The sequence below is a fragment of the Centropristis striata genome, chromosome 20 (assembly GCF_030273125.1).
Source record: "Centropristis striata isolate RG_2023a ecotype Rhode Island chromosome 20, C.striata_1.0, whole genome shotgun sequence".
NCBI classification, from domain to species: domain Eukaryota; kingdom Metazoa; phylum Chordata; class Actinopteri; order Perciformes; family Serranidae; genus Centropristis; species Centropristis striata.
In genome coordinates, this window is record NC_081536.1 from 5,456,568 (window position 1) to 5,724,551 (window position 267,984).

A 267,984-nucleotide genomic window follows, 5' to 3' on the forward strand; every position below is an offset into this window, starting at 1 on the left:
GTTGATCTGTAACTTATTCAGCGTGTTCAGGGAGGCTTAGTTTCCACATTTACCAGATCTCAAATTCAGCTGACTCTTAAAGCTACTTAGGAGGGTGTTTGTGAGCATTTTTACTCTAATTTTCGTGGCCTGTTTGTGACGAAGGTAAACCTGCAGTGTTGTTTTGATTTGTGCAGTAATCTTTCTACAATTTCAGGGGAAGATTTCTGTTTAAAAAGTGGCATGTATAATCTCTCTACGCCACGGCTGGGGTTGATGGACCAGTTTGCTTTGAAACGCTCCAGAGAAGATCTTTGGCCTAATTGTTTATTGATATACTCGTCATTCCACATTCTGTTTTCTTCCTCACCACCTCAGCCGCCCCGTCTCTCTCACCCATCCACCCACCCACCACCCGCCTTGCCTCTCCTCGGCCGTGCACCTGTCTGTAGCAGGCAGCTGTGGGTGGGCGGGCCTTGGCTGTCAGTGGTACATTCCAGAGGAGAAGTCACCCCGTTAATCCCTTGAGTTTAGGCCCGACAGCCCCCCCACCTCCTTCCCTCCCTCCTTCACTCGTCCAGTACCCCTCATTGCCTCTCTCCCTTTCTCCCATAGTTGCCCCCTTCCTCACGGCTCTCCCTCTCAGCCCTGGTCAGGCTCAAATGGGATACTGCTATGTCAAAGGTAGACACTGTGAGAATGAGATTAAAGGACGAGGAGTACCCCCCACATACACACCCACCCACCCTCCAGCTCCCAGGCCCAGAGGTTTTAATCCCCCCAAATATTCAAGAATGAAAGCAAATATTGTTATGGCCAGGTCTGCAGGCTGGTTTTGGAGGGAAAAGGCTAAGTGGACACATGATGCATCACTGTAGCTTTATAAAGATTTGTGGTTGCTCAGTCGTCTGTCTGAGTTTTTAGAAAAGAGTCTAGCTGCAGACCTCCGGGCTCTGGCCCACTTCCTCTGTTGGAGCCTTTGTGGTCCTGAACTTGGAGAACTTAGGAAGTGATGTCTAAAGAGTCAAAACAAGTCAAACTACTTTAACACAGGTCTTTCCGTACGTTAACTAATTTAGCGAGTCGTGGGTAAAAAGAAAAGCACAAGGACCAGTTCACGTTTCCACCATTTACTCCGGTGTGCAGGCAAGAACAACCACAACATCAACTCTCACTCTAAAGTAATTCCACAACAAAATAAAGTAGTTTCAAATTAAATAAATAATAGTTAGGCTAAATTATTACATTTCAATACATTTCCCAATTCAATTATATAATTTAAGTTAATTGAAAAAAAACGAAAAAAAAAAAACCCACTTAATAAAAATAATTGGGAAACAAAATAAATCTTATACTATACTACCAGTATGATAAGCAGCAGCTATCTCAACCTCCTAAGTTTCATCAGTTTAGCTGATATATAGCCCTGATGTTAGGCTTGCTAGCTAGCAGCAAAAAGCCTTATTATTTCAGCTAACTTTAAGGCTAGTTTGCTAATGAAACAAGCATAAACTCATAAGGTTAGTACAAGTTATTTGCTGCTAAACATTGTGTTACCTAACTTTATAAGTTACAGTTATATGAATATTATTATAGTTGTATTGTTTACTGTGGTGTTGTTGGTGGAGGTTGAGTAGCTTTTAATGCACTATTGTATCCTGATGATCATCTCTGTAGCCTGTAAGTAACTTATATACGTTTTTACCTGTGGTTTTTACACAATATTACTGTAACACCCATGTGAAATCTATATTCTCTACACTTTTTTCTATTCTGTGAATGAATGTGTCTGTGTGTAATAAGTGAGTGTTTGGAGGTGTGAAGGTCATGCACACATATACGACAGTCTCATGTCTACTGGAAATTTCACTCCTCTAATTGCCCATATCACTCTCTCAGTATCACAGTTTTTTCTCTCCCACTGTCTATTAACTGTGATTCAAACAAGAGTCTCTTTATCACCCCGGGAAATTCTGATGTCAGGCCAGATCCTGAACTTGGCAGCCACCCCATTCAGCTGGAACACATAAATGAGAAAAGCTGCACAATTCACCCTACGAGCGTATAAGATGACTTTCCCTTCGTTTTTCACTCGACACAGACACTCTATCTCGAGCGTAACATTTTATCTTGCTCGGTTGGCTGTTTGGCAGGGACAACTAAATGCTGTTTGTGTCCATCTCAAGGAAGCAAGGAAGGCTGATATAACTGTGCATGAGTCTGAACAAATGCTATGGGTCTAGTTGTGTTTGCTTCAAAAGTAGTTCAACATTATGGGAAATCCACTTATTTGCTTTCTTTCCAAGAGTTAAAGAGTTCTGATATCTGTGAGCTTAGCTTCACACAGAAACTGCAAATGGCTAGATCCAAACATAACAATCTACTGACAAGCACCTCTAAAGCTCACTACCTAATCTTTATATTTCTTGTGTTTAATCCAATGCAATGCAAGGTTATTATCACTTTGTAAAAAAGAGCTGAAAACAGGAGTGCCCATCCATGCAAAAATTCCTGCCCCCTTGCTGATTATTCTCTGGCATTAGCTGTGTACAAACCTTTGGTACAGACACAAATTGGTAGGTTGATTCTGGTCATTTTGGACATAGCAGGCTAACATTTCCCAGCCTTTATTCTAAGCTTATCTGCAGATGGCTGTAATCTTTTATGTATTGTGCAGAAACGTTAGTGGTCTCAATCCTCTCATTCTTTTCTTTTCAAGAAACCAAGTATGCATATTTCCCAAAACATCAAACTATTGCTTTCCCATTAGAAATAAGGTAACTTTGAGGGGAGATAAAGTTTGTGAAAAGGCTCCTTGTGTGAGTGCAACACTTAACACCACTTGTTTTTCTTTTGCACCCTGTCCATTAAAAAGTCACACCTCCTCTAGCAATTAATTTTCTTGAGTGTAATGGCTTGCGGTGCCCTGCTGCGCTGGCTGGACTGCTGGGGTGTTTGGGCCACACCAGGGGAAGCAGTAAGAGAGTGAGAGAGGGTCCCAGGGTGCAGGCCGTCCTCAGGCTGTTTACCCACAGACCAGAGCCCCTCTGAGGGCCAGGGGGAAGCCGTGGCTGGGCCAGAGGCTATTAAAGCCTTGATGGCTTTTGACAGTAATTTCTTCATGAGTCCACAGCCCGCGGGGCCTGCCAGTGGTGAGATCGGGTGCCTCCTCTTGCCCATTAAAGCACACAAACTGTGCCCACAAATCCCGCTCAATGGTATCTCTGTGCTCAGGGAGTGTGTTTGTGCATATGTGAGTGAGCGAAGTGAGGACGCAGGGCTAAGGAACAGGAGAGGGAGAGGCCTCGCCAATCGTGAGACGGTCCTGGTAACTGGGCCAAAAGGTTTGGATGCTTTTCTTCAGCTACTCATCAGTTCAGGCACGAGTCCAAGCCATCAGGGGAACATATTCGGAAAACCATGCCTTGACATCCAGCCAAATCGTAAAAGGTGTTTACGTGCATCTCAGCCCAGGGGAGTAGAAATCACACATGACAAGGGTTTAGCATTGTGTTGGGTGGAGGCTGGAGCTTCAGCAGCAGTCAAGGGGTTGGCTAGAGGTTTAGGTGAGGGTTGATGAGTTTGTTGGATGAGGCGAGCAGCCGTAAGGTGTAGTTTCTGCGCTGCTACACCTGTGACCAGCACAGCCACATTAACAGATTGCATGGCTGTTTGAGAAAAGCAAATGTTGTTCTAGGCATGGTGCTAACATCACCTTTAGGGGGGATTTAGTCCAGGAACATGGGTGGAAATTAGGGATGTTGCATAAAAGATGGAGCTGAATTCTAAGATTATAATTAGACTTGGAGTTTCGATGCATAGAAAGGCTTGGTTAGCAGTACGAACTGTTTTTTTCTGGAAGATAAAAATGTATATCCCTGCTGCATAGCACTTGTTACTTACAGATTTAACTTCCCCTTTGCTGTGGATGTAGAAAGTGCTTAAGAAGGCCATAGGTTATCCACCTCTAATCCACCATTTTAGAGCAGACAGTCATAATCTCTCCTCTGTGTTCCCCTGGGGTGTTAAAACCAGACCATAGGGCTGGATTATATCACAGAAAGGAGACTGATGTGTTAATCATAAATTAGTGGCAATGCCTGAGTGAGCAGGTCAGTCTCAGGTCAGTTGCTCAGCCCTATAGGGGACTTTCTGTGTGAAAAGCCACGGCTTACCACTTAGTAGCCCCAATATAATCAGGCCTTGAACAATGTACAGTAGTGTAATGTGTCAAGGCTGCTCTGAGCCGAACACTGTTCTTTAAGAAAGAATCCATTCAAACCTCACTGACTGTTCAAGCATACATTTACTGTATACATGTAAGTATACCTTATGCAAATACACATGTTCGCACACACGCACTGGTTCATATAACGCCCTTTTAATGGGCACTCACACCACGCACAGCAAAGATTGGTCCATTTATCTGTCTTCAGTCTACGTGGGAAATCTGTGACGAGAACAGACATAAGTACCATCCGTTTTTCCAATTCTAAAATGTTGCCTCGGGGGAATTGGCAAGCAGTCTCAAAATGGGAGGATACACGACCTTTGCTATGTATGACTAATACTTGGCTCATAAAGACTGTGTCAACAAGGTGTTTTATTGAAGACACAGTGAGAAAACACTAAACGGCAAAGACATTACAAGATTTATATAACGAGAAGGGAAACATAGAAGACTAATTGGATTAGAGGGAAACAATGGAATTTTCTGACCCAATTAACCTTCTTTGACACATTGAGACTGGCAGATTCAGAGGAAACAACATGTATAAAAGAGTTCTTTATTTCTAATAAACAGGAATACATGAGAACATGTAGGACGTTTTTATGATGTATGTTTAAAACATTCTTGCAAACTGCTGTACAAAGCACAAGAAGAGATGCTATAGGTCAGAGATGGCATGGTCTAAGTTATTGAAGCAAACTATCCATATATCCGCTTTACCATCATCAATGTAAGGAGGAAAGTACAACACTGGGGGGAAGGGGCACAAAATGCAACATCAAACATGAAAACTTGTACAACTCTGAAAAGTATACTTTTTAGACACACAAAGGACACATACATTGTATGTGTTTAATAATTTTGTTTGTCAGGACATAAAAAGCTAACTACATCATTCACAGATTCAGCAGTCTGTTTAAATACCTTATTTCTACAAAGTGAATTTACATTTTTTTTTTAAAGTACAAAGTGCAAATACTATGGTTTCCATTATTGCCGATTGGTGAGGGCAGATTCTCCATGCGGGAGGGGAAATCTCAGATGCTGGCTTAGCCTTGCTTCTTCGAGGGATTCTGAGGAGAGGAAATGAAAGTGACATCAGTTTGACATATTCCCTTGTTTTTTTGCACTTCGGCTGGCAACTTTTTTAATGACTCAGGCTACGTTTACATGATGACGGTCTGAACAAAAGAAGCAAAAGTAGAAGTGTCACGTCTTCACTTTTTATTCCGCGTTTAGACGAGCGTTTTTGGAAGGAAATCTTTGTGCATGCCAGGCGGCATCACTTATAGCCATAAGAGCATCTTTGGGCATGCGGATGTTTTCACACTACGCATTTTCATCAAATACTCCTTCATCAAAGTTATCCCACCATCCACTAGATCTCCCAGGTCTCGTCCAAAGCCGTCTGGCTCGCCTCCGACCAATCGGTGCATCCAAAATGTGATGGAGGTAATTCCAGATCCTTCTCTGTTCACTAATACTATCTGTACATATCCTGTACATTTGGTGGAAAGACTCCTGTAAGCTTATTAGAGCTGCCAGAGCAGCTTGAAGGTCCGACGCATGGAAATAATCCACATGTTTGTTTATTTTCCTGTACTGGAGCATGTATGTGACGTAAACACATACGTGACGTGAGCAGATCTGAGCAGAGTTTTGCGTCTTGTCAGTGCAGACGACATGCTACGGCGGAGCGGATTCAACTTTTCCACTTTGGAGGGTGGTTTCAGATTTTGCCCCCAAAACGCCGTCACCGTCTAAACGAAAGGCACTTCCGATAAAATATTTTGTCATTTTTACCCGCAAGCGTCCTCGTGTAAACGGGGCCTCAGACTCAGTCACCATGAACGGAGATAAAACTACATTACTTTCAGACTGTTGATGTGCCACCAGTTCTCTTAGACTGGGTCCAGACTACACAATATGAGCCTGATCATAGCCCAACCCATGGACGTAGGGTGCTGGGTGCTGGGTGTTGGGTGTTGGCTCAGCTCTGCAACGACAATGGCCGTTTGGCGCAACAATTGATCATTTTATCCCATGTAGTGTTTGATAGTGGACAACAACTGCTGCTACATCATGGACGTCTGACATCGTCCTGACAGAAAGACTAGACTGTTAGAATTTCATTTGCCTTCCAGGACATCTTCTATCTCTGACCAATAGGAGTGTAAGAGCCATTTTGTGTTGTTTGTTTGTTTGCACCTCCCACCACCGGGTGGAGAAGAGCGCTCATTGTGGGTTCTAATGTGATGAGTTTATATATGAACCAGTTTATAGCTGATTGTGAGTGAGATGCCTGGGAGAGGCACACCGTTTTTTGACTGCACAAATGTGATATATAAGTTGGAAGTTAGAAATGTATTTTGTTTAAGAAGTATTTGTTTGTTTGGAGAAGCTATAATAAAATGCATTAAGTGATATAACCTACGGAAACTGGGGACATCTCATTTGGGTGCGTAAAAACTTTGAACAGGATCTCATCATTCCTTCTCAGTAGCAGCCCCCAGACTCTGGAACTGCCTCCCCCTCCACATCCGTGCAGCGCAGTCCCTAAATGTCTTTAAGTCTCACTTAAAAACCCACCTCTTTTCTCTTGCCTACAATTAAAGTTGTTTGGTTGCTGTTTTGTTTTGTTTTGTTTTGTTTAGTTTTAGTCTCTTTTTTACCTTTGTCAATTCTGTATTTTATTGCACTTTTTGCACTTTTATGTGAAGCACTTTGGTGCGGCTCAGCCGTCTGTAAATGCGCTATATAAATAAATTTGACTTGACTTGACTTGACTTGATCATAGTAGTGGCATCCTTTTCGAGTAGCAAAGGGGTCACAAGGAACACAGGATGCTCTTCCATGCAGAACTTTTAATATGGTGAAGCGAAACAGGAACGATATTGTTGTTGAGAACACAAATGTTTGAATCAGTTGGAACAGACAGTAAGGGGACTTTATCCTGGCAGCCCCAGAGTCATAAAGAGCAGCTGATTCTCCAGATATTGTCTGGAGTTTATATGAAAACCCACCACTTTTGATTGGTTGGCGACCAACATGTAGTCTGTCATGTCTCTAGGCCAAGTCATGGCAAGAATTTATGACTCTATAATTGCCTGACACAAATCTGACACAGAGACCATCATGACAGGCAAAAATATCAAGTAGTCTGAACCCAGCACAAGAGCAATTTTATTCTCTAATATGGGAGGAGTGGTTTATACTTACTAACTTACTGGAAGATAAACCCTCTCCTGGTTTGGCCCCTGTGAGACAAAAAGGGATAGGAAGTTCTGCAGGTAAGTTGAAGCATTTGTCCAGTCTGTCCCATCTGCACTGCACTACTGGCAGATTTACCATTCAAAATTCTTAGCAATTTTTCAAACAATGGGTCCTTCATTTCAAACATATGTAGACCAGAGCAGATGTTTTGTTTCTATTCTGTGGCCAATTTTGGTCAATCTGAAAGTGACAACTGTAGCTTGCTTGCTTGTATTATATATATACTCATTAGTTCAGGTTGCAAAGCTATGATTAGATGATTGGGTTTTGGGGTATTTGTAAAAAAAATCATGTAGCACTGATTCAAATTTACCATCTGATGGCCATGATCATTATATTTTATTGATCAATATGCAAGTTATAAGACTGATTGGGAGCAGGAAAACATATTTGGTTGTTCAGCTCACCTTCTTCTTTGGTCACCCCGAGGCAACCCATCAGCTCCTGCAGGGACAGGGCCTTGTCATTGCTGATGTCGCAGTACTCCACAAACTTCTTCACACACTTCTTCGGCTTGGATTTCTTGCGCAGGAAGCGTTTGAAAGGCTTGATCTCCTTCTTTCCAATGTCTCCACTGGAGTTTTTGTCCAGCTGGCTGAAATACCAGTGGACCACCCTCTCCTCCAGGGTGTGACTGGGGTCAGGCTCGGCCATCCTGAACGAGAAATATCAGTTCATGAGTTAATCATTGCCTCTGGCTCTAACTTTCGAAAAGTAATGCTGGAGCTCAATCAAGTGATATCGCTCCAATAAAAATTAGCTGCAACACAGAAAACATTTGTGCTCTTTTTGAACCCTAGATAAATAATCGTAAGATGAACAAATCTACTTCCGAATGTCATACCTTCCGGCAGATGCTGGATCTGTGACAGCGTGCACCATGTCGGTCGACAGTGCGTCAAGAACACTTGTCAGGAACTCTGTTTTCTTTGCCCCAGGACAGCCTGGAAAATAAACCACAGATACCTGAATGAGTGTGTGCGAGCATGGATTATGCAGTTCATATGGAACTAAGTGTACGTATAACACAGAAAAAATTATGCCCCAGTCGACAGCATTACAACAATGTGGAATGCTGCCGTCATAGGTGGCCTAATAAATGTTTGGGGAGGGACGTCATGTAACAGGCAGCGTAGTTTTACCGCGAACAGCACATAAAGACGCGGAGGAGGAAAATCAACCCAAACATGACTCTCACGGTTGTCTTTTACTCCCTCTCATAAAGTGTCAGACCTCCCCTCATCTGGAGGAGGAAGAGGGTACCTGCCAATCATCCTGGAGGCCCCTGAGTGGTTTTGACAGCTGGAGCACAGAAGAGGTTACTGAATATTGTACGTAAAGACAAGAGGCTCCATACAGCACCTGAGACTCACCCGAGACATCAAGGGGACCAAATACAATCCTGACAGACACACTGTTAGGCCGGATTTTGTCTGGGGGACGTCTGCTTTAAAAGGTATGCATCCAGAGACACACCTGATCTCCAGTGTGTGGTGGGCTTACTGTTTGAAATGTCAGCCAGAGAAGAGACTGATACAATTAACCCATAAACCTATAAAATCTATCATTAACTACTCAACTTAAACCAACAGACAAGGATTATTACATGTAGAATGACGGGAAAAAATTAAAATGAGGGACAACTGGGCTTGGAATGACCCTAATGATAGTAATTCTGTGTTTGGCCATATATTTTTAAGAGTGAGGAGGCCGAGGTTATTCTGGAAGAGCTGAAGGCTACGCGGGCCTGAGAGATTCCTGGATTCCTCTCCTCTCTGCTTTCTCACAGTCCGGCTTCCCTCTGCCATTCTGCCTGTGGAGAAGAAGAAATTCTCCACAGTTTGCTACTCTTTTTATGGCCCAAGCCTGCGGGGCCAGATTCTCCTGTGTTGGAGATAATAGCATGCTTTGCTCCTCTCTAACAGGTGGCGACCAGCATCGGCGTAAACACCCAGCACCCAGCCTCCACTCCACCTTTCCCCCAAAGTAGCGCAGGGCTTTAGCAGCCTGCACCGCGATGGCGGTTAAAACATTCACATGTTCAAACTGTTCCACAGTTTCCTTTACGTGCTCAACAGACTTGCACTTAAGTTTTAGTAGGCCCTCCCAGGCCCTAGCCCAGTAAAATATCTGACCCACCTGTTAATGGCCAAACTGGTGCCTCGTGGAGCCTCTTGTGGTAAATTAGTCTAGACAGTCATACAATTGCACACTCAGAAGGCAAAGTGTTTTTATCTGGCTTCTGGCTGAAAAGAGATTTGTGGGATGCAGTTGGACTTGTTTTGAGGCTTAGTGTTTTTCATGGAGAGCAACCTTCCTCTCCGTAATGCTGCAGGAATCCAAGTGTGTCTGCAGTTCATTCAAATGGGAAGCCATCAGGTAAGGCTCCAATCCCTTCCTCTTGGCTGCAGAGGTTTTTCTTGTGGGGGTGGGACAGATCACCTTCTGTCTGTCTGGACACCATTTAGCTGAGGGGCAGGACACAAATGTTCCTGCTGTCATTCAAAGGAAATTGAGTCTGGACATTTTCCGTTCAGCTCACAGCTGCAGCAGTAAACGACTGCTGTCTTATTCCATATGATTATAATTATGTAATTCCCAAGTTTGACAGATGCAGGATGGAATCATGATAAGATTTTTTCTTGTTGAAAAGATCTGCACCACTATTCATATGCTTCCATGTATCCGCCGCCTGTAAAAAGTTGGCCGGTAAGTGCATGTTTGCATGTGTGTGCCCGTGTGCTACTGTCAATAAGAAGCAGTGTTTTTCTATGGAGCCACATGGGGCAGAGCCCTGTCAGCACTCACAGCCGCAGCTCCCAATGGCTGCTCCATTGCTATCCCATGATCCCGCTCTGGGGAGAGAGCTAGCCAAATACTCCGCTTTCCTCTCCTGCCCCATTCAGGGCAAAGTTCTCTTTTCTCGCATCTCGCCCCATAAACCTCTCAACACCAGCGCTTCAACAGCAAATGGGCTGCAGCAATGTGAAGGCAACATTTATAATTATCCCTGGTTCATACAGTAACGCGGTTTACAGCCGTTGACGCAATTGCTCATAAAGAAAACAAGATGCTGTGTTTTTTGACTGTGTCCTGGTGTATTTTATAATACGAGACCTGGCTGATACGGTTCAGGGCTTTTTTGACACGTATAGAATGAAGTCTGTGTACTGGTGTGAGAGTCTGTGTCAGGCGATTGCATGGCTGAATAAGTATATTGTTTTCTGTTCTACCGCTATGCGTTTAGGAGGTGTTGGTTGGGCTTGAAGTCTTTCTCATGGGACAGCTGTGGCTGTTTTCCACCCCATCGCCACTTCACACTTTCTGCCGCTATACACTGTAATTATTTCTGCACAATATCTTAGAAATAATACACACCGCCAGTGCCATTGGTAGGCAAAGATGAGTAAGATTTGTTAGTCTCAGAAGCATTCGTCTGTTCATACACACTGGACAAGAGTGCTGGATGTCGGAGCGGAGACAGAGTGCTGCTCTGCTGCTAAATGCAGCACCTGCGAGCAGAGAGCTAGGCTCCGGCCTGGCACACTGTTACATAAACAGTTGTGGATGGGACGGGAACAGTGGCAGCTCTGTTCATTGGCTGGAGGATTATTAACATGTTTACCAAACCACCAGAAAACAGCAAATTTGCCAAGCACCGTTCAGCTTTAAACTGTGATTTGGTTGTATGCAGCACCTGAAAGCTGCAACTCCACTTTGCCTGTCATTGGTTTTATGAGGACAAGTCATGCAATTACTGATAAAACTCATCTAGTATTTAATGCATAAATGCAATGACAACAAAAGGTGATTTCACTCCATCCACTGCATTGTAAACTGTCTGTGCAAAACGACTGTAAGTAGATTAGATACAGGTTAAAATTTTGAAAACCGAAACGCCAAGCTTTAGATAACTGCAATAAGCTAAACCTGTTTATAACTGGTTCAATCATTCCTGTTGGCGATGTAATGTAAAGCTGAATGGAGTGCTAATGATTTTGTATCTCAGCCATTAAATCATTGGAATGATGGCCATAAAATAAGACCAAGGTGGTTACAAAATAATATTCCCCTTAAAGAGCACTTACACTTGTAACATCTAAATTCATAGCATAGAACTATAACACATCAATGTTTCACCTAGTTCTAAAATAACCAAATATATTTACAGAATTCCAGACAGCCTCGTCACTGTAAGAGCCACAGAAGCCATCTCCAACCAGTCCAAATTAAAATACATAGTGTTTGACAGAGATGAAGATGATCATACACCAGATATTGGCAAGAGAACTTACCTTCCCATGCCTTTAAAAGTTGTTTTTTGATCTGATACCACTACGGTTAGGGTTTTGGTTAGGTTTAAGGATAGGGTTAGGGAAAGATAGTGGTTGTGGTTAAGATAAATACGTGGTTCAGGTTAGGGATTGCTGGTGGTCAGGAGAAACCAACATGGACTGTCGGAAGGACATGGGAAACGAAAATTGGTCATGTCAATGTCTGATGTTTTGTTGACCCATCCAACCACGGCAACCTCCTCTTCTGTCAGTTGAGTGTAAACACATGTTGTTTTGGGGCATTTGCTGAAAAGGCTTATGTCCTGTCATACATGCACTGCACCCTCAACTTATGTAAACATTAATCTAGAGTCATTTTCTTGCCTGCTACACCTGATCAGGCACTTTTGCTTTATTATTTCTCAAAATCTTACTCGAAATAATGTGACACGTGATTATTTTATTTGTCAGTTCTATCCTTTTGTGAAGACCACTCAAATGCAGTTGCAAGAAAAAGTATGTGAACCCTTTGAAATTACCTAGTTTTCTGCATTAATTTGCACCATTACTATGAATGTTAAATGGATATATTCAATAAAAAACATGAAAAATTATAATCGTTTGCAAGGAATTAGGTCAAGCACATTGTGTTTGTCTAAGCTTGGGACTTAGATGCAGATCAGATCACATTTTATGACAAATCAATGAAGAAAACTAGGTAATTTCAAAGGGTTCACATATTTTTTCTTGCAGAATACGACTTCTGGCAGCTCACCTGTACCTCAGCTCACCCCATTAACACCACCCACAAACTCCCACCCCCCATTCAGTTATCTAAACTGTTATCAGTCTCTCTATCACTACCTGTCTCTGGCATCCTATTATCCATTATCTCTACCTCTCCTGCTGTTTCTCCTCCGTGCTATCATCCCACTATCCTCCATCTCCCGCGGCAGTTGAAGATTAATCCTTCCCCCCCAATCCGTCTCTGTCTCCTCGCTTATTGACCAGTGAGGGACGGTATCTGGCAATCCTCAACTCTTTATCAAGCATTTCCTTGACCAACAGTGCTAATGATGTCAACAAACACACACACATACACACCCACCCACACTGTTATCACAACCTTGAAAGCAGTTGGAGGCCGTCTGCTGAAGAACTTCACCATGTGGTCTGAACAGAGAGGAAAAACAGAGACTGAGTCCAGTCTTTAGTGTCCTACCTTGGAGATGTCTGCTTCTGTAATGGTCCTTAGGTTTAGTTGGGTGGGCCCGGGCATTGCCATCACACTTTGGCTGTTCATACCTGTGACAGAGAAAATGCCATATGAGCAAATACAAATTTAATCAAAGTGAAATGGATAAAAGCGTTTGTTTATTACAGTGAAATTATCCTAACTGTAAAAATCAGAGTGGAATCCCATGATTTCCAATTACCCGCGTACAGTTAAATCTCATGGATTCAAATAATTGTTTTGTGGCAAACCAGAGGCTGTGAATCACATCCAAAAAGAGGGGAAGGATTTGGGGCTGGTATGAGGACAGAAAGGGGGGAGGGAGGGTGAAAAAGAGAGATAGAGGGAGAGAGGCAGACAGGGAGCGTGGGACACAAGGAAGCTTTCACGGCCTCCCTTGGCGAGACGGCGGAGCCCCGATTGCTGCAGTGCGACTGGGCCAAAAGCTGGCCTGGGACAAGGAGAGAGAAGGGGGAAAATCCACGCTTCCATATGTGTGCTAATGTGCTGTCTGGCACTCTGCCTGAAGCCTTGTTAATCTGATACCCAGCCTCGCCGCTCAATAAGAGTGTACCAGTGCCCCACTCTGCCAGCCTGACGGACCTCTGACCTGCCGCTCAGCAGAGCCGCTCCATATCATCGGAAATGGAGATGTCTATCTGTCTGCTTATGGCAGCAAATATAGAAAGCTGGCAATTTCTCCTATATAGAGAATCCCACCTCTGAACTACAAGCAGTTCTGTAACTACTGTTACATTTTTTCCCCCACTGAGGCTCATTTTCACTTCAATATATAAGTCATGCACCTCTGTGGAAATATCACAATCATAGCTAGAAGTGGGGAGAACTCAAAAATGTGCAGTTTAACAGTTAGAATGTCATAAATCATGAGGTTTGAGTTAAGTTGAATTTCTTCATTTATTTTACAAAGATGTATTAATTTAAGTGCCAACAAGTGTTATCAATCTTTTTATAAACATTGGAATTTTTACATTTTTACAACCTTTACTGACAACCACTCTGGTCCTGTCCTCTCTACTCAACTCTCTACTAACAGCTGCAGTTCAGTTGAAATTTCTGTCACAGAACTGTTGGTCTCAGCTGAATTATTCATGATTTTACAGTTTAGCTGAAGAGCACAAAATGTAATGTTTTTTTTACACGATACGGTTTGTGAAAACTGTTTACTTTTGGCGAAGTTTTAAATGAGACGTAGAAAAAATGGATTTTGATGAAACTATTTTAATCTAAAATTTTGGTTACTTTTCCAGATGGAAGCATTCATCAGACATGATTCGTTCAAGGGCTGGCAGAGATTTGAAAATCCAGCAATAATTAAATTTTTTAGTTTCTGGCTATTGAAAATAGCCAAATGTTGGCAGTTTTTCAAAAGAAAATATGCCTCTCAAACCGGCTCATGGGTTGTGGGATTCAGAGGTTGATAATGCTCAATATTGCTCTTCAACATTTTAGTGCAGAGGACATTTCCCAGAAGAGGACGTGAAGCAGGTCATCCAGTCGGACAGTCTCTCTGCTGTGTCTGGGTGTCTAATGATCACTTACCTGTTCTGTGTAACAACTGTCTGGTTTGTTTGCCACAAAGAACCGAGCAATAAATTCCAAGAATTTGTGTAAATGAGGTTGAAAGTACCATGGGTGAGGTCTCTCCCACCTGGTGGAGGTCCCAGGTATGGGCCGTCCGGTGTCCACCAGCACACACCAGCAGTAGCCTGTGGACGGGTGGCATTGGACGGGCTTGTACAGTCCTCCCTGGGCGCAGTCCGGGACGAACACGGCATCGTTCTTGTGCTGCCTGGCTTCTTCTTGGGCAGACTGCTGCTCCTGGTCACATGATGAGGCTGGAAAGAGGGGTCAGAGGTCATACAGGAATCAGTAGAGGAGTGGGTTTGTCACACAAACACACCCGTAAAGACAACACTCACCTAGGTGGTCTAAGCTGGCAAATACACACCCTAAAACCACCCGCTGAAGGAGAGGGTTTGTTTAAAGTTCAGAATTAGAGTCACTCCTAATCAGATCTGGCGAACACATTTAGGATTTATACAACATACAGTATGTTATATTTAAAAGACATCCCTGTAGAAGAGGAGGAGGCTGGAGAAGACAAAGGAATGGAGGATGAGTGCTCGGAGAGTGTGTGTAGACTGTTATATCAGCCCCCCGTGGCACTGTTTACGGACATTAACGGGCTAATGACTAAGTACAGCTCCCTATGCCCCAAGTTAAGTAAATATTTGGACACTCCACTGCCCTCTGTGGATGTGTGTGACAGGGAGAGAAACAGACAAGACAAAAGCAGAACAGTGGTCAGTCGGGCCTTCGCCTTCACACACCCACACACACATACTGACACACAACTGCAGGGTACTGTAAAGTACCAGGGATCTATATGTTTACATGTTCAAAATTCCAAGGGAAAAATGCAATGCTTTGTGATCCTTTCTTTTATCCGTACGTGCAGCGACGGGAGGAAGACGGGGTTTTGCAGAGCCTCAGCAGGATCTAATCAGACTGTGCAGCAGCCTCCTTCTCTCCAACAGAGATTTGAGCATTAAACTTAGGGATGAAAGTAGAGCTCTTCTGGCCATGAGGGCTTTCATCACCAATCTCACCCTCCTCTCGCCGCTCGCCTCAAGGCTCGGAAGCTACTGCGGGATTATGGATATCCCTTTTCTTTGTTTATTTTCATTAGAGATCTTTACCCACACAAAAGAGACCAAATGAAATGCCTCCCCGCTTTCTCAACCGACTCTCTTCGCTCCACTTCCTCCGTATGGGCTCTCTTTGTTGGGGCGGGTGTTTTTTTTTTCACCCCAATACCCCAAAGAGCACATGGTAATCAAAACCATCAATGCTGCATTTCTCAGGCTTTTTTTATTGGTTGTAAATTATGATAATGGGATTCACACACAAATGCATGCAGGGTTCTCATCTCTAGGCAAGCCTCAAAATAGCATTTTTTTATGCAGAAAGCAAAGAGGCAACTGATCTGTGGAATGAGATAAACCTGCATGTGTGTAACAGGAGAGCAGCCAGAAGAATAGGAGATCCTGTGTTTGTGCCATGTGCTGATAATTACAGATACGCTGCAACGCGAGGAACCACAGAGAAGCAGATCCTCAAAGCCTGACGCACTCCAACACCAAGATGTATTGGTTTCACAACCCACCATCTGTCCTTAAAAGACAGGAACAGCCTCAAACCATGATTGCTCACACAAGTCGGAAAAACACAGAGCGTGCTTTCAGTTGAGGTTTGCAAACACCCGATCGCCGTCATTAAAGAAAAAGTCGGTCTTTGAAACTCACATGGTGCTCTGGTTCTATTGTTCTGTCTGCTGCGAACCTGCTCCGTCCACAGAGTGGGGTACTGGGAAATGATGTCTGAAAGAAATCAGCGAGACAGCTTTATTAGCTTCAATCGAAAACACACTCGTTTATCATCCGAGCCAAACCTGGTGGTTCCAAAACTCACAGACTGTAAAATGCACATCAAGGTTATCGTATCTCAGACTGCTGGAGCGGACATGGAAAGTAAATTGTATTTGACAGCTGAGACCAGAATTATAGCAGCAAGAAGAGAGGTACATAAATAAATTGTGAGTCTCCCGTTGTCTTATCAGATGATCACTTTAATATGAAATCCTAAAACACTACTGCTGCACAATGTAGAAGGACGATAAAAGTGCTCACATGCAACTTTTGATTGTCTGCTTCCCTTTACAGTAAAGTTATCTTTTATTGAACTGTTGTAGAAACTGTAGAAATGTTGTTTTCTCCGCCATTTGGAGTTTAAAGGATATCATAATGTAAAAATACATTAAAATGTATAGCATTTATTAGGCAGATTTACCCCTTTCAGACATTTATGTACTATTTTATTGAATTATTAGAAGCATGTTAATGTTAATGTTGCAGCTGGAGCTAATATTAAAGGGATAGTTCACCCAAAAATAAAAAATGCATATTTTTTCCACAGATGTTAAAAGGAGTTTCTTCTTTTTTATTGAACAGTTATACAAACACACAATCCAGTTTCTACAACCGATTTTTTTTAAATGAACACGTTCCAGTTTTTGGACATTTTCATATCAAATTTTACAAGATAAAACATTTATTTTCTACTATATAGACTTCCCTTACTCCCTACTTCCTTTTCCTCATAATTTTACACCACCTTCTCATATTCAGTCAGGTCATGCATTGTACATTCTCATGAGCAGTTTCATGTAGGGACTATACAAGAAAGAAAATAGTTCCTAAATGAAACTGCTCACAATAAGGGCTCTGAATTATTGAGTAACTGGGTTGAGACATTACTATTGAGCAGGTATGTCACAAGAGCCGATAATTTGGTATCAAGTCGCTGCCTTAATTGACAAGACATGATAATACTAACTTTTCTCCAGCTATGCAGGTACTATAGTGAATGGGGGATTCTCATTGTCCATCTATGCATGGAGCTCTCCCCGCTTACCCGCCACTAAAAGTTCCCTGGATGAGTTGCACAAGCTCTGCACGCCTTGGCATGGAGAGGCCGAGTTTCCTTAAAATTGTGGAAATTCACTGGTTTTGCTATCTACTACTTAATTTCTGGTAGACTAACATCCTGACTGAATGTGGTGGAGTAAAAGTATAAAGTGGCTTAAAAAGAACCTTCGAATTATACTTAAGTAGAGTACTTGAAGACATGAGGAAATGTACTTCTGACACATTGATCTCCTTAAGCAATGGTGCTTTGTTGTGGGTTTACTTAATCTGGTATGAACAGTAGCTTATAGAGGCTTAGGAGAAAAAACACAACTCACGGTGAAATTGCACTTTTAGTTTTGCTTTGTATTTACATAAATTCTTGTATTTTCCCCAGTGACCTTTCAGAAGTATGATGCTGCAACGGCAAATATGCAGGCTCCTTTTTGCCTTTTAAGGAGGTTTTGAGGCAGTGGTTTTCTAATTGGTGAATCTGTAAACACATATACAGCAACAAACATCTTTTACTCACAGTATGACGGATAAGAGCTCACCTTCTTCATCGCCAGCAGGCTGCGGATCCACCACTAGGCCGGTCTCATCTGCATTTAGAATGGAGAATATTTGCAAGGAGACTACAATTACGAAAGTAAGCTAGATTACAGAACACTTAACTATGTGAGATTTGCACGTTGCCCGGCTAAGAAGGATGGAGGAAGAAGTAGAGGTGAGGAGAATGACAAAGAGGTGTGTGCGTGTCTTACAGGAAGAGAAGAGAGAAGAGAATAGTGGTCATATATTCCCATGGTTTCACTTCATGCAACAAGGGAGGTGATTATGCTATGGAGGACAGAGTGAGGTCAGTTAAAATGAATGAGGAGAAGTTGAGGACCAGTTGTCCCTGATGTTCTTCTCCATCCTTCCATTGCCTGCATTTGAGTTATGAGAGCTGTGTGAAGGTGGGAGAGACACAAGAGGTGAAGAAGTCTGAGAGAAACCAATTAACAGTGGGAGAATCAAGCTCAGTGTTTGTTTGGACTCTGTTTGTTTGATTTGCGGTAGGGGTGGGGTGGGGGGAGACGGGGGATGGAGGTCTTGAGCCGCTTAGGGTAAAACCACGGCTGTAGGTGTGGTTAACCTCAGTGTAGGTCAGTCATTCTGCTCAAAGTAAAGCTCTGTTAATGCATGAGTCACTCATCTCTAATGGGCGCCTCCACAAACACAGATTACGCTTTTAACTTCTTTTCTTTAACAATGAATTCTCCATTGCAACAAAATAAATCAGGATTTTACATTTATGGCAAGTTTTTGCCATGCCAGCCATTCATCTTCTCGAGCCATGCTTGGTGGATAAAAATACATACAGCGAATGTGACTGACTGACTGAGGCAGACATGTTATTACCCTGCTCACTTAACGGATGGAAATGCCATTTCAAAAAGTGTATTTATGATTGGGATTTACGATAAACCACTAATGACCCATCTTTACTTTGCGGCCTTTTACATGACTGTAACACCTCTTTTAGCATCTGCCAGGAAACCCCCGCGCTATTTGTGGTCATACAGCATTAGTTTAACTGCTGTTTGTCAGTCGTCAGCTGCATATGATTCCAGCATGTGAATAAATTTGTCAAGCACCAGAAATGGGTTTATGGTAAAGCATTTTGTGTTTAACATCACCAATATTCCGATGATAAAACTGTAGCAAAGGCCGCTGCGGACTGTTTAGGTACTGATGGGCTTCTGCTGAATCAAAATATTGATGCAATCACTGCTATTTTCAGCGCTGGCACACCACAAATCTACAGTTTATTCTGCTTTTCACCACCCTGTTTATCCAACCAGTTCAGATTGAACCACAACCACCCCCTCCCCTTCACCTCCTTTCCTCCCTCTTTCCCTCTCCCACCACTCCTCCTCCTCTCTCAAATTTTGCATTCCCACTTGATCTATGTGTAATGAGTTGGCCGGGCTCAGACAGACACTATACCCAAGAGTGTTTACAGAGAGAGAGGCGCAGACGTAAATGTCACACTGACAGGAATAACCCATGTGACAAACACAAGTGGACACACACTCTTGCACACATTCATGCATGCAAACATATCAGGAACGGGTTGGAATCAACCTTAATTACATTTTCTATTTGTGAGCCTTTAAATCACATCAGTTAAACAAATCATCTCTTACAAGATGAGAGTGAAGATATACAGTATCTGGAGTGGAGCCGGAGGGGAACTTAGTGGTTCTATATCTGGAAGAGGGCAGATGTTGATGAGAGACAGAGTGAAAGTAGGGTGGAGGATAAAGTGTGAACATTTCCTTGTATCTTATGACACTGTTGCTGAAAAAGACCAAGTGAGACCAAGTTAGAGGAGAAGAAGGATAAGTCAGTTTTCCTGGTTGAGGACAGCAGGCGGTTATAGTCGCTGTAGCTGCTGGCGGCGAGCATTAAAGCTCACCGCAGCTTCTCTCCTCAGACTTGTTACTGGGTAACAGGCTGCTTTTATATCAGCCTTCAGGCTGCTTGCACTCGCTCAAATTGACAAAATATTAGAAAGGCAAGCCTTAACAGGCGACTCGCCCTGCACATCTCCAACACAGATGCAGGCAAACAGACAGAAATACAAATTAATACACACTCACATGTACATGCATGCTCAGATGGGTACACGCATTGACAAACACAAAAGCATGCATGCACACATTAATGTGTCTGTGACAATTAATTTTTCTTGATTTAAAGTCTCACCTGCTTTACCTGGCTCTCTTGTAGTCGCTCTCTCTTGTTTTGAACCTGCAAAGCAACATGTTCAAATTAATTAAAAACTTACCACCACTCCTTTTTCATGTTACCTTCAATAATAATAAAAAGGGATAAATCTGTCACACTTCAAGATCTTGGCTTGAATCTCTAAACAGCCACCGGGCTCTTTTCTGCCTTTTATTTTTAAATGCTTTTCATTTATTTGAAGTGGCTCTAATCACTTACACGCTGAATTTCACTGGAGATGTATTTTATGAGATTTTCAGACTTCATATACGCAGCTATGATTAAGACACTGGCAGTTACAATAGAACTACTGCTGCTGCTGCTGCTTCTGGAGCTTTCTCACTATTGAGACGGCAGCCACTTCCGAGGCAGCCCCACGGAGACGCACAGGGAGGACATGTGGCATTGGTTATTTGATTGTTTGGCAGACGCCATCCTCCAAGAACACTTACATTCCTTACAGTTTAACTTTGTTGCTCAACTCTGCAGCAGGGATTTTCTACTAGGCTTATTTACACACACGGCCCCAAAGCCTTGAGCAACGCTCAGTCCTCGGGTGGCCCAAAAAAACCCTGTGGCCGTCAGTCCAGTCACTGACCACTTTCCCACAGGACTAAAGATTATACCCCCCCACAGACATGGAATGTCATGCTTTGCTGTGTTGGATTCGATTTATTATCACTGCTTCACAAAATTACAGGGACCACATTCTAGTACAAATCAGCCATTCTGTTATAATGTTTTCATGTCATCCATCAGGTTAGTGCACCGAAATGCAAATGCAGTATGCATGACTGTACACAATATCAAATGCTCCCTGTACACGAGACGATGCTAGGGTTTTACCTACCTTGGCATCGAGGTTTCTTATTGGCCACTGCTGAGCCACTGATGGGTCGCCCGTTGGGGGTGACACACCAACAGTATCCAGTGTAGCTGTGGCACTGCACCTGGAATCAAAACAGCATATAAACACAAAGCCAACACAAACTATACCAGGAATATTTGTTGGACTGAAATAAGGTTATCAAAAAGTCCAAATTTCAATACTTTTTCAATACCATGTCTTTAAAACGATACAATCTCCATTAACCCATTTGTACATTGTACTTCCTGCATGAACACAGATTTGAAGAATTTTGCTATATCTGTCACACTATCTGGCTGAAAACTGGATTTTTCTGATCACAGTAGGCTCCTCTAAAAGGAGCATGTGATCTAAAAATGTCAAAGTTTAACTATTAGATACCATCATGAGATACCATGAGTATGTCAGCATCAAAAGTCAAGACTATAGTCTTGTCATACAAAATACAGACTTTGGGTTAATTACGCATTTGATAGTTTCAAAAGTTCAACCCAAAGCTGCACAGATGTGGGAGAAAGTCAGCATTCTCTGTACCAGCACTGTGTACAGGTTGTTTATAAAAAAAGAAAAAGAAATCCAAATTGTGCCAATGACAACAGAGGTATGGCATAGTAAGTTTTAAATTCTGGTATTGTGACAAACCTAAAATGAAAAGATAGAGGACAGTGTTAAAAACCCCATAAACAATTAAATAAATGCAGGAGAAGGAGGCGATTCTTGCAAAAAACAGATACAAGAGAGCTTCCTCATATTTAAATCAAGCATTGTATATGTTGTGTTTTTTAATTACCTCACTATACGTGCCATCGGGGTTGCATACAGGCACAAAGACCTGCGGGAAGAGCTTCTTGGCCTGCTGCTCTGTGTACTTCTTCTCTGCTACACATCTGGATGTATCTGGGGAGCACCACAAATCACCAGAATCACTACACATCACAGAGACCCATGATTCAACCCACAGCTCAACTATTTTCTTATGAAACCAACATACTTAAGAAGTCAGCAGTAGATGTTGAATCTCACAGATGATGAAGAATGAAAGAAAAATGCAGAGAGAGAGAGAGAGAGAGAGAGAGAGAGAGAGAGAGAGAGAGAGAGACACGGAGGGGAAACAATTCAAGTCATTTCGGAAGCAGCAGATACTTGTGTGGCTGGGAATAGAACCAACACCCCCGGTCTTATTAGGAGCAAGTCAGACAAGCCTGCACAGTGCCTGGTGGTAAAGCCATTACTGAGCGAAGCAGCTCGTGCTGCTCCTGTAGAACATTCCAGTCACCCAAGAAAAGGGCTGATGCACAGGGAAAACCTGACCCTTCTTTAATGTCTGTCTCACTCGCCTCTCAAACCTCGACCGTCTCCTCAGTTGAGCCCGAGCTGTCCTCTGAATATTTGTTGATATAAATGTGGGTCAGCAACTTTTCACCTATTTGCACCTCGAGTCTTTTTACTTCTCCGTGTCAGAGCAGTAGCTCTTCTTTTCATTCCACAGCTGCTGCTTCTTCTCACCTGGCCAACAGCCCCAGCTGTGCAAACTCTCAGGAAACGTTGGGCAGCGATGGGTTTGATGGTAACTCGTCCTGACACATAAGCTGCCACGCAGTGCCTGACTGGCTGGCAGGTTCAAATCACATTAAAACAATGACTCATGCTAAGTTTAAAAACGTTCACCAGTCTGGTCAGGAGGCTGCAAGTCGCTGGCATGGTTTACAGTAGATTGTCCATTAGACACATGCAGGGGAATGTGCACTGGTTTCTCTCTGTCTGGTGTGTGTGTGTGTGTGTGTATCACTGTCACTGGTGAGGAGAGGGGGCAAGACGCTGGATGTTCCGGATGGAGGAAAACAGCGAGTTGAGGAGCTCTAAAGTTAGCTCCAGTGGAAAAACCCAAAACCGTCGTCTTTCTCCAGGGGGCTCCGAACGAAAAGCTGACTGGAAAAAATGACAGGACACTTGAATCATCTGAGCGCAGTGATAGAAAACAAATGTGGTGCCAGTCTCACCATCTTTAAACACAATCCCATCTCTGTGCTTTTAGGCCAGAGCGGCCCTCTGGTTTACTTCGGCTGCTGCTGCTGGGTCTTTCACCCCGGCCGTCCAGAGCAGAGGGGGGTCCCGACTCTTATAGACCCGATGTTATTGACGCATACAATACGACTTTCATGGACTCTCGTCCCTTTCAGCTTCCTAGCTGGAATCCTCTATTCTGTGTCCCGGCGCTGTCCGCCACATCCAGATGTCCGCTTAGAGACGTTGCCATAGAGACCCCGGACGGGCATAAAATCGTGGAATGCTTTTCCATCATATAAGACTTCTCTTTAAGCAAAAACCCTTTCGCTCACGCTCCCTGCATTAGTGGTCTAATATTGTAATGTGTAAGAATGGGGCATTGTCCCTAGTCTGTAGAGCGATGAACTAGCAGTATAGAGTTAGTGAGTGGGGCGGGGTGACAGGGTTCAGGGCTGCAGCATTGGGGTGTATGGGTGCTTCCTTCCAACAACAACTAACAATGAGGGAGTCTGTGAGCCGCCTGACCCCATTGGCTCTCCTTCCCCTCTTGCTTTTCATCTCCAGCCCTCCATTGGTCACATACATACAGCTTTACATCTAGTATGATGAAAATGAGACCATTAATTCTTGTCAAGAATTTCATTCAAAAGCCCTGGCCTCTGCATAATGATTTGATTTCAGACAGCTGAAGTTTCTTATCACTGAGGAAGTTGTTGGTCCAGTGATGTTGTGTAGTTTTATTGCAACTAGGGATGAAACTGTTTAAATAAACTACTGTCTAGCATCATTTTTACATGCACAATTGCACACATCCTTCCTCCATAATGGTGTGCTGCTTTGATATGCACTTGATTTGCACTTGGGCAACTTTTCAGGAGAAAAACCACTTCTTTAGTGAGTTGCAAAATCTGTAAAAAAAAAGAAGGCTCAACCTCATAACTTGATGTTAGACAATCTTTTTGGTTGCTGTTCTCTTATCTAGTGTGCACAAAGCGCAGTTGCCTCTCATGGCTACTTGGTCCCTAATATTAATGCACACGTGATATGGTTTTCATATGTTTACATAAGGCATTGGTTTTATGCTTTTTATTGGTATTATTTTAATCTTTATGCAAACAATAAATGTGAATTGCTGCAAATTTTATTAGTGGTTTTCAGTAAAAAACTTATCCTGTTCTTTTTGAACATTTCTTTACATTTTATCAATCTGGTGATAATACTGACGGTGAGACAATTTTGGTTGGTTGCAACAAGGTATGAAATCCTACAATTCTACAATTCTATAATGTCATTTAGCAGACATTTTTATCCAAAGCGACGTACAAATAAGAGTAAATACAACACAAGCAAGGATTAAGTCAAGAAACATAGCAAGAGTAAGTGCCGTGGGTTAAGTTTGAGTCCATTAGGACACAAGTGCTTATAGGTCACAAGAACGGTCGGTGCAATCCTAAAATAAGCAAAAATAATTTCTACTAAAAAACTAATTAATTTAGTTTTTTGACAAATGAACATATAGTGAGCAGCACCTCCTCCCCACGCACTCTCACTGTGTCAACCCCACTCGTCCTCCCAGCACTCAAAGAATCAATTATGCTGAAATGAATTTAACCCACAAGTTTGGACTGTGACCCCCCTCTACGTGTTCGAGAGCGCCAGGCGGCGCTGAAGCGTGACTCATGACCTGACCTTTGCATGGCCCTCTGATGACCTCCAGCTGGGGGTCGCGGCACTTGGCTCGGAGGAACTCGCAGCGAGATGTGAAGGTCCTGCCGTCGGAGGCGCACAGGGGCTTGCGAGGAGTTCCGCTGCATTCCATGTTGCACTCCTTATCCTGATCCACCCGCAGGAACTGCAAAAGCGAGAAAGCAGGAGATAAGAAGAGAAAGCATTTGCCAAATGAGACATATTTGGGAGAATCAATGAGCTCTGCACCAAAACATTTTAATCTCCAAAACAACAGGTGTGACTCTGTAGGATTTATGAAGACAGACACAAAAAGGTCAGTCACAGAACAGGTGTCCAACGCCAAGGCCATTCAAATTGTCAATTCTGTTTCAAAGTTTTATCAGAATATTCACAAGCAACCTCCTTTCATGAACCAACTGCAAAGCACTGATAAACACACAAAGATGAGGCAGTGTCACTACAAGCCTGTCAGGGTGCAGCCATGCTTTGTCTTTGTCTAAAAGAGCTGCAGAAAACCTGACTGACACTTCCTCTCTTCTTTGTCTGTGCCAACACCTGCACAGGTATTCACCTGGAATCGCTCCTGAGGATGTTTTACTCAGCCATGAAAAGGGAAACAAGGACAGAGACTCCTGGCTGAACGCATCAGATCACCTGTGTCAATGCCACCATTGTATCTGCCACCGTGGTTGAAACCCCCTCGCCCGGCCACACAATGGGGCGGCGGCGGCAGAGGCGGTAAGGAGGGGGTGGCAACAAGCTGTGACTGCTACAATGAATGAAAAGACAGTGAATGATAGATTGGCTGAATCAACTAGATGTCAGGAGGCTTTGTGCTGCTACAGTGTGAGTGTTGGGTTTTCATAAAGTTTGCGTGATTCATTCAGTTCGGGGGAATAATGACCTGAGTTTAGTGGAAAAAAACAAACTATATCCATGCCTATACAGGTGCTGTTTTAAGTCAGTCGTATCCAAAGATAAATACCTCTATGAACCCTTTTTGTCTTCTTTTATCATGAAAATATTTGCACATATGAAGCCATTTTTCATTCATTTTATCATGTTTTCAGTGGATGCACGAATATCCAAAATCCCTCAATGCCCTCTCTGTAATGTAACCACTCACAGGCAGATACTTTCCCTCTCTCTCTCACTCACTCATGCACAAACACACACACACACACACACACGCACACACACACACACGCACACACACTTATCAAACTGTGGCACAAAGCAGGGAATCAAAGCCCTCAATTAAAGGTAAGCCATAAAAATCTGTTATGAGTTATCAAAAGAAAGGGCACGGCAGCATAAAGAGCAAGAAGGGGGAAAAAATCCACAAAGAGGGTGGGACGATCACCACCAATAAAAAAAATTTGTTGTGTCTGACATCTTACAAATGAAGTGAGAGATGAGGTTTGGTGGCAGCCCCCCTGCATTCAGACGAGCTGGGCTGCAGGGCTGCATGCACCTGGAAGAGGGTTGGCAGGGAAGGCAGCGTCGCCCTGGGCCAGAGGGGAGCAGGCGGGGAGGGGGGGCACAGCCCACTCTGTCAGCCCTGCTCATAAATCTTCCCGGGGGGGATCAGAGAGGAGAGGCCCGTTCAAACACATCGGGAAAAGGTGCCGCGAGGGAGGGAAGATGAGTCTTTTGGATTGAATGAAATTTTTTCAAAAAACTATTTTTTTTTTTACCAGCCCTTTCTTCCCAGGCTTTTAAAAATGATGTGTTGCCATGAGAAGAACACAAAATGTATCCCGGCACAGAGCTGGAGAGTTGTTTCACATGAACAGACTGTGTCCAAGTCTCAACACTCATCCTTCATCTCTGCAGACAGAAATATGGACAGAATCCCTCTTCCTCCTTTGGGAATAGCAGAATATGAATGGTGAATGCCGTCTATTTCCAGTGGTGAAAGGAAACTGATGAAGTATTGTATTTGTTTTGGGCCAGGCAAGACTTACAGTGTGTCTACAAATTTATCTTGGGTACAATGATAAATCTGAGGGGTTACAAGACACAAAAATACTTTGTGTTTGACAAAAGCACATTGCTTTTTAGGGGGCTGAGGTGAAAATGACATGCAACAGAGGTCCGAGGCCCAATGTGAACCAGGGTTCACGTTTGGTACTTTAATTAGTCCAATGCAGCATCATCAATACGAGTTTTTAAGCAGCATAAACACTTCAAATTGATCAACATGAGAGGTAAAAATGCCTTTCACTTTCACATTAAATGCACCTACCAGAAGTTTGAACTCATGATGAAACTCTCAATTTAATACTGATGCCTCAATATGATCTAAATAAGCAACCAGGACCATCAGCATGAAGACAGGCTACTTGCACATAGTTTTTCTTAATGACTGTCCCCGAGTCCAATTCGTGGCAAAATCTGAATATCATGGCTATTTCTGATATTCAGGCAGCATGAGCAAAGGGAAAGAGAAAATGATTAACTGAAGAGCAAAGAAGGAGTACTTATTAATCTTACATAGCCACAAAAAGATCCATTACCTCATTGCTATGAATCTTGCTAACAGCTGTTGAGGAAAGATAAATATTATTAAAATCTTTCACTTGCTTCCAAAACAAATGCATGCACAAACTGGATCAAGGTTTTCTGTTGGGATGACTTGAGTCCACATCGCTGCGTCTTTTGTCCAAAGGGGGCGCCAAAATCAACACAAAAACCTTGCAGTTGCTCTAAAGGCCATAATCTGTAACATCGGGTATCAAGTAGACATTACTTCACTTTAAGGGCTCACAAGCCAAAACAGTTACTGGTCTACAGTTGTGCTGTTTTAACACAATTTTAAGATATTCTAATTATTACACATATTAACAGTTGTACCCAAATGGTTACAAACAGATGCCACCTTCACTTTCATCAACTAAGCACCTGTTGCTTTATGGGGTATTGGGAAAAACTAATGTTATACTTTGACATGAATCATTATTTTTCGGAATAGTTGAGCCGGACAAATATATCAGTCAGATTATTTGACCTGCTGATAGTGGTCTACCACAGACCTCCGTATCCGCGTAAATGTTGGCCATTATAAAAACTTGGAACATTAAATTGTTACACACTACACAATATTGGATGAAATAATTTTTTTAGTCTCCAATATCGGTATTTGCCCAAAATATCCAGTATTGGTCGGACTCTAAACAATACTTGAGAGACTAGTTCTCTTCATTTTTTGCCCGTTTCCGTGTATAAACGGGGGTCTAACGTCTCCTCGCCCCTCCTTGTTAGTGTCTCTGAGTTTCTTGGATTGTTTGCATCATTGCATCTAACTGACAATCTCCCGCCGGTACCCTCCCTCCCTCTCCCTCTGTCCTCCCACACCAGTTGGGACATCCCTCTGCAGCTGTGACCTCCTCTCACCCTGCACTCTGTCGCTCACAGCTCACCCCTTCACATAAAGTCCAGCAGGCGTGACGGGCAGGTCCGAGGAACCAGCAACCTTTCCAAAGCCAGTAACTGCCCTGATCGTGTCTCGAGTGCGTTCAGCCGTGCTTGGTGGTGGACCGCCAGCCAGCCAGCCTCGCCACGGCTCAGGCTGGCCACCCCAGTGCTCACAAGCCAGCAGACTGACAACCCAAACTGAGTCATTCAGCAGCCCAGCGTCCTGCTAGATGTCCACTGTACAGCACACAGCAGAGCGCCAAGTGCCTGCAAGTTTACGATAAAAGCTCAAAGAACACAGCACGGAAAAACACAGTTAGCCATGAAATCAGCCACCCATGAAATCAGCCACCCAGATTCACTATCAGACATCCAAGTGTTTATTTCAAAGTCACAGTTGGCCACACTGAAGGAGGAGAAGAAATAAGATGTGAAAACCAGTGAGAGGAGGAAGTGCGAGACTGATGGTGTGTTGAGGACCTCTTCCTCCTGGTTACTGCTAATGGTAGTTAGCTGTCTGCTGCAGATCCCTGTGTGTTTGGCCTGTGGTGATGGATGGGCGAGGCCGAGGCAGAGCTCCTGACATTCCCCTGATGTCTCATTCCAGCCTCTCCGACCCGGCACCGTCATCATGCACAGCAACACGGTGGAGAGTGATGGATGGCCTCCGCCTCGGCTACATGCAGCACAAGCTTCCACCCCGATTTATCATAAAAAAAGACTCCTACAAGACCGAACACATATTGTGACTCAAATCCATTTATTGCTCAAGTCCTTTTCTTCCAGACAGCTGGCTCTCAATATCTGTTTTTCTTTCTCTTTATTTTGCTTTCCTTTCATGACTTTTTTTTCTTTGCGTGATCTCTCTTGGAAGATGCTTTTTGCATCTGCTCAAATAATACAAGAGGTTGGCAAAGGGACAAGAGACAGGCGAGAGAGGGCGAGACTGGCGGAGTGTAAGGGAAACTTTTTTTTTCCAAGACTAACCAGCATACAAATCAAATCCTATTACCTCCCCCTGGCTCTGCAGCATTGTGGGATTGAATGGAGTACGGAGGAGGCGAGCCTCCAGCAGAGAGCACATTGTAGGCTGATAAGGGCCCTCTGGGCTGGGAGGCCCCCGCTTCCAGCGCACCGAGAGGCCCCTCACACCACGGCCCCGCAAGGGTCAATGGGGGCCCCAGCTGAGAGCCGTGGCAAACGTGTTAAATGGCCTTGGCGGGAGTTTCCTGCGTGGATGTGGGGATGCAAAGGGGATCATTAGTTTCCAGCATGGTGGAAAGGGAAGAAAGTGACAGCCTTTAACCAGGCTACTAACTCAATCAAAGGAAAGGGCATTTAATTGCTGTGAAAGATGTTAAAAAGAAAGAGGGGTGGTGTGAAAGGCCACTGATAGTCTCGCTGAGCAGGTGCACAATTTTATGAAAGCGTAGGGGGCAATGGAGCTCATATATTAAACAGAAATAGCCTTCTCCAGGTTTGACACGGAGGCCGCCAATGGTCTCAGCGCCTTCATCTTTTCACACACTATTTCATACTTCCATAAACCATGGAAAAAGTCTGCCTCGTGAATAACCTGGGCAAATATCCCATATATTTAACTGCCTGTTCGACCTCAAATATGCACAAAATATCACATGGAGACATTTTCTTGAAACCAACAATAACCTCTCCTGTGTCATTCATACAATAAGCAATAAATCACTCACAACGTCCTGCTAAAAGACAAGTCCAGTGCTCCATGTGCTATTCCAATAAAGAAGGTCTAATGAGACACAGTGGGGAGGTAGGACACGGACACATTTACCACTGAAACATGCAGTAAGGTTTCTCCTTCTTACAGTCATATCTGAAAATATAGTTGTATCCTAGAAGTCTACAAAGTGCTATTATCTGTATTTGTATCTGTTCTACCAACAAAATGATCTGTTCTGTATCTGTATTTGGATGGAAGACAAGAAAGTAGTGTGGTTTATGCAGGAGGTCACATTAAATCAGGCAAACATTGTTTTCTGAATTAATAGTTACTGGCACTGCCATTTTCATTCACTCAAATCATCAAATTGATTAAATATCTGCATATAATTAACTGTGTTTCCACATCCTCACACATTACTTTTTCTTTATCATTTCAAGAAACATAAGGGCTGGCCCAAGTGTCAATCATAATTTATTTTCCCCAATAATACATTGAGCAACTTCAGATAGAAGAAACATCTGTTTCAACACATTACTTGTGCTTCCCTGAATAATGTATTTGGATTCAGGTAAATAATGTAACCTTTACATGACTACCAGGTAAATATTGCTACCATGACATCTCAAGTTAGTTCAGTGTTATTTATATAGCCCAATATCACAAATCACAAATTTGTCTTGGGGGGGCTTTACAATCTGTGCAGCGTATGAAAACATCTGTCCTTTTTGACCCTCTCTTTGGATAAGGAAACACTCCCCAAATGAACTCTTTCACAGGGGAAAACATGGAGGAACGACTGAGTGATCCCTCTTCCAGACAGACATATGTGCAATAGATGCTGTGTGTGTGTGTGTGTGTGTGTGTGTAGGATATACCAACATGGTAATAAATATCTGAAGAAAGACACATTCATATTATCTGTACTCTGTGTGCGAATTCAGGTGGAGCATCTGCTCAGTGGAACACTTCCTCCCACATTCCACAACTCCATAGTGCCGTCAGGGAGAAAGGATCTCCGACCCTTCACCTGCAGGTTAACGACTCATAGCCATTTGTCTCCAATTGGATATTAAGGCATCTTCACCCGCATCATAAATAACGGTGCTGGGGGGCGGCGGCTGTCGCATCAACCCTCTAAATCAAGCTCCAAGCCTCTGACAATGCACATTCCGCTCTGTAGCACCGTACCTGCACTTGATCGTGGCCATGAAATCCCCCTTTAAATCTGCCTTTAAAGATTCTTAGTTTGAGGTCAGTGGACAGGAGACACTGCTCTGCTGCTGCTGTAAACAATGCCATGTGCTTTTGGTGCAGCAGCCCTGCTGACACTGGCAGAGCAGCCTCTACAGAGCCACTGGCACAAGGGGAGTGAAGTGGACACAGAGACAGACAAGATGCTGGCAGGCGGATAAAGACACTAAAAGTAAAGCACAGAGGTGCTGCTAACAGAGCAGCTCCTCACAGGCAACACAGCAGCTCTGCCATCTCACTGTGCAGAGACCCTGAAACACAGGGACATGGGGTTTATGCAACTTAGTGAGAACACAGAGAGCTCTTTTTTTCCAAATTCAAACCTCAGTCTGGGGATCTATTAATTAGTTTTAATATCAATCTTAAATTCAGCCAGTCATATATAAACCAATTTCAAACAGTAAAAGCCTCTTCTTTTGGGCATGGGCCATAATCATGTTAAAATTATTTAAAGTCTGTTTATTAAATATTTCAATAAAAGTGTTTCTGATTATTAGAAGAAAATAAAAACTCTTAATCATAACAAACAATAGTTTTGTGAAGTTGCTGACTAAAAAAACTGTTGCAGAACTACATTGCTGACGAAAAAAAGGATTTTCTCGTACTGTGTCCATTTTGCGCAAATATTACGCATGGAATGTACAAGCACATCCTTCACTTTAAACGTATTTTTACTTTTGGATATGAATGAACGGTATTCTAGGAGTTATGTGGCTCTTCCTACCGTGAGAGCGGAGAACTTTTGAGCGCGTCCAGCGCACAGCAGACAGAGGAAGACCAGCAGCGGACAGACGCGCATCCTGACGCAGAGTGGCAATAAACTCTCCAAATTACGCACGGTCCAAATATCACTCTGTGGTGCTTGGGCTTCACCAAAGCACCAACAACTGTCTTGGGAAGGAATCGGAAAACTTTAAAAATCCAAAGTAGTCCTTGCGAAAAAGTGTCAGTGTTGGGGAGAGGGTTAGCTGGTTTATTTCACTTCGTCTCCTCTGTTTCGTCTGCCAACCCGTTGGTGTAGACACTCTCCGTATTTCTGGCAGTGCGATAAACCCCCCCGTGTCCCTGACCTTTTCCCCTCCCTCGGTGTGTCTTCTCCTTTTTTCCCTCTCTCCAATTCTACTTCTTTTCTCCACACCCCCTCCCTCCACACTTGATTTTGTCGACTAGATCCCTTATCGGATGCAGGCAGCTCCCCAGCCGGTGGGTAGGTAGGTAGGTAAGTAGGTGTAGGTTTAGAGGGACTCCGTCTGCTGCTGGTAGCTGAGGCAAACACGTCAGGTATTCTTCTCTTTCACCTTTTTTTCTCCTTTTCCCCCTCCTTCAAAACCACAGCAAGAAAACGTTTTGTTTTTCCAGAAGACCCTTGTGATGATGTTCGATTGGCAAAGAGAGGAAGGGGTCAGACAGGCTTGTGTCTGCTGGGAGGGTCAGCAAGAACAAGAAATAGTCTGCGCTCAAGCTCTCATACTGCTACACACACGCATGCACGCGCACATGCACACGCACACACACTTACTTCAATATACAATTTAGATTTTCTCGATTCTCTCTCGGCCTATAATAAACTTCTCCAAATAAAGTTACACAAAGTCCTTCGAGTTAACACTATGCACAAACAATGCACTGATAGTTGGGTTTTCAGCAAAAAAATAAATAAAATAGCACAAATGATTTTGCAACATGTCCTTTGATTGATTTAAATCACATAATGCACGTAGAGCAGTGGACGCCAAACTCATCTGAGTAGCAGTAGTTTCAATTGAGTATGATTATAATTATTATTGCAGCCCGATTTCAAGAGATGAGATCAATTTGATCCTATTCTTGACTTAACTTCTGACAAGTCTGTTCATCTGAGCCTACTGAATTAATAGACAGCGACACTTTGCGACTACAACGCCATCTAACGGTGTTCACTAGTAGTTACAAGCTCACACATCTAATACCATCACACTACCTTTTCTCACTATTTACTTCAAATAAGGCAAAGGAAGTACATTTCAAAAGTAAAAAAGTCATGTCTTGCTAACTGACGTATTACTAAGTTTAAATACATTGATATTCACTGTACCTTTTGTCAACATGACCTAATAGAGACACGATTTCTCACAGATATTTTGATTTTGAAATTTCTCTCTTTCTTATTTCTTCTGGCCAGATCTGGAGTCCAATTCTGTCCATTGTCTTTTTTAACCTCGGATATATTATGTGTTACTATGATAATCCGAATGATGGTGCTCTTGAATATCTTATTCATTTTATTAGTCTATATGATTTTTTTTAAATTCACAAACATTATTTTTTCCAAATCACTACCTTTACCCCTTAAACTGAATTCTCTAATAAATCACCCAATTTAATAAAATAATATATATATATATATATATATATATATATATATATATAATAAATAAAAAAGTTTTTATAAGCATTAAAAATTCTGGTACTTTTTTTAACCTGAAACCTATGATATATATATATATATATATATATATATATATATATATATATATATATATATATATGTATTTACATGTTGTTTTTTAAAATTGATTTTCTCTTGCATATTCTATATGCTTTCTGTATTTACTGCCCTATATTACAAGTTGACAAATTGTGAGACTGTTAGACTTTAATACATTTAAAAATACATATAATTTTAAAGGTTTTAAAGGTTGAAGAGAAAGTTTCAGAAATTTTAAATAACATGAAGGCAAAACCCAACAATGGCATTGTTTCATAAATATCATTGTATTTAGGTTCCCTACACGTGGGACATTTTGACTTGCCAAGCACAAGCAAGTCAATTAATAACTAACAACATTGAGAATTGCTGCCTTGCCCTTCTGCTGCTGCTGCTGCTACTATGAGAAGTCAAATATAGGCTAAGCCAGGGATGGACAACTGGAGGCCCAGGGGCTGCATACGGCCCTTACCCTCACTTGAAGTGGCCCTCAGTCCAACTACATGCATTTGAGCATGAAATCCTAAAAGTGCTGTGTAAAAATGCACAAAATTACTTATTGCAATTAATGTTGGTCTAATGTTCTTGTTCAGTTTTTTAATTTGCTTCAAATCTTTTGTATTCCTACTTATACTGTCATACATGCATTTGAGCATGAAATATGTTAAGTTACTGCACTGTTAACATATTTAAAATTGCAGTTTCATCATATCTGGGTGTGCACGGTCCTATATGTGGCCCTGGTGGTAGTGTCCATGAAAAATTGTGGCCCCCTCCAGCATTTAAATTGCCCATCCCTGGGCTAAGCTATCAAGAGTCTTAATCTGTTTTGGTTTACTATTCAGACTCAGGTTAACATTCAGAAAGCAAAGCAACATGTTATGTTCAGACTTTAAAGAAAAACAGGTGATGCCAAGCAAATACTAAAGTCAAATCACAAATATAAAAAGACTTACCTTGCTCATTCTTCAGCAATATGGCAGTTTAGAGGAAATGTAGCAAACATTATTTTTTATTTTAACAACTAAAATTAACAATAATTCTAATGAAAATAAATGTACCGGACTCCTCCAATCCAGTTGAATTTAAAAAAACCGGGCCATGAAGGTTTGAAACCCACTGTCTTCAACGTACAACCATGCTTACAAGGGTCATAGGGTTATGTTATGTTTGGACCATAACCATTACATATAAACTCAATTTCCCATAATGCTTCAATGCATTGTGTTTCCAGCGCGTCATGGCGCGTTCCTTCCGTTTCCGGTCTTCTCTCCAGCGCCAGCTGCGTGGTTTAGCGGCGTTAGCTAACTGAGCACACATCCTCGTTTTTCACTCCAGCTTCTTATGAGCTTAGAAAAATGACTACCCCCGCCGCATACCACGAAGAGGAGGATGTAAGTACATATTTTCTCTACCAGATATTTCAATTATTTAGAGACAATAACAATGACAGGTTTCGTAGCGGTAGCCGTTTAGCTAAGCTAGCTTCGTAGCTAGCTTAACTCCACCGGCACAACAGTAGCTTTTGATGAGCCAGCATGATGTTAATGGTTTTTGTAGCCTTGTTTATGTAGAGATTGTAACCATAACATCAGCGTCTATATAACGTAATGTAGTGTTGTAAGGTGGAGGATAATGTGTTTGGTTAAATTAGCGTTAATCTTAATAAAGACTGCCCGGGTGACAGATGCGCATCAGTACGTTAACTAATCTCACTTAGGGCTGGGCGATATGGCCCTAAAAGAATATCACGATATTGCAGGCTATTTTTGCAATGGCGATATTCTTCATGATATTAGGAAATACTTAAAAAGATAGAGAAAATATGATTTTTTTTAGTCTGTATAAATAAATAAAAATCTAACATGTAGTTTGAAGTGCAAATCTCAACACTTGCCAATTAATTTTTTTTTACTCTTGACTCTTGAGTATCAGCAATAATAAAAATAACCATTTAGGGGTTCTGGGGGCATATTTTAATGACATTTTGTAAAGGAGAATAAAGGTTCTTGTATATTTTATTTAAGGCATCTTATTTTGACAGTCTTCTTGTAAATTATGTGGTGGATTCTGGTAACACACTGCTCTTATTTTGAAAGCTGCATGTGTTTAGCGAGAGGGAGTAATAGTAGCTCTTTATGATGAAAACAACTTTAACCACTACATCAAGAAGTAGGAACGTTGCCAATATCATGATATATGATATATCTTTAACCATAAAAAAAACAAAACGATATTATCATGAACGATACGATATGACACACCCCTAATCTCACTGCTGTGTTTCTTTACAGTACGATCCGTACGCCTACCCAAATGACACCGAACTGCATACCGGTTAGTATACACACAAATGTGTATCTCTATTTATCTAAATGCATGAAAGCACCTCTCGGTGTATTGATGTTTCCTCCTCACTCTTGCAGGTGACCCTAAAGTGGACCTGGCCTATGAGAGGCAGTATGAGCAGCAGACCTATCACGTCATCCCAGAGGTGATCAAGAACTTCCTGCAGTATTTCCACAAAACCACTTCTGACTTAATCGACCAGAAGGTTTACGAGCTGCAGTCCAACCGTGTGTCCAGTGAGAGCATCGAGCAGAAGATCTATGAGATCCAGGATGTCTATGAGAACAGGTAAACTCGACTCATTGCGAGTAAACCTCTCCCCATGGTGATGATGTTGTTACCTGCTTTAACAGACACATTAAACACTTTGTCTGGGTGATGAGTTTCTCACCTTTTTCTGTTTTGTTCCTGTTCAGCTGGAATAAGTTGACTGACCGTTTCTTCAAGAACTCTCCCTGGCCAGAGGCTGAGGCCATCGCATCACTTGTTGGCAACGGTGAGTTTATTAGATTAAATTAGATTTTTATTTGTCATTGCACAGAAATACAATGAAATTCAATGCACTCAGGTACTGGACTCATATAAAAATAGCATAATAAATAGTAAATAACAAGATACATTCTTATCTCATCTCAATAAATAGTAAATAGAAAAGATACATTCTCATTCTCTCAGCACTTAGTATATTCATGTCATTCATTCACTGTACCATCAATTTAATTAAAACAATACTGTAATTATATAAATATATAAAGTGCAATCATCTGTCCTGTTTTTTCCTCTGCACAGACACCATCATTTTTCTTTGTACTAATTGTTCTTTCATTTATGAACTGGCTCTTAAAATGTATATGTCCACCATAGTAACTGATATTAGCTAATACTTGTACATTGTAGAAGCAGGTCAAAAGTCAAGATAAATATGTGGTTTTGAGTTTACAATTGAATTAAACGACCTTGTGTAATTCAGCAGTTGCAATGTTTCATGTCATTGTTTGCCTTTTATCTCCTACAGATGCTGTGTTCCTCATCCTTTATAAGGAACTGTACTACAGACACATTTATGCTAAAGTCAGCGTGAGTAACTGCTTTATATAAAAACTCCTCAACCTCTCTGTCGATGTGCTAACTCTTGTGTTTTTATTATTCTGTAAAAACTGAATACATTTAAGAGCAAAATTTGCCACACTATAATCATACTGCTTTATTTCAGATAATAAAAAACCCCACTGTGATTAAAAAATAATTCCAATTATTGCAGAGAAAAAGTTTTCCTTTAGAATTCAACAATTTTTATTTGCAAATCTCCAAATATTGTTTGCTGTTGTACTGAATCTTGTGTTACACTGAAAGATGTACCACATGTCTCTGTTGGACAGTCTCGATTGCAGTGACAGCTTGGCAACATCACTCCCGTGCTGTCTTCTCCATGGACTTCATACTCTGTCTCCCAGTGGATGTTGCCAAGCTGTCACATAGAGATGTGTCTTACATCTGTCACTGTTTGTTCTGTCCGTGAGCCTCACTTCAACAGTAAGCAAAGCTTTTCGATATGGGAACACAGGTTTTTAGTCAACAATCATACATTTTAGATTAAATTGATTTATTTTTCTTGAAAGAAAACAATGTTTGGTTGCAGTGTGGAAAGTTTTACTCTCACAACTATTCTGTTTGATTATAACAAAGACACAAAGCAACCCGAAACATGTCGAACAACCTACAAAATATGGGAAAACACCTCCTGTATTTGATTATAAATATCGTTCTCTTGGTCATCAGGGTGGACCAACTTTGGACCAGAGGTTTGAGTCCTACTACAACTACTGCAACCTCTTCAATTACATTCTCAGTAAGTTCCAGAATATTCCTTTTATTTTCCTCTCCCCTGTAGTTATCAGTGTGAAATAAAACCTAATAAAACAAGAGTCATGAGAGAGTTATGTGATTGGAACAGATGCTGATGGCCCCGCCCCCTTGGAGCTGCCAAACCAGTGGCTCTGGGACATCATCGATGAATTCATCTACCAGGTACGGTGCATTACATTCTTTTTTTAAATCTATCCTGAGTTAATAATACCTCACATGTTTCAACTTCTGTCTCGAAGCAAAAGGAACTTAGTTTTAAATTCTGTTAACACTCTTTCCTCACCAGTTCCAGTCCTTCAGTCAGTACCGCTGTAAGACGGCCAAAAAGTCAGAGGAGGAGATTGAATTCCTGAGGAACAACCCAAAGATCTGGAACGTCCACAGCGTCCTCAACGTTCTCCACTCCCTGGTGGACAAGAGCAACATTAACCGCCAGCTGGAGATCTACACCAGCGGAGGTAAAGATGAATGTTTTGGAGATATTTGTAGATGGCATTAGGTGGGGGTAAATACAGGAAACTGCTTTTAAACAAAAAAAGTAAAGACCTTGAAACTTGTTAAAGTTACCAAAATAACACACAGTTTAAATTCTCTGTAGATATATAGGCCTGTAAAACTGTAGTTTTAGCAGTTTGTTGCTTGTAGACTTCAGTGTATTCAGTTTGTGTTTATACGAGGCAGCTAACATGTTATTTGTTGGTGTGTTGCAGGAGACCCAGAGAGCGTGGCCGGAGAATATGGGCGTCACTCTCTCTACAAGATGTTGGGTTACTTCAGCTTGGTGGGACTCCTGAGGCTTCACTCTCTGCTGGGGGATTATTACCAGGCCATCAAAGTCCTGGAGAACATTGAGCTCAACAAGAAAGTAAGCTCCGCTGTCATAGGGAAAGATATAAAAAATCTTTCGTGCCACATGCCATCACACTGTACAATAACAAATAATAGTCTGGTTCATTACATACTGTCTATGCACTTTATGTGTTTTTTATTCACACTGTTCAGTGCACCTTATTTGTTTCATAGCACCAACATTTTTATACTGCATATTCATATTTATTCTGCACTGGAATTCTATTCTACTCCTTAATACATACTCCTTCTTTAGACACTTTATTTTTTATCATATTTTTATATTTTATTGCTTGAAGTATGCCTAGGTTGTTCTTTTTATTTAATTGTGTTGTCATTGTCTCTGTGTGTAATGCTGCTGCTACACTGTAATTTCCCAGCTTGGGATAAATAAAGTATATCTATCTATCTATCTGAAGATACCACTGAGTATGCCAAGCCATCTCTATTTTTAAATATTTCTAAGTTTGTTGACTGATATTTACTTGTTTTTTTGCCGCATCTTGTATTTTATTCTCTCATCCACACCCCTGTATCTTATGTTGTTTCCTGTCTTTCAGAGTATGTATTCCCGTGTGCCCGAGTGCCAGATCACTACATATTACTATGTGGGTTTTGCCTACTTGATGATGAGGCGCTACCAGGATGCCATTCGAGTCTTTGCCAACATCCTGCTGTACATCCAGAGGACGAGAAACATGTTCCAGAGGTCAACGTATAAATATGAGATGGTCAGTCAGAGCAGTGCTTCTTACGCAACTGTTTTAGGTTTAGTTATGGATTCTTCCACCCGTTCTGAGAAATTAAAACTGAAATGAAGAGCTAATATCAGCCATTTTCATTCATGCATTCTCTGAAATGATCATACAGTGTTATAATGTAGACGTATGTTAATACTTGTATAATATGGTTTTAGGTCAACAAACAAAACGAGCAGATGCACGGCCTGCTGGCCATCGCTCTCACCATGTACCCGATGCGGATCGACGAGAGCATCCACACCCAGCTGAGGGAGAAGTACGGAGACAAGATGCTGCGAATGCAGAAAGGGTAAGAAAAGCTCATCACACTAGGCCACCTAAACCTCTCTTAGGGACCACAATGGAAATAAGCCTTAGGGCTTTATTGTGTCATCCCTGACTATTTTGTATCTATTTATATTACGTATGACACAGGTTGCTGTTTCATATTTTTTATATCAAATAAAATCAATCAATCAATCAATCAATTAAGTTGTTGGAAATTTGGTGTTGATATGTATTTCTATGGTGCCCAACAGTAGCAGTGTCTTAAATAACACAAATGTTTCTTTTCCATGTCAGAGACCTGCAGGTGTTTGAGGAGCTGTTCAGCTTCGCCTGTCCCAAGTTCCTGTCACCTGTGGTGCCGAACTACGACAACGTCCACCCCAACTACCACAAAGAGCCTTTCCAGCAGCAGCTGAAGGTCTTTGCTGAGGAGGTGCAGCAGCAGGCCCAGCTCTCCACCATTCGCAGGTAGGCCATAACAACTTTCAGTGTGTGGCATAGTTTGAGAGGCCCTGTGGAGTTTTCTTTCTAAAAAATGTTTTAATGTTTGGTTTCCATCAAGTATTTTAAATCCAGCATTGTTTACATTCATGTGTGAATACTATTTAGTGTACCAGAAAAATATATAATAGACCCCAATACGTGGAAGACAAATGCAGTATGCCAAAAATACCAAAATGTCCAACTGCCATCTGGTCACATTTACTGTATGCAGGCCAGCAGGCTTTTCTAGCTGTTCTGGGCCACAATCCTCTTCACAGCATACATAACCAAGAGGTTCAACATTTCAGGAGCAATATTATGATGTGGAGTGTCCCAATTATATACAGACTGCATGTAACAGTCTTTAATTTGTATAGTATGTAAAATGTATAAGTGTGCATAAAGTATTTGGAACGTATCTAAAGTTAACTACCAGTCATCTTTCTGGCACATTGTGGCAATTATTGGCGTGTTTCTGCAACCTGTTGATAAATGGAATAGTATGACAACACTGGTAGGGCTGATTCACCAACCTGTGTGCAGGAGATTAATACACTAGGGAACTATTGATCAGATAGATGGCTTTATATAGCTAGTAGAGGTCCAAAATAAAACATCTGCCCTTTACATTGTCTTTAGAAACCCTTTAACTCAGTTGCAGGTTGTCTATACATGTCATCTAAGTCACTATGTGTCCTTGCAGCTTCCTGAAGCTGTACACCACCATGCCAGTCGCCAAGCTAGCAGGATTCTTGGACATGACTGAGCAGGACTTCCGTATCCAGCTGCTCGTCTTCAAACACAAGATGAAGAACCTGGTGTGGACCAGCGGCATCTCGGCTCTGGATGGAGAGTTTCAGTCTGCCTCTGAGGTCGACTTTTACATTGACAAGGTGTGTAAAGTGATGACTTGACTTCTCTACATCGTAAATACAGTGTGAACTATGTCACAGGGGTGATTGGACCATCTGCCTGTTATTCACAGCAGGTCTAGATAAATATGCACAAGCCCTTATGAAATCCTACTCAAGCTGTATATAGAATAGTAAATATGTTTTTTTTGAGGTGATACAAGTAGCTCTGTATGTTTAATGAGTTTTTTTCTCCGTCACACTTCCACAGGACATGATCCACATTGCCGACACTAAAGTTGCTCGTCGGTACGGAGACTTTTTCATCAGACAGATCCACAAGTTTGAGGAGGTGAGTACTGATCCACCATGCCTCTGGCAAGGGATGGAAATGTGCAGGATTATGGAGAAAATATTTTTTTTGCGAAGGACATTCCATTCAAAAGAGGAATGCTGATAGTTATATTTTCTGTCAAAGACTGAAAAATATCCCTCCTTGTTCCTTCAGTTGAATAAGACGCTGAAGAAGATGCCAACCACCGGGACCTCTACGACATCAGCGAGCGCTGCAGCCCGAGCAGTCTGACCAGCAGCAGCCAAGAAGACTTCTAGCCCCTCAATCTTTCTGACAACTATTGATTAAAATTTTTCTATGTAACCTGGAAACAATAAACGAATGGAGTGATGTGCTAGAACAATTTCTCTTTTTTGTTCCCTGTCAAGTGTTTACCCTTAATGACCACTAGATGGCAGTATTTACCAATCTGTGACACTGGGTCAGATACTGAATCACATGTAGTTAAGGCACACCGCCTACATTATTATTGGAGATTTGTCAGTTTAAATTATACTTTTCAGTACAACAAATTTCAACCTTGAGACCTGAGGACAAAAAACTTGGACCCTGAGAAACCTGAATGATTCATACTAAGATTTGTTTTTTAATATCCTGCTTGAGCTCATCCTGCTGCACCAGTAATCTTGTTATTACTGGCTGCTCTCCCATCATCCCACTGACTGAGGTCGAAGGCCGTTGCATATTTCTTTTATTATCACAGATCATCCAACATTTCCCAACACAGATCTCAGGACTGGTGACAATAATGACAAAGAAATAAAAACTTACAAAATGGGAATATAAAAAATTAATCTTAAAAACACACCACTCATCAGTAACAGCATCAGTTGTCATATAAAGGAAAACAGAACGACATGTCACCATAGCACAATATACACATACTCCAAACATCCAAAATTATTCCCTACCTATTTTGGTAAGCCAGCATTTTTCTTCAAAAATATTTTAATTCCATCACATTTTCTATAAAATAAAAAAATAAAGCAAACATTGCTCATTTTGAGCATGACTCTTTTAGTCCCTCAGGTGGCAGTGTAAAGTCTCTGGGCACAATGCCATCTTTATGTCTAGAAAAATGGATTATTTATACTTTTTTAAATTCCATCTATAAGTCCTTTCCAATGTTTTCTTTATCTGCCTTTAATATCAAATTTATCATAAAAGATTCAAAGTTTATTTTTTTTTCTTCAGCCTCGGACAAGTTGGATCCTGCTTCTGCCATCTTCATCATGTGGGAATCTTTCAGTTATTAGTGAAGAGTCTCCTTAAAGATGATGAGCTGGACCAGTGTTGAAATATTCGCTGCTGTCCTGCAGACTGGACTGTTTTGTCTTTTTGCCATTGATCCAAGAAAGCACTTCTATCAAACTACTACAGTATTTTAACACCTGCACAATGGCAAAGCCCCCTCTGGATCTTGTTGTGAAAACTCCACTCTGAGCATCACTTGGGGAAGTATTTGAAGTGCTCTTCATTAAATGTCCATCTATAATTTCCCAACAACAAAATGTATCTAATATCTGAGAGAGAAAAATCTTCCCTCCTTCAACACTGATTGCATCGTCTTGCAAAAAGAAAAAATATCAGAGCGTGATAAGAAATTGCGTCATTTTCTCCGTGTCCCATTGATGGCCATCCGCTGGTCTGAGTGTGTGTGGCTTCATCATTTTTTTGAGTGTGTGTATTTGTGTTTGTGTGAGTGTATGCAGTCCAGGTATGACTTCAAAAGGATAAGTGAGAATGAGGCACCTTTTGACGATTATATGGTCAATAAGCTTCTCCCACAGGGAGGCTTAGTCTCTCTTTTCCACTCAGCTCTTGGGGTGAAAGTCGATGACCCCGGTTTGTTTTGATGCCCTTTAATGATTTTCCATTTCCTAAAAGTCATTTGAATGAACCGTCTCTTGAAGGACCGAACATCGGAGCACCTTCAACACAAGACCGACTCAAACCAACCCAATGGTGAGTAAGTCCTCTGCAGGCTGTCTCACTGATGCACTGAGGTTGGCTGATGAGGTTCCCTAGACTACACACACTCCTCCTCCAGTCCTCCCCCACCATGTCAGGGTGGCGGCGTGGAGGCACAAGGACACACACGAGTCATGGTTGCGCTCAGACCAGCGAGGCCTCGGCTAGTCATAACTCTGTGATCTCCAGGGGACTCTCCGACAGGGTGTCCCCGTCCTTGTGGCGGTGCATTGGGGTGGACTTGGCTGACTCCGTGCGAGCGTTGCGCTCGGAATAAAGCCCCCCGTCGGCGTTCAGCGCCTCCAGAGAACGTGCCAGGGCCCGCTGGTCGTCCTCTGGCAGGCTGTTGAGGTCAGAGGTCAGGAGGGTCCCCGTGCTGCCGTGGACCACGTGCACACCTTCGGGACCCTTCAACTCCACAGGAAGCTTGTGCTTGAAGCGCAGTGTGCCGCGACCTCCACCCATGCCCAGGCGCTCATCTTCATCGTCGTCCAGATCACTCTGGATCAGCTGTTGATGGAGGAGAGGAGAGAATAAACCTTGAGATTCACATTGTTTATACAATTCATCAGATTGACAACAATATGGCAGATTTAAGGAGGAGCTGGAGAGAGGAAAACCTGGTAGGAAAACTTTGAGGGGAGAAATCACAAAGTGTAGTGAGATGACAGAACAGCAGAGAGAAAGCAACATGTTTCATGTCAGACTTGGGTTAAATAATTGCATGTGCATGAAGTTTTCTTGGAAGATGCACAGGTAAATATCAGTAAATTAAGATACTGAAGTGTCAATGCTCCGTTTCCAGTGATTGTCTGAACTTTCTTGCAATTCTTGTGTGGTAAACTCTCACGTCAGCTGAACTTTTTTGAAAAGTGCAAACTCTATTTGACCCAAAGTCTGACTCAAGGTAGCAGAGATAGCAGAAGATGTGAGTAGGTGCCCAGTCAGCAGTGAACGTCAGAATGAGAAATCAAAGGAAAGCTAGATCTCTCTCCGCCAGTGTCAGACAGGAGCAGCACAGCAGCAGCAGCTAGACCATCAGTTGTTTCTAGCCCACCTCAGTGACTGAAGACTGATCCCCCTGGCTGGTGGACACTGTGACGAGTCGTGCTGCAAAGAGCTTTTTCAGCCTCAGGTAGTCCTCCAGGACCACATTGAGCAGGGAACCCTGACAGGATGGCAGTTAGGATCAAATAGAGTCTATAACATCGTTCTCCTCACTGTTACAGTTATCAGACATGACAATCCACAGCAGGCTTTGAGTCCTTGGGCTCTCTCTCTTTGTTTTCTTCTCAGGACACACTGGAGGAGGTCCTAGGTCCCGTCCTCTGACCTTGTCCCCCAATGCGTTTGTGAAGTATGGAAGGAGAGAGTACATGACCTACAAAAATGTATGTGTGTGTCTCCCTGGATACCTGACACACGTGTCTTACCTTAATAGGCCCCTCCCTCATGATCTGGCCCAGTTTAGCAATGTTGTCGTACTCCTGAATGGCTGCCCTCAAGTAACGATCGTCCTCAGGCTTCGCTTGAGGCTCACGACCAAATGTGCCCTGTGGGGATGACACAGACACACATTTACTTGAATACAGTCAGCTGTGAAATGGGGTTACCTCGAAAGACCATGCCTGGGTAAAAAAACCTCAAACTTGTGTAATCCTGAGAAAAGATGACTTTGATCTCTACCCTCGTGGCATTAAAGCCTGGAGCAAAATATAATCTCGTAGACTCCTCAGGGTATTGTTGTGAAATATAAATGAACTCAGACTAATGTTGGTACTGACGTGAGTGCGTGCGGGGCTGTTCCACAGGTCAGTTATCTCACTCAGGTTCTCAGGCAGGTCGTCTTCATGGTCAGCCTGAGCAGCCAGCTCCAGGTTACGACAGAACGGGTCCAGCCACACTGGATTAGCCCTGCAGAGGCAAACAGCATCACGCACATCATCTCTAACATGCAAAAGAAGTATGAAAATAACTCAAATTTAATTTTGATCTTGAGCTACTGTTGGAAAGTGTTATGAGGCTTAGATCAGACTAAATCTGAAGCTACCACGACCCGGCCGCAGATTGTTTGATTAATTCTTACAACAACCGAAATTTAAAAAAAAAAGACGTATTGTTAATGTATTATTGTTTTTAAACACACCAAAAGCTACAGATTAAAATTCTACGAGGCTGTGGCCAGAAATAATTATCTCGTATGGCAACCATTTTTAACAAAGAGATGGACTCCAATGATACTCTATTATTTTGTACTACTGACCAATATATATTATATATAGTTTACTTATTTATTTGTAACTTTTACTTATTTATTTATTGTTTGTATGTATGTTTAATCATTTCTCCCTTCTGTTTATTGTGATTTTTGGCACATTAAAATTGAATTTATTTATATGTAAATCGGTAATAAGTAAACAAGTAATCATTTTCTTAATGATGATTTTGGTTATTATCAAGAAAACCATGGGAAATGGCTAGATAGCAGCTCTTGAATGAAACTCTTATGAGCTATTTTTGTTATCATTTGTCCCAACAAATGTACCTTTAGTTATACCAGGCATTAAAATGAATTTAAGAAAACAATGGTGTATTCTTTTTTTCTATGACTGTATATCGAAAACTACAGTTACTATAGTATGTAAAAACAACACAAAGTGACATTTGGTGTGAATTGCTTTTCAGTAACATGGGACAAAGAGTAGGGAAAATGAAGCTCACCCCTCAAAAGAGTACTTGTTGGTGTTGGGCATGTCCAGGATGTCCATTAGACCCTGGTTCCCTAGATGGTAGAGGACAGATAATTTAAGAAAAACAGGCTTGCTGCAGTAAAGTGACATGTTGCACTCTACAAAATAAAAAAGCCACATCCTGAGTTTAAAAGCTGTTGGGACGTCCCCGTTACTGAGCTGCTTCTTACCTGTGGATCCAGCGACGATGGCTTTCAGCTTCCTCTGGTGTCTGCAACACATAAAGAGTCATGAGAAGGTAAACATGTTGATGTCTCTGCTCAGACTGACGGCATGAAAACATGGACCATGACTGAGCAGATTTCAGATGAGTCAAGATTCAAAATAAATCTAGATTGCTGAAGGGTTCTTACACTCTGCGATAATGCCAGTTCATCGTGGCAAACAAAATCCCTGCCAAGCACAGCAGCACCGCCAAGATGATGATGACGAGCTGTTAAAAAAAAGAGGAAAAAATAAAGTTTTAAAGCATCAAAACATCTGATACAGCCTGGGGGTTTTTCTGCAGGTCCCGGCCTCACACACCTGTAGAGTGGTGATGTCATCAGGCAGTTTGTCGCTGACGGCAGGCTGAACGTCCACAGTGTTGAATTTCCTGAACAGGCTTCTCAGCTGCTCCTTGTTCTCATCTATCATCTGAATTACCCTGCAAAACATTCAAATCACGTCAGAACACAAAGCTTACACCTCCACTCACTAACATGACAGTTCACTATGGAGTTTATGTTTACCTCTCCACATCCAGGATGGTGTTGGTCTGGTTGTTGACGACGTGGATGAGCATGTCTGTCTGAGCATAATTGACCCGGCCCTTCTTATCCACATGGAACTGCATAAAAGGAAAATGAGACAAAGATGTAAAAAAATATCCATACAACACACAAAAGAACAGTTACATTAGGCCTTCTGTATTTTTTTCCTATTTTATATATCTCATATACTACTTATTCTATATTGTGTATATATCTGCATATATTTAAACAAATGTATTCATTGGTGTTCATACTACTACTACATGCAACAACTTATTTAACCTACTTGCAATGCAAAGTACTTTCAGACAAACAAACACAAAATACATATATAAATGCCAAATAGCAAAAATGTATGCATATAATGTGTATAGAATGTATGTATATGTCTTATTTTTTATATTCTTATTCTATTTCTTATTAAATAATACCTCACCTGTATGTCATCTAAGTTGACAATGGCTCCTGTAATGTTGGACAGCAGGTTTACGAAGTCTTCCTGGTTTTCGCGGACCAGATCAGGGATCTCGTTGAAGACTATCTTGACCCTCTGGTCGTCTCGGAGGATGTAGATATTCACGTTGGTGGTTGTACTGTGTCCAGCATAGTCGCACGCCAAAATCTCCAGCTGAAAGTAGCCTGGGTTGTAGGCTGTGAAGAGGTCGTATGTTCGGATCATGCCATCTGTCAAACCTGTGGCAAAGGTGGGATGGAATGTTGTTTAGAAATAAGAAATAATGTTCTATATTTTTCTTGACAATGACAATCTTCAACGTTGACAATGCGCACACCAGGTTGCAAAAAAACAATGCCAATGAGAACACTGTAATCGCGAGGAAAAATAACTTGCATAAAGGCTACTTTCTCACAGGAGTTTTTCTTTATTTTACTGTTGAAATCATGGCTGATATTATAACAAGTCAGGGATATGCAAGTATAAAAATGTATATGTAAATACAGAAGTACAGAAGAAGTATATTTATGAAAAGGAGGTGCAGCCCACCTCACATTACAACATGATCAAAACAAATTACAACTCTTCCTTTGATTAAAATTTCTTTGTGTATTGAAGTCGACTTCTATTCAACATTCCTTCTGCAACTGGCGCGCGTACAAACAACAATTACTTTATCGTACTAATAAATATCGCCTGTGTATCCAAAGTCTGATAAATATTTTTCCTCTGTATTATAAAGCTGCATTTTTGTCCAAAACCAGGCAGAAAGTACTGCGACTGTAATGTTAGTTTTGGGCATCCCCTTTGGGGATTTGGTGTCCATGACAAAATTTTGTCATGTGTATAAATTACCTTTAGCAAGGTTCTTTTTGGTTTATTTGTATTATATAGCTTGTTTTTCATGTTTGTATATTTTTATAGGTGTTTTACAATGCTGTGATGCTTTTATTTTGAAAAGGTACCATCCAGGGTGAAACGGGTAAGTGGACACGAAATAAGTGGAGCGGTGAAATGAAAAACGAACGGTAAATAATAACGAATGCTTCATAATCCAAAAATTCATATAAAGTATCTAAAAGCTTCTACGGTGCCTGGCTGACAGGGACACAAGGTTTGTTGGAGTTTATTTTCTTCTGTTATGTACATTAGTGGATATTTTTGTAATTATTATAATTTTAAAAAAGTGCTAATGCTATTGTTTGCTATTTTCGCATGTGAATTAACAAGGTGGAGCTGTGGTTTGAATAAATCTTGTGAAACATCAGTTAAAGAGTCAATCATCATTCAGCCAGGGGTGCTACTGTGTGTATTTCATGTTTCTGAATACTACTTACTTTTAGACCTTGTTATAAGAGATGAAACTATCCAAATTAAACACAACAACTGGGCAGTATTGAACTAAACAGGCAATGTCCCTCGATTGAGTATTCATGTTAATTGTACACGATGAAGCTCACCGATGGTGAAGATGCTGCCAACGTCCTCACTCCCATTGTTCTGTGACTGGAAGTAGCGGATTGTGACAATATGGTATTGAACCAAGCTGTTGTTGCCGATGTCATTGTCTATAGCCACGACCCTGATCAGCTCTGAGCCCACTTTGGCGTTGGCTGCAACTCCTGAAACACCGAAGAAGAGGGGGCGGTTATGGTGGTTTTACACAGACCATCATTCACATACTACCAGAAACACAGCTTACCTGCAGTGTACTCGGCCTTAGTGAAGCGTGGTTTCTGGTCATTGATGTCTTCCAGTTCAATGCGGACTTCCAGCAGGCTGGGGTCACGAGCAGGGTCCAGGGCTTTGGCCCGTGCTGCCCTCTGACCCCTGGGAGGAGTCCAGCTCCTGTTGCTGGAAGCCTTGATGATGATGGAGTAGACCGGGATCTCCTCCCGGTCCAGATCTTTATGCAACTTCAGCTCTCCATCTAGACTCAAGCCAAAGTTTCCATCACTGTTTCCCCCTGCAGGAAGACACGGAAAGAATATGTGTTCAGTCACCTGAAGCACTACAGGAATGAGCTTTAAACAGAATAGAAAGACTGATGCATCCATACAACTGTCCTCATTATTCTCCTGCTTTTGAAGTAAGAGGACTTTCATCTGACCACACAATGGGTACAAAAGAAACTCCTTATCCTCTGAGCTTCACCTCCAGGACTTTACTTTGGGTTAACATGAATAATTTCACTCAAAGGGAAATACTTTGCATTCCTTATCACCTGCAATGAAGTAGTAGACGATGGCATTGGAGCCCTCGTCTGCATCCACAGCTCTGGTTACGTTCCCCACCACAGTACCTGGAGGGGAGTGCTCAGGCACTGTCAGCTTCTGGTAAGGCAAGCTGCCACGCTGAGACACACACACACACATACAGACCAAGAGAAAACATCACCAACAGTTTAATAGCAGCCCTTATGTGCAGATGTTCAGATAACCACATGAGGACGTATTGGAGAGCTTCTTACTCACCGGTGGTTTAAGGAAGACGGGTTCATTGTCGTCAATGTCCAACAGCGCCACCTGCAGAGGCTGTGTGGTCTCGTAAGGCACTGGCTGGCCCATGTCTCGGGCCACAATGATAAGCTGGGAGAGTCGTTTGCACTCAGTTAGGACCACACATAAAGAAAACTGAATTCGGTACGCATACTGCACACACACAGTATACTCACGCTGTGGAGGGCCTGTTTCTCCCGGTCCAGTTTCACCGTAGTTGTGATGACTCCAGACATGGAGTCGATGTGGAAGTTTTCCCAGTCTCTGTTACCTGCTCCGGTCTGCAGGAAGCCATAGCGGACCTCTCCGTTCATCCCCTCATCAGAGTCTGTTGCATGCACTTCGTACACCGGCAGGCCTGGGGGCTGCTCCTACATAGAGGGCAGGCACTGTCAATCTATGTTTCTCTGTGTGTCTTAAAGTTCTGCTGGAACAGAAAGCTTTACAGATTTACACACGGTTTCTACAGTATAGGAGATTTTGCCACACAGCGTTCTGTCATAGCAGAAAATAGAGCCGTATTATCACCAATAGTATTTAGCTGTGCTTGTGTCCTCCTGATGAAGATAATATTAATCAAATTTCTCTGCTTTCCTCTCCACTAGCTCCTGAGGGAAACATCTGGCTCTTTAGCACCTAAATGATCCGCTATGTTCACCAGCTAATCACTAACTTTGTCTGTCTGCTGTTTGGTGCTGAACTAAACAGCTGTGAAATTCAAACTACAACTTTGTCGGGGATTGTTTTTGGTGTCAAATTTGTTGCAATCAGTTCCACATAGTGAGTCAGATGTTATACAGATTGTGAATTTTAGTGGAAGAAAGCAAAAACAAGCAGATCGGTACAGTTCAGTTATCGGGAGAAAAACCTGACCATGCATTAACTGCCTGCTAATTGTTTGTTTTTACCACAAATAAAAATGCTATAACTGCAGATACCTCTGAGATATGAATGATTGTTCCATTGGCAGGTCTGACAAACACTGGTCTGTTGTCATTGACGTCTATGACCGTAATGATCAGGTCTGCGGTGCCCCACAGGGGAGGACGCCCCTGGTCTGTCGCCACCACAGTCAGGTTGAAACGTTCAGAAGACTGAAGCAGGCGGCGAGAACGTACCAGCCCTGTGTTGGGGTCCAGGGAGAACGCATCTGAAAAGAAAGAGAAAGATCAGGGACTTTGTACAGAAATGGATTGTTGGATTGTTTGAGCAACATTCTTTTAATGTCAATAATAAGACCAACAGAGGAGTTTTTATTCATACCTGAATGAGCTCCCAGCATGCTGTAGAGTACGGCTCCATTTTCTCCTTCATCCAGGTCAGTAGCTTTCACTGTGATCACAGACGTTCCACTGGGCTCGTTCTCAAACACGCTGGTGTTGAACACTCGCTCCGTAAAGCGTGGACGATAATCGTTAACATCGAGAACTGTCACCAGGACCTAAACATGCACATGACAGGCAGAGGAAGATTCAAACAGAATATTCCTGAATATTCTATAAAAGCCTGACCAAAACATCTACATGTTTTTAGCTCATCACATGTTGTGAACAGTGAATATGTCCACCAGTAAAAAACAACATTTTGATACCGAGTTGCAAAGGATATGTTTGACTTAATTTAGAAACACTGTCAACAAAAATACATATATTACATCTTCTACTAGAGAGCATTGACAGCTTTATTTTTTCTGCTCAGTTCATATCATAGTTACAATAATCAAATAGCCAAAGTTACAAATTCCTTAAATTCAAGGTTAATCCAAGGGATGTGTCACAATGAGCTATGTTAAAAAAAGCTTGTGTACTATTCTTAACTCTCAAATAACATATGTATCCGCCTCAAAATATATAATATTATTGGGCCCTAATTCATGTCTATTTGCATTTCGACATCCTGATTACGTATTCGCAAACTATACTTAATTCCACCTTTTACAGATGACAGATATTTCAATTGTGTGGATCAAAGTTTTTATTAGGGGTGTTGAAAATAATTGTATAATCAATGCATTGTTATCCAGATGTGGATGATTCTACATCGATGCAGTGACAGTCCATAATCGATAATCAGACAGATAATGTGGGTAATAGGCTAGGCCTATAATATTTATTTTGGTTCACAGAAATTTTGGTTATCAGGAATGTCCTTAGAGCAGTAGGAAGTAGTTTGAAGTTACAACTTGACTCAAAAAGCAGGCTATACATTTTGTAAAGACTTTAAATTATAAAAAGTGAACCCAAACTTATCAGACAAGTAGTATTTTGATGAAAAAGTAATCATGTGTTGTAATATAAAAAAATCAAGGATGTAACGCATCATGATGCATCAGGGAATCGTGGACTACATAATCGTAAGTGAATCGAATCGTGAGACCAGTGAAGATGCACAGCCCTAGCTTTTATGAAGATAAAGAGCCACATTCAGGCTTGCCATTTAGTAAATGTGTTACTGTAGGTGGTATTTTGGTGTATAACTAAATCAAAAAGTGTAGATTAGTATTGAGTTATTTAAACCCTAATCAACAAGATTTTTATGTGTCATTAGAAACAGTGATCTGTACCTGGACGGAGTTCTCTCGTCTGTTGTTGGAGCTGCCGCCAGGGTTGTCACGGGCAACAGCAGTTAGTGTGTAGTGATCCTTTGTCTCCCTGTCCAGAGGAGAAAGGATGTAGATCTCTCCCTGACACAGAGGAGAAGGAATGATTAGGAAGGAAGTACAGACTGAGTGGGAGTGGTGCTTGAATCAAGACATTTATTTGAGTATGTGACAGAAACGGAGCATGGAGGTCAAATATATGGATTGTCTTTATCTTTAGCTCGCTTTGTTTAAACTTTCATTTCCGGGCAGGATAACATTCAATGTAGGCTTAGGGAGAGGGGCGTAGCTGTGCTGGTTGATTGTGCTCATGTGTATATGTTAACTCACAGTGGATGGTTTGATGCCAAACTTGCCTTCCCCGTCTACCAGGCTGTACTCAATGACGGCGAAGAGGCCAGAGTCTGCATCTGTAGCGCTGACACGAACTATGGTGGTGCCAAGGTTCACGTTCTCAAACACGGGCTCCTGCAAACACAGAAGACGTACTTTATTAAACTCATTATTTTCCCTTCTGTAATGTTATTTTCCTGCAATGACAAGCCAAAATGTCTGCTCTGTCAGCTGTGATTGAGGTATTAAAAGCCACTTTTAATAGCATATCTCAAGTTACAGAAGTAGCCACTTAAAGGAACACTGAGTAGGATTTTCCTAAAAACAATAGATTTTCTTCAGAGACCCTGCCCTCTGTCCACATTTTCTCTTTTCATTTAATTTTGCTGTGTTTGGGACATTTCTGGTCGTTTCTTGGTCTCCGTCTGCAGCTGCCATTTCTCTGCCTCTTCTCCCTCGGAGCTCTGTTCCACGCTGGCTGACACTGTAATCGGTCGGCTCGAGAAGATCTGATAAATACTCCTGTCTGGGCACAAATACTATAGCCAAAACTAGCTAGGCTAAAGATTGCTTAACTTGCTGAACTCTTTTTTTAACATCATCTTTAATCCTGCTTTGGTTCTTAATGTGTTATTCCGTACCTGATAAGAGGGTTGTAGGAAGACGGGGTTGTTGTCATTCACATCCACTATGCGCAGATAAACTGGCAGCTCAGCTATCCTGGGTGGAGAGCCGTGGTCCTTGGCCCGAATAGTGAAATTCAGCCACTGCACCTGCTCGAAATCCACCGTCTGGTTGGCTACAATCTTACCTGAGACATTTGTAACACAGTGATAGTTAAAGTTCAGGAACATCTGGCTTACACTAATGTATAAAATGTTGTAGCCTGCAGCAGTTTGCTGAGGTGGGCGTACCAGTGGAAGGGTCCTCCAGTCTAACGTATCCCCCTCGGGGCAGGTGGAGCAGCTGGTAGATGACCTGGCCGTTGGGCCCTTTATCCGGGTCTACAGCAGACACTGACAGCAGCGTTGTACCTGGTTGAGCTCCTTCTAAAATCTTCTCTGTGAAGTTGGACACTCCGAAGGGCCGGAAACGAGGGGCGTTGTCATTTACGTCCAACACGTTTATGGTTAGTCTCGCTGTAGGTCATATAAGACAGACACAATGTGAAAATAACTAATTGAAAGTATGAAAATTAGGATAGTTTCCATGTTAGAAAATGGTCTTACCGTTGGGAACACTGCCTGACTTGTCTATAACCTCACTGGCATTGTCATGTACGGACACAATGATCTCAAATGTAGCTACCATCTCTCTGTTGAGCGGGTTGCGTACAAACACTGCACCTGAAAATTCACCAAAACACATCTCATTATTCTCCTACATGGATATCTATCAGCATCAGTCAAAAATTAGACTTTGCAGATCAAAAAACTCAATTTGTTTGAGATTATGTCTCACCAGTGTGTAAATCAATGCCAAAAGACTCCTGCAGGCCATCCACTGGGTTGTTCCCATCATCCTTTGCCTCCACTGAGATGATGTAATACTCCAGCCGAGGATGCAGGTCAGGGTCCTCGGCGGTCAGCGTGGCCACCACCACCCCCGGCGGTGTGGACTCATTGACGTTTATCATGGTGACATGATCGATAAAACGTGGCCGTGAGTCGTTTACATCATCCAGGATCACGGTCAGGGTGGCTGTGCCCGACATGGGGGGTGTGCCACGATCAGTTGCCATGACGACCAGGCGGTAGGACCCACGGTCTTCTCTATCGAGGGTGGTGTTGCCAACCAGGACCGCGCCAGAGAGTGAATCAACCACAAATCGGTCCTGAGCACCGCTCACCAGCCGGTACATCAGCCAGCCGTTGGAGCCAGAATCAGCGTCGGTGGCTGACAGCTGAGTGACCACCACACCTGGAAGAGACAAAGACACACACACACACACACACACACACATTTGTATTGTGCTGACCAGTGACAACTGAAAGCTGGTGAGTCCACTCATACACACAGATCCTTATGCACGAGCCAGTCTACACACCAGTGGGGCTGTTCTCAGGGAGCCGAACGCTGAAACTGGATGGACTGAAGACAGGAGGGTTGTCATTCTGGTCCAGGATGGTAACAGTAAGAGGGACACTGCTGTTTAAACCTCCTATGTCCTCCCCAACCAGGAACAGCTCTACCCGAGGCTCCTGAAACGCCTCGCGGTCCAACCTTGCTCCCTGACGCACGCGTATCACACCTGGAGGAATATACAGACACATTAATAATTGCATTTCAGTTTTCCAAATTTCTCTCTCTGTCCACTCGTTGAGGAGTTATAATGTTACCAGAATTGGCATCCACAGTAAAGAGGTCCACCCTGGCTCCCAGCAGACGGTACTTCACCACAGCATTGGGTCCAATGTCTTTATCCTCAGCAAGAACGGGCCCATTTAACACTGTTACAGTGCTAGCTAAAGGACGGGCAGAGGTACAGAGAGGGACAGGTGGAGAAGTAAAATGATCACAGTCAGGTTAGATTTTTTCTTCACTGAGTCAGCAAGCCTCCTGCTGCAAATTCAGTAAGTTTGACTTAGGAGTAGTCTCGGCAAATGCAAGCTTGGCTTTCTATCTCTGATAACATCAAAGGAAAAATGTAGCTGGCATCACTCTGTTAACTCTGATAATCAAGGAGACTAGGACTCATATTCTGCATCCAAATAATGTGATTTGCTGCTCTTGTGGCATGGCCACAAAGTGAACAGATCTATTGTTAATGAAAATTCTTCAGTCCTTCTATCTCACCGCAGACGATCAAGATTAAAAAAAAATTGTCACGGTATATAAGCCGTCTATAAACAAAGTCAGGAAGTGGGGGAGACAGTGTCACAGACAGTGTTTTGGCACAATGCACTGTGGTGCAGTTAGAGGTTGTAAAACAGACAAATGAGCTTGAGTGCTACCTGCTGCAGAGTTCTCTGTGATCTCAGCCCTGTAGCTGGTCCTGGTGAATATGGGCCTGTTGTCATTCTCATCCAGGATGGTGATCACCAAGAGGTCTGAATCCTGGTGGTGTGAGGGTGAGGAAACAAATATATGAGCAAATGATTGTGTGGTAAAAATGAGAATAAGAATGAGGGGAGAAATATAAGGCAAACTTCTGCAAAACACTGTTGTGGGCAGGTTGTGTGGTTGTTTTGTTGTGCACACATGATCAGACTGCCTCTACAGGTGGCTGACTGTTTTCAAAGCTTTGGGTTAGAACAGTCTCTCACCTCTGTTACAGAGGAAACCGTTGAAGCAGGACACATTGTTTTTCTTTTTTAATAGAAAAACCTTGCAACTGCAGTTGTTTTGTTTTGCTATTTTACTCGTTACTACATAGTGTGCAATTGTAATTATTAGCAAGATACAGGCCCTAGCCATAAACTTCAATAGTACTTAAAAACAAGGCAGGTTATTAATCTAAATCAAGAAACACATGCACAATGAAATCAACTTCCAGTGCAGAAAAATCTTAAAATCCTACAGTATTGCATACAGTATATTACAATGAGTACTCTGTTTTGCAGTAAGTCAAAGACAAACAACAATGTCACCTGGGCTGCACATAGGTTATTTACATTATGGTAAAAACTTCTAGGAAAATGAGATCTTTGAAACTAAATTGTTAAATTTTGTTGTGATTTTGCAGCTGCTATTGAGCCATGATTCCACGATTGCCTGCTGTTATGCTGAATCCCTCAAAAGCCGTCTGCCACTGACTGTTAACGTCAGTGGCTTTGTGATAGTTTCAGTGGCGTGACGTCTCTGTGAAACGTGCAGTATAGGTGCACAGGAGGTTGGGATTACCCTGCGAGCGATGCGGGGGTTCTCCGGGTTGTCTTTGACAGTGATGGTGAGTCTGTACTCTGCCACTCGCTCTCTGTCCAGCGGTCTGTTCACCTGCACCACACCTGTCTGACAGATACAAAGAGGAAGAGGCAAGCCATGTGCGTGTTTAGATATTCAGTCTTGATATGACAGGATGTTTTATTATATAACACCCGTGTACATCCTTGTACCGCTACAGTATATGTCCTTTCAACTTCTCTTTTCTAAAAGTAGTGTTTGTCTGTTAAATATTCATGTGCATGTTTCCAACATCTGCTGATCTGTAAGTATATCTGTGTACAGGTGTTTAATGCATGAAAGGGAGCTGGAACATCTGTCCATGTCAGAATAAACTCACAGCCTAATGTCGGATCAGATATTGGAGCTGCGAGTCACAAGACTCACACTTCCTCCACCATACTGCTCCACTTTTACCACATCAGTATGTCAATTTTACTGTTTCTATTTAGAAGGGGAACTTAACAGCAGGCTGCAATCAGTGTTTTGCATCTCTTTATCTCACCGTGTCATTGACGTAGAAAGCTCCGTCTCGGTTGCCAGCAGTGATGTTATAAGTGAGCAACGCGTTGCGTCCGCTGTCTGCATCTCGCGCTCGGACTCTGGCCACAGAGGTGTGTATGGTGGCGCCTTCACTCACGCTGGTGTTGAACGGCAGGTTCAGGAGCACTGGGTCGTTGTCGTTGATGTCTCGGACACGGACTCCCACCACCACCTGCAGAAAACACGGCAAGACAATGATAAAACTTGAGTCGGTTCACAATATCTTATTTCAAGATTGACAGGACCTGTCGCAAACATTTACTTGGGATTTTAAATTGTCTATTATGCTCATTTTGAGGGGTTTCTACTAGAACATGTTTACATAACTTAATGTTAAACAAACGCATACATTTTCTCCTACTGTCTGTCTAAATATCTAGCCCGGTTTGCTCTGATTGATCAGTGTTTCCGGGTCTTCTGCATCTGTACTCAGGCTACGTTCACACTGCAGGCCTTGAGACTCCAGTGTGAACTGATCATGGCCCTGAACTGACCCGCATGCGCAGAAGAGCAACATTTTTAACTTTACCTATAAGAATGGCGTCTCTTTTAAGAGGCAGGGCAACTTATGTGTGTGTGTCTATGGAGTGAGTGGACAAGCGAGCGGAGAAAGGAGTAAAGGTGGTCACTTATGCAGTAACTGTGCAGTGCAAGTCACATATATAAGATAATAAAGTATGCAGATTCACAAGAACAAGTTGAGCTTGTGTGTATTGCTTTCTGTTGTTAAAAGTGAAGGGGGTAAACCCTGGAGGAAACCTCAACTCCCCTGGGCTTTATGGCCACAGTCGGGGAGCTAGAGTGACGTAAAAGTCAGATTTGTGTTGTTTAGACTGTCAAAAAATCTGATCTGAGTCACATATGAGCAAAAATGTTGGATTTGGTTCACATTTGCCTGCAGTCTTAACGTAGCCTCAGTGTCTCTGCACTGTCATTGCAGCCGGGTAATGACTATAACGGCAATGTAGCAGCACTTTCTACCTATATATAGTTTTGTTGTGATATCACAACCCTACAACAGTGCTGATGGATCCTTTAGAGGCACAGTTTCTGAATACAGGGATTTCTTTTCTCTGGAGATTTTGATACTTTCACTGTATTAATTTAGCACCTAGACCTGCTTTGTAATAAAAAAAAAAGATGGAAATCTTAAAATGGGGCCTTTACATTTCACAGTAGGTACAGACCTAAGCTATTATTCCAGATACATTGTATATTTGACTATCATGATCATGGATAGAATAGAGTAGTATAGTTTGTGTGAGAATTACTTTTTTGTAGTATGTACGTCATCTGTTGAAACCTTCATTTGTTAATAGTTGAAGAGTTCAATAGTACTTCTCGTCCGTGGAAGTGAAATTACAAAGTAGAAGGGAAGCTTGCAAGATCCTGATTGTTCAAGAGGATATGGTGAGTGTGTGTTCCTGCTTGTGTATGTGTGTGTTTGTGTAATGAAGACCCACAGAGCTGTTGCGAGAGGGGGTGCCCAGGTCTCGGGCGGTGACAGTGATGTTATAGAAGGCTGTCGTCTCTCTGTCCAGCTCTACATCCTTCCTCACCCGAAGCTCACCCTCCACTGGAGAAACCATGAACTCATCTGACAGAGAGACAGACAGAGGCTCAGAGACACACAGTCAGGTTTTAATAGAACATCACTCTCTCAGCAGAACAATCTGGTACTTACTCTGGTGATCTCCGCCGGTGATGCTGTACTCCACTTTGCCGTTGAGCCCAGAGTCTTCATCGCTGGCTCTGAGGGTCCAGACCCGGGGTCCTGGCTGGCCCTCCGTCACCTCAAAGGGTCCCTCATAGGCTTTAGGGAAAGTGGGCGTCACATCGTTCACATCCAGGACATTAACCAGCACCTACAGAGGAAACAGAACCAGTTTTCGGTTATGAGAGAGGTCACTGTGAGAAACTAGTTCACAGTGATGTGGCTGAAATGCCCAACTACCACTGTAACAGAGCACATTTATGAAGAGAATAGAAAGGTCTCCACACTTAAATCGGACAATAAGTCAAACTTTTGGGTCTTGTGTCCTGAGATCTTGATGCAAATCTTAATTTCCACAAATGACGGGACTTTACTTTGCAGTGACAATGAAAAGGATGTTTACAAGTATGGATTCTGGTGTTTTTAATCAGGTTTATGCATTTTATTTAAAAAATATATATAAAGACTTTATTTTGAGAAATAAATTGATGGCAAAATTCTAAGGTTAGAGAAAATGTATTAAGGTTGCATCTGAGAATTATTCTTAATCCCTTTTTTTAAATAAATTAACTAATAAGTCATGATAGTCATACAATTATTTCAAAAAAAGGGTGTCTAAAAACAAGATAAAAAACACTAAATCTGAGGGAAAACATACTCAAAACTTGTTAAATTATCTGTCCATGCAGCAAGATAATTTCACTAATTTCACTTTTCACTAAAATAAGAAATTAACTCTTAAAACAAGATAAATGATCTAACACTTCTAAATCTATTTTTTTTTTTTAAATCTTGGTAAGAACAAAATAATTTGTAGTGTCAAAGTCCAAGTTGATGTCTTTGAATTTCTTGTCTTTCCTGGCCAACAGTCCAAAGGTTAAAATGATTTAGTTAACAACTATATAAAATGGATAAAAACAGAAAATGCTCACAGTAGAGGAGCTGTAACCAGCAAATATTTGGGATTTTTGCTTTATAGCTGAATGATTGATTGATTATCAAAATTAACAAGTGATTTTCTGTTGATCGACTATTCTCTTCAGCTCTAAAATGTTAAACATTATTTTAGTTCATGGTATAAAAGAGCGCGTCTCATTTGCATACTTACTGTTGTGCTGGATGTCAGGCGAAGAGCCGGATCTGGACACTGATCTGTAGCCGTGACAACCAGTGCGTAGTGTCCATTGCTGATCTCGTAGTCCAGCTGCTTTACGGCTGTGATCCTCCCCTGAATGTACACATCAAACACACACACACACACACACACACACACACACACACACACACACACACACACACACAGTTATTTAATGCATGTTCTTTTCTCCAGGTGTATCACTGCAGTATAACAGTCATCATGTCTTACCGTGATGCTGTTTATATGGAAGGTCTGGATCAGGTTTCCGTGAGCGATAGCGTATCGCAAGGTGCCGTTCAGACCCTCGTCCGGGTCGATGGCCGTTACCGTGGCGATGGTGGCACCCACTGTGTCTGGGCCCTCGCTCAACACTGTGACATACTCCTCCTCTGGAAACTCTGGGGCGTTATCGTTCTCATCCACAATGTGGACATTGATGGTGGTGGAGGTCTGCAATGAGAAAAGGAAAAACTTTTACAGCTGTCTCCACTAGTTATGAATTATTGTATTCAACAATATGAGTTTATTTTACAGCATATTGTGTCGGCTGGGCCTGAGTCTTAATTTGATCTATAGTCTTCATTATACTGTGGAAAGGTCCGACAGTGATATATCATCACATTAGAGAGCAAAAATCAAGCACAAAAGGGTCTGGTAATCACTATTTGTTATATTTTAAGAATCACTAATCAATAATATCCTATATCTACCACAAGTAATTTATCTAAACAGCTGCTTCTCTACACGTCATGCTATAGCCACTCCTACATCTTCATACAGTGTTTACTTCCATTGTGACTAAAAGATATTTGCTCAAGAAAAAACATGCAGGTATTCCAATCTTCACTTATGATGGGCATATGTGACATGTGATATTAACCCTCCTCTTATGTTGCAGGTCAAATTGACACATTTCAAAGTTTAAAAATCTAAAAAAAAAAAAAAAATTGTTAAAAGTTTTTTTTTTCATAAAAAGAAAAACCTAAAAAATGTTAAAAAAAACCCAACAACAAAAAACAAAAACAAAAAACGTTTTAAATATTAATGTCATGTAAAACCATTGTATTTTAGATGTAGGTATTTCCAGTGTATAAAAAAGTTTTAACATGGATTTTTTATGAAAAAAAGAGTGAATTATCCTCATTGAACCAATATCTTTAAGAGGTAAAGAACACCATTGCACTAAATATTGATTTAAATGGTTAGTAATGGAGTTATTCATTACATATTTATGTTTATTGGGATTTTTTAGTTTCTGACACTTTCGGATAATTAAACATGCCCCGGGTTATTGCTATTCCTGAAAAAACAAACATAACAGAAGGTTTAACATGGGAGAATGGAAGAGAACAGTTGGAGTGTATCTTGTTTCAGACAGAAGGAGAAGTTATCTTGTGGGAACCAAAAACAAATCTTAACAGGGAAGTGAGGCAGAGAAAAAAGATGCAGCAAGTTGTCAAAAACTTCTGCTTCCCTGATATTTTAGTCTCACTCATTTTCAGTTTATCTTTTTCACTTAAAAAAACTGAAACTAAACTGAAAATGCAAGCGAAATGGAAGAAGGACAGCAATGCAATCTTAATAGAAACTGCTTCATTAAACCATGGAATAAAAAAGTTGTGTTTTGAGGCAGATCCTGCTTTACCAGTCTGACCTCCCAGATCTTCTGAAAAAAAGATGGACCAACTGATTTGCACCCTCGGGCTGTGGCAGTTAAAGAGGTTGCTAGAATTTCACAATGCTGTGATTTCTGCATGAGCTGTAGCTGTGTGTGTAGGTGGGTCTATGTGTGTGTTAGAGTGAAACGGGACAAATAATTTAAATTAATGACTATATATATATATATATATATATATATATATATATATATATATATATATATATATATAGCTTAACCTGGCTATACTACCTGAACCAAGCTGATTTTACACATGACAATCAGGTCACTAATCATACTAAAAACTTCAATAATGTCTTATGTGCCTCTGGAGGAGTTTTATCAAATTGGAGAAAATCATTCTGTTTAAGATTAAGATTAAGATTTCCTTCAAGAATTACAGCAGTAAAGTGGATAGCAAAAAATAATAAATAGTAAACAGCTGTATAAACTAGAAATGTAAGAAGTATTAGCAAATAAACAAGAAAACAAAATAAAGTATTAACAATTTACAGTACAAACAAGTAGAAATATAAGAAGTATTAACAATTTTAACTAAAATAAAAATGATATACAATGTGAGTCAGCAGTTGGATATTGACCATAGAATATTGCATATATAAATTAAAATATCGAAATATTGTACACTGAAAAAACATTTTTTTGTCCCTGTAATTATTATTTCAATCATCTATATACATTCTACAAAGAAAAACAAATTCAGTGCATTTACTTTAAAATAGCAGTTTTTCATGTAGTGCATTACTTAGTGATTGTTTGTTATTATGTGTCCTCAGTTTTGTATGTAAAGTGAATCATTCGTTCCAAGTAATATTCACGAAACCAGTTCATTGGCTTAATTAGTTGATATTTCCAGGTTAAATGTAATTGAGGGACATCAGTGAATCTGCAATTTACTTGTGTATTTTCATTAAAAAAACGTGGTTCTATTAAATAAATATTACTTAGAAACAGCCTGAGTAAAGATTACAAACACTTTCTGTGTGGAAAAACTTGCCTAGCTTTTAAAAAAAATAAATGTCACACAATTGTTTTCAGTGTACAGTGTTTGTAATAATTGTCACTGTCTGGTTTGTTTGTGTTTATCACATTTTTCAGAGGTTGAACAACATTTTGTGCCTAGTTTCTAACAGAATAAACTTTATAAAAGTGTGTTTTGGTGGTTGAGACTTTATGATAGATCGCAGCTGTGCTGGTGGGGGTGGGCCATGCGGAGGAGGGAGTCTGACAGCAGGAGGAGGAGCTGTTGCCTCCGTGTATCACGTTGCTTTTGCGCTCCAAAGTTCAGAAGAATCAAGTCAAGTTGGAGACAAAGTGTCAGGGGACTGTCAACCATCTCTTTGAATTTTGGTGTAAAATTGAGAGAGTTTGTCTTGTTAGAGAGTGAGGAAAAAAGTTCTAGTAGTTTTTGTAAGTAAGCAACTTTTTTTGCTCAACATCCAGACAACCATGGAGCGGGGATTACCCTGTTGGACGTCGCTCTGGGGAAAGAAGTCCGTGTTTTGGTTTTGCTCGTTATTCTTTTACATAACTGGAGGTAAGCACATCCATCCATCTATTCATATCTTCACTGGTTCGTCCAACTGTCCCAACTTGTTGTATCTAAACTCAGGGATGGAGAACAATAGTTCTTTTTGTTTTCTGCACAAAACGAAAATTCAAAACGCACTTTAAATTGTAGTTCCTGCTATAAGTTCGTAACAGAACAGACTGTGGGCTCATCCATTGACTTCCAATGAGACTTCAGTGTTTGAAGGACGTTTGACAGTCCTAATATAACCTGTAATTTAAGCCTTTTTTTCCAGCCTGGCAACTTCTGTCGTTTCCCCAAAGTAAACTTTTGTGGTCACGCTGATATTGTCTATTTTTAATTATAACCCACTACCATGACCCTGACGTAAACTCGTGATATTGAGGTTATATTTACACACGCGTGTTCCGCATTTTTAACTTGTTTTGTCTTCCTTTTATGCCATCTTTGAAAAGAACAACTCCATCAACTTGTTTTTTTCGACTCGCCTGTTGTCTCTGCGAGCATTTCTGTAGTAAATGCAGTTAAAGTTTTTTGTTTGTTTGCTGCCGCTGTTTTGAGACGGAACATCTGGTGTGAAGCAGTTTTAAAGCCCCACCCATGTGGGATGTAGAGGAGTGTAAATCCACTTTATACTCACCCTTTATAACATCACCGCAAATTGGACGTTTTTAGATTGACGAGTCTTAAAAATGGCCAGAAATATATGCAGACATACATAACATGACATTAGAGGGGAAACTGTGTGCAGGATGACTTTAGTGATCTATAGGCCACATGAAGTCATTTCAACCTTGACTGAAAGATTTTTTTAAAAATGCTACATTTTCACATAAATTATGCATTTTATCGTGGAAGTTGTAATCAAATGCAGGATGCTTTTTTCAGGGACTTTGGCATTGCTTGAAGTTCAGGCAAACTGCCGCAGGAGGAGAAGCAGCTGTTGCCTCCGGGGCGCAGGGTGCTTCACTTCAAACGCCACGGAAACCTCGCAGAGGTTATCAGTTTTCGGCTTTAGGATTTGGTCTATTTAGATAAGCTCACGCGATAAGTCCGTCAAAGGCAACTAGTCATGTTTACTGAAACCTTAAACTCCATCCTGGACGAAAAACATTCTGTATTGTTCACATGTTTAGATTGTTTTTTAGGAGCTTGTCGATTAAAACTCAAAAATATATTCTGTAGCCCCTGTTTGTAAATTACATTGCTTTTTTTTAAATATGTTTATGGCATATAAAGCTCAGGGGCCCTGATAAAAGGCTAAAGTCTAACTTTGGCACTGCACAGTGCCCTCCCTTCAGTCTGTTGTGTCCTCTTTGTTTGGAAGTTTCCTTCCTCTGAGCACCATGATGAAAACAGCTGTTTGTGCCACAGCCAGTAATGGGTTTCTCCTCCACAGAACATGACTGGAGATAAACAGCAATAATCAGTGGCTCTTTTCCTCTCTGCCTAGATAAGCATTTAGCTCCCCACGGAGGACAATGGCAGGGTAAAAAAAATGGTCAATAAACTCCACAGGATGTGACTGATCACTCTTTTTTCTGTCTCGACTACTTTCTCCACCCGCTGTGACGGAGCTTGTGTCCTGCATTGATCCCCTGTCTTCAGCAAATTAATCATTTGCAGGTTGTAGTGATAAAAAATGGTTTCCTGGGTCAATCTAATTGACAAGAACAGCCAGCAAAGACACATTCAGAGAGTGTGTGCAGCAGTTGTGTGGGCATAGTGCGTGTGCAATATGAGTAATGAGAGGACAATGGAGGAAGGGGAGCTCCCTGGCTCTTCTCTGATGTTTCTGGGTCTCACCTTTTAAATGTGCTGACATTTGTAGAAAGATTTTTGATATGCAGTGAAGCGAGTATGACAAGTTAAAATCCCCCAGCGTGATCAGCTTTTTCACTTTTAGAAAGGAAGTGTCCCCCACCCTGGTGGTTCTCACCCAAGGATACAGCATTGGCCGCCTGATAGAGCCTTGACTCTGCTTCTAGTCACAGCAACAAAAACAGCAATGTAAAGTGCTTTGGTTGGGAAAGATTGAAGATATATTATATACTGAGAATAGAAACAGTATAACATAACCATGATACCATGAAGGGACTCAAACAGAGAGGAAGTGGGCAAACTAGGGGATAATAATAAAGTCCCTGGTGTAATAATTTTACTTTTAGAGTTTCAAAATGACGAAAATACCCATTTTACACTTTCAAAATGACATTTCAGCAGCATTGTTGCCACAGTGAAATGAAGAAATGATGTCGTAATTATGTTGATGATGCTGTCGTTTCACAACCCTTCAGTTGCGTGGCTAAATGTATGAAGTACATTTAGAGGAAGAGGAAGGTTGAGGCTGTGGCAGAGTGTGCCCATTATTTAAATATCACTTATATAAACAACTTTATTGCATTTTGGTTTGCAAAGTAGAAAACCCATCAAACGACTGTAATCACATGTCACGGCTCTCTGAACATGGTGACCTGCATCACTGACCCTTAACCACTTCCTTTCATGGCTAGGTAGAACCTGAACTAAGTGCCACATTTAACACTTCCTGTTGCTGAAAAGATGCTTTATGCATCTGTTTGTTATGTTTGAAGCTTCAACTGAAACTCTCACCCTTTCTGTGTGTGGAGGGGCTAATCTGGGATCCTCCTGCTGGTTTCATTAACACCCTGTAATGGGCTGGATAATCATTACCATTACAGTAGGTGTGAAAAAGGGTGGAGTTTGAGGTGTATGTGTGTGGGGGCTCAGCACTTGTACAAACACAGGTAGAGTGGAGGGACACCAGATTTACCAGTATGGTATGCTCAGTAGTCTCTGTATTAGCACCTCTTCTATATGAAAGAAGAATTAAATAGATTCTTGCAGAAAAGTATATGAAATGGTTAAACTTTGGGTAATTTAATCTGATATGAAGACGTGTTTAATTAAGTCACACAGGCTGTGCTGCATGTCTGACTGTAAGAAAGCTGTCAGAGACAACATGTACTAAACAGGTGGCATCCAGCCTTAAAACAAAGGAGGGCTTGTTTCTGGGCCCTGAGGGGCTATCAGGATCCTGAGAACAGAGATCAGAGAAGGAAACTTAGATCCATAATGGAGCCAAAACACAGATGTCTGGTGTATACAAGAGAAAGAAATCCTGTCTGGTTCAGACACGGGCAAAGCTTGCTGGTTGCGACCACATCAAGACATCTCAGATGGTGCTGATACTGTGGTTACATCAGCCAACTGGCACAGTATATGTTGAACTCATATTCATATTCATTGCCCCTAAAACTATTTGAGGAAGGTCTGGTCTTGTCAGTAACCCATAGCAAGACATACCTGAAATTAGGGCTGAGCAATTTATCATCATTTTATTGAAATTACAATATGAACTACTGTAATATTCACAGAAGGTGCAACATTTCTTTGAGGCAAAATATGTGTCAAGTCATAAGTCATACTCTACAGACAAAAATCTGTGTTTTGGACAGATCCTTGCCAAAAAATCACATCATATCATACTTGCCATATCAGTTGAAACAATCACAGTTATCAAAAAACACCGATCGTGTTTACTAGCCTCTAGCCTAGTATTAATCATGTCTTGTATTTAAATGAATATAACACACTTTTTTTTTACAACAAGTCTAACTCCTTTGCCAGAAATCAATCCCCACTAGTGTAACAAGGCTAGAGAAACCAGGCAGAGTTGTCAAAAAGAAGGTCAGAAAGGAAGGCAGGGCGGGTGTGAAACAGGAGAGGAGAAGGGCTTCCCCTCCTATTGTCCCACGACGCAGGCCGGAACAGCCGTGGGAGCAAGTTTCACTTTAATCACCCTCCCTGGTCTTCCTATTGCTTCTCCGTGCACACAATGGCTATAGCAGAGCACACACAGGAACATGGCACGTACCTCGCACTCTGTGACACATACACAGGATGCACACGTATTGAATATACAAACATGCGCGGCTAATCAAATGGCAAAGGTCGTTGTGTGGCCAGCTACTGTATTTCCTATCTAGCAGAGTGTAAACCAGCTACCGTAAGCCATTACTGACATTTAGAACAAAACAATTTCCTCATTTATATTCTGGCTGAATGTAAATGCATGTTGCATTATGCTGCCCTGTCAGGAAAACGGTGGTAGTGCATAAAAGCTGCTTATTAGTTCCTGGTTGAATCAACAGTGAATCACAGGAAGCTGCTGCTCCACTGCTCTCTGTGGGTTTAAACTTTGAAGCATGCTGCAGTCCAATCTGTGATGTAACAGCATGTGTTTTGCCTTTTTACAGCAGATGCAAAACACCTGCAGTGACATCATTACTGATGAGGGTGTGGGTAGAGGTACAACCTGTTTGAAATTATCAGCCCATAAAGAGCTGTACGGCAACAGCTGTAGCACTTCAAATTCAGTCTTAAGTAATAAGGAGCGAGAGAGGAGGAGGAGGATGAGAAGGAGGAGTGGGAGCCGTGTTGGCGTCCTGGGACAACTCAGGAAGGAAGTCACCTCCTCAAATCCTGGCACCAACTAGTCACACTCCAAACACACAGATTTCACTGCAAAATCTTTGATTCATGGTTCAACTGTGATAAAACACACTTGCGTGCATACAGACTCCGTCCACCCACACACATAATTCACTTGCTCTCACACGCAGCCTGTCCTTTTTGCAGCACTAAGCATTTTTAGATGCTAAACCACAATCTGTTACAAACAAAGGATGGTAGTGATCTATTTTAGCAAACAAAGTCAGAGAGCGACCAAGTTGTCCTGTTGTTTTACATGCTGGTGTGTCATTCATTATGTGTGTTGATGCTGCACTGTGGCTGTGCTGTGTTGTGGCGTTTCGTACATTATGATGTGTATCTGCATTGTGCTTTTTCTTCGGTAGAGGATGGCTCCAGACTGCTTAGCCTGAGGATATGTTTGTTTTGTTGTGTTACTGCAATGAAATAATCATTCAGAGCACACATTAAAGAGTTCATCTATTGGTGCATTCTGCTGCACTAAAGAAGTCAGACAGGATGTGGTTTGAGCGCAATATGTGAGTGAGTGAGTGAGTGAGTGAGAACAGTTTATGCAATATGTAAAGAAACATCTCATGGCTGTCATTTTGGTTTCCTGGATGTACATAGAAGGTATCTGCACCAGTGTAAAGTTTTCGGAGAAAAAAGGGCCATTTTACCACAACTGTAATAACTGGGTTGCGATACCACACAGCAATAGTCTGTGTATATTGCAGAATTAATCAGAGAAAAACAGTCAGATTTGTACATTTTGAGATGTCTGAGAGGAACATGCAATTTAACTCCCACAGGAGGTTAGTATATTTATTTTAGCCAGCAGTCTATGCACTATCTTTAACCACTGTACGAATATACAGAACAGGAAACAAACTGTGTTGACCAAAAATGCACAAAAACCAGGACACATGCAGTGTGCAGAAATAGAGCATGGAAAACTGCACTGCACTGTGGTTATTTGTGTTATGACTGGTGGTACCAGGCAGGAACTTAACCCTTCTCAACTTACCAAGTCATTTGAATAGAAATGTGATATACCAAGCAATTTTCTGTTTGAAGAAATGAGGCTATGTATATCAGGGCCCATCTTTACATAACTTTAGTCTCCTGTATCCAAGCAAGTTGAAGAAAGCTGTGATTTTCCAAGAAACATTATGATTTAGCTATAGTGTGACTCACAGAATGTAGACTGTGTATGAATCTGCCATTTCAGACAGAATTTTCCTCCCCTTCTGCTATCTATTTTGCAAGAGCACCGTCACTGCATCCTGGGTTTAGCTCCGCCTGAGACAACTGCATTTCCTTAAGACAATCAGAATCAACCCAGAGCGTTTTTTCCCTGAAGTATGATGGGTTCAGCCAGACTTGTCTCCAGTGCTGGCACAGCATTAAAACAAAGAGTTGCAGATGTGTCTGACTCATAGACTATGACATGTGTCTTCCACTTCCTCCCAGTGTACAAAAATTGAGCCAAAAAGTGTTCAGATACGGTGGCTGGTGGAGCCAGGGTATCAAAGTGCTGATTAATGAAAAAGTAAACTCATCAGAAAAATCTACGTTTGAACATAAATCAGCGTCAAAAATACCTAAAATGACCAAGACCATTCTTTGTAAAATTTTATTGAACATGTACTTTTAGTTGTTGTTTTTTCAGTTTGGCTCATGTCCCATCAGTTAACATGAAGGGAGCTGGATTATTGACTGCAGCCAGCCAACAGGGGGCGATCAAGGCTTCACTTTTGGGGAGCTGTCTTGTTAGCCATCTTTTTTAAACAGTATGGCATGGCCAATGTACCTGCATTAGCATAAATGGCTCTATATCACTATTAAAATATTGACTTTTCTTTTTTACTCTTACCTCTTTCACTTGGATTGGCTGGCTTTAACCCTAAACACGACCAAAACCCAAAACTTTGACATCTCCGACTTTAGGATTGGTGAAGCGTGTTAGGCATGAAGGAAGACCTGTCTGAAAGGTCATGAAATTCATATTCTTCCATTCTTGTCTTTTCTCTCTAGGTGACGGCGACATGTCTCACGCTCACCCCACAATGGACGTTTCAGCTCCCCACCTGCACTACACCTGTCCCGAGGGTGCAAATGCCAAACTGTTGTGTTCCCAGAGAGGTGCCGCCCTGCACACCGATGATGTCTTGAGGCACAGTTGGCTTTTCACGCCCCACATGGATCAGCACTGTTCGGCACGGGCGCACCCGCGTCATATTGGCAATCACAGCTTGCCGCGAGGGCTGTCATTTGGAGCTGAAGAGCACACCTTCTGGGTGCTTCTGGAGAATGTGACCCCCAGTGACCAGGGTCGCTACTGCTGCATGGTCCTAGACATCCAACATAAACACATTGTGCAAAGACCCCACAGCCATGTTCTTCTCAGCATTACACCACGTAAGGACATCAAATGTATGGGTGTGAATGTGTAGTTAAGGAGAAGTTAACTCAGACCAATCATGTTTTTTGGAAGTTGCTAAATAGGACAAGGTTGCTATGTTAGTTTCCAAAATTCTATGTAATGTGGTATATAATTGCTCCTTGTGGTCTGCATCATTGCGTATAAATGTCATATTTATGTTGCAATTAACAGGCAGAATCCCAGACCATTGCTTTATTGTGATATATGGTATTTGAGAAACTAATGTATTTGTTGTCTCCTTCCAGGGAGAAATGGATCTAAATGCACTGTCTGGGATAACCAGACACCTGACGGTATGTCCCCTTATTCAAGCCTTCATAAGTAATGAATGGCTGGCTAGTTATTCCGTTTATTTCACTCAGTCTGTCTGTTGCTTCCCCAGGCTCCGTGCCAGTGGCCTTGGCCGTTGCAGCCTGCATCTTGGCTCTGCTGTCTCTGCCTCTTATTCTGGTGCTTGTGTACAAACAGCGGCAGAACGCCCAGTCGAGCAGACGTATGTATTACACACACACACACACACACACACATTTATTTCCATGTCCATGTAAATGGGTCAAATATAATTGTTTCACACTGGGTTCCCTGTGGTGTTTTGCCTGACACATATTTCCTGTCCTTTCGGTGGATTAACTGTATTTCACACAGTAGGAAGCCCATTCACACTCTATCTGTAGTGTTCCGCTCTGTTTCAATTCATTCACAATGGCCCATTTCCCGTTTCCTCTCTCCCAGGTGCACAAGAGCTGGTGAGGCTGGACAGGTATGTTTTCCCACAGTCTGTCAGGCAGCTGGTTTCACAGGGCTGCTTCAAAACACAGCTGCTCTTTAGAATAATAACACTGTGCACAAGGATATTCCTTAACGTAGTGGCAACATTTCTGACAATAGGTAGTTTAGATCATAACATGTTACAACTCTGCAGACAATCCCTTTGAACTTCTGATCTACAATTAGCTTTAAAAAAATCAATGAATTCTTTTGGAAACATAACCTTAATTACTATACATCAGTCAGGTTAAAAGCAGTATTTAATGTGGGCTGTTGCAATGTATTTAGTGGGAAATCTATTCGATTTGACCGTTTTATGTCTCACAACAGGGAGACTGCACTGTCATTTAAATATTAAAGCCCTGAATGCTAGAATATAAAAGTGATGCACATAAACGTCTTGAGCAACAGATGACTATTGAAACAGCTTATTAAGTCAAATCGGCAATGTCTTACTCATCCCTATGCTTCTCTTTTTTGCGTGTCTGTGTGCGTGTTTTCAGTCAGGCTCAAGGCCATGAGAACCCTGTGTTTCTTGGGGGATCGCCGCAGATTAAGACCCGTACCGTTTCTCAGATCATGACCAGGCAATCTTCAGAGACGGGACGCCACCTGTTGTCTGAGCCGGGAACCCCTTTTTCTCCCCCTGCACATGGGGATGTGTTCTTCCCAATAGAAGGTAGGGCACTCACATAAACAAAACTATACATCCTGTCAACACAACAGCAACTCATACTGCAGGGAGCAGTTTGAATTTCAGAGGCATTCATACAGGGACATACATGAGGATAGGAAATAATAACCTTCTATTGGTTAAGATGCTGATTAAACAAAACAAAACCCATAGATTTTATAATAATATATATAATATGATATAATAAATATATATATAAAAGAAGTAGACGTACCCTCTGGATCTCGAAAGTGAAGCCAATGAGGTTAGTGTCCTAAATCTGCATTCTTTCTAATGGCCAGCAGGTTGCGATGCCATTGCATAGAAGTCTATGAGAAAATGATCCTACTTCTCACTTGATTTATTACCTCAGTAAACATTCTTATTATAAATGTATGGTCTCAATCGCTACTTTCAAGTCTTCTTCAATACAGCATGATGTTCATTTAGTTAATTATGGTCCCATTTAGACTAAAATGAACGATAAAGCAGGGTAGACTTTAGGGTGTGGCTACCTTGTGATTGACAAGTCGTTATATTATAATATTTGCATTTTATGCTCAAATTATGTGAAAAAGTACTTGAGTATTGACACGTAACTGTATTGCACAAGGACAAGGTTCTGGAAATTTCTATTTCGAAATATACAGCAAGACTCTGATGCAATGAAAGAACTTTGAGTTTTTGTGCTTCTGCTCTTGCGTGTGGTGGAAGTGTTGATGGAAAGATGCTTACAGTGTTGCGCAAAATTGCATGCTCATACTCAAAAACAGCTGGGTTTAGTCTGATGTGAAAAAAAAGATCCTGTGTCGGGAGTTTAATTTCTCTCCCCCACACAACTGAAACTACCTCCTTATGCTGTCATCCTCTGAATTCTTCTCCTGCCTCCCTCGCAAGTCATTCTCCACCCATCAGCACTCTCATTTAACACTAATGGCCCCTTCAGCCGTTCTCTCCGACTCCACTAGAAATAATACTGAAACATTAGTTACGGTGAAGGGGTTCAATCCTGAGTGTTTTTCTACCGATTCCCGGGGCACCTGTGCAGACATTCCAGGCATACTGAGGTGGATTGCCCCATTTCCTGGCAGCACGGTCTATGATGGAACAGAACCAGACTTACTGAAAAGCCACAGTAAACCATCACATATGTTTTTCCTATGACCCTGAACAGTTTAGTGTGCAAACATACAAATCACATAAAACACTTACTGGACCTCATCCTTTGACAGTGTTCTGTATGTGAGGTCTGATGAGCTTAAACATAAGGTACAGCTGGGCCACCAACTCAAAGTGAATCCTAATTGAGATGCTGCAGTTTTGCTCAAACAGAATTCTGAGTAGCCCAAGTTATGTAGAATACACAGCCCTGTTTCTTCACTGAGGTTTTGTGTTACGTGAATTAAAGCCACGCAGCTTCTTGTTCATCTTTTTTGGCCTGCTGACCTTCAGTGGAGAGGAATTTAACTAGCAGCACACTTCCCTCTTATCTTTAAAGTGTCGCAACTCACTTTTGACTCCTATTTGTTCTGCTTTTTAATGGCTTTCCAGCTAAGAAACGTCCTGTTCGAAGAAATCCATCAGTCTCTCTGTGTGCGTGTTTTATTCTATGGTGTAGGAGGTTTGGAAAAAGAAATGCTATCGCGTGTCTTTTGACAAGATCTTTTGACATTTGGGCAGGAAGTGAAATATTGAAGGCGTTAACTCCCTCATACTGTATCTATATTTCAGTGTCAGCACATTTATGTGCATTTGTGCACTTTCATATGTGTGGATTACTTGCTATGCTTTCAATGCTCTCACTGACCTGCACTGTTTTCTATTCCAGACACCATCCTGGAGTCTCCAGACTTCATGCAGGTTTAAAGGGGCTCCAGACCTCGTTCATCGCTCTAACTGCTGACCTGGAAACAGTCCTGCAACTCTCTTCCTCTTCTTTCTGCCTCCAGACCAATGTTGCCCTCATCAGCTGTCTCACAATAACCTCTGCTGGGATTGTCGTCTGTACACTGTCTGGACCGCAGGAGGGAACGGACTGCGTTTTTTTTTATACAAAAACTATTTCCACCTGCAACAACAGCTGGAAGCCAAAAGCAAACTCTTGCTTGTGTGCACATGTGTTGTGGCGGGGGCTGGGTTTGTGTGTTTCATCTACACACTGGATTCTTCTCAAGCAGCAAGCACCTGTTGGTCCACCAGTGTTGAGGGTGAGGGTCCCGTCATGTGCAGGGGTGGCATGTTAAAGTGATAAAAAAGCTTCTGTGGACTCAAGGGCTGCTTTCACAGCCAACTTGTTTGGTCTGGTCCATTTAGGCTGCTGTGTTATTCAAACCTTGATACAGACCAAATGAATGCAGTCTAACTGGTGCAGTTAGTTGGTGGAGGAAGACAAAGCAGAGCAGCCACAAAATTATGTTGAAAAATGTATAATTTTTTGACAATAATTTCAAAATCCTTGACGTATAAAATTGACAATCCATTTGCTGGTTATTAGAACTGTCAAAGAAACAATTTGTGATGTATTGACACAAGATAATTTGGCTACCATGGTAACCATGGTATAAACAGTTATGTAATACACCAGAAAAGGAAAAGGGGTTTAAACAAAAGTGTGTCACTTATGTCCAACAAACTGTCACAGTGATAAATACTATTTATCACAAGTTACCAGATTTATTCATTTTCACTTCCTGGTCCATGTAGTGTTGATAAGAACTGATGACAATCACCAAAACTGTCCAGTAAGGGACTTATCTGTCAGTTCACGTAGCATCATGTTTTCATGTCTTGTTGTAATAATTCAGCAGCAACAAAAGACAACAATGTGTCTTTTTAAAAACAGAACCACAGGTGTGAAAGACTCTCTCATCCCTGTCATTGTAATAAAGTGCTTGGATAGCTTCATGCCAAAGGAGAATCAGGCTGCAGAGAAGTTTCAATATTCCTGTACAAGTTGAGAGTAATTGTTTATGGCATTATACTGTTCCTCTGTATCATTTCCACTTGGCCTCAGCTTCTTTTCTCTTCCCTCTTTGCTACCTCAGTTACTGTCAGCTCTGCTGCTCTAAATACTCTCTTTCCTTCTCAGAAATGCAGCACTTCACAGTGGCATAAAATATATATAGAAAGTATTTAGAAAAAAAAAAGTTAGTTATTTTGTTCACAGTTTTTCATGACTGTCATTCATGCTCATGTACAGTTTCATAATTAAGAATCACTTAGAAAAAAAAAAGATTTTTCTCGAATGTATCCCAACAGATTCTTAGTTAAAAAACAGCATTGTAAAGCTGCCAACAGTTTAATCACTGCCATCTCAACACTGTTTTGAAGCACAATCCTTATGTTCTGTTTTCATGTGTCTTGATTTTACTGATGGTCGTGCATATAAGTGCTCATTCCTATTTTTTCTGTGTGCAATGTAAGGGTTAATAAGTAAGTACTATTAGCACCTGTGGAGTAATGGCATTGAAATTTTATCAAGATAGATTGAGGGGAAAAAGGGAAATCATTGTAAATGTTTTAATCTTACAGGCTGGGTTTCATTGTGAGTAAGCCCTGGTGGTTTTTTCATATTGAGGTAAAATGTGTACAGCAGGTGCTAAGCGGAAATCATCTCCAAATGATGTGTAGCAGGTGTATAGGACAGGGTATTATGTTTGCAAAGTGTGTGTGTGTGTGTGTGTGTGCCCATGTGTGTGCCCGTGTGTTTGCGTGGGGGGTGTTAGTTTCAAAATTAACATTGTGGTCTGGTTTGAATGTGTGCATACTTGCATGCAGTTCTGTTCTGCATCCGTGTGTATGCAATGTTGTGTTTTTATACTGTAAAAAGCTTGTGTTAAACACAGACATTCTGTTCTGTGTATTGCATTTCAGTTGTCTTGGTTGTAGATTGTATAATAAAGCTCTTAAACCTTAAAGCCACGCGTCTAGTCTTTGAAATCGTTGTTCCTTTCAACTGGCAGGTCTCCAGAACTATCACTACACAAGGACGTGCTGCACTTGCTGCCTAGGGAGCCATTACAGATGGAACAAGGTTGTTCCAGTTGTGTGCCTCTAAGATGGTGCACACCAGAGGGAGACTGGCATTGAAGAGAGAAAATGATAAAACAATCTTAGTATCTTGTTTTATGAGAGGAGACAGAGGGCTTGATGGGAGGGGGTGGATGCTTGTAACTGGTCATTTCCTCTCTCCAGTGCTTTTTCTACAGTCTAACATTAGCTATTTATATCTTGTATCAACAGGAGCCCCATTATTACAGGTTTGTAACAACCATCTTCCTGACCCATCTACAAGATGCATGGAAAATAGAAAATACAGGCCACAACTACAACAACTGAGCGTCACATGGCAACGCATGCACACGTGACAAATACAGTAAAACATTCTATCTGTGCACATGAACACAAAAAAAAAAACTTGCTACTAAATGCTAAAGACAACAGGAAATGCAACACTCATCTTCCTCTTTTTGGAAATATCATTTGTGGCTTTCCTGTTTACCAACGAAGGTGTTTCCTGTGCCTTCACAGCCAACCACTGTAGTTAGTCGCATGTATGTGAAGACACAATAGCTGATTTGTACTGTACTTTGACCTAAGGCAGGTAAACAAAGTAGAAGTTAACGGACAATCAGGATCCTCTGAATAAGAAGAATAATCTGTCAGGTATGATTGTTTGTATTACAACTACTGACCAAAAGAGGGCCCTGTAATAAGATGTGATGCTGAACCCCCCTTAATGACCCCTCTCTCAAGTCACCATGAACAGATCACATGTGTACCCCTTTGCACAAAGAACTGTGTTTAAAGATAAGTTTTCAACATAGTATGCATTGACATAATAATGCCACTTGATTTAAAAACAAATCAAAGGTTTTTAGGATTTAATACTTGACTAAAAAGTGCATTAATTATTCTTTTGACATGTTTATGAACGATTGCGGAGTGTTGTGCTTGTTTGCTTGCTGCTCTTCTTTGTAACTTACCGACAGAGGTGGCGTGCCATCATCTTCTACGGTGACGATGAGTCGGTACTCTTGCTGGCGTTCTCGGTCGGGAGGGGCCGGCCGTGTCACCATCTCTCCGGTCACGCGGTCCATGCGGAAGGTCAGGTCCTGGTTCCCGGCAGTGATGTAGTAAAACAGCATGGCGTTGGGCCCGATGTCTTGGTCGGTAGCCAACACACGGAGGACTGATGTTCCTCCTCCGACATTCTACAGTTTATACCATAAAAGAGGCCTTATTATTGATTGCCTACGGTAGAATAAACACAAAACTGACTGAATATTATTGTGCAAACTGTAAGCCACCAATTATCATAGTACTTGCTACATTGCAGCTTCTGTTTGAGAACCACATACACATAAAATGATACTCGTGGAATTTCAAGGCAAATCACTTGTGGATAAAAATAATGATGCTCCATGTGATCCCTACCAAGGTTATTATAGTTAATCAAAACTAATGAAATAACGAAAACTAGAATTGAAAAAAACATTTGCGTTAACTGAAATAAAAATTGAAAAAAATAACTAATCAACGATAACTTCGATAACTGTGGTTACAAAACTAACTAAAATTAAAGTAAAAATGTCTTGCGTTTTCATCTTTGTCAACTTTTTTCATACAGGAAGCATTGGTAAATATGTTTATTGAGACTGACATGTTACACGACTATGTGAGTTGATTGCCTTCAAAATTTTCAGCATTTCACTCAAACCAAAATTCACAACACCTGGAGCTGCAAGGGTTAATAACCTTGTTGGGGCTAAGATCGACAAGGCAAAGGAAATAAAGGCAAAATTTATTATTATATTTATTATAAATTTATTTATTTATGAATCTCGCACCCCAACAAATACCCCATTACAAAAAACTAACACTAAAACTAATAAAAAACTTAACTAAAACTAAGCATTTTCAAGAAATAAAAACAAATAAAAAACTAGCAATCTCACTCTAAAAACAAATTAAAACTAACTGAATTTGAAAACAAAAAAATCACAACGAAATTAAAACTAAAACTAATGAAAAATCCCAAACTATTATAACCGTGGTCCCTACCTCACTTATGCTGACATTGTAGCCCCTCTGACTTTCAATTACAGGTGGGTTGTCATTGACGTCCAGGATGTTGATGGTGAGGGAGTGGTCTGAGTATCTGGCAGGTGAGCCATTGTCAATGGCACGTACCTGGAACAACATACACATCCACTGGTGTTTAGTATTATGTAACTCTGACTGTGCATTTGGACGTATGGCATAAAAACACGAGACAAAGACATTAAATGCATGCAAGTCTTCTTCTGAGCATCTGCATTCAGTCCTGGTACTCGTGTATATGTTGTGTTAGGAGGTGAGATGCTATGTGCTTTCTTTTAAGTGAAAGTTTTGATTAGATAATATAACTCATGTCTATGGTGTCAAATTGTGTTTATTTTCAGCTTGAACCAGTGTTACACAGAATCAGTCTATTTTTATTCTGCGACAGACAGCGAGTCAGGGCTGTGGTGTTGGTGTAAAATGTGTAAATGGTTTTACAGATGTGATGACAAATCGAAACTACACGTAAGCTGCTGCCTGACCTTCAGGAGGTAGCGGTCCACTGACTCTCTGTCTAGAGGAGCATTGACAAAAACCTCCCCATAGGTGTGGTTCACTGTCTTGATCTTGAACACATCCTCCATGTTGCCTGCCACCAGAGTGAAATTGACCTGAGAGAGAGCAATCAGTCAGAATGAGACAAAGAAAAAGGAGGGAGAAGTAGACGGATATTGAGAAATGAAATTTTTTGTATGTATAAAGATACTTGGCCAATACAGCTAATACTGATTACTGACAATAACTGTGAAATTAGCAAAAAAGATTAACTGGAAAATCATATGTTATAGTATGTTTAATACTATATATAAACCAATCAGGTAATGTGGTGTTAAGGTCTTCTTAGTGATGGATTTTGTAACTGCTGCAATTTCTCTTAAGCAGTGTTTGACTCATTTGTCAAAAAAAGTAATTTATTCCACATTATTTTGAGATAATATCAGATCATTTTAATCTATCTCTCTGAGTCCATGGATTTCCATCTGTCTTCTTTATTCTCACCAGTCCATTTAATCCACCATCTTTGTCCCTTCCCAGCACTACTGCCACTTTTTGCCCCATGGGTGAGTTTTCTGGGATGTCCACTGAAGTATCAGATGTGATGTCAAACACTGGACTGTTGTCATTTTCATCCAGAATGGTGATTGAAACCTGTCAAGAGGTGAGAACAAATATGGGCTTCATAACTTGCTAAATAAATGACATACTTACCTTTAAGAATAATCAAATAACCCAAACCTAAAAATACTGCATCTTAATACATTTCATGTTGCCTTTAAATACTCTGAGACACCTTAAAATAACAGCAAGTCTTACCTTCTGCACTTCCAAAGAGATGCAATGAATAAAAGAGGAATGCCATTAAGTTTTCTACAACAGAATAGACATGAGACATGCTGTAACAAACTGAAAATGTTGTACACAAAACGCAAAGAACACAAATCAGAATGAAGCGTACCACAGTGGAGTCCTTTTTAGGTCCTCCATCATCAGCTACTACAGTCAAGGTGTACATGTCCCCCTTCTCTCTGTCCAGCAGGCCTGTCACTGTGATACGACCCTGAAAAACACACACACACACACACACACACACACACACACACACACACAAACACACACACACACACACACACACACACACACACACACACACACACACACACACACACACACACACACAGCATACATACAAGAAAATCTCATAATGTGACAGACTGGGAGCAAGGACAGAGACTAACAAGTATGATAAATATCAACAAAAAAATCCCCATTTCTCATCTATCAAAGGAATCAAATGACTTCAAAGCAAACAAGCGCTTTGATCAGCTTACAGTCGAGCAGCAACAAGCTCAAATCACAGGGGAAGAGCCGTTATTGAATCACACTGCAGTTAATGGATGAAGCATATTTGACGGAAGGTGGGTGTAGTCTTTGAAGTGTACAAAAAAGAAGCATGTACATTAAACTCATAGCATCGGTGACCTTTCCTCCGCTGCTCCCGGACTTACCGTGACGCTGTCTATCTTGAAGAGGGCCAGAGCTGCAGGCGACGTATCAGGGTCGAAGCGGTAAGTCAACTGATTCAAGTTGTCGGCTGACTGGGCCTGCACCTGGACCACCTCCGTCCCTGTGGCGATGTTCTCACGAAGCGAAGCCTCGTAACCGGCGGAGAAGAAGGCCACGGCCTCGTCCAGCTCATTAAGTAACGTGACATAGACCGTGCAGAAGCCTTGGTGGAAAGGCGGAGCCTGGTCAGTGGCCGAGACATTCATCAAATAGGTGGTCTTGGTCTCGTAGTCCAGGTGGTCCACAGTGGTTACCAGGCCAGTGCTAACATCCACCTCAAACTTGCGGTCTGAGCCGGACACAAGGGCGTAAGCAACGGCTCCTCCATCACCTGAGCAGGAAGAAGAGGGGTGTTTGGTATGGAAAAGCTTATGATAACAACTTTAAACTTCCATCTGTCAGTGAAATTGGACTTGAAAACCTTGTAACATTGTTGCTATAGTTGCACAACATGCAAACAGCTTCTTCAATTCTGTGTTTTTACAAAACAATGTTGTCGACATGTTACTGTTGGCTATGTTTGTATCGGTCTCAGGCCTGTTCTAATGTTTTGGAAAATGTATGTCACTGCACCAGATGCGTCATAAGGTGCTTAAAAAACACTTTACACCACGGGAAGTGAATAGAGGAAGTCTGTACTGGGGAGCAGAAGTAGACACTTAAACACCAGTTACAGTGAAATATGTTTTTTGTGTGTGTTCCCGTGTGATGTTACATGGTAAAAACTTTGTGGTCCCTGATGGACCATGGTACAAGAAGTGCAAGAAGCCCTATTGGATGCCCCTTTGGTCGATAAAACATGATAGAGAGCCTTCTTGGGAGCCCTTCCAGAAAACTTTATTAGTTGCTCTCTGGGGTGCCCTCAAATGGAGGAAACATGATAAAGAGTCTACAAGGGAGCAGTTCCAGTGGAGAAACAGTGGCCCTGTTCACACTTGGTATTAACGTGTCCTGGGTGATCCGATCACAAGTGGACAGCTCTCAGACACACTGAGGATACATTTGAGATCCAATCACTGAGACCCTGTTTCCATTTAGCAGCAACATGTGGTCTGAGTGATCCGAACACAAGTGGACAGCTCTAAATACAGGTGAAAACACTGTCAGGACACATTGAGGAAGCATTGAGGTCGGATATCAAAAACCACATTCGAAGGTGGTTCAGGCCGCATGTGTCCTCATTCAGATAGTAGTGAAAACAGGTATGTGATTCTTGTCCACATTAGGGACCGCCTACTTAACTACAGCCCCATGCCCGAACGGAAGTACGCACTCATTTGTGCGACAATGGCATCATAAAAACGCACAGTTGCAGGTAAACAAACAACAGAAGACCAAAAACACGCCAAAAACACGCCAACGAATGTATTGTTTCTATTTCTTCTTCTTCTACTGCTACTACTTCTACTTCTACTTCTTTCATTTCTGGCCGACTGGCACGGGAGTGGCACTGCTGCCCCCTTGCTGGTTAAAAACAGCAACACATTTGGTGTTTCTCAAACGGAAATTATGTACGTGTTAATTTACATACAGGGCGGGGAAGTGGAATCAGATCACAAGTGGTCACTGAAAACGCATGTGGAGATGCATGCTGCTGCCAGGTGAGAACACACAGACTGAGAGCTGTCCACTTGTGTTCGGATCAGTCAGATCGGATGTTACTGCTAAATGGAAACAGGGTCTCAGACTACCCTCAAAGGAGTCACATTCTTGTAATAGTGTGCACACAAATGCGTCCTGGGACTGCTTACTCCTCTAACATCCCGCTTTGATCCTTGGAGTCTCACTGTGCTCCTCATGGAAATAGTCGGAAAAGCGTTCTGCAAGCACGGAAACATTACTGCTGGAATGCTATAATATGCTGCTGTATTTCTTATATCACAGAAACCACTGAGAGTGAATCTTGTGTTTTCGATGTTATTATCACACTGTGGGTGATGGTGTTTTTTTTCTTTCAGTACTATGCACAGACCTGACACTGCAACACAACCGCCTGCATTCTTCTGAAGCTCTGTGCATCGTGTCAGCTGGATGAGGGTCAGTGAGGTCTGCAGGGAAGTGAGATCTGATCACAAGTGGAACGCACATGGAGGCTTCTTATGCCAGGTGTGAACAGATGTATCAAGAGCTGTACACCAAGGACGCATGTCAATGCCAGGTATGAACAGCCTCTGTGATGAAGTGTCCTTTTGGGTTCGCTTCCAGTGGAGAAAATGTGATAAAGAGCTCTCTAAGAAGGCTTTATGATTGTGGTTAAGTGGTTTGACTATCCCCTTTGGAGTGGCACCCTCTAGTGTCAGGGTTTGTGACCTGCAAACAACTGACTCATGCCAGTGTCTGCAGAACAGAAGTGGGAAATTTAAAGCTGCAGTCAGCGAAATGTCTCTTTCTGTTTCATAGTATGAGGAAAATACCTGATACTGAAGGGTGGACAACAAGCACTGACATTAAACTCCACTCCCCCTCGAGGACTCACCAGTGTCAGGATCTGTGGCACGCACCACAATCACAGAGGTGCCGATGCCAGCAGTCTCCCGAAGGCCCAGACGGTTGTATTGTTGCTGGGTAAACATGGGCACCTCGTCATTGGCATCATCCACATAAATGATCACCTGCAGGGGAGACATTTGTTGCACATTAACTATTGCCACAGGTAGCCACATTTTCATTTTAAATGAAATAAATCTTTATGCTCTTTAATTAAAAACAAAACAAAATCCTCCACTTCCTCACCCTCACAGAGCTCCTCATGCTGCCCTCATCACTGTTATAGGCCTCCACTTCCAACACATGGGAGCTGCTGGTTTCTCTGTCCAGTGCCCTGAGGCCTCTTGTCACCAGACCGCTCTGTCTGTGTATGCTGAACAGATTGTTGCTGTTCCCTGCATACATTCATTCACAGACGTGAGCGTGAACACACACACAGAAAGAGAGAAAGAGAGGGAGAGAGGGAGAGAAAGGAAAAATGAGAAAGAGCAAGCGACTTCAACAAAAATGCACATTACAGCAAAACATTTAATCTGGTCTCTTGGTTTAGATAATTTCACTGGAGACATCTGCCAATGGGTGAGTTGCTTCCAATGCAAATGAACTTGTTTAAAGAACCTGTCATTACTGTTGTTTTTCCAATGTGGCAAGATCTGCCTTATTCACTCTGGCTGCCTCTAGCCAAGAGAAACAGCATCTGAATCAAGAGGAATTATCATACCTGCCCAATTTGCCACGACAATTTCAACCATTAAAAGTTTGAAAACCTTTTTCTTGGTCTTGATTGCACCAATTTCTAAATTAATTACAGTTGCTGTTTTTTTTAAATCATTTTTTTCGATAAACTATCGGTCAATACTGAAGCCAGTTTTAAAAAAAACCTCTTCATACAGTCTGCATTACAAACATGCATCTTCCCGAAACAGGTGATCTCACCTACAAAACTCATTTAATCAAAACACTTAATACATGTCTCAAAATAAGATTGTTCCACCATAACGCCTGTGAAAATTGGCACTAAAAAGCACTGTCACTTATAACACACTGACCTAAACAGAGAGCATTACATACATTATTTCACTTTGACTGTCCTAACGTGTACGGTATGTGAGAAGAACGATCAGAAATGCAGCAAGAAAAGAATTAATGAATTCTGGAAAATGTGGTCACTGAGTTTTGACAGTGTGACTTCAGTTTTTTCAACATTAGCAATAAATGAAATCGTGGGCTTAGGAGACTGTTCTTTATTTGTTATAAGTACAGCAGCACTCACCAGTGAGGATCCTGTACAGAACTCGGCCATTCTCTCCCTGATCTGCATCTGTAGCTTGAACCTGTACAGACAAACACAAGCAGAACAGGCTGTACTTAATGAAATAAAATAACCTCCCCGGGGCACCAAACACAACCAAAACTACAGTACGTAAACAAATACCAACACCTAAACCAAAGTAGTTGGGATGCTGTGTAAAACGTAAATAAAATAAATGTATTACATTCAGAAGTCAGAGTTCAAAATGTACAAATGTTCAAAAAAGTACAAAATGAAAGTTTATCAATTTAAACATTAACCTTTTAAAACCCATCTGTCTGCGTAGGTTTGGGGGTAGTGGAAGAGAAGGCTTCGACAAAAAAAATTGAACCAAAGCTTATTACAGAATAAATGTAAGGCCAAAATGCATGTATGATGCTTCATTTTAAAGGACAGATGTTCTAGTTTCGGCAGCTGTGCTTGTTTAGGATGTGGCTAAAACACAACGGAAACTACATCAGTTAAAATAAAAATAAACATTTTTTTGGCCAAACCACCTGCCACACCCTGACCCGCTGGTGGGAAGGTGGGTTTTAGGTTTTAGGAGGTTAAATATATTCTCTTTGCACAGCTTTCAATTTAATATATGACACAAAGGAAAACAAATGACCAGTGATTTATTTACATTTTAGACAAGATCAGAACTTTTTGAATTGAGGTTGTACCAGGTTCAGCAATTGCATGATTCTCCATTTTCACAACTGATACCATTACAATTTTAGAAGTTCTTTTGCAGATCGCACAAATATGCATATCTTCATGAGCTGGATTTGTTAACCCATAACATCAAATGATACAGTACATTTCATAAAAATGTTTTTGATTCAGTGCTTTCTACAAACACATTCTTCTCATTCACCACACACCCACTGATGCCCAGTGTCTTGTTGCCACAACAACCCCAACATGGCTTGGCAGTGAGTCTGCAATGGCAGAACTTCTCTCTCTCTCTCTTTCTCTCTCTCACTAACACAGGCAGAGAGCCAGAAGCAGCCAAAAACCCAAACCCGGTGCAGACAGCACGGCTCCACAGCGTACACAGATAAATAGTGGAGCATGCTGGGCTGCTGGTGAATGGGCCATGTCATAAGACTGACTTCTGAATCCAGAGAGGCACAGAGCCGCTGGCACTGGATGAAGCTGACTTCATGTCAGACCGAGCTCCTCTGTGGATGTGTCAAACCCTGAGGAGGTGCCTACAAAGTGCATATTCAATTGCATACGGAGACACACAAGCAAGACACTCAAGCACATGTACGTGCGCTCAGGTACCCACAAATACAGATACACACACTCACACAGTCTCTCTCTCTCTCTCTCTCTCTCTCTCTCTCTCCCTGTGTGTCCTCCTTTGCTCTCTCTCGCTCTCCCTGTGAAGAGGGGCCCAACTTCAGTCTCATTAGCTTTATAAAGAGATGTGGAGAGAAGAGGAGAAAGGGGAGGAGAAGGGAGGGGGAGACAGGAGAAAAAAGAGGCTGGGGGGTCAGATTGGTGAGTGATGAATAGGGTATTACACAGCGGACTGCACCACTTAGGCCATAAAAGGGGGTGTATAAAGTGTAAGACTACATTGCAGATGCAGATGTTGTAAGTGTAAGCATGTGGAGTGTAAGCACAGAGAGATTATTCACTAAGCCTCTGCGTGGCTCAGAAAACACACTATTGTCTTTAGTTCCCTGGGATTAAAACAACAGTGAGATATTTCAATAGAAATGCTGTTACCCACTTTTTTTTTACCCCCTTTCCCTCCTTGTTGCCCTCTTCCTCCCCAGCGTTTTCCCCTCAGTCTCTGGGAAAGCAGCAGTTTAAGGGGGGAAAACAAGTGTGTGGAGCCAAGAAACAGGTCTGACCTCAGTTACTGGAACTAAGCAAGGTGCGGTTTTAAAAGAGACTCTAAAGTGTGGGTGTGAGTATACATTTTTGATGGGTTTAATTCCATATAACTTAAGGTTTGGCCTGAAAAAGATACATCAATTGCTTAGCATTTTAGAGGTAGACATGCTTAAATATTGTCAAATATTAGGCTCCTAGGAGTGCTAACAATCTTAATTAATCTCTTACGATTCATATCTTATGTCTGAATTGGAGTGTTTTGGAATAAAACTCCTAAAATCACCATGACATGTGAGCTGCTTGACATGTGCTTGAGTAACTACACTTTGTCTAGGGGTGAATGTGGAGACTGTTGGATGCAGTTGGTTTAGTTTCATTAGGATTTATCTGAAAGTAGCGCTGGGCAATATGTTGATATTATATCAATATCGTTATTAGAGATTAGATATCATCTTGGATTTGAATATTTTTATTAAGTAATATGGCATATGTGTTGTGTATATATACACATATTGTGTATTACAATAAAGTGATGGAACTTTGTGAACATACATGACTGTTCTAGCTGTTCTTTAATTTGCCTTCGCCTATTATTTTGTGAAAGCATGACAGTATGCTACTAAGCAATTAACTTTACAAACTTTTAAGATTAAAATAGGTTAGACAAAGTGTTCTGGTAAAGAAGTTAAGAAATGAAACGTTTGAAAACTAGCTGAGCAGTCAGATCTGAAGAAGCAACAATATATGAGGTGATAGAGAAGCAGAGTATCTCACAGCTAAGCTGCCAAGCTTAAGAGCAGTGTGCCTAATCACGAATATGTGCAGCGCGCTTTACAGTGTGTGTGGGTGAGAAAGAAAGTTTGTGTTTGAATAGCTATGTGTGTGTGTGTGTGTGTGTGTGTGTGTGCATGTGTGTGTATGTGTGTGTGGCATATGTGCTTGGAGGCGCTGACTAATGAACTGACTCTCTAACGAGCCATCCTGCTCCAGTGGCCTTTTCACAGCTTTCCTGGCATTTGGTCTTAAAAATAATTTCACGTCCCAATGTGTTTCCCTTAAACCGATAAGCCATGCTTTGTCTCCGCTGAATTAAGGACGATGACATTTACAAATGTTACTATGCTGAAGATGGGGGCGCGCAGAATGAGGAGGGGGGGATAATTGGAGACCGGGGTAGAAGAGGTGGGTGCCATGCATTTTACAAGGGGCATTTTAATAAACCCAATTTGTTTTACATTGAAGAAAGCCTGTCAAGCATTGACTGTTTTCTGGTGCTTGATTTAATAGCTACATAATTGCAGCAAATGCCAAACACTCGCCGCATCTGCATGTGCATGCAGCCGTTGCAGTGTATATTTTTTGCATGTGTGTATGTGTTTATCATAAGCCTTTGAGCGCATGATACTAATAAAGTGAAAATAAACCCACTCAGCTTGGTTAGGCTTGGCCAGTGAGGCAAAGAGCTGCTGTGGCACTTCTTCAGAGGCTGACCACACACACATACACACAAGCAGATAAATAGAGCAACACGCACCTACACTCCCAGTCTAATGTTGTTTTCTCCATCCAGGACCGAGACAACATGAACACCACTGAAGCAGCCTCCAACGTCACCTTTACATCTGACACAGAAAATGCCACGCTGTCCAGTCTGACAACCACCATCCCACAGCCTCCGTCCTACTCCTCAGACTTCCATGACCCAGAATTCACCATCATGGTTGTGCTGGGCTTATCACTGCTGCTGGCAGGGTTAGCCGCCTTCCTGGCAGTGTGCCGGCCCTCTGATCAGGACGGGGACTCTGAGACGAGCTGCAGCCCAGGGGAGAGCTTGACCCGTGGAAGAAGCCGGTCCAGTGAGCCCCAGCTCAAGGTGTGGAAGAGGCTGGGCTCATACCGCCGTTCATACAACATCTCCTTCAGGCGGCCGCCCCCTCGCAGATCGCGCGAGCGGGAGAGCTCACACGCGTCCAGGTCTCCGATCCGACAGACGCCCCAACCAGAAGCCAGTGTGGAGCCTCACCTCACTATGCCTTGTCTATTTGACTACGTCACTGAAATCTGACCGGAGGAGCGGCTGAGGGCTGACTGACAGCTTTACAAAACAAGTGATAAACTGTATGGTTGGTGCTATGAACAGTCCATGAAAATAATGTTTACTTTGAATGCTCGGTGGATGAGGTTTGCAACAAAACAAGTGCTTAAAAATTAGGCAATCAAACAGTCACTGTAACAGGGTTTTACACATTTTTGTGATTCATCATTTCACCCTCTGTAGCAGGTAACATCATTAGGCATGGCTGCTCTTTTTCAGCACAGCTCTGCACCATGGGTGGATTATGAGACAATGAGCCCCTGGGCACAGACACATGGAGAAGGTCTCACCACCTCTCCTACATAGGAACAAGATACAGACTGTATAGCTGTATAGCCTCTGTTGTTCTTGTTTTGTGTCTCTTTGAAGTCGCTTTTGCATCTCTGTGAGTTTATGTCTCTTTGTTGTTGTGTTTACCAGTTGCATAGTGAATATGTGTAGCTGTTTTGTGTCACTTTGTAATTTTTTGGTCTTTTTGCAGTAATGTTTTGTGTGGTTGTGCCCCTTTTTGTAGCCAATTTGCATCTTTGTAGTCTCTTTATGGTTGTTTTGCCCCTCTTCATAGTCATTGTGAGTCTCTGTGGTTAATTTTTGTCTCCTTGCAGCTGTTATGCATCTCATCGAAATTGTTTCATGTTTCTTTGTGGTCATTTTGAGTCTCTCCCTGGTTGGTATGTATCTTTTTGAGTGATATTTTGTAGGTGAAGGCCAGGGGGGGAACCTGAGGCTTTAGCCCCCTGAGTCTGTGCCCGGTTGGCCTGTTCAGGAATCCATCAATGTTCTGTACTATATATAGATATAAAATCTATCTCAGTGAGAATTTGATGCATCATCAAATCTCACATTCTGCACAGGAATGAATTCCTTCTGATGTGATTACTTTCAAAGTTCTCCAAGGACTTTAAAAGCGACTAAACACATATAATGAACAGTAATTGAACACATACAAACTTACAGCAAGGCACTAGATCAAACAATGACAATGAAGGCCAAACTTAAAAATATTCCCCATAATATTCCCTGTGAATTGTTATGATGCAGAAACCCCATCCATCTGGAAATTCATGTGAATTAAGACAAATTTCATTTTATACTATAATTTCATGCAGGTCTCAAAACATGATACGTTACCACTAATATCAAGACAAATCCAGCTTGAGCCAAAAAGAGACCACTCTGACTGATTCTGTGTATTTTTTATGATTGTTAAGAAATAAAGTGCAGTTGAAGTTTTAGTGCTGAAAGTGCAGTTTGTTACTTGATGTGTTTGTGTTTTCTACCTGGAGGATGCTGGTTCCTCGGGGCACGCTCTCCAGTATGCTGGTCTCATAGCTGTTTTGTAGGAAGATGGGCCTGTTGTCGTTAACATCCTGCACCTCAACAAATACAGTGGCTGTGCCTGTCCTCCGGCTGCCCGCTGGACCGTTGTCTATGAGCAGAAGCAGACACATTCATAAACACATCAGCTGCAATCGTTCAGGTTTATGGTAATTTTAGGGTGATGCTGGGACACTTGGCTTTCATTTCATGGCATCACATCTCACCATAAATAAATTATTGCAACACATATAGAAGATGGAACTGGTTCTGTATTAATATGTTAATTTAAACAATCCATTAATCTTCTAAAAAATAAAGCATGAACCAAAAATAGCTTGTTCTAAAGAAGTAAGACTGGAGCGCTGTTGGCTCATCAAAACTTGGGTCATTTTCAGCTGCTTGTGAATTGGAACAATATGTTTAATTCTGTCCTCTTGCACAGTTTTACATTATCTCTGCCTCCTCTCCACAGTCTTGTGTCTCTGCCCCCCTCAGCAGATAAGCCACCCCGACTCAATGGTTTCCAAAACAGGAAAACCTCACAGTTTTTGTTCTCGCTTTTCAAACAGGAACAAAGGCAGTTGAGCAATAGTCTGAAATCACTGCAGATGTGCATGCATCACTTTTTTCTGTCATACAAAAGTACAAAGGGACAGCTTTGAAGATCACAACAAAACAAGACCTATTATAACAAACACAAACACAGAATGTGTAAAAATGATGTTCTAAAAGACGATAAAGCTTTTTGAGCATTATAAAAATGACACACCTATAGCTTCTACGACCAGAGTATATGCTGCCTGAGTCTCTCTGTCCAGGCCGACCACGGTCCGAACAACTCCGTCTCTGAAGCCCACGCTAAATTTACCATCCTGATTTCCACCTAAACATAAAAAACACAAACATTCTCAAATCAATTTACAGCATATTATTAAAACACACCCATTGACATAAATACCGTACAGCTATAACACTAAAAGAAGCATGCAAGAGGAGCTCACCTCATACACAAAGTCACACAGAGACAGATGGATGGACAAATGTACTGTACGTGCACATAGTCCCCATAACTGTACAACACTGTAGTCCACAGACACACAAAAACAACTCCCACTGTGACCTCTGACCTGTGAGGAAGTAGCTAAGTTCAGCGTTGAGGCCAGCGTCGTTGTCAGAGCAGCTGAGGCGCGCTACAATGTGGTCTCTAGGGACACTCTCCTTCAGGGACACATTGTACACGCGGGGGTTGAAGGTGGGCGTCTCATCATTTACATCCAGAACTGACCCACGCATACAAACAAACAGACAGAAAGACATGAGGACACACAGATAGATGTACATGAGGACAAATAAGGCAGCAGGCTGGTGCAGTGAGTGTTAAATCAGAGGATTCAGAATCTAATTAAACTTTTGAGTTTCTTTTGTAGCGGGCGGCTGGACTAATGCTGGTCCTGACTTCCCTGTAAAGTTAGGAGATGTGAAACAGATCTCTACAAAGCAGGTAAAAATATTCTTCTGACTCATTTGATAAATGTCAGAAAACCTTAATCAGTTTTTCCATTCCATTCCATTCCTTTTTTTTTTTTATCATGTTCACAGCGATTAGAATAATTTTGTCTGATTGATTTCTCTCGTTCCACCAGCAGGTGGTAGCATCATTCTCAGCAGATCCCTGAGAAGTCAGTGGTTAACTATCTGCCATAATGAAGTAACTCTTCACGTCATGCAGAATCCAATCACACCGTGGCTTGGCTCGTTCACATGTGGGGTAATTTTCAGAGAGAGCAAATGGGAAATCAAACCCTGTTATCATCATTATCAGACACATTTGCAGACTCTTACCTGTGACGGTGAGGGTAGAAGTGGACGTGCGAGGGAACTTCCCTGCATCGTATGCAATAATTCTCAAATGGTACTGTCCAATCTGCTCACGATCCAGGACTGCCATGGAGGTGAGGATGCCAGTGGAGGTGTTCAGGTAGAAGTCGAGGCGAGGCATTCCCATCTGTAACGCCATTGTTATCAATCCGTTCTTATCCTCGTCCGGGTCCTCAACCTGGACCTGCAGCAGAGACAGAGAGGGGGGGATGAAAGGGTAAATCATAGTAGATGGTAAAAAGAGACATGAGATAATTTTTGTTTTTTTAAATGCCATCATACATGAATATAGTGTTATATTTTACCTTAAACACAGAGGATCCAATGGGCAGTCCCTCTGGCACTTCAGCCACAAAGGGCAGGTTGAGGAAGGTTGGGTCGTTGTCATTGAGATCCAGCAGGTTAACGAACACTGTGGTGCTTGATGATGCTCGCAGTGAAGGTGAACCACCTAAAGAGGGCGCCAGAGAACATATAAAGGCACACATACACACACACACACACACACCCCACACCTCACGGTCAAAGGGGTTTATTAGCCACAGTAAAAAGTTTCATGGTCAACATAAAACTTGAGGAATGAGGCTTGAAGAAAGAGGCTAATCGGTCAGAATTGAAAGCTCTCTGCTGAGGATGATATAGAGCTGTTTAAACTCACTTACAGATGGTTTAGGTGTTTCATGAGACAGGCAAATTTACACAGTGAAAAGCAAATACAAGTGCAAACTGACATCCCACCACACACATAAATACACACTACTCACGGTCTACGGCTGAGATGATAATGGTCCTCATGAGGACCGCGTCCCTGGGGTTGGAGCTTTCTCTGTCCAGAGTCACCCCACTGGTGCGGATCTTCCCTGTGCTGCTGCTAATGGTGTAGAAGGGGTTTTCTGGACTGATGCTGTACATCACTGTCCCATTTTCACCATTGTCAGGGTCCACTGCCAACACCTTGACAAGGTAAAGTGAGGATGAACTGAATAATGTTTTGCTAAAATGTTTTAACAACCTCCAAACAAAGAGGTATGTTCCCCATACTTGGTATATAGAAATCATTGAGTTATACTTGGTGGCTTCACCCTTTTGTGTTTAAGTTTCCTTTGGTTGAAGTGTTCTCAGGGTTTGCCAAAGCACAATTGCAAAGACATTTTTTAAATTGGTCATCTGTTTGGCTGACAAGTTAGCTTTTCAAAGCATTTTATATCCATTGTTTGTGCAAAAGGACTACTGTTTTAGCAACATACTCCATTATATTTTAATAGAAAACTGTAATCCTATGTACTCAAAGACTAATTTTAGTATGATAAGAAAAGGCTGTAGATGCAAAAGCATAATTATGTACAGTATTTGGTATGTATAAACCCATAACACGTTGAATATCAAAGAAACATACATGCAGTGTAAAAGAAATGTGTAGACAACACTGAATAAACACCATGTTAGTTGTTTCCCCTCATTTTCCAAAATCCTGACATTGACTATTGAAAAAATTGTGAATCTTCATGTGATGTAACATTTTAAAATTGTCCAATTTGTATGGTCAGATACTTTCCCTGTCCATACTAGATTCCATAGACCAATCAGAACAAGTGCTGTAGCATTTTTCCTTATCATACTACAAGTTTTTGGGTGTAAATGGGTTATGACAGTGTTTTCCAGACAGTAACTTGAAGATATTGGGACAGAAAGGGTTTCAGAAAAAAGAAAAGTGGGGTGGAACAGGGAGCTGAATCAGGATAGGACACAACAACACTAATGGTAATGGTAATAGTAATAAGAGCATCCTCATCCTACCCCCCAGAGCATTTTCACACACAGCCCCTTCCAACTGCTTCAACATCAGTCAGCTAAAAGAAAAATGGTAACGTCTCTTTTCTGACACAAAGTGGCGATGGGTGATAAATGCGTGAAGCCGGGAGCCCGGCTAAAACACTGGCGGATTTTTAAAGAGCTGATCAATTATTCAGCACACTGACTAAAAACGCTAGAAACTGGTTAATTGGTCATTAGAGGAACAAAGGTTTTTAGGTATTTAATTATTAAGGGGACATGGTAGGCAGGCATCTCAGAGGCCCATTGATTAGCAACGGCACAGACAAAGGTAGGTGATAGAAGATGTGGGGAAGTGTCTCGCTCGGGCCAGCTCAACTAATCAATTCTGGCCCGAGCAGAGCACATTAAAAGATGGAGAGCAAATATATTAGCCTTGTCTATTGAACTGTAGCCCTGCTCTGACTGCAGAGTGGCAGAAAAGAGAATATTGTTTTGAAATGAGATATTAGAGGAGGCTCACTGTATGTGTATAGGTGCTGAACGTAAAAGGCTGCAGCAGTGATAGCGGGGCACTCTCAGATTTAAGTGGGATGATCCCTGCGCCGGGCACAGCAACCCAAATTCATCGGCTCGCTGGACACCTCCAAGAGAACTCAGCAGGTGGCCTCTTGTCACCATGGAAACACTGGTTGGGCCGGGGCTACATTGGGGCCAATTATAGGACTGTAAGCCTGGGTGGTCCGATTTATTGAAAAATGGTCAGAGGGGCAACAGTGTCTGTCCACTGAGCACTACGAGTCACATACAGTATGCACCGCATCACTGGATGCTCCATGAATGAACTCAACTGAGGAATAGCTACTAGAGAGCAGCAATAAGTGGGAAATGTAGCAACGTTTTAGCAGCCCAACACTTGTATCTTTTCATTTCACTTTCCTCACCATTTCTCCATTCCACTCTCTTGCACTGCGAGATGGGTTCTCGCTTCCTTTTCTGCCTAGCAGCTGAATAATTTGCTATGCGTATGACTGCAGGCTACATTTTAATTAGCAATCGGACTCCCTTAATTACACTCACTGACGCCTCTTTAATTAATGGACAATCAGGGCTTAATTAACAACAACACATTGCCAAAGACACCAGCAGGACGATGAGAGAGTTTGGGGTAATATTAGAGTGTTTACTTTGTGATGACCTATGCAGTAATGACAATTTGTCCATCAATAGCAAAGGACTCTGCATGCAGATGGATCCTTCAGCATGTATCAGTTTTAATGTACAGTATGCCTTCCAATGCCACTTTGATCACTCTGCGCTGAGTCTGAGGTTTTATTAAAACACACCTTTTGCATAATTCAGGTTTGCAAAGTCAAGGTGATCAAATTAAACCAGACTAAAATAATGAAGCAGAACAGAAAAATAACACCACTCACTGATACTGTTGCCTGCTCTACATCACAAAAGTGTTATTCAAAAAGTAGAGGCCAAGATTTCAATGAACTAATTACCAATCTTTCAGCCACCATCCAGCCTACTCTGAATAAAAATGATACTAAGTATTCTAACTAACTGTCTAAGTGTGTGTGTTTGTGATGTTAACCAAGGTCTGCCGAGTTGCCATGGCTTCGTGGACTTACAGAGATAACATCAGTGTTTATTGGACTCATCTCCACTACGTTGGTATGGTACGGCTCGTCTCTCCACACAGGGGCATTGTCATTGATGTCCAGGATGGTGATGTTCACCTAAACAAAGAAATAAACATGTAAATAAGCCATTTATGATGTCATCTACATGGAGGCCTTTGATCATGGTTTAAAGCCAAACAGTCATAATATCTTTATCCTAAGTGATTGTTAGTTAAAATGTGGAGAGGAAATTTAATTAGGGGGGTCAGAAAGATGATGGCTGCGTAGTGGATACCGTGGCGATGCCAGTTTTCTGCTGGGGGCCCACCCCTCCATCCACAGCTCTGATTATCAAGATATATTCTGACTTCAGCTCTCGGTCCAGCAGGGCTGTGGTGGTGATCTCTCCTGAAACACACATGGAGAAAGATAAAAAAAATATTCCTTTAAAAATGCAACAACCGGGACGCTCGAGTGAAGGCCAGACATGTCATTACAAAGCGGCTCTCGTGTCAGGATGAATTTAGTTCAAAGTCAGAAAGACACAAAATAAATAAAACACACAGCCCTGCCACAATGTGCATACAAGCAAAGTGAAGAGCTTAAGAAGGGAACAGAAACATGGACTGCAGACACTGATCTAAATAAGCACAACAGTCACTTCCAGGCCAGATATACTGAATGCAAAATTATCATGAAAAATTCAATTTTAAAATGGAAAAAAACGGTATCATATCTCAGAAAACTGTCTCGATTACAAGTATACTTTTCAGAAAATACACACACTGTTACATGCTTGCGCACACACACACCTGAGCGCGAGTTGAGACGGAACTGAGAGGAGCCCTCCAGGGAGTAGATGAGTGAGGCCTGGCCAAACTCCCGCGAGGCGTCCAAATCAGTAGCATTCACAAGCAGCACGGTGGCCCCTGTGGAGGAGAGGGAGGGTTGAAAAGAGAGGGACAGACAGAAAGTTACAACTCATGGAGTTAGAGAAAGAAGGGAAAAAAGTGAACCGAGAGACAGAGTCATGGGGAAAATATGTGAAGTCTAGTAAAGAGAGACAGACAGAGAGCGACAAGCTGCAGAGACAGACTGAAATGGCATTCAGAGAACTAATTTCTTCACCGCCCCCATCCACAGCTCAACTGATGGCATGGCAGTGAGTGGGTTTATGGATTAGTGGATTATCAGCTTGTTTGGCACAGCCTATACTTGGCACAGGCTGGATCAATACCCAGGCAGACAGGGGGGATGAGAGGCTAGCCAGAGCCGCAGGGCTAGCCCAGAGCTCAGCCTTGCAGCCTGAGCCTTGGGCCCCTCAGCTCAGGGCCAAGCACTTTAGCCATAGTTCCCTAAAGCTCAGCCCCGGCCCAAGCCGCTCAGCTGTGTGCTCCTTTAAACTGGGTCCGAGACACAGAAAGTGGCCAGCGAGCACATAGAGAGAAAGGGGCGGTCAAACATCTCATTTCCCTCTAGCGACTGGAGGCTAATCTATTGTCTGGGATAAAAGAGTCCTTTTGAATGCATGCATGAGAATGTATAGAGCAGCTCATGACTTTGCCTTGAATAGTCAATATATTGCAATTGGACGCTGCATTTAAAAACATTATGCAAAATCATAACAAATAAGATAGTCGAGGAGGAGGCCAGAGGAAGCATATAAAATAAAACATACCCCCAAGAAAGCAGAGCTATTTGTTGAATATGCCAACAGCAAGGCAATTCAAGTAAGAGGTGGCAGTATGTGCTACACATGGTGTTTGAGCTGTTTGGAGTGTTTAAGTGCTGTGTTGGTTGCGCACCAGAAAATGCATTCCAGCAACTAAACTGTAACCCCAAATGTATAAAATGACTCACCAGCAATAATGTTCTCTGGGATTTTGACGATGTAGGATGGCTTGCTGAACTCCGGTGGGTTGTCATTTTCATCCTGGAGGAGGTATAAACATCAACAGCAGCTCAAATGAATGTGCTAAACAATGACAAAATGCAAATGTGCTTAAAAAAGCTGTCATCACACATTAGCACTGAGATTAACATGTTTGGGGAATTAAGAATTGAGGGGCACAAATTGTTCGTAATATGTGTCATAGTAGTAGTATACTTAGATGGCCATTCAGCTGTTTAAAGGGAATCCTAAAATCAGATATGCATATATTTTGTCTCCTACAGGAGGGATGTACCGCCAAAAAAGTATGATAAAGGAGTCACTTGACTTTACAACCGGACATTCACCTACTTCTACAACCCTGTTTCCAAATAAGTTGAAATGTTATCTGAAATATACATAAAACAGAATGTGATCATTTATAATAAAATCGTATATGTTATGCTTAAACTGCTAAACATTTTTTTTTGTAAATATAAACTCAAATTTTCTTTGAATTAGATGCATTCTGTTTTTATTTATGCCTCACAGTGTCACAACTTTTGCGGAATCAGGGTTGTATAAAGAATATGAAATGAAAATTCATAAATCATTTATTCATCAGAGAACAAATATGTTTTTTCAAATGGATGGTGAACTGGATAAAACTTGGCTTAAAATTGTTTTGTTTTTGGAGTGTGTTGGCTTCCGTTTCTGTCTTCTAATCAGGTATTATTTTACAGCTGATATATTAAGTAAATACAAAAAGCTAAACCACCTTTTCCTAACCAGGCAGTGCATTATAGTTAACTGCAGCCACTGCTTAAGAACTGCAGCGTGAAAAAAAACAAGACCTGGACAAGAAGTGGAATAAGGTAAAAGCTGAAGTAGATATTAAAAAAGAAGAAATACTTGCAGTAACAGGCAGGGAAAATTGTTCCAAACGTTATTATTAACATCATTACCTAAAAGAAAGGGTAATCAAGACCTGTAATTTGACAGGAATGAATGACTACAACACAGATCAGCAGCCACTGTCACACAGTATTTGCCAGAGCATTTATATTTCTCTCAACCTCCCACTCATTGAATTAGACTCTATTTCACACCAACACATCCAGTTGTGTGGCTATTCGCAGAGAGGCTCCCCACTGTGTGAGCTGCTGAGAAATGTTAACACTTTAACAACAGTCACTGGCACCATTATCTATCTGGGCTCTGTGTTACACTGGTGTAAAGCATTGTGTGTGTGCGATGCTGCCTGCTACTGATAAACCCCTGTGGTGTGAGTCACGACACTGTGGAGGACAGAGAGAGAGAGAGAGAGAGAGAGAGAGAGAGAGAGAGAGAGAGAGAGAGAGAGAGAGAGAGAGAAGGAATACAGAATCGCTCACATCTCTCCCTGTTGGTTTTTGCATTCCAGCACAGATTCCTTCATTCTTTTACACAATATTTCTCCCTCATGGAGGATGTGTATAGATATGCGTACTGTCCTTGCATAGGATATTCAAGAATATTCCAGCTGGATTCATCTATTCTACTCTTGTCATTTCTTCTTTTATGACTAAAAGTTACTTGTATAATGGATGTCTATCAGGGGAAATGGGCTTAAGAGCCAGTAGAGAGACTGTTTATGAGTTCTGGTTGCTCATTAGATTTCCACTGCTGTATTTATAGTATCTTAGCAAAGATCAACATTCAGGTTTAGTATTTAAAAGACAGAGAAATACAGAAAAACATTTTGGCATATTCTTTAATACAGAATAGTCCGCAGTACGCCATGTACACTTCATTTATATAACAAATGGTTAAGACGATTTCCATCAGGACTTTCTTGAAAATGCAGTGGGAGAACAGAAAAAATACTGTTCATTATAGATTCTAATATTTTCTCATCTTCTACTGTGGGCAAGACTTATTCTAATGACTTAAAATTAGAGTCCTCATTAAAGCTGGAGTAGGCAGTTTTTTGGCTTCATGTGGCAAAAATCATTATAACCTTTCAGTATATTTTAATTCAAGTGTATTGAGATAAAAAGAGACTGCTACACCTACACTTGGCTTGGTTCCTCAGCTTTAGAAAAACTGGCCTGTGATGTGAAGCTTTGGCTAATCACAGATCACGACCAGGAAGTCGTTTTAATGTGCCACTGACGCAAAAGACGGTGTTGGTCCGTTAAATACATATCAAAAATATCAATACATCAAAACATGAAGACGGAGAAATTTCCTCCTCAAGAAGTTCTGCTATTTTTAAATGTTCTTCATTGTTTCCTTTGGTCATATCCAGCAGTGGATAGCAGTGATAGCAGTGACATTTTTAGGAACTTGTACTTTACTTGAGTATTTCCATTTTTTTTGTAACTTTATGCTTCTACTTCACTATATTTTGAGGAAAATATTGTACTTTTTACTCTACCTTTAGCTGACAGCTTAAGTTACTTTTGACATGAACATCATGAAAATTTTAAAGTGAGTCCTGTCTTGAGGAAATTAAAACACTGCCAACATAAATGCATCAATATAAATAATCTAATAATATATTAAGAATATATAAAACAATCTGAGTGGGGCCGTTCTGCATAACGAGTACTTTTACTTTTGATACTTTAAGTACATTTTGATGTTGATACTTTTGTACTTTTGCTTCAGTAAGTTTTGAATGCAGGACTATTATTTGTTGTGGAATAATTCAAGAGTGTGGAATTAGTACTTTTACTTTAGTAAAGGATCTGAATTCTTTTTCCATATCTTGCTTGAGGCCCACACTGCAAGGAAACCAGAATGGAAATCTAATGGAATATGCTATATAACGGCATTGGAATCACGATCATAATGTATATAATATATATAACTGTATGCAGTATTGTAGGACAGCAAAAAAAGCTGACGTATCATGAGCTATTTTCAATTCCTCATTGTATGGAAAGTGAAACAAACATTTAAAGTCATGCTACTTGCTATGAATCAGATATTTCATACTGTATGCTGGATCTAATGAAAACTGAAAAGTTGTGAACACAAACAAAACAAGCAGATGTGATCTCCTCACAGCCTATAACTAAGTCATTTGACAGTCACACCCAAGTTTAGAAAGCTACAGGGAGCGCAGAAAACCTCCGTACAGATCTGCAATCAGACATGGATCACAGGGTGTTTGCAATGCTAAGATAGTGAGGCAACATGGAAACGCATTCAAATGAAACCATGCGACAGGAGACTGCCAGTGCATAACATCATGACATGGTCTTTTATACATGAGAAAAGAAAATATGTAATCAGGTTGCAGGCGAATGTGCAACAGAAACAGCAGCGATATCGTGTAGAATGAGGACCAGAATCTGGTGCAGTGAGTGCGAGTATCCTATTTTTTCTAGTCTTTAATATATTAAAACATCTCTGATCCTCTGCGTGTACGAGTAGACAGCTGTGACTTTCTCCAGTGCCTTTAAATAAGACATTTAGCGATAAGACTGACAATAGCAGCTGAACTGGAAGCTCAGATGGCTGCACAGACTGCGATAAAACTGCAAACAAAGCTGTAGTCAGACATGGATCAAAAGGTACTCAGAATAATTCAGACAAGGAGGAAATACTGAAATCCAATATGTAAGTGAAGATGAAGACATAGGAAAGGATTCGCCGTGAGCCAGCTAACACCTGCCACACACTGCATCAACATTGAGATAAATACAAGACATCTTCACTCTGTACATGTGTTATAACAGCTCCATGAGTCCTGGGCCCACAATATTTCAGAGGCACATCTGAGAGAAGCTTCGAGGAAAATATTTCTGTAAAAGTTTGGAGATCGCGCCTTTGAACGTCGGGAGACTGCGAGGAGTTTGTCACAGGGTGTGTCTGCTGCGGTGCCAGAGTCATTAAATACTTCCTAAGGAATACCACGCTTGATGATATTTTAGAAATGTGTGAATTAGAAAGATTCTCAGCTAAGTCACCAACAAACAAGTTTTTAACTATTTAGGTGCACTATGACTTAACGAGGGAAGGTGCAAGATTTTTTTAGAGATGCAATAATTAAATATAAAAAATGTTATACTGAAAAGTAGTCTTGCACAGTGCTTACAATATATCTATAATGGAAAACCACAGTATTTCTATTTTATGCTACTTTATACTTCTACGCCACTTCTACATCTCAGAGGTAAATATTATACTTTTTACTACACTAGTAGTTACTAGTAGTACTACACATAGTTTTAGTACAAACTTTAAAGATTTTATTTTTATCTTGGGGGCAGAAGGCTAAGTGCTCTATAAATAAAGATTAATTTTATTATTATGATGATCATAAATATTATTATTATTTTTATTGGAAGGCTTGAGAAAATTTCCCTGCTTCTTATATTAGATAAACTATTTAAAACCCGTTTGGACTTTTTTTCAGACAGCCATGCTACAAACATAAGACGATCTTATAGAATATGAGATTATTAAATACAATAAGAAAATATTCTATATTAAAGAGCACAACATATACATTAATTTAACACCAATATTCATCCAAAAATGTCATATACAATGATAACATTTTACTATGCAATATGACTGATTTTAATAATCATACTTTTATACATTTTGCTGAAAATACTTAGATAGTTTTACTTAAGTTGGGTTTTAAATCCAGGGGTTTGCTTGTAGTGGAATATGTTTCACTGTGTGGTATTAGTACTTTTACTGCAATAAAGCACCTGAATACTGACATCACTGTATGGAGTTGTCCAACTGTCCATTGCTAAAAGACTGTCCCATTGGCTGAATGTGTTGGACAATGATAAATAAAAAATTGACACATTATCTGCTGGTATTTGGAGAGACTAGCCGGACCTTGTTCACCTCTGTGAAAGAACTGGAGTGGCACTGAACTGATAGTTTTACTCTGAAACAGTTTTTGTTCCTGACAACATTGAACTATCCGCCTGATCCACGTCAGTGACATTAAACATCAAATAACAGCTGCTACGACATTAACATCACTACAAACAAGGACAACGTGGGAACGGTTTGAACCTACAGGGAAAACTATTGTTCAATCAATATGAACTTCATCATTTTTACAGTTTAAGCATGACCTCTTAACAGATAAATATATGGTAAGACATGACACTCGGTCCACGCACCTTTTCATCGGAGTTGTATTTTTCTGTCTTTAAACTGCACATCAGACATTTTAATTTGTTTTTAAACCTCCTAACTAACACACCAGATGTTGTCATTTTTAATGAGAACAGAAGACAAGTATTTGTTATTAAGGCGGTAGTTAAGTGGGTGGTACTTTTAACCAGAAGGAGGCATTTTCTAATTTACACGTATTTAATTTAAAGTACCAGCTTGTAGAAAATGCTCTCTCACACAGCTTGAATATGAATTAAGAAGGTTAATATTTATATTTGGCGAATGTCCATAGTTTGTCCTGCAGATGACAGAGAAAAAAAGACGTATGTCCTTGCAAGGTACTGCTCTGTGTCTGCTGCTGATAGTTGGAAGAGACACTGCTCCTGCACATTAAGGTGAGGTTATACATTATGACCACAGCCTGTATAAAGCATGGTGCTAGTCTCTGTGATGTCACCTATATGTTTCTGAAGAGCCATTGTGAAGCTCAGTGTGACGGCTCCAGCCGCTGCTGAAACATGGCACCTGTGACAGAAGCCACCTGTCTCTGAAAGCGGCCGAGACCTGAATTATTTACAGTTTACAATATCATTTTTCTGTGTGTGTGTGTGTGTGTGTGTGTGTGTAGGAGAGAGAGAGAGAGTGGGGGGTGTATATTTAGCAGGGTTCTACTTACAATCACCTCCACTGTGACAGGGACGGTGCTGTTAAGGGCCGGGTTTCCCCCATCTTTAGCCATCACTGTCAAGTAGACCATCCCATTGGGAACTTGCTCATAGTCCAGAGGCCTCGTCACACTGATCACTGATGGAGAGAGAGAAAGGACAGTTGGGGTTTTGTGCTAAATGGGTTTCTGTTGGACCTGAAGCTGCAGCATAGTTTGGTAAAGAAGTGTGTTACATATCAAACAACAACCCAAAATTAGAAAATCATACACAGGTGATGTAGATCAGTGGTTCCAAAACTTTTTCTTGAAGGACCCAAATTTTTACCATTGTAAACGTTGGAGACCCCCCAGTTGTCCATTGCTTCTATGAAGCCGAACTCAATGTGACTTTCATGGTACCCTCTCTTTTTCTTTTTAAGATATTCAGCATTTTCGTCTCCCTGGCCATTTTTCCATTAGCTCTGTGTTTCCGTTGTTAGGTGAGGTTACCGATAGGTGAGGTTACCACTATGTGAGGTTACCGATAGGTGAGGTTACCACTAGGTGAGGTTACCTGTGTATACTGCAGGAGGGATGTTACACATGTCCTTATTCTCGCAATATAGCCTTTATTTTTAAACTTTTCTAGTGCTTTTTCTATTTAAATAAATGAATAAACATTTAATGTAGCCCTTATTTAGTTGTTTTTGTCCCACTAATGAATTAAATGCTGACTCATCTATATTGAACACATTAGATTTATTCCACCCCTTAAAATGAAGAGGGCTTCGAGACCCCCCGTGGCGCCCCCCCTGTTGGGAATCACTGATGTAGATGATTCAACAACTTGAATGTGAGTTTAAAGAAATACTTTAAAACCACCCCTAAAATGATCATTTTTGTATCTTGAAAACGTTTTCTTATAGCATTACGATGGATGAAAAATCCATAACGTATAAAATTCTTGACGGATTGAAGTAAATGGGGGCAGTGTTGAACAACAGCAAAACTATATCAAGACTTATAAACTTTTACACAGCTCGTGCAGTAAAAAAAAACAAGTTTAATTTATCCATACATATGCTTAACACTTCCCAAACACATGCTTTTTCGCTGAAACCTTATTTTAAACACTACTGCATAAACAGTGTCACACTTTGAAGCGTGATAATGCTAATGAGTAATAATGTGTTGTAATTAATGATGTTTTAATTTAGTTTTGCTGTTGTTAAATGCTGCACCCCTTTACCTCAACTCAAGAAATATCTGTTTTATGGATTCTTTGTTCACTGTGGAGGCATGCGGGAAAAAGTTTGCTTTAAGATTTCAAAGTAAGTAATTTTGGGGGTGAAGTATTCTTTTAACCTTCCTCTTCTGTTAGGGTTGGCACCGACCCGTTTTAGGTTCTTTAAATGCATAAAAGTAACACACATCTTTTGTTTATTTCATCAAGGCTTTTTGACTTTGCCAGGAATCTCCTTAAAACAAAAAATCAAATTCACTAAATTAACAAAATGCCCTTGGGAAATGAGTTTGTGTTGTTTCAATTAAATATATAAGATTATAAAACAATATTTAGTGAAATATAAATAAGTCAAAATTGACCCATAACACCATAGATGATTTTAAGTTTATGTTTGAGGTTAATTTTACCATTTAAAAAAAAAATTGAAAACGAGGGATAGACTGTCAAAAGAAACACACAAATAATATTAAAACTAATCTTTTCACGGATAAGGAAGCCTTACAATGTCAGACAGAGGTAAGAATATAAATAATGATGATAAATAATTGTTTTGAGAGTAATTTACGGATCATTTAAGAAGAGGAAGGTTAACGGTAACGCTTTATATTAAGGTCCTTGTAATAACCATTAATTAACAAGTAATAATGCCCTTGTAAGTCCTTACAAGATGCTTATTAACATCATTGTGTGTTTATAAGCTTATATAAGTGTTAATAATGGCATTACAAACACCCATGACCCACCCATTATGTCTTTGCCATGCCTTTATTGATCTCATTTTGTTTGCTTATTGATATTAAAATATACTTTATTGCTCATCTATTATAAGTTAACTATAAGTTAACTATGCTTTTTGCAACTACCGGATCTAAAGCGAGAACAATGCCTTATTACTTGTTAATTAATGGTTATTAAGGACCTTATTATAAAGCGTTGAACCTGGTCTCACAGGAATCCGTGAAACAGCCACGGATTCGCTTAACTCAAAATCCGTGGAATAGCCACGGAATAACTCAAATTTCCGTGAAACTGACACGGATTTCGCTACAATGCAAGTTCATGTTTTTTCCTATTGGTTTGTTTCAAGTCACGTGACTTTTAAGGTCCCGGCGGTCAGAACAAAAAACATGGCGGACAGTTCTCTCATTTTTAGTTTCTGCATAAAAATGGATTTTGATCACATTTGTAGCGAGAAATATATGTTTTATTTTCTAAATATTCACTCAGTGAACGTACATAATCACTTTGTATGTTGGAATAGCCACGGGATATGACTGTCATTAACTTCCATTGTAGCGAAATCCGTGTCAGTTTCATGGAAATTTGAGTGATTCCGTGGTTATTCCACGGATTTTGAGTTAAGCAAATCTGTGGCTATTTCACGGATTCCTGTGAGACCATGTTGAAAGCGTTACCAGGTTAACTATTTAAACATCCACAACATCCCCACCCTCATATATCTTATAGCTTGTGGCTTCATGCTCTCAAAAGGTGAGCGTACCTGCGTAGCCCTCCACCATGATGATGCTGAAGTAATTGGGGAAGGCCGACGCTGAAACGATGCTGTAAGTCAGGAAGTTGTTGGGAGGAGAATCCTCGTCTGTAGCCTGTGAGTGGGTGGGCAGACAGACAGACACGGGGGTGGTTGGAGGGTGATATGCCTTAGTGACAGTCAAAAGTCCACAGAGAGAAGTAGCGAGAAGTTTTGCGAGACACAAAGACAGACAGTATAACAGGACAGATGCTGCAGTAGACAGTGCTAATATTTGTAGGTGTACGTTTGCACAGCAGGGGTGCGTGTGCGTCTGTGCATGTGTGTGCAGCCAGGAAGCTGTCAGTCAGTGACAACATGTTGTTGGACAGATTAAAGCTGATTCTGGCTATTAGTGGTGCAGGCGTCAATACTGGATGAACACCAACCGAGCAAAGACAAGCTAAGCAGGCAGAGGACAGATGAAACTATACTTTGCGGGGCTAATCCACAGCAACATCAACAACAATGATGACACCCCCTCATTATTCTCGAGTTGGCAGCAACTTAAACATGAGTCCTCCGGCTGTGAGGATAGTCTACTGGGCCTCACTGGCATCATTAAAGGCTGGACAGGTTGTCAGAAACACTCACTTGTATCTCTCCATAACACGCATATCTCTACTCTTTGATTCAATGCCAAAGTGTTGAGTAAGCAATACCTTTCTTCCCCCACAACTTCCTAAACTGTGGCTTTTCTCTTCCAGACCATCTTTCTATATCAAATTTCAACAAACAGTTTTATATTTGACGGTCGTTTACCACTCAAAGGTAAGAGGAGTTGGGGGCAGCAAATCAAATAGACGAGTGGCAAAGAAGTAAAGGAATAAGAGGTGCAGAGAAAATGAAAAAAAGATTTAGCTGTTAGAAAGCATAAGCGCTGTAGTAGGAGGCTTTGTTTGGAAAAAGAATGAAGCAAACAGTCTCTCTTTGCTTTGTCTCTCAACACATCCTCTCCTATCTATTTCAGTCTTTCTCCTCTTTCCTCCTACTCTCTGTTTTCCGGAGTACATGTGTGTATGTGTGTGTTTGTGTGTATGTGTGTAGCAGGTTCCAGGGCAAATCGCTGACACACAGAACTGTGCGACTGGCTTCCCCGTTCCTCTCGGGCGGCGTATTAATATCAGCAGCGTTTAAGGTTAGCTCAGACTAATCAAACACAGCGAGCCAAGCGTTGAGCCCAGTCATCAGCTCAACTCCCACAATGTGCAGGCAAGACGCCAAAGTGCACCGTGGCTGGGTGAGCCACTGCTGTACCCACTGCCACAAGGGACGTAATAGTCTTTCTCTCCAGGGCGCAATCAAAGGAAACGCTGAGCCATTAGTTACCAGTGAGCCTGTGCACCCCTGCCTACTGTGTGGCAGTGACTGATGGCTAACACGCCAAGCTGACCTGTTCTTCTTGGATACAGTGCACACAAACACATAACTGCATGATTATAGTAACACAGAGGAAACACAGAGGAAAGAGGAGGAGGGCAGCGAAAACAAAAGCTTGTGAATCTGGTGACTGCTGCTATTTGTGGGAAGAAAAACCTTTGTTGTAGGTGTAGTTTTCATGTGAATGTGAACATACTGTATTATTGCAGGAAATATGTGAAATGACCACAACCCCATTGCAGGGGTGGCATTACATAGGGGACGGGGTGGCATATAATGTGTTAAAATGATGTTTAATGTAACTCAACTAGCGTACAAGAGTTAAAATAAGACAGCGTTGACATTTGGTTTCTCACAGGACACGCAAAATCCTTTGTTTGACCCGTCTACCCTGCACTGTAAAAAATAATCTGTTTAAATTACGGTAAAATCCCGGCAGCTGTGGTTGCTAGAACTTCACCGTAAAAAATACAGTGAGTGGGTTTACGACTGTAAATTTAAATATCAGCAAAAACTGTAGACTGAAAGTCTACACTGAAAAGACTGAAAAGTCCCGTTATTTTTAGGGTAATTGTGTCATTCATTCACACATCATGGTATTTCTCAATTAACTTTACATGAGTAGGTTCTATTTTACAGCAAAACTGTGTGTTTTCTACAGTTTATGACAGCGAAAGTTAAAGTTTTGTGCAATTCTTTGATTTACAGTAATTAAAAGTGTCTACTACAGTGACATACAATTTTTAATTTTACGCCCTATTTCTGATGTAATTTGACAGTGTTTTACTGTAATTTCTACATACCTTTTTCACAGTGTGACCTGATCTAAGCAGACTTTGATCAAAAAGTATTATCATTGGACCTTTGAATTTGTGTGTCCCACACCTAAAAAATTATACCCGTTGACTTTCCATTGGCAGGTGTCGGCACATACTTTTAACATACTACAAGCCTCCACCACATGATGTGTGTTCATTTCAAGCATTTCTTTGAGATCAGGCAGACAGTTTGCTTTAGCTTCTTACTCTCACTGGCCACTTTATTAGCTAGCAAAGTGTACCTAATAAAGTGGTTGGTTAGTGTATATTTGCATGTGTGTCTTAAACAAACCACACCCAAGTCCACTGTGACAATCTCCATTTTACAATGTATACAACTGACAGGAATAATTAAATCTTGAAGAGCCATTGTGTAGGATTTAGAGCGCTCCATTGGCAGAAATGGAACATAACATTCATAATTATGTTTTCATCAGTGTATAATCAAGAATTGAATCACTATGTTGCTACGGTAGCCCAGAACGGACAAAACAAACACTGGCTCTAGAGAAGACTTTTTTTGTGTTTTGACGTTACCTTTAAGCCACGGAAGAGTGTTAAAATGGTTACAATTCACAACCTCATCACTAAATGTCACTACATCTTCAACACTGCTCCTTTTAATCAGTAATACATTTAGAAATGCAGTTAACTAACCTAAGATTGAGGAGTGGGTTGAGGTTATACATAATATTTATGTGATGGAAAAGTTAACTTTCTCTGTGAGACTGGAGGAGGACAGATTTAAAAGAATATGGAAAAAATTGGGTTGTGTACATAAAACCAATTAGGTCTGACTTTATCTGAGATCATTAGAAGGAAAAGTACCCTGGTTCTTAGTACAGAAGTTGAAAAGTTCTGTTTTTTGTTTTATTTATATATATTTTTTTATTTTATGAATATTATTTTTATTTCTCTATTTTTGATACAGTGGATGACTACTATTTCAGTTGCACAATTTTATTGGAGTATACAAAAAGGTTAAGTTATTTTTTATCTGATCCAAGATGAAAGATTGAGGAAAGATGTCAAGTGTAATCTGAAGATGCATTATTGGAGGTGTTCGATTTATGTATACCAGATGTATGCAAAATGTTTGTTAAAATGTTCAATAAAAAGAAAAAAAAAGAAGAAAGAAATTCAGTTAACTTACTGCAGCCAAACAATTGGGACTAAGCAACGTGTGTTGTATGTGTTGAATTGTTTTTCACAGAATCCATCAGAACCCAGTGATATTTTACAGTAGCTACAAACAGGCCAGTTTTACAACAGAGTGTTCTCTTGAACTCTGTGTGGTTTAACCCATAAGAACCCAGACCAAGTAATCCTTAAAGGAAAATTATGGGACAAATACCACAGACCAAGTTGACCACATAGAACACAATTATAATGTTTTTTTTTTTTTTTTTAATTCTACCCCTAAATGTCAAAGATCTGTGATGTGGCATATATGGTGTTTATGGTATTTATGTTTATGATATTTCTTATTCAAAAATAAAAAACTAGACACATTTTCTGCTTACGGAAACACAGATTTGCCTTTTTCTTTGCATCTCCACAACATTTATCAAAATTGTGACATTAACAGTGCTGTTTAACAATAAATTATTTTTCAGATTTGTTTTTAAGTAACAAAATAAGAATAAATCAATAATAAATAAAACAAATAACTATTTGCCTTTTTGTTTGCATCTCCATAGCATATATCAAAATTGTGACTTTAATTTATTCAGTTCCCTATTAATGGATTAGAATTGTTAAATGGGTTTAAACTTAGCCTCGTCACAAGAAATAAGCTTTTTGAAATTAGCTTCTTATTTAGATTTCTGTTTCCAGCCACACACATATATTTGAGAAGTCACTTCTTGTCAAAGTCACATGACCACCACACCAGGGTGTTGAGTATACGTCGCTTAGGGATTTAATGAGTTAAGGTGAAGCATAAAGCTGAATATGGGAGATTATAGAAGATTTAAAGTGTTTGTTACACGGGTGCCACCGTGGGTTCTTATGGGTTAAAGCTCCATACGTGCATGTTTTCAACACGTCTCACCCTGACTCGTGCCACCGGCTGGACGGCCTGTTCGTTCTCCCTCAGTGAGCCCACGTACGCCTCCTTCTGAAAGAGCGGCGTGTTGTCGTTGACATCCAACACGTTGACACGGATCCTCCCGGTTGTCTCTTCCCCGCCACCGTCCCTCGCCAGCACCGTCAGCGTGAAGCGCCGCATCAACTCATAATCCAGACTGGCCCGCAGAATGACCCAGCCCGTCTCATCGTCCAGTGAAAACCTACGAGGGACAAACAAGAGGAAATGAAAGGCAGGTCACTACAAAGTGTTTGAGGAGGGTTATCATCATCATGACAAGATCTTTTTCTCATTATAACAAAACTTATTATTGCCATCATGTCAACTTCTTTAATTTTAGAAAAATGTATTTCCCATGCTCAACAGCATAAATACATTATAACATCATATTAAAGTTGAACAAGAAAAGCATTAAATCAAAGACACTGTAGGCATTGTACAGACATCAGATGGAAAGTGTGTGTGTGGGAGGGTGGTGCACAATAATCCTGTATTTGTTCTACTTATCTTAGCTGGTAATGAGACGTACTGAATAGTTAATGGTTTCTTAGAGCTTTAGTAAAAGGCACATTATAAGACATCACATAATAACTGTTCAGAATTTTGTCATCCTTGTTCACTGAAGATAAAAACTGTTGTGAAAGTAACTTGTTTGATGAAAAAACTCCTTGTTTAAAACATGGTTTGTCGTTTTGTATGTTGCAATAATAGAATAAGCATTAAAATAGGCAGCGACCTACTTGACATTCAAAACGCAAGGCCTTGTGGGAACTCAAACTGTGAACTTAACTCTGATAACACTATGAGAGAGGGGAACGTGTAAAGCAGGGGTGTCAAACTCAAATACACAATGGGCCAACATTGAACAAATAAACCTTTTAATATATACCAAACATGTTTTGCTTTCACATTAAATATGGAACCAGCAACGCTTATAAACATACAATATATAACTAAATAGTGCAGACATGCAAAATCAAATTTCAAATAAAAAACACATCAATGTCATTCATTTATTAAATAAAAATGTAATAAAAATCGTATGCCTCTTTTCTATTTGCATCCTTCTGATTTAAATATCACAATAAACTTTTTCAACAGGTTAATAAATTCTGCCTTTCTTTTCGCCATTTTTGGGAAGGGGTAGCTCGGAGACAGCTCTAGCTTGAGGTTGCTATGACGACTGTCACAGAGGAGCGCGTTTCTGGGTCCTGTCCTGATTGACGCGCCAAAACAACAGCAGGGCATTGTGGGATTTCTAGTATTAGCGGTAAATGCGCCGTATAATACCGGCGGGTCAGGTTTAAGAGTACAATAATAGTATAACATTACATTACATTACATGTCATTTAGCAGACGCTTTTGTCCAAATCGACTTACAATAAGTGCATTCAACCTGATGGTACTAGACATAGACCATAGGAATCGAGTAAGTACATAACTTTAAGAGCTAACTGTCATTGCTAAGGAGTGCTATATGTTAAAGAAGAAAAGAAGAGAAAAGAATAAGACCTTTTTTTTTTTTTTTTAAATATATATATCTGTTAGGTGACCATGACTTAACCGAGGTATTGTTGGAAGAGATAGGTCTTCAGCCTGCAGCGGAAGATGTACAGGCTGTCTGAGGTCCTGATGTCGGTGGCATAATAATTTGGTGGTATAATAATTTGGTATTGCCTCGCGGGCCAGAGTTTGACACCCCTGGTGTAAAGTGAGGTCTGTCCTGGTGTGATGGATAGGGCCGGAGGTTAGGGCCACATTGCTTCTTGCTGAAGAGCCAATGTTAGAAAGTGCAACAACCACAAGTCGGGCGGTGTACAGGACTTTGTTGCATTGTTAAATAACCATCCAGGACTGAGCGGTGTATTGGAGTACGGATGTGTTAATAAAACCTGGAGAACTGAGTATTGTGTGCTTCTTGTTTGGCCAGCTCACCCATTAACTAAGTGCAGTTGTCAAAACTGCCATGACACATTCTTGATGTTTTATTGTGTTTGCAGCAATATGATGTCACAGACAATAGGTTGCAGCTAATGACAAAATAAACAATAACATTAAACAAACAATGATGCTCAGTTAGGGTAGCAGAGAGACAATACTCGTAGTAAGCCACATTGTGTTATTTTGAAAGCGAAGATAATAAATGAATAGGTTATGTGAATGTTTGTTTTTCTCTCTGATTTTGTAAATGTGTGGCCTGAAGAGAGCAGGCGTAAAGAAAAGCGCCAAACATCATTGTAGCTCAGCTGTCTCTGGGCAGAAACATTGCAGTACAATTGTGCACAAGTGGCCAAATAAATGAAAAATTAATGTGATTGTGTGGACTGTTTGAAGTTTGTGTGTGTGTAGATGAATCTTACTGGTCTGGCTCATCACTGAAGTAGTAACGCACAATCCCAAATGTGCCTGCATCCCCGTCTGTAGCCTGGACAGAAAGACAGCAAAACAGAGTTTACTTTTATCATCACGTTTATGTCCTTGTAAAGTTTTACAGTATATTCAGCTTCTGTTGTCCATCCGTTTGTTTCTCATCTGGTTTCTCACAGACTTGTCTATCTGTGGGTTTTGTTTCAAGTATACCTGTTAAATTTTCATGATCCATCAGGATTCATTTCTAAATGTATTTTCATGTGGCAAAAAACAAACACAGAAACAAAAGAAAAAAACTTTCTAAACTCTTTACGAAGTTTATGTTCAGGAGATTATGTATGGCAGACTTCAAATGCTATTGTAAAATCTTAAGGGATGAGATAATATTTTTCCTATTGCATGTTAATGTAACAATTAGATCATTCCTCAGTATACATTTGTGCCGTCTTGATTTTGTGCATGTATGCTGATATGAAGTTAACCAGAAATTTGAATAACATGATTCTATGGTGGCCTACAAGAGCAAACACAATACAACGGCCAAAACCTTTCCATTCAGAGAAACTAGCTGCAGCTTAATGCCAGTTCAAAAACAACTCAAAAAATGTAAAAGTGCTGCAAATGAAAAAAATGTGCTTCAGAAAGCTAAAGAAACTGCATTTATGGCAAACACTCTGCAAATACAGAAGTAAAACACAGTCAGCTCAAACTTCTGCTGTGTTGATTAAATATTTTGTGTTTTTCCTGTAACAATTGTTTTCAGTGTTTGTATGTTTTTGCATCGTTTCTGTATTTATTTGTCTTTCTGTTGCATTTTTTCATTTGCAGAACATTTCCATTGTTGGATTTATTTTATTTTTTATATTTGTTTGGTTTTTGAGAAGACATCTCTTCTAAAGCTGCAGCACATTTCTCATAACGGAAATGTTATGGGCCATAATGTTTGCCCTACTGTAGTTACATGCAATTAAACACACTTGTTACTTTCACAACTGCATGCACACACAACATAAACATGTATGCTGTTTTGGACCATTGCAAGGCATTTTCCCTTGTCAGCCACCATATGATATATTCAAACGGCTGAATAAAATCAGCTGTCAGTCTTCCTGAGTTTCCTAAATTTCTCACTTTAACGGCTGTCTATGGCTGTAAACCTCCATGATAAAACTTGCATCACTCAGAGGTGTTGATTGGTTTAATCTGATGACAGAACTCATCCACATGACCCATCAGTACCTAAAAAAAGCAGCAACAACCATCGTCATATGTTTTGCAGATATAAATGGTGTCAAAGGAAAGCAACATAAAGAGCAACACTTTCAGGGAATCTTGTACTTTATGAAACACCAATCTGTCTTTGTAAACACATGCATGCCCATGTGCGTGCGTGCACTGGCGCGTACACACGGGGTGTTGTGTTGCTGCTGATGGATCGTGGCTGGAGAGGCTGTTGTAATAGAGTTTCACTTCAGTGGCTCTGCAGTCAGTTGAAGGGCCAAACCCGAACGTGTCTGCAGCCGGCTCTGTCAACCACGATGCTGGTCACTGTGATTCAGTGATGCCCTGATACCGACCTTATTCTGTTCTACTGTGTGTGTGTGTGTGTGTGTGTGTGTGTGTGTGTGTGTGTGAGGTGTATGAATTTTTACATGTGGCTGTGACTTATACAGATGCTGACATGTGTTGACTGATACAAGACTGAGGTGATAAGATATACACAAGCATGTGGTAATGCTGAACTCTATATTGGCTGTGGATGTAGATGCATGTGTGCACATTTAAACGTGTTAGGAAATATCTGTGGATTTTAAATTGAATACATTAATGGTTATGTATGTGTGTGTGCGTCTGTGCGTACCCATCTATGAAGCCTCTCACAGATGGAACAACGGCTGCAGCTATCAATGTGTTTTTTCTCCTTCTAAAAATTACACCATGCTGTTTAGCTCAAGCCCGTAATTTCACAGAGAGCTTCCACTACATCGTCCTGGGTGGTGAATCGATGCTTCTTTTTAATGTCCAAATGGCCCTCCTTTGTTGTCAGGTGCACCGAAGCGCATCTTGCTGAACGACTAGAAAGTGGGACGCTAAATACACGCGAGGTGTTTGGGACTCTAGTCAGGTTCTTATATTAACCTTTGAGTTTTCATCTGTCATGTCTCGATGACCTCATCATTTAATGCCACTCAACTGCTTCTCCCCTTCTCTTTTTGCATTCCTACCCATCCGTCCTCTCTCCCTCCTCCTTTATCTTTTCCTTTCTGTCTTTACCTCGCTTTCCTCCCAGCGTCCCGAGCTCCGCCTCCATCTCCACTGTCTCCCCTCTCCTCTACATATCTCCCTTAGCACACTCTTCCCCCTCGATGCCTCCCTCCCTCCCCCGCTCCCTCTCTCCCAGGTGAGTGACAGGCCCATAAGTGCTCCAATGATAGCGGTGGGGGTGTTAGCGTGACAGCTATCGAGGCGGTGACAGGAGCCGGGCTCAGCCTGGGAGCTAATGCTGCCTCTGCGTCTGCCGCCCGAGCCCCTCTCTCGCCGTGACCACAGACAGAGGAAGAGAGAGAGAGAGAAATAAAGAGAGAGAGAGAGAGAGACGATAGACCCCCACCCATCATTCACTGACTCGCTCCCTATCTACCACCAAACAATCACCATGACAGTACGGCCCGGTCACTTTCCCAACTGCTCGCCAAAGACTTTTAACTTGAGACACAGAAGGCCTGCAGCAGATGGATGTTTGAGATTGGTTTGTGCAGGGATTTGCAATAACTTAACACCACAGGCCAGAATCCTTGACACCAGGGTATTATGCATTTGCTCCCCATCGCCATGGTGGCTTAAACCTTCTTTTGGTTGGGGAGTTGAAAAAAAAGTTGGCGAGGTGGGCTGCACAGAGAGAGTGTGAGATTTAATGAGGAAAAATATGACGCGGAAATAAAGCTGGGCAATGTGCCTCACTAATGTGCCTAATAACCTCACTGACAAATACAACAAGCATTTAAAGTACAGCGATGGTTCACTGGGATAATTCGTTTTCATGCCAAATAAGTAATGCTGATGGATTCATACAACATCTCTATTTAGGATCCCTCCAAAATAAAGTAAAGAGATGCACATGCATATTGTTATTGGCTTAAATGGTACAGAAGCCTGCTGGTTGATTTTTTGTTGTTGTCAAGATGCAAAGACAGAGAGTCGGGGAGTAATAGAACATGAGCAATGGGATTACATATTCAAAATATAAAATAAGAGTACCTGTGTCCTCTTACAGTTTAAATTGGTGTAATTCTGAATACAGTTGCTTTCTTTAAAAGATATTACTTGAAGGGATTACTTGCTGCTAAGGAGGAATGTTTTTGGATCTTGTTTGTTTGTCAGCATACAGAAAAATTACTTGCCTGATTTTCATAAAACAAGTTGGAAATGTTAAGCATGAAAGAACCCCAAAATATTTGGAGTGGATTCAGATCCTGGTGCAGATACATACATTTGTTTTCATGTTGTTAATACTGTGAGATAAAGCATGGTCTTGGGGGAGGTCTGTGCTCTTAGAATGACCTTCTACTTTGTTTTATATATATATTTATATGCTCTGAAAAAACATATGCATATCCCATTAACAGATTTCTTTTAAAGTGCAATAATCTGTGTGCAGTGCACCTGCCACACAACAAAGGGAGAGGAGACACGCAGCCAAGACACTGTCAGGAATTTGTTTTTGGCATGAAAATATAAAACACTGACAATAAATTTAGCAAGACAATTTGAAAGTATACCAAAATAATCAAAAGTATTTAGGACATGTCACTTGTAAGCTGCCAAATATAGTGGATTACATGTTTAAAGAACACTGCCCAGAAATAATACAATGGCAGTACATGTTGCACGAATACTGGGCCCAGACTGTGGTGATAAAAATCGGCCTCTTGCTAAGGAGCCGGGCACTGAGGTATCAGAGTCAGCGTTCTGATCAAAAAAGTTGTTAAGGAGTTTCTGCACAAAGAGTCAGTGTGCTGCTGATTGCCAATATAAACTCTGCAAACCCTAGGGTCCTCAGGCAGTAACTACAAAAGAGAAATTAGTTCTCAGTTGACCAGTTTGGTTAAATGATGTGTTTCTTCCCTTCAGAGAGGCGAAGCCAGCAGGCAAACACTGTGTGTGTATGTCGGTATATATTCTGGTGTACCTGTGTACCCTTGCACTCATTTGTGTGTCGGCATGCCTGTTAATGCAAGTGTGACAATATGTGTGTGATGAGTGTTTCTGTGTGCAGAGTTTAGTGTGTATGTGAACACATGGACAGATATGCACAGTGTTTCCAGGTTCATTCAGTCTTGGGGTAAATATGCACCCCAACTATTTACAGTATAAACTCCTATTATCACACTCAATTGCTTTCAAGAAAAAGCGGAGATGAGAGCTTCCCCTCACGGGCGACAGAGAGACAAGGGTGGGTAGTGTAGCGTGTGTGTGTGTGTGTGTGTGTGTGTGTGTGTGTGTGTGTGTGTGAACTGGGGTTGGGTTGGAGGGGGAGCAGATTATCAGCCCAGCTATCTTGTGGACAACGAGGGGAGGTTAAAGCAGCACGGGCTTTTCTATCGTGAGTGAGCTGGAATTTGAATTGATTGGCTCCTAAAATTGCTTTTTCTGCAGAAGCTTTGAGAGGCATGGAAAAGGAAACCAATTACTGGCTGTCAAAGCCTGCTGTCAAAATAGAGATGACCCCCAGTCCAAACACAGACAACCTCCTCTGTCTCTCAGTGTTGCACACCTAAACACAATCACATAGGATGGATAACAAACACACACCTGCACATGCACACACACACACACCAGCAGCAGCAGCAGCACAGTGAAGATGTCCAGTTCCTGACAATCATTGTGAGGGAAACAATGATGAGGACACGGTTGTCAGGTTATCTTCCTCAGCTTTAGTTCCTCAACTCTGGTTAGTTCCACTCATGTGGGCTCTGTTAAAGGCTTTCTGTCTCACTAACTCACATTTCCTGTATCCATGACAAGATCATAGATCAATCTTCACAAATGCTATACAAGTGGGATACGGAGAACAGCTATTTTTAAATGAGCCCCCGTTCGTGTTAACACTTTGCATATTGTAGTGTGTGTGTGTGAGGCACAAAGCAAGCAGGATCTTCATCATATGACAGACTCCATGCAGTACACTTCTGTGTGTTACAGCACTACATCATCTCAGCAAAATTAGGTGCCTGTGGATCAGCAGTGTGAAGTGAAGTTTGTGGCTCCCACTGGCACCGTGGGAATCAAATGCAAATTCAGATTAAGATATGCATGCCCTATCAGACTGCACATCACAGTTTACAGCACTCGAGTAAATCACTTTCTTCTGTTCATGTCTGCTTGATAATCATCAGTAAAAATATATGCAAAAGCATAAAAAAAAAAAAAAAACTTTTTTTGAGGATTAAAAGTTGGGGTCATATTTTTCAAGTCTGTCTTGAAAAATACTAAATTTCCTGCATGAACAATAATACAATCATTGTTCTTCCTGTCCACATTGGCCACGAAGACACAATTTCAATGTAAGATCTTGGAAACAAAATCCACAGTCCTTGTTTTGTGTAAAAATCCATTCTAATTTTTAATTAAAGCTAGTTGGCTAATACCTCAAATAGAGTAGTAAAAATACATACACAGTTGTCTTAACTGAACATAGTCTAGAAGTTCTTTCCATCGTGGTCTTTGATGTTCTATCTATCCTAACCACAACATCCAAGGCGGCACACACAAAACCACAACATGCCACATCCCAACACAACAATCTACTCACAGATATGCCAATAAAAATAATGATGTATATTGGTATAGATTTAAAAGTGTCCTTATTTAGAGATATTATCTCTAAATAATAACATCCTCCTCTTGTTTGACCTTTTTCTTAAAGGCTTGTGGTTTCTGGACCTCCTTAATTACAAGAGGCATTTTGTTCCACTCTCTAGCACCAGCACAGATAAAAGAAACCTTACCCACTGTTAAAGGCTCTTTTTAGCTTTTAGTCTTTTTAATTTTGCACTGGAACATTTGGAAGATAACCACTAGCTCTCTTCTAAATCACTCAGTGTCTAACTCTCTTCCATTGTCTTTACTACAGGTATGGAGCAGAGGAACATTTACAGCAAGGAAAAAATACAACATGTTTCAGAGTATATGTGGGTTTGAGTATTGTTTTGACAGATTTGGGAAAAAAAACTGTATTCTTTGAGACAAGAGCAATTAAATGATTGAGATTCTAATTTCTAGGTGTTGAAAAATATGTGACAGAAAAGTCAAATAAATGAAATGTCTGGTCACAACACAACTAAATGTTTGACTGAAAGGAAAGGACATGAATGAAAGAACTAATCTAACTTCCTATGGAGTCACACTGCCACAGGACTGTACTGAGCCTGTTTGTATCTGTGACACAGAGCACAGCGGCACACAGTAAAAAGCAGTCTGACCCCATGCTGAGGCCATTAGGAGTTGTGACAATTAATGATCACATGTCCTGAACAGCTACTCACTCAATTGAACTAATGAGTGAATTGATATATTCTCCTTAATTTCCATACTGCACACATGACTGTAGAGCTGGAGCTGTGTGAAATGACCCAAAACTCAAACCTCTTTAGCGGAGACAAGATGCAAAATCCCTCACCTACTTGGATCAGACGAGGGCCAGGCGCATCTCTCGCCAGTCCCCCAGCTGTGACCTAGTGCACCTGCGGGGGTTGATGGGAGCTGTGTGTGTTTTTACTGCGGACACTTTAGTGTAATGGCGATGGCGAGCGTACGTTTACGACTGCTTTATTTCTCTAAACCATTAACGAGCAGGTGGGGGTGCTCACAGCGACTGCTGCCTGCCGACAGGATTGAACAGCCTGTTTCTATTATCTCCTGACCACCCAGATAACAGCCAGACACAGAGAGAGGGAGAGAGAGAGAGAGAGAGATACAACTTTCTTTTTTTTTTTTAAACAATGTACTTTTGTAAAAGAAGTGTCCAATAAAGTGGAGTGGGTGTCTTTACAGGATACTGTGACAGCTTGTGAGATAAATTCTACAGTTTGCATGCATACACAGCTACTACATATATTGATTGCAACCACATGTGAACAACTGGAAAACACAGCTGTTACCTCTGGAATACAAAAAGGAAGAGAGGGAGAGAGAGAGAGAGAGAGAGAGAACAAACTGTATTGTGGGCATAAGCTGGAGATAGAGTTTGAGCTGCCAGTGAAAAGGCTTAATGCAGATCTCTCTGTGGCTGGCAGCTCCACTTTGCCGACAGGCCTCGGTCCTCCCCCTCTCTTTCTCTGTCTCCGTCCTCAGTGATGAAGGAATGAGATTAGCAGCAGCACAGGGAGGATGTAGAGAATGATAAAGAGTAAGGAGTATACTACAGAGACACACTGAGTACAAGAGAGAGGACAAAGAAAGCATGTGTGGCTACATGGGCTGCGGTCAATATCATTACATCCTATATCATTTCCTAACCACTTTTCCTTGACCTCATGATGTTTCCCATCGAGAAGAATGTGAGGAATTCACTGCGGTGCTACAGAGCAACAGACTGCACTTTCACTAGGCTACGTAATGATGCGACAGCGGATGTTAATGATGTGGGACTGCTGAAACTACAACATTCTGAACATGGACTGTAAAAATCAGATGTTATATTCTTCACCCTGTGTGATTTTATAGTGTTGTTTCATGCAGGCTATATAAACGTGGACAACCTGGTGAAAAATATTACTTTATCGCCGCAGCAATGGTATATATAGTGAACCGGACTGAGGCTTGGAAATGACACAAGCTCAGATACTGGACAGTGGAAAAAGAAAATTATTTCTTGATTTTAACTTCTCAGCAGTGATGATTATCTTTTTTCGTTTTTTATATCAATTGTGACAGTATCATTTGAATTTCATTCTTCTGGTAGGACAAAACAAGCAATTTGAAGACCTAATCTTGCTCCTTGGGAAATTATGATGGCCAACATTTTATGGACCAAACAATTCACTTAACTGAGAAAATAATCAACAGTGATCAACCTAGCTGTTCTATCTGTAACTTTAGCACACTGTTAGGCCACTTTGTATGATAAAAATGTTGCAACACAGTGATGCAGTGCATTCTTTTCATTTGTATCTAAACAAAATAAATGAATAGATTAACAGATGACCAGGCAAATGAACCGTTGGAGACTAATCTTTAGCTCCACAACACTCTCAAACTCCCTTTTTATGTAATTTTACAAACCCACCTTTTTACATAGTCAACCAACTCTGGAAAAGTTCACACTCCTCACCAATCTCAGCTCCCGCCTGTTCGTCCTCAGCCTGCATTCACACCCTGTCTCATAATGTCAGAACACCCGTGATAAGCGGCCCCATTATTAACAGTGATGCTGTGTGAGCTAGCTCATACAGGAGAGAGCCGGGCCTCACCCCTTTCATTACAATAATGAATTATAATTACTGTTGTGACTATTACCCCATAAAGGCCTGTCTAAACAGTGGCGGTAGCGAAACATCCTCCACTCTGTAATTTATAACCTTCTGCTGGAAGCATTTATCATTGTGCCTTAGCTCTAAAACATACAGCATCTGCACAGAGCCCATAAAACACACAGTGTGGCATTGGTACAACACGCAGAAGACACTAATCCGAGAAGAATGTTGCATCTGATATAGTTTACAGAAGCAGGACCTACTATGAGAAGAAGGATTGGTGCAGGTAAACTGTACCTGCATATATCCTTTTCAAATATACACATATTCCCTAAGGTAGAGCCTAAAGAACTAGAGAGGGTGTCAACCAAGCAGAAACCACAGAGTGAATCAATGCAACACCTGAAAACCATTAACAATCTAATGGTAAAACAGAAAGGGGAAAACAACAATGAGTGAGGGCATACAATAAATAAGAAATGAAAGAAGGCAAACTCTCTGAAACCCAAGGAGAGAAAATCAGAGTGATTCCACTGATACGAGCAGCTGCTGGTGTCTCAAGTCTCCAAGGTAAGGAAGAGACCGAAAGAGTGTGGGAGAGAGAGAGAAAAGAGACAAAAGAGTAAATCACAATAAATATTTATAATGATAAGTAATGCTGCAGACCATAAATATTAAACAGCAACTGCCTGTGTTCGTGTGTATGCGTGTGTACTCCTATGTTAAGCATAAGTGTCCACAGGGATGCAGGAGCGGCCACTGAGTAATGCATCGACTAACATTGTACATAAGCTCTGATCAGATGAGCTATGAATATTAACCCACAGCAAAGCATTTCAATTACATTATCAGGTCGCCTGTTTTGCACTTTTTAAAAGCAACTGGGAGCCAACACGCATAGTTTCAATTAGCATACGTATAAAGTATTATACAAACATCAAGCAGACCCCACCCTCTTTACATACAAACCACCTTCTGCACATTATTGATGTACCGCACAACTGTAAAAACACTTTGGTGCTCAGAAAACAGCCATGTACCAGGCTCTTGAAAATAACTACTTCACTATAAGAGAAGCTAATATTGGTCTCACAGTTACTGTAATAGCAGGGGATAAAACATCATTTGATGCTACGCTCTGATGCCTTAAAAGTGCAATTTACTCATTTTTTTGCCACTTTAGTCAGGTGAGCTATAGGTGCATGCGATGGTTCGGTCTGATGAGTCATCAACGCTGGAAATGTTTGTACAAGACGTTCAACTTCACTGTTTGGTTTGAGATCAAATTATTATGACATTGTCTCATCAGTAATGTAATCAGTAATGACAAGAGCTTTTCTGAATGGACAAACACTCTGATAAAAAATCATAATAGTAATGTGACTATGGCACCCACATTCATAACAGTTACAACAAACTAATTAAAAGAATAGTTTCTCATTTGGTAGAATAGGATAATTAATAGCTGGAAATAGTTTTTCTTAGTTAGAGTTAAATGACAATATCAATATCCATCTGTACACGCAAAACAAAGTTACAGTGATACAGGTGATTAACTCAGAATAAAGATTGGGAGCAATGAAACAGCTTGTCTCTGTCCAAAGGTAAAAGGAAACCCTCCTATTTTTTTTTTTTTTTTTTGGGTGTAGCTACACTGACTACACTGACTATCCTAATAAGTGAATAACATATAGATGGCAGCAAAAGTAAAAAAGAATGAAAAAAAAGCATTTGAGCATACTTAAAAAGGTCCAGTTAAAATATGATTATATTGATACTGATTATTGTATTAAGTGTTTGCTATATTTAGAGCATTTTGAGCACTTTACTCTGCAGTCAGACACCTTTCTGATAGAGAAGTGAAGCTTTTATTTCCATCTTTGGTCTCTTTGAAGCAATAAAAACAATAATTTTACCTTACAGGACTGCTGCCTTGGTCGATTAGTTTGTTTGTGTGTTGTTGCGTGACTTTGGTGGGTTTTTTTTTTCAAGAGCTAGTTTAAATTCCCTAAAGTTAATAAATAGGAAAAAACAGAAGTTAATTAATTTACAGGAACTTACACTCTACACTCCAGTGCAGTGACTTGTTGTAACTGTAAGGTTAAAGTGTTAATTAATAAAATAAGCTTTAGAGATGCAGGTTGATGTATTTCTAAGCTTTATAGAGTCTAGCTGTTCTCCCCTGCCTCTAGGCTTTATGGTAAAATAACTGAATCAGCTCCTGGCTGGAGCTTAATGCACAGACAGACATGATAAGGAGGTATCAATATTCTAATCCAACTCCCAGCAAGAATGCAAATAAGCACATTTCCCCCGAAATGTCTAACTATACTTTTAATAAATTAATTGGTGAGTGCTTCAGTGTATAGGAGTATACTGAGGGCTGGCCAGGCCACCTTGAGAGATTAAGAATGAAAGAGTTGGTGCTAAAATATAATTTGGCCGACATCTGTTGCACCTCATAGCCATCTGACAGAGAGCACCGAGAGGCTAGTCTCAGCCTTACAATCTGCTTATACTGAAGTGCCTTGAGTTGTTCACTGCACTTAAACAAACAGACAGTTTGAACTGCTGCAAGAGATACACTGAGATCCAGAGAAATTAAAAAGTGCCCGCAGACCAAATGACTCTTAAAAAGCACAGGTACAGAAAGCTGGAATATAAAGTCCAGAATAAAATGAGCCTGAGTTAGGTACAAATGTTATATTTTGTGAAATAAAAGAAGCACTTGTTAAGGGACTAAGGGTTCATTTTGTCACAATTAACACTTCAACTCAAACTGCTTTTCTGCGGTTAGCAAAGACATGATTTGTCCTTAACAGCGGGATGATGGACAGGTTAGTTATTATTTTACCTGGTGCTGACTCACAGCAGTGGGCTGAAAAGTGCTCTTGTACAAGGCTGACTGTAATCAGGGGTAGTTTTACATTCCTTTGCTTTAAGACATATATTTTATTCGCAATAGGGACATTTCTTCACTTCCACTCCCACTTCTCCTTGAACAATATGATGCAGAGAACTGGCAGTTTGACGAATTTAAATTCTTTTTGTGCTCCACTTTAAAACTTATTTTATACAATACATTGATGCAGTGTCCATTCCAAAATAAATAGCTCATTATTCACACAAACACGAGTGAGGCGGCCGTGGCTTGTTTGATCAGACTGCAGCATATAAATAAACAGTCTCAGCTATTTTCAATGGATTACAACCGTTGTAACATGCTGTCTAAATTACTAATGAACTAAATTATGACAGACCCACATAAGTAAACAAGTCTGTTCAAACATATTATTGAACACACAGACACAAAAGTGCACATACATATGGTAATCTTATGGGATAACAAATGGACAAAGGCCTACAGTGACCAATGACTTTGCCTGGCTTTAGCAATATGTTGACCTTGAGATTGTTGTGTATATATATGGGTGTGTGTGTGTGTGTGTGTGTGTGTGTGTCTAATTCTCTTTCTCAGCCTCAGAGAAAAGCAAGCTGAGTATAGGAAACATCTGTTTAATCTCTATATGCGTTTTGTCTCCAGTGGCATCTAAGAGGGCTTGAGTGCCAAGGGTGTGTGTGTGTGTGTGTGTGTGTGTGTGTGTGTGTGTGTAAGAGAGCAGGTCACAATATCGAAACCTTCATCTAACGGTTTATATATACACGAGTGCTGCCATCCATGCCAGTGCAGTCCTCACCGAGAGCCGTCACATCTCATTCTATTTACAGCCCATTCACTCTCTACAGCCAGCAATCAGGATTCAGCGGCGGGCTGCACGCTCCAGCACGAGGCCGACATCAGCCAGACTTATCGGGTATTAGACTGCCCCGCAATCTCCATTTCATGAGCACCCAGTCTATAAACACTATTGATTTTCACACTGTGCTTTTTGCACTTGTATCTAGTGGATTGTGGGCGTTCTGTCACAGGAAAGACTTGTAATGAATAATAATGCAGAATTATGGGGGAGATGGTCAGAGATTTTTTTTTTTTTTTTACCCAATCTGGTTAAGAGTTAGCGGCTGCTGGTCTGGACACGATGGTACACTGAGGAGACGAGGTGGGTTTGGCCTCAAGGACACTGAGAAACTAAAAGGCTACAATAACAGACCTGGAGGGAATGAATCATACAGCATCGTTTTGGAAAATAAGTCTTAAGCCCTCTTCTAATTGGATTAGTTTTAATGGAGGTGGTCTTGACATTATTATCGACGTCTCTAATATTAATCCAATATGAACAGCAAGACATTCACTGATAATAGAAATCCAGTTTGAAATGTATTCCTGCGATGGTTTAATCTGTTATTTTATTTTTTCTGCAATGAGCAAATAAGTTCAAGGGTAGAAAATTAAACTTTATGTCTGAGGTATAAGCAGCAATTTCAGGGGAATCATTTGAATCCAGTCAAAATCATTCTCTAGACTTATAAACACAACACGTGCCTGTATAGGTAACTGAAAACTTTCTTGTTAATTTAGGCTTTATTACGTAAGTGTTAAATATTTAATTATGCTTTTCAGCAAATTAGAATAATTATGTTGAATCAGGATTCGAGCAAAAGGCACAGTTGATCAACAGATTGTCTTTAACGCCTTCTCTGCCAACATTCAGCATCATAAATACACAGTACTGACGCATTAGCCAACATTGACCCGGTGCAGTCAGCGAGTGAGGTTTTCATTTGTGTTTGTTTGTGCTTTTGTCTGAGGCAGCCCAGCCTGAGTCACCATAAATCACAACTCATATGGAGAAGTCTCAGGAGAGTACTGGGTCACATTGGGTAAACAAACAAGCCGAGATTTGATTCACAATAAAGCAAGCCCCATAAAAGTTACTAGTACTAGTCAGGTTTATTGTAATCTTAATGGATTCCAGTTAAATTCCTCTCTGGGAATAAATCACAGGAGTAGTTTATCACTTTCTCAGCTGTGTGCAGGAGGTACAATCTGTACAGTTGTTCCCAAAGATACTCACCAGGATACGCAGCAGTGAGGTACCAGGCGGAGTGTTTTCAGGGAGGCTGATGTTGTACAGCGGTTTGCTGAAGATGGGCCGGTTGTCATTCTCATTGATTAGCTCAATAAAGACACGAGCAAAACCCACATGGTCGGACATGGACTCATTGGCATAAAGCTGAGGAGAGATAACAAGAAGAATATTAAACTGAAGATAGATAAAGAAGAAACGGTACATGTTTGAAATTGGTCTATCTATATACATATTTCACACTTTTAGGAGGCATCATTTCAAATATGATTTGCTATTGTGCCAGGAAGTTACTGTCTTATAGAAAATACTTGTTTAAGATTTGGAGATTTTAAATTATACACAGAGCAGGTCACCCACTGGTTCTATAAACCGCTCTGGGGGTAAATTGAGGTAACACAATTTCAATTTCACTGTTCAAACAAGTCTGCAGTGCTGAGAAAGTGATATGGTCCCAGTCCAACTGAGCCTTGTGTCCAAACAAATAAAAACAAGTTACAAAAACATAATGAAGCTACAGTCAGTGGCTGTTGCTTAGAAATAAGTCCTGGTCCAGAGTTCATTCAAGGGCAGTCTCACAGAATGAAAGTGGGACTGCTTTGTCTCCAACGACTCAATATTTGTTAATCGAAAGAAGGCACCTTATTCCACTTTGTATCCCTTTACAAAATTGGTCTGTTGGACAAGTACAAATTTCTTTAGCAAGTTGAGATTCTATGTAAGCATTCTTTAGATATAATAGCTAGAAAGTTTCTCTCATACAGATTATTTTCTTTCCTCGGGGAATGTAGACCATTCCAGCTTTCACTCTCTCATGTAGTTTAAAGTTTCAAACTCACTGAGAAGCTGTAGCTGCGAATGTGTTCAAAGTCCAGTGGCATGGCCACCCTCATTCTGATGTCGGCCCGCCCCTGTACCGCCGTGGGGGAGATGGTGAAGTACTCTGAATTGTTTCCTGTCAGAAACACCTGGAACATGCTGTTCACCCCCTGCCATAAAGGATAAGAAAAAGGCCAGAATAGAATAACAGAGAGAAAAAGGGGTTGCTGAGAGAGAGAGAGGGCAGTGGGTAATATACACAGAAGTCTAACCTACCAGTGAAGAATATATACGATAAAATCTGCGCTCCAGGATATCTATTAAGTTTTTATGAATAATTATTGCACAAAATGTCAAAATTTATAACAAAGGTACAGATAGTATAAAATATACAGAAAGGTAGAACTGAAAATTCACCAAAACCCTGATTCCCACCGAAATATAAGACAACAGAAAAACAAGTTTGAACTTGAATGAGGGAACGAGACAATGGCAGATCAGGGCTAAAGTGTTTGAGCTGTGTGTGTGTGTGTGTGTGTTAGTGGCTGAGTGTGTGTGACTGTGTGTAACCACGGTACATTTATAGATACAACTAATGAAGTAGTGGACACGTAGTGGACGTAGCCTCCAGGCACTGTTGATTGTTTCTATTTAAATTAGCCTCCAGCTCTGGAAAGTGAAGCCAATGGGGAAATGCTTTAAACCTGCATTCTTTCTAATGGCCAGCAGGGGGTGACTCCACTTGTTGCAAAAAGGAGTCATTGCATAGAAGCCAATGAGAAAATGGAAATAGTTTTTTTTGGGTGTTATCAGGGTTTTTTGTCTTAAAACTTTAACCCTTTCATACTGTGTTTTACTTCAAAGTTAATTGGAATATTTTGTTGGCCCAAAACGTTCTTGTTCATTGTTTGGTTGTACAACGTGATTCTAAAGAAGTTGGGACACTGTAAAACGTAGAAAAAAACAGAATCGGAAACAAAAGTTTATCACTTTGAAAATGAACCTTTTAAAACCCACGTGCCCCTGGAGGTTTAGGAGTTGGGGAAGGGTTAGATCAGACTAAAAATATAACTGTAAGGCCCAAATGCTTTTATGAGGCTTCATTTGAAAGCATCTTCTCGTTTCTGTAATTGTGCTTGGTGGGTTAAAAACGCAACTTAAACTACATTAGTTAAAGAAAAAAAGGTTTCTGCTCCAATAGTAAAACAACCTGTTTCTAATGCTGCCTGAAATAGGATAGTAAAAACGCTCTTAACAGTAGTGGGGAAACTGTTTGAACTGGTCCAGTACATATTTGACCTGCAGAGCTGCACTTCACACGAAAAGAACAGAGAGACTAGTCGGTAACAAAAAAAATCAAATGTGGGAAAAAATGGATATGAAGGATATGAAGGTTAGACTGCATAACAGACATGAGGATCAAATCACAGTCCACGACCACACATTCATCTTGTCTCCTCAACTGAATTTTTCTTTTTATCTCCACTACATAAAGCCTACCAGTATTGTTTCACATTATGTATATGGACATTTGAGTCCAACACGGAATAAATCCCAATGCACTGCCCACAGAGCTGTACACAATATGTCCGACTGGGACGATTTCCCAGCCAGTGAGAAAGGTTGAAACCATGTGCTTTAACCACCGTAATGTGTAGATGATGTGATCTCTGATGACAGCCATGACTATCTACCTCAATACAGATTCACGTGTCTGGGTTTGGTTTCAGGCTCACTATACTGTATGTTGAAAAGACAATGTTAAATTATATGAGCATGGAGTCTTGTTTGGAAATACTATGTTATGTATGAGAAGGTTAGTATCATTTGAATAGAGTTATATGAAATTCTGTATAACCTCTAAAAATGATGAACACTTCCTTTACTTCTCTTCAATAATTCCTGAAATGCAAAGGCATTATTGGTAAATATAAACCAAGTAAGTGAGGGTCAAATGACATCACAGCCGTGAGAAGCCTGTGGCTGTGTTGAGCAGAGAAAACATCTCCGGATCCCTCCTGTCTTGATATATAAAGCTGCAGGGCGGCCAATCATGTAGCCATTGTGGCAGACAGAGGAAGACGGCTGGGTTGGTCGATTGGCATTATGCTGGCGGTTGAAATAGCCCCCTTGTTTTTGTTTTCATCTCTGGAAGAACCATTGTGGCTGATGACTCCTATTTAAAAGACCATCCAATATGCAGGGATGTCACCTCAAACTGCCCATAAACGTAATTGCCCGTCCATTTGCTTCTGCCTTTAGAAGCCCCCAATAAAAGCACCCTGTCAGACGCGACTGCCACAAAGTTTAGTGACAAGTTCCAGCGGCAAAAGTTTTATAGATGCTAACCGAGCAGAAGAGGATATGAAGGAAGCGACAGACAGAGAGAGAGGTAACTACCACTTGTGTCATAGTCTAAGAAATGAAATGTCTGCCTATAATCCCTCACACTTGGAAAAAGTGAGATTAAAGCACAGGTGTAGCGGAGTGTGAACGAGTGTGTGTATCGGCACTGACATGCAGGTTTAAAGGATCAAAACAGCAATACAAAACTGCAAGACAAAAAAACGCCTCATAGGTTTTACTCCGTGGAATGGATGTATGTCTGGCACCAAGGCAGCAGTGGTACAATGCAGGACTGGTGGAATGCAGGCTATGTCTGACTCCCTAGCACAAAACCTCAGAATTGCATTTTACATATTTGTTGAGAAATCCTGCTTCTTCTTGCTCCTGATGCATTTTGCTCTGTTACATTATGACGTATGATGTGCTAATGGACTGGTTCTGAGGTATTGCTTACTAATGCAGCATCCATGGTGAATCTGTTTAAAACTATCTCAGAATTACCATAGCTATTTGCAATGAGCAATCTCAGCTTGGAGATACTGTAATGTTATTCAGCTGGGTGCCTCCTCTGAGTGCTGCTTTTGGTAGTGGTAAAATGTTGGGTGGTAACCTCCAGAGGGACCTCTTATCACATGCCAGGTGTCTGGGTCGTCACCCCACCTGCAGGCAGCAACACACCGGCGGTGCTCCCCGTGAATAAACAGACTGGCTGCTAAATACTCCTGCTATCTCTCCTTCAAGTGCTTCCTTTCTCTCCTGTCTGCCATGCTCCCTGTTTCTTCCCGCTCCACAAATTATTCAGACTTCTAGTTTTGCTCCGATGCAGGCTACTTTCTGTTCAACCATTTTTCTTAGAGTTCCTCTCCTCTCCTCATGTCTGTCTCTCTTTACTCTCCACCTTTTTCTCTATTCACTTGACTTGCAGTTATCTGTCAAATTCCACCCTGGCGGCTGCTGTGCCTGAATCAATCAGAGTTGACTAGCTTTCGGCTTATCTGCACCCTAGGTGATTGATTTTCCTCGTTAGGTATAATTTGATGCTCTATCCCATCTCTTCCAGAGCAAATTAAATTGTAGTCGAGTCCAATGCGCTGGTGTGAGCGAGTATGTGCACATGTGAGAGAGAGACAGAGAGAGACAGAGAGAGAGAGACGGAGTGGCAGAGCAAACGTAAAGTGAAAAGTGTTCTGTGTGTGTGCTGGTGTCTGAGCATGTGTGACTGTGTGTCACCACAGTAGGTTGATAGATACAACTAATGGGAAGTGGCGGACACACTAAAGCACACTAAAGCATGCTGTTGTACACTGCTGCTGACAGTCCAACCGCACACACACAAACACGGCTGCCATGCAAGTAGTTTCATAGAGTGGCTGATGTTCCTTTTGGCTGCTGAATTTATAACGCAGATAAATCTAAACCTAGAAATGAAAAAGAGAAAACACACACCGCTCACATGCTGTCCTAGCTGTAGAAAGATCTTATCATCCAAGCAAGAGGGAATAATGTCAAATGAGACTGCTGTATTGATGCGTGTTGCTGCCAGTGGTTAGTCTCTGAAGCACTGCCTCAGTCCCTATAAATACCAGGTTATTCATAATGAATAAATTCAAAATAAACTTCTTTTTAATGTTAGCTGATATTAAATCTGATCTGTAACTTACCTAAATGTTGACATTGAAAAAATATGTGTAGCCAATCTGACATACCTGAGGGTCTTGTTTCAAAAGTACACGTTTATAAACTTAAATGATTTATATATGATATGAATGAAAGACTACTGAGATCAAAGCCACAACCTTGAAGACTAAAAAGTGAAGCCAAACCTGCATTTGTTCTATTGGCTAGCAGGGGGCGACTCCAGTGGTTGCACAAGTAACATTGTATAGATGTCTACCAGAAAATGAGCCTACTTCTTCTTGATATATTACCTCAATAAACATTCTCATAATGAGTTTATGGTCTCTGTTGCAGCATTATATGAATTTTTGCAAATGATGGTCCCATTAGAGTAAATTAGATGATAAAACAGGGTTTGTGTTTTTCCAATCTGTTTCTGAATGCAACGCTACTTTGGTACACGGAACTTTTTTTTTTTTTTTTTACCTATACATACTTTTAAGTATGTTGCGTAGGTGAAAATCTGCACTGTGAAGGCAGATAGAATATTGCTGATTAAAATCAGCAAAAAAAGGATCACTATCTGATCCGTCAGATATGTTCCGAGTGGTCCAGAAAAAGATTCTTAGGATCAGCTTGGGACAACTAAACTTACATTGTAAGTACAGAGGCAGCATGGTGTCATGACAACCTTATGTGGATAAGAGTATCAGCCCAATGTCAAGAATGTTTTGACTGTGCCAGCCATCAGGAAGTGATCCACCCACCTCGTCCTTGTCTTCAGCCTGGATGAAGAGTGGAAGGGCAAAGCCCACTTGGGCCAGTTCTGTAATGTGGACCCGATACTCAGAACTGTTGAACTTTGGGGCGTTGTCATTCTTGTCAATTAGCAGGATGGTAAAGGTGGTCATCACTGTTGCCTCTGATGGACTGCGGTCATCTTTCAACTCTGTGGCCTTATAGAGAGCAACAGAGGGAGGAGAGAGAAAGAGAGAAAGAGATTTGATTGCACTGAAAATGTCATTCTGGATTGAGCTGGTCGCACGCAATCTCAGCCAGGTATTTACAGCTGTTCATTTATTGGATCAAAAGGCGGAGAGACGGACTCAAAGCAATCATAGAAATAGGCTCAAAGTGAGGCCAAGAGAGGTACATCCACACATCCACATACATCCACACATACACACAATGAGATTTAAGAGAAAGGAGTCCCATTGAAAAGACACAATTACACACTCTCTGTTTCTGGCTGCTGAGTGTCGAGATGTAAGGCCTCTGAAATGAAAAAAATAGGTGAGAAAGATAGGAATGGGCAGCCGTGGTCTTTTATTGATGGAAGAGTGTCACAAGCAATAGGAGAAGAGGCAGGAACAACATGCTGGTCTCGGGGTAATCAAGGTAGTTTAGCCTCTCCCGTTCCAACGCCACTGAATCATTTGACCTCCACCTCCACACGCTCAGCACTATCTAAGCTGCCTGAAGTTGAGAAATTAGTTGTATTACTATGGCACACCGCAATCAATAGTAGCACCACCTAAGAAAGCACAAGCAGAGAGAGGTGGAGAAAATGTAGAGGGGAAAAATCCATATCTTATAAATACATTTTTGGGCGACGTTTTTTCGTTTTCAGCACTTTGGCTTATTCTACTTTTCTTCTTTGTAATTATTGATTTCAATTAAAAAGATAGACTGAGGCTGGAATATGTAAGCCAGCATCTTTTTTTGTATTAAACCTTGGAGCCAGTTGTATCTCAATGTTGTATCGCTTATATAAACACGTCATACAACCTGCTTTTCATGAGCAATAATTGCAGATACATATGTAAATACATGTAATGCCATTATGGGCTATTAGATGCCATTAATTGTGCTGTACAGGTGCAAATTATTTTACTTTCCATGCCATCAAAATCCCCACTGCAGTTACATGGGGAAAAGTATGTCTTTGATCGAAAATCCTTCCACTTTCAGTTGCACTTGGAAATCCATTTCATGCACACTCTCACACCCTGTGGGAACCACTAGGTGTACAATAGTGGAGCAGAAGAAATGACGACAAATAGAATGTGGTGAAGTGGACAAGGTGGGGAGGCCCCGGGTGGAGAGGGGGTGGGGTGAGAGGGCAGGACTGACATGTTAAAAAGCCAAGTGAGATAGACTTTGGGCTCAGTGGAGGGACAGAGGGATTCAGAGACGGCACCTGCTTCAAACACAAGAAAAAAGGAAGAGAGGGAACAAAGGAGCCCTTGGCGTTGAGGAGGACTCTAAATCCTGTTCCTTTATCTCGTCCTCCTGTGCTCCCCCTGTCCTCCCGCAGGCTGCTGGCTGTTCACTGAACACAAGCCTCTGAAGGGGACATTATCATAGAATCACAAACACAAACGCCTTCGCTGACAAGTCCAATAAAAGCACTTGAATTAGTCTGGGTCACATTTGTGCAGAGGCATATTGACGCAGCGTCTACCAACACATATGGTTCTGCAGAATCAATAAAGTGTTGACCTTGAAATCTTTCCTAATAAACAGCATTGTGCATGTTCTCCAAAGACTGTCAAGTGAAGTACTGCATTTAGCAGGTCTTTTGAGGCCGTATTAAACCCAGACACTACATTGATTTAATACACTATCATATCAAAGCCCTCTCTTGATCCACCGGTGAAACAGACTTTCGATCTCTTCCCTTTGCTGCGACCCCCACCTTGACAGTGAGAGTGAATCCTGCTGAGTAGAGGGGGTTTTCTCTGTCCAGCTGGCCATTCACTGTCAGGGACCCGCTGATGTAGTCCAGGGCAAAAACGCTGTTGGTGTTCCCTGGATGGATGGATGGAGAGAGAGAGACAGAGATAAGAAAGTCAGAGGGACAAACGAAACCGGCGTTGTGGATAATTCAACATAACCCCCGGGATGCAGCGAGGAGCCTCTGGATGGGAAGGCGGTGGATGAGCTATGTGCATGTCTCCATTTCATGTAATATGGATAGGACTTTTGCGACGCTGTCTTTTCGTCTGTCTACCTGCCGTTAGCTGACCCTCCACCTCCAACCTGTCCACAAGCTGCCTCTCCTGCATTTCTTTGTTTCATCTGTCACTGTCTGCCCTCCTTCCACCGCCTCCATTTCTTCGCCAGCATCCCCGTTTTATTCCACTTCTTGAATTGAAAATTCTAAGTCGGTTTTACTTTCAATATTGGAAATAAAGTATGCTTATTTAATTATTAACGGGAACAGTTTATCCCAAAATTATAAATACATAGTTTTTTCTTCCCTTTATTGTCATTTATCAATCTAGAATGTTTTGGTTTGAGTTGGTTTGCCTTTCCTCTATTATCTAATATAAGTAGATGGCACTTTGCTTTTGGTGTTCAAAGCACCAAACTGCAATCTTGAGTTAAGATTTAAGATTAAGATTCATTTTATTGTTAATCCCACAATGGAGAAACAAACGGTAACTCTCCAGTTACAAGTCTGATTCCTAACCTCTAGGCCACATACTGACCAACTGTTACCTGGTCACGACTTTTGGAAAGAGACACTGCTGTTGAGTTTTTACATTTTTTTTGTTTTGTTTGTGCTTTGAGCATGCAAACCGAGTTCAATCTAGTTCCATTGTATTAGAAAGAAGGCAGACATCTCTACAGTCTATACCTCCAACACTCGATTGATAAATAGCAAGGTAAGAGAAAAAATATGTATTTTTGATTTTACGGTGAACTGTCCCTTTTAATAAGTTAATCTTCTGCTCCACCACAACTCCAACACAAGTTCTGAAACACAAGAAACTTCTTTAAAGCTCAAGACAATAAGACTGCACACAAGACTGACAGACTATGTTAGCACAGTGCACATTTGCCCGAACTAGATCGCTTCACATGGGCTGACGAATCGCATTAACTTTGTTATAGTCTCTGCACTCCTTCAAAGAGAAGTGTTTCAAATTATGAACGCTGCACTGTTCTCATTAACAGGTTCAAGTATGCCTGGTGTTCTCTATTCACTTCAATTACACAGGTTAAAATATTAGACTGAGACCCACTTGAGTCCTCTGCTCATTGTTTCTTATTCCCCATCTTCTTTTTAAGCTTACAGTCCTCCTCAATAACTTTCTCACCTCTCTAACACTCTTCTTTGACAGTCTCGCTCTCCGTCTTAGGCATCATGTGTTTGTGGCCTGCTAATTGCACCCAGCAGATGGAAGCAACAAACAAAAGTAAACCCAAATCTCCTCCCACTCCCTCCCTACATTGCCCAGTGTCTCCCACCCACCAAACCACCCACTCTGAACCTGGTCTCACAGGAATCCGTGAAATAGCCACGGATTCGCTTAACTCAAAATCCGTGGAATAGCCATGGATTCGCTTAACTCAAAATCCGTGGAATAGCCACGGAATAACTCAAATTTCCGTGAAACTGACACGGATTTCGCTACAATGCAAGTTAATGAATGCAATGCAAGTCATATCCCGTGGCTATTCGATGGATATTTTTTCCTATTGGTTTGTTCCAAGTCACGTGACTTTCAAGGTCCCGGCGGTCAGAACAAAAAACACGGCGGACAGTTCTCTCATTTTCAGTGAAAAAAATCTATATTTTGACTTAGTTTCTGCATAAAAATGGATTTTGATCACATTTCTAGCGAGAAATATATGTTTTATTTTCTAAATATTCACTCAGTGAATGTACATAATCACTTTGTATGTTGGAATAGCCACGGGATATGACTGTCATTAACATGCATTGTAGCGAAATCCGTGTCAGTTTCACGGAAATATGAGTTATTCCGTGGCTATTCCACGGATTTTGAGTTAAGCAAATCCGTGGCTATTTCACAGATTCCTGTGAGACTAGGTTCCACTCTACACATATCGGTCAAGTCTGAAGCATCATCTTACATTCAAAAACGTTTTCTATTTGCACCTGCCACATGTGGGTCAGGGTTAGGTTCTTGTATGCATGAGACCCGAAGAAGCCCTGTGCAATCGTGAGATAATGATGGTTCATACATGAGGAATTTATCAGTGATCTGCTCAGTGGAGCAAACAAAGCTGTATGAGAGGGTTCTGACAGCCAAGTCCACCTGGAGCCAATTCATTTACACCTTGTTAATATAGAGCGCTCTCACAGCTGACAGCACAGCTCCTCCTGTGTGCTCCCACATACTGTATGTTTAACAGGATAATCTCTGGATGAAAAAGGAGCAAACATGCTCAGTGAACTCATTCCCTGTTAAAAAAAAAACCCAAAATGTGAATATATAAACAAGATAAAAACTAGGTTATGAGTTTGAAAGTAGATGCTTCATCCCTGATGAGAGACAAAGTGTTAATTTAGAATAATGTCAATGTATTGTATCTGAAAAGTTTTTTTGTCACTTAGTTCTTGTAACAATATTCAATGAGTAAAAAACTAATCCAACATGTCTTCAAAAAGTATGTTTGCTGAATTCATGCTGTATTTTGCTGCAAGTATTTTTTTGTAAGTAAGGCACAGTGTGAACCTTGAGCTGCACTTTGAGGGATTAAGAATGACTCTCTCTCAGATAGTTTATAGTAATAGCCGAGGTCTAGACTCCAGAGAAACATGGTCAGATGGTAAGTCTACAGTGCACAACGGCTGGGGTCAACAGATTAACCCATGCCTGTGTTCCCCACACCCCACTCGCTGCTCCATTATTGCCCTGTACCTTGGCTGGAATGGAGAGGAGGGAAGCAACAGAACAAAGCGCACAGAGGGGGCGTAGAGATGGGAGGCAGGCCAGCAGAGAGAGCACTGCCCCTGGGTAATTATCCTGGATTGAGGCCAAAAGGTGGAGAAAGGGAGGGAGGTAGAAAGGACAAAAACTACTGCTGATTATGTCCAGCTTAAGTAATGTATTTAATTATGAACTGGAGTAAAGTGTTAATAGTAATGCAGTGTGATTCCAGCATCACTTAAGTTCTCAACATCATGCTGACAAGAATTTATGTTAAAATCACACTTTAAACTCCCATCTGATATTTAATGTTAACCTTCGTATTTCCAGCAGCTATCGCAGCTCAAACCATGTGTTTGCCTGGTCTGAAGGATGCAGGTGTGCATTTCTCACTGCACATTCTTCCTATATAAATATCAGTTTTTGTGCATATAAATCATTTATGCATCTGGTTTCAGGTTAAGGATAGGGAACAACCACAATAATTGGATGGAAGAAAATAATGTGGACTATCGATAGGAAGCGTTATACTTCTAGAGGACTTTGTCTCTTGAACATGAACATATGTTGTGAGATAGACATTTACTCAAACCACTGATGCTTGCATTTTTAGTGGGAAGATAGTCTCACAATTATGGTTACACAGAAAATGAACAGTCCCAGGAAAAGGAAGATGATGAAACAAAGGATCAATAAGAGTGTTCCCTTGCGAAAAGATGACCCAATGTAGTCAAAGTAATAATCCTGCAGTAACTGCTTTGTCACTGTAAAGCTGAATTTGGAAAAAAAAAGAAGTGTGTGTCATTTTATATGTATAGCACCAGTGAAAATTAGCTGACACGACATCCGTTGCAACATTTCTTGTCTTTTTTTGGCCTGGATGGGAGGGGCAGGCAGGAGGTTGATGTTGTTAATGATTGGTGGAGGTGGTGGTGGTGGTGGGGGGGCAACGTGCATCAGGGACTCAGACCCACTCAGTGTGGGCATCATGCCTCTAAATTGGTTTGTCAGCTTCAGTGGCCTGACTTGCATGCCAATCTACTCCGACAGCCGCTCCTTACCCGGACGACTGGGCACTCACCTGGCCAAGCAACGAGTGGCGATTATACACAAACACACACACCTGCAAAACCACACAAGCTGTGTGCTGTAAAGTACATGTGCACAGCCACAGCAGACTGTCCCTTCTACTCTCTGTGTGCGTCCGGTAAAGGCTCCAGGTTCCGCAGAACGGCCTTTCACCTCAGCTCCACTGCGTCGAGCTTGACCAGAGAGACAGACTGAAATTACACAGCGGCTCACGGATCCCATTGAGAGGAATATATAACCCTATTCTAATTGCTGATACAAAGTGTTCTCCAGTGATCTGCCAAGACACTGCGATTAGACCCCTAGGGGCAGGAAATTGCTGCACACAGATATGCGCACACTTCCTATGTGCATTTGATATTTATATTTAGTGGAGGTGTTTATGTGTTAGATGTTAGTGTTTCTCTTCTGAATTCTTAGATAGGGTGTGAAAGTGTGTGTGTGTGTGTCAGAGTGCATGTGTTGCTAACTGGCAGAGTTTGATTCTATGATGTGAGACTCCGGGGGATTAGCCATGCTCTCACATTACCGACAGTACTGGACTGGAAAATGAGAAACCATGCCATGATTTTGTCTAGTGTGGAGTACACACTCAAATGCACTCACATGCGCGCGCACAAACACACAAACACACGCAAGCTCAAACAGCCATTATTTCCTTGTGGTGCAAATTTAGTATGTGTGCAATAGCTTCAATAGCTAGTACAACAATTATGAGATAAAAGTAATCCAAATAATTTGCCACTTTGAATAATCTCGGTATTACCAAAGCGTAGAGAAAAGCATGGGTGCGGATTTCATATTATCTATTGACAAACACATTTACATTCTTGTGTCATGAACAATGAAATGAAGGATCATTTACTGACAACAGTTTCCTCATTGAAATTCTCTCCTCCACTCACAAAGAGCAAAAGAGCGAGTGCTGAGAGGGAAAAATAGATAGGCTAGGGAGAGTGTATTGAGTCGCACAAGTGGAAAACATACATGTGTAGTTATTATGTGGGGATTGCCTAAGAGAACAGAAGAAATAAGGCATTTGATCTGATGAGTTCAATCGGGCGTGCGACAAGTGGATGACAATGACTTTCTCCAAGCAATGAGCTTTTGAGGACAGCCGAAGCAGGAGTTCTCCAAGTGTAATCGCCATGACTAAGCCAGTGACAACTGTTTTCTCTAGTTTGTGACAACACCATGGGGGCGCTGGAACATTCTAGTAATGTGATATGGCATGCAGCCAGTGCTCAGAGTCTTGGGGCTAAGATTTTGTGTACTTTGCTAAATGTACACAAATTAGTGTCACTTTTAAGGATTACGCCTACAGGCAAATCATGTTGATGATGAGGTTTTAGTTATTGTCTTCAAACTACATTCATTTCTAAATCGAAATGAACAGCTTCTCATATACACTGACTTGCTCGTGCACATGTTCGTCTGTGTATGACAGCTACCAGTGCATTTCTATGTGTTTTTGTGTGTGTGATGCGGAGTGATAATGGCCCTGTGGGTGTCTTGCCATTGGCAGACGAGCTGAATTTCATGAATACTCAATGAACTAGTTTCATCAAAAGTTTTTCTTCAAAAAAAGGTTCAAGGACAAATATTCTAAGACAATACGTGGCAGATGAAAGCGCCTTCCTTTTTTGCCCCGTTATCATACTGTGTGGTTGACATAGCTGGTTAGATGCACTGGCAGCTGCTCCTGCTGCAGCCAGAGGAGGTCTGATCAGGTCACCCTACATTTCTCCTGATTTTGGAGAAGAGCAGTGCAGCTACCTCCACCTTGTTACAAATTGCTGTCTGCTTTTTCAGCAAGGAGTCACTGTGAGGAACGGTGCAACATGGCAGAGAGCAAGTCCATTTTTTTCCCAATGAAGACTGTGGCCGTAATGGGACACTCTTCTACAGGCATTTCACTTGAAGTTCAACAGAATTCAACTTTAATAGAACTTTAATCTAACTTTGATACTACTGGGACATGAGTTAAAAAAAACTCAAGCAGGACATACTTAACACTCTTCTTATCTGTGGCCCCATGTCACACAAACTGGGCCCATTTGGTGTGAAAAAAGGTGTAGGAGGTTCACCTTATTCTCCAGTTCCCACCCTCCCACAGCTGCCTCCCACAGGCCAACATGGCCAATCGTGTTGCACAGAACACTAGACCAAGCCAGGGGATACCTGCAAATAAAACACGGATCTCCGTAGACTGTATAAAAGAAGTGGACCGAGCCACCGTGATGTCACTCATTGGTTTGTAGACTAGCATTTTGAAGACTCAAGGCTGGCATTTTTGCTGTTGCCATTTCTTTTTCTTTTTGGAGCCAGAACTGACCCTATTTGGACACGAGGATGGAGCCAAGCCATCCGTAATTCACATTCACTGTGATATTAATAGGGATGACAAATCTTGCTCGCAAACATATTTTGGCTTTAATATTAAATGTATATACCGGAATAAATCAACAAACGACTCCTCAGAGTTTCAATGCCTTTAACGCGGACTCAGTGCCAAGACACAGTGCCATTATAAGATTGATAAGTTGCCATGGTAGCGACTTGTCAATCACAAGGTACCTATGCCCTAAAGCATACCCTGCTACAATCTATTTGCCTCTAAATGGGACAATAAAAACAAAATGAGCATCAAGCCATATTGAAGAAGACTTAAAACTAGTTATTAAAACCTAAGCTAGGAAAAGGCTTACAGAAGTCATGAATGAAGTGTGAATTAGTATTAGTAATCTCTCATAGAAATTCCTTTTACAAACTGTAGAGTCGCTGCCTGCTGGTCATTAGATAGAATGCAGGTTTAAGGCGCTTCCACATTGGCTTTTCAGATCTGGTGGCTATGTTCACTACTTTAATACAGTCTATGGTTTTTGCAGCGATGGGCACAAAGATGCAGCTTAATATGTCGCCTCTACTCTCAGTAATGGTCCACTTATTATCCCACTTACTTAGAACAAACTCTACTTCAGATTCCTGACTGCTTCCTCCGCTGATCTCAGTTCCAGATATTGCAGTGAAAACCTAAAATGATTCTGAATCTGGTCACAGACAAAAGTATTGATCCACAACCTTCAGCTTTCATGGAAAATAATCAAACTCAGAGTTATTGATTGCTGGCTTTGATCTGTCAGCTTTAGGTGTCACATCTTCTCTTTTTAACGTTGAGCTGCCAGTGTAGTCTTATCTCTTCACTTTGTGTGCGAGCATATATGTGTGGGAATTTTCATCTGTGTCTCTAAGAGTACAGTAGTTGGGATTTACCCTCCTATCTGATTTTTTTTTTTGCACTTTGTTAGAAGATACAAAATCTGTTTCTGCACGTTCTGTACAAAACAACAGCTGGCTGGAAGACAGAGGCAGAGGAAATTGGGTTTGGCATCTGGAAATGTGCTTGTTCAGAAGCCGATAGCTTAGGATACCATTTCTCAAAGCCTGCAGTATCCCCTTTATCCCATAGATAAATGAAAAATAAAGGAGAACCTCTAACACCAATAGATAAAGCTGAAATATATATGTTAGGGATGCAATGTCGCTAAAACAAATCTGCTTTGAGAGGACAACAGCCAGTGAATGAGATCAAAGGCAGAATGGATGATTCTGACTGAGCCTTGGTACTAACTAATGTTCATGTCTGACTTTGTGTCATTTTAACATATTTAATCTGAATTTCTCGCATGGATTGTCAGGTGCTTGTAAGTGTGAGACATATGCTGATTGAAGCTGGATTAAACCGAATGAACAAAGAGAAAATCAACTGTGGAAACCTGCTGTATGAGACCTATATCATACCCCAGTGAGGTCTGGACTTGATTGTGAACAACAGCTAGACTCTACTAGAGTCGACTAGACTTTGAATTGTGTTGTGATCAGTGTCCCGCAGACTATCTGCCTTCTCGAAGAGATTACATAGCAACGGGCTGCGGAGAGCCTCGGAGCGTCTAATTGAAAACCCAGAGAAATCCCAGCGCTGCGGCAGTCACAATAAGAGCTCCCCATAGAATAACAGGTATTAGCCTTGTCCATATTACAGCATGCCTGCTGATATGAGTTAGGTAGTATGGAATCAGAGCATCAGGGTGTAGCAGCACTGAAGGATAGAGATACGTGTGAAAAGGCAGACGAGGGGGGAAATAATCGCCTTTACTACTTATCAGTTTGTCCAGGCAGGAAATAGTGTGGCTATACCTGTCTGACCTGTATGCTAGGAGGCCAGCCGTCTCTCTCAGATCCACTGCAGACATACTGTCCCAAACAAAGGCCAAGGAAGTCAGTGGATGCCTGTGGCTAAACTCTGTCTGTGCAATATGTGGTCTCCTTCCACAGCCTCTGACAAACTTCAAAATGCTGTAGGATTTTTTTTTAGTAAATAGAAAAATTTAGTTATCATCTTTTATCAATTTAGACAATTATTCTGCTTGGGTTGCTGCAAATTAAAATCCAATGCGGTCAGGCAAGAGAATGTGAGAACTCGGAGTTGGCTGGCGTTGGGACAATTTCATTGCTGCAGTTTCCCAACACGGAGACGATGCAATGAGAGAGGAAGAATCATCTAAAAGGAAAGAAAAGGGTGAAGATGGAAAAGGGCTTAAGATGGGATTAGTTGTGCTTGTGTGTGACAAAAGAGATAGAAACAAGCACACACTGATAAACAAGGGGCTGATATGAAAAGCTTGGGGGATGTCCTTTCATTCTGTGAGACGCTAGGCTGACTTTTATTCTGCTTGTTCTTACACTATCATTACAGCACAGTGGAGAGGCGGCACAAAGTTTACACGAGGGCTTAACTCTTATCCTAACGGACAGCAATACTCTTGGACAAGACTTGTTGGTCTCTAACTCTCTGTAATAGGAAACACAGATAGCCAAGCTCTTTTTTTTAGAAAGGTAAAGTTTACATCTATTGGGACAAATATGGGGTATTTTCATATTTCTGAAGAATAATACTCTGATTTGATCTCTGCGTTTCCCCTTCTTCCTCTGTCTTTTGTCTCATCTGTTTTTCTAGTGGGGTCTGTCCTTTTACTATGTGTGCTGAACTCTTCACATAAGCATGTATTGTGTGGACATTGTGCCAGAGTGAGTCTGTCTGGGCTGTGGAGTGTCAGTCCCTCAGGTTATTGGTGTCAGTGAGACTGACCGAGGCTGTCTGCGTTCCAGCCTCGTTCGTCCTCGGGGTGGCTTTGAGTGGATAATGGCTGATGTTTTGGGCTTGTTTGTTGCTGCAGCTGTTGGTGAAAACCTGAGGTGTAATACACTGTACATACAAAAAGCCCATTGCCCACATTGCTTTTAAAAAAAAAAAAAACCCACTCAGGGTCTATATTGGGCTTTGACTAATGGTATAACTGAGTGACAGTTCTATCTGGTCCATTTTCTGATATATTTACAAAATAAATAATAATCTTTACCAGGTATTGTTTCTTTCCAAGGATTATAGACTACAAAGCTAATCCAGTTAATATGGCAATAGGTTCACTCAATTGAGCCAATCAATTTGATTGAACTGTGCACAGACAGTTCTCTAGGGAGAACAACAGTGAGATGTGAGAGACATGACAGCATGCAGCACCTGACCCTGATTCATTCTGGCTAAATTCTCTGCCTGAGACTATTTTTTTCCAATCTAACTAATGCATAACGAAACATCTTGACCATATTTGGAGTGAGGTGCAGCTGTGAGTCAGCTTTCTCTATGATTCAATGATTTCTATGAGCAAGTCGGAAAGGAAGCATTGTTCCTTGGTGACCTGAAAATTAACTCCAAGCTATATATCTCTGCAAAATGCATAAGATTTCAAGTTTCGAAGTTTGTTATGCATGATCCTTGTCAAATAAACTTAAGTATAAAATAAAGATAAATAACACAACATTTTTTCAAGTAAGAGTAGCTTAAAACTATATGTATTTTTTCCCCCAGAAGATTCTGTCTTGTTTTCTTTTACTTGCAAAAGTAGGCCTTAAGGTCAGTGTGCTAGGACGAATTTTATTTATGGTAAAACTTGTTTTCCGTAGAACTCCAATGCATCTAAAAGTATTTCACTTTTTATTAAATATTGTTGAAATGAAACGAAAATATAAGTTGTTAGTTTTAGATCATAGTATGATGTAGGGATAGGCTACAGACATTTGACATTATGAGGTTCAGACCTGTGCTGTTACTGGAGGGATTTTAATTTTAATTGAATAACCCTGGTCAATACACTATTTGCTCTCCCTTTTTAAGAATATGTAGTATTCTTTATTATCTTTTTCACCCTCGGGTGAGCTAGTTAGTTAATTTAATCTAGGCTGTTCATTGTTATAAAGATAGTAATAAAGACCATGCTGGTGTAACGCTAGAACGGTTCCAGGAAAAGATCATTTAACATTCACAACAGTGACTTGAGTCATAGCAACCAGTAAAACAAGACTGAAAGCAGATATTTGATTCCCCCAATACGTGGTTGCTACTCAAAACAGATAGCTGCTCACCTGTGGAGTTTTTCTTCTATCCTCCCTGCATTTACTAATGAGCCAATTACCAGCAGGAGCCCTGAACAGAACCTTTAAACAGCTCTTTAATGCACATTTAGAGAAAGTGTAAAAAGCATCACTTGACATAATGTTGCCACTGGCCAAATTCAACCGACTCAGAAAATGTAATGAAGGAAAGATCCATTTCTGCTACACAGAAACTGTCGAGTCCTTTAAGGCGAGACTTTCAGATCACGGGAAGTGCAATTGGATTTTATCACATATCAAATATTTGGCCAACCATTAGCAGTACCAGGAGATAAAAGTGATAATTGTCGGGCACCTCAATAACTTTCATCTGATCAATAGTCAGTGACTCTGCACAGCTTTCTGAAATAAAAAGGCTTGCAGGAATTAAAAATTAATTTATCACAGAAATCTCTCACACCCATGATTTAATTTCAGCCCAGCACGCCTCTCAGCAACCTGAGGCATACTAACATGATTACTGGTGGATTAGAACTGAAGAAACTTATTTTTTATCTTGTATGTTTCAATAGTTTTGCAAGCACACATCACATGGTTCATGCAGCTTTAAAGCTGGTCTTTAGGCTTTGATAATTGTACTGTAAATCACATGTGAGATGTTCAGGGGCTTTCCATCATTTAGCATTACATGCTTGTTTGGATGTGACCATTTTATGTTAAAAGGGAGCAATTATAGCAGCATCCACAATGCTGAGGTCATTAAATCAACATCATTTCTCCAATGGATGTTTGTCTAGGGCATCAACCACTGAGGGCATGTAATAAAATCAATGGTGGGAGAATGTGTTATTGTTGGAGCATTTGGGGTCTGAACATAAAAACCTTCGCAGCACAAAGCCTACAGGGACTCTGATCAGTGGTGAGCTTAGAGCTTTTGATGTATAATGAGACCAGTAGGTCAGAGGTCCAATAAGGGATACATCATACCCTGAGGACCAGGGATTTACCATCAGAACCGCCTCCATGAATCTCCACCATCAGAACAAACAATAACAACTGCAACATTGCAGGCAGAGCGCTGCTGTGATGCTATCATTTGAACACATCAAATCCCAGATCTGCCCTCTGATTGGAGGAGGGAGAGGAAATCCTCATCTTGAGTCCCACAATCATTAGCATAAATCACAGCTGCAATTAAAACCTCGTTTATCTTAATTACTGAACTAATGAGACGAGTCCCGCAGGAGTGAGCCGCACTCTCTGAGGACACTCGGGGCGAGGAGCGGGAAGGCGAGGGAGGCGTTGTGCAGAGTCACACTTAAAGTCTGCAAACAAGCACGCCCTCGCACTAATCTGACTGCAGCAGAGCACATGAGCTTAGATAGACAGAGGAAGATGCGAGAGTACACATGTACAAGCGCACACACATGCACGCAGAGGAAATCATCTGACAACCTTACCCTCCCACCTTTATCTACTGGCACTGCATCACCCTTCAACTTCCATTATCTATCAAACTTATAATGATTTTATCAAGCCTACAGGCTCCATCTCCATAAGGGCTTAGTGCGGTGCTATAACTCTTGATTTTGCAACGACTGGGAATACATCGCAACACCTAATTAATGTCTTTTTAATGCTCTTCTCCTCTAGAGCTTAACTCAGCCCTTCAACTTTGCAGCAAACACAACACACACACAACAATACAACATGTGGCAGCAGATGGTAAGTAAGACTGAGTAGGTGTGTGCACTGAATGGGAGCAAAGTGTTTATGGTGAGCTCCATGAAGAAGTGGGCTGGGCTGTGGACTATGCACGTATGCATTGAAGCGCAGACGCTCTCAAATAATACATGACTGCACACATGCTCACACACATGCACACACACATGGGGTCAAATTCCTTCGTTCAGCGGTGAGGTCAGGCAGTGACTCAGCAGATGGCAGAACAATGAATATCTTCATCACCCAAAATTCCCATGGCGCGGCTGGCTTATCAAGCAGTGCCAGCACTTATCAGCCAGCTGGCAATATTGGAGGCACCGATGTCCTTCCATCCTGGCCATTCTGGGCTCAACAGGGGGCACGCAGAGTTTAAAGGATACAGTCTACACGCTGTAATCCGCCCAACTGGTGCTTATTTTCACCACACGGATCAATGTTTCAGACCTGAAGGATCTTCGAGGGATTGTTTGTCCTTCAAGATCGTAACGTTGATTGTGATAAAAAATGAACACCCTGCAGGCGTATTAAAGCCGTATTACATCAGTGCATGGACCGCTGAGTCAAAATGTTGTGTTTTATCTTAATAGGAGTTTACTAGGGGGGATGCATCTTACAGAAACTTATTAAAAACATTCCTCAGCATTTTCCTCAGACATTCAGATCAAATCATTAAATATCAGGTGAACAAGAGTTTCTTTTCCTGTACTCCAGCACTATTTTCTGAAATACACAAACATTAAGTGGCTTTAATGCACACACTGAGTCACCAAATTTCAATTTAAATAATTTCCCAATCATTCACAGTCAAGTTAATATTGAAAAAGTATGCGTGGCAGCTATAAAGATGATTTAAAAAAAGTTGGGACACTTTGAAAAACAAAGAGTTATGATTTGAAAGTATTTTGCAACCTACATTCAGTTGAATACAGTGCAAAGACAATTTACCTAATGCTCAAACTGGGAATTTCTGGGTTTTTTTTTTGTAAATATATACACTTTTTATTTACATTTTCTCACCTTTTCTATTATCATGGCTGTTAAAATATCCATTCACCTTCTGACCTTTCTGTGAAAAGTTGAGTTTGGCGTGTCACGAAGGTGGCTCATTCAAATTTATTTTATTATTTTATGTAAAAAAACCCCAACTAAAACTGACTAAAATGGCAGCCATATTCCAGTTTCAGAAGGCATTCTATTTTGCATATATATAAATTGCAGTTTGTCTTGTTTGCAGATGAGACTTTTTTTTTTAGTTCAGGAGATAATTTAAAAGTCTTAGCAGAAGGCAATGTAAATTAAATGGTAAAACTTAAAAGATGTTTGATGAAACCAAGTTATGCTTAAATTTAAAAAGAACTAAGTACGATTTTTGTTATTCAAAAAAAAGTTTAATTGTGTATCGTTGGATTTTATATTAAAAGAGTGTCTGAACTTAGATTTTTGGGTGTGATAATGGATAACAAAGTGACTTGGAATTGGTGGATTAGTATTAAGTGCATATAATAAATTAATAAAAATCAATTTTACCTTGATTTGGCTACAGTGATTTTCATGTAGTGTCAAACCTAAATGCAGCACTTAATTATATAATTTGAATTGACGGCAAAAGAGCATCAAAGCTGCAGAATGTGCTGCTATCACTTGGATCGAGTGGTGAAATATATTAACTCATGAGTTCACACCCATATAGACCACGGTTCACACTAGTAATTTCCTGCCAGCATTCCTGTCTTGACGTATTAGCAGCAAAGAGGTTGCTTTTTACTGTAACAATCAGTTTGAGTGGTAGTCAAATGGTGCAAATACACCCCACGTTATGAGAACACACACAGAGGCTGGGTTATCCAAACAAGATGGTGACCACCAACGTTGTATCTGTTGTCTCTAATCGAAGCTTCAGGCTTTGTCCAGCCAGCTAATGCAAAGAAACCCTGGCTCTGTTAAACTTAAACAGTTGCATTGATCTAGAATCATTTTACATATTAAATCCATTTATCCGTGTATATTAATTGCAGCTTGAAATCGCTTCAGTTTGATCACATTAATCTGCTCATGTAAATTCAAGAGAGGCTTCAGTAACAGTGACTGTGGTCAGTGCAGTGGAGTGCACGGGAAGGTTTTCAGTTCAAATCTGAGAGGAAGAAGTTAATGAGGAAATTAAGCAAAACCCTCAGCAAGCAGCTTCACTAAAAAGCCTTGATTTAAACAGTGTGGTTGTGTGTAAACACTATCGTACAGTGTGGGCAGATAAAAACACATAAAACTATACCTCCACTGACTCTTACTTGCTGTTACTTCCCAAAACATAGTCATATAAAGTTTATGTTTTAAGGGATTTGGAATCATACATAATGCAAAACAACAAGGTACTTAATAATGACAATCCATGATATGGATCAGCACCAAAATGTAACTTAAAGCTCATTGCCCCAAGGTAAATCTGTTCACCAAGTTTCATGGAAATCTGTTCATGAGTTTTTGAGATATCCTCCTGGCAGACAGACAGACAAAGTCACTGGCAGCCACAAACATCCCATCCTTGGCAGAGGTAAGAAAACTCTTCAGGAGTATTAAAGCAGGATCACTGCTATAACCTTATCAGCAATGTGCAAATTGTGACTTCCCCTCGTCTCCTTTAAAGGTATAGTGGCACCAGCAAAAGTTATGGATCCAAGAGGAGGACCAATAAAGCGGCCATTAGCACAGACACTTTATCTCAGTGCCTTTTACCCAAACTGCTTGTGTGACATATCTAATAAAACATCGAACAACACAGAAGGCGACAACAGGAAATCATGAGATCACAGTCTTCTGCTGAAGGTTAAATTTGTCACTCTGACAAACCGTAATCCTGTTTTGATGGCACGAGCCAACTTGTGAATGATAACACTAAATGAAGGCTGACTTCCGCACAACTGCACCAAACGGTGATTAATAACTGCTTGCGGGCAGGCCTATTCTCCAATTCTGAGGCTGCTCTCGGCCGTTATTGACTGTTGTGCTTGATGAGACTTGTCTATTATTGCTGTGGGATTATGATAAGAAGTGATCGATTCTCCTCTCTGTGCTGTGGATGTCAGATTGATTATGTGACTCAGACCTGAGATGATGGTGTAGCCGATGCCTCTCGGTCGGCCGAGATCCTGGTCAATGGCTGTTATCTTCCGCACTTCGTATCCCTGCAGAGACAAACACACACACAACACGTACTGTATAAGCTGCATGCATTCTTAGCAGTTACATTTTTTAGCACTTCTACAGGAGATTCCACTTTAATCTGACCTTTTATCAATGGGTAGAGAAACCTAGCATACAGTAAACAGCTATCATCGGCATATAAAAAAAATCAGATTCCTATTTTATGCTTTTTGCTATATGTGCATAAAATGATGATAGTGGCCTTTATCTTACTGTAAAAAATGTTGGCCTTCAAGATAGCAATGAATCAGTGAGATCTGTAACTGGACCTTCAACTTGGAGAAACAATAATTCAATATACAAGAGCACTGTATTTCAATTGGAAAGGGGGGAAAAACAATAAAACCCTCGCAAAAAAGAAAACTGGCATTATGGCAAGCAAATCACACATTTATCTCTCATTATGGAGTGTTTTATTGGCATTTCATCGGGGTTTATTTCTCCTTTCATTGTTTCAAATATCTCCAGTGGTGCCAAAGAGCCCACAACTCGACAAAACCACAGTATGACAGTTGAAAAAAAAAGAAGAAAGAAAGAGAGAGAAAGCTGTTTGAAAAGTCTTTGATCCGCTGAGCTTTCTCAGCCTTCGTGCCTCAATCAGACACGGTGGTGATACTTAAAAACCCCTGTGCTGCAGTGAGAGATGGAGAGACCCTCCCTACTTCCCAATCCATCCCCCTCCTCTTCCCACCTTCCTTTGCACCCTCACTTCTCCCCGTTAGCTCTCTCTCTCTCACACCCAAGCAAGCTGCCTCCCATTGATCCTGCAAATTGTGTCTAAGGCGTGTTTATGCTCCATTTCTGCCAAAGCATCTCCTGTCATTGACCAATTACAGCAGAATCAATTACAAGCCTTTTAGAGACACTGATTCACACCAGTCACTGGCTGAGAGAGAAACACACACACACACACACACACACAAACACACACGGAATATTTAGGGACAAACGAGCAGAGACATAAGGGACAGAAAAAGCGAGTGAGGAGAAGAAGTGATGCTGAAGTAATATGAGCAATATTGTAGAGCTGTCCACACAAGTGGAATATGTTCAATCAACCATCAAAGATACAATCCCCTCTCCTGCAAACACACACAGCCACACACACACACACACACACACACACCAGTAGATCTCCCTAAACCGAAGCCAACCCCCCTCTCCACCCTCTTTATCCTTTCATTTCTAGCTATACAGTGCATTACCCCCCAACCCATTCTCCTTTTCTCTCTTTCTCCTCATTGATTTGACAGCCAAATTGTGTTTGTCCTAGAAGGAGCTTAAACGTCAGTCCAAGCAGCATGGATTCACAGCTCTAACAGCTGAAAACCCTGCCCTGTGATTTCATCTGAAAAAAAATATATATTTTCGTCTCCTCCTTTGTCAAAGTTTTCTACGGATGACGGGTTGATTGGCTGGAGAAAAAGAGAAAGACAGACACAGAAAAACAAACAGGAACTGAGAGAGACGAGAGCAGAAATGGGCACGGGGTTGTATGTGTGTGTGGGTGTGTGTGTGTGTGTGTGTGCTCACACCTTTGAGAAATGACCTATGACAGGGACCCAAGTTTGATATCCCTTTACGTGTAAATGTCATGGGCCTTGAGAACAGTTGACACTCGTTCTGTCACTGTACGCCCTCGGCTTATCACCGCCCAACACTGGCTAATGGAAATGACACATGCCTGTTAGAATAGCACATGAGGGCATCGCAAGTGTGTGTGTGTGTGTGTGTGTGTGTGTGTGTGTGTGCGTACAATCGCTGTGGCACTGTTGGCCTGTATTTCTGTGTCTCTCTGTCTCACTTTAAGCACTGTTGTTATCCTGTCTGTGTCTGTTGTGGGGTCAAAGGGACTCAGTAACAGATTTTGGTTGCACGCCTGCCGTGAACTTGCAGTGACAGGATTATACACTGCCCCCTACTGTTAGAGGCAAGAGCTACAACACTCCGAGGCAGTATTACTGAGGCTTAACGCTGCTCAGCTGCTGTGAGAAATCTGGAATCCACTCACCAATGTCAACTTGGTGATCCAACGTAATGCCGCTCTTTTGAACTCTCCTCTTTATTCCGTCATCTAACTTTTTCCCTCTCTCCTCTCACCTTTTCCCATTTCACCCCCCGACATGTCTCTCGCTTTCTCCCACCTCACACCTCCCCCTCCTCTCCCTCCTGTTGTGACCTTCCTGGTGACAGTTGATGAATCAGAGAGTCAGGGAGACACCGGGCGTCGACTCCGTCACGCCCCGTTAATATGCATGCAAATGTAGCACTTGACATTTCTACTACAGCGCGTGCAGGCGAAAGGGAGGGAGGACGAGGAATGTGCTGGTGGGTTGGGTGAGTGAGGGGAGAGACTTAGGGAGAGGCAGAATAAAACTGATAGAGATAGAGAGAGAGAGAGAAGAGAAATAAGGACGGACAGTATTATGCCCCAGTGTGTAATTCCCTCTCTACGAGTGGAAACATCAATAGCTGGACCATTAGCCACCTGGGAACCGAGTTTAGAGGGCTGAGTCAGGGGAGTGAACATAATGGCGTACAGGGAAACAGACACTCAGTGTATTAGATACCCATTACAAACCTACTTGCAATAAAGACAAAGGTAAGGTCATGATGAGACTCCACTGCTTCATGCAATACAAAGACTTCATACTTCACACACATGCAGCAGTACGAGGCAGCGTGCTGAGATAAATCCTATAGCCCCAGTGACCTTTGCTGGAGGCCTCACATCCCTGAAGCAGGACTGTAAATCTCCCGCAGTAATTACAGTCTCTCTCGCAGTGCTGTATGTAGGGGCCCGGGGCAGAGTTTAGGTGTGTGTGGGTTCCTATGGGGGGGATCCAGGGGGTGAGGATGAGAGGTGAGACATCTTGCCCTGATAATAACTCAGGCCTAGGTTTTTAACCACATTTCTCTTGCACCTGCTCCAAACAACTTCTGAATAATCAATGAGTTTGAACGCGGGACGAAAGCTGGAGCAGGAGCTGTGGATGAGCAATAGGGTTAAAAATAAGTGGAACATGTTGGCAACAGAGAAGGATGGGACACAAAGAAATGAACCGATTACAGGGTAGACAGTATACACCATAGACAGTAGTGCCATCACCTACTGGTTTGTGGAATTTGAAAGGGCGTGGTGGTGGTAGCGACTTGTCAATGAGAAGGTAGCCACAGCCTAAATGTCACAGGATCACCTCCTTAGGGGCTGTTTTTATTTTAATCACCTGTTAATCACTAACTCTCCTGTCATTGCAGATCTTGCCGCCCTCATCTGCCCTGCAATCACCTCATTCCTCTCACCTGTACTTTTTTTTTTTTTTTGCCTCTCTCCCTCAGTTTAGTTTGCTTTTTTGAATGCAGTATTAAGGCACTTCTACACTGACTTCACCTTTCAAACCAGGAGGCTCTGTCCACTTGTTTAGTCAATGTGTTTTGGTCAGAAGCTACATAAATATGATACATGCTGTGGCAGTGTGATGTCAGGTGGGACTGTATTACTGACCAGGGGAACGTCCTCCTCTATGTTGGTGCTGTAGGGCAGATTGGTGAAAATAGGGTCCATGTCCTGGACATCAGTGATGGTGATAGCTAAGTTGGCCAGCCGGGACAGAGGTCTAATTTTGTCTTGATCCTGATAGAAACAATAACAAAAGTTCAGTAAATGAATGTGCTTTAATTTGACTAAAGTGTGCTACTGCAAGACAATTTCTGTCTGTGTGTGCTGACCGTTGCGTTGACCGTGAGCTGGTACGCGGCGGTTGTCTCGTAGTCCAGGGGTTTGATGACGGTGACGGTGCCTCGGGCCCCGTCGATGGAGAAGAAGGGAGAAGGAGGCTGGAAGGAGAAGAGAACACTGCCTCCAGTGCCCTGGTCTGGATCTGTAGCGTTCACCATGAACACTGACCGGCCCACCGGTGTATTCTGAAAGACACAATTAAGCAGACACACGTGTTTGCAATTAATACAGGCAAACAGCAAGATGGACACAATCTAAACGCCATTTATTTACACGATAGTAGAATATTTTATTTACATACATTTATTACATATTAAAAATGTCCAGGATAAATACTAATATAGCACTGCTACAGTAGAGACTGAACTTATGACCTTTATGTGGTAAACACAGAAGCCTCATTTAACAACATAGCCATATATTACAATTTAATTTAGTTGTAACTTTAGAAACACAATGTCCAAGTTGTGACTTTTTCTGACTCATACAAATCATGAGTGCCAAAACAAGACAAATAAAAGCAATGTTAACATGGATGCTTCAATCACTCATGATTGGTTACTGGCTGGTTGACTGTACCTTAGAATGGCAAATTATAGAACAAAGTATGTTATAATTTACCATATTAGATACCAAATGGGCAAAGGTGGAAAATGATTATTATATATATTATTTATAATCATTTACTCACACCCAGACATTAAATTAGTTTGCAAGACTACAGTATCAAGCTGGGCTGCATGTGAGAGCGGGGAGATACACATTAAAGGTACAATGAGTAGAATTTTCCTGAAAAACAATGGACTCATCTCAATCATAATTTCTGACAAACTAGAAGTGGGTGTCTGTCAGTCAATGTATGCAAGGTGTGGGCCGGCTATAACCAAGGGGTCAGCTTTGAATTTTGTGTTTACCAACATTAACGGACAAATCCTAGTAATAGTGCCTTTAAAATTTCTGCTTGAAAGAAGGATAAAAAGACACCGTGGAGTTATCTTGCTGTGAGATGGTCCTACAAACTTCAATGGAGCCATAAATGATATGGACCTGAAAAGATAATGACTGAATTGTCAATTTGAGCTAAACTTTTCTCATCTTTTCCTCTGCATGAGGACGCTTTCAGAAGAGACCATATACCCAGCTGGCAGCAGAGTTTAATTTGGACCCTGAAGGATACATTTATGGCATCTCAGTTAGACAGAATGTCTGTTGCGACTCCACTTTGTGACTTCCTCTGATAAAAACAGATTTTACTCTCACAATAGCGCACCTTCAATGGAATTGGGATATCCTATTGTCAGAAGACATTTGTCGCACCTTGTTGTCTGTAAATAGAAGCCTTGCCTATCTGTGTTGGCTGCCAAAATTGCCTTGGGTATCTTGAAGCTATGAGTTAAGGAATATCCAGGCTGCACGATGCCATATCAGAGTACTGTTTGTCTTGGTCATGGTCAGTGTCCAAACCTGGCAAGTGGAAAAGACGAGGCCATATAAAGAAACAGGGTCCCTGGGTATTGCGAAGCAGCTTGTCTGCGAGTTTGAGGAAATCCTCATTAATTGGAATTTTATCTCAAAACAGCCACACACACACAATTAATAAGAAATGAGAATGCCTACAGATACAAGAAAAAAAGGTTGTGCAGGAGGACAGGAGGTATTCCAGGTATATCACCGCAAAGAAACGGCTGCCTGAGTTCCCTATTCTCTCCCTTACACACTGTTACCTGCACACACACACACAAACCACAGTGTGTGGCCTTGTTTACTGCAGTGGGAGAGCATGACCACATGGGGAGGTCATGGTGTTGAACTGAGCTGGGCCCTGAGCCAAAGCTAAAGTGACACAGTAAGAGAGCAGTTGACCCCGCAGTCTGTCTACACAGGTGTCAGGGGAGTGTGGAGCTGTATTTGCATGTGTGTGTATGTGTACATGCTGTCTTGTGGAATTGTCTTGGTGTGTCAGAGTCTATAAAAGTGTGTGTGAATGCTTGGATAGAACATATGTATGTTTGTTTTGACAGCCTGAACACATGGGATGAGACGGTGTCTGTGGACGTATGTGTGTATGTATTTGTTCTTTGTGTACTCTACTCTATAGAAAAGGGCGCCATCACAGACGTAATATAACATTATCACAGTAAGATAAGGCCAACTGCCTGGTTCCATATGAATTTATATTACAGCTGCTGCACATACACTTCCTCAGTCTCCCTGCGTCTGCCATTCTTCTCGCTCGATTTCCCTCCCCTAACTCTCTTCCATTGGCCTCTACACATGCATGAGCAGTGCTGGGAACTGGTCTGCCTAACCAGATTAAGGCAGATAGCCACATGGGAATTGAGGGACAGAAAGATGAGAGAGATCCAAGTGGTGTAGCTGCAGGGGAAGATGAGGAGAGCAACAGATGCCAGAGAGAGCAACAGATACCACAGGGCCCAGGTTCTTAACCTCGGAGTGGGAACCCTCTTTGTGTAGTCTGATGTGTGCAGACAGTGTTGCAGGTAATAGACTTATGCACTAATAGTTCATGTATTTTAGATTAAAATATGCATTTATGTAAGTCAGAACTGCTATTGTGTATCAGGATTTTTCCAGCATGTTTAGATCTGTAGTGGGTAAACCTCAAGTCTCCAACAACCATCCTTAAGACAAGTCATTTTTTAGTGTGGTTGCTACAACTACATAGGAAAGCAATGGCTGTGGCCATAGATGGATTACTGAACATGCCCATTGGGCATAGGCCCAGGGGGCCCCAGGCCTTCACTTCAAAAATGTCACTCAGAGATATATACCAAACAAGAAGAGACTCCTAATATCCACAAAGAAACACAGAAACACAAAAAAGAGACAGAAAGGAATTCACATCATCTATGAAAAGGGGCAAAACAACCACAGATACACAAAATGATCACCAAGAGACACATAATGACTACAAAAAGGGGCAAATAAGCTGCACATAATAAATAAAAAAGACCAAAATAATTTGTTGACATAAAATGACTACAAAGAGACAAAAAACAACTATAAAGATATCTGAAATGACTACAACGAGACAAAACAAAACACAAAGAGACTCACAACTATGAAAAGGGGCCAAACAGCCACAAAGACTCTAAAGTGTGTGTCTTGCTCTGTGTCGAGGGGCTCTTTGTCTCATAATCTGCCCATGGCTGTGGCTATAGGTGCAACTGAAGAAGACAAGCACTTATAACAACCCTCTCTTATTGAAGTAAAACATCTATTGCAGGAGAAAAGAGGAATAACCAAAACAACAGCAACAATACTGAGCGGTTGCCTTGGTAAGTTGGTCAGTTTACCATATTCTGATCTACTTTGGTCACTGAGAGGCTCCACTGCAGCACTTAAAGTGTAGCTGAAGCAAAACTCAATGATAGCTGGAGAGTGAAGGAGTTACTAATCCACTCCCCCACAACAATAACTGCATTTGAATAAACATCTAAGCTGCATTTCTCTGATATATTTATTATGCTTGTCAAGTTGTCTGCTTACGAGAGAACTGGAAACACCTGTAAAAAGGTACCCCACAGCCTGCAGCATGACACTGGAGCACAGGCACAAATTAAAGGGATAAAAATACACAAAATCAAACCCTAAGTGAATATATTAAACATTCCTGCTTGTGCTTGTTTGTGTGTGCGCACTTGTATACCTGTGCGTGTGTCTGGCATGGATGTCTGCTTTGTGAACTTTCCTTTGATGTCAAGGAGGCAGTTTGATAGTTGTGCATTAGGTTAGTGTGTGTTTGCCCCTTTTTTGGAAAGAGGATGAGATCTGGAAGTGTGTGAAGAAACTGTTTGATATGACGTATCCGTTTCCTCCCCTAAAGCATGCCGGGTTCTATCTCTCTCTACACAGCAGCCTGTGAAACAATGACTCATTAACACCTTCCACTGTCAAATGCCACAAGGTTCAGTAAATAACGTCACACAATCCAATAAGTAAACACGTACACACACACACACCAGTTTTGATCTCAAAGATTTGACACTGCCACGGTGTTCAAAGCAGTTCAAGCAGCAACAGTTCAAAGCTTTGCTGGGAAGCGCAGATGACCAACTCTCAACAGTATGTGTCAGTGTGCCAGTGTGGTACTTGACAGGTTAGCAGGCTTGGCTGTGTGCAGGTGTAGATCATCTCTGAGCTGCTATTACACTCTGGCCCCGATGCCTGCTAACAGAATCACAACATAACCGCTACCCATTCACCTTATTCATTCTTATCTTGTTTTCTCTGTAGCCCCCTCAAAGGCTTTGAAGGTCACAATGCTCCGTTTAGATAAGTGCTGCATTTCAATACTAAGAGAAAAGCAATAAAGTAACCTATTTAAACAGTTGCTTTGGATCATCAGCTGCTCATGATGAATTTCTCTGCATTCCTGCAGTCTGCTGCCACAGAGAGCACGCTACAGCTGGTCTAGTCATTGAGAGCATCAAACATAGTCATAGATAGTCTTCTGCTTGGCCTTTTGCACTGTTGCACTAGATCTCAATAGCCTCGCCATCAGGCCATTGATTGGACCCGTGTGATGCCGATTACAAGTCAATGTGAGTGACCAGGCGAAAAAATACAAGGCAGTGAATCCCTCTGTTTTTATTATCCTATAAGACTATCCAATTACTTCTCCATAAACGAGTCACACGATAAATAACGCCCAGCAAGGCTTGGCGAGACCAGTGGCCGCTTAACTGGGCACCACTGCATCCTAGCTGAGAACCACTGTACAGTGTGTGTCACTACCTTCACAAGTGCAAAAGCCAATTGGTTAGCCATGGCTCATATTCCTGCATATGTGGCTTGACAGTGCTTTGTAGCATTTGAATAAATGGGGGCTATTTCCTATGGGAAGCAGAATGTTAAGTGGTGAGACAGTTGGAGAGGGATGAAGAGAGTTCCCTGCTGTGTCTTATCTGGAGTGCACTGCAGGAATCGCCCTCTTCTCCCTCTGAGAGCTACTACTTATGGAAGGAGAGACATACTGTAGAGAACATAGGGAGACAGAGATATAAAGGAAGAGCACACTGTGTTCATTGGAGACTCTTCAGACTCCTTGTTGTAAACCAAATTGAGGATTCAGTCAATTCCTTCTCTTAAATACTTTTGATATTTTCCTAATAATGATGCAACAGATTAATGATGAAAAACAACAGGTTCTTCATTTAATTTAACAAGTACTTAGGTTCTTACTGGCATTTGATATTTGTTGTTTATGATCCTCTTTCATTTGATCATCATTGAAATGTGTCCAGAACTTGATTAAAAGCCATCTGTGAGAAATTCAGTAGATTGGACATGAATCATGGGCACAGTTCACAGTATCTAGCAAGAAAGCCCTGAAAGCCTTGAAGTCGAAGAAGAGGTCCAAGATAGAATTGTTTTAAGGCGCAGATCAGTGGAAGAGTGGAAGTAATTGCTAAATCAATGAAAGCTCCCAGGAGCACGGTGGGCGTCATCGTGTAAAGGAAGAAGTCTGGAAACACCACGATTCTTCTGAGAGCTGGCCCGATGGCCAGACTGTAAATGGGCAACAAGGGCATTGGCCAGGCAAGTGAGCAGCAACCCAACGGGCATTCCACCAAGGCATCTGAGGTTCTCTGCAGAGATGCCAGAGACACGCATCACAGAAGCATTTTTTCAGACTTTGCATTACTGTCACACGAAACTTTTTTAGCCTGAATGCTACATCATGCTAGCATTGTACATCTGGCAAAAGCCACAGTGTAGTTCAATAATTGGCGGATACACTACCAATCCAAAGAAGCATGGTTCTTAAATTTAAAAATCAATTTGTGGCAGCCCAGTTCAATTAAAAAAGGTGCTGCAAAGACAAGTGACCACTGAAGTGATAGACCAACGCAGGAACTGGAACTGCTGCCAGTGGTGGTTCTTAAGCTATTGTGTCCATTATAGATGTGATGTTTCAGATGTCCATTTTAACTTTAACGTGATAGGGTGAGGAAGTAATATTTGAAATAAAAATATGGGGAGAAGGAGTCTGATTACTTTCCAAACTCACTGCAGGCACAAAAGGAAGAGCAAGACTGTCAGAAATAAGAGAAAATACTACATACTACAAGCTGCAGGGAGACTGAGAAAAACAAACCGAGAAGAAGACAGACAGTGAGAGAAGAGAAAGTACAGACACAAGCATATAAAAGTAAAAGCCTGTCACTAACAGCCATGAGACATCTCTAATAAAGAAGGGAGTCCCTATTCGCTTTTAACTGTGCCTCTGCTGTATAATATGCTGCTGTTTGCACTGCAGTCTCTGCTGTCTGGGTAGAAGGCGGCAGTGGAGTGCCGGTCTCCTGTGAGCCAAATTGCAGGTTCAACATGACTTCTGGGGCCCTAGAGAGGCAAGTCTGGCAAGACCTCAAGACTACATGGCCCAGCTCCTCTCTGGGACCTTGACAGATGACAGGGGCTTATGTCCACTGAGGGCTGGAGCTTTAAGTGTAATGGATTCCAGTGGTTAAACGTCAGCTCTCTCCTCCAGGGAGTCCTTGAGGGAGAAGTCACAACAGTGTGTGATGACACTCTCTCCAACAACAACTGCACACTTTTTAATTCATTTACACATCACTCTAGTGGTGGAGGAACTGAAGCCAAATTCACTCAGATTGCAGTGTTAAGGCAAATTATGCTCTTCAGGTGCACAAGCTAAAAGCCCCAAATTAGTGTATGATTTGTTTAAAAAAAAAATGCAAATCACCCAAATACAACTGTTGCAATGGAGAAGTAAGTATGGTGATATTGAAAGCATAGTGAGAGGAGACAGCAAAATATTAAAATGTGAATTTCTTATCATCTGCATATCATTTTTCTTACAAAGTATATTCATTATCAGCTTGAACGTGAAAGATCAATGGTTTAGAAGGAAATTATGAACATCTTGCATTGGTAGCATGTCGCTGTTACTCATTAAAAGACAGACTGTGAGAACTTCACTCTGCACTTTCCCTTCTCTCTAAGGGAATGCAGATTGCTCTCCATCAGCTATGGAATTTATGCAATAACACCTGATTTTTTTTTTTTTACGTGAAGGATGAACACATTTCCATCACAGCTGGTTAGTCTTCTTCTATTCAGGTTTATCTGGATACATCTTTTACCGTTTTTGACAATGACTCTGTAAGTTAACTCATCACCTCAGAAAATGACCTGAAACTGCCCCAAGTACCACTTTGGATGCGTGCCAGCATCCCTTTCCATGCCTAAGTATTTAATTTGCTCAAGATTTGCTTATCTATTATATTTATAACAAAACAGACACTGTATTGATTTTGTGCTCAGGAAAATGTCACATATTCAACCAGAGATTTTCCAACCAAAAGGTTTACAGATGGTTGCTGATAAGCAAAAGATGCTGCTCTGCTAAATACTGTAATGTTCTATTGATTGTGGCTGGGACAGACTGAGCTCACGAAAAAATGCAAATTAAACAGGAGACACGGAACTTGAATGAACTATACCTGTCCCCAACACAACAACGTGTGAAAAACTGGTCTTTAGTTGTCTCAGTGTTCAAGCTTGAATGTGTATGTTTATGTGCTTTAAGAGTGTATTCAAGCAGACCACCTGAATAATATATTCCCACCGCATTTATACCAGTGATAACTGATAATTAAAAAATGACCAACCACAGGCAAATGTAGCTTACTGCTAAACCAGACGGATCTCTTACTGAAATTACCACCCATAAGCTGTTTTTCTAGGAGGCTAAACACCCAGGTACATTCTGACGTGCCGCCTGTTGATTTAATAAGAAGCTGCAGACAAACGTTAGTCTTAAACCACCTATTTCTTCTATTTGAAGTGAAGTTGACTTTTTGTTCTAGTTGGTAAAGGCCATGGCCAACCCACAGACTTTTGAGTACAATGCTCTGCTCTTATTTTGTCAGAAATGTTAAAGACATGGTGATTTGCAGGGGCCGTGCCCGGGCTTTGGCCCCCTGCTGCTCACAGCTTCAGAGGCCCAGCTGTTCACTACAATAGAGTCATGATTACACCTACGCTGCTCGCAAGGTTCTCAGTTCCTCCCCGGCTGTCTGCACTCCGCTTCCAACCCAGCAGGCATGTGATTGTACCAGCGCCGCTCACCCTTTCACTGCCTGCCTCTCACAACCTCTGTCCCTCCGTCACTGCCTCCCACATGTGGTGCCTCGTCACACTGCTGCTGGCATTATTCTGACCTATGTGAGGCAATGTATCGCAAATTAGGAAGAAGAGAGGCAATACAATTAACTAAAGGGAAAGGGGAGAAAAATGCTAAATGCTTTTTGTTTTTTTTGATTTGCTGGTGTCTTTTGGATAACAACAGAAACAGTGCAACTGCTATGTTGTCTGAAATCAGAACTAACCATGGCTACATTTGACAAGCTCTCACTATGACTATAATTAAGTTGATACAATATAACTAATAGATGTGGAATACAGGTGCCTCTCAATACATTAGAATATAATGAAAAAGTCCATTTCCAGTAGTTCAAGTCAAATAGCACCAACCGAGTATTGAGTGCATATAGATGGATGCACCAAAGTTACAAAAATAATCACAATATAGGATAATACAAGAAAAACAATGAACAAAATAGGTAACAATAACAATATATAACATAAACATTACAAAAAATAAAGTGTCTAAGGAGTAAAGTGAGTACAGGGCAGATGACATGGCAGGATGTAATATACAGATATACTGCACATTATAATGAACATTATATAATTTGTGGTGTTGAATTGTACTGCATATGCTGTTGAAATTTGTCAGTCCGATATGTTAAATGAACACTGATGATGACAGTATAATTTGGAGTCAAGTACTATCAGTAATCATTCCTTCTAAAGCAAGTGTCTAACATGTTTCACAAGTTCATAAAAGACTGTGAGACCAACAGTAAAGAATAAAAAAAACAATAACACAAAACACAGAATATCAGTGAAAGGCCTGATTGTGTAAAAGGCTTTTCAGACGCCAATTGAAATAATCCACACTGATGACTGACAGAGTACAGACAAGCTGTTTCAAAGCCTTGGATAACTTGGGATAGCATTTGGACCACTTAGTAACAATATAAACTACAATAAGTGCAAAAATGTCAGAATTGGACTTAAATTACATGTTCCTAGTATAATGCAGCACTCTTTACTGTTATGCTTCTCATAGCACACTCCATACAGCCTTTTTTCCCCAGGTTAAATTCAAACTTCTAATTCACCACCTTACTGTGAATCATTTAGCACCACAATCTTCAGAGAGGTAAAAACAACATGCCATATGGATGAGCTGATAGGGAATCCAAAGATTTTACATCTAAAGTGCCACTATGTCCCCTCTTTAAAAAAAATGTATTTACTCTAAAGGATTATTTTCAATGCTCTTTTGCTAAGAATCACTGTTGCACAAATGACACTTTGTTCGGCCCAATTGCCCTTCTGGTCGGCAGTCAGCAAAATAAACCCTAAAGTAACAAGGCAGCATAACCATTATCATGCACACTTTAGCTTTAAGCGAGAAAATGTTGATCACATCTATAATTCTAGAAGTGAAAAAAAAAGAAATATCCCCAAAGATCATCTGAATGTATCAATATAAAGTATTATAAAATGATTAATAAAAAATAGATGAACTTCACAACTACTTGATGGATACGTAACAGACTTTAGTATATAAATAGGTGAGGGCGACAGTAATGATTTCATAGTGTGCAGCTTTGACAGAGATGCTGAAGCAGGTGAATCACGAGAACACTTAAATTAATCATAGAGGTGACACACAAAGCCATATTTCACGTTTGAAATTAGCTTATCAATAATTCACTGGTATTGAAACAAGACTAAGTGTCCTTCATCTGCAAGGCCCCAACAGTAAATGGGGAAAATTATACAAAAATGATTTATACTCCGCTGAAAAGCCAGAGTGTGGCTCAGCTTCCTTTGAAACTGTTTGAATTTTCCCAAATAAATCCAGTGTGTGTGGAGTTTGTGTACTGTGTGATTACCCTATAATAACGCTTATTATCCCAAATCATGCTTGCAGTACAAAGGCATTAGGACATGCCAGAGATTACAGATATTGTGTCAAATTATTGAGCTGTTCAGTTGTTCTCTCCAATGTTGCCAAGCAGACTAGAGAGGAACCAGGAAATACCTCCAAAGGAATGAGATTCACAAAGACCTCACCCCCAAAACTGCATCACAATCTCAGTAACAGCTAAACCGTTCAAACACTTACATTAATGTGCTGTATGTGGAGCTTGTGGCTTAACATGCAGCATGTCCTGCAAAGACACCTCATGGACCATCTCTCTGAAGTGTCACTGGTAAAAATGAGCCCTCAGGCCCAGGGGGGGTCGTAACAACTTTAAATTATATGTCAAAGCAATAACATCCACAAACCAATGAGACAGCCCTGCTCATAAAAGGATGGCTGTCATTATAATTCCACTCATGGCAACAGTTGTGACAAGGGTTTCTTTAAAGCCCACGCTTTCCCAGCAGTACCGAGCTGCAGCTCTCTTGTATGTACCTGGGATATATCGGGATGGACACTGTGCTTTGGGCTGACGTGGAGGTATGAAACCCACCTCATAAAGCCCTTCAATCTTAGCAGCCCCAGTGGTAAAGCCTGGCTGGCTGATGCCATCATTGCAGCCTGAGTGTTGAATTGTATCTTGACCTCAGTTTGAGCCAAGAGACAGACTGCCTCAGTGACAACATGTAATCTGCTGATAGGTGTGCCTATCAGTAGTTTAACTCCAATTCAAGGAATGGTGCATTCTTTGAAGATAGATTGTTGTGGAGCTTTACTCTGAAACTGATGGGCGGTGGCTGTGCAAGCACACACACTGGGTTTAATACAAGAATATGGAAGCCAGCTGTCTATGCATGTTGAGTTTCTGTACTTGTTGCAGCTAGGGCTGGGCGATATGGACCGTTCAACTCATATCACGGTATTTTTAGGCCGAATGGCGATATACGATATACATTGGTGTTTTAAACAAAACATGCAAAGTGTTTAGTTTTAACTCAATGCCACAAGAAATCATCATCAACCTGTTTTATTTAAAGACTCCATCGATTTCAAAACCTCCCACCTTTTGAAGCAATTTCATCAGATTCAGATGCTCTTCATCTGCAATCTGAAATACCTTCAAATTACAGAACCATTGTTCTTTGTTTCTTAGGAACTAGCTCTTGCTAGTGTGCACAGGGGATCAAACAAACAGTGGTCATAAGTATGGTATATCGGTATGGCAGTATTGTCTCAACGACATATCTCTTTCTAAAATATATTGGTATAACTTGTAATACTGATATACCGCCCAGCCCTAGTTGCAACTGCGGAGAATAAATGAACATTCAAGTCAGATAATAACAGAAGATAGTATTTGTAATTGCAGAGCTAACTGTAAGCTAAAGAAAGAAACCCTATATTTCAGAGTACATAAGGGAAAAATGAAGCAAACTGTGACATTAAAAGAGAGCTACTTGCAGGGATGTAGCACTGGACCCTGTACATATGCATTCTCAATGGGCCCATGCACATCTTTTCATTCTAGTATCTTTGTGGACCCTCCTCCCTGTGTACACCCCCCCCAGTGAAAGAAGAAGAGCTGCTCTTAAATGAAGCAGAAATGTTACGCCTACTCTTTAAAGAGACTAATAGAAATTCCCCTCCGGTACAAATGACAGTAAGTAAGAGCCGGTAGGAACCATCCATATTTCCAACCCGATGTGTGATGCATTCTAAGAACTGTAGCTCTTTTTCTATTGGATTATGATTGGTCTTGTCAGAAAATCAATTGCTTTACTGACTGGATTGGCAATATTCTTTAAATGCACTTCCCACACACAGCTGCCATTCATTTCTACTTCCCCTTTTCTAACAGCAGTTAGCCTTTTCCTGGCAATTCACTTGACCCCCTGTACCCAATGAATTGCAGTTTAACTGGTCAGGAACACATAATACAATACATAATATGGAGCAGGTCTTTGTGTATGGTACAGGAACTGATGGCAGAAAAATGTCTCACATTATAACCTGCTTTTATTCCATCTTGCTCATGCACTGCTTTCCTCTCTGTCCACTCTGTGGCCAAGCTGAGCGATGGACGATTTTCTGGAGAAGCACTCAGCCGAACAAAATGATTCCACACCAACAGACAGCGAGGGGAGCCACTTTTGAAAGCCAAGGACAGCCTCTGAATTTGTGTGTGTGTGTATGTATGTGTGGATGTATTCATTATGTGATGTGTTCCTGCGCTTTCAGTGTTGTGGTTAGATTTAGGACCTTTTTGTTATGAGTTGCCATTTTGTTTGGTGCTTGCTTCTTAAATTACCTGGGAGGTTTGTTAAACCTTGAGAATGACTAAGTAGGTTGCAATTAGGATTTAGTAGTGATGGTTAAAGCAAGCTGTTAGGAGATAGGAAATCAATGCAGTCAATGGACAAGGATGTGTGTCTGTGTGTCTGTGTGTAAGAACGGGCCTTCTATCAGGAGAGAAAAGAAACTAATAACGTCTTTATCTCCTGATCGCTCTTCTCCGCCAACTACCTAACCCCTGTCACAGCTCATGGCTGACTGCCTCCAAAGAGCCAGGACTGTTTGTTTAAATGTAAAGGTAATCAGGTCCGGCATGCCGCAGGGATCCAGAGAGCTAGAGAGGCAGATGGGTTGATCCCAGGAGAAGGGTACAAGGACAGGCCAACACGCACCTCCTGCACCCTCTTTTTTATCTGTTGTGGAAGGTTATCCATCTCAATTTAGAATACTAAAAGCACTTTGTTTTCAGTTTTTATTTAAAGCTGGTATCTGTGGCTATGTTTGGGCCTCAGGAGCAGTATTTTCAAGATATTTCTTTCAGAATATTTAGAACAAAAAGAGTGAAACAGCCTTAAAAAAGGAATGAAAAATGCATTTGGAGACTACCAGTCTCCTCTGCGATGGCCTTGTTTAAGTATACATTATAAGTTGCTGAGCAGACGGTGTGTGGGTACTCAACACCTTTGAGGTATCCAGCGAAACAACCCATTCCCAATTAGTACCGATAGTCAAAACATACCTGCATTCAATCTTTTTGTACCTAGATCAAGCTAAAACATTACTTTTTCAAATCTCTACAAGCGTTCTTTGATTTAATGCGATGTGTGATTGGTCCACTACTGCAGCAGCTCAACCCCATATAGTCTATGCTGTGGTGAAGTCAAGTGCAGAGTATTTGATGAAGTTTGCAGTTCAGTGTGTAACATACTAAAGCACTTGGATTTAGAGGAGTGATTGTAGCGTTTTACACAACTAAACGCTTCCATTTACATGATAGAAATGAAAAGATATCTATCTAAAAAGCAAGAAGCATCTATGTGTGTGTGTGTGTGTGTGTGTGTGTGTGTGTGTGTGTGTGTGTGTCTAGGGCATATCTCGCTGACCATTAGTCAGACTGACCTCAGATTTCGTATGTGGCTTGCTCATGGCACGAAGGTGTGCATCCACGATTTTGAAGACTTTTAAATTCATTTTTTAAAATATCAATTTTTACGTAGGATGTGTTGCGGCATTGCACTGTTTCCAATCGGACGCCTTTTAGGGGAGCTCCGCCCCATTGTGTGATAGGCCTACACCTGGTCAGTAACACAATTCACTCTGGATTTATACCCTGACTCATCTCATCTGTAAGTCTATTTAGCTTACCTATCTTTCGGAGTTTTAAAGTGCGCTACAAGGTTAGATTTTCCAATAATATTCAAATAGTTTCCAGAGAATATCAATGTTCAATGTGTATGTGCTGGATGGTGTGCGTACCTTATGAAAAGTAAGTATGGAGTTGCAAACGTTGTAGTGGTCTGCATGTAATGTGCAAATTCTATTATTCCCGATTAGCATGCTAAGCAAAGATTTCGCTTTATTCACTTCTTATGTTGCATTATGTAATTCAGGGATGACATTCATATTGCCTAATATAATGGCCATAATCATTTGATATGAGATACTTACATGCAATGTAGTATATCAGCTAATTGGGTTCATGTTAATGTACTTTTAGTGAAGCATACTGCGTGCACAATATATGAAACACACCTAATAACCCTTACTCACATTATTCTCATCCATCTGTTTGTGCTGCATGTAAACTTATTCCCTCCTATATCTGTGTCTGTATATATGTCTAATCATGTTGAATGATTAAGTTTCTTTTTCTCTCTTTATACCTCAATGTACATCCATGTATAACGCAATATACACTTTGTATATTAACACTACGCAAGAGTATTACACCTCATTGTACATCCCACTTTCACACACAACCTAATTTAGCCATGATTGAAAAATCTACTGAATCTCCCACTATACGAATACACACTTCCTACGGGCACTGCACTAGTCATATTAAGTACTCGATTGGTATCTGTATCACTTTTAGGGTACTGGTATCAGTAATTGCATTGCAGTTTTTAAATGATACCCTTTCCTAGTCAAACTGATTGAGGGATAAAGGTTAAAATGGTACATATCAAATTGAACTGGACAGCAGCATGATGGGGTTAAGCGTCACTGGCGAGGCCCCTTCTTACCTCCCTGATCAAAGACAGAGAAAGGTAAATGATAATACAGTCTGTTTGCTTTTCCTCCTACAGAATATCTTCTTCTCATACATAATTTCCCCCGTTCTTCTGCACTTCTTCACTTTTTTAAGAAGTCATTTTTAAAATAGAATTAAATGCAAATTAGAGTAGAGCTGATTATCATATAAACGGCTGTTGCCTAGAGGGGCAAGACACTCTGGCTTTATTTATTTATTTAGTCATATTTTTCACAGTTTCCCATAAAGCTCTGACTTTAATCAGTCCACACTTTCTTTTAAAGACATAGGGGAATCGGGGACCAGTTGAAGTGATGCGTGCGCTCGAGTTTGTGTATGTACCCAGCGAGGATTTGTGTTGTGTGGCTGGATGTGAGAGGTATGTGACCAGGAGCAGAGGAAGCAGCAGAGAGAGATCATCCTGCAGCGTTCATAGACCTGTACAGCTTCATTAGCATCATGTAAACCGGTGCTGTACAATGTTCAATTAGCCGAGCGCTGCTTGTTCTCGCTGCTCCGTGTTCATAATCTTTTACTGTTCACATTGAAGGCAATCACCTGTGAAGGTACACATCTGGAACGACATCACAAAACTCCATAATCCAATATGGAGTTGTGACTTTACGTAGTGGTGGAGAGGCTTTTTATGGCAGCTGGATTATGTTTGCAGTCAGTCAACAGTACAAGTGGTCTGATTTGAATTCACTGGGAGTGAGGGGAACATTGTTCAGGCAATTACCCGGAACTAACACGGACGGGAGAGATGAAGTGGAGTAGTGGGAAGAGATTTAGACAAAGACAAAGAGTAGACAGTCTGAAAAAAAAAAAACAGAATTGAAAATTGACTTCCAAACGAGCAGATTGTGTTTGATGGCAAGACTAAGATGAAGGGTCTTTTTATTAACCTGTGAGAGGTTGACATTTCACTTGAGACAAAGCCACTGTAGCTAAAGCAGCTAATCTATGCTAAAAACCTGCAAAAATGTGACTTCTGACAGTACTTTGATTTTTTTTAGAAAGGGTAGATATATAGAGAAACCACAAAGCTTTCCTGTCCTTTCACATGGACAGTTATATGTCCTTACCACCTAAACGACTGTAATCTGCAATGTCCCAGAACAGATTGCCCAAAGCACAGGGGCAAGACTACCCAGATCCCAAAAAAGACCATATTCTGTCTATGTATTCTGTATGGTGTCCTTTAAATTGCCTTGCATGATCTAAAAAACTCATCTGAACCCTATCCCATTTACATTTTTGGTGCTCATTAGTAGCTGTGTCTCAGTTCACATTGTGACCTCACAGCTTTAAGCTTAAAACCACTACACCAGTCTGTGGAGATTTTGTTTTCACTACAGGTGCTCTGGTCTCTCCTTGCCTGATAATCAGACAGTGTTGCCTTTTTGTTTTCAATTCATTTATTCTGATGCTATGTTCATATCTGCGGCTAATAGCTTGAGGATATCTCAGGTAACAAATGAGTGACTCACATACCCATCTCATCTCTCTCAGCTTCAGTAGCAGTTGCTCATAACAGTTGTTCTGCTTTTCTTTTCATTTTTTTAAGTTGACTCCCAATAGCAGCACTGATCTTATTCACCCTCGCCATTTCTTGACCCCTTTTTTGCCAGAAAGATGACATTCCTATTCTTTATCACTACCACATAGCTTAATGGCTCAATATCAGATCAATTTGAATAAAGAAAAAATAAAACATGTAGGCAGCGATTCTGGAGGTCTGGAACAAGGCTCGTTTCCTCTCGTAGTCCAAAGACATGCAGGTTAAATGTATTTGGGAAGCACAGGGCTGACAGAGTGTAAATTTGTTTATCTGTGTATATTTGCAAGCCCTATGATTGGGAGCTAACACACTGGTGGCCAGGTGTTGGCAGTCGAATGCCTTATCCACATTACATGACTCTAGCCCTGATTCTCCCCTCATGACAGTTTTTGGAGCTCCCTGACAAATGCTCAGAATCAAAGGCAAACTGGCGCTGGCTTGGCGCTCGCAATTCAGCGCATGAGCGATATGTGTGAACTGTTCCAAGACGCAAGCCAAGACAGACACAGACACAGACGCATTACAGATATTTAGTGGGCTAAATATTAGCACCTGACAGGGAGCTACAATGAGGGTAGAGGCTGAGGGGGAGGGGTTGCCTGTAGCAAAGAAACTTAACTGTTGAATTTGAATTTGCAACACGGACCATACGTTCTATGGCTATAAATACTAAAAATGTGCTGACAACAAACCCCTTAACTGTATACTTCTTGTTTTGTGGAGTTTTTGCTTGTATCCCAGACACACTAATGGATCACTTCAAGACTCACAATTACATGACAGCAAGTTGTGATGACTTGTGATGACTGTGAAAGTTATTTAGTGTGATCTTGGCTTTTTGTGTCATTTTTTCTCATTGGGGCTCCATGTTTTGCCTCTCTTTTTCTACTGTTATTTAACAAAACTTTGGTTTAAATGCAGTATCTAAATAAACACGACCCCACTCCGCTGTATCCTCCTTATGTAACAGCAAGTGTTTGGGGCCGGTGACCAAGAGAAGCTGCATCTTACATAGCACTTTACGCTGCCCAGGGTGCTGTTGAGGCCATCTCGTCTCAGCAGCATCACTTGGGATTTAACGCGCTCTCCGCTGTTTTTCAAAAGATACCTGCCTCGTTCTCTCACTGCCATCCTCTCTTCCCTCCTTGTATCCCTGTGTGTTATGTCTTTAAAGCTTTTCTTGTGTTTTCACTTCATTGTCAACACTGTAGCCCTGAATTGCCTCGTTCTGCAGTCTGGTCCTATAGGTACAATGCACTCTATATCAACATCTCTTTCTATCAGTAGCCTCAGGTGCAGGGCATCGTGAGGGCAGGTGGGGCTCCACCTTCCATGAGTCTTAATGTCTCTGGTGTCTTGCTGCAGACACACACAGAAATATACATGCTTCCCATCCAATGCATAATTCACAGACTTCAAGCTATTGCAGACACATCTGAGTATATATATCCAGGCAGCCTTCCCCCTGCACTATGACCCCAGGTGCCTTTAATTTCCCATGCATTATTCCAGTGATTCAAGAATGACAGTGGTTACTCCCCAAAGGACGGCCAAAGTGTGTGTGTGTGTGTGTGTGTGTGTGTGTGTGTGTGTGTGTGTGTGTGTGTGTGTGTGTTTTAAACTCATCACTCCCATCTCTGACTTCCAGCAGGGACCATACACCCAGTGCAGAAAATGCCTCCATCTGCTTTCCATCTAAGGAACTCTAATAAGACCAGGGTGTTTAATGGGGAAAATAACACAGAACACTGAAATATGCATTAGTATGCAAGCTTTTTTTTTTTTTTTACACCACCCAATGACTGTAAGAGAGAGAAAAAAGGAGTCGGAGAGGTAACAGGCAGACAGATCAGCCTGGTAGAAATCATGAGCAATTAGAATAAAAAATTGTAATTTCAACCCTCAATAACAATCTGCCTAAAATGTATGAATCTACACGCCAGGAAGTATTACTTTACAGCATTTAAATCCATGGTAGCCATCTGCTCTAGTGTCAATACCAACCTCAGCTGATACACTATGACGGCAACACGGAAACAGTTTGCCATGCCAGTGAAGCATATTTGTCCAACACATTTCCCTCATCTGTACTGTACTGAACTACGATGAATAAATTGCATTTTATTGCAAAAACAAGTCAGACACTAATGGGAGGAAATCTCCATATTAGTTTCAGCTTTACCATTATTTCCAAAGATGTCAGCTGATGATGACAGCCTAATGCTGTGGACCTTTTCATCTGAAGGTTAAGAGACATTTATATCCTAAGTCTGTTTGTTTGTCCAAGGTATGTGTGGATTGAGACATCTATGGGTTGAAGCCGATCGTTGAACTTTCTACAGGAAAGTGGAGAATATGAAGAATAAGAGAGAAGTATTGCCATATCAGTAGCATGCCACAAAGTATTCACCAAACTTGCACCCATCCCAGCCTGTTGATTGCACTGAATGCAACTGAAGTGAACCGAGCCAAATGTGAAAGTCGCATACAGAAAGACAAATAGAACTGAACGCACTCAGAGCCTGTACAGAGAAACCGCGGCACTACTGGGGTCCGTTTGCAATCACTTCATGTAGCTCTGCAGCAGAGAGGAGTGGGGACAGAGAGATAAGCAAGCAAAGCGAAGTGCTGCATGTAGGAAGAAGATGGACGTGGTCAAGACAAAAACATTTTCACTATCAGTCGATTACAGCAAACTGTAGCCCAGGTTTACAAGATTTAGGCTGTGTGCATATTTGATGATAGACCTCTAAAAAAACAAAAGACTGGCAGAACCATTGACACTAATGCAGAATGGCAATGTGTATAATCTTCTCCTGTATAAAGTGATCATTACATTGCAAATGGTACTTCCTACAACAAAACCCATATTCCAACCTGTTATTTCCATCGTTTCTTTCCTCTTTCATCTCTCTCTTTGTCTCAATTAGTGGGATGTGACATTGTCAAATTAAATTACATCTTGTTGATGAGACATGACACCAGTTATGGAGTGCTCAATGAGAGAAGTGTCGAGGATTGTCTGCGCCTTCGACTGTCTCAATCCACTTTGCTCATTCATAATAGCATTTTATTGATTCATTTGTAGCAACTGCTGAAATTTCGCCTCAGGTTTGTATGGGTAGTAGCTCTTAGATGACTTACACTTTTTTTTATAATGTAGCTGTATTACAATCTAATAGCCTCTCTCCTGCTAAAATCTCTCTCATAAGCAATATCTCAGTTTCCTTTCTTCTCTTACTTCTTTCTTCTTTTTCTCCTCTCTCCTTTTAACCTACCTTTTCTATAAGCCAGGTCCTGCGGGGGGCAGAGGAAAGAGTGGAAGAAAGGGGGGGAGGAGTGGTCGGGCACACGACTCAATTATACATCAAAGCACTAATGTTGGGGACACCACGAAAGAGGGGAGCCGAGGAGGAGGTGGAGAGGAAGACAGTGAGGATGTAAGCGGTTTCGCTTGGGTGAGGAGAGACCTTGGTGACGGCTGCTGGTATCAGTGTTAGTAGGGGACTAAAGGGAAAATAGACCCTGATTACTTAAAGGCACAGTATGTCATTTCAGTTGCTAGGGGTCTCTCAATCAAACACAGTAACAAGTTGATGATGTCCTGATGTCGCATGGCATCATGAGGAATCTCCAGGCTGGTCATACATACCACCTCCGGGCAAAGGGCGGAAAAAACATTTGCTTTCAGTGGCGAAGCAAACTCACATCCTTCACATCACCACATGCAGTTCAACTCTGGTGAACTTTGACTGGCGAAGTTGCAGCTTCAACCAATATCAAAGACATGTGTGACTACAAACCTCTAAACCACTTCACTGGGACTATAAGAATAAGAAAAAATACAACTACAAACTGTGCATGTTATTTTGTTACTAATGGGGTGCACTGTAAAAAAAAAACCTGTTGTTTTTACGGTAAAAAACTGGCAGCTGTGGTTGCCAGAATGTTACCGTAATAAATACGGTGCAACTTTTTTCTAATATTACGGTAAAAGATATTGACACTGTTGATTTCATGTTTAAGATTGCATTTATTCCATTTTTTACCGTATAAATAAAAGGTCTTTCCATCAAAAGATTTGACATATAATTGACAAGAAAATACTTTATACTTTATTATAAAATAAAGATTTTACCATTAAATATTACAGTATATTTCTGTTAGAGATATGGTGTTTAGTACATTTAACAGTGAGAAAAAGTATTTTTACAAAAAATAAATGCAAAAATTACAGTGATGCTTTTTGTTACAAACACGGTGCCAATGTATTTTACAGTAATAGAGTAATGTTTTTTATTTATTTATATAAAACCTGTAAAAATACTGTTCTGGCTCATATATACATTTACAGTGTTTAATTGTTACTGAAATTGAATTAACCCATTTATCATTTTACGGTCTTTTACTGTCATGGTTTAGCAGTTTTCCACCGTAAAATCTACATACATTTTTTACAGTGTGTAGCAGGAGAAGCTACCACATATACTGAAACGTATAAAAGTGTACCATGTTTTATGGGTATTTGATATATCCATCTATCTATATATGCACAGTATCTTAGCTGTTCCTAGGACTGCACTCTTCTGGACTGAGATTTCAGATGTTATTCCCGGGATCTGCTGGAGCCACACTCCCAGCTTGGGGGTCCCTGCTCCCAGTGCTCCTACTACCACTGGGACCACCTCAGTTTTAACCTGCCACATCTGTTCCAGCTGTTCTTTCAACCCTTGGTACTTCTCAATCTTTTCGTGTTCCTTCTTCCTGATGTTGGCGTCAGCTATTGCCATATCTATATGCAGAGAATGTGGGACCTATGGATATATAAATATATACACACAAACACACACTCCACCCAACCATACTTTATCCTGATTCCTTCTTCACTATGGAAAACCACACATACATGGACAACTTATTTCCAGTTTTCTTTTGCTAATTGATAAGTTTCAGAAGGTTCATTGTCCAAAACAGGCTTTGCTGTGTTTCTCTCTGTGAGCATTAAAATTAACTTAATACTGAAACTTGCACACACTAAATGCCATGCTAAGATAGTGAATTTTATGTAAATACTTTTCAAGTAAAAGCAGTGAAGGAATTTGGTTTCAGGACAGGAGAGACGGGAAAAAAACACATTGAAGAGTAATTAATATCAGAAAGAAATACATAAATCATCAATTGATATGTTGAAAAATATTTATATCAAGACTCGATACTTTGCACAATGCTTCTCCCACGAAGGCAGAGAATCTTAAAGTCCTTACAATGAAAGAAGATTCCTGTACACACATTGCCTTTGTACATTGTACTGACTATTGAAAGATTCAGTCAGAAATTCTACAGAGAAACCAAAACTGAAAGCTGAAAGCTCTGCTCGCAGCCACTGTGTTGCTGGACCATATAGTACATTTATAATATATGATGAATTGCTTTTCTAGCTTTACCTGAAGTGGGGCCAACATATAAAATGTGATGGTGGTGCTATTAAAAACAAACTGGTTCAGCCCCTGAGGAGCAGAAATGTGCAGGGGTGAATCTTTTTTTGCAGCAGCTTGTTAAACTATGAGATATGTTTCTTGTGCAAAACTGACATTCTGGGCTTAGAGCCACACCAGAAGAAAAGTCCATGAAGCAAGGGATTAAACCTCCGAGGGACGTGGATGTCTAAATAAATACCGTGGTCATCTCTCCGTATAATTTAGATTCTTGTGTCTATGAGCTACTGTGAACCATACTGTTAGACAGACCGGCCAGTATAACCCCCATCAGTCCCCTCAGCTAGTGAAGCAAAAACAAGCTGGTTCGTTCTATAAGTGCCAAACGAGACGCTGCTAGACACCGTCAGACTGACTGGGATGACAACCTGGAAATGGAGCTGAGATTTGACAAAGATGAGCTGTAAGTTGGAGCTTAAACATCTGTTTGTCACCTTAATTAGTTTGAGAAGTGTTTGTTGTGGTTGTCATTACTGTATGCTTGCTGCAACATAGCTCTGTTAAAAGCTGGGTTCTGAGGTGTAAAAACAAACAGTCCAAGTCAGTCAGGCAACAAGAACACGCTATTATTCAAGTTAATCATATTTTACTCAAGAGCAAGTTATATATATATATATATATATATATATATATATATATATCTCACTGTACAACAAGAGAGGGCACTGTAGCAACAATTTACTTTCGTATTCCTATTCCTTTCTTCCATACTTTTCTATAATGCATCGTTTTTCTTTAATGCTTTTCTCCCTACCATCTCAATTGTGAAAGTGACAGCCAAAACAGATTTGAGCAAATTGGAAAGGCTATAAAGCTCTATTAAGGAAAATCTAGCCACGGTCTGAGGAACAGTGAGGGGGAAAACAGACGAACGGGGAGGGAGGTGCAAATTGAGACACAGAGAAAGACAGAGGGAAAGAAATGTTGAGGAATTTGCATAATGCCAAAATGGAGCCCTGGTGAGGTTGAAGACATGAGTTGTAGCTGAACACATTTTTTCCACACATTAATTTCTCTCTTTTCTTCCCATAACTAGGTATCACTCACACTGCAAAGAAATGACAAGAAGCTGTCTCTTTGTCTCCCCCATAAACATAAACACAATCACACAAGCTGCTCGCACAACTGTCTTCAATGTGAGCAAAACCTTCAGAATTCACTATTCTGCCAAGTGAGCGTTAGAGGGAAGGAGAGCGCCAAAGGCAGGGTGGGGGCGGGGATGGAGGGGTGGGACCCACACACTTGAAAGAAAGGGAGAGAAGGAACGACAGGTTGATTTATTCAAAGAGTGAGGAGTGGGTGAATCAAACTTTAATGGCTTTTGGGAGTGCAAGCCGTTCTCTCTCCCCCTTCAATCTTGCCCCTCTCACTCACTCTTTCCTTGTGTGCTCCAAACCTGACTTCCCTTCCCTCTCTCTCTCTCTCCCTCAAAAATACACTTTTCGCTGGTCACTCACAAACACAAGCCTTAGCTTTTTTTTGACAGACAAATCTGCGCCCATCTCGGCGCAGCACGCAAATCAAGGTGCTCTTCATGCTCAGTGGGATAAAGTAAATGACAGCAAGATAAAGAGAGGAGGAGGTGATTTACCTTCACGAGTGGCAGCATACGTGATGCCCAGGCAGTATTTGTTGCGTTAACCTCTGGACTGGAAAGGATGCGCGGAAAAATTGTTCTACAGACACGACATCCTCCCTGACAACTCACTTAAGCGACCACTTGCCCTGAAAGGCGTAGTGAAGTTCACAAATAAATCATCATTCATGGAAGTGAATGACTGCACTCACTCCTTAAAGGATCTGAACCCAGTATATAGAATATATATCTATAGTGAGTATCTGCAGATGGAAAATCACAGTGCCATAAACACACACAAAAAAATCAGTGAAATGCAAAAAAATGAAACTAAGGGACTCTTTCTGCATGAAATATGTGACCAAACAGCTGGGCTTGTGGATAAACTGTCCATATGTACTGTATTTACACTGTATAAAAAAATTGGATAGTGTAGGAGTTAAGATTGGTTTGTAGAGGATGTGTCATGTGCTATCGTCTAATCAGTGCTGTCAGACATAATCATAAAGGCAGATGGAGAAAGATTTATAAAAAAATAAATAAATCAAGATATGAACAGCATACTCAACACAAGTACCAGAACACTTCCTTCAAATGCTTTCTTTTTAAACCTGCACCATGTAATTTTCTGCAGCCAGGGGTCTTTCATTCAAATCAATAACAAAACATGAAGCAATGCTGTCAGTTTCTCCTGGTTAGAATTCCTTCTGTGTTCATTGTTTAGGTGGAGTTTTTTTTTTTTTTACCTAGAGCCTAATTATCTGCAGAGTTCTCCGCCTCTTCAAAACAAACGGACCTGCTAATTAAAAATCAGTACAAACACTGAATGAAGCAGTTTTACCTTAAAAATCACAGTTTCACAGAGGGCCGGAACGTTCCAGCTTGTGTCTCTGATAACTTAAGATCCAGATGTCTGAAGACTGAAATCCTTCACTCACTTATAGTTAAAAACGACTAACATCTACAAAGTGGACTGTAAAACTGTGGCTAACAACTGGAATAAAAAGTAAATTTACAACAGGTTCTGTCAGACTACCACTCCGATGACACATGCACAAAGGGGATAAGACGCCACTGACAAGTAAGTCCACACCTTAAGGAAATACAATAGATCCAGTCGTTTTTAAGAATTTAAATGCAGAAATGTTACATATTATACTGTCAGCCGTATTCATGATTTCATTATTCAATATATAATGGATGTGATGCAGAGGAACAGCTTTTTAAACTGGAGAAAATGTCTGTCGAAAATTCTTCAAATAAAATGATACTTTTTCTGAGAAACCACAACTTTTGCTTAGAAATGGGTCCTAAGCACCACATCTATGTAGGAGAAAGTTATAAATGGAGCCTGAGGTGAGTAAAATATTGACTGCTTCCCGTTTAACCTTCTCACTTGATTCATTTTTTTCCCCTCTTTCTCCCTAAATCCCTCCATCCCTCCCTATGGGGCTCAGGGTCTTAGTGTCAGGCAGAATTCTCTTTGAGGCCTGCGCCTGTCAACCAGCCACCACTCAGCTCAGTAACCACTAGATTCAATTACACTACAGGAGAGACCAGGAGAGATGATACTGAAATCATTATGGGCTAAATCCAACTTCTAGGAGGCACAGTTTGTGTGTATGTGTGTGTGTGTGTGTGTGTGTGCGTGCATGCATGCATGCATGTGTGCGCGTCTCATTATTACTTTATTACTTTCAAAGTGCGTCCCGCAAATGTTCCTCTATATTGCCCGGAAAGATATGTGCCAGCTTTTTTTTTTACCTTAGGGCGTTCATAGTGATACCACGAAGTCGTGATATTCGTGATCTTTCACAGTGCAGTTCGACGTCCCGGAACGAGGTGGGAGGAGACGACAGAGTGACATGCGACAGAGCAGTGCTGCGCAGTAGCACAGTGCTAACAGGCTAGACAGTTAGCTCTGTAGCAGTACAGTGTCTATGTGCTGCAGTATGTGATCACTTAGCGGCCTCCGTTTGTTTACAACAAGCAGCAGACACAGCTAGCATGCTGGTTTGTTTAGAATAAGCGACAGACGCTGTGAACAGTTAGCGACGGCGGCCGCAGTTGTGCTGCTGCTGATTCGATGACTGTCGGACCAAGTGGGAGTGTGTGTTAGACGTCAAATATTCCGCCTTGCCGGGATGACCCGTTCATAGTGATCCTGCTTCCAACAGTCCCGCCATTTTTCCACCTCTGTAACTACCTCCGGAGGTGTAAAATTAGTGGGATCATTTGATCCCGGCATCCCGCTTCGGGTGCGTTCATAGCGCAGGCAAGATGATACAGAGCCGTAAATGTCATGAAAGATTTACGGCTAGTGCCGTTTCACTACTACAAACTAAAAAAAATGAAAAGGGCTATAAAGAATGTGTGTGTTTGTTGGCTTGTGTAGAAGTTAAGAAAAATATTGTATGACTGTAATTTCATAATAAATGCATTCCAATACAAATAAGTTTCCAGAGAACCTTGCAACTGCAAAGATATTAGTCATCCATATACTGTAGGTGCTGCTTTGGAAGCTGAAATATCTGTTTGTAACCTGGTAAACAAATTACCTTTGGAGCCTGTAACCTGCTGAGAAACAGGGCAGAAGGCGATAAAAGATTAGGGATTGAATTTCAGCTTTCAGAAGTGAAAAAAAGGCAAAGAAGAAAGGAATATAACAGATTCATCTATGTTCTACCTGACAGCGACAGAGGGCACATCAAATAGCAGGTGCCTCTGTTTTGCTGCCAGAGCCCACATCAAGCACTAAGCAGCTCATTCACAGGCGTAATAGGAGCTCTCAAACAGCCTCTGCCAATATTATCTCAAATATGAGTGCATTTGTGTGTGTGTGCTTGCGTGTTTAGTGTGTGAAATGCTGTCATGCTATTCATCTAAAAAGTGTTTGGAGGAAGTAGTAGCCAAAAGTTGCAGGCTAAAATCATGTTGGTTTGATTTCCTCTCTTCTGCTCAACTGTTATAATGCCTTTCAGTGATACCAGCTAATAGCAATCACTCATTAACACAGATCATTTTAATAAGGGGGGTAAGAGCAGTTATTCATGTTCTGGACAGTATGCCATGAAACAAAAATAATAACATTGAATTTGTTACTTCTAAAGTTAATTTCATATCTGGATAACAAACAAGATCTCCAACCTCAGCAACAGAAGAGGTCATGTGTCAGTACCACCCATTACGACACGTTTGTACGTATCGTGGCTCGCGTTTTGCGGCTCGCGGTGTAGCAACGTGTTCTAAAAATAGCAATTCATTATACATACACGTCTGGTTTGCGGTTGTAAAAAAGGCTGCAGATTTTGTGAATTATGATACAAAACTGCTGACCTCGGTTCAGGACAAAAAATGTCCTGGTAAGGCGTTATAATAACCTGGGTAGCCATACTGCCTTGCATACTCAATTTCGAAATGCAAGGCATGGTGTCTATGGCTGATTCTTAGCCCTGCTAGTGGTATCCAATCACAGAACGTGGAGGGACGGCAAGATGATGACGCGTACTATTCCGATCTAAAAAATGAATGAAGAACATCTTGAACACTGCTATTGTAAAATACGTCATTATTCATTTAAACCAACATTTTTCACCACTGCAGAGAGAGCCCTGTCCTGAGCTGCATGCTCTATTGCATTATGGGTAATGGAGTTTAAAGGTTAGAGAAGCTTGTGAATGGAAGGTTGCCAGCTGAAGTCCAGTTTGTTAATCGCATTGAACTGAGTGGTAATGAAAAGTGTGATGTAAAAACTAAAGCAAAATTTCAAAGTTAGTATATTGTTATTATTCTTATGAACTCATATGCTGTAACTGTGTAAAACAATATCTTGATATGCTTCTATTGAAAAAGATAGAGAAAAGAGAAAAGAACAGCCCTAGTTTTGGGAACAAATTATTTCAAGTTTCTGATGAGGATTCCTTTTTCTCTGCTTCTATTAGGGGAATTCTCTTAAAAACAAACCAAATACAGAAACTTTTTTCTATCAGACCAGACTGAAGGGATTTTCTTCCTTTTGATGTCTGACTTTCACCTGAGGGGTTTCCACCTTGGGCAGCCCTGTTCTGTAACACCAGCCGTAGTTCATCAGAGCTTACTGTAGGTTAGAGAGGGACATTGAGATATGGCTGATAGAAAATAGAGGCTGAGGAGGGATTTGCTCACCTGCCTGACATACCTGAGAGACAGTAAACAGATAAAGTTTGGATATCTATCACCTGGAGCCTCTTGCCTGTCTGACTGCTTGCCAATACATTTAATCCATCTATGTGCCGCATTACGCTGCTCTGAAGTCGGCTATACAATCTTGTGTGCATCATTACTGTGTTATCGAATGCAGGATTCTGCTGCACTGCGTATCTTCTGTATTTAGGGATGAATGGTCAAAGGAAAGTCGCAAAAGAGATGTATTTAAATTGTACAGATAGTGTATTAACTATGACATCTGAGGTGAATGTTACATAATATAATGCATTTCCTTGAGAAATAATATTTGCGGTGTTTTTCTGAAGCAGATAATCACCTCTGAATTCTGAGACATATTTTCATGGGAAAAAGATCTGCTTGTTTTTCTAGATGTATGAGGCAATTATCTATTATCAAAACAATTCTGCTCATAAAAAAAACACTTAAAGTTGAGGAGCTCCACAGGAAAAAAAAATCCAGCATATACTTTGTTAAAATCAAAGAAAATCAAATGTACATAACGACTATAAATTATGAGGAAAATAAATATTACAGGAACTTAATGCCTTAATTTAAGAAAAAAATATATTTGCCTTGGGTTTTTTTGTGTTAGTTTTGTAATGAGATATTTATCTCAGAATTCTGAGAAATTCTGCTTTTGTTTTTGTACATTAATGAAATCAGAAAAAAATTAAAAAGTGGAATTATTTATTTACAGCAAATCACTACTTGTTTTTCTGAATTAATGAGATAATTATCTCATTAACTCAGAAAAGCAAGAGCAGATTATTTTCATGAAAACTTTCCTCAGAATTCTGAGGTAATTGTCTCATTAATTCAGAAAACCCGGGCAAATATTTTTACATCTCTCATTATGCATCGCTAGAATGTGCATGATTCAATAACAGCATGGAGAAAATGTGTTTTGGAGCATATTTATGTGTGTGGGGCAAAATACAGCCCGAGAAACATTTGAGGCAGAAGAGAGTGCAGAGGAAGAGAAGCAGAAGAATGCAAGAGAAAAGTGTATTTGAGGTCTGGGGCAGCGTATGGAACAGCAGGAGATGGCACACACTGGGCATACTTACAGAAGTTGTTAGGGCTGGCATTTGATATTATCACAGTGGCAATGGCAGAGAGGCCGACTCCCAGTGGGGGGGTGTGAGGGTCAGGCAGCTGGGAGGAGGTGTGTGTGAGTGTTTTTGGGCAGGGTTGTTCTTTAAGCCATGGATGGTCCCACTGTCGCTCAGACAGCAGCTCTGTGCTCCACAGACGCACGGTGAAAACATTTTTGAATTTGTCGATAGAAGGCTTGCTGTATAGAGGACTACCTGTCGCGCTTAGGGAATGTGAAAAACACTTCTCAGTATGTTGTAGGCCCACTCCATCATCTCATCCAATAATGGATTTGGGTTGTGGCCCATCTGCTGTTCTATCAAAACATTATTTCTGGTGATAGTCTTCACTCCTTGTATCCAGTCTCTGCTGCTGGCTGCCTCAGTGTGTGGATGCTGTAAATCTGGCCAGCTCATTAGCACTGACAGAGGGAATGCTAGCAGCCCACCTGCTCCCCTTCACCCTCTTTATGGCTCTACAAATTAAAACGACATTTACACACACTCTTCCCCGCTCTCCCTGCTGCACTGCTCACCTTGCCACTCACATTGCTTCATCTGCTCACTGCTGAGCTGCGTCAGGCCCAACTCAATATACCTCCTCCCCTAACTCTTCTTCTCTTTCAACAACACTAAAGCCCTTTGACTTGTTTTCTCTTGGCTTCTGTCAATCTGTTTTATCTGAATTCCATCATCTCTATCCTTTTTGTTGTTCTATCATCAGTCATACTTTACTTTTATGCCTTCACATCCATCACCCTTTGCCATCTTTTTGTCTCTGTGCTGAACTCCGGCAGAACTATCAAGTAGTGCTGATTGTACTCTGAGCCCCAGTTACTCTGGCATGTCCACTGAGTGACAGCATGATGGAGTTACGTTGCAGCATGTTTGCTTCATCCGATAGAGGTCAGTTAGGGTCACAGGGGTAAATTAGGCCATAAAAATTCAGGTTGTGGGCGAACAGGAGGGTGGAGAAAGGGATCGAGGATGGGAAACAGGGTACAATGAGGAAAAAGCCGACATGATCATTTTCAAAACTGCCACTGAGGTTAAATGTTGGAAAGGACAGTTCACCCCAAAAATTAAAATAGAAATACATATTTTTCTATTACCTTTGGTGTTACTAAGCTATCTAGATTGTTTGGTGTGAGTTGCTGAGTGTTATTAGATCAAAGATGTCTGTCTGCCCTCTTTTGAATATAATGGAACTAGATGGCACTTCGCTTATGAAGCTCAAAGCGCCAAAAATGCATTTGAAAAACTCAACTGCAAATAGAAATCAGGACACAGTTACTCAAAATATGATCTCATATATAATAAATACATTATATTTCAGAGAATAAAGACAACTATAGACCCGATATGCCACACTAAAAGAATCTAGATAATAATAATCAAATCAAATAATCAAAGTGTCAAAGTTTCAAATATAAATTGTACAAAATGAGCTTTCAATTCTTGATTACTGAAATCAAAAGCAGGATTGCTGAAACTGAAAATTTAACAATATGGCATTAGTATGGTATATTTCAGAAAAATATGGCAGATGTATCAAACTGGATACCAGTTAGCCTTACTTTTTAAAGAATAGTCTAACTATGGCATAGTCTTCAGCGTTGCAAAAAAAACCCCAAATCGTTCAAAATCCGAAGGTGAGATTTGTGATATAATACATATCAATCTATATGTGGCATTACAGAAAATAGAAAAAATATGTCTTTTTGATTTTGGGGTGAACAGTCCCTTTAAATGTCGAGCTCAGGATGCAGACTGATTTGCTGTGTTGTAATTGCAACCACATTAATAAAGATATGACTGAATGTTCCATCTTCCATTCATCACAAAAGGCACATTAACAAACTAAGCTGATTACTAAGAGATTATTGATAAAACACATTCCACCTGCATTCGTCTCACTCTGAGCTCACAAACACAAGGTTTGCATATTTTACTTTGACTGTTATGTCTCATTGTTACAGGCTCCATCTATTTTCAGTGCAGAGAAATGGCAGTGAATTACACTCAGGGCCGTGTCTACTGTTTTAAAGAATCTGATATATTACCAAAAGCCATTGCCTCAAATAAAAAAGCTTAAATTTTGTAAGTACTAGGAGGGCAGGACTGACACAAGCAGTAACTCACTGAGGGATGCAAGGGAACCAACAATATGTGAGCGACTGAGGGTCAAACACAGCTCTGTTTAATGGCTTTCCAGAGGCTAAACTGAAGCATATTGTTTGCAGAGCTTGGTAAGTCTGTATGTGAACTATAAGTGGGTCCCACACAACTGAGCAGTGGTTGCATTGGCCTGAGAGAACCCTCCCTGGTGGGTGGTCTAAACAGCCCCGTCTTAACAGTCCTTCTTTCTCCTATTTATTTGCCTGACTTTATGGATTGGGGAGAGAAAAAGCCAGTGGCTTTGAAGATTTGGTGAAGACTCAGAAAAGGGGTATGTGCTCAATATAAACACAACAAGATATGTGGATGTGTGCGTGTTTGTGTGTGGATATCAGCCCCTGTTTGAAGTCCTCCACTCCACTCTGGCAATTACTTCTATCAAGGATTAGATGAGGGAGAGGGCAAAGAGGAGAGAGAAAGATGGAAAGAAGTGAGAGCTGAGGAGGGAGTTAGCAGATTCAGAGAGAGGACAGAGAAGCAACAGAAACGGAGAGGAGAAAAGAGATTGAGGTCTCCACTGCAGTAAGTGTTTTTCTTCCCTATAAAGGAGGATGTGCACACTCTCTAAACATGAGCTAGAAGACAACTCCTTAAATTGTGGGAAGATCACAGGTGTAGCAAAACACAGCTATTTCCAGGACACCACAGACAGAAAAGCACTATGAATTATTGATGATCACCGTAAGTTGCATGTAACCACCGTGTGGTTACCACTCTTACAATAGTCAACATTGAGTTGAATTTCATACATGTTTTCTTACCTGTTCTTAAATTGCAGAAGCAAACAGTCGTTGGTCAAAAGCATTTTATAGTAGATATTTGTGTGGAAAGTGTTCTTTGGATGGTTCATAAGAGACAAATCAAATAGAAATTGTACAGAGGCCCTGAGAGGCAAATGAGAAAGTAAATTGTGGGGATTCATTTCGATCCAATTTGTTTTCTCTCCTGAGTTTCACTTACTGGTGAAACATGTTTGGCAAGAATAATCTATAACTTCCTTAAATGGTTTTTTTTTCATCTGTGATGGTGGAAAAAAAGTTTTGAGGCGTGACCTTAATGTTCTTAATAAAACTATCATATGTTGTTTTAGCAAGTTTTCTTCAACATAAAGATACTTTGGAACTTATGAAACATTACTGTCATGTCTTTTATTTGGTTGAAATGTATTTTAAGATAAGATAAGATACTTTATTAATCCCGAAGGAAATTCTGGTTCCAGATTGCTCCAAAGCCTCCAAAATAATTACAAAAACAATCACAATATAACATAATACAAGAAAAACAATGAACAAAATGGGTAACAATAACAATATGTAATATAAATATAACAATCTAAAACTAAAAAAATAAAGAGCCTAAGGAGTAAAGTTCAGGTGACATGGCAGGATGTAATATACAGATATATTGCACATGATTATGAACATAATATAGTCCGTGGTGTTGAAAACTGTATTGCACATGATGTAAATAATAATCAGCCCAATATGTTAGTTATACAGTTTGATGGCCAGAGGTAGAAAAGACCTCCTGTGGTGTTCTGTGGTGATCTTTGGATCTTTTTAATCAGCATATGGAGTATGGAGTATAGTAATTAGTATCAGTCATGAGAATATCCATCACCTAATGGAATATTACTGCTGATTAAATACTTTTCCAGCCAAAGAAAAGACGTTAAACAACTAGCCAACCCACTGGTATACTGGAGTATATGTACCTTGTGTTTAGAGTGCATGATAAATTATAAAGTAAAGAAAGGGATTTTGTTCTATATAGATTATTGTTGCACTTCAGCCTTTTGTGGCTGAGATGAGTATTGTAACAACAAACACTGAGAAAAATGGTCTTGGAGGAAAAATGAATGTGCCAAAACTTCTTCCCCTCACTTGCCTCTCAGGGCTTCCATACAAACAATTTAATTCTACAGAAGGATGTGCATCACAATCCATAATTCACAATATTGTACTGCCTTGGATACCTTTAAGTTTATAGGTTAAATAACTTTCAGTCAGCCTTACCTCTGGGATGTGGACGGTGTAGGGCTGTCCATGGAAGACTGGCGCATTATCATTCACGTCTCCAATCTGGATGTTTACTGTGTCTTTGACCACCTGAGGGAGAAAACACCTTGGTGAAACTGTTCCACTGCCTCCTCCATAAGTTACTTATCAGAGAACTGTAGTCACTAAAATATGTGTTTGAGCCAAACCAAGCCAACATTCAGTGTGAAAGAAAAACAGGACAGGAGTGTGATAGATTACCCGCGGGGGAGAGTAGGTTGGACGTCAGTGTGTTTCAGAAACTAAACTGCGTTGAGTGAGACAGGTGTCAGAATGATTACATGTGAGAAAGAGAGAAATAAGAGTATGAATGAAAGCAAGAGGCTGAAAGGGAGACGGATTGAGCGAGAAGGTCTCTATGTGACATTTGGCCAGGTGTCAGCGTGTGACGGGAGGTGTCATAACTGTGATCACTCTGCAAATCTGTCTCTTACCTCTTGAATGTCACTCACGTAGAATTCGACCTGCATCTCTGACTTGGTCTGGTGGAGACAGAGATGGACATCAGCATAAACTTTACATGGACATGGAGTGCCAAAGAGCAGTGCAGAAAAAGCAGAAAAAGACATATCACTCTGAACTCAAAAAATTTCCTTTTTCCTCCCTTCCTGCTGAAGAGTAACACACTTTCCACTGCTCTTTCATCATTTGATAATTTGCATTCCATCTCCTATTTTCAAAATTGCCCTGAGTGTCTTGTCTATAATGCATTTTGTTGGGTAGTGTGTAAGCATGTGTGTTTGGTGTTCGTACCTCACGGTCGAGCTGCTGTCGAAGCCAGACCACACCGCTGTCTTTGTTTACAGAAAAATACCTCATGGCCTCTTCTCCTGAAACCCCGTACATGAGAGGTTCCCCCTCAGGGTCAGTTGCCTTCAGCGTGGCCACTGATGAACCTGCAGGACACAGAGTCAATGTTCAGAATGACTAACAACATTTTATTTAGTTATGTGATCTTGTATAGGTGCATGTCAATACATTAGAATATCATGGAAAAGTCCATTTCCAGTAGTTCAAGTCAAACAGCCCCAACCAAGTATTGAGTGCATATAGATGGACATACTTTTCAGAGGCCAACATTTCCATATTAAACATACTTTTTTAAATTGGTCTTTTGTAATATTACAATTCTTTTGAGGTCTTTAGGTCTTGATTAAATGTAAGCCATAATCATAAATTACGACATGAAATGTTTCATTCTGTGTGTACCAGGTCATTCTTGAAAAAGAGATTTTAATCTCAATGAATTTTACCTGGTTAAATAAAGGATATTGATTGATTGATTGATAATGGATCTATATAATGTGTTATTTCCACTTTTTGAATTGAATCACTGACATAAATAAACTTTTCTATGATATTCTAATTTATTGAGATGCACCTGTATTTACTAATCTGAAGAGCAATAAATTACAAAAACACTCCAGTTCAAATTCAGGAGTTTCCACTGATTTCCCATTGCTACAGAGCCACATAAAAGGATGTCACACATATAAAAACAAACAATCCACTGCATTTCTTACGCTGATGCGTTTGTATTGAATAAAACATTACTGTTAACCGTCTGAATGTAACTGTTAGATTGTTTGTGCCAGCATGTTGCTGCTCTCCATGCACATAAAAGGAAGAAAACAACTTGACCTACAGGATCGGGGCAAAGATTGATGATCTTGCTGCTTCAAAACAACTAAAGTCATGTGGGTACAGCGAGCTGCATTTTCATGTTAATGATAAAAATGGCATAACAACTCTCACTCTCACACACACACACACACACACACACACACACACAGACACACACACACACACACACACACACACACACACACACACACAGCATCAAGGGTAGAGGAGCAAAGGGTTTTTAATTGGAGCTGCAGTGATTCACAGGCTTCATTTGTCACAGACACTAGAGCTCAGACAGGCTGGCTAATCGAAACCAGAGGTGGAGCGCAATCAGGGCGGCTAACCCACCATACTGGAAGGATGAGTCAAGAAGGGCAAGGCTGAGATCAGGGGGGGACAGCATTGAGACCCCCTGTCAACCCCGAAGGACAAGGCTCATTACTGCACAGGGCAAAACTGCTTGGACAGGGCACCGTAACAGGCAGAAGGGGAGGGGATGCTGAGATCAGTCACACACAAAGGACCCCAGAGGTCATGAATATGTATTTCTCTTTTGAGTAACACAAACATTAACACACAACAAAGTTCTGCACAATGTGTGAGAATTTTTTGTGTTTCAGGTAAAAAGAGCCCATTTTATTCAGTTTATTTGATTTTTAATTACTAACAAGAGAAAGAAAAGTTGTCCAGCTGTAAATGGAAATGGGTGGCAAGTGATAACATTAGATTCAGTGAAGGATATTAACAGACTAGTTTGTGTATGTTAGTAGTGTGTTTTATGCTTAAAATATCGCTTCTTGAACTATAAAAAAGGCACTTACAGAACTGCCCAATTTAAAAAAAAGGAATATATTTGGTAACACTTTACAATAACCATCATTTATAAATGGTAAACAGATAGTTTATTAATGTTTAATCATCATTTATAAACCATATATAGACCATTTTGAATGGTAAATACATCATTTATTAATGTTTAACTAACTTCATCATTTATAAATGGCAAATAGATGGTATATTAATGTAAGTTTATAGTTACTTTACCATCAACAAACAATTAAATTATAATTAATAGTTTATTAATAGTTTTAGTTGCACTCATTTTAACATTTTTAACACCATATTAAGTATGTTAATGATTTTTAAATGATTCATACACCTTTAAGAAATTGGTTGAAAACATTTAAAGATTAAATATGTATAGCACTTTTTAAAAATGGTTAATAATTGGTCTATAAACCATCTATAAACTTTACTTAGTTGGTTATTGTAAAGTGTTACCATATATTTTCTCAAATATAGACACATTTTCAAGTAGATTATCCCATTGACCCTTTGTTAGTGAATCAGAAAGAACCAGAACTTCTTACAGTTAGCTTTATATTATTCATTGATTTGCTGAACAGAGGAAACAGGGACAGCCAGTAGGGATTAGGTGCTGTCCATGGTGCTGAACAGTCATGCAGACTTCATTGCCACAACACCAACATCTCTCTGGTTCTTGTTCTTTTAATTTTCAATATTGTCCTGTGATCCTGACCTCAAGCAATGCATGCTGGGTTAGTCTCCACCTTTCACCCTTAATAGAAATAAGAGAGTAGTGATTATGAGTTGAATGGGAGAGTAAATCCACAGATCACACACACACACACACACACACACACACACTCCGTCAAGCCCTCTCCCTCCCTACAGGTACTCCATCAGACAATAGAGGTGAAGCCAAACTAAATCAAGCCTGTCACTTGCGCACCAAAATGCTTAACACAACGACCAATTAGGCCTCACAATCACACACCCCTCTCGTTTTATTAATACACCCCATTTTAGCATGAAAGGGTGGCAAAAATGACTAATTAATATAACGATTTATGAACTCCTCTCATTGCGTCTAATGAGATTTATGCAAATTCTGCTGCTTTCAATATGAGTTATAATTTGGTTGAAGACGGTGCAAATTGAGCATTTTACCTCACAGTCATCAATAATAACGGGGCTTTTTCCTCCTCCTTCCGGCCCTCTCAGCTGTGGAGGAATTGTCTGCTCCATGTGGGTAGACGTACACTCGAGCGAAGGATAACAAATGAATGATAACAAAATCATTTGAAACTAAGACTATGTATGAGAGCCACAGTTTTGTGCAAGATTAACTTCTGCTCTAGAAAAAAAGAGGCAAACTAAGAACAACTCATTAAGCATATGGCATAGATTCTAGTATGGAGAGCTGGTGCATAGGGATGAGACATCTTTTCTATTTTCATATTATCGACCGACGATCCAATTCTCAGGGAGCTGCTGAATGGGAGGGACTAGGAGGACTTACATCCCAGTACAGTGACAGTGAATTACCAGCATGGAGGACTTTTGTGGTTTTGACGTCTGTCACTCCCACATCTCCTGCAACAGACAGGCTTCCAATTCATTAAATGTTCTTCAATATACACCAAGTCTGTGAGACACGCGTCTCACTGATGCACAAATATCCCGCTGTATGTGTGTTTTGAATTTATTAACTGAATCTCCATTGATTGATCAATGTTTCACCACAGGCAGATCCCCCTCACTTGCTATGTTGGGCAAGAAAATAAATTAAATACATAAACGCTTTTGCTTTCTTCCCATGGAGACGACAATAAAAAACTATTTGTGTTCAGTAAATTTCTGCTGTCAGTCAGCCTGGTGATGGCAGTTTAGCCAGCCCAAAGTCCACTGCTGACGGACAGCTGCTGTCTGCCACCGTAGTGAGGGAGGAGAAGCTCACAGACAGACTGGGAGTGTTGATCACTGTACATACAGTTCAAAATACATATACAGCTGGGCATTTGTCATTTAAACAGCTTTCTATGCAGATTAGAATAGAATAGAATAGAATAGAATATATCTTTATTGTCTGTTCAACAGAGCAGAAATTTGTCTTTCGACACGGCTATAAAAATTCATGCAAAACACACAACAATTACATGAAGTGAGATAAAACAACAACACTTCAGTAAAAACACAACATCAATAAAAAGAAGGACGTGGGGTACAGTGTTACCGGCCACTATTTAGTATAGCGACTGCAGATGGTAGAAATGATTTTTTATAAATGTTTTTATGGGCCAGTGGGGTTCTGTATCTTCTGCCTTATGCTACACTCAATGCGATGGAAGACAGTCAATGTTGATTGCATGACCAGTGGTGTGGTGGAAGTAGAGTACACTGTAATAAATTATTCTGTAGTCATTTCATTTTACTTAATAGATTTGATAAAAATGTATTAAATATAAATGCGTCCTTGATTTTGAGGCAGTTGTTTAAGTAACTTTAATATAAAACTGTTTGAGATAGAATCTACTTATTTTGATCACATTAAATATAATTTTTATGTGTAAGTAATTCTAAATCAAGAGAATTTTAGTTATTAACTCAACTTGTAACGTAGTTAGATTTAATAAATAATATTGCGTGCAATCAGTTGCCTCAATTTTATTGAGTAGCTATTGTTTATCTTTTTTTACAGTGTATACTAAGAGTTTACCCACTTTATCCTCAGTAACCTGCCTAACTTTGTAGTAGTACACTCTGCCTCATTAACTTCCATTAGACCGCTGTGCATGACAGAACTTATATGAGCGGTTCACCTCTCTCTCCCAGTGGGGATTCCTGGTTAGTGTCAAGGAAAGACAATTACATTATAAAATAATGTGAGTGCGTATGTTTTATTTAAAATATTTAAACATTTAACATGTCTCCACTATTCAAACAATGGCTGTCTTTTGTTTGTGTGTCTGTGATTTTGGTCCGACAATATTTTTTTATTTGGGTGAATTTCAACTTCACAATACAAAATTTACAAATGTCGTAAAGGCACCATTTAAATTGCCTTGAAAAAGCGGAGAATCTCATGGTGCAAGCTTGTCTACCATAAGCAGAAGTATCAATGTTACACTTGTCCTTTGAGGGGTTCTAAACATCTTGTTTTATTTAGGAAGATTTAGGAGTAGAACAAACGTGTGGAGTGTTGAGGGTAAAGGAGTAATTAAGAGCATCTCTGTAATCACAAACATTCCTCACAAGTATTGTATAAAAGTATAGTGTGTGTGTGTGTGTGTGTGTGTGTGTGTAGTATAAGTATCCTTCTCGTGCTTATCTGTAACACTGTGGCACTGAGCCCTTTCCCTGACAAATGATGCTATTTAGCAGCAAGTGATGCCAGTATTACTGTTATGAATGATACAGTGCACATTAACATTGCCCCTCCCCTTCCCCTCTTCTTTGCAACACTGCTCTCATGACAAGAGCGATGGGCTGGAGGAATCATCGCTCTACCTCACCTTTCTCTCTCCCATTGTCCCCTGAACCTCTTACTCTCTCCGCAAACTCAAATACTGAAGCCTGAGTTGTCCTGTGTTCAGACAGTGAGGTCAAACCAGAACGACCATTGCAAAGCTGAATGTAACAAACCCAGGTAAGCTGAGGCCTGTGGGGGCAGAACCAGAACACTCACCTGATAGATTTACAGGCCTGTTGGTTCATTAAAAAAAAGTGAGAGAAAGGCTACAAGACTAGTTCCCTGATTGGAAGACGGCTACCAGAATACACACAGTTTTATTAACCCTCTAAAACACCAGACTCAAGTTGTGCTGGTTCCCAAACATGCCAAAATTGATTCAACCCCTGTGCACCCCTTCAGAAAATGTTAATGTAGTACCCTTGATGCAAAAAAAAAAAATTATTCACTGCTTAAAAAGTGCTATAAAAATAATAAATATGAATATTTTTTCTCATGGTGCAAAAAAATTCCTAAGGGTATTACATGGAACATTTTTTTTTTCACAGTGAAATATCGCCCTATCAATTGATCCAAGGTTGAAATTTGAAAAGTTGATAGAAAATTGATAACCTTGCAAAATTTTGTCCCACGAGCATTAACACAGGCAAAATTATTTAGTATTTAAAATTGAAATTTGCAAAAATTGAAATTTGCAAAAAAAATGCTTATGTGACTCATAAATATAATGTTAAATATTTAACAAAAAAAGGCATTTATCAAAATGTGGTTTATTGAAATTGCTTAACGGATACTTCAGGATAAATTTAAAGTCAAGAGCCAAGATTTTGGAAGCAAGTGTGAAACATGCACAGTAAACAAGACCATAGCTGAATGAGAGTAAATTTAAAATAAAATGAATAGGAAAAAGGTAAAAGAGGCGATATTTGTTGGAGAAAGTAACAAATACAATCTATTACCAAAGTCAGAGAAGAACTTCTGCATTAAGACAAATCGTGGCTGCTTCACTATGGCAGTGCTGTAAAAAAAAAAAATGCACTGCCATAAAACACACAAAATGACAAAGCCTGGAGAGGCAGGAGACTGAAAGTGAGGGGGAGGAGAAGAAGAAAAGTAGGAAGACTTGCTAACCTATACACAGCAGCAGCCCAACCTTTTAGGAAAGGCATGGGAGCCAGTGGGGGCGCTAAATCAGCCACTGGAGGACATCAATCCCTGCTGGATCAATAGGAGTCGCGCGTGTTAGAGGGGGACTAGGCCCGGCCCGGCCCTGGGGCCTCGGGCTTGAGAAAGAAAAGAGGCTATAGGCCGGAGCCCTGTTTATTATGTTGGTGACATCTCTAGACCTCTCGTTCATCTGAGCGCTGATTCAGTGGGACAGGCACTGTCAGGACTGCAATTTCACACATGTTCTGAATTATAGCTTGGATTTTATGGTGCACAAAAGCTTAATGGGTATATGGGCAATGTTCAGCACACCATCTACCGAAGCAGAGCAGAGAGATGGCTGACGGTGGAGGACAGGGCAGTTGGAATCTTGATCTTTACCTGCTTTGTATAAATACTTGATGAATTGTCTTAAGGCAGCGCCCAGCGAGCCTCGGGGCTGAAGTCATCCAATCACCAGGCTGATGAGTCAGTATTATGCCACTCATGTTACCACACTGTCCATCCACTGACAAAGGGAGCCTTCAAACACATCAGCAACACCGAGCTGAAGCTATGCTGCCTCACATCAATCACTCCGATCAAAAATACAGACAGTCAGAAATACTGCCTTCAACCAACTGGCAGCACGAGTTCATTCAGTAGAGTATTTGGTCCCCTACTTTATAAAGCAGCACTTGTCACTTTATGGATTACCACGTTAAGAGAAATGGAACAGTGTACTCTGTGGACACAAGCCGTAATGGAAAGCCTTCACGTCTGTCATACAGATGAGTTGTGATTATGAGAGTGTGACTCTAATCTACAGTGTATACTTTTTAGCATCAGCTCAGGTGGGGGATAGCAGGGAGAGTGACACAGAGGGAGCACTTAAAATCACGTCCTGCTAATTGACTGTGTGCCATTATTACAAAATGTGTCTGTTTCTTGTACACCACTTTTACAGAAAGTGAGTCTGTGTTGGCATTTGTTTGAATACCTGCACTGAAAGATGTATACTGTTATAAACTGGAAGGGAATGGTGCACACTCATGCAGAAATACCACTTTACTTCTGTTAAAATGACAAACAGGAAAATGGTTGTTAACTTTGGTCATTACACTGCAAACGTCAAAATATGACAACATGATTCAACTGTTCAGAAACAAGGTGGATGTGAACGTTACAGCGCTGTTAAAAAGACATTTTTTATTATTAAACTTACATTGTCCGAAATGTTTCCAACAATGTTTAAACTCAGAGAAATCTGTACTTTGGTTCAAGGAAATGGCCTGTGGTTTCTGTTGCCCTTTTGCATTCTTTAGTGTTATAATTGTCTGACAGGTCCTGTCGTGAACTGACTTTTATCCAGTTCTCAGCTACAATTTTTATAATAAACTTTAAAATCTTTATAATTTTCTACTCAAAAATCATAATAAAATAAACAATAGCGGCCTGCCCCTTCACCAACTTCCTGAGAGAAACAATTTTTTAACCAGTAACTGAGAATTTTTACTGTTTTTAATCACCTGGTCCTTTTGTTTTTGAGCAGCTGATTTCTTATCCTCTGTTGATAATTGTGGAAAAAACCTCCTGGACAATGAATGCAGAAGGAATTTTAACCAGGAGAAACTGACTGCAATGACAGATTGTTCTGTCTTTTGTTATTGTGTTGATTGAGAGACCCCTAGCAACAGGAAAATACATATTGCATGTTATAAATATATGTTGCGATATGCTGCATATTTGTGTTGATGTGTGCACCTCTAAGCCATAATCCTCTGCAGTCATACCTGCGTCTGACCCAGACTGTTTCAGTCAATCTGGCTCGTATGATGCACTTGGAGGGTAATTTACGAGGCAGATTCCATCAGGGGATTTAAGTCATTGTTTCAGGCTTATCCTTTTAAGAGACCTCCTGGGGGCACAGGCATTAACTTGCACCCTCACCTCCAGTCAAACACGCGATAAATTAAACTTTCCTCTTTGTCTTCAGAAATAAGATGGAAAGCAGTTGAAATGAACTCATCAGAGCTTTATCTGCCAGCGGTGCCGTGTGCTGCGTTAATGTCTAGAGATTCAGGCTCCTTCTGGGAAGCCAGTTGGATGTGGAAATAAACTGTGGCCAGAAACTGAGTGCTTGGACCTCTATTTCCATACAAAGAGAGGTGTATTTGTTCAGGGGGCATCTTTAATAGCGGGAAAAAAGATGCATGCAGATCGTTTATTTCCCTGTAGGATGAAGACAGCCATGGAGAGTGACAGTAAAGTCTTTTCCCCAAGGAGGTCAATTAGACAGCTAGCAATAAAGAAAAAGATGGAAAAGAAAGAAAAAGCGCACTGATTATGTTTGCAAGCCTTTGTGCCACGAATAAACAAATGCAACACATTCTGAAATTGACACAACGGCTGCTGATGAGTACAATTTACTTATCAAATAATGGGTGTAAATTACAACAGTTGTTCTTCAAAGGAGGTTATATTTGTCTGTTGAAAAAGCTAATTTATCTCACAGAAATCCTCACATTTTAATAGGTCCTTAGAAACAAGACATTTACAAAATTCTCTCATTTTCCTCTCATTTACCCTCTCAGTTTTTCACTGGCCTTGTCTCCTTTGTGTGTGTGTGTGTGCGTGTGTGTGTGTGTGTGTGTGTGTGTGTGTGTGTGTGTGTGTGTGTGTGTGTGTGTGTGTGTGTGTGTGTGTGCGTTTGTGACATCAATAACAGTGATGGGGAAGAGAGCCGAAGACAAATAGTGCCTGGAGTCTGGCTTTAAGTGACTCCTGTGTTTCAACAACACACACCACAAGAGTCCTTGGGAGGCCGTGTATTAATCCAACAGATTTATGACTAAATCTGTCACGGATGGGAGGAGAACACCCTCTGCCTTTCCTTTAGCCATTCCTGTGAGAAATGCACACTTCCAAGACACACATCCTAAATGTGTGTGTGTAAATAGCATTTAAATGAAATAATAACTGTATACTCAGATACATAACACACACAAATTTTCTTTAAAAAAAAAGGGGTTAGAGACACTGATTTACAGACACACTTAGGTGTAATCACAGGAGCATTCACAACATTTTAGGAAGGTCACCTGGGATGGATTTAAATTAAAGGGTCGAGTAAATTTAAGATTCCCTTATTAGTCCCACAATGGGGAAACTCAAACTTACCTTTTTTACACACCAGTGAACACACAATGCTTTGCTCAAGGGCACTTCAGTCTTTGACATGTAAGTCCTGGGATTCAAACCGGTGATTGAACCCTCCGGCTACAAGCCCGATTCCTAACCTCTAGGCCAAAGACTTGGCAATTAACTAAATGCATAGCTGTCCTCAACAGAATGCATTTAAAAAATGTGTATTTAAATTTCTTAAAATTCATTTAGTATGTTATTTCATTCTCAAAGAAGATGCATTCAGACAAAAAAAAAAATAGAAAAAACTTCTAGAATTCTCTCTTCTACTATTTTGTACTGTATCATACTTTGCTGTAATGTTCTGTGTCTTTTGCACTTGTTCAGCAGACTCCACTGCACTTGTGTTTATCGCTTCTGAAAAAGTCTTATTGTCAGCTCAAATAATTAGTTGATCACTGTGGCCTGTTCAGTTTAGGAACTGTTCATTCCCCTAGTTGTATTTAAACTGGCTCTTCATTCAGCCAATAGTTGCTTTGACTGACAAAAATCACCCAGCAGGCAACCCTGAATTAACAGCCTCCCACCTCCAAGATATCCTAATTGGCCACTTCAGATCTATAATGTGGGAAATTAGCACAGCACTTGTTTATTCAATTAAAGTCAGATTATATATTAGTTTGCATATAATTCATTTTTGTATTTTCAAATTAAAAATGACTTAAATACATTTTCTCAATCAAGTATTTTGTATTTTATTGTGTATGTATTATGATGAGAAAGTATTTGTAATTTATAACAAGATACTTTTCTATGGTGTACTCGCATAAGTAAAAGATTATCAGGCATTTATTCACATTTTACAGAATAAACATAATTTTTGCACTGCATGAAATACATCAGGACATTATGAGCATGTTTGGAGTTGACTCTGCTGTCCGGATATGAATCATTCATGTGCACCGCATACAATGGGAGCGATGAGATCATCTCAGTCGAAAGTGAACCGAGGAGAGCGATGCATTTGATTGGATGTCCGGCACAGGGTTGGCCTTCTAATACACCCAAATGGTGAAGTGATGGAAACACTGAGTGACAAGGCTGTGACTAACCAATCACATTGCGATAGACGGAGGACAGTGAAGGACATTAGTGGACAGTCATCCCACACATTGGTGAGGAGAGGCGGACCTGTCACTGCACATTCACACGCAGCTCCGTTCACTCCGCCATCACACAGGAAAGCGATTTGCTCTTGCTATTTTCTCTTCCATCCCGTCGCAGCATTGCTGTTCCCCCACTTTCTCTCCTTCCTTTTTGTCATCCACTCGTCACGCTCCGTCCTGCTTGTGGAGGCCAGACAGAGGGACACGGGCAGCGCTGATAGGAGTGGACAGGTGGCTGTGTGCTACTGAGGCTTCTGGAGTGACGGCTGAGCCAGTCTGGCCTGTCGTTGTCACAAAAGCAAACGCCCGCCCCAAACACACATGCACCCACCCCAGACCGCACCGCTCCTGCCAACATGCCAAAATGTCCGTCAACGCTACGGTACTTCGTAACGCCTGCCCGACTCTTTCCTTTTCTTCCTGTCTTTATGTCTTGCTCTTTTCCTCCAGTTTTGCTGCTCACCTCGGTTTTTAATCCTGTTTTTATTCTGTTATTTGCCTCTCTCTTTCACCCTCCCTACACTCCTTCTCTCCAGCACTGGCCTGCTGCTGACCTCACCAGCGATGACTATTACCTGAGAGTGAGCTAAATCATGGTCGGGTAATGGAACATGCCACCTTCATTGTGAAGCACCACACACACACACACACACAAACACACCGGCACTGAAACAAAGGCCTCTCCCTTTTGGCCTTTCCCCTTTTCTCTCCCGTTTACATGTTTATCATTTGGCCCGCGTGTTACTGAAATATAGGGCTGATGTTGTTTCTGTCAGCCCTGCGGATGTAGATGGGGATGTTGGGGAATGGCAGGAGCCGGGGTCAAGAATGAGGCTGTGGCAACTCAGAGTTGACCTCGAGCCCTGGCTGTCATTGGAAGGGAGAGCGTGGAGTATTGCTTCAGAAAACAACCGTTCCTTCTCTTGACAAATATAGCTATAATAAATACATGAAAGCTCTGAGAATCAGCAGTGGTTTTGGACGAGGACAAAAGAAAGAAAGAACGGCATTGGCAAGGCAAAGGGGAATTTAATATGAGTACACCTTCAGATTTGAACTATACACCAAAATTAACATCACTGATTTTGATACAGTTAATTGTTGACAATCTCCTGTCAGTGACCAGTGGGAGTTACATTGAACTAAACCAGGGGTGTCAAACTCAAATACATTTAAAACTTGAATAAAATCACGGGCCAACATTGAACAAATAAACCTTTTAATATATACCAAACATGTTTTGCTTTAACATTAAATATGGAACCAGCAATGCTTATAAACATACAATATATAACTAAATAGTGCAGACATGCAAAATCAAATTTCAAATAAAAAACACATCAATGTCATTAATTTACAATAATAATATAATAATTTGGTATTGCCTCGCGGGCCAAATAAAATTACACTGCGGGCCAAATTTGGCCCGCGGGCCAGAGTTTGACACCCCTGAACTAAACTAACAAGTCCACAAAGCTCTCAAACACATGTTCTTTGAAAATGTACTCTACCTAGGTTTTATACATCTTCAGTGACAACATTACGACTCCCAGAGAATATGTGTCACCTTCACTGAATAAGAGAGAAGACACAAAGATCCAGTTTGTTAAACAAGGATTATACTGGGACACCTTTGCTTCTACATTTAAATACACCTATAAAACTATGTGCTGACGAGTTACCGACACTGAAGCAGCAATGAGAGAAAAAAAAAGAAGAAAGAAATCGTATTGTAAAATATGAATGAAAGAAATATGGAAATGATAGTTGTGTCTGCCAAGTGAAATCTCTGGTCTTCCACAGCCACATTGTCATTGAAAAACACATTCACAGGTTATCAGAACTCTATTCTGAATGGAAGTAGTAACAATAGTAGTATCAGCAGTAATGCAGTTGTCACTAAAACTGTATGAGTAGGGGTGTGACAGCTAGACTTTCCTTTATCACCAGCACTGAAGGCTGTGGCAGACTCAGATATTGGTATCATATAAAACTAAAAGACCAAAGAAATTAATTGGTACCAATTCTGGTATCTGATATCATGCCAGAAGAGGGTTCAAATTTTGGCGAGGGAAAAACTGAAATGACCATTTGTAAAAAGGTCAGCTGACCTCAGACCTCAAGACATCTGAATAAAAATGGGTTCAATGGGCAACCATGAGTATCTCCTTTACATGCATGCCCACTATGATAATCATGCAGTCTGGGACAGAAACCAGTTTTTCTGGAACGTTTCACATTAGGGCCATACGGTCAAATTTCTAATTTTGCATTTCATGCTTTTGACTTGAAAGCTAATTTTGATTGATTTATGAAAATGTAAAATGCAGAGGAGAGAGAGAGAATAAATAAATTAATGATTTTATCTCAATTTAAGTGATGAGACGTAAAATACTGAATTATTAATAAGAATTCACTCAATTAAGCTCTCTTCAGGTTTTGAATGATCTGGGTTAAAGTTTTCTAGTTTGATGAAAAATTGCTTGATACAGACTTGTTTGTCTTTTTATACTTGTTCGAATTAGGCATAAGGGTTTCTCTGTTAATATTGCAAACAATAGAGATATGATAAAGTGTCCACTTTGGTTCTCACCATGTGTTACGCTGGATTTAATTTAATACCAAGTGACGTAAAGTGTACTTCTATGTTTAGGACTTCATATATGGTTATCACTGTAAAAATCAGGTATAGGCCTGGCTGGATTTGCATTACTGGCAAAGAAAAGAATGTTGTTGTTGTTTTTTATCTCTCACCGCCATTGTCATCACTGTCAGCAGTGCTTCCTTCCTGTGATGCTTGTGCTTGGATTTATTTTTTTCAACTCTGCTTTTTAGGCAAGTGGGAAAAAAACAAACAAAACAGTGGCCGGTTTTGATTTATTGGAATTGACAGGGAAAACCCTGCTGTTGCAGCAGGCGGTTCTCTGGCAGATGCTGCTGCTTCAAACCAGCACATGAACAGCTCATACAACACCACATGGTCAATCTATTACAATCTTCCATGGGAACATTTTAAATCTTAATATCGTGTTAGGATATTAGAATCCCATGTCATTTAGGATTAGAATGAAAAATGACTTGTTGCAGCGGCCCAACAGCAAGTTCCACTTGCCACTGACAAGTGGGCGTAGACTAGCATCAAGCTGTTGCTGCTACTTTATTTGCTCTTCCCTTTTTGTAGATAACTCAATGGTGGTATGCAGGCTTGGTGATCTCTCCTGGAACATAACTATAATAGTGTTTTCTCACCAGCCCATATGGTGTAACAGTTGTAGGACTGCACTGTGCTCCAGACGCCACACTAGCATGTCTGATCCTGGTCTGGTCCAGCTCATCTCAGTATAGTTGACTGACTGGCCAGGCTAGGCCAAGGCCAGCTGGACTTTATATGGGCAGAGCCACTAGTGCATCTCCATCTTCCTCATCTCTCTCTCACTCTCTTATGTCCATCTGCTGTGAAACCCCTCTCACCCTCATCTCCCCCTCTGCCAATATCTATTCCCAGCTCCTCGTGTGTGCATCACTTACACATCCACAGTTTCTGCCAGCTCCCTATTCATTTATACTGTTTTTTCCCTTGCATTCACCCTTTTCCCTCTCTCCCCTCACCTCTTTTATGCTGTAGTCCCTGCACCCCTTTTATTTACCCTCTTCCTTTCATTTCTTCCTCCCTTCGCCCTTTCCCAAGGAGACTCAAAGGTAAAGAGGAATAGAGGAGAGAGAAACAGACAGGACAGGCAGAGACACATGAAGAAAGTGTAGGATGGTCACTGTCTGAAAAGCTCAGCTGATCATGTGCTCCAGATGACCAGCAGAGGACTGCAATGCAGACATGCCAGAGTCTGAAGTGTGTGTGTGTGTGTGTGTGAGACAAAAGAGAGAGAGAGAGAGAGAGAGAGAGAGAGTTAAATTGGATGGTGTGTGTGTGTGTGTGTGTGTGTGTGTGTGTGTGTCCTAATGCGTGTGTCCAGATTGTTTGCTACACTGCTGCCTAAATCTGATGTCCGGCTTCAGCCATTACAGCTTTTTTCATCCAGTAACACGCCACACTTGTTTTATGGATTATAAATGAACTCATTATCTGAAGCGCTCATTAGCTTCAGGTCCTAATTAGCCAAAATTAATATTGTTTCCTGACAAAGACATTGGCACTGGCAAATTGGCAATTGACCTCCTTGGTCAATCTGGAGAGAGGGACAGAGTGACAGGGGGGAGCATTAAAAACAAAACAAAAAAAAAAACAGGGGAGGTGAGTAGGAGAGCTGCACAATGACAGCTGCTCTGGTTGATCAGTTTTGGACTTACCCTTCCCTCCCTCCCTCCCTCCCTCCCTCCCTCCCTCCCTCCCTCCCCCCTTCTCTTACTCTCTTTTGCACTGTCCTGCACAAAGTCTCTGTCCTCCCACCAAAAAGCAGCTTCCTAAGCATGCTGTATTCACCACTGAAGAGCCATAACAGGTTTGAGTTAGAATAACAAATGAACAGCCGAGGTACAATACAAGCAACTAGGTATTTTGCATGTCAAGTGTGTGAGTTTGTGCGAACATGAATACATGAATCGTTGGGAAATGAACAGCTAGAAAAACCACAGTATCTCATACACACAATGGCTGACAGCAGAAAAGCCTGGGATTTGTTAGCAACTGAAACTTCTCACTGGAGACAAACTACTGCACAAAGAAACAAATAGGGGAGGGAAAGAGACAAAGAACAAGAATGTGTGTCAGGCAGAGAGAGGGAGAGGCAAAGACGACAGACAACCTCGTCTTACTCCTAAAAAAGAGTGCACTTCTACGGGGGGCTGTTAAATGTCAAACACCTTCCTTAGCTGTGAGATAAGACAGAGGAGTTCAATTATACTGCACTGTCTCCATCCCACTTGCGTGCAAAACCACACAAAAACATATGAATAAACACACGGACACGCACATGCCTTCTCGACCTATCACTGTGTCCACAGCTAACATGCACAGATTTAAAAGACTGACACATACTTCAACAGATAGTAAGTGCAAACACCAAATTGCCAACATATGTATTTATTATGAATGTCGGCATATTGAATGAATACTGAGAGTGTAGCGAGGCTGAGAGGGAGAGAATAAATAAGTGAGTGTGATCATCCTCCACCAGTAAAGAAGACAAAGAAATCAAGACACCAGTAAACAAAAGCAAACTGATTTAAGCCAGAGACTGGTCTATCAATGAGGGACATAGAGAGCAGGCACCCCACTTGTCAATTAATCCTATCTGGCACCAGCATGCTGGCCTTTATGAGAACAAATGTCAGCTTTCAAGACAAGGACGATATAACCTTTCCTCATAGAATGCACACCAGCCTCAGACGACCAACGCTGATATTACCCTGCAGGCCACTAATATGAGCTGATCCAGCAGGTCTGTCCAACCATCATTCTGAGGGTTTAGCAAATTTGCTGTTCTGGAACTGATCAGGCTTTGTGGTAACCAGGGCTGGGTGGCAAACTTTAATACTTGAAATGCTTCGATGTGATGGACTATCAAAAAATGCATAGTAATTCTCAATAGCTACAGACTAAGTCTCATCAGCGATCGAGCAGAAGGCCGCTCCGTGTTCGACTACAACAAGAAAAACCCACTGCAGCCATCTTCCTCTTAGCATTCCATTAACGTCATAGAGCCTCCTTTAAAAGCCCCACCACTGGATTCCCCCTGAGGAAAGTGCTTTGGTGGCTGGGATTTTAGCAGGCAACGTTAAGCACACATCAAAATTTGGGCAACTTGTACATAATTGTTTACTAAAGCTAACGTTACTGTAATAAGTGGGTGACCCATGAATCTTTAGAGATTGTTTGTGAGGCACTTTAGCTTATGGCTATGGATAGAAAGCTAAATCTAAAGCTGAAATGCAGGATTGAGAGTAACTGATCAAATTGAACTAACATATAGGTTAGCTTGTTAAAATGTGTTTATCCACTGGGTCAGCTGGCTAAACAGCTCAGCTATCTTTATTTTCACATTTCACATTAGCCTCTGCCCCTGTCCACCCTGGTGTGAGAACAATGCCAATGACAGTCCATTTACGCTGGCAGAAAAAGGATAAAATGTCCAAGCAAGGCTTTGTGGTGGAGCTGTAAAAGGTGTTGATTTAATGTAAAGGTAGGAGGCCAGTGCAGCCTAAATAATATTTTTTGACTTTACTTGAAAAAAAAAAGTATCATTCAGGAACCGGTTGTAAAGTCAAATATCTGTGCTGTCAATGTTTGAGCGATACACAGCCATAGTGGCAAATAAAACACACTAAAATTGAAAAATAGTGTTTTTTTACTGCCTCAAGTAACATCCAGGCACTTGCCAGTGAAAAGGAAAGGAGGAATATATTCAGCTGGCAATAATGATCCATGCAAATTATGGTGATAAAAGGGCTCTAAACACAGGTTCTTTCTCTCAGATAATTTTTTTCCAAGTAATATTCAGAACATTATGCATGGCTCAGTAAGAGAGTTTTTGTAGCTTTCAATTCATCTCTAGTGGTCTTTAAGACCTGAAACATTCTGATTTTCAAAGACAATTAATATTTTCCCTTGAAATTTAATTTTCTTAAAATAATTAAAAATTTCTTAAATTGTTTTTTTTATTACATTAAAAAAACTGTGGAATCTGTGTTAAATACAAACAGCAACGAAACATTTGCGCTTGAGTCACAACATTAACTGCCGCACATGTGTTCAAATGGGCGCAGAGAAACAGAAAAAAAGCAAACAGATACACGTAAGCAACACACACACACACACAGCTTCCCTGCGATGGAGCAGGGAGAGGTGGTCGCTGATGTGAAACATCAATTTCCAGGTTAGCTGCTCTGCGTGGCTCAGGCAGGTATCAGCCGTGACCCACCTGGGCCAGATAAGCAGCTGCAAGAAGCTGATCTGCCACCCAGCAATGCACCTCTCAGTACTGGAGAATAGAGTAACGTGCACACACACACACACACACGCACGCACACACAAGTAAACAAATACTAAACCTTGAAACAATGAATTAAATGTGAGGAAATAATGAAATAACAGCAATAGAAAAATGACCTTGTTAAATTTGCATTAAACTAATTCTGTGGTGTTTAAAAATGACCAAATTTGCAGAATGAGGGGGAAATATACATCCATGCATAAACACACATACACAATGCATGAGCAGTGCTCAGGTAGAGGGTTCACCCTCGATTCTTTAATCATTCACCTTGCTGGGATTAAACCCAGTTTAAACCGGAGGCGTTCCAGATAGGAGAGACACACACACACACACACACACACACCACACACGCACCACACACACCACACACACACACACACACACACAAAAACACACACACACACACACACACACACTGAACTCTGTAACAATACTAAAAATTTAATTAAAAAATGTATATACATAAAATCTGCATCAAAAATATTGTGGTGTTGTCACTAATTATTCTTCATGCTCCCTCTGTGTCACTCAGGTTCAATTGAAATGTGACGTATATCTGTGTCTCTAAGCTTCATTTGGAGCCGTAAAGGCTGTTAGCTGAATGTGTATCAGTGTGTATGAGCCCATCCTCAGTTGGCCAGGTAATCTAACCACTGCCACCATCACAGTGATGCCTGTCAGCTCAGTGCTGGGCGCCTTGGCAGCGCTGCTCAACCTGGTGTCGCGCCACATTCCCACAGACAATTTCAATTAACTTTTACAACCCAGAGAAATCTCACACACACAGCCTGAAGCTATTCAACACGCTTCCCCCAGCTCGGTCTCCCTGTATTCTCACTCTCTGTCTGGTCATAACACGGTACAACTTGAATAGAATTAGACACACCACAGACACATGTTTTTTTAAAGGAGATAGAGGGAGATCACTCTAGTGTTAAGTGTCTAAGATAGCGTCTCTTACGTAAGACTCATTAAGTATTTCTTCACATGTTGGACCACGCAGCTGGAACTGGAAACCACAATAAAAACCCTGATATATCACCACCTTGAGGCTATTCTGTTTTAAAGGTGGATCTTCAATGACTATGACCAACCAAAAATGATTGCTATAATTGCTACTGACTGTATCAGTCAGTAAAATATAAGGATGGAAGGTCAGGGTTGGGTGTGCCCTACACTTTTTTCTTTCGTCTGTAATTCACACCAGAAGTGACACGTCAGAGGACATGTAAGCACTATCTAGGTGTCCGTTCATACCACCCATGCCAAGTAACATCTCTGTGAACTTGCAGATTTTCAACTAGTTTTGTGTCATTGCGGTGTGGTTATTATATGCCATTATTATGTTATATGCAGATGAACGAAATGAGTAATTGGTACAACACTGGTACCACAAGTACTGTATTTGAATGCAAGGCTTAAACAGTCAGTATTTTTAAGCTGTGTGGTTGCTACTTTTATTTCACTAAAGGTTAATTAGTTCTTCGCTGTGGTAAATGTTGGTATGAAAGCACATTTAAACACTTTTTGCTGCTCTTTTTGTCATGAAATCAGTCTCACATCAGTGAACTGGTTAGGCAAAGCCCTTATTAGTGTTTGGATGAATGCTTTGCTTAATTACAGCCCCATTATGTAAGGCCGGAATAATGGCAAAAATGTAGAAACTGTGTGAGCCCTACTCTCCACCATATGGACCCAGTCATGGGACTCTCTGTTCCCAGTGTGCAGTTTTAAAAAAAAATCTGTACCTCTTCTGTGTTATTCATCCTTGTCCCTGAAATATTTTGAGCATGCCCGACAGCAATAAAGTTTGAGTTTTCTCATTCTTAACATGTTCTATGTAAAATCATCAATCCAAATCATTTATTCATTCATTATCCTTAATGATATGATATCGCTTATCCGCACTCGGGGCGCTGGAGCTGATCCCAGCTGACATTGGGCTGGACGGACCCTGGACAGGTCGCCAGACTATCACAGGGCTGACACATAGAGACAGACAATCACGCTCTAGTGCACACCTACGGGCAATTTAGAGTCGCCAATTAAACATAAGTGCATGTTTTTTGGACTGTGGGAGGAAGCCATAGTACCCGGTGAGACTGACACGGAGGAGAACATGCAAACTCCTCACAGAAGAGCTGCAGGCTGGAGTTGAACCGGCTAACAACTACAATACCTTGTAGCCCCAAATCATTTAGCCACATTTATTTTCTTAAAGGCAAGCAAACCACAGCTACTTGACACTGGGATAAAAAAAAATGCAAATCAATTTGCTTAAATTTCGATTTCAAAAAAATAAATACTGTTTATCTGTTAGCAGTTGAGGCTAATTTGTTTAGGAAATTCTTGAAACATGTGAAGTTGAAAAAGAATAATTTTCCCTCACCACTGCCAGAATTAAACACAATACAGAAAAACATTTGTGGAAAAAAAAGCTACAAAAATAAATCAGGGAAAAGAGTTGAAATTAATATTATGTATGAGTCTGAGCAGAAGGCTTAGAATTTGTGGAGCCTCAGACACAACGTTGCAATGAGAGACCAGAGTGTTGAGAGTGTTTGCATGGGCAATAATAACACTAACACATCACGTGCTGGGTAAGTGCAGACAATATAGCGCAGCACAGCGTCATGATTGATGGTGTGTTTGCAGACACCACTGAACCGTGGACCCCATTATTTCCTGGGGGAGGAAGGGGGAGCAAGGCACCACGGGGAGAGATAAGGGATGATTGACTAAACCAAAACAGAGGTCCCTCATGGAGGCAGTGTGCTGGCATTATTGGGAAGCCATTGTGGGAGTCAATGCAGCAGCTCAATGACAGCAGAGAGAGCTGTCACGGGAAGTAAGAAGATCAAGTGTATCCCCTTCCTTAAGTGAGGTAGGGGAGGACTCATCATGTGGAGAGAAAAACTTCCAGTCATTAAGAATATCTCGCGGACATGTTGGGACTCATCTCCTGCTGAGATCAGGTGGTTCAAACTGCAACAGGGAGGAATACTTCACTTCTGCAGCTGGTAGATAGGATTTATAAAACTAAGACATACACGCACAGGCAGAGACAGTCGCTCTCACTCTCATGCACACAGCGCATCCGCCAACTCAAACTCATAAACAGTGACAGATACGGCAGCAGTTGCCAGAAATGCAGAAAGGACACACACATAGCATTCCAATTTGGCTAAATGAGGGCTGAAAGCAGTAGTATAAACAGACCTCTGAGCTGCCCCGCTCGCAGTCAGACAGTAACAAATATCTAGCGCACGTATCCTGCGAGAGACAGCCCTGGAAACCAGCCAACATCCCAAAAACACTGAATCAACTCTCACAGCAACTGCCCCCTCCGTCTTCTCCTGACAATTCCCTGATTACCCTTTCATTTTATCACTGCTCATCTTTCTTTATTTCTCTTTCCATGAGTCTGTTTCTGCTTTAGATTATCTGGGCTGTGGAGCCAAAGGACAGGCAAGATATTCTTGGATGTCTTCTCGTCTTGTGTGAAACAATCAAGAGTATGGGGAGATCATTTCAGATAATTAAAATGTCAAAAAAAAGAAAGAAATTAAGGCTTTGGACTAATTCAAATGTTTTAGACTGTGTTTCCTGATGGAAGAGACAAAACATTTACAGAAGAAGGGCCTCAGAGTAGAATTCATGTTCTCCCTGTAGTCTTTAACAGAACATTAAAAGCAGTAATGCTTGCCTCCAAAGTGTTTTTCACAACACTAACAGTTCCTGGTACAATACATATATAATATGTTATGCATATTGCTATCAGCTTCAAAAAAGCATGAAATCCTGAATCATGACATTTTGAGGTTCACTCCAAAAAATAGAAACCTAAAACAGACACCAAAGACAATGTCTTAATGCCAAGATAGGGGGTTGAAAAGCAAATTACTACGGGCTTATCTTCCAAACAAACTTTAACAAAAGATTGCAATTTGTACACATAAGACAGCTCCAGCTAAAACCATGTTTCCTCTTACCTACAGTACCATTCAACAATCTAGATGTTGTTGCAGTGAGTTGTCTAGTGTTGGAGATATCGGCTACGTCTTGTACATAATGAATCTAGATGGTGGCATAGAAGGAAGTCTGCATCTTCTCATGGACGAGAGGCTTGAGGTTGTGACAGCGCAAGATAAACTTTAATGTCGTCCTTCTCAGCTGAGCTGTAACATTAGCCAATTCAGTGGTTCTCGTTGATACAGGGTTGGCAGGTGTAGCTCGGTACAAAAAAATAGTTCCTACTTGAAACTGCTCACAGCAAGGTCTGTGGATTACCTTGAGTAATAGGGGCATGGTTTCTGGAAAGAGACATTGCTGTTGAGTGTATTCTGAATGTATGAATGGATTTTTGGAGCTTTGAGCATCACAAGTAAAGGACCATCTTGTTCCATTAAATACAAGGGAAGGCCAGGACCAAGACAATCTAGATGGATAAGTAGCACTACAGGTACTAGGAAAAATCTTGTATTTCGGAGTGAACGCTGCCTTTAAACAAACATTTATAAATCAGACATACAGTCACATATGTTGTCAGAGGATGACTTAAGAATGTGTTGAGTAATACAACATCATTAAGAGAATTGAGAGGTCTTTAAATAATATACATAAAAAAATTTTTTTTTTTTACTTTGGGGGCAATTCCCCTTTCAGATGTGAGATAAAGCTTTGATAATCAGGAAGCATTGGTCCAATCAAGATCAAGGCGCATTAACACTCAAACACCATCAATCTAGACATATCCAATAGCTAGCAATAGTTATGAATACATTGCTTTGTTTATGAGTGCAGCTAACAGTCAATATACTGGAAGAGAAAGCTGTGAAAGAGAGAAAGAGAGAGTGTCCAGAGGAGGGAGTGTTGACAAGCCATAGTTAATGTAGAGTGCGCCAGGCAGCTGACAGTGGGGAATTGGCTGGGGAGAGAGTACACAGACATTATCAACACGTTTAGGGGAAGGCTTTAATAAGTCGTTCCTTGGGGCTACTTCCTGCTTCTTAATTATTATTGAATTAGGAATGCCACGGAGCTAATTAAAAGTGCAAGGTATTTACTGTGGCAGTGGAAGAATGTGAGGGAGCAGAGGAGAGCGAGGGAAAAAGAAAAGGAGCGGGAGGAGGTTCAGACAGAAGGTGGAAATTTTAATTGTTTTAACTGCATCTGAGTACTGGTAGTTTCTCTCAGTGTATCACAAGTGGCCAATGCATCAGGGCTTTTTGAAAATTTATTTTTAAGATGTTTTTTTTAGAACTGCAGTTACAGTGGGGAGACTTGGATGGATACACAGATATGATGGGCCTAAAAACTATTCTGGGGGAAACCCCAGCTAAGACCCTCAGACTATTCTCATAATGGTTTGCAGGTCAAGGTATACCTATAAAAAGCATTTGCCCTGGATTTTGTACTGTTGCTATCCTATGGAATGATGTCTGGTGACTTAGCAACAAAGTATGAAAGCCACGTAGCTCCTTTATTGGGTCAGTGGGAGGGGTGGTGGGTGGATCAAACCAAGCCACGGCTTTCACCCCGCTGACCAGTGTCCAGACTGGTGTCTGTGCCCTCTCAGCAGTTATGTACAGAAGTAGCTCTAACTCTGGTCTTTTCCCCTAACCTTAACCAACTAGTGCTGTTTTCACAACCTAAAAATATTAGTAATATTCCATTGGATGTCATATGAACCCCTTTGCATAAATTCCTTTTATGATATTATATGATGGGCTACACGGTGTAGTGGTTAGTACTCTTGCCTCACAGCAAGAAGGGTCACTGATTTGACTCCGGCCTGCGGCTCTTCTGTGTGGAGTTTGCATGTTCTCCCTGTGTCAGCTTCCCCCCACAGTCCAAAAGCATGCACTTAGGTTTAAGTGGTGACTCTAAATTGCCCGTAGATGTGAATGAGAGTGTGAGTGTCTGTCTCTATATTTCAGCCCTGTGATAGTCTGGCAACCTGTACATGTTGTACTCCGCCTCTCGCCCATTTGTCAGCTGGGATCGGATCTGGCCCCCCACAACCCGAGTGCGGATAAGCGGTTAAGGATGAACCCCATTAAAAGAATATTTTGAGATTGTGATTAGATCTTTGATGCAGGACTTTAATGAGTAAAAAGGCTTATAAAAATGTGGCTAGAGTGGTGTGCCTCAAGAGCCATGCTTTCCTTCTGATGTTATCAGAGAAAAAATTGTTTATATACAAATAAATATACTGTAAAAAAAAAGCAGGTGTACTGCCTCCTCGTGCTGAAACTGGTAGGTGTGCTGCTATGGATGTCTAATTTGTCCACTATGTGATGGAAGGGGAAGTAGAAAATGTTTTACTGTCCTTTTCTATTGGAAATTTTACGTTCTCTTGTTGAATGACAGAGTATTGAGTGTGCTGATAGATATGAATGACTCAATGATTGAAATGCTTGTTTGAATCAATTGAGAGTCTCTTTTTCATTCATGTAATAAATGCCGAGAGAAGCTTCTCTCCTGTTGTACTCTGAGGCTTCTTACTCACTCGGCAGAAATAATTGAATTTGAATGTATACAATAAATTATTCTGAATAAATGAACATGTTTTAATAACATTAGCCTAAACCAAACTTTTAAATTTAATCAGACAGCGAGGCCTTATGCTCGATTGGCACAAACTACAAGACACACACAAACCATCCCAGCAGAGTGTGGAAGTTTCTTATTTTGAACAAATGTTGTGTTCTTTCCACAAGTTAATTACTCAGTAGAGAGCTTAATCTGCCGAATCAGGGCAAAGTGGATTAGGAGATGAGAGCGTTTAATCAAAGTGTTCTCTCAGTCTAATTACACATCCCATTTCCTGACACAACACACACTGTTATCTGCCACTGCATTTAAACATCAGCTCCTCTGTTTAGCTACCCCCCTAAGAGTGAATGATCCTACTGCCTGGATGTGACAAAAATGCATGAAATGCAAACACATGCATGCATTCTCACACTAAGTTGACAAAGAGAATACATACATGCAGAGAATGAACAAGAATAGAATTTGGTTCTAAACACTATGAAATATTCCCCTTATATTTTAGTTTAAATATTAAACTTGTTTCACTGCAGTGCACAGCAGACCACTAATGCAGCCTAATCACGCATCACAGGCATCAGTCATACCAGTGGGGACTCTAGATTCTTCATGGGCTCAGTCTCATCCATGTATCAAACTGAGGCTGTTGTGTTTGCCTGTATGAAAGCTGATGCAGATTGTACTGGACCCAGTGGTAAAGGACCGTATATATGTTAGAGGTGTGAGTTCACACTGAGTGAGGGCCTGTTTCATTGTGATAAATATGCCACACATCTGCAGCCTCTTTCAAACACCTCAAGCTCCTTGCTGGTGAGAAGAGGAGAGGAGCGGTGTAGTCTCAGATCAAATATCCATGATGTTTGGAAGTGTTCCTCATCTCTCTGATAAATAACCATGTGCTCCTGCCTCCCTTACTGTGCTGAGGCTACTGGCTCGGAGGCCATGACTTTAAAGGGATTGTTTGGATTTTTGGAAGTGGGGTTGTTTGTGCTTTTTCATAGCCGGTTCCATTACTGACCATAGATGGCTTTTGGCATGCTCCCAGTTTGGAGCAGTCACAGGAGTACCAACAATGAACCTAAGCAATGTACACTTAATGGAATAGATTTTTAAACTTCTATAGGTGGCTAAAATACCTTTTGCTGCTGCCAGTGTCCACAGCAGTACTTTGCTTAGCTTCCATGCCTACACTCCTGCCTGCTTCTTAAAACATGGATTATACCGTCATCTACTGCAGGTAATACACTTATTATGAATAAGCACCTCATACAACTAAACTTCAAAAAGTGTGGGGAAAAATCATTTTATATTACCAATTTGTGAGCGTGTGCACATCCATGTCTGCTTTGCTCGTCTCCATGATACAGTATCAATGGTCCCATTGTGCACGTGTCAGTCAATTACTTCTTAGACAAACTGGCTCTTGGTGTCACCTCACACAACCCGCTCACCTGAACCCTATGCTGTTAGATCACCACCAAGCATAAGCCCAACCACCTCCATGGTAACTGAATGCGACCAATCAGAACGCCTTTGGAAACTTGATCACTGGGCTCAAGTCATGCTCCTTGGCAGGTGCTCATTTATGTTCATCAAATTTGTGGTGAAATAATAGCCTCATGAAGTATAGAGGAATGTATGAAGTTTTTGAAATTGATTAAACTGCTTCCATTGTGCCCTGAAAGCACAATTTAACAATTCTTTATTCTTTGCACAATCTTTGCACTGAACCTTGAGATGAGAAAATATGTATTTTCAATCTACCCTTTATTCAAATCAAGAGTAAGAGCGATGTCAGCATTGAAATTGCTGCCGGGCTACTCTATTAAGCCAGTGTGCTGGATGATAAGTTATCTTGAGTTTTTTTGTGAGGATACATGTGGGTGTTTGTTGGGGAAAGCTATTCTCCACCATGTCACATCCTCAACTCACATAACACACACACAAACACTGTGGCTTGTGGTGTCTGTGTCTGTGTGTTCATGTGTTTATGAATTGGAGGGCCTCCTAGACGAGGACATCTGCTGAGCTAATAAACAATAATCTTGACAAATTGTCACTGTCCAATCACTCAGCCCGCCCTCGTAATCACACCACTGAAGAAGCCATCACAGGCAGAGCCAGGGACATGACTGACAGCTCTCTGGACCAGTGGAAGGCATTGCTGGACTGAAGCCCAGCTGCCTGAGGAGAGGACACAATGATTCATAGCCAGAGGGCAACCTGGACAGAGTGGTTAGGGAAATTAGCAACACCACCCACCAACACACCCATGCCCTTCACTGGTTGGAACACAAGCTGACTGGATGAAGTGATGGCCATCTGCCAGAAAACGCTTAGTACTGTTGGACAAAGATACCAAACCAGTCAACTATGAGGGCAATGGTGTTTGGGGTCATGATGATGATGATTTACTGTAGGCCCAGTGGGATACTGTAACCTTTCCTGGCTGCAGCACAAAACACACAACTAAGATGATGATGGAGAAGATGCTGAATGCTGGCGATGGCGACCGGCCGGGATAGTGTTGATGCAGGCTCGGTGGTGTATTTGAGCTTTTATGACCCCAAGAAAAATGTGAAAAAGAAAAATCATTATAGGTTGCCCCCAAAAAAAAGTGAAAAAAGAAAAACATAGGTTGTCTTTGCCCGAGACAAGCAACTCAACTGCGAGTGTAGACACGGATAAGCGAACGCTGCCTGAGTCAGACTAGGAGTGCTGACAGACTGGCACAGTGTAAAGGTCATGTGATAAAAAAAACAAACTTCTAGAAAATCAATCCAATATAAAAGGATTTTAATTCCAAGCCACTGACACCCTCAGAGATGATGAAAAGCCAGACATCTTCAAATTGCCCTGTCAATCACTGCAACCAACAAAAATGACAAAAAATAAATAAGAGGGGGAATAATGGATCCAGGAGGAATCGGACTAAACCTCGTCTGGTGTTCATACCGTAACCCCCAACCGCCCCCAGCAGCAGTGGGAGACAACATATAAGCAAGCCTATAATAACATGAAGATATCAAATCTGGACAAACTCTTTCATCCAGGCATCAACACCAGGCTTTTGTGCGAGCTACATATTATAGAGAATTCCTCAGACAACCAGGCTCTGGAGTTTCCTTCTCATCACATACACCAACACACCACACACATACATACATTTGTCCCAATAGAGGGCATCCATTGCCATCACTGTCAGTGTCTTTTATGACATCTCTCTTTACTCGTTGTTTTTGCTTTTTTAAGTTTGTATTCAAGGGATACAAGCGCAGAACATTTCTGTGCAGTAAACAAGTTGACAAAGCAATCGGCAAAGACAGCTTTACTGTACTTTCTTTAGACAATGTAGATACATCAAATACAACGTGCAGGCACTCCACAGAGACTCACCGACTTGCGTGTCTTCATAGATGAGAAGGTAGGTGGAGAAGAAGTAGTTCAGGAAGCGTGGTGGCTGGTTGGAACCTGGGAGAAAGAGAGAGGGAGAAGAATTGTAATTAAAATAAGATGTGAGCGATTTATATCTTTTATTTATATCTTTATGTCTACTATAGTATCGTTAACGTTGTTTTGTCTTTAACGTTAGAGTATTTATAATATCTCAAAAACAAAAAACAAATTGATGTTTACCCATTTAATGTCTCTACATTAAAGTTTAACTGGGAGTCTTGTGAATGCTTAAGTTTTTTTTAACAGCTTTTTTTAAATTGGTAAAGAAATCATATTTCAAAGGATGTTGTCAGATTATCGTTATCAGATTTTTTAAATTTTTTTTTTAATAATCACAATTTTTTTTTGCCCATATCGCCCACCCCTAATTCAAATCATGTCCCAAAAATATTGATTGAGATTAGTGTTTAATTATTTTGTTAGTGATAAATTGGTTTGATCACTAACAAAATATATTGCATAATAAGTTGCAATGGCAATATATTTTGCATTAAATATATATATATATATATATATATATATATATATATATATATATATATATATAGAAATAGTGAACGTGAGCTGAATTTAGACCGTCGTGAGACAGGTTAGTTTTACCCTACTGATGATGTGTTGGTGCAAGAGTAATCTAATATATAGTATTCTATATATATATATATATATATATATTTTAGTGTTCTTAGTGGTTCAAATTCTCAGCAGCAGCAACAAACATTATTTGAAATGATACATTAGAGCTGTGGACTTAAGCAGCTTTTGTCAAGTGATTTAAGGGAAGCAGACAGTAGGTGCAAAAACTGAAAAATCTGGCAGCAAAATGGTTAGAATCAGAATAGTTTTTATTGTTATTGCACAGAAGTTCAGCGAAACAACCGATGTCAGTGCATCATCCCTTGTCCTAATGTTTAGTTCATATAGACCATTTTCACACGGCTTCCCAAAGTAGACATAACAAATATATTCAGTTATTGACACTGACTTAGTAGCTGAAGCAAATGAATTCAGTGTAAGACAGTGTGTGACATCTGGGGAGTTGTAGTGACGTTTTTGATGAAACCATAGCTGATTTTATTTAAGAGCCAGCAATGTGTTTGGAAGGTGAAAATGTTAACACTTGACAGGGATTTATAAAGATCATAAACATCATCTCTTTAATTTCAGCTCTCCAATCCCTTCCCAGAATGCACTGCAGCATCCTGGTAAATATTGCTATCACATATATGCACACGGCCTCTAACACAAACTGAATGAGATCTGATCGGCAGTAGCTAATGTAAGCTGGGAGCTCAACTTTTTTGATACAGATAACTGCATTAGTGCATTTCCCTGCTTAATACCATTGGTCTTGGCCTTTTGGAAAAGCAGGCAAGGATTTAATTCCAAACTGTCAGCGGTCCAAGCTGGTGCATACCTAGTGTTGCCTATACCGCTGAATGTAATACAGGTATTGTCATGTAAAATGGGTCATTGGCTCTGACTTTGTCTTAGGAAACTGGCTGAATACTATGCTAAGAAGCAGTAATTCTTCTCTTCTGCAAGTCTTATATAAAATCCTTCTCAGGTTCTTTAATCTCTTAGTTTAGAGATCTTAGTGTAAAATACAAAAATAGAGCACATCGGGCAAACCATCAACAAAAGTAATAAGATAAAGTTGAGGTTAAATTAGTACCCTGTATTGCAAGTTTCTGAAGTTCTCCACCATTCCTTGAATCACCCAGGGTTATTGTTTTTGTGTAGAAGCCTTTTATTGCCTGTCTGTAGGCAGGTGTCTTTTACTGTTCTTTAACTCTGCAACTGTTTCTCTTGTTCCCACTCGTCTTCTATCCATTTTAGATTTTGGGCTGTTTTCATCTGTTCGGTGCTGTATGTTTATTGATTGTTTCTATGTCGGACATACTGCATCTCAGCGGCTCATCAATCACTCAGCTGACAGACAGATCCTTAAACTTGACCTTGTACAGCAAACCTAAAAACCCTGATAAGGTATATTCTCGTCTATTTCAGCTATGGTACACTTAACATCTTACACAGTGCATTTAACAGTATTTCTAAATAAAACATTTTATTTTTTTACACATAACCACTTTGAAAAGCACTTAGCAGCCAATATAAAACGGTGTAAACAAAGAACATCAATTACACACACAGCATTATACTGCTGTCAGTTTTGGTCATTATTTTCATGCTTTAACATAAAATGTTTACATGGTCTGTCTGTAGGGAGAGTCATTCATGCCTCCAGGGTCCATGGAAACAATTCAACAACACCACGGTCAATTTTTAACACTGCATGGCCATCAGTCTGAAAATGTATGGTTATGTTTGTCGAAAGTGAGCTCTCACAAATTAGGGATTTAGTGCTGTGATAAAAAGGAAATAAAAACAAACTTTATTACTTTAAAAAAAATGCTGAGCACTGGAAATACACAACATGACAACTATGTACACAGTATATTCAGGCCAAAATTACATTTACCTCATATTGATTTCTTGTATAGAAGGGAGTATCCTTCCATTACAACTACACACTCCTGTGAGCCTGTTAAAGGGTTAATAGTCTGCTGTGTTTGGGCATGGTTCTGTGGTGTCAGAAGGCAGTGTGATACAAGCTGTTTTGTTGGGAAGATCAGGGAACAAAGCTGATGGTCTTTGATCAGCTGAGCCGTGTGGCAGACCACAGAGACACTGAAGCGAGAGAACGGGGAGGCCAGTCTGTTTGAAGTGAGAGCGCTTGATAGAGTGAATCGGTGCTTTGAAAGTGGGAGCTTTTCGTTCAGTCATGTGCCCGCCTGTGCGGAAGAAGATGCTTATCTCCGTCTTGCCAGCGTGCCTCTTAGTGGGTGCCAAGAACACGGAGCCTGCTTCACTGGATCGGGGGGTGGTGAGGAGGAGGGGTTAACAAGCTCCCCTCCATACCTGTGGTTTAATTACTGCGAGGCGCTGCGTCAGGCTTGGATAGTGAAATGCAGATAGATTACCGCCACAAAATAATCACAGCAATGATCATCAATCCAATTTGCTGGATCAGGGAGGTAATAATCAAGGAGGAGTACAGGGTCAGTGTGCTAATGGGTTAGTTAGAGAAAGCAAGGGGGAGAAAGGAGAGAAGAAAGTGGCAACATTAAGAGCAAACAAGGTGGAAGGTGAGAGTGAGAGGCTGCAGGACTCCAGAGACATAAAAAGTGCCTTGATAAACTCATTGTGCTTGATGGAAAGAGGTTGTGGCACTCACTTAATAACTTTCCCCGCTGCTTCAGCGCTGTGCATGATTGGAGGTGTCTCCTGCCTGTCACTGTGAGACAGTTACCGTGACTTCCCACAACATTAAAGCTCTCTCTCTATATTGGTGTCTCTCTCATGCCCTCACAGAAACAAACTCAGCAAGCAAAAAAATGTAAAGTAGTTCTTAGGCCAAACAATAATGTGAGACATTATGCAAGTGGGTAAGGGTGTGTGTGTGTGTGTTTGTGAAGAGTAATGACAGTGATAAAATGTGAAAAATAAATAGACCATGTACAGGCCTGAAAGGAAAAGGTGTACAAGTCGAGAAAAGGTAAAGGAATATACATCATGTGTAGAAAGTAAGTGACAGAAAATCCTTTCAGGCAGTTAATAATGAGAGAGAAGTGGGAGAGGTACTGTGAAACGCTTTAAAATTCTGCTATCAAATGCTGCAGTCTGGAAGTGCTCATATTTTACCAAGTCACTGTTCAAGACATCTGAAAAAAACCTGTACTTATTCATAATCCTGTATTTGACTAACAAAGGTAGATTTACAGTTCCATGTTGATGCCACAGTAATATTTTAAAACTTTTATTCCTCTATTCAGAAGAGTTTGGCTGAACATGCTCCTTAAATTATTCAGCTTCAAATTCACATTGTTCACATGGAAATAGCTTGTGAGTAAAACCACTGTGCTCTGCTTTTTGCAACTGAGAAGCTACACTGGCATATGTTCAATTGATATGTATGCACAATGCATGCACTGCAAAAAAAGAAAAGTTGGGTGAACTCAAAATTTCAAGGCAACAAACTTCAATAACATTTTAAGTTGGACAATTAAACTAAATATTTTAAGTTTTGTTTTTGAGTTTGCTCAACTCTGAATTTCTCTGGCACGATTGTAAAGCCGCTATGAATGTCCGCTAATGTTGTGACCACAATTTTGAGTTAGCAATGATACGCTAATGGCTACTCTTGTAGCTGTAACAAGCAGCGCCGCGAGCATCAGTTAGCCGCTAGCTTTCACTAATGACCAAATTTCACAACAAAGAAATAAGAGTTAGCAGAACTATTGTCCCTTGTTTTGAACCCCAACTTAAAGATATAAGCAACAACAACTTACAAACTTGTTTTTGAGCAGACAACTGGCTTCCTTTGTTGTGCTAACTTACATTATTGCCCTAAATGTCAATAATTTATATTTCCAAGTTTTACCAACTTAAATCACTGTTTTAGGCCAAAAAATACAAGTTGGCTTTTTTGCAGTGTGTTAGTATGAATTTGTAGGCATATTATCAATGATGCAGCATCATTGTGCAAGTAAAGAAGACTCACCTTCACAGAAAGAGTGGAGAATGAGGAAGGGAAGGAGGAGCTTGGCAAATGTCATCCTGCCGCCTAAACCCACACTCCACGACATCACCTGCACCTGATGACGCACACACAAACACAGAAAACTGTACAGTCACATTTATTTGGTTAGCTGATTATCCACATTGCAGTTTCAGTCTAGCTCCATAAACATCCACAAGACACAGCCCCTTTATTTTAGGTGATTACCGTGTAAGTGAGCAGGAGATGTGATCAGTGTAATTAGGGGACAGAAAAAAAGACTTGCTGCACGGCATGCTTCAGGCAGGTGTTTTCTTGTGTGTGCGTCTGCTTGAGGGGTGGGGTGTTGATGAAGGCAAATTCACAGCAACGGCTCATTTACAGTACACACTGTTTAATAGCCATAATCAAGACATCACACCGGTAATTGTCTTTAAAAAAAATAAATAAAGGAACGAAAAAAGAGACTGCGAAAACAAAAAAAAGTTTAAATGACATTTTCAAGATGTGCAAGGCACAGCTTCACTGGACTAATTGTAAGGGTAAACTCCATGATAAATAATGAAGCTTAGCACATGGGGAGCACAGTTCAGATTGTTATAGTGTATTCATGGTCAGGATGGTTGTTTCGAGGTGTTTACTGTCAATGTTGCTGGAAAGAGAGCAGCAAAGTCACCTCTCTAATTAACCGCTTAGCTTTCCGACTGGCTGCCTGATTTTTCCTTTCAGAGGCTGTAGTGGGCTCAGTTTTAAATGCTGTATATGTTGAGTGGCTATCGCCTGCCAAGGCAATATGTGGACTGTGCAAGATGTGACACACATGGATATCAGATGGCTGGTTTATAGTCCAAGTGAAGTTGAACTCTATGCAATGCAAATTTGCTTCACAACTTGAAGCGAATGTTTTATTTGCCCTTTTAGGATTCAAATAAGATTAAGATTAAGATTCCCTTAGTCCAACAATGGGGGAATTCAACCTCTGCATTTAACCCATCCATTTTTACACACCAGTGAACACACCTGGCTAAGGAGCAGTGGGCAGCACATTTCTGCGTGCCCGGGAAGCTAGGTTAGGTTAGGTGCCTTGCTCAAGGGCACTTCAATCCTTGACCTGTCAGTCCTGGGATCCGAACAGGTGACCCTTAAGCCCGATTCCTAACCTCTAGGCCACAGACTGCCCATATAGTCGACAATCTTAAATTTGCTTATGTGTGACCGCAGCCTAATGCTCTGGGAGAGTGAAGAGACTAGTATAATATTTAAGTAGAAAACCTAAGGTGGCATGTCATAAGTCTGTTCATGTATGTGAAATGTATTTTGCTTATGTTGCGAGGTTATTTTTTTTCCGCCTTTCCTCCCCTCATGTACTGTATTTCTCTCTCTTCATACTCTGTCTTCCTGTCCTGTTTACCTCTGTCATACTGTTTGTTGGTGTTTTATATGTTTGGACGGGCTGATGGCTTTTGTAAAGCACTTTGAGTTGCATTTATATGTATGAAAAGCGCGATATAAATAAAGTTTGATTGATTGATTGATTGATTGAAGGAATCCTTTGGTACCAACCATCTGCTGTTGACCTGCTATCTCCCCCTAAAGATCCTCTGTCCCCCATCCCTGCCCCTCTAATAAAAAAAAAAGGGGGCAAAATATTAAGGGTCAGCTGTAAGTAGACCTTTTTCACAGTAGACACGTTGAATCGTCATATAGTAGGAAAAGTACAGGTGAAATTGATCGTGTCAGCTGGGTTCCATTAAGAGTCCCAGTAAGCTATTTGACTGAGTCAGCACTCACAGGATCTGCTGCCAACCATCATTAATGTTATTAAATGTGAAAATGTCTCCTGTGAAACAGGTCTACTGCTGCACAGCTTTATCAGTGACTGTCTATATCTTAAACTTGCAGAGATTCTGATAAAAGGTAAACCGTGGGGACATGTTGAAAATCATGTATTGGTCCTCTGTGCACGTGGCTCGCTGCCACAAGGCATCTCAGGCAATGGAGAAGCTCTCACTGTCTTCCCTTTCTTCGGTCCTTCCCTCTTTCTGCCTCCCCTCATCCACCTCCCTTTCTCCACCCTCTCATTTGTTCCCTCTCTTTACACTGTCATCACTTGTCCCAGCAAGGCCTCACTGGACAGCAAACTCATGCAGTGACAATTTAATTTTGAAGGGTTATCTTTCTAAATTCTCCTTCTCCCCAAAGCGCACTGTGTTTCAGCTCATGGTAAACCTCGTGTTCAGAGACGGCGCTACTTGTCCTTCAGGAATCTGATGGCAAAATAAAGCTAAATAAACTACAGAAACCAGTGCAACCAAGATGCAGTAAAATACAATAGACACGCTGCTTTGTGCTGCTGCTTGCTGTCCTGTCGCTGTGGTGCTGAGAGAGATATACAGTTTGTGCTGAATTCAATTCAGACAAAGCAGCTAAAATTTACAGGTGAGTGAGAAAGAGACGCAAGGTAAAGAATAGGCTGTCATTGCTTATTGTATATATGTGTCTGTATGTGTGCGTGCGTGCTTATATTAGCTGTGCATGTGTGTCAGTTTGAATAGGCACATTTGTTTTCATTTGGATTCTTGTTTCCTCAGCATTATTGCATTTCACTTTCTGTAACAATGCAACCTGCATGGCAATGTCTGCTACTATTTTTTTTTGGTTTACTCTATTCCTTCCTCATTTCCTTCCCCCCTTCCTTCATTGCTTAGACACTTTAATTTGTCTCCCTTGCTGGGCCCTGAAGACCTTGTCTCCCTTCTCATACCCTTTCCTCCACTATTGTCCTCTCCGATACAGTTGTGGTCCTCTAGCCGAGGGTATTATCTCAACTCAGTGGGAAGCCAAGAAAGCTGACGACAACAGCCTAAACAGATTAGACATTTCCGCAACTTGTCCTTCCTTTCCATGGACAAAGAAATCCCTTCCTTTTCTATCCTATCATTTCATACTGTTTGTATCAATAACACACCTGAGGTAGCACGACTTGGACACCCTGAAGCACTTTAAATAGCAAAATGTACTCACATACACAGTTAATCAAACACAGTAACTACAAGACAGCATGCTACATGACCTAAGGGCAAACTGTCAGTGTTTCCTGTGTTCCTCTTTGATGTTCAGTTAGGGTTGATCCGTCTGGATGAAGACAATCAATAGAGCACGCTGCTTGCTCTAAAGTGAAAAAAATTAAATACTTGTACAGAGAAGCAAACAAGCTCTTTAATTCTCCTTTCTGTAAAAGAAAACAGATCGCTGAAAAAAAGTGTTTTCTCCAACTTTTTGCTTTTTTCACTCCAAGTGTTTTCACACTAGGGGTGCAAGAAAATATTGGCACACTTAATTATTGCAACATGTTTTGTGATACTGTACTGATTCTCCAAAACACTCTTTATTAATAGTTGACATGAAAATAAATGGTAGATTGCACAAAAAGTAGTACTATGATATTGATGTTATAGGGACTGTGATAATTGCAAATGCATATTTGACTGTTCTGACTGAGTAAACCTTTGTGTAGTCCTCCCATCGACCATGCAACTTTAGTCCTCAGGGGTCGAAAAGGACCCCAAGACCACAGGAGCGTTAAAAGTAAACTATGATGTATTGATGGGGTGGTGTCTCCTTTTTTTTTTTTGCCATTTTGCCTTGCTAAAAGTTACAGAATCACAATATAATGAATCTAAACCCCTGTATCACAGCAGGATACCATCAGATTGTTGCTAATACACTTGTCCTAAATAAATCAGAGTATTGTTTGTCTCTCCCCTTGGTGCAGTCACAGTAATCACAGGTGTGGACCAAAACATTCACACCATGTGGAGGTGGTTCTAAACCGTTCTTTTGAAGTGGGAACTTGATCAGACCTCAATCAGACCCAACTAACAGCCCCTTTAGCCAAGTGTGCTTTGCATTGCTGGAGAACACACAAACTCTAGCATGGAGAATTGCATAGTAATGTTTCTCTCACAGGGCGACAAGGTGTAGTGGTTAACACTCTTGCCTCACAGCGAAAGGGTCGCCGGTTCCAGCCTGCAGCTCTACTGTGTGGAGTTTGCATGTTCTCCCCGTGTCAGCGTGGGTTCTCATAGGGTACTCTGCTTCCTCCCACAGTCCAAAAACATGCACTTAGGTTTAATTGGTGGCTCTAAATTGCCTGTAGGTGTGAATTAGAGCGTGATTGTCTGTCTCTATGTGTCCAGGCTGTACCCCGCCTCTCGCACAATGTCAGCTGGGATCGGCTCCAGCCCCCCGCGAATGAATGAATGAATGTTTCTCTCAAAGAAATAATGCTAGTCCAGCACAAAGGACCTTCATTCTGCATTTACTGTCTTGTTCCCACTCCAGACCAATCTGACCAATAAGCAGAGCAAACGCTCTCATGTGGTTTATAGCCATACTGTGTTCTGTTTAGACTTCTATCTGCAGATTCTATATTATAGTATCTCCAGACTGTGAAAAATGTTATGCGAGGAGTTTGCTCATGTTTAGCTCTCAAAGTGCATGATTAAAGCATTTAACTTATTACAATATTTTCTTTATTTCCAATGTATTATCCTCTTGTTAACTGTTTTAATTGGGCAACTTGTTTTCTAAAATTGAAACTGCCTAAAATCTTGCCTAGGGTGCCAAATTGGTTTGGGCCAGGACTGCATGAAAAGTAAGTTTACAAACTCATCAACTGCTTCTGACAAGAGCCAACAAAGTGTAGGTGTGAAAAGGCACTGTTACAGACTGTAATCTGATGTCCTTGAAAAAAAATCCATCATCATGAAAGATCTGGTATAATCGGATGCCCTTAAATTGATAGTATACAACCGATTTTTTGGTGCCACTATCATTTTTCATGTCCATATTGTAGTGTATAAAACAGGGAGGTGGTTGATAAATGCATAGTGTTAAACTTGTTTCTGCAATATAACTAATCTCTCCCTTTCTCCCCCTCTCCCTCTCTCCCCTACAGCTCCCCTCACACACCTAATCCTCTCTCCAAATGCTAAAGGACATTTGTGAGATGAGGAATGGCTGAATATGAGTAATGGATACTGGTAAAGATAGACACGTTGGGTTTGAGAGCTGAGGCAGACGTGGAAAATAAATGCAGCCCTCCTGCAGCAGCGTCCAGCTCTCTGGTCTCACCAAGATGTGAGAGAATTCAATATTAAACATTCTCACAAAGAAAGCACCCCACAAAGTTACAGATGCACTGTACTATAACTAGAGCGGCAGGTAGCTAGTCACGGGGACTATCTCCTGTCTTGTCTACATGTGGAACCTGGATTGTGTGTATAAGTCCTCCTGTGGGTTCCTGTCATTGTCTGCCTATGGTGTAATGTAAGCAGCTGCTGTTGCTAAGGAATCTGCTCTGAGCAAATTACAAAGCAGAAGGTTTTTGATAATGACTTAAGAATTAATGAGGTTAATATTTCATGCATTTTGTCTAGTTTAAGTATTTATTTTCACCACTGAGAAAACTGTATATAATTAAAGTTGGTAGGTGTTTCTGGTCTATCTTTTGATCTCTGTGATTTGCAAATGTGCAGAATGACAAAGTTCATTTTAAACCTGCTGATCAGTTGTTTTATGGGGGAGGTGAAACACTGTCAGTTCTCCCAAATCACAAACAGTCATTTTCAACCTGACCCCTGGGTATTTCACCATGCATATCATTTTGCTTAGGTCATCATCAGGTTTAGAGATATTGATTGCAAATACAATTAGGGCAACCTGAATTTAATCTGCAATGCATTGAAAAATGACATCCGAGAAATTCAAACACCAACTTCTCTTCCCAGACCTGCGCATACGGAAACTGTTGGCCAACTGTTTTTATTGGAAATGTATTAACTGAAAGGTTAAATATAAGATTATCTAGGATAAACAGGACATTGTTTTGAAGGAGACTTTTCCTGTTGAGTTTCCTAAATGTCAATTCTCAATATTTTGAACATTGTAAACAAAGTTGAGTCAACTGTCTGGCAGAAATGACTGCTGCAGATACTGAATGACAGAAAATCAAACTGAAACTATCTGCAATGAGGGCCAAGTGGAAAAAGTGTGTTTTGTGGTTTAGAGTACAGACCCTCCAAATGCCTGGTATGCTAATCTGTTGTTACTCTTCAGTAGAACCTATTCCCAATTGTGCTATTGTTATTTTTTAGGACCACTTGAAATGCCATTATTGAATATGTTAGTTTGTTTCTACCTGGATTGCTAAAGTAATGACACCCGGTGCCAGTGCAATCACTTCATTAACAAGCTGGTGGAGCGAAAGTGAGAAGGTGAGGGGTGGTGATCAAACCATGCTAAGCATCCCAAGAGCACTGCATCATGGGATACAATCAGTATTAGTGATGAATATTCAGCTTTGTAGTCAACCTGCTTAAAATGGCTTGAAGGAATTGTAATGCAATGGATGTGGTCATTTTTACATTTTGAAAGCACCTCATCCATGAAACTATTTCTTTATGATAAAAAGCAGATATCACACAAGGGCCAAGACGTTTTTCATAACAGGTGAATCTTTTCCAAGGACTGAATGACCCTCAGTTCTTTATGAATCTGATAAAAATGCTCTGCCTTTTTTCTTGTCTGGTTGTCTGGCATTCCAGCACACAACAGCTGTCTTCACCTTGTTCACTTTTTTTTAACAGGTGAAGAAACCAGGTGATCCTTGCTTTCCTGCCAATATGGCGGCGTTTTGAAGGCTGGATTGGCTTGATAGCTCTAGAAACAAACTGGCAAACTGCAGCAAACTTCCCAGAATATTCAAATAACTTTTGATCATATAAATTCAAGGTAGAGTCAAACAAATAATTGATGACACAGATCTGAATCACATTCATTTTAAATTAGCTTGATTGTAAATAAAGGCCTGTTTAACTATTGTAAACCTCACTGATTGCTTTTAATAGTATCGACAAAAATAAATCAACATTTTAACACAGTTTTTGATTAGTATTAGTGCATAAACAAATAGACCTGTTCTAAATCTGACATTCAGACAATAGAATGTCAATCTCTTGCTTTTAAGAGATGGTGAAGGAACAGCATCAGACACGGAGCGGACAAATTAAATTAAATCAGGTGCCCTTGGGATGGAGGTGAGTTCATCATTATTGCAAAGGCATGATCTAGCTTTACATTTAGCTGAGTAACAACTAAAACTACAGTTCCAGCCAGTCAGTTACGCACAGGTCAATTAAACTGCAGAGGACAGGGCTAAGCAGGGATGTGGTCCTCGATGCAAGCTGGGCTCGCTGCGGCACTGTCCCACTCCATTGGCTATACTGTCACCATCAATCAATCCCTCACTTTCTTCACCCCCTCCTTCACTCTGTCAGAGTCACTGCTCATCTTCTGCTCACCCCCGCCTCACCCATCTCGTACCACTCTCTCTCCCTCTCTCCCAAAGCTTGCCTTTTTATGTCGGTTTTCCTTTGTTTTCCCTTTTTTTTTTAAAGTCATCTCTCTTTCTCCTCTTGCTCTTATCGACACTGACTTGTGTCTCTTCCTTTTTTGATTTACCACACAACTTGGCTTGTCCAATTATATATATATTCTGTAGTCAAACAATTTTTTGTGCTAAGCTTTGGCAGATAATTATGTCTCCTGTGTCCTGATGTAAAATGTCAACAAAACAAATACATGTCTTCTGTGGGCCATGTATTTGTCGTGTTGTCATGTTAAGTGTGGGTCCAAGGCGACCATTTCACTGTACCCAAAGAGAAATAAAAAATACATCTTATCTCGTTTTTTTCTTTAAAAAAAAAAAACATAGGATAACCCTTGACTGCAACTGAAGCTTTTAGTTTTGTTTACAAGGATTATTATGCATCTGTGATGAATGAATCATCACTTTCTCACAGTAAAGGCAGCAGGCAAACTATTTTGAATCCATTAAATCAAGTTTACACCTGTAATACTTGCCAACATGCCCAAGATCCTGCCCTGAATCCAGATTTAAATGGCAAGCTATTTTAAATCCTAGAAATGACTATTAGGAACAGATACAGTTCCCGCTGGGCAAAGCTTAGGGTGGCTGAGATCCAGGTCTGTTTAATGAGTTGTGGTCCTATAGCTTATCTGACAGTAATATGTGATTAAGGCAGTGTAAAGTGAAGAGTAATATCTGGACCCGCTGTGCTCTCTCCAGAGAGGCCTGGCTGCCCACATGGCTGTATCTCCTGGCTTACAGCACTCGATATTATTGATTACATGGCAATTGTGTCTGACTTGCCTTAACCTCAAAGGCTCCCTTCTCAGAGGAGTGGTGGGCCTTAGCCAGCAGCCAAATCTGGATTATCACAGCAAATCAATGGCAGATTTCTGCCCGCCCTCGGTCCTCATGAAAAAGCCATCACTCATTAGCGCAGTGATCACAGACAGATTAGCAGACATTTGGCTTTGTCAGGGAGGAGGGAGGGGCCGCAGTGCTCTGATGAGCTGAGTAATGTCTTCCTTCCCGCCCTCCTGATCTCTTCATCTCCAACATGACGTGACTTTCTGAAAGCCTTACTCAGCAAACCTCACTCACATGACAAGAGTGCAATGTAAACGGGATGGCATTTGGTCTGCAGAGCATGTAGTGCTTTCTGAGTAGAAATGATAATCAAAGTGACACGGCACATTGATGCTGAGTAAACGGTTCACTTTGGTTAAGAAAGCGGAACATCAGCACCAGCAATTTCACATACAACCCGGCCAATTAGTAGCCAGGGTCTTTGGAAAAGCAGTATAACAACGGGCAAACAATGAGTTCTCCTTGACAATGACACATAAATATGTGTTATATTATAGTGGTTAGCAGATTTTATTTGGATGAACCATTTCAGACGGCAAGAAGGCAACAAATCAAGTCATACTGTATAAGAAGCAGTGAAGCTTTACTTCCACATCAAACCTCCATTTTTGAAGGACCATACCTTCCATCTTTATACACAGTTTTGTAAATCTACCTCAAATCATAAAACGAGTCAGCTGTAAATAAATTGTAAAACATGATTTGAACAGCTTCCATCTCAGAAAAAATGAAGCAGGTCACTGCTGATTGGCTACTCACAACAACAACCAAATTAAATTAATTTTAATCCCTCCTCTGTTCTCACTGGCACAATTATAATAATATTGACTTATCAAGCTCAGTAATAATTATTAAGTCATGGCCATATATTGTACAATTTGGCCCACCAACATGATGCTGGAATAACCAGCAGGGTTTTCCCAACTATTATGAGACCGCGCAGCACCTAGTCATTTTTTCACAGCATCTTTTCTGATTTTGCTACTTCTGTCAGCTCCTCCACACACAAACACCGTCATTATATCAGCAGCATTAAATGGACATAAAATTGCTATCATTTAAAGCAATTCTTTCTGGGACAATATATGGTTCAACAGAATGTGATTATTGTGACAGGCCTATCTTCTAACCAATTAAAGAATTTGCTGGGGAGTTCTTTATTCCAATCAAGGGTTTAAGGGTAGAGAGTGTCATATGCCGTCCAGATTGTAAAGCCCCTTGAGAGAAATGTGTGATATTGGGCCATATAAATAGACTTGACTCGAGCCTCCTCTCAATAAAAGATCACTAACTCCCTCCCAGGCAAACAGAAGACGCATGTATCGAACTATAGGAAACATGCCAAGCCAAACTGTTCTTCCACTTGAAACGCTGTCTGCAACTTCTTTGATCCTGTACGGGCCGACAGTAGAGCTAAACACGGACAGAGAGACGGGGGCCGCTTACAAAGGACCTGGGGAGATGGTAATTATCAGGAACAGGATGGGAGCGCTGCAAGGCGCCACATTACAGCACCCTGTCACAAAACGCTTGAGCAGGCACAACTCAGACTCCTTGTCCTGTGTTGACCAGCACCATGGTGTGTGTGAGGGAGAGTGACACGGGCCTGAGGGAGGGGTGGGGGTTGATTAGTGTTCACTTGGAGTAAATAGTGGGGGAGAGGCGTCCTCCTGTGCCGCACACTGAGACGCAGCTGGGTCAGAGAGTCGAGTCATTTGTCAAGTGGATGCTGAGGAGCTGTGTCTGCAATAAGAAAAACTGATTAAAGACTGAGGGTGCAATGATGGGGCCAACATGTTGATGACACTTCATATTATAGACAAGTCAACTCCCGCACTACTGCATACTGTCTGTGCATACTGCTCAGGTGACGTGGTGAAAGAGGGACAATGTAAATTTAACCAATAAATCGATGATGAGCAAAAAGTCTTTAAATGAGGTCATAATGTACTGCAGGCTCAGACTACACCCTGGGGTAATTTTGGCATCCATAGCGGATGTTCTCTTGATCTCCATCTACACATGCGGAGAGCGACATGAACAAGATTAATGTGCTACTGCCTTCATATCAATGGAGTATATTGTAATCTATGATACTCGTATTGTAATTTATTATCTCATTATGTCGGCATTCCTTTAGAGATATGAATTGGGGGCCATGAAATCTAAATTTCAGGGTTGAGAATTATGTGGAGAGACAATAAGTGATAATAATTAATGTTTGCTCAACCCTGCCTAGCTCCAGTTTTACTGTACAACTGAGAACTCTGGTGTCCCCGCTTTGGGCTGCAAGGAACCTTAACGTACCACCCCAGCTCAGGAGGACCAGCTGTCCTTCACTGTGGGGACCCTCTCATGTAGATTAATTCTCCACTACATCAGAAGGATATGTCCGTTCTTCAGCCAGGAGACAGCTCAGGTCCTGGAAGATGGTCTTGACATAGACCTGTGCTGTGTTCCAATACCCATACTTCCATGATACACTTAAACGCAGAACACTATCCGCACTTACTAAGTACGCAGATTTCAGCAGGTGACTGTTGTTCCAAATCTAATACTCCGTGGTGCACTTACGCTCGCGACAGCCGCCGCGGCTCGTCACCCGCGAAAAACTTCCGGCTTTGAACGGCGAAAAAATGATCCTTTGTGTTGTTTAATCTTTACTTCTACAATCCGGCAATATGGCTCAATTAACGCAGCAAATGTGGAGAATGCGCCTGCGTCGTCAGCAATGTTATCTAGACGGACAATGCTCCGCTGTTGTTTCGGCCGGCATTACAAACAAAAACATTTTTTTCGAGCTGAGCGGCTCTGCCTGGCTCCGCCTCTTCCGCTACGTAGACAAGATGGCGGCCGTTGAGTGCATATAGTGTACATCGTTCCACACTCAGCGTTTTGACCGTTATGAGGGCAACATCCGGGTCTTTTAGGTACACTTCTTTTCGCCGCGATCGGAATCGGAACACCCTGTGTACTCAAACTAAGTATAGTAAGTACGGGAAGTATGGGTACTGGAACACAGCTCTGGACTACCTCAACTCGTTCCTGGCTGTGTGTGCCATCCAACCTCTGCAGCTTATCCAAAAATTGGCAGCCCAACCTACTAAGTTCTCCCACACTCATCCCACTCCACCACACCTAGTATGGACTTTCAGTGGGAGCTTATGATTTAGTCACTGGTACTTGCCCAATAATGTGCGATTGGATCAGGCCCATCCTACATCCACGACATGGTCAAAAAATACACCCCAGCATGTCCACTGTGCTCTGCTACTGCAAATTTACTTGATACTTCCGCACTTCGAGGGGGGCCGAGCTATCCCTCAACATAATCATGGCCAATAGCTGTCAAGGCTCCACAAGAGTGGATCAAGCTGGATTGATATCAGGACAACAGAAACTCTTTTGAAAATAAATCTTTTGTCCCAGTCTAGAAAATTGTCTGTTCAGACTGCACCTTGGTAAATAAGTAAACATAAAAACAAAAGGGCACTCAGAACACAGATCTATCTTGCAATGTTAGCTTCCCAACTTGAGGGGGCGTTAATGGACATTCATTTTCTAATTATTCCAATACCATATGAACGCAGCACAAATGGCAAATCTCACAAAATCATCAAAACAGCAATATATTTTGAAGCAGATCCAAATCAGCGGGCAGATGAAGAAATGAATGGGCTCTTCCTTGGTCCATGCTACTCCCTTTAATGAGAATCAGGCCAAAAGTTTTTCCCAGTAATCCTGCTGATAGACAAACAGACCGACAACAAACCTCCTTGGAAAAGGTAACTTGTAATTTTTCTATCTTTTAATTGTTTCTCAATGGAGTACTCGAAGCAGTGCAGCTTTTTTGATGAAACTGATGGGACTTGCATGACTCTAGCAATTTTAGGGCTGTATCCACATGGTTGCATGCACCTAAGTCACTCTGGATAAAAAATGATTTCATGCAACTGCTCTTCTCTTGGCCATTTGCATCCATGTCTCATATGTCTCGTATTCTGTTATACATGTGGAGACAACACTGATAACAGTGTACCTCCATTCTGCTTTCATACTTAGTTTCAAGATTAGGACTGAGCAGGTAAGCTTTCTTTTATGGATATTACAAAAGAATTTGCTAGAAAGATAATAGCAATTTTTGAGTGAAACCTTTGTCGGAAACGTTCTCATCACAGTTTACTTAGAGAACAGATTACAGTTATTTTCACTTAATACTAGATACAAAAAGGTGTACAAACACAACATAAGTGGACTTTCTGTAAAAAATTAAATAAAAATAGAAAGAGGCCAATTGTCGAATATGATATGAGATTCAAAAACCAAAGAAACGTGCAACAAAAGGTGTGTAGGATGCAAGCAGCCATGTCTGCTGCTGCCACCTCCTTTTTGCCTGAGTGCAGACTGACATAACAATCTTAGCTCTCTGATTTTAGGCTTTTAGTGTTTTTGTGGACAAATTGTAGTGAGAACATAATGATACACTCCATGACTTTTTCCTCTCATCCATCTACTGATAAAAACAGCACAGATCAATACGCTGTCATGCACCTCTTGTCCTCTGCTCTACTTTTATTCTACTGAATCGCAATGTCGCCAGCTTCACCTCTGTTTCACCATGCAGACAGCCTATAACAGTTTTTATGTGACAATGAGATGTATTGTTAATGAGCTCCCCTTGTTTTATACTGTAATCACGCCATTGGCACCCTACTCATCTCAATCTATATTTGCCTCAACTCTCCCCGCAAGCCTGTGATTTCTCTTTCTTCGCCTCCTAAACATTATGCGAGTAAACAAATTTGAAAAGCCTGCATAATGTGAACTGATTGCCTCTTCCCCACATTTTGATGCCAGTCCTAAAATGCCTGTTTCTTAACCAGGCTTACTTTTCACTTGGCCATTATCCGCTGCAAAGAGCTTGGCAAAGCTGTCCCAGCAGAGGCCTGTGTGTATATCAGACAACATAAACACAGACAGCTGTGTCAGAGGGCAGCCGATAGCCTGTAGAGACTCATTCATCTCCTTTTGTCTCTCTCTTTGTTACAGCGCAGTCATTCCAGCCCGACAACAGCTGACTGTTTTTATCCCGGTTTGAAAGATCAAAACACATCATTTAGTAGAACCTCTTCAACAGAGATGACCTTTGCATCTCAACACTTCACCTCTCTCCTCCTTCAGCCCCCTCCTATCTTAGATCCCCTCATTGTCTCTCGTCCTGTCCTGTCTGCCCCATTTCAGCCGCACTTGAGGGCAGCATTCCATGCGTAAATACCAACAACGAGGATTTGTCACACAACAAAGCTGCCATTAAATTGCTTGTTTTGTTTGTTTATACATGCCATGGTGTATTTGCAGGGGAGAATGTGACTCCAAATGGTAAATGCTACCGGCTTTGATACGGATCCCTAATGTTTTAACTGTGAGGAATGAAAGGCCTCCATCCCTCCTTCAGACAATTTTAAATTACTTCATAATGGTTTCACACTTGCACAATAATGAATCAATACAGAGTGTTTAGGATTAGTCGCAATGGACTACAACAAGATTATTACGGATGGTTGGGTTTTAACAACTTTTTAAGCAATCATCTTCTTAAAAAAAAAAGAGGCCTTGTCAATCATGGGTCTGTGAGCTTTTTGCCCACCATGACAAATTAAGGAAAGCAAGGCTTCACATCCATAAGGACAGCAGAATGCAGGGACTGGTGGGCCACCTGCAATACAACAGGATGAGCAAAAGGATCTTCTCAGCCCTCCCCTCCTTGCCAACCTGTTTTCTTCAGTTCTGCCTGACTGCCTTGGCTGATTTAATGACCACACAGCTGGACCAGCACAGAGGTGGTTGTAGAAATGAGGGAAGTCAGAAGCGTGCAATGATCATAATCGTAAGTGCATGTACAGTAGGAATGTTGTGTGGACATCCAAAGCAGCGTGGGCAACGCAGAAAACTGACATTTAAGGACTGAGTTCTGTGTCAAAAGCTGTCGCTGTGCTATAACCACAACAGTCCATTATTCTGTCAGAAAAAATACAACACTGTATAAATACAATAAAAAACATTTCTGTCAACTGCAACCCTGAATATGAGTAAGCATATTAATATAAAAGAAAACATTAAGAACTACATTTATGAGCTGTTGCACAATAATCCAGAGCATGTATTCAAACGTTTCAGATGCTTTCACACCTGGAAATCAATGCTAAACCATTCCCAATGCTTCCACTCACAATTTCCACAGATTGGCAAGGCTACAAGAATTATATTACCATAAGAAAAATAAGATGCTTCATTCTAACACCTACCACTCTACCATAATCTACATTGCCTTCTCTCCCTGTCCTCCTCTACGAGTTTACCATTCTTCAATTATACAATACTTCTGTGCTTTCTTGTCCTCACACCTTGCTCTGCTCCCTGTCTGAGACCTCATAGGCTAGCCCAGTAGACTCACTGTATCTGCAATTCATTCTTCTATCACTCACATTGGGTTTCATTTGGGCCCGTCACTCAAGGTGTCTGTCAGATATGGACTCTCCATTTCACCATTTTTTCCCCTTCCTTCTCTTATTCTGAATGAACTCAGGGAGAGTGACAGACACTCAAAAAGGAAAACTGTCAGAGGCATGCTTTCCCCACTTAATGCATGAAAAATAGCATTTTTTCCACCAGCTTACCACAAACAGTGAATTAGAAAAAAGTTTACACATATAAAAATGCAGGTTTTAAAAATTCTAATGACTAAATGTTATAAATTAATAAAAAATCTGAAAAAAATGCACAAAAAGTATTTTTTTCCATATTCTAAAAAGACAATATTCCCATAAAGCTGTTTACAATGCTCATGAAGATTAATATTCCACTAATATTCCTGCAGTTGTGCATACATCACATCAAAATATGGACATGTGAACAGCTGGAGCTGCTTGTTATATTTTGATTCTTCATATCAAAACTGCATCATTTTTAAAGTTTCCCACCATTGGCAGACTTGTTGACGGTGCAAAAACTCCTGCTTCACTCCATAAACAATGTCCTTGAGAAGGTAACAATTGTGATATTTGCACATATCCAAAACCAGTTGCTATGCAATCCTTTCAAAATGTTTAAAAGAAGGTGGGTTTCACCTTCCAACTTTGTTGTTGTTGATTTATGTACAACAACAGCAACCATAGCTACGCACAGAGCTGACCATAAACAGGTAAGAGTTTGTGTTTCATATTCTGTGCTTAAAAAACATCAACTGAGACGCATATTCTAAACGCGCTGTACAGATATAAACCAGTATATCTCACATTAATCCGAATATGCTACATTCAGAATGAGGCCCGATTCACAATATCCAAGCGGAATATGCGTTTACCAGACCTGTATCCAATTCGGAAAATAAATGATATTCGGAAAAATTGTGACATATTAGTTTGCATATAAGCATCAAGTAGTAATTTTCACATGACATTCTTTCTTGCTTAAGCTTTCTGACAGAGGCCAGCATGTTTTGTGCCAAAATATCTTGGTCCTGCAGCCCCAAGGCATGATGATACAACCACCATGTTTCTCCTTGGATGGTGAGCTGTGGTGGATGATGTCATTGTGATCTTTGCAATGACTCTGTGGCAACACATTTTCTAAACTGCTTGATTTTAAACCTTTCAACAACTAGATCTCAGATCCTTTGGCAACTCTTTGCAAATCATGGCTCTCCCAGTAGGACGCCACTCCAAACATTCAAGCGAATCCTACAGCAACAGCTGACTTTAATCTGGCTTCAGTCAAAATCTCTTTCATTGATGGCAGGTGTATACTATTTACCTACAGGCGTGAATTTAAATGTGATTGGTTCCATTTGAACACAGCTAAAAGCCCCCATTATAAAAGGATGTGCAGACTCATGCAATCAGGGGTTGTTTTTTAATTCAAAATGTTCCTAATATTTAACATTTTTTTCTAGATTTTATCATTTTTAAAATCATGTTAAAGATGTAACAAGTCTGACATTGATGTTATTTCTCTCGTCACATTTCAGGAACCTGTGTGTGGACTTTTTTTTTAATCCATTGTATGTGATGAGCTGGAGAAAAACTGCTGTGTTGGATGCATTAATTGGGGGAAAGCATGCTGCTGACAGTTTTCCTTTCCTTATTGAAAATCGAATTCTTTGAATGTGAGAGGATTAACAAAATGTTCTTAACTTGTATGGTATACTTTGTAGCAGCGGTAACCATAGCAGCACATATTCTGGTGAGAAAGACCTACAACCTGGGATTACTGAGGCCAACATTTCCATGCAACATAATTCAGAAGAAGAAGTGACAGCATTTACTCAGAGACAGAATGAGATTGGTCACTCATTTTTACGTCATAATTCTGATTCTGTATAGCCCACATAACACACATCACTGTATGCACTGTTTAATCTGACAGTTTGGAAGCAACACAATACAGTTGAGAAAAAAATGTCCTGGAAATATTTCTGCTGAATTTCTGCTCTTAGGCATGTTTTATGTATGCTCACAACTCAAACTGTGATGGTTAGTCATTTCTTCCCTCCCTGTCCCTGGCTGTCATAAATTGCCTACACATATAAAAGCCAGCGTATGAAAACAATTTCAGATTTTAAATAATGGAATTACTCTCATGATTTAATGTAGCGAAAGCTTTAAAGTTTGTCAAAACTTTGAATCCAAAAGAACATGAATCTCAACAAATCTGCCTTTCTTGAAATCATGAATGTCACAATGCACATAATATCATCCAGACTTAGATATAATACTTGGAATAACAAACCCATTTTGCATATGGTAATTTGAGCACTTAAGCAAAAACATTTTAACTGGCTGATAATAATGAGCACTCAGGCCAGGAGGAAAAAAAGAAAAAAGAAAAATGTCATAAAACTGCTATGCCTTACTCTGAAAAAGTATGGTTATACCTGAAGCAATTTCTGCATGAAGACTTAAACAGCATTGCATAAAATATTTAAAGACTGGTGCTGCTGTATCTACCGTTAGAAGATGGATATATATATATTTATTTATTAATTTAAAAAAAATACTGACCCAAGCCACAGGATTAATAGTTAGATTCCCAAATGTAGTGGTGTTCCCCTTTAACCTGGCGTTGCGTCGCTGCCGCGTTCAGGTGACACATGAATAAATAAGTGGGCACCAAGGCGCTTCCCAGCAGGCACCTCTTGAGTCGCCAGGGCTACCTGAGATAACACTGTACACTTGACACCTCTGCGCAAGCATGCACACTACCTCACGTTTTCTGGCCGCTTAATTACTATGATTAAAAAAAACCCGGGATAAAACAGCAACAGTTGGAGTGGACCATTACAGGAGAAAACACAACTTGAATGAAGTGGTCGTGGATGCGATATTATATTGCCCAAAACGTAACCGATCCTCTCATTGGTCTGATAGCCCATCAAAATCCTACTTACATAATCAATCAACAACTTCTACAACTCTTTGGTGCGCAAATTAGAGAGACACTGCTAATGATGCCAAAGTAAGAGAACTATTAGGAAGCGTAAAAGTCGACAATTACGCACCAACTATCAGATGTAGGAAATGTTACACCATCTAATAAAAAGCGTTATCCTTTGTGTGAAAAGCTCCTGTCTGCCGCAGTGACTCCTCTAATACTGCTCCGTGTCTATCAACTCATAGCAGCATGAACATGTCATTATCATATTGTCCTACCTTCCTCGTCCGTGTCCGTCGCTGGCTGAGCGCCTTTAGATTCGATTGCCTGTCCTGCTGTGATGCGTTACCAAGTATCTGCTACCCCCTCTCTCTCTCTCTCTCCCTCTCTCACTTCTCCTCTATCTCTCTCTCAATATTTCTCCCGTTAGCTTTACTCTATCACCACCAACGCCCTGGTCACTGCAAATTTCACTTCCAAGGCTTCAGAACTACCACTGCAAAACATAAACCTTCACTTGTTCGAAGCTCCTTCATAATGTCCCGTATTATACCCACTGCTCCTAAACCAGGGCTACACTCCAGCAATTCCAGCACTTAGTCAGACCCATACGTTTTAGTGTTACTTAAAAATTCTGGCTGTGCATGTGATCTAACATTGAGGATTTTTACATTTTGCATTTGATGTGGCTTGAATTTATTAGAGCCTTTTCACAGGTGGCAAATCTAAGACATGGCCCTGCTGCATTTATGTCAGTGAAAAATGTAAAATAATTACGCTAAGATGTGTTGACAAATCACTTGCAAGCTTCACTGAAGAGGGCTGAATTCACTGAGATTACAGAGAGCTATTTATGAGCTCCCTAAATAAGCTTATGAGCTAATATATTACACAGATTAAATTTAAAATCCATTATTTAACCAGAGTTCATGAAGCTGAAGAGCAATAGCCAGTGTAATAGCATCACCTAGTGTATAAAATAAAAAATACAAAACATAGCAAGAGCCACACTACCCAATGAGACAACTTTTGGTATATGAGACACACATAGGGGAAGGAATAGGTCTGTGCATAGGTCTTCTCTAGTTTAAACAACTTCACACTTTAAAATCATGAGCTTGGAGTTTAAACAGACTGGATGTAAAATCACGGTTTTAAAAAAGTAATTAATTGAAATTGTATATACTTGGATGGTTGTTCATTGGCTGGTCTACCCAGAGAGCCATATCTCATTGCTCATCTATGGGTTTTTATTTCTATGAAAGCATCCTCTGATGTAGAGAAGACTGTATGCTCCAGCATCTTTAAAACAGTTAAAATCCAAAAGTACAATTGGATGAGGACACCATTCTGATTTACCAGTCTCAATCAGGTCATGCCCAATAGTTTCCTCTGTGACATGGTTGTTCATACTTGAAGGTCTTTGCACAGACTTGAGGGGGAAAGGACAACACTCGACTTACAGGTTCAAGACTACAAGATGCTTGTAGAAGTCAAAAGGTGCTGGACACCACTACTGTCAAGATACTGTGGCAGCTGGTTTGGTGGTGCAATTGAGTGGCCAAAGTGCACCAAAGTGAGGTTTTTATCAGCGATGTATTGCTTTTGTACAATGAGATTTTTTCAATGTGACACCAAAAAAGTTTCATAGCTTCCAGGCTTACTTCAATGGTATTTGGCCCATAGAACATGCACAGGAATGATTCTACTGCTAGTTCCACCAGTGAGCTCCCGCTCAGCCCATACACTTTATATTGTGATGACATCGATTTTTAAAAATCTGTTTTCTCAACTTGAGGAAAATGTTACCAATATAAACCTCCATGTATCAAAAAGTCATGGTAGAAAGTCATAATTGACTTTGTTTGCAGATAACCAGATAAACCTAACTAGGTAGTTTTGGTTCCCAAATACCACCAAACTACAACCGCTTCAACGGTTGTCCAGTAGTACTGTGCACTTGCAGATAGACCTACCTGTATGTGCCTGGCGAGTAATTCTTATCGGTCTGAATAGGTGTCACCACTGGGTCCAGTATCCAGAGCTAAACAACTACACTGCAAAAAAAGAAAAGTTGGGTGAACTCAAAATTTCAAGGCAACAAACTTCGATAGCATTGATACGCTAATGGCTACTCTTGTAGCTGTAACAAGCAGCGTCGCTAGCGTCAGATAGCCGCTAGCTTTCGCTAATGACCGAATTTCACCGCTTTCCCGCATTTCACAACAAAGAAATAAGAGTTAGCGAGCTATTGTCCCTTGTTGTGAACCCCAACTTAAAGATATAAGCAACAACAACTCACAAACTTATTTTTGAGCAGACAACTGGCTGCTTTGTTGTGCTAACTTACATTATTGCCCTAAATGTCAATAATTTATATTTCCAAGTTTTACCAACTTAAATCACTGTTTTAGGCCAAAAAAAATTACAAATTGGCTTTTTTGCAATGTAATCCACGGTGAGTATTACACAGAAACATTACACAGAGGCCAAAAAAAAATACAAATTGGCTTTTTTGCAGTGTAATCCACGGTGAGTATTACACAGAAACATTTCAGGTGAGTGAGTGGTTAATTCAGTAAATTTGTGACCTTTACAGAGACACAGTTTAACATTGTAATACATAAATACTTTTCTATATATCTTATTACATGCATGTGAGCAATAATTAATCTGGATGGAATCACATTTCCTAAAGAATAGAAGTGGAAGAAATACAGTTGAACCCATTTCTTTCTAGCGACCAAACCTGCAAGCTTTGTTACTTATTCTGTTAAAGGCAGAGAGAGCAACAAAACAAAATCAAGAGGGCAGGGTCCCCAATTGTTTTGTGTATACATTGTTTTTTACCCCCTTTAGGAATATACTACTCAACGTGGCTTTAAGTCAGTTTTGCAGTGTAGCAAAGCAGATGTGCTGCAGAACAGCATTTTCCACACAAATCAGAGCTTCAGTGCTTTGCTTCCACATTTACTTTTAAGTCTTGATAACATTTCTGATATCACCTGTGCTCTGTTTTAATCCAAGCATATGAAAGACATTCCCTTGCTAATGGTCAGAAATGCACCTCCACCACTCACAAGCTTTAGGAAAAACATCCAGTTTGATACTGAATTTTTTATCGCTTGGAGAGATACTCACTGAAGGGAGATATCGAAGAGACAATGTGCTAATGTGGAAGCAAATGCAGCCCTGTATTGGAATGAAATGAGAACCCTTTTGAACTTCAACTGTCTTGGATCTTCTTTTGTTTACAGGTAAACAGAAAATAAAATATATATGTTACTCACATCGCTGCTGTTCTGATGACTTTCATCCCAAGATGCAAGTGGTACGGCTAAAAGCACAAACGCAAATGTGTCATGGCTACAAAGTGGTTTTCAGAAAGGGTTTCGCACCACTGTATGCAATATGCATAAGTTCAAGTAACAGCAAGGATTTATTGTGAAGAATGCACAATATCATATTTCCATGTGTTCATAATTATTCTTTGCCAGAAAATATGGTTACTTTAAGTCACAAGTTTATTGGTATTAAAACATTAGTCTCAAGTCAAACCAAGCTCTCCTCTCTCACCACCACCTTAATGTATTTATGATTCACAGAGTACAAAGTGGTATTATGCTGCTATCTGCTGGATATTTTACTTAACTACAGTTTAGAGGTACTCTGCACTGAAGTGCCTCTCAAACAGCATTAAAGTTTGAAACAGTTTGGTTTAGCTCCAAAGGTCAGTTTCAATTATAATGTCAGGAATGGTTAAATGTATTCACAGTAGTATCCAACAGGGTCAGATTTATCACTTTTTCCTAGTGTTTTGCACTAAAACTTAATGTATATCTCCTTGTGTAGCCAGTGTTAACAGATGGGTGGTATTCTTTTGAGCCTACATGATGTGTATTTGCTGTATTCGGCTTAGCTGACCTTTTTATATTCCAGTAGGGGATTAATTATTGTGTTTATCCTCCTACACATATTTCTGGTACAAGTCACAAACACTTAAGACGGAAAGCCCCTGGCCAAGTAATGGATAGTGGGTGAGTAGGTGGATCTATGCTATAAAGGCCACACTTAGTGGTACTGTAAAACCACAACAGTGACGACCCCATACAGTCTCTGTACTACTTTCCGCTGTCACTTTTAATATATGTAAAAGTCCTCAATTTTCTGTATTAGCTTTAGTCCACTGCATTTAAAAACTTAGTATTCCGGTGTGGTGCCAATGGGTAAATACACCTGACACAAAAACTTATAATTGCCTTTTTTTCAAGTTTTGCAGGAAACACAAAAAACTTTACCAAATGTGTAACATATGACATTTATTGATCATTTCACTCAAAAAGGATGTAACAAAGGATGGCTATTGGCATAGTAATAACATTGTGTGTAATTTATGTAACTTAAGAGAAATAAATGACTTTGGCAATTTTTTTTAACATGCCTTTGTGACTTAAGCAAGATATGGTAACACTTTATTTTGAAGGTGTCTACATAAGAGTCACACAAGCCTGTCAGAAACATGACATGACAAGTATCATGAGCATTAATGTTACTTCAAAGTGTCATTAATGTTCATGACACATCCCATGTCATGTTTATGACAGCTCATGTCACTCTTATGTAGACACCTTCAAAATAAAGTGTTAGCATATCTTGCTTAAGTCACAAAGGCATGTTCAAAAAATTGCCTAAGTCACATTTTATTTTGACTTAAGCTTAAGTCACACACTTGACATAGGCCATTATCTTAAAGGGGTAAAATCACATGATCTGATCAACTGAGGATGTAGGTGATTTTACCATAGGTGGCCGGGGTCATGAGGAGATGATTTAGGCAAAAAAAAAAAAAAAAAAAAAACAATTGACAAAAAATGACTTAGGCGATTATTTTAACAGTCTGACGATATAACTAAGGTCGGTTATGAAAAATGTTTATTTAACTAAAGAACAGTAAACTAAGGTAACTTACGGGTGAAATGTGTAAACTGCTGGGACTTAGACGACGAGAACACCGGCTAAATGTGGCGAGAATAAGCCAAACTGAATCAACCTTAAGGTTAGTTTACTGCTTTACTTGTAACACCAGTATTTCCGTCGTCCTTCCACTTTTTAAAATAATCACCAAAAGTATAACATACCTTTTTTCCCGACAGTTCGTTGACAAATATTTATACGTTCTTTTGACAGGTCCGAGCAGGAAACGCGCAGGTGTAATTAATATCGCTAATTAGGACTTTCGCGGGGCACCACGTGCTGCCAACCAGCCACTGCAATGATTGTATGTTAGCAGTTTGATTCATTTTTGCTGTAAAGAAAAAGGCCAAAACAACTCGTTTTGTTTACACGTGCTGGCCTTCCCTTTAAAAAAAAAAAAAGAAATGTTAAAAAAAGAAAATATTTCAATTACAGCATAGATATTCCAATAGCAACACCATACTAAACAGGCTAGCCATTATAGTATGACTCAATTGTAATTGCACAAATTACAGTAACAACCTAAGGTAAAACTATGTCCATGTAAATAAAAATGCCACTATTTCTGCTTTTGTTCTTGTAAAATATCATCACACTGTTAAAATTATTGTTAAAAAAAAGTAATTTTTTGTCAAAATTGGGTTGTTTTTTTTGCATAAATCATCTCCTCATGACCTCGGCAAACTATGGTAAAATCACCTACATCCTCAGTTGATCAGATCATGTGATTTTACCCCTTTAAGATCATCACTTCTTTGACAATTTGCCACATTCATAGGCATCAGATAAGAACCCAGCAAAGAAGAGCTAGAGGGAGATTGTTTAGTTATCAGTTTAGTTCATCAGTGTTTTATTGTTGACACTAATATTGGTAACACTTTAAGGTGTCTACATGAGAGTGACATGAGCGTGTCATAAACATGACATGGGATGTGTCATGAACATTAATGACACTTTGAAGTAACATTAATGCTCTTGATACTTGTCGTGTCATGTTTCTGACAGGCTTGTGTGACTCTTATGTAGACACCTTCAAAATAAAGTGTTACCATATCTTGCTTAGGTCACAAAGGCATGTTCAAAAAAATTGCCTAAGTCATTTATTTTAACAGGGTGATGATATGTGTAATGCTTGTTTATGCCCACTTTCTTTGTGGATAAACAGTGGTCAATTGCATTCAGACTTATGATCCCCATGTTGATGATATTTCATGAAACTCAATGGCACTGCCAGAAACTGTGTACAATGTAGCTTGGCAATGGCAACACAAACCTCGATATAGAATATTTTTTCAAAAATACTGGTGTGTATCTGGAGCTTGTGAGGAGATATTTTGATTGTAAGGATGATTTAATTATGACAAAAATAATGCCTGCGTAAACTAATCCTTGCTGGCAAGGTGTCTTTTGGCTTTGTGAGTAAGTTGCACAAGTTAAAAAATATGATTTGCCCTGTACCAAACCTCGGTGTGTTGCATCAGTCTTAACATAGATTAGCATTCCCCTTTAACATTAGAAAACTTCGACTGGACATGCAGAAAAAGCTCATTTTCCATATTGTTTAGAGGGAAGTATTTGTCCCCGGAAACTCGTTCCGACATGGAGCAGTTGCATCTCTACACACCGAGTGAGAGAGGTCCTTCTGTGTTTTGAGCAATGTGGTAGTTTGCTAATGACTTCCCAGCTGTCATCTGGAAGAAGCTGGTGCCAAAATGGGCTGGAGGGTGAAGAAAGCTCAGCCTATTACACTGGCACTGCCATGGCAGCTTCCCTTGGCGGTCGTGAATACCTAGACAATTGCTGGCCTAGGTTAATCTGCACTGCTATTAGAGACAGTTACCTAACACCTTTGGAGGGACTCACCACAGGATCATGCCAAGCAGCACCGGGGTGCCAGTATAGCTTCCAGTGTCCCATTATTCTTCTCTGCTGAAGGCGTGTGTCTTCTGTCAGCTCCACAGAGCTGCTCATGCACATCAGAGGCACTGCTGTGCTCATTTTAGGCCACTGCTATGGTTAGGATGGAGGGTTATTATCTGTGAAAGACAAAGAAAGTATTTGTGACGGTAATGGATGATATAGAGCATGAAAAACAGCAGGAAGAATGGAGGGATGACTTGTTAAGAGAGAGAGAGGGAGGGAGAGGTCCCTGTGTTATTCAATAACACCCCACACTGTAAAATACTGGCAGCTGTGGTTGCCAGAACTTCACCGTAAAAATTACAGTGAGTGGATTTTCTATTCTAAATTTAAATGTAAATATCAGCAAAAACTGTAATTTAGACTGAGTATTCCTGTTATTTTTAGGGTAATTGTGTCATTCATTCACACATCATGGTATTCCTCCATAAATTTTGCATGAAAATGTTATATTTTTACAGCAAAACTGTGTGTTTCTTCCACTTTATGGCAGAAAAAAGTAAAAGTTTTGTGCTATTCTTTGATTTGATTTTGATTAATTAAAAGTGTCTAATATGGTGATATACAATTTTTTATTTTACGCCCTATTTCTGATGTATTTGACAGTGTTTTACTGTTATTTCTACAAAGATTTTTAACAGTGCAAGTTGGCACATGGGAATCAAAGTCATGATGAAAAAGGGAAGAAAGAAAGACTGTGTTCAAAGAGTATTTGCATGATTGGAATATTCATTACAGCATGCCTTTTTCACTGGAGATTTTGACATGTTACATTAAAGCACAGGTGTAAATGATGAAATTAATGAAGACTGAATTCCATGTAGCTACTTCAGTTTCATGGCTTCATACTGGCTCACTGTTATGGCTTAAAGAGACACCTAAATAGATCAGACTCACCATTAATATTATAAGTCATAAGCTATTCTTACGAAAAGCCACATGCGTCATAATATATCGGTCCTGATTGCTGCTTTTACTGATAAATAGTGCAGGCTGCCCTCTGGGAGGAGGTACAGAAGCCTAAAATGCAGAACTGGCAGGATGAAAAACCTCTTCTTTCCCTGGGCTGTCACAACTCTCAACACCCACACAGGATAAATTAATTAAAATGTGCAATAAAACTGAGATGTATAATACAATCAATATGTGCAAGACATACTTTCTAGCTCGTCTATAACTTTTGGAGCATTTTCAGTGGTCATTTATTTATTTTTATACTTATTTATTCCATCACACGTCCTTGTCCTTGTTTTTGTCCTTGTTTTTGTCCTTGTTTTAGCTCAGTGTTCTAACATATTTTTAAATGTTTTACTCGTGTTTGTTTTGTGTTATGAATGCTTTAACTCTGCACCTATGCAGTGGCACTCTTAATTCCGTTGTATAGTCGAGTATATAATGACATTTTGATTGATTGATGGATTTTGAGGCTCACAGTGACACTCACCTGTATTTACATTACATTACATGTCATTTAGCTGACGCTTTTGTCCAAAGCGACTTACAATAAGTGCATTCAACCTGAAGGTACTAGACATAGACCAAAGGAATCAAGTAAGTTCATAACTTTAAGAGCCAACTGTCATCGCTAAAGGAGTGCTATATGTTAAAGAAGAAAAGAAGAGAAAAGAAAAGAAGAAGAGCATTTTTTTTTATATATGTTTGGTGACCATGACTTAACCGAGGTATTGTTGGAAGAGATAGGTCTTCAGCCTGCCGTGGAAGATGTCCAGGCTGTCTGAGGTCCTGATGTCGGTGGGGAGCTCGTTCCACCATTTGGGAGCCAAGACAGAGAAAAGTCTGGAAGTGGTTTTGAGGCGAGTTGACCCACGTGGGGTGGGAGTCGCCAGCTGTTTGGCTGATGCAGAGCGGAGAGGACGGGCAGGGGTGTAGAGTTTGACAAGGTCCTGGATGTAAGTAGGACCTGAACCATTAGCAGCGGAGTAGACCAGAGCTAGAGTCTTGAAGCGTATCCGCGCAGCCACCGGTAACCAGTGGAAGGAGCGGAGGAGGGGTGTATTTAACTCCTCGTTGTGCAGTGGTTGATGTTATTATGTGCTGTGCTTGGTTTGCCTAAAGCTGTTGTGTTGTTGCTGATGTTACAGTGAGTAGGTACAGAGTCTAGAGACTGGAGGATGTTCAGTCACCTGTTGATCTGTGTGAGCTGAATCAGTCTGTGCAACTCTGCTAGTGGCTTTAAGGACTTAATTTTAGTTGTGCAGTATAATGAGTCATTAGCTGCAAAAAGACCACACATGCATCTCTTTAGTCTTCAGTACTGATCTGTAGACAATTTTGAAGTTGTGCACACAGTACAAGCCACAAGTTTGGACACAGCTTCTCATTCAATGTTTCCTTTATTTTCATGACTATTTACATTGTAGATTCATCAAAACTTTTAATGAACACATGTGGAATTATGTACTTAACAAAAAAGTGTGAAATAACTGAAAACATGTCTTATATTCTAGTAAGCAAAGAGTGGTTACTTTGAGGAATCTACAATACAAGACATGTTTTCAGTTATTTCACACTTTTTTGTTAAGTACATAATTCCATATGTGTTCATTCATAGTTTTGATGCCTTCAGTGAGAATCTACAATGTAAATAGTCATGAAAATAAAGAAAATGCATTCAATGAGAAGGTGTGTGTCCAAACTTTTGGCCTGTACTGTATATTTTTGTATGCTAAGAAGCAAGCTATGTTTCTGTTTTATGCTATATGTGCATCATATGATAAACCACTTAATATCTATATATTGATTGACGTGTTTTGTGTTTTCCACACTGTTCTCAAACTTAGTTTTGATATGTTTTATTTTTATTTGACCAAAGAGAATGCAGTTTATTATATCTGAAACCAGTTGAGGCAATATCATTTAATCAGTATTATCAATTTTTAACTATCTCTTGTTAAAGTCTACCAATGGGTGACTTGACAGTGACTACAATTATTTTATCTTCTAAGTCAGTTTATATTTTCTCCATGCACTCTAACCACAATGCATTGTGTCCAAAATGAGTATTACAACAACAAACACAAAAACCCCCACAAAACTTTTTGATGAAAAAAGGTAACTTAGATGAACCTGGCCAAACTTTTTTTATTACAATGGCAAAACCTTTTATTTCACCTGTTTTTAAGTCATAATCACACAATCGAAACAATTTAGATAACACTAATTTGTTTTTGAATTGCCTTCTGGGCTTTTGTTTAAAATGGTTTGCATTGAAACTGTCAGAGAAGAAAACATTTTTGTAGCGAGAAAGAGAACGAAAGGGTTGAAGAGGTGATAACTTGCTGATGGATTAACTGACTGTGAGAAGAATAGAGAGGAGAGCTGCCTCTGGGTGTTTTACAGGCAGACTGGGCTGCACAGTTGGCTGGAGCTGAAAAACGTATTGTCTCAAAGACAGCTTCAGCAGTGAACCATGAGAATGACCTTTGCAAACCAGACTGATACACAATGACACAACACAAGTGTGTCGTGCATGACACAGGCTGGGGACGCTGGGATTTTACAAAGTTATACTGAACTTTATACTCTTATCATCACGTCACCATGTCTTTAACGCCTAGAAAGTCACATTCTTACAGGCATTTACATACCTAAAAAAAACACTTGTTTTTGTTTTTGTCTCTATTATTATCCTACAATTTGCCTGTCTACTTATGCTAAAATATGTGTACAGAATTTTGATGTTGGACAAGGATTTAAACAAAGGCAAATTAAACCAACGCATTCTTTCATGTGCAGAATTCAAAAGTTGTTTTTCTTTTGCTTTGACAACCTCAGGTATGAGCATGGCTGCCTTAATGATGAAATGCACCTTGAGTCCTCATACTACCCTAGTGAGCCACTCTGGCAAGAAATGTTCAATACTTGTACTATGCCAGGGGTGGGCAATTAATTAAAAAGGGGCCTCATGACCAATACCACGAAGGTTGCGGGGGCCGGACCAAAACTCTGAACTAAATTCTGCTCAATATTAATGTTATCGCTTTATAAAATACAGTAAATTATCTGGTTTTGAGCTGCTACTGATAAGAATAGGCCTACATGTTATGGTAAGACTGTTAATGTGGTAATAAATCAAATATAGCAGTAAAAAGTAATAAATACTCCAATCACTATATCACTTTTCCATTTATTTTAAACACAACTTAAATTACCTTTAGTGTTTTACAATGTTGTGATGCGTTTATTTTGAAAAGGTGCCGTTCAGTGTGAAACAGGTGCTTTAATTTTGAAAGGTAGTGACAGGAAATAACCGGTAGAACGGTTAAATGAAAAAACGAACGGTAAATAATGAGTGCGTTGTAATTCATATAAAGTTGATATAAAGTATGACAAGGCTTCTATAGTGGCTGGCTGACAGGGCACAAGGTTTGTTAAAGTTTATTTTCTTCTGTCATATATATTAGTGGCTATATTTGTTGTCTTAACTATAGTAAAAGTGCTTGTTAGCTCTAGTGCTAATGCTAATGTTTGCTATTTTCCAAAATAAAAGCGCCGCGGTTATATTGATTTCTAATTTATGGGTAACCTCAAGTGGGCCAGACAAGGACAGCCAACGGGCCGGATGTGGCCCGCGGGCCGCCCAATACCTAGGTGTGTACTATGCTATGACATGGATGTGATCTTAAAATTTATTGTTGATAAAAAGAATCTATGGACCACACATTTGTGATTTAATAAAGTGATCAGAATGATTCTTGCATGCAGTGGTGGAATGTAACTAAGTACATTTACTAATTTACTGTACTTAACTACAATTTTTAGGTACTTGTACTTTACTAGAGTATTTCCATTTATGTAACTTTATACTTCTTATTCCACTACATTTAGCTTTAGTTACTTTTCAGGTCGAGATTTAACATAAAAAGACATTTTTTTCTAAATTAAACCTCAAAACAGTATACAGTCATGGAAAAAAACACTAGACCACCCATGTTTTCTTCAATTTATTTTTCATTTTAATGCCTGGTACAGCTAAAAGTACATTTGTTTGGACAAATATAATGATAACGACAAAAAATGCTCATAAACGTTTAATTTAAGAGCTGATATCTAGCCATTTTACATGGTTTTCTTGATAATAAACAAAATCATTTTCAAGAAAACCATGGAAAATGGCTAGATATCAGCTCTTAAATTAAACTCTGAAAATGAACAAGAAATTTAAGAAAAAGGTTGGTCTAATTTTTTTTTCCATGGCTGTTTTAAGTACTTAAAGGCCTACCTTGAGAAAATTAAAATGCTGTTTACATATATGCATTAATAAAAATAATAAATATCCAATAATATATTTAGAATATATAAAAGAATCTGAGTGGGACCATTCTGTATAACGAGTAGTTTTACTTTTGATACTTTAAGTACATTTCGATGCTGATACTTTTGTACTTTTACTTCAGTAACTTTTGAATGCAGGACTTTTACTTGTAGTGGAGTAATTTCACAGTGTGATATTAGTACTTTTACTTAAGTAAAGGATCTGAATACTTTATCCACCACTGCTTGCTTGTTAGGGTTAACTGTCCTTGTGTTGTGTGATGTTTGCTGATGTTCCTTTAAAGCAGATTGTAAGTATCTATGATACGTGTAATCGATAAGCCAGAAGGACATAAATCACTGTAAAAAGCACAATGAGGTTATAACATGACACCGTCAGCAATGACTGCATCTTTAAAAACGAAGTGTGACACCGTGCAGCGAGAGAGCAATACATCTAGGTTTGTTTTTTGACAGAGTTAGTTGTGATAACAGATGGCAGGTTGGGTTCTCATGAATAACAAAGAGCACAGTAGACCCTGGCTTGTTTCTCTCAGAGTCGTATTAAAATGAAATTACTGGGAGCAGTTTGGCATGAAAGGAGAGAGCGTAATGTGCTCAGAGGACAGAAGACACAGGCAGGAAGCTGTGTTTGATACTTCTTTTTGTCTTTTACGTAATTACACATGCTCAGGGAGTCCATTCTTTATGGAGGTTCACTCTCACCAGGGAGTTCAGATTAGAAGTGCATTTCTGCAACAACTTTAATTGGACTTCTCTTGAAAACACAATACTGTATTTAATTGCTTTTTCTTTTTTTAACATTTTTTTTTTCACCTCTGTCCCCATTTGTTTAATCAGATTTCATGGAGTTCGGAGCTGTTATTACTCAATCAAAACTAAATAGGAGGAAATAAGAAAGGAAGGAGGATAAGGGCATGCACCTACAGTCATGGAAAAAATGATTAGACCACCCTTGTTTTCTCCTTGCTTTCTTGTTCATTGTGATGCCTGGTACAACTAAAGGTACACTTGTTTGGACAAATATAATGATAACAACAAAAATAGCTCATGAGAGTTTAATTTAAGAGCTGAGATCTCATCATTTTCCATGGTTTTATTGATAATTACTTTGGTTAATATTAAGAAAACCATGGACAATGTCTAGATATCGGCTCTTAAATTAAACTCTTATGAGTTATTTTTTTTTTGTTGTCATTATATTTGTCCAAACAAATGTACCTTTAGTTGTGCCAGGTAGGGCTGTGCCATATCGTATTGTTCACGATAATATCGGTATATTTTTTTTATGGTTAAAAAAATGCATATCATGATATTGGCAACGTTCCTACTTCTTGATGTCGTGGTTAAAGTTGTTTTAATCACAAAAAGCTACTTATTCCCTGTCGCTAAACACATGCAGCTTTCAAAATAAGAGCACAGTGTGTTAAGAGAATCCACCACAGAATTTACAAGAAGACTGTCAAAATAAGATGCCTTAAATAAAACATACAAGAACCTTTATTCTCCTTTACAAAATTTCATTAAAATATGCCCCCGGAACCCCTAAATGGTTATTTTTATTATTTGCTCATACTCAAGAGTAAAACATTTTGTATTTGGCAACTGTTGAGATTTGCACTTCAAACTACATTTTAGATTTTTAATTATTTATACAGACTAAAAAAACAAATCATGTTTTCTATATCTTTTTAAGTATTTCCTAATATCGTCAAGAACATCGTTATCGCAAAAATAGCCTCCAATATCGTGATATTCTTTTAGGGCCATATCGCCCAGCCCTAGTGCCAGGCATTAAAATGAACAAGAAATTGAAGAAAACAAGGGTCTAGTATTTTTTTCCATGACTGTATGACCTTTAGGGCACCTTGAAGCAGAGCACAGCTCTATTTATTTCTGTAAAACCATGTGTATGTGTACTATATCTTCTTGATAAATGCACACTTGTTTCATCAGTGAGCCCATAGCATATGCTCCCTACATGACGTAATACACAGATCCATGCAGGGTATTTTAAGTCCCAGTGCAGAAAGTGTCAGACAGCACCGCATACAGATAAATTCTCCAAACTTAAACTTAAAGCAGCTAGGCTCGGGTGACTCGGCTGATAATAAAACAGTCAGCAGTGACCTTTAACAAAGAGTTGTACAATATCACTGAAGTCAGATAGGATTTAGTGCTTGTGTTTTAATTAGAGAATCATATCTTTTTAAAGAAATGGACAAAAGCCCAGCTGTAACAGTTGTAATCACTCATTTCTAGAAGCACTACGCTTTAGTGTTCTTAAATTATGTCCCCAAAATCTTTTTTTTTTGTCTTTCTATCTCCTGGCTCTGAGAAATAACACAATCTCTTCTCATTAATGGGATTTTTAGATTTTGTTCTGCCCTGATATAAAGCAAAGTGATCATTTAAACAGACAAAAGAGACAAAAAAATCACTTAACACGGCTATTATGTCTGTTAAAAAATGTGTTAAAAATCTTTACCATGCCACGTTGGTATCAGTTTTTTCAGCGTTACCTCACCTATATGTCCTGATAATGAATTTTTAACTTTGACTTACTTGATCAAAATGTTGAACCCAAAAGAAACTAAGGAAACATAAAATCAGATCTTGAAAATTATGTTTCAAAACACATAATTTTAAATATTGCAAATATGAATACAGGTTGCAAATATAACATATAACAGGTAAAATGAGGATAATATCTTGTTCAATATTTTATGCTCAATATATTTGACTCCAGTTTTACTTGGCCGAATATCATCAAAAAAATCTGGCATGGAGTTTCAAGCCATTTTACATAGGCCTACTGTTTGTAAATGACCGCTTTGTGAGTCAGGTCCTACAGAGGTAAGGCAAGACTCCTTCCAGTCATTGGTATAACACATACTTTGAACAGGCTTTCAAGGTTGCAGGTGTGCTTTATATGGCGTAAATGGACAGGTATTACATTCAATTAAGCACTACAATTTCAAAACCAGTGCACAACATGGATTTGGCATGAGTGCTTTTCAACATTTTTGTTGGAGGAAGAAATATAGAAAGATAGTTTTGTTTGCCTTTTTTCTTTTGATATTAGTGTATTTTCCTTCTGATAGTTATTAATTTTATTCCTTACTTTGATTAGGTTGCATTAGGCTGGCAGGTTTTATTGTAGTTTGTTTGAAGCTCTTTGTTTGTAAATTGTCTATTGTCTGATGTGTGTGAACATGGCCTGATCAGCCACTATATATAAGATAAGATAAGATAAGAAATACTTTATTCATCCCAGCAGAGAAATGTAGGTGTTCCAGCAGCCAACATACACACAACACAACACAACACAACACAACACAACACAACACAACACAACACAACACAACACAACACAACACAACACATGAATACATACATATTCCACCTATACAGAACATGAGCCCACAATACAAGATACAAAAAATCTTTCCTTCCACATGCCATCACACTGTACAATAACAAATAGTCTGGTTCATTACATACTGTCTATGCACTTTATGTGTTTTTTATGCACACTGTTCATTGCACCTTATTTGTTTCATAGCACCAACATTTTTATACTGTATATTCATATTTATTCTGCACTGGAATTCTACTCCTTAATACATACTCCTTCTTTAGACACTTTATTTGTATTTTTACATTACATTTTATTGTATTTTTATATTTTATTGCTTGAAGTATTTATTTAATTATTTAATTGTGTTGTTATTGTCTCTGTGTGTGTAATGCTGTTGCTACACTGTAATTTCCCAGCTTGGGATAAATAAAGTACATCTATCTATCTATCTATCTATCTATCTATCTAGCTATCTAGCTATCTATCTAGCTAGCTAATACATAGCCTAGTATAGAAGAAGTGGAATGGATGGTCCGTGTGCATTGGTAGCTGTTACTCATAGATAACAGTTACAGCAAGTGTGCAAATATACATGTGTGTAAATAAATAAACAGGTGTGCAAATATACATGTGCAAAAAACATGTGCAAAAATACAGTTTGGTAAATACAGTATAAGCAGCTAAGCTAAAATTTAAATAAATATTAAAAAAATATTCTTCTGTCCTTACTAAAAGGGGAGTCAATATAAAGTGCAACTGCAGTAGGTAAAAACGTATTCTTGAATCTGTCCTTTTTATAAGTCCCCATTGTGTCTTTGGAACATTATGATGTTAATTTTCTGTTAAACCCCTGTCTTAATTTAGTTCAGTTTTGTTGATTTTGGGCCCAAACTACTTATTTGATGATTTTTTAACTGCTTTTGATTTTTGGAAGAATATTTTTTGGAGGAAGCCATCTGTTTCTTTCCCTATCTTTCTGCTCGGTCCCTCACAGTGAAACCAATTATTATGGGTGCACAAGGCGAAGGGAGGTTACAGACATGCATCCTTGGAAATTCACCGAAAGAATAACTGTCCTTGGTAGAATTCTGAGGGTCCTTGACACCAGAACGGTCCTTTGGTGGATGTCGATGATGTTTCCTTCTAAGACAGCCGGTTGAGGATCCTTCCTTGACTTTGGGAAACAGCTAATATCTGCTTCTGATCTGTGGTCAAAATGTCTGTTGTGGTGGCAATTTCTGGTGAATAAAGCCCAAAGTCAAGACGTTCGTCTTTCTAGTAAGTTTAATGTAAGATCTGCAGAGGACTCACAGCACTCCACACTAATGAGATGATGGTCATCATTTTTATACAAGCAAAGTTAAAGGTAACACTTTACAATAACCAACTAAGTAATGTTTATAGATGGTTTATAAACCAATTATTAACCATTTACAAAGTGCTATACATATTTAATCTTTAAATGTTTTCAACCAATTTCTTAAAGGTATATGAATCATTTCAAAATCATTAACATGGTAACACTTTACAATAACCATCATTTATAAATGGTAAACAGATAGTTTATTAATGTTTAATCATCATTTATAAACTGTTTATAGACCATTTAGAATGGTAAATACATAATTTATTAATGTTTAACTAACTTGATCACGTGTAAATGGCAAATAGATGTATATTCATTTATAAACGTGTCTATGAATGTAAGTTTATAGTTACTTTACCATTAACAAACAATTAAATTATAATTAATTGTTTATAAATAGTTTTAGTTGCACCCATTTTAATATTTTTAACACCATATTAAGTATGTCAATGATTTTGAAATGATTTAAGAAATTGGTTGGAAACATTTAACGATTTAATATGTATAGCACTTTGTAAATGGTTAATAATTGGTTTATAAACCATCTATAAACATTATTTAGTTGTTATTGTAAAGTGTTACCATTAACATACTTAATATGGTGTTAAAAATGTTATAATGAGAGCAACTAAAACTATTGATAAACTATTAATTATAATTTAATTGTTTGTTAATGGTAAAGTAACTATAAACTTACATTAATATACCATCTATTTGTCATTCATACATTATCTAGTTTAGTTAAACATTAATAAATTATGTATTTTCCATTCTAAAAGGCCAACAAACGGTTTATAAATGATGATTAAACATTAATAAACTGTTTACCATTTATAAATGATGGTTATTGTAAAGTGTTACCAAGTTAACAATAATCACAAGATTACATGAGTAAAGACAAGAACGAGATTAGTTGTTCACAGTCCACGAGAGGAGATCATGTAAGAGAACACATAATTAGCATGTATCATTATGATTATGATTATGTTCCACAGCGTCAGTAACAAGACGTAACGGAGCTCTATCGCCTTCCAAAGGACAGGACATTGTGATTAATCATGGTTACATCAGCGTGATTAGATAGAATGAAATAGGTCATCACACTTTGAAACAATACATGACCTGTAATCAAATTGAGAAATCATATAAGACATAAAAGCAAAATGAGAACTTTGAAATACACTGTCAAACTGTATTTTGTCGACTGGTGTAAAATGATAAAGTTTGTGATCCGGCCTCTCTACTTCAAATTCTGGCTTTTTTCAAATGCTTAAGCTTAAATGCAGAATAAAATATGTATGTACACTACAGGCCAAAAGTTTGGAAGCAACTTAAATTTCCTGTTCACAATGGCTCTCTTAAAAGCCAGCATGGATTCTTTGGATTTTTGGATGTGTTTACTGCATGGTCATACTTTACCTTTACCTTATTTACCTGTATTGATTTTACCAGATCATTGCTGAATAAATGTTAACAAAAGAAAAGAAGGGTTTAGTTTTAGGTTTGAGAAGATTTGGAAGAGTCACAACTTCAGTGCAAAAGTAAAAACAAATCACAGCTTGCATTATTCACTTTAGCTCTTTGGCTTTTGAGAGTTTGGATACAAAAACCCCAATAAATCTCAACTGTGTTCATATCTCTGACAAACTACCACAAAAATGGCTAAAATTGAAGCAGCTGAGTAAAGAAACAAGAGTACAAATTTATCCATTAAGGAAAGAAGGATACACAAAGTCTAAGCAATAATAACTCAAAGACCTGATAATTATAGTAAAAATGTGTTCTCATAAATTACTCTTAATATAATTATCACGTTTATTTTGTTGTAAAGTATAGCAATGAAACTATGATCTTTTTTGTACAAATTTGATCTTGCTTCCAAACTTTTGGCCTGTAATGTATGTATAGTGCAGGAAGTGCTATATTTATGTCCCCAGAAGGCACAGGACTAGAGACAGGGATTCACATCGTTAAAGTTCAGTAAAGCTGTTGGTGATGATGGTGTTTCCCATTAAAAGTTAATAAAGTAAAATTGTTATATCTTTAATTCACATTTGACACCGTAACCAAGTACAGTATTGCCTGAACAGAAAAAAATATACTTATATTGTATTGCAAGAGCAATAATAAAGAGACAATTGAAATACATTTTCAGTGAACATTTTACATATAATGTTTAATATCAACATTTTGCAAAAAAGATAGTATAGAAAGGTCATTTCTATGAGCAAACCCTGTCTCCTAGAAATTATGTTGATTATAGAACAGAATTTTAGCACATTAGTCACACAAAACAGTAGCTTTTGAATATAATTTGGGCAGCAATTAGATTTGGCACTATACTGTAATTAGGAAACTGATTTCAGTAATATATAAGTGTAATTTGGAGGAGTCAGGGTTGCGGGAGACAGAGGAGGAAGATCAATCGTACTGCAGATGAAGTGAAAACGCCTGTGTGGGTGGACAATGACTGTGTCGAGGCTTCAAAGTGATAAAATAATATTAGCTCACTCAGAGGCACTTATGTGTTGCTGAGTAAGAGTGAAAAGTGTGAGGAAATGGCCACACTTCACAACTATATGACTAGGATTGGATATTAACAGTCAGCTGGTAGCCAAGCAACTGGTGAATGAGCCATCAACAGTGAAGCATGAAGCAGGAGATACCGGTTGACCTTTTGCACAGCAGACACTTTCACTTGTCATAGTAGGGAAAGCCCAGATGAAAATGATAACAAAAATGATAGCTCAGTCCAATTAGGTGTCCTAGTAAAATATTCCAGTGAGTCAGCATGCAACAATACCAGGGCCTCCCCTGAGTGGAGTGGAATATGTCTATTAGCTAATGCAAGGTGCAAACATTTCTCACAGGTTTTGCAAAACGCAAATGCTGCAGATTTGTCGGCTGCACATCCATGATACCAATTTTTCCGTTCCACCACATCCCAGATCTGGTGACTCATTGTCATGCTCAGGAAACCAGTTTGAGATGATTTGAGCTTTGCGGCATAGAAGGTGATTACACTGTGGTCATAAAGGGATGGACATGCTCAGCAACAACAACACTGCAAAAAAGCCAACTTGTATTTTTTGGCCTAAAACAGTGATTTAAGTTAAATTTAAGGTAAAACTTGGAAATATAAATTATTGACATTTAGGGCAATAATGTAAGTTAGCACAACAAAGGAAGCCAGTTGTCTGCTCAAAAACAAGTTGGTGAGTTGTTGTTACTTATATCTTTAAGTTGGAGTTCACAACAAGGGACAATAGTTCTGATAACTCTTATTTCTTTGTTGTGAAATGCGGGAAAGCGTTGAAATTCAGTCATTAGCGAAAGCTAGCGGCTAACTGATGCTAGCAGCGCTGCTTGTTACAGTTACAAGAGTAGCCATTTATCAACGCTAACTCAAAATTGTGGTCGCAACATTAACTGACATTTCATAGCGGCGGTACAATCGCGCCAATTCAGCACATTGCTGAAGTTAGCAGAATGAAAAGTTATTGCAATGTAAAATTATAAGTTAGTACAGTTGAGTTGACAAAAATCTGAATTCAGAGTTGAGCAAACTCAAAAACAAAACTTAAAATATTAAGTTTAATTGTCCAACTTAAAATTTTATTGAAGTTTGTTGCCTTGAAATTTTGAGTTCACCCAACTTTTCTTTTTTTGCAGTGAAACAGAGAGGCTGTTGAGTTTAAACAGTGGTGTAGTGTAACTTAGTTCCTTTTACTCAAGTACTGTACTCAAGTATACAACTTTGAGGTTCTTGTACATTACTTGAGTATTTCCATTTTGTGTGACTTATTCTTCTATTCCACTACATTTAGAGGCAAATATTGTAGTTTTTACTCCACTACATTTAGCTGCCAGCTGTTGTTACTTTTCAGGTTGGGATTTAACATGAAAAACATGATCAATTAAAAGTGATTAGACATAACAGTAAACGTCATAAGAGTATATCGAGTGGTTAAAATGAGCCCTGTCTTTACCAAATGAAAGCGCTTACATAAATGCATCAAAACAAATAATCTGATAATATATTTGGAATAAATATAACATCTGAGTGGGTCCATTCTGCAAAATTAGTACTTTTACTTTTGATACTTTAAGTACATTTTGATGCTGATACTTTTGTGCTTTTACTTCGGTAAGTTTTAAATGCAAAACTTCTACTTGTAGTGGAGTAATTTAACAGTGTGGTATTAGTACTTTTACTTCAGTAAGGGATCTGAATACTTTTTCCACCAATGCTTTTAAAACAGGCCCAAAGTTTGCCCAGACGATACCCCCAACACCATTACACCACCTCCACCAGCCTGAACTGTTGATACAAGGCAGGATGGATCCATACTTTCATGCTGTTTATGCCAAATTCTGCCCAATTGAATGTCACGGCAGAAATCGAAACTGATCAGACCAGGCAACGTTTAATCCAATCTTCTACTGTCCAATTTTGGTGACCCCGTGAACGTTGTTTGTGAAAATCCCAGTGGATCAGCAGTTTGTTAAATACTCAGCCCATCTGGCACGTTCAAAATCACATAAATCACCTTTCTTCCCCATTCTGATGCTCACTTTGAACTTCAGCAGCTCGTCTTGACCATGTCTACATGCCTGAATGCATTTTGTTGCTGCCATGTGATTGACTGATTAGATATTTTCGTTAAACACCTGAAAAACATCTCCAGGCCCCGACCCTCACTCCATGACTCCGTGGCAGTAACTCTAATAGACGCCTTCATCACCTTCCACCTGGACTACTGCAACGGAGCCCAGTCAGGTGTTCCAACTAAATCCCAGAACAGGCTCCAAAACATTCAAAACTTGGCCGCCAGTCCCAGTCCAGGGCCTGGCACCACATCACTCCCATCCTCGTCCACCTTCACTGGCTCCTGGCTAAAGCACGCATTGAATTCAAACTCCTCCTCCACCTGCAAAATCCCTCCACGCCCTCGCTCCTCCATATCTCACTGACCTCCTCCACCCCTACACACCATGTAGAAACCTGAGCTCCTCTGACACGTCTGCTTATCACCTCCTGCACCAAACTTAAAATTTTTGGGGCTCGTGCCTTCAGCTCCGCAGCCCCCACCGTCTGGAACTCTCTCCCGAAACCAGAAATTCATACTTTTAAAAAAAAACTTCTCAAGCACCATTTCTTCACAAAGGCTTTTGGCCTCGCTTAACCCCCTCAACCCGTCATCAGTGCCCAATTTTTTAGTCATGCCTACTGTATTGTATTGTAGAGTGTCCTTTGGTTTCTTGAAAGGCACTATATGGCATCATTTTAGATTTATACACTTATTATTTATTGCTGATTGGTATATGGAATTGTTTGTTTGATTGTTGATTTTATGTACAGCACTTTGGAGACGTTTGTGTTGTTTAAATGTGCTATACAAATAAAGGGGGATTGGATTGGATTGGATATATACATTTCTGTTATTATTATTATTATTATCATCATCATCATCATCATCATTATTATTATTATTATCATTATTAATACTATCATTATTAACGAGCAGTTGAACCGCTGTACCTAATAAAGTGGCTGGTGAGTGTATGTGGTGCATTTTGAAAAATAAGCAATTTCTAAAGGGTGAATTGTGTTACAAGAACACATTTCCCTGTTGTCCTCATTTTTCAGTAGTGTGGTTTCAGCATCTATTTAATGCGGCTGTTTACTGTATATAAGACATATATAGTTGTGACATCCCATAGAGAGCAGCAGCTGGGTGAAACGGTCATGGAGCCGCAGAAAACAGTTGTGGAATCACCAACAAATATGATGCTGTGTACTCACCAACAAAGTGCAGCCCTGGGTAAATCAATACGTTTTCTTACCCAACAAGAAAGTACATCTCAGGGGTAAATCAATATATCTTCTCCTGCCCGTGTTTCAAGAAAGTATTTTGGATCCACTCTAAAATCCCAATGATTTTTGCTTTAGGTGTTTAAGAGACTGATCAATGACAAGATTCTCATTCCAAGCAATACTTGGCTTCTCAGTGAAGCGACAGGATCTGATAGGATTATAAGAAAAGAGGATAAAGTAGTTCACAGTCACGCTCTGCATGTGTGGATATGCATGCTGTGTACAAATGTAGCCCGTAAATAAAAGCATGAATCACTGCTAAAATATATACATTATATACAAGCAGGCACATGAAGTGACACTCTGAGGGACAGAGTCATTTCTGCTCTGAATCATTTCCCTCATTCCCTCTTAGACAAGCAATTTATCCAGCTGAAGTAAAGCCCCCTCTGCAATAGCTATCCAAGAAGAGCTATTAGAATAAGGCAAAGGATGACACTGTGACAGAGTTACAAATCACATAAAACCACAGTAGGCCCCCGAACGGACAGAAAGAGCAGCATGAATATTCCTATTCTTGTTGCAGTTTAACATTTCATCAGTGTGTGTCGTTTTCAAAGGCAGAACTAATTGCTGACATTAATTACTAATTTCACTGATGGCATTAGCGCTGATAAGTGTGATGATGATCGGATTAGTCAAGCTGTATTATGCTTAAAGACCCGGAGCAAGATCGTGAGTATACAAAACCAGAGACAGGCAGTGGTGGAAGAAGTACTCAGTTAGTAAAAGTACCACAGTGATGAAATACAAGTTACGAGTAAAGCATTAAAACTTTTACAAGCAAAAGTCATGTATTTTATTGGATTAAAATTATTGATGCAGCCGTGTGTGCATCCTGTTGCAGCTCATAAAAATGCAACTCATTCTGAGTATTTAATATACAGCTGGAAAGCTTGTGAATGTCTTCTATAGCAGTAGTTCTCAACCTTTTTCAGTCGCGACCCCCAATTTAACATGCATGTTGTCTGCGACCCACGCTCACTGAACAGAATCTCCATGCACAGTTCAGATCATACAAACTCACGTATTTTGGACAAATAATGAAACAGACAACAACTAAAAACAGTCAGCTTCAAGCCAGAGACTCCTTGTAAAGTAATAACTTGCTACTTTGGCCTTTTTTCAGAAAAGACACAAAATTACCCAAAAAAGAATCAAATTGACCAAAAAATGATCAAAAAAAGACACAAATTGACCAAAAATGACACAAAATGACCAAAAAAGACACAAAATGACCAAAAAAAGACACAAAATGACTTAAAAGACACAAAATTACCAAAAAAAGACACAAAATGGCCCAAAAAAGAAACAAAATGACAAAAAAAAGGACACAAAATGACTAAAAAGGACACAAACTGACCACAAAATGATAAAAAAAAGACACAAAATGACCAAAAAAGACCAAAAAAGACACAAAATTACAAAAAAAAAAAGTCATTAAATGACCAAAAAGACTAAAACACATTAACACAGAAACACTTTAACACAGTGGAGACAGAGCTGACTTCCAAAATGATTTGGCGACCCCCAGAAATCACCTCGTGACCCCAATTGGGGTCAGGACCCCAAGGTTGAGAATAGCTGTTCTATAGGACATCTTAGGCATGCTGTCAGGACTCAGGAGCAGTGGTGGAAAAAGTATTCAGCTGCCTTACTTGAGTAAAGACAGTAGGTGGTTATTGTTGACGTTTTATTTACTGTATAACTGTATTATTACTATTTTTCTTTTTTGTGTTTGTTGTTGTTTTGTTTGTTTGTTCATTGTTGTCTCATTGTGACTACATGGGTGAATGTGTACTTATGTGTTTGTAAGTTAATAAGTTATGTATGTTAATAATGGTAATATATATATATATATATATATATATATAACTGAATATAGTAAATTAACATAGGGAGAAAGGGGTGGGATTTAACAAGCTTTGGCTTCTTCCTACCCCTTTTGAACACAAATAATTGTTGAGTCTTGTTGTTTCATTTTGTGTTGTTGTCTTGTATTTATTGTTGTTCGTTTGTTTTTAATTGTTCATTTTTTATTTTAAATTCTCAATCAAGTAAAACTACTAATACCACACTGTGAAATTACTCCACTACAAGTAAAAGTCCTGCGTTCAAAACTTCAGCATCAAAATGTAGTTAAAATATCTAAAGTTAAGGTACTCGTTATGCAGAATGGCCCCACTCAGATTGTTTTATATATTCTAGTTATATTATTAGATTACTTGTATTGATGCAATTATGTAAGCTTTTCGTGTCAAAAGTAACTAAAGCTGTCAGCTAAATGTAGTGGAGTAAAAAGTACAATATTAACCTTAAAATGTAGTGGAGTAGAAGAATAAAGTTACATCAAACAAAAATTCTCAAAGTACAAGTACCTCAAAATTTTACTTAAGTACAGTACTTGAGTAAATAGATAGATAGATAGATAGATAGATAGATAGATAGATAGATAGATAGATAGATAGATAGATAGATAGATAGATAGATAGATAGATTACTTTATTCATCCCTGAAGGGAAATTCGGTTGTCACAGTTCTACAATAGAATAAAATACTGAGGTAGCATAAATAAAAACAACAATAGAAAAAAACACAGAATAGAACAGAACAAGGACACTTAAGAAGTTAAAAAAAGAAGATCAGTTGGTAGGTTGGCAAGATGATGGTAATTATACTGATGATATGATGCCAACAATGCTATAGTGACTAGACGGTATATAATTGTAATAATAGTACAGTATATAATATATAATATAATATGTAATAATAAATAGTAACAATATATAATATATAAATATATAATAATAGTAATGTATATAATAATATATTATTATACATATATATGATATAGTATAATATAATATAATATATATATAATATAGTATTATTATATATAGTATATATAATAAGTAGTAAATGTACATTGTTACACTCCACCACTGCTGTGTGGTCAAGTAAGCACTGACATCTTCTGGGTTGTGAAGAGGACACCCTGTCTCCTCTGTGGCTCCTGTAGTAATTCTGGACGTCCCAGGCTCACCTCCTTGATGCCACCACCCACCTGAGGCCCAAGATAAACTTGTTTCTCTTCATCCAGATCCACTGACTGCCCTTTTCAGCAGCTCTGCCGAACTCTTGTCTCAATCCCCCGTCTGCCGGAGTAGCCTTGATGTTGTTGTGGTCATGAACCCCAGGCAGCCGACCTCTGCTGGTTGCTTTCTGTCCATGTTGTTGAGTATCAATTGCAGGCTCAGCGTTCCACTGTTTTTTTGCCCTCCTCCACTGCATCATTTCAGGGCACTGTAAGCTCCTTGATGTCGACAAGATGGAGAGAGGCCGACCATAGCACAAGGTCTGAGGATGGCTGGGAAGGCTGTAGCAGTCTGCCACTATCCAAACAGCCCAGTATGTGTACAACATGTTTAACTTAAAGAAAATCTTATTGAAGAGCAGAGTTGGGAGGGTTAAAATGTGTTCCACTACACTGCAAAAAAAAGAAAAGTTGGGTGAACTCAAAATTTCAAGGCAACAAACTTCAATAAAATTTTAAGTTGGACTATTAAACTAAATATTTTAAGTTTTGTTTTTGAGTTTGCTCAACTCTGAATTTCTCTGGCACAATTGTAACGCCGCTATGAATGTCAGCTAATGTTGTGACCACAATTTTGAGTTAGCATTGATACGCTAATGGCTACTCTTGTAGCTGTAACAAGCAGCGCCGCTAGCATCAGTTAGCCGCTAGCTTTCACTAATGACCAAATTTCACAACAAAGAAATAAGAGTTAACAGAACTATTGTCCCTGTTTTGAACCCCAACTTAAAGATATAAGTAACAACAACTCACCAACTTGTTTTTGAGCAGACAACTGGCAATTGCTCTGTTGTGCTAACTTACATTATTGCCCTAAATGTCAGTAATTTATATTTCTAAGTTTTACCAACTTTAATCATTGTTTTAGGCCAAAAAAATACAAGTCGGCTTCTTTGCAGTGTACATATTACTGAATACCATTAAATTACTCAAATAAAGTAACATTCTAAATGCTTTGGATCACTTTTGAATACTTCAAAATCATCTTGCTTAGCTCATTTGTCTGTAATATCTCCAGGCGATCTATTTTAAAAGTACTGTTTTCAGAATATAACCAATTAAGACTGTAACTGCAAAAGAACGCAGTTGAACAGCATAGATCGATGGGTTGAGGAGAAATGTATTATTATTTTTCAGTGTGCAGAATATTCTGGAAAGAGTTAACCTGAGCATGTACAAGGTCTCTCTCTTGAACAAGTGAATAGAACTTGTACATACACATAGTTTCCACCTAAAGATAACACTTCACCTAACCTGCACGCAAGTGTCAGGGTCTGTTATGTGTCATGTTCCTCTTTTATTTTGATAGTCTTGTCTGTGTCATAAGTCAGTTCCCTGTCTTATTTTGATAGCCTTCATGTTCACTTCCTTCTCTGTGTGATAACAAGCGCTCACCCTTATGTGTTTCACCTGTGTCTTGTTATCCCTTCCCTCCTGTGTGTATTTAACCAGTGTGTCAGTGCCAGATTGTCTTGTCTCCCAGAGCAGTATTCCAGCGTTTTATGTGAGAGAATTTCCTCTGTCTGACCTTTTTGTTCCTAGTTTCCAAGGCTTAGCTTTCTGATTTTGTACCTTTGCGTTTCTGGATTTTGACCCTTGGACCGATTTAACTATTTGGAGTTTGGGGCTATTTTGATGGGTTTTGACTATTTGTATAGACGACTTAAAAATGTTTATCATTCCATGCTGGTATCATTTTTTTTTTCAGCACAACCTCACCTGATTATTATTTTGTCATTTTGACTTACTGGATAAACATTTTGAACACAAAAAAACACACAAACATATACAAAAACCACACAAACAAAAAAAGGAAACACACAAAAAAATTACAAAAACATACATAAAAACACACAAATACACAAAAATGACAAAAAAAAAACCCTGAAAAACAAAAAAAACACATGTAAAAACACACAAAAAAAGTACAAAAAACACATAAAAACCACAAACATATAAAAACACAAATCACACAAAAAACATTAAATACAAGAGATTGCATAAAATGCTGAATTCACTCTGCAAAATTCAATAAAGTCTCTGCAAAAACTTCAGTAATATCATGTTACACTTGGTCGAGGTGGTTTTTACCTTTGCTGAAAAAGAGTTGACATGCTAAATGGGACATGGAAGCTTCTGGAAAAGCCAAAACTTTAGAGCGAAGCTGACAGCAGGGCTCCATGCTGCTTTGTTTTTGCGTTGCAACGTCGTGAGGTGTCATTCTCCGGCGCTTTCGTGGACTCCAGAGACCTTGACAACTGATTTTTGTCTGCATGCCTGCATTTGTGTCCGCTAGTCTCATGACAGCAAGGTCTCAAAACAGCATCAACAAACTAAATCAGAAAATACCACAAACACCATGTCCAGTAATATTTGTTCTTTACATGACCTGACACAGTTCTCAGTATAGATCATGTAAACCCACAGCAGAGGGTTAACACATTGGTTCAAATTTATGACTCCTAGAAAAGGTTGGGGTCAAAGGTCAAGCATTAAAAAGCAAAAGACTTCCAGTATACAGGTAGTTAAATGCCAGTGTAGAACATAACAGTAAATGGTCATTTGTAATGCTTTCTGATATATTTTTCAAACAATATTCATTATTTTAAATATGTAATCATGTTAAGAGTGGGCTCAGATATTCTATCTCCTGAAACATGAAATATTACAGATGCAATTATGTTTTACTGACCACACTTTGACAAGCCACTGTTGGCCTGGTACTCAGAATAAACATGCAGTCTCAGCAATACAGATAAAGATCCGGATTCTGTTCTATAAAAGACAGCACCACATAAGGACCATTAACTGAATGATTTTTACCGTCACTTTTAACCTCACAAGTGAGGTCGTTTTGGGATATTGTGCTGAAATCCACAAGCGTATCGTCACTAGAGGTAATTGAGATGTTGTGCAGTAAATGGTATGTTGCTGTAAAAGCCAGTTGCAACAGCCTGTGTTGTATGTGGTAGTAAGAGGCTTATGCTGTTGACCTTTATACATTAAACAGCATGATTTGATCCCTATACAGACTGATAAGGAATAGTTGATAGTGTATGGAATTGAAGAAATTGAAAAAATGTTGTTTTGTTACCTTAAAATTCTATATACAGCATTTAAAAGTTGGTGAAGATGCACATTTCTTTGTATTTTTAATACAGAAATTTTGGAAATGGACAGCAGTGTCTGGAACACACCTCAATGATCCATTCTCTAACAGCTGACAGTCAATCAACAGTGTGGTCCATTATGTACTGAGTAAGAACTAATCAGGGCCAGGATGACTTAAATGCCACGACCTCTTCATGTTTCTTTTTGTCCTCCTGCTGCCAATCAATAACACTTAAAAAACTTAAGGGTTGGACCCAAAGAGAAGCCTGGCAGTGGTTCACTTCACAATTTATGACAGCTCTGTTTAAAATTTTGACAGCTGACGTTTTAATCTCAACATGGTCACGGGTCCACTGAAGCTGTTTCTCATCCTCAACTAAACCACCTTGTCTCATTACAGGCTATCAATGTTTTCGGTCAGACAAAAGGGAGGAAAATTATGCAGAACAGGTGCTGATGTCATTTTCTTTTACAGACGTCTCATGCAAGTCATATATAATATTGATTGTTTTATGCACCTGATCCAATATTTTTACCAACATTGTGTCAACCAGAATCCTGGAAAAGTAATAATTCAGGTATAAATTATAATTTTGCCCCAATCAAACTGTTAATATCGATACCTCATAGGAAAGTAAACTAGGACTGCTGTGACAAAGTGAAATGGTCAGTTGATGTCTCTCTCCTATTTGCTTCAGGTGGATTAACAACTCCAGTCACACACAGCAATGACAATAGAGCCAGATGCCAAAATAAATGGTATTTAACGCTCTGGCTGATATTAGACGCTGCAGCTCAATGTCAGCCTGCTTTTAAACGACTTCAGTGGTCCAGCTTTATTCCTTTAGAGCAGTGATATGAACCTTTTAACTTGCCATCCCTTAATGTACTGTAATGCAGTGTCTACTTTTGACTCCTCGTCTCAGGCTGCATGATGTGAGTTGTGAGCAGTTCATCTGAGCTGAGGAGTGAATTTTTTCCTCACTCTCTCTTTCTGTTGAGTAGTTTTTAGAGGCCTCTCGGGACGAAAATATGCAGTATTCAACAAACAAGGGTTCAAAAAGATAAAAGTCAGAAAAACATGAATTTCTTGAGCAGATTTTATTTTCTTCTTTCTTACTTGCTACTAGTTATCTAGTTAGCAGTAGTTTGCAAAGCATAATGGACATTTTCTGAGGCGAAACAGCCCATGATAGCAATATTTAAAGGTATGTATTATAGTATATAGTATGTCTTCCATGATACTTTGTGTCAAAAATGTAAAGAGGCTGCTTTAAATTACTTACAGCCCTTTTGGCTAGCTTAAAGTGATACTATGTAGCGATTTAAAGAAAAAAATGTTGTCTACACAGTTACCCTCGTAATATGAACAGTTGAATTCATAAACAATACAACACAGAGATAATTTACTGCTACATGCTTACTTAGACGGGTACTGAACGTATTCCCAGTAGCTCATGGTGGTTAATGTTAGCAAATATTAGCTAATGCAAGCTACGTTAGCATATTTCAGGTCAATATTGCTGTAAAAAAGATATACTGAGACAGTTTGCAGACTTTATGACTTTTTCAATGTTGCGAGTGTGTTATAATAGCATAGCATTTTAGGTAAATGCTAAACTGTAATTTAGCATTTAGCATTATCACATAGTTTTCATTAGTAGCTGCAGTGGCAATTTCTCAGCTAATGTTACATAGCCTTGTTTTAGCGGGCTATCAAATTACAAAAAAATGTTAAAGGGCAGTTGATTTGGAAACATTTTTAAACTTATATTCATAATGAATAGATTTACAACATAGGAAGGTGTACAGTAGAAATTACCGGCAGAGAATGAACATGAGACTTTTATGCTAATTAGCTCAGGACTTTTGGCTGTGTTAGAAAGGCTACTGAACCACATATGACTCTTATGATGTCAGTAGAATTTTCTTGGCTTTGTAACACTTGGATTGTGCGGCTCTTTGTCGAATTTCATGGTCAGTTCTTGCATCTACATTTGCCAAGAACACAAAACACCAAGTTCATGAAGGTTAGAAACAAATCTGACAACCAATTCCTTTACTGAGGAAATGCCACATTGTCACTGATGGAAGATGCCAACCGCTCTGAGTGGAGCAATATGTCTGTCTCCACTTTGGGGAGCAGTTGGATCGACTGACACAGTTGGCAGTCATAGCTTATGAGCTGATTCAAATTTTTTAGGGACTAATTATAAAACTCCAGGAATAAAACGGGTTTCTGTCCCCTTCATGACACTATTTACTGGGTTAAAAGAAAAAGTGCTATAGCTTAATTTTCCATGATCTAACTTAAAGCATCACTTTTTTTCAGATGCACATCTTATTTACTCACGGATTCAGTGATAAGCAAAGGAGTGTGTTATTACATAGTAGCATTATACAACAGTATGAAACTTTACACCCCCCTAGGTTTATCAGCATGTAAAAATGCTGCCCACATACTGATATAACTCTGTACATAAACCACGAATGAGGGATGTTTTCCAATAAAACCTAGCCCAAAGTGTAATAAGGAGAGATGCCCAATAAAGCCAAGAACTCAGGGAGCAATGGATGTAGCACGATGAGTCACTCTGTCGCAGAGAACATCCTCAAGTCCATATCCCTACCCATGGAGGTGATTAGGGGCACTTTGTTACGATGCATTCAACTTTGATTTATTGCAGCCTAGTTTAGAGTTTGCCTTATGTCAACCTTACCATAAGCTTGGGAAAAGTGACTCACAGTCTAATGCCAAGAGAGAAAAACAACTCAACAAATAGGTCAAGTAAAAATGGAATATTAAAATTTTACAATTAAATACAAATGAAAGAGATGAAAAGGAAAGATTTGCTCTTTCATAAAGCTATTGCATGTTCAACAACAAAGAATAAGTCAGCATGTTTTTAACCTGAAAAGAGTAGTTAAGTAACATGTTTTCTGTCTGATAATTGAGTGTTTATGTAGTCTTGTGCTAATGCTCGGAAAAGTCTGGAAAGCCTCTCTGGCCAGAGTGAATCATCTGAATGATCAGTACTGTGATCCTGCGAGGTAAAACCATGTTGATAGCTTGTAATAAACACGCCATACTCTCTAAAAGCTGATGGCTGCCAGAAAGCTTTGAAGTAAGATCTCACCTCCTAACCTACCACCACTTCACGTCTCCTCTTGTTTTGTTCTTATTAGGGAGCCGGCAAACACTTCAGGCACATCACACAAAACACAACTATATAAAATAAAAGAATACATCAAAACCTCCGCTGTGAACCTTGAGTGTGTGCATGCATACATTCATTTATCTTTGTCATACATTTAACAGGCTGCCTTGTTAAACACCAAGAATGCACAATTTTTAAATTGCATCTACAGAGTCAGTTTCCAGCTTGTCAAGCTTGTGACCTAGAAAAAAGACAAACAAGTTTTTGGGTCAGGGGCTTTTTCTACAATGGTCGCTCTCGCTTTTACATACACACAGAAGCAAATCTTGGACTGACAGGTAATGCAGGAAGGCCAGTTTTAGAAGATATCAAATATTCATGTGTCTATGAAGTGCTGGCCAGGTTTCCTAGCCTGCAGGTACAGTGCTGCATGTGCTCCTTTATCACTGTCTGGCTGTATGGACCCTGAGGTGCTGCATTCCTCATAGTGGTGTGATGGGGGAGCCAGCAGTGAGCAGGTCTCCCCTGAACTGGCCATCGTCTGGTACAGCTTTGTAATATCATATGGCAGTCTGAGAATTCAGCCTAATGCCTCCCCCAAGCACCGGTGGCCTTAGCTGTGTTTCAACTAACTGAAACAGGCCCTGTCCTCCCAAGAGCCCCCCAACTGAAATCCAACAATTGAATAATTTACCCACTTTTTATTTCAAAGTTTTACCAGCCACCCAGGCCTGTTTGTCTCTGGTCCACACAACTTTTGTTTACCTCATAGGCTCTGCTGTAACCTACTCCATTACTGGGTTTATGGTTGCTACTGTTGCGACTGTAAAACAGTTGATAAATTGTCTTGGGAATTTGAGAACCTGGTCTCACAGAAATCCGTGAAATAGCCACGGATTTCACTTAACTCAAAATCTCCGAAGCATCCGCACGATCCGACCCATCACTAAGTATCGCTTCTGATTTACCCCATGCTAACTTGAATACAGAATTGATCAAATTCGAACATGATCTCACAGAAATCCGTGAAATAGCCACGGATTTTGCTTAACTCAAAATCCGTGGAATAGCCACGGAATCGCTCAA

At 40.4% G+C, this 267,984-nt stretch overlaps 5 protein-coding genes across 13 annotated transcripts; 3 read left to right on the forward strand and 2 right to left on the reverse strand.

Annotated features, from left to right (window-relative positions):
• Positions 1-4,752: 4,752 nt before the first annotated feature.
• smoc2 (SPARC related modular calcium binding 2) lies at positions 4,753-32,808 on the reverse strand. 8 transcript variants are annotated; one of them, XM_059359967.1, is made up of 13 exons: positions 31,912-32,808; positions 24,821-24,983; positions 21,915-22,021; positions 21,107-21,206; positions 20,236-20,280; positions 18,036-18,116; positions 16,321-16,395; positions 14,643-14,850; positions 12,980-13,062; positions 8,328-8,427; positions 7,891-8,138; positions 7,430-7,494; positions 4,753-5,283 (listed from the first exon to the last, which is right to left on the reverse strand). In XM_059359967.1, the coding sequence occupies exons 1-13, from the start codon at positions 31,984-31,986 to the stop codon at positions 5,260-5,262; spliced, it is 1,374 nt and encodes a 457-aa protein (XP_059215950.1). In that variant the 5' UTR covers positions 31,987-32,808; the 3' UTR covers positions 4,753-5,259. The 8 variants fall into 8 exon arrangements, with proteins under 8 accessions (XP_059215950.1, XP_059215954.1, XP_059215953.1 ...); XM_059359971.1 differs by having other exon boundaries at positions 18,036-18,083; positions 20,245-20,280; positions 31,912-32,807; XM_059359970.1 differs by having other exon boundaries at positions 18,036-18,083; positions 31,912-32,806.
• Positions 32,809-34,898: 2,090 nt separating this feature from the next.
• eif3s6ip (eukaryotic translation initiation factor 3, subunit 6 interacting protein) lies at positions 34,899-41,778 on the forward strand. Its single transcript, XM_059359254.1, has 15 exons — positions 34,899-35,048; positions 35,949-35,991; positions 36,081-36,291; positions 36,420-36,499; positions 37,019-37,080; positions 37,783-37,852; positions 37,958-38,031; positions 38,156-38,327; positions 38,580-38,734; positions 39,279-39,449; positions 39,635-39,768; positions 40,041-40,214; positions 40,933-41,122; positions 41,352-41,432; positions 41,589-41,778. Exons 1-15 carry the CDS (start codon positions 35,013-35,015, stop codon positions 41,664-41,666), a joined length of 1,731 nt encoding a protein of 576 aa, XP_059215237.1. The 5' UTR covers positions 34,899-35,012; the 3' UTR covers positions 41,667-41,778.
• Positions 41,779-42,128: 350 nt separating this feature from the next.
• On the reverse strand, positions 42,129-238,284 carry cdh23 (cadherin-related 23). Its single transcript, XM_059359157.1, has 69 exons — positions 238,032-238,284; positions 236,718-236,798; positions 217,017-217,110; positions 212,396-212,470; positions 184,893-185,035; positions 184,574-184,621; positions 184,098-184,190; positions 151,366-151,560; positions 151,142-151,270; positions 147,539-147,617; positions 132,183-132,295; positions 130,252-130,440; positions 125,542-125,691; positions 124,691-124,849; positions 111,231-111,295; positions 108,835-109,072; positions 104,554-104,659; positions 101,837-101,964; positions 96,015-96,087; positions 94,967-95,083; positions 94,450-94,562; positions 94,164-94,271; positions 91,515-91,704; positions 91,056-91,201; positions 90,715-90,934; positions 90,000-90,152; positions 89,642-89,755; positions 88,833-88,981; positions 83,586-83,646; positions 82,559-82,707; positions 82,302-82,437; positions 79,768-80,156; positions 79,218-79,319; positions 78,761-78,910; positions 78,244-78,372; positions 77,723-77,851; positions 76,645-76,872; positions 60,298-60,519; positions 60,040-60,159; positions 58,902-59,082; positions 58,681-58,814; positions 57,180-57,389; positions 56,636-56,743; positions 55,747-55,849; positions 55,132-55,257; positions 54,840-55,043; positions 54,254-54,712; positions 54,022-54,138; positions 53,707-53,931; positions 53,434-53,603; positions 52,790-52,927; positions 52,424-52,543; positions 51,124-51,301; positions 50,799-51,010; positions 50,037-50,231; positions 49,837-49,950; positions 49,587-49,716; positions 49,065-49,328; positions 48,823-48,984; positions 47,345-47,601; positions 46,888-46,985; positions 46,682-46,802; positions 46,510-46,589; positions 46,327-46,367; positions 46,128-46,188; positions 45,191-45,320; positions 44,840-44,959; positions 44,464-44,574; positions 42,129-43,916 (listed from the first exon to the last, which is right to left on the reverse strand). Exons 3-69 carry the CDS (start codon positions 217,099-217,101, stop codon positions 43,575-43,577), a joined length of 10,104 nt encoding a protein of 3,367 aa, XP_059215140.1. The 5' UTR covers positions 217,102-217,110; positions 236,718-236,798; positions 238,032-238,284; the 3' UTR covers positions 42,129-43,574.
• Positions 63,051-75,576, forward strand: vsir (V-set immunoregulatory receptor). The gene is made up of 7 exons (XM_059359158.1): positions 63,051-63,284; positions 69,810-70,193; positions 70,464-70,511; positions 70,601-70,711; positions 70,951-70,978; positions 71,490-71,665; positions 73,488-75,576. Exons 1-7 carry the CDS (start codon positions 63,197-63,199, stop codon positions 73,523-73,525), a joined length of 873 nt encoding a protein of 290 aa, XP_059215141.1. The 5' UTR covers positions 63,051-63,196; the 3' UTR covers positions 73,526-75,576.
• On the forward strand, positions 85,440-88,787 carry LOC131993314 (uncharacterized protein C10orf105-like). Of its 2 annotated transcripts, none has more exons than XM_059359159.1 (2): positions 85,440-85,530; positions 87,028-88,787. In XM_059359159.1, exon 2 carries the CDS (start codon positions 87,040-87,042, stop codon positions 87,520-87,522), a length of 483 nt encoding a protein of 160 aa, XP_059215142.1. In that variant the 5' UTR covers positions 85,440-85,530; positions 87,028-87,039; the 3' UTR covers positions 87,523-88,787. The 2 variants fall into 2 exon arrangements, with proteins under 2 accessions (XP_059215142.1, XP_059215143.1); XM_059359160.1 differs by having other exon boundaries at positions 85,440-85,497.
• Positions 238,285-267,984: the final 29,700 nt, after the last annotated feature.

Excerpts from the sequence above, each read along its gene's own strand:
- eif3s6ip (XM_059359254.1), top strand. The coding sequence starts at position 35,013 with ATGACTACCCCCGCCGCATACCACGAAGAGGAGGAT. Across the intron at positions 37,081-37,782 it reads ACATTTATGCTAAAGTCAGC|GGTGGACCAACTTTGGACCA; the intron begins GTGAGTAACTGC and ends CTTGGTCATCAG. Across the intron at positions 41,123-41,351 it reads TCGACTTTTACATTGACAAG|GACATGATCCACATTGCCGA; the intron begins GTGTGTAAAGTG and ends ACACTTCCACAG.
- LOC131993314 (XM_059359159.1), top strand. The coding sequence starts at position 87,040 with ATGAACACCACTGAAGCAGCCTCCAACGTCACCTTTACATCTGACACA.
- smoc2 (XM_059359967.1), bottom strand. The coding sequence starts at position 31,986 with ATGCGCGTCTGTCCGCTGCTGGTCTTCCTCTGTCTGCTGTGCGCTGGA. Across the intron at positions 21,207-21,914 it reads CCGATGGCACGTATAGTGAG|GTGCAGTGCCACAGCTACAC; the intron begins GTAATTAAAAAA and ends TTTTGATTCCAG. Across the intron at positions 18,117-20,235 it reads AAGAGAGCCAGGTAAAGCAG|TCTCCTTGCAAATATTCTCC; the intron begins GTGAGACTTTAA and ends TCGTAATTGTAG.
- vsir (XM_059359158.1), top strand. The coding sequence starts at position 63,197 with ATGGAGCGGGGATTACCCTGTTGGACGTCGCTCTGGGGAAAGAAGTCC. Across the intron at positions 70,512-70,600 it reads GGATAACCAGACACCTGACG|GCTCCGTGCCAGTGGCCTTG; the intron begins GTATGTCCCCTT and ends TTGCTTCCCCAG. Across the intron at positions 70,979-71,489 it reads GAGCTGGTGAGGCTGGACAG|TCAGGCTCAAGGCCATGAGA; the intron begins GTATGTTTTCCC and ends GCGTGTTTTCAG.
- cdh23 (XM_059359157.1), bottom strand. The coding sequence starts at position 217,101 with ATGTCGTGGAGTGTGGGTTTAGGCGGCAGGATGACATTTGCCAAGCTC. Across the intron at positions 90,153-90,714 it reads TTCTACCCTCACCGTCACAG|TTCTGGATGTAAATGATGAG; the intron begins GTAAGAGTCTGC and ends TGCGTGGGTCAG. Across the intron at positions 76,873-77,722 it reads ACAATGTCAGCATAAGTGAG|AATGTCGGAGGAGGAACATC; the intron begins GTAGGGACCACG and ends TATAAACTGTAG.